Source organism: Heloderma suspectum, chromosome 1 (genome assembly GCF_057233095.1).
Source record: "Heloderma suspectum isolate Gila_16-S chromosome 1, 16-S_ref, whole genome shotgun sequence".
In the NCBI taxonomy this organism is placed as follows: Eukaryota; Metazoa; Chordata; class Lepidosauria; order Squamata; family Helodermatidae; genus Heloderma; species Heloderma suspectum.
Window position 1 is genome coordinate 357,300,353 of NC_139458.1, and position 288,358 is coordinate 357,588,710.

Here is a 288,358-nt window from a genome sequence, read left to right on the forward strand (position 1 = left end):
CTTTAAACTTCCCAGAAGTCTCTAGTTGGACATTCGTCTGATTTAGCAAAGCAGTTATTATGTCCTTATTGCTCAGGATGGTGTCTGTGAATAGAGTGATGGCACATCTGTCTCCCCCCCCCAACCTTATTCCCAGTTTATATCAGAAGTGTGTGTGTAGGTCTGTGGGAGCAAATACAAGGAAATGATTCATGAGCACCATGATACCCTGAATCAACAAAGAACATTCTTTTTGGAATTGCTGGATGCTTCCCAATAACAGTAAAGGCTCTGGCAGCCAAGCACAATCACGTTAATGCATTCACTATCTTCCTCTAAAAGGATAAAGACATAATTTAATTTGGAGTCTCTCTGTGTTCTGCGTTCCCCTTGTACACTGACACAGCATTTTTGCCAGAAAGTTCTTGCTTGCCTCCCTTAAACGTGACCCTTTAATGGAGCAAACAGTCAATCCATTTGACAAGTGCGAGAACTCCCAATCAACTGATGGGTTTTCTGGAGTGATACGCAAGGACTGTGCACAGAGAGATAGAAATTGATTCAAGCCTTGGAGTTTCAAAGAGGTAAGCCACTCCCAGCACTGTCCTTGACCTGGTTCTCTTGTACACATGGCTGCATTCAACAGGCTTGGCTGTTCCTCTCTGTAGCCAACTGTCTCCTCTCCCTGCCCTTAGGAGCATATTTTTGTTGCCATGGCTGTTTTTGAACTGCTGACACAGTGGACTTGCATGCACAGGATGAGAAAAATCCACATTGCAGTATGGGAAACACACATGGTGCCAAACCCCACTCCCAATATATTTTATCCATGCAGCAGTTATATACCAGTAATGCTCAGCGACTGCTTACAGAGATGCAATACATTTATAGTGCTAGCAGTTCAGTAATGCAGGTCAGCATAGGTAAAAAAAACCACACACACTGGAGAACAGAATAGGGTTCTGCATGGGGTAGGCAGCAGTTTTTTAACTGGGGTTTTATCTGGAGCTGGTCCACAGTGCTCTCACATGCCAATCATGGGATGAGTAGTGGCACTGGAAAAGCAACATCCCTGAATTCTCCAGGTTTCGCTGCTAATATTTATTATTCTGCCACCACCATCTAGGCGGCCTATAATATTTTTATACCAAGTGAAGCATGAGGGATCAAAAAGAGAGAGCATCAGAGATGAGACCAGAATGAGTAGAGTTTGAAACTTATTTCTAATCTTAAGGAAGACTTCTTGCTTTCATAACTAGTGGCAGTTGGTATAGGCTGGAGCCTCTCCTCCCAATAAATTTGGAGGCAGGAGGAATGTAAGGAGCAAGCCTTCCAAAGGTTTGCACACATGATTGGAGGTAGGGGGTTTTTGGTTTTAAGTTGTAGGGGTTGTTTTAAATTGTTCTTTTTAACCATGTCTAAAGCAACATGAGTCCTTGAAGACAGAAATTCATCTTGATCCAACCCCACTTGTACTATTGCCTTTGGCTCTTCTTGAGCCTGCAAAACGTTAGGATTGGCTGCTATTTATACTACTACTTTTTAATAGCATCTAAAAAGGGATAGAATGGCTTTGTTGAAGGATGGTTTTATCTGATTTATTTCATATATCAGATGCTATGTAAAAAAGCTATGAGGGATGTATAAGAATAAAATGTAGCAGAAACAAGAAGAAAATAAGACTTATGAATCCCACAATAGTTTTTAACAATTTCATAATAAAAGTGGCATTTAGATATATCAACAGAGAAAAGAAGATAACCAGTTTGATTTTATAATTAACAACAAAGGTGTGCTGTTTTGTCAATTTTGTGATATCCTTTAACTTCAGACTTTACAATTCAGGAATCTCTTCAAATCCAGGGCTCTTTGGAATGTTTACATACATGTGTTTCGATTTCATGTCAGTTTTGCTCTGTAAGCAGAAAGGGGAGAAGGATGGGAATGCTGCCCCAGGAGTGAAACTGATGTGAAATTGACACATATCTAACCATTCCAAAATCGTGTTGACAGCTAACATGATGTTTGAAGTGGCACTAAGTAGTAGCTCACAAACAATAGATTTCTTGGGGACTCCTAACTATGCAATTAAAGATCAGGCATTTGATTTCTGCTATTTGAGCATATCTACCTTGATCTCCTTTTTAGTGACTTCAGAAATGTCAAATCAAGTCTCATAAATGGTTTGCAGGAGGTTTGTGGGCTGATTGATCACTTGGTCACCAGCAATATATGATGAGAAGAGTGAACCACAGTTGGCTAAACAGCCACATAAAAATAATAATTGTATAAACTATGGAACTGATATGTAGGTCTCAGCAAGCATTTAAATTATAAGCTTTTGGGGACAAGGACTTGTCTTTTGCTCATGCTGTTTTGTGAAGTACTGTGAGCCTTGACAATAATAATAACATCAGGGACAAAGTTCTTTTAAAGCACAGCTTTAAAAAAGTGCAGGAAAAAATATTTTGTGAGAGGAGAAACTGAACAGCTGTCTCTTGAACTTGGGCCCATGTTTTCTATAGATGCTCTTATTTTCATGTCACTAAGTCTCGAATAGTTTCTTCTTCTGTATCCATGAAGCTAATTCTCTCTTCTTCACATTATTTCCCCAAATCTTTCTTCTTCAACAATAAACTTATTGTTAAACTTAGGCAAGTGGGGTGGGGGTGGGGTGGGGGTGGGGTGGGGTGGGGAGCACCAGAAACTGAACAGATAGAAAGGCAAAGCCTCATAAGAACTTAAGAAGAGCCATGCTGAATCAGACCAAAAGCCTCTCTAGCCCACCATTCTGTTCATCCAGTAGCAAACCAGCTGTCTGTGGGAAGCCCACAAGTAGGGCATGAGTGCAGTAGCACCCTCCAGCTCAAAGTGGTGTTCAAAAGTAGGAATGTATTATTACATGTAAATTGCAAGTCACATTTCATTAATACTGTTCCTCAGAGGCTAAAGGCCTTCATGTACCTTACCTGAAGATATTCGCCAACGAATAGTATTATTTCAGTAAACTGTTTTTTTTAGCTGATATACCAGGGAAATATAAATGGATCCTTTGCCCATGAAGATGATCAAAACACTTGAAGGGCACAATCCTATGTGTGTTTAGACGGAAAAAGTCCTACAATTCCCAGCATTCCCCAGCCAACCATGTTGGCTGGGGAATACTGGGACTTGTAGGACTTTTTTCCTGTCTAAACACACACAGGATTGTGCCCTAAGCATTTTTTTTCATGTAATAATAAATTATTACTATATATGAGAACCAGTTCAAAAATTTGCCTGTTGTGTTTGTGTTTTCAAACTCACATGTACCTGTTTTGTTCCACCTGCTAGCTATTAACCTCCCTGGCCTCCATCTTTACTAGCTGATCATTAAAACCTTCCCTTTTCTGTTCGTATGTATTCCACTCCACTCTAGCATGGCCAAGGAACACAGTTATGCAGACAGAGAGGCAGGGCTATGTACATAGAAAGGTGCAGCCTTGATTCTCAATGGCTGAGATCAGCAGGGGCATGGAGATTTGGGCCCCACACCAATGGTCTGCCTTTGTCCTCCATAACTGAATGACCAGAGTTGATTCCAATGGCTGGGGGGTGGGGGTGGGGAGATAAAGTGCTAGTGCCGCATTTGGGGACATAACCTGGGTGAGGGCATGATCTACCCCTGACACCATGTGGCTGTTCCCTTACTGGCAGGGGTACTGCAGAGATTGTGGCATGGGTCTCTGTGCATAGCCATACAGCAGGGGTGCGAAACCTCAGACCTGGGGCTCAAATCTGGGCCTCCTGGGGTCCCAATCTGGCTTTCTGGGGTTCTCCAGATGGCCATATCCCTTTCTCTGGCCTCACCCACTTTCCCACAACCACTGATGGGTCAGTGGTTTCTTGAGTTTTAGTGGTTTTCCCCCCATTCAGAAAGGCTGAAATGTTTCCCCTGAGGGTTAGTTACTGCAATAAGAGCTTAGAGATGAGCTATGCTGGTATTTGGGGTATCTTGACCCCTTTTGCCTTTGGCCCTGGCCACCGCTGGAATGCAGCCCCCGAGAGCTTCTCTGAAATGGAATTTGGCCCTCAGGCTGAAAGATGTTCTGCACCCCTGACTTACAGAGATGTACTGCAGCCCCCAAGAATCCTTGTAGTTCATAAGCCATCCCTCAATGTGCAGCATAATAATAGTCATAATCCTTTATTTATTTATTTGTTTATTTATTTCATTGCATTTCTATACCACCTTTCTGGAACCAATCAAGGTGGCTTGCAACTCTTTAAAAAACAAGAATGATAAACGAGCACAGACATAATAAAACATTAAAAACAGTCTTAAAACCATCACAATTTGAAAAGCCTAATTAAAAAGATGTGGCTTGATCCCCCTTCTGAATGCAAAGAGAGCAGGGACCAGTTGCAATTCCAGAGGGAGTGCATTCCAGAGTTTGCTAACAACAACAACAACAAGAATAACAACAATACTATAGCTAGAATGTTTGAATTGTTCAAAGCACCTCATATACATAATCTGAGTAAACACTTGGATTGTGTACAGTATGGGGCAGGCTCCATGGTACAGATTGGCAACTTCTGTGGGCTGAATTAGGCCCACGAGCCAGAGGTTATCTTCCCTTGCCCTATAGCAAAATAACAGCCCTATTAGATAGAGAGCAGACCATGTTACTTCTACAGTTAGAACAGCACCTTGCACATTGATATTTAAATAGTGCCAAATACATCCATAATCCCTGCAACAAACCCTTTATTCAGCTTCTGATAATCCTTCTCTCTTGGTCAGCTCTGTGTTTCTTCTTCTGGTAAGAGTTGTAAGAGGTGGGTGTTTGTGGAAAAGCTACATTGGTCAGGCAAGGAATCTCAGGAGTTAAATATTCACAGCAGATTTAGAAAAAATGTCTAAAAAGCTAAACTAAACAAACCCCACCAGCAAAAAAGATTGATAATAAAAAAAAGACATTTGGGCCATTTGATCATAAATAGTAGAGTTCACTAGCACAAGAAATCATGCGGACTGCACAGAGAGAGACATAAAAACCACTGAATTATGTATTAATATGTCATATAAAAGGGGAAAAAAAGTACTAAAGAAATATTGTAGGAAAAATAAATAAAACAGCATTAAAAGTGAACATGTCCCATTTGGTCAGTTATGCCAAACATAAAACAACAAAAAGCACAGTTTGGAAGTTAACAACACTTTTAATTTTAGTGCTGACTTCCCCATTGCAAACCATGCCGAGGTGTGGCCAGAACGTAGTCCCAAGGATTGATTTTCTGTCAGAGCTAATCTAAATCAGAGTGCGTTTTTTTTAATACAACTTGGAAGCCTAGAGATGTATGAGCCTGCAGACATTAAATTAGAACTGACACAACCACAAAGGGGATTTCTGGATGAAAATAGCCTCAATTGAAAACTTCTGACACTGGTGTGGAGCTTGGCTTTTTTTTTTTTTTTTTCTGCCAAAAGGTTTGCTGTATGGGGAGGTGCTCTGAATGGGCTGGTATGAAAACTACATGCAGTTTATCCAGGCTGTCTGGACTGAGACAATGGTATTAATGAATTCTTATATACCAGACTCAGAGAAAGGAACACTGAAATAACGGCTGAATTTGACTGATGTTGTTAGGCCATGTATACCAGGGGTGGGCAACTTGTGGTCCTCTAGATGTTTTGGACTGCAACTCCCATCAGCCCTAGCAGCATAGCCAATGGTGAGAGATGATGGGAATTGTAGGCCAAAACATCTGGAGGGCCATAGGTTGCCCACTCCTGATGTGTACACTTTGACGCCAGTCCAAAGCCCCATGTGTGCTCCTGTGCACACATGGAGGTTTCTTCATATGTTTACTTTGATGGAGAAGGCAACTTCACATGCAGGTAAATAGATGTAGCTTCCCTCCTTTGCCAGGCTGGATGGAAAGCATACATACACACACACGAGCTTCTTGACTACAAGCAATTGTCAAACTGGGACATTGTTACAGTAAGTACTGTAGCTATTGTGATCACCTGACATTACTTCTGTATTTATGCTCAACAGTAACAGGATCTCGTTATAGTATGCTTGTAGGTTTATGGTATGGAACTTAGTTACTGTAGTGTGATTGTGTTTTCTATAGTACTGAAGATCTATTGGAAGGAGTTAACTATATTAATGGTATATCACTAGTGTAACTGAATCTTCTTTGGTCTTTCTTCCAGTGGTGGCTGCTGAAGCAGTTCCCTTGTAGGGGCTCTTGGCTGGTTTTTCATAGTAATCTGGGGGTAGTGAGAGGATTTCCTGCTTGTATCTGCAGGAGTTCGGAGCCTGCGGTAAGGGCAGGGGGCACCTCACTTGATCCTGTGCAAGTGTGCAGTTTATTTTATTTATTTATTTATTTATTTCTATACCGCCCAATAGTCGAAGCTCTCTGGGCGGTTCACAAAAATTAAAACCAAACAACACACAATAAAACAATTTAAAATATACAGAACATTAAAACCACAATATAACAATACAACCACAATAAAACCTAGCAGCAGTGCAGGAGTTTAAAATACAGATTTAAAACAGCAAAGATAAAAATTTAGGAAGCTAAAATGCTAAAATGCCTGGGAAAATAAAAAGGTCTTCACCTGGCGTCGAAAGGAATACAATGTAGGCGCCAGGCGAACCTCACTAGGGAGCTCATTCCACAGCCAGGGTGCCACAGCAGAAAAGGCCCTCCTCCTAGTCGCCACCCGCTTCACTTCCTTTGGCAGGGGCTCACTGACTGGAGCCAGTTGCTGACTGGATAGGTGCTCCTGCTGCAGGTGCAGACTGCTGATGTCAGCAAGGGTGCTAATCCAGTCAACAATCATGTTCTTGCATGATGCTGAATAAGGTGCCAGGGTAGCCACTTATGCATTGCCCCAAAAGAGGATTTGCCTCACCAAAAAAGAGGCAAAAAAGGACACAAATTTGTATGACATTTGCATATGCACATTTATATGTATAAGTGCAAATTTAGAAGGAATCACTACAATTCCAGTAGAAATGTAGTACATCTCACCATAGTGGAGAAGACTGACTAGGTGACTTGTGTTACCGCTCAGTCTTTGTGGGCTGCCCTGCTCCCACTCCTTAAACCAGACATGGACTGGTCAGCCCATTAAACAGAGAATACCTTCAAATAAAGGACTGTCCTCTGTAAAGTAGGACACCTGGCCATCCTACAAGGTGCCTCTACCTCCATGCCACCCCCTCCGCAAGAACAGGTGGACAGCTAGAAATTTATTATTTATTGTTTCTAACTGTATTGTTTTAGTCACCCCATAAGAGAAGTTCTCCGGGCACCTTACAAAAATAGAATAAAAATACACCATTAAGAATACAAACCACAGTGGTTCCTACTCAACAACCACTTCGCTGGTTGCCACTGTGGCTTTCTTCTTCCCCTTTCACATTCATAGCTGGCCCTTCCTCCAAGGTGCTCAAGACGGTAGTGTAGGGTTGCATCCTATTGTATCCTGTTATATCCCCACAACAGCTCTGTGAAGATGTCAGGCCTTGGACAAGCTCCAAGACAGGTTGCATAGGGCCCCAGTTCTGGCAGAAGCAAATGAGGATCGAAAGGGCCAAAGGCAGATGATGTGGTCAAAGAAAGGCTGGGCTGGGGGTCATGTTCCAGAGCAGGCAGGTGAGGTTCAAAAGAGCTTGAAGCATGATGTGGTTGAAGATGGACTGGGAATCAGGTTCTGGATCAAACAGACAAAGAAGGTGAGGGATGGGGATTTAAGTAGGCTACTCACTGAGGAGACTTGCTCAGATTGAGGACCTGGTTTGGATGTAAGGCAGGGGTGGGGGACCTCTTTCAACCTGAGGGCTGAATTCCATTTCAGAGAAGCTCTCGGGGGCCACATTCCAGGGGGAGGAAGATCCAAAGGCACCTTCCTACCACTAGTATTTCTGTGGGGCCAAAAATACCAGCTTATTTTCCCTTAAAGCTCTTACTGCTGGTAATTCAGCCTCAGGAGGTGTCACTGTTCCTTCGTCCTCTCCCTTCGCAATCAACACACTCCAGGAAACAAAGCTTCAGGCCAACACTACTTTATTAGTAAACGACTAGCTTCTTTACGAATGTAGATTCTAGGAAACTCCCGGACTGCATAGAACCAGCTAATCCACACACCTACAAATATCAATAGAGGAGACAAAGTGGAAGTTAGAGAAGTTGCGAGCAGTCTGGGCATGAACTTCTTGGCCAGACTTGCACTGCAGGGATGCCCCTCCCTTAGGGTGGCTTCCACAAGTGGCCAACCTGGTGGAGCATCTGAGCCCTGCCCCTGACTTTTCCCGCTTCACTCTGCGACGGACCCTACATCCCTCAAGTCTCGCCCCTTGCCCTCCTCCTCCTCCAAAACTTGAGTCCTCACAGTGGAGGAATGGGGGAGCCATTCAGGCTGGGCCATCTGTGTGTCAAGGTCTTGGGAAGAAAGTCTCGCCGTATCTGGGCTTGCTAGGGAGCGGGTCTCCCTCTGTTCTGGCTGTTCCCATTCTGATTCCGAATCTGAGCTGCCAGACATCTCCACATGCTCAGATTCATTCCTGACAGAAGAGGCATTTCAACCTTTCATAATGGGGAAAGAACTGCACAAAAGCAGTGGATTTGGTCCCCGGGCCTGAGGATCTGCATCCCTGATGTATGGGCTTTATGAGGCTTGGTGTGGCTTGTGGGGCCAGCTAACAGTGTTCATGCTACAGGCTCAGGCTCAGCTCATTGTGTTCAGGATGGAACTGCAGCTGAGAGGATACCCTTGACCCACACAGCCTGATGGGCCTGGTTTGCTGAGGGTTCAGAGTGTTGGTTGTGCAGGAGCAGAGGCACACATAGGATGCTGTGGAGGCTGGTGGCTCTGAGTTCGGTGGGGCTGATTTTGGTGGGGTTTGGTCGGAACCAGCCAGAACTCTCCCCTTCATGGATCACTGCCTTGTTGTGGCGAAGGGGCTTGCGTAACTCAGTGAAGCCATAAGCTATGCCGTATAGGGCCACCCAAGACGGACAGGTCATGGCAGAGAGTTCTGACAAAATGTGGTCCACTGGAGAAGGAAATGGCAACCCACTCCAGTATTCTTGCCAAGAAAACCCCATGGAACGTATCACAAGGCTAAAAGATATGACGCTGGAAGATGAGCCCCTCAGGTCGGAAGGTGTCCAATATACTACTGGGGAAGAGCAGAGGGAATTTCCAAGTAGCGCCAGAAAGAGTGAAGCGGCTGGGCCAAAGCCGAAAGGACACTCAGCTGTGGATGTGTCTGGTGGTGAAAAGAAAATCCAATGTTGTAAAGAACAATATTGTTTAGGAACCTGGAATGTTAGATCAATGAATCAAGGTAAGCTGGAGGTGGTCAAACATGAGATGGCAAGATTGAACATCGACATCTTGGGAATCAGTGAACTCAAATGGACAGGCATGGGTGAATTTAATTCAGGTGACCATCATATCTACTATTGTGGGCAAGAATCCCTTAGAAGAAATGGAGTAGCACTCATAGTCAACAAAAGGGTGGGAAAAGCAGTACTGGGGTACAATCTTAAAAATGATAGAATGATCTCAGTACGAATCCAAGGCAAACCATTCTACATCACAGTAATTCAAGTCTATGCCCCAACCACTGATGCTGAAGAAGCTGAGGTTGATCGGTTCTATGAAGACCTACAACACCTTCTAGAACTAACACCAAACAAAGATGTCCTCTTCATCATAGGGGATTGGAATGCTAAAGTAGGAAGTCAAGAAATCACCGGGATAACAGGCAAGCATGGCCTTGGTGTACAAAATGAAGCAGGACAAAAGCTAATAGAGTTTTACCAAGAGAACATGCTGATCATAGCAAACACTCTTTTGCAACAGCACAAGAGACGACTCTACACATGGACATCACCAGATGGTCAATATCGAAATCAGATTGATTATGTCCTTTGCAGCCAAAGATGGAGAAGCTCCATACAGTCAGTAAAAACAAGACCTGGAGCTGACTGTGGCTCAGATCATGAGCTTCTTGTTGCAAAATGTTGGCTTAAATTGAAGAACGTAGGGAAAACCACTAAACCATTCAGGTATGACCTAAATCATATCCCTTATGAATATACAGTGGAGGTGAGGAATAGATTTCAGGGACTAGACCTGATAGACAGAGTGCCTGAGGAACTATGGACGGAGGTCCGTAACATTGTTCAGGAGGCAGCAACGAAATCCATCCCAAAGAAAAAGAAATGCAAGAAAGCCAAGTGGCTGTCTGATGAGGCTTTACAAGTAGCTGAGGAAAGAAGGGAAGCGAAAAGCAAAGGAGATAGGGGAAGATATATCCAACTGAATGCAGAGTTCCAGAGAATAGCAAGGAGAGACAAGAAGGCCTTCTTAAAGGAACAATGCAAAGAAATCGAGGAAAACAACAGAATGGGAAAGACTAGAGATCTCTTCAAGAAAATTGGAGACCTCGAGGGAACGTTTTGTGCAAAGACGGGCATGATAAAGGAAAAAGAAGGCAGGGACCTAACAGAAGCAGATGAGATTAAGAAGAGGTGGAAAGAATACACAGAAGAACTATACAGGAAAGATCTGAATGTCCCTGATAGCCATGATAGTGCGGTCACTGAACTTGAGCTGGACATCCTAGAGAGTGAAGTCAAGTGGGCTCTACACATGGAAGCATTACTAACAACAAAGCTAGCAGAGATGACAGTATTCCAGCTGAGCTATTTAAAATCCTAAAAGATGATGCTGTTAAAGTGCTGCACTCAATATGCCAACAAATTTGGAACACTCAACAGTGGCCACAAGACTGGAAAAGGTCAGTTTACATTCCAATTCCAAAGAAGGGCAACGCCAAAGAGTGTTCAAACTACCGCACAATTGCGCTCATTTCACATGCCAGCAAGGTGATGCTCAAAATCCTACAAGCTAGGCTTCAGCAGTATGCGAACCGAGAACTACCGGAAGTACAAGCTGGGTTTCGAAGAGGCAGAGGAACTAGAGATCAAATCGCCAACATTCGCTGCATCATGGAGAAAGCAAGAGAATTCCAGAAAAACGTCTATTTCTGCTTCATTGACTACGCTAAAGCCTTTGATTGTGTGGATCACAACAAACTGTGGCAAATTCTGAAAGAGATGGGAGTACCAGACCACCTTACCTGTCTCCTGAGAAACCTGTACGAGGGTCAAGAAGCAACAGTAAGTACCAGACATGGAACAACCGAGTGGTTCAAAATTGGGAAAGGAGTACGACAAGGCTGCATATTGTCACCCTGCTTATTTAACTTAAATGCAGAGTACATCGTGAGAAATGCCGGGTTGGATGAATCAGAGGTCGGAATTAAGATTGCTGGGAGAATTATCAACAACCTCCGATATGCAGACGATACCACCCTAATGGCAGAAAGCGAAGAGGATCTCAAGAGCCTCTTGTTGAGGGTGAAAGAGGAGAGTGCAAAAGCTGGTTTGAAACTCAACATTAAAAAAACTAAGATCATGGCATCTGGCCCCATCAGTTCCTGGCATATAGAAGGGGAAGAAATGGAAGCAGTGACAGATTTTACTTTCTTGGGCTCCAAGATCACCACAGACGGTGACTGTAGCCATGAAATTAAAAGACGCTTGCTCCTTGGGAGGAAAGCTATGGCAAACCTAGACAGCATAGTAAGAAGCAGAGACATCACCTTGCCGACAAAGGTCTGTCTAATCAAAGCTATGGTTTTCCCAGTAGTAATGTATGGCTGTGAGAGCTGGACTATAAGGAAGGCTGAGCGCCGAAGAATTGATGCTTTCGAATTGTGGTGCTGGAGAAGACTCTTACGAATCCCCTGGACTGCAAGGAGGTCAAATCAGTCCATCCTAAAGGAAATCAGCCCTGAGTGCTCATTGGAAGGACAGATACTGAAGCTGAAGCTCAAATATTTTGGCCACCTAATGCGAAGAGAAAACTCTCTGGAAAAGACCCTGATGCTGGGAAAGATTGAAGGCAAAAGGAGAAGGGGACGGCAGAGGATGAGATGGCTGGATAGCATCACCAATGCAATGAATATGAACTTGAGCACGCTCCAGGAGAGCGCAGGACAGGAAGGCCTGGCGTGCTATGGTCCATGGGGTCACGAAGAGTCGGACACGACTTAACGACTGAACAACAACAACAAAGCCAGAACTCTAAAGGAGCCATCCAAGGTGCTGAACCCTATCTCCAAAATAGGTCCAGCACCTTGGATAGCTCCTTTAGAATTCTGGCTGGTTCTGACTGAAACCCAGAATGGATTCCCCACCAAACCCAGAGCCACCAGCCTCCACTGATAGGATGCATGCACCGACTGGCTGCTGGAAGGCCTGGTTCAAGCTCCTCGCCCCTGTCCTCCACCCTGCCAAAGCCTTACAAAAGCTAATCGGGGACTAGGTGAAAGCCGCCCAATGACTGAGCAGGTTGTGGTTGTAGAACATTTCCGTATTAACTGAAGTTCTGAAAGCAAAATTCCCTGGCCCTATAAGTTGGCAGCACATTCTTTTTAATAGGAAATGGAGGAATCAGCTTAATTTGAACAATCTGTTCTTGCCTTTCATCTGTTACAGCTGACGCTAAAGGCAATGTGGACAGGGTCATTCAAAGAAGGCCACTGTTCATTAGTGTTCGTACATCTCAGATCCTGGGAAAACGTGGCCGACTTCTTTACAGGGGAAGGGGTGATTTATAGGGAAACAGAGATGCCTGCCTGGGAGGGGCTGCCGCTTGTCATGTATTCACTGACTCATCACGTTTAAGCATTTTATTTGCAAGTGGGAGGGACGCACAGAGATTTCGTTTCTCGAGTTGAGCTCATGAGTGTGTGTCTGCCTGACTCTGGCAGAGACTGAATATAATTATTATTACTCTCTGAGCTTCCTTATGGAAATGACTCTTATTTTTAACTTTGGCAAGGCTGACTCTCTGATTCCGGTTTTTACAACAGGAAGCAGATATGTGGGTTGTCAAGTGCCACTGGGCAGATGTCGTCTATTGTTATTCCACTCTTGCTGCCCCTGGAATGAAATTAGGGGCCATTTGTGGATATCTTTCAGAGGAAGTTGCAGGCTTAATGTTCAGATTCAAGGAAAAACTGGATGGGGCCCGGCATCAATAAAGTAACTGAATTGACTTCAGTCTTTGTTCACGGAAACAGAACTGGCAGGGTTCTTTGCCATATGGTGCCTTCCTCCAGTTCTTCCACTGGCTGTAATCAGCTGTAAACCGAAGAGCTTCTGTTGTCCTGTATTCTGGTTCATTTGACAATATCTCCCCAGCACTTTTCAAACTCAAGTCTACAGTTTACCAATCTGGGCCAAGGTCATTTATGGAAGAAAATTACTACAATGTCTGGCCCTTTCTGCATTTGGCATTTCACATTTACAGATGGAAGACTTCTTGAAGACCGCATCTGGCTTGTTAAACTCTTATTGCTGGAGTGAGGCCTAAGTGCAGTAAGCATCTCTTGGCATTTTTCTCCAGCTCATTGGAAATATCTTAATATCAGTGTGAGAAATGAATTTTCGGGTCCTGCGTTTTGAACAAAAATAAAACCTTGGGTCAGAAACACCTTGCTACTGGGAGTAACTGGACTTGGTGATTCATTTCAGCTTGATATGGAAGTCCTGTGAAAGGGGGTCCCATCACATCTGGGTACTCAGCGAATGCTTCTCCAGTTCTGAGACTAGGCCTTTGCTGAAGCCAAATTCTATGGCAAAGCCATTGTCATTAAAATAGAGTGTGCACCGAAAGCACTCTTGAGCATTGCAGTGAGAAAGATGAGAGGCAGAGCTGGAAAATCACAGGTCCTATATGAACAAAGAAGAGGATCTTTATTTATTTAAAATTATTTTTAGGCTGCCTTCATGTTTGGAATCCTCTCAAGGTGGCATACAAGATAAAAACATACACAAAGTAGATACAATAACAATCAATAAGTACATATTCAATAAAAATCCATAAAACAGAGTTTACCAGTAAAAATAAATAAAAGCAGAATTACCAATAAAACCAGCAGCACAGACATTACAGGAAGGCCACCAAAACAGGTGGGTCTTCAGAGCTTTCCTGAAGATCTGCAAAGAAGGGCCCTGATGAACTCCTAATGGAAGCTGATTCCAGAGGTGTGGGGCCACCACTGAGAAAGCCCTCTCCATTGTACTCAGAAGCTTAACCACCCTTGGTGGTGGGCAAGGGAGAAGAGCCTCTGTTGATGACCTCAGAGTGTGGGCAAGCTGCTACTAGGGAAGGCTTGGTAGCTTGGGCCCAGCCCATTGAAGGCTTTAAAGCCAGCACTTTAAATTGCGCTCAGAATTTCACTGGCAACCGGTGCAGCTGGTGCAGTATTGGTGCCACATGAGCAGCCCACCTGGCCTGCACTAATATCCAGGTGGCCATATTCCATACCAGCTGAACTTTCTGGACCATCTTCAAAGGCAGCCCTACATCCAGAGCATTATAGTAGTCCAACCTAGATGTCCCCAGATCATGAATAATCAAGGCAAGATCCTCCTTCTCCAGATAGGGTCGCAACTGCTGTACCAGCCTAAGCTGATAAAAAGCCACTGCCACCATCTGAGCTTCCCCAGGTAGTGGTGAGTCCAGGCACACACCAAAACTGTGCACTTAGACCCTCAGAGGAATTGCTACCCTTGGTCTGTCCATGCCAACAGAGTCATTTCTGGTTCTCTCACCCACAGATCATTACCCCCACGTCCTATACAGATGGAGTGGATGACACTTTATTGAAATTCGAAACTGTGCTTTACTAATGTGCACACTATAACGCTTTGTGCATATGCATGCATAACATAGTCACTCCTAATACACACAACAAAGAAAACAAACAGAGGATCGGACAGATTACAGCACTATTCACAGACATGAACAGATACATTTAAAAAAAAATCAGAGCTTGACATCAAATGTAGGGTCAGAATGGGGGTGGGGGTAGGGGCGAAAATAAGTGATGTGTCTAATAATAACTCAACACACAAAATGAAACAGACACAACAGCAAGATTAAATTAAATTAGAAAAACAGGATGCAAGGGACTGGATTTTTAAAGGAAGGATTCTAGTTAGGGGTGTATGAAATACTCACCCCGTTCCATTTTCTGGTGTCTGCTGGGGGGAGAAGCGATCCGTCCCTCCCCCTCCCCCCGGAATCCTGGCTGGCTGGCTCCACTCTGCGGCGATTCTGCGGAGCCGCCAGCAGGCTCCAAAGCCCCAGCGATACAGCCACCATTGCCGTATTGCTGGCTGGACTGACGTACTGCGGATGCAAATGGTGTCTAAATAGCAGACGCCATTTGCATCCCTGCTCTAGGCTATGTAAGTCTTTATGTAGCCTATTGCGTGAAGGAACAGGGATGCAAATATGCCATTTGCGTCCCTGTTTTTTCACGCAATAGGCTACATAAAGATTTATGTAGCCTATCACATCAAAGAGCAGGGATGCAAATGGCATAGTGGACGCCATTTGCGTCCGCAGTCCATCAGTCTAGCCAGCGATATGGCAATGGCAGCTGTATTGTTGGGGCTTCAGAGCCAGCGGCAGGCAGGATCCGGCCGGCGAGAGACTTCGCGGGGAGGCAGAGGTAAGAGATCCGATCCTCCATGGACTTTGGGGGGCTGGATTCAATAGAATCCGGTCTCACTGGGGTCCGTGGAGAATTTCTCTGACATTCCTAATTCTAGTAAAGGATTGGTCAGGTTTGGAAAGGATTTTAGGGAACAATAGGCCTGGATTGGAACAAGGAAAGGTATATGTCACAGAAGCTAAAAGACAATAACTGAAGGTCCACCACAACCTTTCAGCATGCCTGTTCCTTAAAGGGTGAACTAGGAAAGAGCAATCAGTGGCACAGTTCTGATATATTATGAGCATCTCTACACTAGCCTAAAATCCCGCATTTAAAACGGGGCTTTCTGCTTCTGTTTTAAATGCAGGATCACAAAAGACTCCCTTTACATGCGCTTCCTTTCCCCGCACTTTCCCCCTCATCCTCCCCCTTATCTGAGTCCTCCATATGTTTCATTGGCCTAGCTCCTCTTTTTGCGGCTTTTCCTTTTTCACAGAGGGAACTCATGCGGAACACAAGCGGGGTAATTTGATAGCTCATTATCTCCAATCCATTTAAAAATGGAATAAAGGTCATTTAGTGCAGGAGACGCCCTGGAGGTGAAGGGCATCATCTAAAGGGCCTGCACACTTTGTGAGTGAGCAATCTCAATAGCAGGATAAAAGCTCCGCGTGAAGAAGCCCTATATCCATGTCTCTTCCAAAGCACTGTGATTGGAGAGAGTTCTTGTAAAGTCATTCCCTGGTTGGTAACTAGAGTTGTCAAGCAAAAAACTATGGCCCCCTCCTTGGTTGGCATTTTCCTTTTATGGAGAGCTTGGGTTGTCTGTGTCTGTGTCCCTCTGAAGCTTCAGGGGCAGCTCAGTTTGCTTTAGAGAAGATCCAATTCACTTCAGATCAGCTCCAAATCTTTTTGTCACTGGCCATTTTGGTTCAGGATTCAGGGTTCATCTGAAGTTAATGCACACCCCCAATGGAAAAGATAACCTTTAAATGCATCTGTAGGTCTGGCCCTGAACACTGGGATGCCATAGATAAAATCGTGGAACTTTGTCTTCGCTATCACTGTCTTCAGTGTCTCCAGATCTTCTTTCTTATTTCATTATTTTCCAGTCCTGCCAATGCTACCATTTTTCCTGGGCATAGTTTTGTATGTTTTCAAGGGTGGTGAGAGGTGGAAAGACAATTAGATACTGTCATACTCTCAACCATCAATGAGGACTAGTGACCAAATGGTATTGTTTCCTTGGACCCCCCCCCCCCAATTCTGATACTCTTAGATGTTTTTTTCCCTTTGGTTCTTTAGATGGATGCCGATTCCTTTGTCACAATGCACTGGCCATAGATAGCCATCATGCAAAGCAAGGAAAGTAGACATCACATGGTAGCTGTAATGTGTGTGCTGCTCCTAAATTAGCAGAAATGTTAAATTTCCAGGAGTTACGCATGATGATTGTTTTTCCTAGAGACATGTGACAGCTGAAGGGCATACTGTGAAAAGATTCCAACAGCCAATAAATTGTAGCACTCTCAAATTTCAGTAAAAGCTACAGTCCAATATCTGCAGGGTGCAGAGCATGACCCGGGCAACAGGGAACCAAAAGCTCAATTAGTTGTATTGGAGCCCAAATTGAACAGTGCTTTAAAAATCAACAGGACCTTAAAATGAATCCTATATGTAACCTAGCAGCAACAAGAAAAACCCTTAGATGCAGCAGAGAGTTGTTTGAGTAGCTTCAGATTGTGTTAAAGCCGGGACAGCTGGATTCTCTGCAACTCTCTATCTTGTGGCATCTGCATGGAAGGTATTTCGGTAATCTAGTAAATGCTTCTGCCTGTTTTTTAAAAGCTCTTTTGCTATCTTTAAATATTGCCTCAACCATCTTTTTACCGGCTGATTTAATAGTCACAGAGAGCCAACTTGCACAACTGCTTCCCCTGCTTACCTCCCGGTTCCAGATTACATGTTGCCTGAATCTGTCCAGGATAGTGGTCACATGAGGGCATTGAATGCAATTTGGCCTGCTGTCCTTAGTAAATTCCTCAAAATGTCAGGCTCCTCATGATTCGTGTGCATGAATGCCCTATGCAGGATAAAGATGGAGATGCTCCCTATCCATGTCTCTTTAGAGAAATTCATCTAGTTTTAGTTCCCCCCCCCCGCCCCCATGATTCATGAAGGCTGTAGCTACTGAAGAAAATTGGGTTTCTGATTTTAGCCACTGTGAGAAAAGAATGGAAATTGCAAACTCCAAAGGGTAAATGTTCAAAAGACACATCATTGTATTATCATTGGGTGTGAAGACTAATGTCCAACACGTTGTTCTTCTGTTTTGAGAAAGGTTGCTTCTTAGTTGAATGCCTCAACCTGTACTGGAATACAATGTAAAGTACTGGAAACGATGTCAAAAGGGCCAATGAAAAAGATCAAGTGGTTGATGATGTACCTTCTTTGCAAAGAAAGGATAAAGCAGCCTTCCCCAATCAGGTGCCCTCCAGATGTGTTGGACTGCAACTCCCATCAGCACCAGCCAGCATGGTCAATGGTCATGGATGACAGGAGTTGGGAGTCCAACAACATGTCTCTCCCCGCCCTGCCCTGGCCTCACTCTGCTATACACTGTTCTACATTCTAACAGTTGCATAGTGTTAGGATTCCCTTAGCCCCCACTTCACTTCAATGCCCAAACGTACACAGACAAGAGGCTTCAGTCTACAGCTTTTAATCCATTACTTCACAGGGTCACACTGATGCAAATTCTCAGAGAACTCTCTGTCTACAAAGGAATGTCTTTGTGGGATCCAAATGGAATTTACGAGAGTTGCCCGCCGTTTGAAGAGGGAGGCGGTCTCACTAGCGTAACTTAAGGGGGTGGTGGTCCCTCTCTTGTTGTGAGGCCTCTAAGTGCAGCTTCTCATGCAAGTCCAATCAGGTAGACTGTCTAAGTTCCGCCCCTGCCTTCTCTCTCTTTGCTCTGTGCCTGTGACTGGCATCTATTAGGTCAACCTCCTGTTCACTGCCTCTCACTGGGGGCGGGTGAGGAGGGACCCTCAGCCATCTGTACATTTGGAACCTGAGAAGCAGGCCTACTCATATCTGGACTAGCCTGGAAAAATACCTCCCCCATGTCTGATGGTTCTCCTTCAGAATCTGAACTGCTATCCCACTCCCTGTGCTCAGAAACACCCCTGACACATAGGGAAGAACTGTGATGTCTGGAAATCTTTGGAATGTAGCCTTTTCCCCATCTTTCCCATTCACTGTTTCCTTCCCTCTTCCAACTCTGTGTAATAGTTTTGCACACTGTACTGATGCTGCATCTGGTGTTGACACATGACACAAGAGATGTTGCTAAGGACGGATGAATATGTCAATATTGGTTATTGCAAGTTAATAAGATCTTGTGCTTGTTACATAGTAATGCATCTATATGATATATATATATATATATATATATATATATATATATATGATATATATATTATCTATCAATCTATCTATCTATCTATCTATCTATCTATCTATCTATCTATACACACACACACACACACACACACATACATACATATATATATATATATAATCTGATCTCATTTTTTGATCAAGTAACCTCCTTTGTGGATTGTGGGAATGCTGTAGACATAATACACCTCAACTTCAGCAAAGCTTTCAACAAAGTGCCCCATGATATCATGATGAGCAAACTAGCTCAAAGTGGGCTGGATGAAACAATGATCCGGTGGATCCACAGTTGGCTACAGAATCGGACTCAAAGAGTGCTTATCAATGGGATCTTCTCAAACTGAGGAGAGGTAATGAGCGGGGTACTGCAGGGCTCAGTCCTGGGCCCAGTGCTCTTCAACATTTTTATGAATGACTTGGAGGGGGAGGTGCAGGGAATGCTGATCAGATTTGCAGATGACACAAAAATACTTTGGAAGATAGAAACAAAATTCAAAGTGATTTTGTTTCTATCTGAACTTCCCACCCTTTCATTTATTCTCATAGAAGATCTTTGGATTGGTGCTTGATTGTTGATAGGGAAGTTAGATCCATTTTAAACTGGTTTAGAAACAATATAATGTAAACATTTTTTTTCTCCCCCAGACCTTAAATTGTAATTGCAATTAGGGATGTACGAAAGTCACTTACCTTTCCGCGGATTATGTTCATGGGGGGGAGGCGTTCTGTCCCTCCCCCCGGAATCCTCGACGGGGGGGAGGCGATCCGGTCCACCCCCCCGGAATCCTGCCCGGCCGGCTGTGCTCCACGGCGGCTCCATGGAGCAGCCGGACAGGCCCAGGCCAGGGCCGTCCGCAGCCAGATTTCTGGCCGCGGAGGGCTCTGGGTAAAAAACCAAACACGCATACGCAAATGACGGCGGCTACGGCCGCCGCCATTTGCGTTCCTTATTTTTCGCCATCTTCGTCTACGTAAATATTTACGTAGACTATGACGGCGAAAATAAAGGGGAATGCAAATAGCACCCACTACGCTATTTGTGTTCCCCTTTATTTTCGCTGTCATAGTCTACATAAATATTTACGTAGACTAAGACGGCGAAAAATAAGGAATGCAAATGGCGGCGGCCGTAGCCAGAAATCTGGCTGCAGATGGCCCTAGCCTGGGCCTGTCCGGCTGCCCCATGGAGCTGCCGTGGAGCACAGCCGGCCGGGCAGGATTCCGGGGGGGTGGACCAGATCGCCTCCCCCCCCATGAACATAATCCGTGGAAAGGTAAGTGACTTTCGTACATCCCTAATTGCAATTACAATTTAAGTTCTGGGGGAGAAAAAAAATGTTTACATTATACAATTACAATTTAAGTTCTGGGGGAGAAAAAAAATGTTTACATTATATTGTTTCTAAACCAGTTTAAAATGGATCTAACTTCCCTATCAACAATCAAGCACCAATCCAAAGATCTTCTACGAGAATAAATGAAAGGGTGGAAAGTTCAGTTTTCTGCATATTTAATACTGAGGAAAAAAATCAGTCTAATGTATTTGGCAGATTTGTGCTTTGTACAGGACAATGTACATGAGAATTTGAGCACTGTTTGCTTTTAATCTCTCAGCTGAGCTGCTGCAGCAACAGGGCCAGAAATCGCTATCTTGTTTTAAACACAAAGAACTGAAATTGACAGAGTGATCATGGCATCTATGGCTCCCCTTGCTTATCAGTATTTGCTCAACTAGACTCTGGGGGAAACTTTTAAATCCTTGAGAAAAAAGAGAGGAAAATACATCTTTCTGATCTGCACAGTAGAAAATCCGTATTGAATATTCTAGGTTTGTTCAGTACATGGAGCTTCCATTGATGCTGAAGTTGTGGCACTTGGAGAAATAATGAATGGTAAAAGGGTCTCTTGTATAGTACACCCTGGAAAGACAGATTCTGCCCCTACAGTGGGGCGTCATTGCTTTGGTCAAAAGGAAACATACACTCCAGCTCAGCTAAAAAAAAAAAAAATCATGTGTGTGCTAAGGAAAAATGTGTCTTGCAGATGTATACATACAAATTGACAAAAAGAGTGACATGTCAAGATTCTTGTTTCTGGAGGAAAAATCAGTATTGTGATGTACAGTGATTTTGCATTTGATGATCCTTAGCCCACATTTACCTCCAAGGACAGAACATAGTTGATTGGTTTCTGCATAGTAGAAGAGTCCACTTCCTTCAAAGAGTATTTAAAAAAATCCAGACCATGCCTTTTTTTGCATGTGCTAGTAAGTATTGCAGTACTTAACGCGTACTGAATGTTAAATGTATCCTTGCTAGCTCTACACAAAACACTGAAGTGACAAATCCCTGCCCCAGGGCGTGTTCAATCTACAATGCATCTACAAATCACATCCACAGAAAATAAATAAGCATGTGGCTAGAAAAGGTCAGCAAGATATCAAGCTCCAAGCAGATGGTCCAAGGAAAAGTATAATGAACCACACCGGGATTGTGTCCCAGTTCTTTTGGACCAACAGGACAACTGATTTTGTGGGGATATATATCCTATGAAGTTCACAATGCGTTTCCACATACCAACAACACCTTTTACACCTGTGTAAGCATGACGAGCTTTGTAGCATGTCCATACAGGCGGCTAAATATGAGCAGATTTCCTGTTCTTTTTTTTTCTTTTTTTTTAATTGTTCCAGAATTTTGCTCTGCCTGGTGTTCCACTCCCATCTTAATTTTGGCTGATCTAGGAAAACCCCTAAAATTAATTCAGGAATCGGAGCACACATAATTTATGGCAGCTTTCTTTCTTTTTTCATTAGGATTTTCATCTCCCCCCACTCCCTCCTATTTTACCAATGTGTATGTGTGCATTGATAAAATATTACCAAAAAAAAAGCAATGTGACTGCATGTATGATTTCATCAAGATGCTTTTGTGCAGTTTTTTTACTGATGCTCATAGGATGTATGTTGGTAGACACCACACAAAAAGAATCTTGATGCAATGCATTACAATCATTTTTTTAAAGCCTTAGCAGAGCAATTGTATGCACATTTACTCAGAAGTCAGTCCCACTGTATTCAGTGGAACTTACACCCAGGTAAGTGTGCATAGGATTGCAGCCTAAATGAATTTCTTTTTCTTTTTGCAGTGTTTTATCCATATACATAGGTAATGCAAAGGAGAAAAATGCAAAGGAATTGAAAGCTACAGCAAACTGCATGTGTACATTATTCTGTCAACATCTGGAAATAAAACAAATTGAACAATAGAGGATTTAGTGTGGCCAGGTGTCCTACTGTAAAGAGGACAGACGTCTATTTGAAAGGCTCTGAGAGAACAGTCCTCTGTTTGAAGGTGTTCTCTTTTTGGAAGGCTTTGCCATCTACATCTGGTTTAAAGACCAAGAACAATCAGAAGAGAAAGCAGGGGCCTTGAAGTAGCCAGTCAACAGTTAGCAGCACCCAGAAAACAGACTGAGCAGATACACAGGTCACCTTGTCACAGTCTTCCCCTCTATAGTGGGTTGTATAGTTTTTCTATTTAAATTATAATAACTGTTTCCAAATGTGACTCAGGGGTGGGCAGCCAAGCCTGGCCCAAGACATGTTGCCGCCTTAAACTGGCACCACTGCCCTGCTTCTTCTGGGCGGCAGTGGTGGCGAGTGGGTGGTGGGGGAGGAGGGCATCAGCTTCCCCTCCCCCTCCCCCAGGTAGTATCCACATGGGGTGCTGAGGCCGTCCTCCAGCATTGGTGCACCCGTGCTCAATGCCGTGTTTGATACTACCCGCCTTCTCCACCTACCTGCTCATAGATCCATTTCAATCGGGCTTCAGGCCTGGGCATGGGACAGAAGCGGCCTTGGTTGCCTTGGTGGATGATATGAGGAGGGCTCTGGATAGGGGCGAATGCTCCTTCCTTGTTCTCCTCGACCTCTCAGCGGCTTTTGATACCGTTGACCACGGTATCCTCCTGGACCACCTGGAGGGGTTGGGCATTGGAGACACCGTATTACGGTGGTTCCAGTCCTTCCTCTCTGGCAGGTACCAGAGGGTAGCACTGGGAGAGGAGGTTTCGGGCCCGTGGCTGCTCACTTGTGGAGTGCCACAGGGTTCCATCCTCTCCCCGATGCTATTTAACATCTATGTGAAGCTGCTGGGGGCTATCATCAGGAGGTTTGGGGTGCGATGTCATCAATATGTGGATGACACGCAGTTCTACCTCTCGTTCAAATCTTCAAGAAGGTTGGCTGTAGAATCCCTGTTCAAATGTCTGGAGATGGTGAGTGGCTGGATGGGGAGGAATAAGCTGAAGCTGAACCCTGACAAGACCGAGGTACTTTTGGTGGGAGACAAGAGGAGGCTAGGGGATGTTGACCTGGTGTTGAATGGGGTACGGCTACCCTTGAAAGACCAGGTCTGCAGCCTGGGGGTAATTTTGGACTCCCAGCTGTCCATGGAGGCTCAGGTGTCAGCCGTGAGCTGGAAAGTGCTGTACCAACTCCATCTGATATGGCAGCTGCGCCCCTTCCTTCCCGACCATCTGCTCCCATCGGTAGTACATGTCCTGGTCTCCTCTCATCTAGACTACTGTAATGCTTTCTACGTGGGGTTACCCTTGACGATAGTTCGGAAGCTGCAGCTGGTATGGAACGTGGCGGCTTGCCTGATTAAAGGCAGCCGCTGGCGTGATCACATCACTCCAGTGCTGAAGGAGTTGCACTGGTTACCAGTTGTTTTCCGGGCCAAATTCAAGGTGTTGGTTTTGACCTTTAAAACCCTATATGCTTCCAGCCCAGCCTATCTCAAGGAGCGCCTCCAGCAACACCAGATAGGCTGCTTAACAAGTATCAGCCTTGGATGGCCTTCTCTCTGTCCCATCAGCCAGGACAGCTAGGCTGGTGAGGACGAGGGAGAGGGCCTTCTCTGTGGTGGCCCCCACTCTGTGGAACTCCATCCCTAGGGAACTCCGCCATGCCCCCTCTTTAATGAGCTTCTGCCACGCATTAAAAACATGGCTGTTCAGGCAGGCATTTGGGGTGGGTTAGGGCAATTTTAGAAATACGATGTTTTAAAGTAGAATTTTATTGTTTTAAAACTGTTATATTGCTGTACATCTCCCAGAGTGGCTGGGTGACCAGCCAGATGGGCGATTAAGAAATTTAATAAATAAATAAATAAATAGATGATAGATAGATAGATAGATAGATAGATAGATAGATAGGCAGGCCACCCAGGCAGCTGGCCACTCCCACCTTCTGCCCCAGCTGTGGGGCTCCTGCGAAGGTTGGCTGAAATGGCCCTGGAGCCCTGTGGCTGGAGCAGCAGGTGGGAGCGGCAAATAGGAGGGAGGGAGGGAGGGAGGGGTGGTAGGCAGGTGGGTAGGCGGGTGGCGGAGGTAGCTCCCCCTCCGTGGGTAGTATCTAGCACCAGTGCGCCCGCGCTCAGCACCCCCTTTGGATACTACCTCCTCCCCACCTACCTGCTCACTGGGTGACCAGCTGGCTGGCTGCTCCCACCTTCTGCCCCAGCGACAGGGCTCCTGTGAGAGTTGGCTGAAATATCGTGAGAGGTACTTAGGAGGAGGGAGGCGGTGACGGCGGTGGGCCCTTTGGGTGGGGAGAGCTGTGCAATTTGCCGCTCTTCCCGCTCTGCCACCTGATGCGGGTGCATGACCCTGCATCCTGGTAGGCCTACATGGTAGGCTGCTTTGGCCTACAACTCCAATGATCCCTTACTATTGGCTATGGTGGCTAAGGCTGAAGAATTGCAGGTGCTCCCTATTGGCAACATGTGCGTGGCATGACCTGAGCCCACCCACGGCAACTTGCTCCATGGGCCATTGGGCAGACCTGTTATCATCTCTTTCAGCTGTTTCATATTGGGTTCTATTTTGAGAACTGCCTTTGTGCTCATTCAGGGCCTGCAGTACCCTCAAATCTGCTTGCTCTTGGAGCATGAGAAGTTTAGGCCCAAATGTACCAGTGGACCTAAGTCGGATTGCAGGCTAAGGCAAAAGGGATGACCACATATCATGAGTACGTGCTTGTGGAGGGCTGGACTTGTACAATCAGTTTGATACTTATATACCCACTTTTCTTTAAAAGGAAATGAACATCCAACTAGTCATATGTTGAAATATTTGAAACATGAAACATCAGTGCCAGAGAGTTTCAGGTTTGAATGAATTCCACATTTATATTTCTGTTGAACTAGCAAATGGGTCAGCTACGCATTCCATAAAAAATGCATACAGTGGGTCATGACTGGCAGTCTTAAAGCTTTCTCCCACAATGCACTGCAGGTAGTACATGCCCAAACTATGTGTGAACTGGCCTTCAGTCATTTCGTTCTCTGTCCACTCAGGGTGCATGCATGGGGAGGTGAAGAAAAGCTTGCACATCCTTGGCAGCTAGAGAGACCCACCTCATACTCTGAGAATCAGTGCCACACACCAGTCCTGAACTCAGGAGTATACTCCTGTGCTGTTTTTCTAGTATGAAACAATGCCCACTTTGTTCATTGACCTGGAACTGAAAGGAAAACAGTGTCCCCACAAAAAAAGGGAAGTTTAAAATTGACAGAATCATGGAGCCTTTTGTGGTTCTTTAGGCAGTCTTTCTGTGCTGAACCTTTTATGATTCTGCTAAAGAATAAACGACACACGTTTATTGTGCTATCCGCCAGTGAATACTTTTGGCAGAGTTTAAAGCACATAAAGCACGCTTTGGGATCAAGTAACCCTTTGTGAGAGCATTTTCTGTAAATGGGTAATCAACATCAACCCCTGTGATATTCCCTCTGGGGGGTGATCACGAGGAGCTCATGGTGGGTGATCTGGATCTTGAATTCCTCAGGATTCCACTCGAGTGCTCTAGACAAGCGCATAGGTAAACCATGAGAATCCTGTGAAATAATGGGCAGTATCCAAGTCGGCATGCATGCCGGCAGGACCCACTGCTAGTGCTATGCGGAGCTGGTGGTTAGAAAAGAAACCAGAAAGGATGGAAATACTTGTTCTTGGAACAGGGCAGGTAAGCAGAGCTCGCAGAAGGATCATTACATCTTAAATATTAAATGTTGCCAGCTTGGACATTAAGCTCTCTGCACTCCATCATCTCAAAGCTGCTCCAAGGGCACAATCCTGTGGGGATAGTCAGCTGCATCGGAACTCGGAGGCGGCTGAGTATCCAATGCAGGGTGGGTGGAGTGCGGAGGGGATCTTCTCCTCTGTGCTCTGGCTGCTCTGCATTTACAGCTAGATGGCTGATTTTGGCTGTCTAGCCAGGGCATCTTGGAGTGATGGGGGGGGGGGAGAAGGCCAGATGGCGCATAGGAAGCATTGTACAGCGCTTCCATGGTCCCCTCCCCTCCCCGCCCCCAGAAACACCCCCTTTTTGGCCACTCTGCGCTGTGCTTGTGAGCGCAGAGCCGGGGACGACCTGCAGCTCCTACGAAGCAGCGGGGGTGGGGGTGGATTTCTGGGAACCGAGCTTGGAGCACTGGCTCTGAGGTCAGTTCCCAGAAAACAAAAAAATCCTATGGCTGTCTAGATGCTGCCTAGCAGCCATAGGATTGCGCCCTAAATGTTATATCAGCCTTCCCTAATCTGGTGCCCTCCACATTTGTTGGACGACAACTCCCATAATCTCCACCAGCATGCTGGACTCCCTTGAGTGGAAGGGCAGTATATTAACAAAATAGTAATAACAATATCAATTTTATGTATTGGGATAGTTTTTTTCCAACAAGTATATCCATATCCATAAAATTTGATATTAATTTAAGATTTAGTTTCTGAAATCAGCTTCTGGTAGGAAAGAAGCAACACTGAAGCTTGTTTTCCTTTGTCTTCTCCCATTATTCTTAGACCGAAGCTTCCCAAGAGTATAATTGTAACTGAGTCATTGATGCATTGCAAAGTTGCTGCCACTGTGGCTTAATACAGACTTAAATTAGGCACAGGTCTTGTCGTCTAAGAGTAACATTTTAAATTAAAGAGTCCCAACTATTCATTTAATATAGATTTAATAAGACAGTTATTTGTTCATTAATAAAAAAAATGCCATCATTGCATATTAAAAACATATTAACACTGGAGTTCACAGCGATAGATATAATGGATTTACAAACTCGTAGTTTAAAATGTTGAAGTGTCTGTTGGCATTAACGATGGCTGCTTATTGCAAAAATGTTTAACGTTTCACAGCATTTGTGAATCTGAACCAGTATGGTTTTGCTTTATAAAGCAGATGAAAGATTTTGACAGAAGCCCCATTCAGATGCCAAAACTGTGTTCACTGAATGCATGGAGGAGAGGAGCCCCGTACGCTCTGTTCAGATGTTTGGTTGGAATGAGTGGAGATGTGGGCAGGGTCAGCATGCATAATCCTGCTCCCCTGCCTCGCCCCCATGGGTCGAATGTACTCAGACTTGTATGTGAATGGGTCTAATATACATTAGATGTTATATAGTTCAGCCCTATGAGCTCCTGAACAGTCACAGATAGAACCCTTTTAATAGGGCCAGAGCACACCTGTAGGGGTGGGAAAATGTACAGTCCCCATAAACAAACAAAAAGTGTGGTCCCTGTGCACAGGCAAACTGAGTCTGCTTTTATACTAAAGAAAAAGCCTGCAGTCCTCCTGTTGTGGAGCCTTTCCGTATTTACAGTGGGCTCCCAGATGGCGACTACATGCTTGCTGAGAGGGGAAGTTTTTAATTTTCAAGGTCCCATAGAGATCAATGAAATAGTGCCATCTAGTGGCTGTTTTAATAGTGTAACAAACTGACTTAAATAGGTAGTTCATTATTTCCCGATCTTTTTGAAATGGAATAACCAGCCTGGATGTGGCCTGGAGGTTGATGACATCATGAAAAGGACCCGCAAACCTCCGTGAGTGAGCAATCTCAATAGCAGGATAACAGCTCCATGTGAAGAAGCCCTGTATATACAACTGAGAATCAGTGCAGGTTGCAAGGTGAATGTTCCTCCATCTGGCTGATTTGGCTCCAGGACTTGGGAGACAGGAATGACATTGTGGAGATGTCTGTCTGTATGTTGCGCCGACTTTGAGGGTGGAGCTTGGGCTAGATATTATAGCTTGCTCCTCCCCCAGTAGACCCCTCTTTGCCTTCCAACGGCAGTGGATGCACATCACTCCTTGGGCCACTCGGACATGGTTTGGGGGCAATCTACATTACAACTTTAAACTGGTTTCATACTGTTTTTAGCGATTACGGCTACCAAATACAGGAATTCTGGGAATTGTAGCTCTAGGAAGAGGGGCCGCTTGGGCAGGGGGCAGGGGTCTCTAGCAAAGAATTCTCAGTACCCTCATGAAATTGCAGGATCCCTTTAGATAAACCGGTTTGAAACCAGTTTAAAGTTGTAATGTAGATTGCCCCTTGGAGTGTATGGAAGGGGCAAAGAGCCAGGTGGCCTAGCAGCCTTTGCCTTGAGGCCTTTATTTTGCATGGCTGGTGGCTGTTCGTTCAGCTCAATGGCAGTGGCTTGGCAGCCTCTTCTCAGTTGCAGCTTTACTAAATGGGTACAGTGGCCACAGTTCAGGGCTCAGTGGCCATGGCTTTGGGCCTAGTGGCTTTGCAGGTCTGTGACTCAGGTTATGAGGCCTAGCATGCCCAGCTTATGAGTCCAAATGGGCCTAGTGGGCCCGGACAGTAAGGCCTAGGGGGCCCAGCCTTAGGGTGTAATGAACCTGGCCTCTTGGGCCTCATGGTCCCAGCCTCTTATTAGCGGCCTTACAGCCCTCTTTGGCCCCTTTTCCAGCCCAGCGACCTCTGAGCATTGCCAATCAGTGCCTGGCCACACTGTTTGTGGGGACGGATTTCTAGATAACTATGACCAGGCAGGAGCTCTTTTTGGCCTTGGTGCTCTTTTTAAGTGATTGAAACACAATCACACTGAAGAAAGGCCCCTGCTGGCAAAGCCCTTGTCTGCCACTGCAGAAGAGACCCACCCACCCACCTCCCCCAGCCCCTCGCCCACCTACTAACCCATCCACCCGTCTGCCACAGCTCCTTAGGGGTACTAATGTGTCTTTGTCTGAATCTACTATTCATGAAATCTGTCCAGTTCTTTCTCTGGAATTACATTGTAGGTAGAGGTAGCAAGCCTTAGGGATGGATGGACTACACCCACGCTTGGCTTCGTTGGGCGCTTGCTGAGCCGCTGATGCTGCCTGTCCCTGCTCATGGTGCTGTGTGAGCTTTGTCATGGCCTGGTGAGTGTCTGATGAAGCTGCGGGCTGCCCGTCCTCCTGGCGAGCCACCATTGCACACAACATTGGTGGCTCACGTGCATGATGCATCTGGGTAGCTAATGCTGCATAATTGGCGGCCATAAAGGGCCCATTTACACAACACTGCAGTCATGAATGCTCCATTCATGGCTCCATACAGGCGCCATTCACACCTGTAATGTTGCGTAAATGTGCCCTTTACAGCCACCAATTACACAACATTACCAACCTGGAAGCACCTGAGCCACCATTGTTATGCACAATGGCGGCTGTCTAGGAGGACAGGAGCTCACTGAGCAGCTGCTGGGCGCTCGCAGAGCCGCAGGGCACTCACCGAGCGGGTCCACAAGCACCCTTTGGCTTGGCAGGTGGGGTACAGGAGGGCGGGCGAGGGGAGTCCATCAGCCTCCCCCTCCCCGTTGCAGATGCTTGCAACATCTCCAGCAGGCCTGGTTCCCTTTTTTTGTTGAGTTGGGTCTGCTGCTGACGAGGTATTAGTGTTGCAGCTTATCCAAGAAAGCATGATATGCGCTGGGGCTTGGGGAGTTTAAGATTGGTACCCACTTCTCTAGAATTGGGGTGGCTTTGACCACTTCAATGGCTGCCATAGATGAGCATGGAATCAAAACCACTGGTGTTCTCAAGAGTTTAAGGTTATGTTCACCCACTCACTCATCTATCCTGAGGGTTAGTGGTTTGCAGTTTCAAGTTACTCACAGTTGATTATTTTTCTTGACAGATCGCTGGAGGGGTTTGGAGTGCATAAAGGTGCTGGTATGCGGCCATAATATGGTCTTCTGGGCCAGCCGTAGTATTGTCTAGTTTGGCCCTTAGTCTGTTCTAATAGAAAGTAAAGGGGGAGTTGGGAACAAAATAAGTTTTTTGAGCTTGGGCCAGAGTCGTCTTGCACAGTGATTATCTTAGGGCCATTATTTTTTCTTGCACTTGAGAAGATGTTGATTAAGGGAAGCATGTGTTGTGAGTTACAATAGCCTTTCATTTCATTCCCTAGTTCTGTTGTTTCCTTCTAACCCTCAAAATGATAAGGAAGGAAGGGAACTGTGCAGTTCTGTGCTTCCTGTTAAACATCTCCTGTTGGCCTCTGTTCCCAACTTATGCTGAGGCATCTGCTACAAAGGGATGACTACCCCTCTCTGTCTCAAGAGATCAGTTAATGCCCCAGGAATGTCCTGTCCTTGTATTCAATGTTCAGTCCTGCCTACCCAAGTTCCAAGTCAGTCCCAGGGATGCATTGAATCTGACATGACGACATGGGCATTCCCTTGTATGCTGTGAGCTGCTGGACAAGTGTTGCACATGATCTCGCCTCCAGGGCTGTACTGTCTGGCAGGGCTGCATTATTATAGGTTTTTATCATGTTTATTTCACTTTTCATTCACATCTCATCCAATCTTTTTGATTGTTAGCCTCTGGGCAGATTTCAGTTCTCTAGCCAAAGATGCGGCTTTACGTTGAATTAATGTGTGTGTCGCTCTGCCAGTTAAGAAGTTAACAAAATAAAGGAGTAGGTGTCACTCTTTTGCTTATGGTGGGAATTTGACGACATGCTGAACCGAGCGCAGCCATGTGCCCTGAATCTTAACCAGCCTGATTGCACCGTCGACACTGTTATTTCGACAGCCCTGCTCTCCGGCATCTGGCATAATTGGAAGCAGCAGCCAGCAGGTATCAAATGTCAGTATGAATTGTCTCCTGCTGCGTGAGCACTGACTATGAAATTGATTTGCTGTCTCTTTTTGCACCATTTTGTAATGACAATAATGCAAAAAGTCCAGTCTGGGCAAATTTACTAGGGGGTAGGTGTGGTTAAAAAAACTATGTGGTAATAAATTAGAGGTTGACCCCGGCACCCACCCACCGCCATTGCTGTTGAAATAAAATTGCCCTAAGTCGAAAGGGTGGTAGGGTTTCTGAACATGACACATCCACTTTGCTCACAAATCAATGGCACCCATGACTCCCCAAACAGGACTGGATTAATCACTGTACTAATGTGCTATATAGCACAGGTCTTCAGCAAAATCCATGATGAAACTGAAGAGCTGAATGGTGGGGGAAAATCTCCCTACTCCTTTAATTGACTTTTTTTAATATATAGGTCCCCTGCTTGGAGCAGTGTTGTGCTTCAGACTATTGGGAAAGGAAGCGATAATGAGCCTGAGTTTGGACACAGGCCAAAAGAGCCATAAGATTTTTATGTCTCAGTTCATTGTACAAATATACCCACAAAAGCCATCATTCTTCTCAGAATGCCCCTTATCTCTCAGCCAAGGCAAAACCTGGGATGGATTCTCCTGCAACTGATATGTCTAAGGCAACCTGGTGCCCTTCAGATGTTTTGCACTACAACTACCATAATCCATGACCATTGGACATTCTGGCTGGGGCTTCTGGGAGTTGTGGTCTAAAACACCAGGAGGATACCAGGTTGCCAACCCCGGTCTAAGGCAATCTTCCCAACCCTAGTGCCCTCCCAATGTTTTGACTACAGTTCCAATCATCCCTGACCACAGGCCATACTGGCTGGGGCTGATGTGCAGTGCAAAGCATCTGGAGGGTACCAGGCTGGGGAAGGGTGGTGTAAGGGCACTCTGAAACATCGCCAAAAGACACAGAAAGGATTAAGCTGAACATTTCAAACCGACTGTCCGGTTCTTCATCGTTTAGGAACATTGACCCCGTTTCTGGATGTAGCAAAATATGCTGTGTAAACCAGTACAGGTTTATGCCGAAGTAAGTCCCATTGTGTTCAATGAGGGTTACTCCCTCGTAAGTGTGTTTAAGTTTGCTGCCTTAAAATAGCAGTGGCTATTACAGCAGGTGGAGCAGAATGAGTGCTCTGTGTATTGCAATAGTGTTCAAGGGTGGTATGGGTAAGAGGCTGGAAACCTCTCTCTCTGTGTTATTTCTATGTGTGTGTTATCAAATGTATGAGCCCAAGATTCAGCATATCCAGTGGAAGTGAGGACTTTGCCCTTTCAGGAGAGTTCTACATTAAAGAACAGGATTAAGAACGGTTCCACATTGCGTTGTAACCTGATGCAAATTAAAACTCCGCCAGCTTTCTGAGATGTCAGATGTTCTAAATAAGAAGCATTGCCCATGCAGGAAACTATTGTCGTTATGCTGGAGCCATATCATGTCATTTGTATATGGTAATTTCTACAAAGAACAGAAAGGCCAGTAGGACCTCATTTAAAAGTGGGAAGAGAATGGGGACTACATTCTGGTGAACAGAACTGTATATACATCCAAAGAATTATACAAATCGCCATTTTTACAGCAGGGATAGGCAACTTCCATGGGTCCAATTCCCTCCCCCACCCCGTGAACCCCACTGGGGGACACACACCCCTCCCTGCCACTCCTGCAATTACTGCTATGCTGCTGATTTTGATGCTGAAATTCGGTAGTTCAGTGGTGGCAAAAAAAGTGTGCCTTGTTGGTAAGCAAAATCACACTACTGGGAGGCTGCCAAGACTGATTCTGCTTCCCAACAAGGTGCGTGCTCCATGTGCATCTTATTTAAAAAACAACAACAACCCAGAATAATTATTTTGCAAGCAGCAAATTTGGCAGTAGTGGCGGGGTGTGTGTGTGGCCAGAAGCCCCCACATATGGCCTGCAGGCCACATGTTGCTCACTCCTGCTTTACAGAGTACTGATTCTTTGACATAAAATGGGCTCACGTCTTGGCTTATGCAGAATGTTTCACATTAACCTGATTTATATTCCAGGAGACACAGCCTGGTTTCTTTTCCTCTTGTATAAAACATGCTCATTGTAGTTCATAAGGAATCTATACAAATGTGCAGTTATATTTTGAATAATGTGCATTTTAAAAAAAATCATGCTCACATAGGAACAAGTCAAATTTCACCAGAAGGGCTATAAAAAGCCCTAGAAAAGTCAGAGCGAACCCGGATAATTGAATTCACCCTCAGTTTAGAAAATGAGAACAGTGGGAAAAAGTGGCAAGAACATATAGTGTGTTCAGCGGGGCCTTGCTGCCAGAGCTTAGTTGTGTTTCTTCGCCAACAATCCGTCGCAAAGCAATACAGGAGTGCATGATGGGATATATTATATATGCCATCATACATTATATATGGGTATAATTGGCCCAAATAGACCCCCCCCATTTGTTAACAGGTAAAGTTGCAATGCAGGTTGTCCTCCCCAAAACTCAAACCTCATACAAGCAATTCTAGACAATAAATCTGATAATCTGTAACACTTCTGTGGTAGCGAAAGGGTTTTCTGCTGAACTCCAGGTTATTTGGAGTACTATGGCCTGTGCTGGATTTAGCACAAGCTAAGTAAGCTACAGCTTAGGGCCAAGGCTGGTGTCAAGGTCAGGCACCTGCCAAGGGCCCACACCCCAGCAGGGGACCTCTGACAAGATCCTCCTGGAGTTGCTCCTCCTCTTCACCAGGACAACCTGCTTGTTCACCTGTCTCTCACTTTGGTCCAGGCAATGGTGGTGGTGCAAAGGAAGAGCAGTAGATGCCACTGCCTATTTGCTCACTGGTTCTCTGCCCAAGGGCCCTCCAAAACCTGGAGCCTGCACTGATTAGGGCCTCATATTATGACAGGCGTCTGAATACAGAGAAATGATAAAATTTCAAGTTTTATATAATCGGTTGAAAAATAAAGGAGAAAGGGGGGGGAGTCTCTAAAACAGACATTATTGTTCCGATAAGACAAAAATATACTTATTTGTCTAGCAATTAGTTATCATATTTATAAATCTGTGCAAAAATAACCAAGTTGTATTGAAATGTCATTAGACCAGAGCCTGGCTTTTCGAAAGTCTGGATCAGAAACCTCTGTCTCTCCTGCAGCAAGATCATTCACTTTGTCTATCGCATCCATGGAAAAAGTAAAAAATTAATGTAGAGAGCGTGTGATTTATGACCGTTTCTACATCGGTAAGTACAACATTGGATTTCTGTGTATTTTATTACCAGGTATTGAGACCCGAGTATTACAATACCGTGATCTTAAATAATGTATTACCGTGCGCTACTTATTAAAACATTGTGATTCCGCATAATTTATTAAAAAGTAAAGACGAAGTCTACTGTATTCTATAGGCAAGGCCTGTTCTTTTACTTATGGAATGTGACCTCACAAGGTCAGATTGTAAGGACCACTCAGACTGGGACTCTAGTGGGGTGCGGGGTGGGGGGGGCAGTGGGCCTTCAACCCTTCGCACCTCTGCAGGATGCCTGGAGCACAGCCCTTTTTGGCTCTGATGAGGTGCCATAGGAGATTCTCAGGAGGAGTCTTTTGTGAGGCGATTCTGAGTGAATCAACAGCTAGAGAAGGCAACGGGGGAGAGAACTGCAGCCCAAAAACCTCACATAGCCTTCATCCAGCCACAGCCTTGAGGTCAGGGAGAGAGAGGCTGAGGCCTACAGCTTCATTCCCGCCCAGGGCTGTGTAGTAGTAAATTTAACAGTGTTTTACATTTCATGCAATATGCAAACAGACAGCGCAGGTTGTATTGCTTCTTCAATTTTGTTGTTGTTCAGTCGTTAAGTCGTGTCCGACTCTTCATGACCCCATGGACCATAGCACGCCAGTCGCCAGGCCTTGCTGTCCTCCACTCTCTCCCGGAGTGTGCTCAAGTTCATATTCATTGCATCGGTGATGCTGTCTAGCCATCTCATCCTCTGTTGTCCCCTTCTCCTTTTGCCTTCAATCTTTCCCAGCATCAGAGGCTTTTCCAGTGAGTTTTCTCTTCGCATTAGGTGGCCAAAATGTTTGAGCTTCAGTTTCAGTATCTGTCCTTCCAATGAGCAGTCAGGGTTGATTTCCTTTAGGATTGACTGATTTGACCTCCTTGCAGTCCAGGGGACTCGTAAGAGTCTTCTCCAGCACCACAGCTGGAAAGCATCAATTCTTCGGCGCTCAGCCTTCCTTATAGTCCAGCTCTCACAGCCATATATTTCTACAGGGAAAACCATAGAGTTGATTAGACGGACCTTTGTCAGCCAGGTGATGTCTCTGCTTCTTACTATGCTGTCTAGGTTTGCCATAGCTTTTCTCCCAAGGAGCAAGCGTCTTTTAATTTCATGGCTACTCTGCAGTGATCTTGGAGCCCAAGAAAATAAAATCTGTCACTGCTTCCATTTCTTCCCCCTCTATATGCCAGGAAGTGATGGGGCCAGATGCCATGATCTTAGTTTTTTTAATGTTGAGTTTCAGACCAGCTTTTGCACTCTCCACTTTCACCCTCAACAAGAGGCTGTTTAGATCCTCTTCACTTTCTGCCATTAGGGTGGTATCATCTGCGTATCTGAGGTTGTTGAGAATTCTCCCGGCAATCTTAATTCCAACCTGTGATTCATCCAACCCAGTGTTTCTCATGATGTACTCTGCATATAAATTAAATAAGCAGGGCGACAATATGCAGCCTTGTCATACTCCTTTCCCAATTTTGAACCAATCGGTTGTTCCTTGTCCGGTTCTTACTGTTGCTTCTTGTCCCTCGTACAGGTTTCTCAGGAGACAGGTAAGGTGGTCTGGTACTCCCATCTCTTTAAGAATTTGCCACAGTTTGTTGTGATCCACACAATCAAAGGCTTTAGTGTAGTCAATGAAGCAGAACTAGACATTTTTCTGGAATTCTCTTGCTTTCTCCATGATCCAGCGAATGTTGGCGATTTGATCACTAGTTCCTCTGCCTCTTCGAAACCCAGCTTGTACTTCCGGTAGTTCTCGGTTCACCTACTGCTGAAGCCTAGCTTGTAGGATTTGGAGCATCACCTTGCTGGCATGTGAAATGAGCACAATTGTACGGTAGTTTGAACTCTCTTTGGCATTGCCCTTCTTTGGAAATGGAATATAAACTGACCTTTTCCAGTCTTGTGGCCACTGTTGAGTGTTCCAAATTTGTTGGCATATTGAGTGCAGCACTTTAACAGCATCATCTTTTAGGATTTTAAATAGCTCGGCTGGAATACTGTCATCTCCGCTAGCTTTGTTGTTACTAATGCTTCCTAAGGCCCACTTGACTTCACTCTCGAGGATGTCCGGCTCAAGTTCAGTGATTGCACTATCATGGCTATCAGGGACATTAAGATCTTTCCTGTATAGTTCTTCTGTGTATTCTTTCCACCTCTTCTTAATCTCATCTGCTTCTGTTAGGTCCCTGCCTTCTTTGTCCTTTATCATGCCTGTCTTTGCACAAAACGTTCCCTTGAGATCTCCGATTTTCTTGAAGAGATCTCTAGTCTTTCCCATTCTATTGTTTTCCTCGATTTCTTTGCATTGTTCATTTAAGAAGGCCTTCTTGTGTCTCCTTGCTATTCTCTGGAAATCTGCATTCAGTTGGGTATATCTTCCCCTTTCTCCCTTGCTTTTCGCTTCCCTTTTTCCTCAGCTACTTGTAAAGCCTCATCAGACAGCCACTTTGCTTTCTTGCATTTCTTTTTCTTTGGGATGGATTTCATTGCTGCCTCCTGAACAATGTTACGGACCTCCATCCATAGTTCCTCAGGCACTCTGTCTATCAGGTCTAATCCCTTAAATCTATTCCTCACCTCCACTGTATATTCATAAGGGATATGATTTAGGTCATACCTGAAAGGTTTAGTGGTTTTCCCAACGTTCTTCAATTTAAGCCGAAATTTTGCGATAAGAAGCTCATGATCTGAGCCACAGTCAGCTCCAGATCTTGTTTTTACTGACTGTATAGAGCTTCTCCATCTTTGGCTGCAAAGGACATAATCAATCTGGTTTCGATATTGACCATCTGGTGATGTCCATGTGTAGAGTCGCCTCTTGTGCTGTTGGAAAAGAGTGTTTGCTATGAACAGTGTGTTCTCTTGGCAAAACTCTATTAGCCTTTGTCCTGCTTCATTTTGTACACCAAGGTCATGCTTGCCTATTATCCCGGTGATTTCTTGACTTCCTCCTTTAGCATTCCAATCCCCTATGATGAAGAGGACATCTTATTTTGGTGTTAGTTCTAGAAGGTGTTGTAGGTCTTCATAGAACCAATCAACCTCAGCTTCTTCGGCCTCAGTGGTTGGGGCATTGACTTGAATTACTGTGATGTTGAATTGTTTGCCTTGGATTCGTACTGAGAGCATTCTATCGTTTTTAAGATTGTACCCCAGTACTGCTTTTCCTACCCTTTTTTTGACTATGAGTGCTACTGCATTTCTTCTAAGGGATTCTTGCCCACAGTAGTAGATATGATGGTCACCTGAATTAAATTCGCCCATGCTTGTCCATTTTAGTTCGCTGATTCCCAAGATGTCGATGTTCAATCTTGCCATCTCATGTTTGACCACCTCCAGCTTACCTTGATTCATTGGTCTTACATTCCAGGTTCCTAAACAATATTGTTCTTTACAGCCTCGGATTTTCTTTTCACCACCAGACACATCCACATCTGTTTAGTGGTGGTGAAATGTGTAACTGCTGTTGTGTTCCTGTACATTAAAAGTTTTCATAAATGCTAAGTAAGAAACCATGTATTTTGATTTAAAGGTATTTCTAATGCAAATACAGTAGGTGTATTGCAAGATAGCTATTTTTGGTTAGTTTATTCATTTTTTGTTGCATCTTCACCAAATATATATGTGAAACTAACGCTTTATTATTTCTGTTTCATTGTTCTTTTTGTTAGAATATATATATATATATATATGTGTGTGTGTGTGTGTGTGTGTAGTAATGCTATTTTAAAGCCTTTTAAACTTGACATAGTTAATAATATCATATTATGATCAGCATATCATAATTTGGCTCTGATTATGGCCTGGGGACCCAAAGCAGCATCTACATCTTGAAAAGACACCCATACCTGCAAGCGTTGCATAGAAGGAGCAATGTTTCTAGACTTCATCGCACTATGAGAAGAAAAATCACAGCTGGTAACATTCTACCTTATGTACAGCTATTGTTTTATTGTTTTTATTGTATATCGTATTAGGATTTTTGATGACTTTTTCTATACTGCCGCCTGGTATTGTAGGATGTAGGGCAGTATAAAAATTCAAACATACAAAGCTGCCTGATATACTCAGTCAGACTATTGGTCCAACTAGCTCAGTATTTTCTACACTAGCTTTTCCCAACCCGGTGTCTACAACTCCCATCATCGCTAGCCAACATGGCTGCTAGCTATGGGTGATGGGAGTGATAGTTCAGCACACCTGGAGAGCACCAGACTGGGAATGCTGGTGTACAGCGATTGACTGGCAGCAGCCCCCGAGCGTCTGAGACAAAGGCCTTTCCCAGCCCTACCTGGAGATGCTGGGGATTGAACTTGGGACTTTCCACATGCTGCGCCCCCCACTTCAATTTTACAACTTGATTTGAACTAACCAGGTACTCCAGAGGATGCAAGAAGAGGCAAACATAGGCGGTGTTGCTCCTAATCTTCATCATCATCATCGCTAATAATAATAATAATAATAATAATAATAATACATTGCCTTATTTGTTAAAAAGCCATCAAGGCCTTCTCAGCAGAGCAAAGAAACAGCAGCGGCCTTGGACTTTATTTCATTTTTGTTTCATCCTGGCAACAGCAGATTGGTCCTTGGAGAAGCACAGCCTGCTCCCTCTACTGAAGGTGGCGGGTGAGGCAAAGAGTTATTCTGGTTTGGCTCAGGCCTGGTCTGTCTCCCTCACAGATGTAGCTCACAGAAGAGAGGCAGCCTCTCAGGCCTCTAATGCCTGTAGCCATAAAGAAGGCGGCCTCTACTATGCAAGCGTCAGGCTAACCACAGAGGGGAAAGAGGGATGTGCAGCTCCAGCCTTCCCACCTGTGTCATGGCTTAAGGTGCTCAGATATTTCCTGAAGGAATTTTTGGAGCGGATGTCACTATTAAGTGTTGAAAAAGTCCCACAGTAGAAGTATAATAAGCTGCTAAGGTGAAACGTATAAAGCAGTGACAGAAAAACAATCCTAAAAGCTTAAACTGCCATTGTTGTTGTTTATTCGCTCAGTCGCTTCTGACTCTTCATGACTTCATGGACCAGCCAGAGCACCCCCAGCTCCCCCGAGGTCGAATCCGTCACGTCCACAATATCATAAACTGCAATAGCAAAATAATAAAAAAACACCATGCAATACTGTATAATTTATTTATCTTCAGCTGTGTCCTGATATTCTTTCATTATATGTTTCACTGGGTTTTGATTCCTCTCGGACTTGTTATGCTGCAACTATCTGTGAAGTAGGACTGTCAAATAAGTGACTGGCTTTACAGTCCAGTCTTACTGCACCAAAAAATTAATTAAGTGGGAGACTACGATATGGGCACAACATCACAAAACTGTCGGTTGGCGCTGCTGTTGTGGGGCCCTTAGAGGTCAATTCATATAAGCAAAGTGATGTGAGGATGAGGATGGAGGATGGCAGTGGGGCGGGGGTGGGGGGGTCTCTTCCACTGTTTAACTGCTTCATGTAGCAGTTTCATCATGCATCCAGTTATCAACTCAACCCATATTTATTGTGCTACTGAAAAACTGTGGCGGTATGATATGTACACACCAAGCCGCACATTTTATTTATCAATTGTGTTTGTATTTCACCCACCCTTTAATTAATTTGAAGTGGTGCAATGGAATTATCCCAGTTTATTCTCATCTCAGTCCATTGAAAAACTATGGTGACCTAAGCGCCTGCTCCAGTAAGCTTCATTGCTGGCGTGGTGTGTGTGTGTGTGTGTGTTGAACCCATGTCTCCTTAGTCCTAGTTCGGCCCTCTGTCCAATACACTACATTAGAATGATCCAGAGCCACAAGGAGCTGCCTCAGGCTGGGTCAGACCAGTTGCCCATGAATCCCTTTACAGTCTCCCCTGACAGGCAACAAGTTCCCTTGAGCAGAGGTCCCAACCTCTGGCCAATGCGCCACATTGGATCCAGAGCATTGTAGCAGTATTTCTTGGAAACCATTAGCACAGGTAAACAAGTTTGGGAGGGCTGGGGGCCATTTTTGCCCCCTGGACACACCCCATGGGCTGCACTGGGTAGAAAGTAATAATAAAATAACAAATTAAAAAAGTGTTGGTTTGCCGGGGCGTAGCACTCTGTACCAGAAATTTAAAGGGTGAAATTTAGCTTGTTTGCAGGCTAAATGTGACAATTTCAGTGATCTGCATTGTTTTTGCATGTTAAAAAATTCAGGGCATTGGGGGCAGGGGGAGAGAAGAACCAGGGCCGGAGGCCACATGCGGCCTGCAGGCTGCATATCCCCCCCCCCGCTTTAACCAGAGATGTCAGAGGCTTTATACATTTTCTCTACCACTGAACTGCATCTCCTTCCTTTCAGTGAAGCCTTTTAATAGGAGTGTTCCCATATAAGGCTTTTATTGTGCAATTGCCCTGCCCCAAACACATAATTTTACAGGAGGTGGTGGTGGTTCCTTATGCTGTTGTCTTCTGTTTGTAACCCTCCCATGCTTTTCCTTACTAGGGAAAAAAAATCCGTTAAGGAAGGAAAGATGGAATAGCAGCACAATGCCTTTTGATTGGTAGTGCTGGTAGCCTTTGCCTGGAAGCACCCTGTGTAGGTTTCACCTGCAAGAGATTTTAATTCAATTTCAGTATCGCCTATGTGGCATCTTAGTGGATTGTTTAATCAGTTGGCTTTATTGGATTGCTATTTAATGTTTTGTTACTCATTCCAAGGCTTTTAATTCGTTATGCAGATTTAGATCCCAATTCCATCCTGAAAGCTCTGCGTAGCTTACTTATTTGAAAATTTACATTTAAAAAGGGGCAGCCAAAGAAATAGGATCTTCTTAAATACTTCATGATACTCTGCCCAGCCCCAAATAGCCAGTTCCAAAAAGCAGTGAGGCTATTGTGCTGCATATTCTTAACAGAGAGGAATGGAGCGCAATGTTTCAGTCGCTCTTAATCCTCTTGGTTTTCCATGGCCCCTCCAGGAAATTCCTGACTTGTGTGGCGGATAACTTCCTCCTATAGAAAGTAGAGGTAGGAACTAGAGGATCGGCTATCCTTGACTTGATCCTGACCAACAGAGATGACTTAGTGGGTAAAGTAGCAATTACAGGAACTCTGGGGGAAAGCAGCCATGTTATACTTGAGTTCATGGTTCTAAAGGAAGCAAAAGTTTAGTGTAGCCAAACCCGTGCCCTGGATTTTAGGAAAGCTGATTTTAAGGATGTCAGAGAATTCCGCCACGGACTCCAGTGAGGCCGGATTCTTTAGAATACGCCCCCCCCGGAATCCGTGGCGGAACAGCCTCCCGCCCCCCGCCACTCTGCGGAATCCCCCCAGGATGGAGCTTACCTGGGGTGGATGCGGCGGCGGCAGCTCCGGCAGCAGTGGCTCCGGTAGCGGCGGCGGCTACGGCTGGTCTCCTGGCCAGCCGCTGCTGGGCCACTACGACGGCCGCCATTTGCGTGCTTGCAGGCAGCCATGATAGGCTACGTAAGTGGGCAGAAAACAACAGAATGAAATTGAATAGGGATAAATGCCAAGTTCTGCACCTAGGAAAACGAAACCAAATGCACAATTACAAGATGGGGGATACTTGGCTCAACCACACTACATGTGAGAAGGATCTTGGAATTGTTGTCAATCACAAGCTGAATATGAGCCAACAATGGGATGTGGCTGCAAAAAAGGCAAATGCTGTTTTGGGCTGCATTAATAGAAGCATAGCTTCCAAATCCTGGGAAGTACTAGTTCCCCTCTATTCAGCACTGGTTAGGCCTCATCTGGAGTACTGTGTCTAGTTCTGGGCACTACACTTTAAGAAGGATGCAGACAAACTGGAGAGGGTTCAGAGGAGGGCAACAAAGATGATCAGGGGACTGGAAACAAAGCCCTATGGAGCAAAACTGAAAGAACTGGGCATGTTTAGCCTTGATAAGAGAAGACTGAGGGGAGATATGATAGCACTCTTCAAGTACTTGAAAGGTTGTCACAGAGAGGAAGGCCAGGATCTCTTCTCGATCATCCCAGAATGCAGGACATGAAATAATGGGCTCAAGTGACAGGAAGCCAGATTCCAGCTGAACATCAGGAAAAACATCCTGACTGTTAGAGCAATATGACAATAGAACCAATTCCCTAGGGAGTTAGTGGGCTCTCCCACACTGGAGGCGTTCAAGACGAGGCTGGACAGCCATCTGTCGGGGATGCTCTGCCTTGGATTCCTGCACTGAGCAGGGGGTTGGACTCGATGGTCTTGTAGGCCCCTTCCAACCCCACTATTCTATGATTCTATGGCTGGAGAATGGAGCCAGCCTATTCTGCCCTCATTTCTGTAGCCACAGGGCAGATGGAATTTTGACAAAACTGATAGAATTCTCCATCTGAGGGAGAATGAGCTCCCATCAGCTATTGCTCCTCTCACCATGGCTGGGTCCTCTATGATTGTCCCCTAGCTATGATAATGGAATGAAAATAGGGATGTCAGAGAATTCCGAGACAGATCTCGGTGAGGCCGAATGCTAGTGCATTTGGCCCCCCGAAATCCATCGCAGAACGGCCTGCCACCCCCTCGCCCCCCGCAGATCCCCCCCGGGCTGAGACTTACCTGGGGCGGATGTTCCGGACGGCGGTGGCTTCGGTGGTGGCAGCGGCTGGTCTTCCGAATGGCTGCCACCACCGCCATTTGCAGTCTGTGTCTCCCCCCCCATAGACATGATAGGCTACGTAAAGACTTACGTAGCCTATCACGTCTGGTTTTTTTAAAACGCGTATGCAAATAGCCGCCATTTGCATTCCTTATTTTTCACCGTCTTAGTCTACATCAATATTGACATAGACTAAGACGAAGAAAAGAAAGGGGAACGCAAATAGCGCCCACTACGCTATTTGCGTTCCCCTTTCTTTTCTTTGTCTTCGTCTATGTAAATATTGACATATTATTGACTAAGACGGCGAAATATTGACTAAGACGGCGAAAAATAAGGAACGCAAATGGTGGCAGCCGTAGCTGCCGCCATTTGCATACATGTTTTTTGTTTGTTTGTTACTCAGAGCCCTCTGCGGCCCGAAATCTGGCTGCGGACGGCCCTGGCCTGGGCCTGGCTGGTGGCTCTGCGGAGCCACCGTGGAGCACAGCCGGCCGTCGAGGATTCCAGGGGGGAGGACCGGATCACCTCCTCCCCGTTGAGGATTCCGGGGGGAGGGATGGAACGCCCCCCCCCATGAACAGAATCCACAAAAAAGTAAGTCACTTTTGTACATCCCTAAATGAAAAAGGTTCCCTAGATCATGAGTGGGGAGAAGATAGATCTCCAGATGTTTTAGACTTCAACTCCCAGCATTCCTGACTATTGGCCATGCTGGCAAGGGTTTCTGAGAATTGAAATCCAAAACATCTGGAGATCTACCTTCTGCCCACCCCTATCCTAAACAGCTTGGAACCAGGATACCTGCGGAATTGCCTACTCCCACATGAACCTGAAGATCCTCTTCAGAGACTCTGCTCAGAGTGTCCCCCAACGTGTTCCAACAAAGAATAGGACTTCTTCAGTCAGGATGCCTCACCTTTCGAACATCCTTCCTTCATCCATTCACCCCGCCTTCTCTCTGCTGTTCTTCAGAAAGGACAGGGAGGCCATTTTTTGCCATTTCTCCCTTTCCCTGCCTCGGGCAGCCAGCAGTGGTCCCTCAATGCTCCAGAGCAGGTGTGGGGGAAAGAGAAATGGCCTCCTCCCCTTCCATGAGCGGGAGCCTCTGTTAGATCCAAGACCATTCTGCAAACAAAAGGGCACCATCGGATCCAGCCCACTGTTCCTCCCTGCCCCACCCCCCGCCTTCCATGCACCCTTTGGCTTTCAATATGGTTTGCTGTTGCTGCTGATTTTGTATGATACTATGTCAAATGTTTCAATCATGGACACTTCTGTGGTTTTATGTATTTTTATGATTGTTAGCTTGTGAGTCAGTATGATTAAGAGATGGGATAAAAATATTTTTAAAAACTTGCATATGTGTATGCATACAGAGTGCACCTCCCTTCTTCCTCTGTCTCACCTGTCTGTTCCTCCACTTCTGTCAGCACAGGATCCTTTGCTGGAAGGGAGGAGGAGCAGCCCTCTCAGAAGCTGTTGATCCACTGTCCTACAACTAGGGCAGGGTTGATTCTTCCCTTCACTTTGCATGGGAGCAGCTTAGAAATCTAAGTGGCATAAACATGTTCTCTCTATTAACCTGATTCCCAGAGTGCACCCACATCATTTTCAGAATCTCTTGCCTCTGCCTTTCCTTAGTCCCTCAAAACTATCCCTTTAATCATTCAGTAAACAAGCAACCAATTGGATCCAATTCAGTGTCTAAAGCCACAATAGCAAGTAAAATCATTTCCAGCAAACAGATCAGGAAGAATGCCTTTTGCCCTAATTCTCTCAGATGACCACTTGATTTTTCTTTCCTCCCCTGCTGCAAGACTTGTGGAGAAGAATAGTCCATCCTTGCTTGCACCGCCTGACGCTCTTAGATCCTTCAAGGCAAACTGTCAGTGGGATTAATCCTTCATAGAAGTGGCACAGCTGAATATGCATCTGAGCTCCTTGCAGAAAGCTTACCCCTTAGCCATTGTTTCTGTAGCTATACAATTTCTCCAAATGTAGAGGGATTTTTCTTTCCCCCTCCATCCTTTGCCCCTTCTTCATTCTTGTTCTCCGGGGCACATTTGCAGCATGAATGTTTCATTTCAGAGTCTCCTTGTAAGCATTTGGGGTTTTTTTTTAGTGACACAAATATGACACACATGGATGCAGAAGCTGCCTGCCATCTCAGGCTCTCTGCGTTCTTTTTGTTTGTGTCTGTGACCTGATCGTGTCATATAAAGAGTTTCCTGCTCAGCTCCATGCAGCTGCCTCACTGAAAAGCATGTGAGGGAGCTTTATTTGTCCTGCTTCCCGTCCAAGATCTTCTTGGAACTGCCTCCCAGCATTCCTCACTAGGTTGTGGTCTATGATATCACCATACAGGCTTCTGAAAGGTCCCGGGCTACTTGGATGTGGCATTCATGGAATGGGACTGTATTACAGCATGATTTTAGCTCATTATTTACTCCAAAGAACTTGCTTTCATAACTGGGCAACATCTGAGCCAGAACATATTTGGGTGTAGCTCCAGGACTTATTTTTCAGCCCTGGATAATGGTGAAGTACTAAAGACCATCTTTGAGCATGTGCAGAGTGCCTTTGCCCTTGTACAACAATGGGTAGGACAGTGTGAGCCATAGCACCTTTCATATTAGAAATTAACCACTGTTTAATAATGATGATGTTGATGGTGATGGTGATGGTATGTTAGAGCCCTTTTGCACCTCACAAAACCAAACTCTTCCCCCTGATCTGCCTATTTGGGGGGAAGGGGGTTCAAACACCATCACAATTGGTGCTTTGAATAGAAGTGCACGGTGACTTGTGGCTGACGCTAGCTCCGGGAACTAAAGCGCTTGCATTTTCGATACGTGTACAAAAGTCCTTCAGCCTTTCATAGAGATATCAGCCTCGTTAGGGTTGACTTCGAAATCTGAGATCAGATAGCACTAGACCTGAAATGAATTTGCTCCTCACATTCTTTTCAAAATTCTTTTAAATGAATTTTTATTTCAAATATTCTCTGGATAATCTTTGGCTGCTCAGTTACTGGACATGCAAGGTGTACTTAACATTGAATGGCATTTGATTGCAATATTTGAAATATCTGAGAGTTGATATTTGACAGTATTTTCTAGTTGCAAAGCAATGGCATTTAGTATTTGTCAGTATAGATGGCTGCTACACAATGCTAAGTCTAATGTTTCTGAAAAAAGCTTGGCTTGTTTCTGAGCCATTCCAAGGAAAGTGTGGGAGAGCTCTACCATTTCTCTTTACTCTATTGAGAAACAGGCCTACCTGGATAGTTTCACAGGCAAGTTGTTTCTATGCAAAAACAAAGATGCTCAAAAAGTCTTTGGTGTAATACTAGATAATATGATATACCACTTTGCAATGCAGAGGGTAGCCAGCATCATGTGACAAAGCAGCTGTCTGCAGACCACATTTTGGGAACCTCTGCTTCAAGGGATTGGCAAACAGCTATGGAAACTTTGAGGTCAATGGCTGAAATCTACACAGCGGTACATCAGACATTACTCAGTAACTTTTTGCTTATCACTCACTGTCTCTGTCATCTTAGGACTGAACAATGAATTGTCTGAAACTGTATTGACCTGAACAAATGTAAACTGCGTGAAATACTTTGGTGGGAGCTATTCTGGAGCATATACCTGTACTGTTCACATGCAACTGTAGACGAGTGTATTCTATACTTTTTCTTCATAATCAGTAAAGATATGGGATTACTTCCTCAGATGAAGCTCTTCTGTGTCCCAAAGCTCATATCATAGTGGGCCCTTGCTTATACTTACCAGAGGTTGTTGGCTCTACTCTTCTCTCTAATGCATTTTGTAGAAATGTTTCCTCATATTGTCTGCCATATAATCAAGCCCACTTGTTATCTGTGATTTCTGGAACCCCCTTCCCTCTATTAGCTTGTAAATTTTGAACACCTTTCCTGAACCTCTCCATACTTTGCTTCCAAACTAGTACAAAACACATTTCAATCTTTGGAATGGTTGTTGTCGTGAGAATATAGCAATGGACATATTATATTTTTGAGATGCAATCTTAATGTAATTTCAGTAGAAAAATCACTAAGTTAATTTTGTGTAACAGTGTTAGATATGTTGATGGCAATTATAGCATGTTATTATGTAAACCTAACTGTGGAAAATATAAACTATTGATTGAAAACAAAACCCCATATATTTCTGTTTTGCTTCATTTTCCAATACTGCCTCATTGGCTTTGCAAACATTTGCCAACTCAAAATGCCTTGTTACATTCTTTCATGGACTGGCAATGCCCTGTTCTATGAGTGGAAGCAAAAACATGCAAAATAACGTGCCCCCACTTTTTAAACCTTCCCTTCCTGTGACCTTTTCTACTGCCGCCTGGTGGAAATCTTTTTATCTCTGGCCGTTTCCGCCAAACCAGCCTCAGATAGTGGGGGGTGGGGGTGGGATGGCTGTCTGACATGGGGTTGTTGTTGTTGTTCAGTCGTTCAGTCGTGTCTGACTCTTCGTGACCCCATGGACCATAGCACGCCAGGCCTTCCTGTCCTGCGCTCTCTCCCGGAGCGTGCTCAAGTTCATATTCATTGCATCGGTGATGCTATCTAGCCATCTCATCCTCTGCCGTCCCCTTCTCCTTTTGCCTTCAGTCTGACATGGGGTAGGTAACCAAAAAAGAGAATGCAAAATTTGAAATAATAAAGTTCACATTTTAATAAAGAGAAATGTCACTAGGAAAAGTTTTTGAAATCTGAATGTATACAAATCATAGCAACCACCACCACCACATGAGCAGTAGGGTAATAAAACAACCAGGGATAAATTCATCCAGCTAACCTAACTAGACTGTGTCCCTATTTTATCCAGGTCCCTTTCAAGCAATATCTTACTATTATTCATCATTTCTCCAGTTCCAACAGCTCCTACTTTTTCTTTCCTCTATGACTCTGGGCTGGCGGATTGGCAGACAGGCAGGCTCCCTCCCCCTCCCTCCTCATTTCCCCTCCTGTTTCTCTGCCCTCAGGCATTTAACTCTTGGAATTAGCTTTTTCTTTCCCCCCAACTCCAACCAATCAGGAGGATAGTTTTTTGTTCATTTCTGCAAACTATGTTTCTGAGGAAAAACTTCTCTCCCCCCCCCCCGACCTTCTATTGAACTTTATAACTTTTTGGCTTCCAGGTAAAACTTCCTGACCTCTACATTCCAAGTAAACTTTTACCTCTATTAACTTTTTTTGCTGAAATTGACTAGCATATTCACAAAAAGATTAATCCCATAATATCCTAACCAAGCTAAATGCAAAAATGGTGTACCATTCTGTCTTTCTCAGGACTTGGAAAGCAGGCAGATAGGCATTGCTTACATCAACCTTCCACAACTTGATGCCCTCCAGATGCGTTGGGCTACAACCCCATAATCACCTATCCAGCTGGCTGGGGAATTGTAGGAGTTGTAGTCCAACACATATGGAAGGCATCAGCTTGGGAAAGCTACCCTAAATGTTCAGCCTCTCCATATTTTCAGTATGCAGCATTGATGTGCTCCTGGCTGATGAAGATGGCCTAAAGAAGGGGTGGGTAGAAGGTAGATCTGGATCTACTGATAGCTCTGGTTGAACTGAGTAGATCACCAAGGATTACTGACTCCCAATTGTTTAATAATAACAGCAACAAAATGACTTCCTGGTTGCCCTAAATTATGCTGTTGAAATTAAGAGAGCATGGGGTAACCAGGAGTGGAGTTCTGTGTGGAAGGACTGTGAGCTCCATTCAGTTCTGGTAGTCAAAACAAATGCTAGGGCTCAGAATAGTGGGGTCACTCACAGCAGCCTACCACAACTTGATGCTTTCCAGAAGTGTTGGACTGCAACTCCCACTACCCCAGCCAGCAGGGCAATTGGCTGTGCCAGCTGTGGATAAAGGGAGCTGCACTGAAACATGTCTGGAAGGCACCAGATCAGGGCAGGCTGGCTTACAAAACCAAACAAAACACTGCTTTCTAAACCAGCTTAAATTTTATTTAAAGAAAGGTTTTACAGAGCTCTCACAGGTTGTGGTTTCTCTTACCTTGGGCCAGAGAAAGTAGGTGTTGCTCTTAACTAGTTCATGGTGCCTCCCAGGAAGCAAAACACACTCAGACTTTATTTATTTGAAATACTTATATACTGCTTAATATAATATAATCTCAGCAAGTGAACAGAGAGAACTAATAGGAGTTTGGCAGTGGAGGTCCATGGAGGAGGTCAAGGAGGAGGTCTTTAAAAAATATCCCTACAAGTGGACAGTGAGAAATCATGGAGGACGGGTGAAGTGCCAGATGACTGGAGGAGGGCAAATGTTGTCCCTATCTTCAAAAAGGGCAAAAAAAGAAGATCCAGGGAACTATAGACCAGTCAGTCTGACATCAATACCTGGGCAGATTCTAGAGCAGATTATAAAGTGCTTGATCTGTAGACCCTTGACACTAATGCAGTCAACACTGGAAGTCAGCATGGATTTGTCAAGAACTGGTCCTGCCGGACTAATCTTATTTCATTTTTCAATCGAGTAACTTCCTTAGTAGATTGTGGAAATGCTGTGGACATATCTTGACTTCGGCAAGGCTTTTGACAATGTACGCCATCATATTTTGATTAGCAAGCTTGTTAAATTTGGGCTGGATGGCACTACTACTAGGTGGATCCACAGCTGGTTGGATAACTGTACACAAAGACTGCCCATTGATGGTTCCTCATCAGACTAGGGAGTATTGAAAGCGGTGTGGCAGGGTTAGGTCCTGGATCCTGTGCTCTTCAACATTTGTTATTGAACAATAACAAATTGTTATTGTTATTAATGCCAATTAAAGCCAATTAATAACTTGGAGGAAGAGGTGGGGTGGGGGGAGAATGGTTATCAAATTTAAAGATAACACAGAATTTGGTGGGACAGCTAATATCTTAGAAGACACAAAATTTAAAATGATCTTGATAGGTTAGAAAACCGGACAGAAAATGACAGAATGAAATTTAACAGAGACAACTGCAAAGTTCTTCATTTAGAAAAGAGAAATCAGATGCACAGGTATAAGATGGGGGATACCTGGCTTGACAATAGTATGTGTGAAAAGTATCTTGGAGTTGTTGTTAATTAAGTTGAATATGAGTCAGCAGTGTGATGTGGTGGTAAAAAAGGTAAATGCAATTTTAGGTTGCATCAACAAAAGTATAGTTTTAAAATCATGGGAAGTAATAGTTCTACTTTATTCTGCTCTGGTCAGACCTCACCTTGAATACTGTGTCCAATTCTGGACACCACACTTTAAGAAGGAGTCAGATAAATTGGAACCAGTTCAGAGAAGGGCAACAAAGATGATCAGAGGACTAGTCTTGAGAAGACTGTTAGTCTTGAGAAGAGAAGACTGAGGGGGATATGGCAGCACTTTCCAAATACCTAAAGGGTTGTCACACAGAAGAGGGCTGCATCCTGTTCTCTATCATCCAAGACTGTAGGATATGAAGTAACAGGCTTAAGTTACAGGAAGGCAGATTTTGGTTGAACATCAGGAAAAAGTTCCTAATGGTCGGAGCGGTCAGACAATGGAAGTAACTGCCTAGGGAGGTGGTGGGCTCTCCGTCTCTGGAAGTATTCAAGCAAACCCTGGACAGCCATCTGTCAGGGATACTTTAAACTCGATTCCTGCACTGAGCCGGGGGTTGGACTCGATGGCCTAATTGGCCCCTTCCAACTCTATGATTCTTATTCTTATTATTGAAATGGAACCAATTACCTAGGGAGGTAGTGGGCTCTCCCATACTGGAGGAGTTCAAGACGAGGCTGGACTGCCATCTGTCAGGGATGATCTGACTTGGATTCCTGCATTGAGCAGGGGGTTGGACTCGATGTAGGCCCCTTCCAACCCTACTATTCTATTATTCTAAGTATCCTAGGTTTGCACTTTTTCTGCCTCCAAAATAATTCTGGAATTCTACTAAGTAGCTTCTTAAGAACTGATGTTAAGATCTCTGATCAGCTTCCAAAAGTGAATTTGGGCAAGGGAGAGAAAAACTGTGTGCCTTTAAAAAAGAAGAAGAATACACATTGAAGATGTCCACTCTAGAAGCTTAAAAAAAAAAAAAGGTTTCATCTCATGAACATTCCCCCCTTTGAGCGCGTGGTTGCTCTCTCTTTTCCCAGGAGTCAGGACCTTTTGAATTCATGACTTGAATTAAGTACTGGCTGCAAGACACTATCCTCTTCGAAGCTTTAAAACAACAGCAACAACAACATCTTTGGCAGTCCATTTTAAAAAGAAAGATCTTCCTGAGAATCCACACAAGCAGGGAAAACCATTATTACAAGAGCAAATTTAGGACCAGGCAATTATTACAATGATGGGCTCACAGGTGCAGTTACTGGCAGGAGCCTGGTGTTCCTCACACATCCTTGACCTGTGCTCAAGGCACGTTCTGTAACATCCTTTCCCAACCTGGTGCCCTCCAGATGTGTTGGACTTACTAATCTCAGCACCCCCCCCAGTGAAACATGCTGGCTGGGGGATGCTGGGAGTTGTAGTCCCACACATCTGGGGGTCACCAGGTTGGGAAAGGCTCTCCTATAATACTGAGCTTTGAAAACATTTTAATGCTTCCTGTTCTTTTCTAGCCTTTGCTTGCTGTTATAAAGAATGCCACCATCTGATTATTTTTGATAGCCTGGATATATTTATAGCATCAGTAAACCCGGCTTTTGAAGGTAGGATCACATCACTATTTGCATGAAGAATTAGAACTCTGAAAAACCATCACTTGATGATGGCAATATCAAGTGATGATTTGTATGTGTGAAACAGCTGTTGCTGGTCAAAGAGATCAAATGCCGTTGCCAATCAGCACTGCTTATTATCATCTCCAGCTAGAGGTATAATTTAATAGTGATTCTCCCCTGACAGGTGCACTCACTAGAGAAGTATCGCAAGGCTGGGGCAATGTATTGTCACCACAGCATTGTCCTTTCAGGAGGACAAGAAGGGAGAGTGGCTAGATCACTACCCTGCTCGCCTTAAAAAGCCCATCTGGGTTTTGCAAGCATCCTGTGTTGCGAATGCTCACAGCCTCTCAGGGGGCTCTGTGAGTCCTTGCAAGGAATGCTCACAAGAAAACCCAGAACATTTCGCCCCCCCCTTTTAGGGATGGCAGAGAATTCTGCCACAAACCTCGGTGAGGCCGAATGCCAGTGCATTCAGCCCCCCGAACTCCGTGGCGGAACGGCCTGCCCCCCCGCCCCCCCGCGGATCCCCTCCGGGACGAGACTTACCTGGGGCGGATCTTCCGGGAGGCAGCTCTGCCGGCGGCTGCGGCGGCTGCGGCGGCTGATCTTCTGGCGGCTGTGGCGGCTGGTCTTCCGACCGGCTGCCGCCGCCGCTGCCGCCATTTCCAGTCTTGTTAAAAAGAAAAAGAAAAAGATGTGATAGGCTATGTAAAGATTTATGTAGCCTATCATGGCTGGGTTTAAAAAAAAAAAACACGACGTGATAGGCTACGTAAATCTTTATGTAGCCTATCATGGCTGGGTGGGTTTAAAAAAAATATAAAAACCGCGTACGCAAATGGCAGGGGCTACGGCTGCCGCCATTTGCGTTCCTTATTTTTGGCCGTCTTAGTCTATGTAAATATTTACATAGACTATGACGGCGAAAATAAAGGAGAACGCAGCCAGTGTGGTGTAGTGGCAAGAGTGTTGGACTGGGAGCTGGGAGATCCGGGTTCTAGTCCCCACTCAGCCATGGAAGCTCACTGGGTGACTTTGGGCCAGTCACAGACTCTCAGCCCAACCCACCTCACAGGGTTGTTGTTGTGAGGATGAAATGGAGAGGAGGAGGATAATGTAAGCCTCCTTGGGTTCCTTGCAAGAGGAAAAAAGGCGGGGTATAAATGCAATCATAAATAAATAAAATAAATAAATGGCGGCGGCTGTAGCCACCGCCATTTGCATACGCAGTTTTTTCCCCCCACCCAGAGCCCTCCACGGCCGGAAATCCGGCTGCGGACGGCTCTGGGCTGGGCTGGGCCTGGCCAGCTGCTCTGCGGAGCTGCCGCGGAGCACAGCCAGCCATCGAGGATTCCGGGGGGGAGGAACGGATCGCCTCCCCCCCCCGTCGAGGATTCCGGGGGGAGGGACAGAACGCCTCCCCCCCACCATCAACATAATCCGCGAAAGGTAAGTCACTTTCGTACATCCCTACCCCCTTTACAAGCAAAGGGGGAAAAAAAACTTATAAATAGGGTGGCCACTTGTAAATTGCCAAGAAAGAGGACCAAAGAGGATACCAATTTGCATAAAATCTGCACACGCTACTTTATATGTAGAGATGCGAATTTAGAAAGAATTATGATAATTCAAATAGAAATGCAATACTTCTAATCGTAGTGTGGAAGACTGTGACCACATATCCCATGTGCCTGGCTCAGTCTGCTGTCCAGGTGCTGTTGATGGGCAGCTTCAAGGCCCAGCTCTTACTACTGGTGGTTTGTTATCTTTATCCTGGACTTGGACTGGGAAGCCCTTCAAATAGAAGATGCCTTCAGACAGAGGACACATGTCCACCTGTAAAAGAGGACACATGTCCACCCTAGGGGATAACTGGCAGTGGGGAGCCCAAGTCATTAGTCGATGGCGTGGCAGGCCTGCTTGCTCGCACATCTGAGTACGGATGTCTAAATGATGCTGCATCGTAGGACTATCATTTCAACAGGAACTGGTGGTGGGAGGGAGCCTGGCTCACGAATTACAGGCCAGCTAGCCTCCTTTGCCCATCTAACTGCAGAAACAGGCTTGGAAGCATTTGTTCAGCTTCTGCAGTTGGACAGGAAGCCAGGCTGGCTGGTGTGTATCAATTGGTGAGCCAGATTCCTGCTTCCCATCAGGCACCGCCTCCCCGCTCCCCCCAGTAACATTTTTTTTCCTTGCTCAGTAGTGGGGGAAGGGAATAGGAGTCTAATTTCACCCTATGTTGAGGATCAATCAAGACCTGCATGGGTATGGATCAACATCAAATGGATCACAGCTTTTGTTTTGGGTAGGGTGTGTGTATGTGTTCACATTCTGAAACCCTCCCATTCACTTGCTTGCTCCATCTAACAGCTTAGTTTGTGAGTGTGTTGTTGATATTGTTAAGCAATTGAGAGGCAGAAACCCAAACAACTGAGAGGCAGAAACCCTTACTGGTATCCTGGAAATTATCCAGTGATGTACCAGTAGTTCCCAGTCCCACCTTCTTCCCACCTCTGAGTCCAATGCTATCTGTACTGAGTGCCAGAAGCTCTTGAGAATCCCAGGCACAGGCCTTTCCATGCCCTGCAGGCTGCAATCCCCTTTTAATTGGAAATGCCAGAGAATGAACTGGGAGCTTGTCTGCCATGTGGTCTACCACTAAGCTATGTACTATCCCCTATGAGCAATTGTAAGGAATTTAGGACACATTAGAGTGCTCTAATAATACAGCAATAATTCACATTATGCAATCCTCTGCACATCCCACCAAACAAAAATAAAACTGTAATAATATACAAGCCATTATTTCTCTGTTACAGAAGGAATGCTGCTGATGGACAGAATAGCATGTTACTGATTAGATCTGGACCAGCGACTCACAGCCTGGGATTATAGTTTCTGCAATTTGCTTGAGTTTGTACAACTCAAATATCAGATAACATTAAGGTTTACATTTTCCATGGAACGCTGTCTCGAGAATGTATTGATTCCTGGAGTATCAGATTACTCCAGAGCCGGAGCAGGCCAAAAGGAGAGTTTTACATTTTTTTTCCTGCTGACCTTTGAAAAACAGGATTGTATGACTACATACAGAGACCCAAGTGACCTTCAAGAATCCAGATAGGGCCTCATGAATTACAGTGCACTTTAAGTGAGATTGTAAACAATAAGAAAAAAAATATAACCTAAACACAACCAGGTTTTTAATGGAACTCCTCAAGAAGAAATGCTAAACTAACAGTGCAATCCTACACATGCCTACTGTACGAGATAAGCATGTATAGGTTTGCACTGTAACTTAGAGGTTGGGTGCATGTAACCCTAGGAAAGATTCAGTGGCACTAAAGAAAGGTTCACATTAAAATTTTGCCATTTTTGATGTCTCTAAGAGACATTCTTCTGCCATTTTTATGTGGTAAACCTTTGCTCTGGATGATATCTCACGTGATGATATCTTGTCTTTACCTCATCAGGAGACCTCTACAAATAAATTCCAAGGTGGATTGCATCCACTTTAAAAATTCACTTTGGTAATGACGCCTCATGAGCTGTTTGTATGAATTAGGTGCTTATGCACCAAACCAGACCGATGCATACTACTGTGAATTTGCAGATAAGTTCACAGTGTCAGGCAAGATAGCTTTAGACATGGCATCCACCTCACAGAAATAGCTTTGGGAACCATTTTGATGCTTACTTTTAAAGCCCTTCATGACTTGGGACCGAGTTGCCTGAAGGAATGCCTGTTCCCACATCAACCTGCACATTTTTCTCCCTCTCTCATAATGCTAGAACCCAGGGTCATCCCATGGAGCTGATTGGCAGGAGATTCAGGACAGATAATAGGAAGTACTTCTTCACACAACGCATAGTCAAAATATGGTATTCCCTACTACAAGATGTGGTGATGGCCACCAACTTGGATGGCTTTTAAAAGGGGGTTAGACAAATTCCTGGAGGAGAAGGCTATCAATGGCAATTAGTCTTGATGGCTCTAGGCTACCTCCAGTATCAGAGGCAGTATGCCTATGTACACTAGGGATGTATGGACTGTGTAAAATCTGCTCTGTCTGTGTTTTTGTGGATTGTCAAGCATCTTTCGTTCCATCCTCTCATAGACATTGTGGATTTTTTTTCATCATGTGGAAAAATATGCAAATAATTATGTAAGAGGTTTCGCAACAATTTACATAATTTACCTTAGCACATAACATTTAGCATAGTGTCCCCCATTCCATTTCACTTTTCCTCAGCAGAAACATGCGAATTTTCCTACAAATAAATATATGTAAATTTTGGGAAAGTAAAAAAACCATCCGAAAGTCCACGAACTCCGTGCAGCCTGAGAGGGTCACTCTTCAGTAGATTCTGCAGGTTGGATTCTTAGGAATCTGAGCTCATTTTAGTCTGTCTCGAATTTCTCCAGTATCCCTAATGTACATCAGTTGCTGAGGAACATGGGTGAGAGGGTGCTGTTGCACTCGTGTCCTGCTTGTGGGTTCTTGTTCGACAGCTAGTTGGCCACTGGGTGAACAGAATACTGGACTAGATGAACCCATGGTCTGATCCAGCATGGTTCTTATATGGTTCTGTTCTTATGTGTTAAGATTGAGAGTGGTGCTGCCCTGGTTGCCTCCACCAAGGGATGTGCGGCTGGTGGTGACCGTGAAAGAGCTTTTATGTAGTGGTACTCCATTTGTGGAATACCCTCCACAGAGAGGCTTATCCGGTTCACATCCTGTTATCATTTTGGCACCTGGCAAATACAATTTTTTCCCATCAAAGACCTTTTATGTTTTGAATTTTATTGCAATTTGGTGTGTGTGTATATGTGTGCGTGTGTGTTATTACTGGTTTTATTGACTGTTTTCTGTGTTTTATATTGATTGCGTGTTTTTACTTGATCTGATTCTGTTTTCTTGCAAACGGCCCTGGGGAGTGTTAGGCTGAAGGGTGTGCAACACACACACACACACACACACACACACACACAGTGATTTAATTTAAAGTAGACAAAATGTATTCCTGATATTCTCTATTTGATTCCAGGACCTAATATCTTGATTAGTAGACCTTGCCACATGAGACTCATTTATTAAATGTATTTGTACCCTGTTTTTCCCTCCAAAAGGAAGCTGGGCCCCAAGCAGCTAACCACATGATACAAACATGATTTTTTTTCTAAAAAAACCCCAATATAATAATTTCCCCCTTCATGGATCACTGCCTTGTTGTGGCGAAGGGGCTTGCGTAACTCAGTGAAGCCATAAGCTATGCCGTGCAGGGCCACCCAAGACGGACAGGTCATGGCAGAGAGTTCTGACAAAATGTGGTCCACTGGAGAAGGAAATGGCAATCCACTCCAGTATTCTTGCCAAGAAAACCCCATGGAACGTATCACAAGGCTAAAAGAGATGACGCCGGAACATGAGACCCTCAGGTCGGAAGGTGTCCAATATGCTACTGGGGAAGAGCAGAGGGTATTTCCAAGTAGCGCCAGAAAGAGTGAAGCGGCTGGGCCAAACCCGAAAGGACACTCAGCTGTGGATGTGTCTGGCGGTGAAAAGAAAATCCGATGCTGTAAAGAACAATATTGTTTAGGAACCTGGAATGTCAGATCAATGAATCAAGGTAAGCTGGAGGTGGTCAAACATGAGATGGCAAGATTGAACATCGACATCTTGGGAATCAGCGAACTAAAATGGACAGGCATGGGCGAATTTAATTCAGGTGACCATCATATCTACTATTGTGGGCAAGAATCCCTTAGAAGAAATGGAGTAGCACTCATAGTCAACAAAAGGGTGGGAAAAGCAGTACTGGGGTACAATCTTAAAAATGATAGAATGATCTCAGTACGGATCCAAGGCAAACCATTCAACATCACAGTAATTCAAGTCTATGCCCCAACCACTGAGGCCGAAGAAGCTGAGGTTGATCGGTTCTATGAAGACCTACAACACCTTCTAGAACTAACACCAAACAAAGATGTCCTCTTCATCATAGGGGATTGGAATGCTAAAGTAGGAAGTCAAGAAATCACTGGGATAACAGGCAGGCATGGCCTTGGTGTACAAAATGAAGCAGGACAAAAGCTAATAGAGTTTTGCCAAGAGAACACGCTGATCATAGCAAACACTCTTTTCCAACAGCACAAGAGGCGACTCTACACATGGACGTCACCAGATGGTCAATATCGAAATCAGATTGATTATGTCCTTTGCAGCCAAAGATGGAGAAGCTCTATACAGTCAGTAAAAACAAGACCTGGAGCTGACTGTGGCTCAGATCATGAGCTGCTTCTTGCAAAATTTCGGCTTAAATTGAAGAACGTCGGGAAAACCACTAAACTTTTCAGGTATGACCTAAATCATATCCCTTATGAATATACAGTGGAGGTGAGGAATAGATTTCAGGGATTAGACCTGATAGACAGAGTGCCTGAGGAACTATGGACGGAGGTCCGTAACATTGTTCAGGAGGCAGCAACGAAATCCGTCCCAAAGAAAAAGCAATGCAAGAAAGCAAACTGGCTGTCTGATGAGGCTTTACAAGTAGCTCACGAAAGAAGGGAAGCGAAAAGCAAAGGAGAAAGGGGAAGATATACCCAACTGAATGCAGAGTTCCAGAGAATAGCAAGGAGAGACAAGAAGGCCTTCTTAAATGAACAATGCAAAGAAATCGAGGAAAACAACAGAATGGGAAAGACTAGAGATCTCTTCAAGAAAATTGGAGATCTCAAGGGAACGTTTTGTGCAAAGACGGGCATGATAAAGGACAAAGAAGGCAGGGACCTCACAGAAGCAGATGAGATTAAGAAGAGGTGGCAAGAATACACAGAAGAACTATACAGGAAAGATCTGAATGTCCCTGATAGCCATGATAGTGCGGTCACTGAACTTGAGCCGGACATCCTCGAGAGTGAAGTCAAGTGGGCCTTAGGAAGCATTAGTAACAACAAAGCTAGCGGAGATGACAGTATTCCAGCCGAGCTATTTAAAATCCTAAAAGATGATGCTGATAAAGTGCTACATTCAATATGCCAACAAATCTGGAACACTCAACAGTGGCCACAAGACTGGAAAAGGTCAGTTTACATTCCAGTTCCAAAGAAGGGCAACGCCAAAGAGTGTTCAGACTACCGCACAATTGCGCTCATTTCACATGCCAGCAAGGTGATGCTCAAAATCCTACAACCTAGGCTTCAGCAGTATGCGAACCGAGAACTACCGGAAGTACAAGCTGGGTTTCGAAGAGGCAGAGGAACTAGAGATCAAATCGCCAACGTTCGCTGCATCATGGAGAAAGCAAGAGAATTCCAGAAAAACGTCTATTTCTGCTTCATTGACTACGCTAAAGCCTTTGATTGTGTGGATCACAACAAACTGTGGCAAATTCTTAAAGTGATGGGAGTACCAGACCACCTTACCTGTCTCCTGAGAAACCTGTACGAGGGTCAAGAAGCAACAGTAAGAACCAGACATGGAACAACCGATTGGTTCAAAATTGGGAAAGGAGTACGACAAGGCTGCATATTGTCACCCTGCTTATTTAACTTATATGCAGAGTACATCATGAGAAATGCCGGGTTGGATGAATCAGAGGTCGGAATTAAGATTGCTGGGAGAATTATCAACAACCTCCGATATGCAGACGATACCACCCTAATGGCAGAAAGCGAAGAGGATCTCAAGAGCCTCTTGTTGAGGGTGAAAGAGGAGAGTGCAAAAGCTGGTTTGAAACTCAACATTAAAAAAACTAAGATCATGTCATCTGGCCCTATCACTTCCTGGCATATAGAAGGGGAAGAAATGGAAGCAGTGACAGATTTTACTTTCTTGGGCTCCAAGATCACCGCAGACGGTGACTGTAGCCATGAAATTAAAAGACGCTTGCTCCTTGGGAGGAAAGCTATGGCCAACCTAGACAGCATAGTAAGAAGCAGAGACATCACCTTGCCGACAAAGGTCCGTCTAATCAAAGCTATGGTTTTCCCAGTAGTAATGTATGGCTGTGAGAGCTGGACTATAAGGAAGGCTGAGCGCCGAAGAATTGATGCTTTCGAACTGTGGTGCTGGAGAAGACTCTTACGAGTCCCCTGGACTGCAAGGAGGTCAAATCAGTCCATCCTAAAGGAAATCAACCCTGAGTGCTCATTGGAAGGACAGATAATGAAGCTGAAGCTCCAATATTTTGGCCACCTAATGCGAAGAGAAAACTCCCTGGAAAAGACCCTGATGCTGGGAAAGACTGAAGGCAAAAGGAGAAGGGGACGGCAGAGGATGAGATGGCTAGATAGCATCACGGATGCAATGAATATGAACTTGAGCACGCTCCGGGAGAGAGTGCAGGACAGGAAGGCCTGGCGTGCTATGGTCCATGGGGTCACGAAGAGTCGGACACGACTGAACGACTGAACAACAACAACAACAATAATAATTTCAATATACAAATTATCCAGCAATAAGAATGCTACAATAAACCTATAAATAAAGGTTCAGTTTAATACTTACAAAAATACCAATCCAAATACAAGATTTATAAATAATAGATCAATAAACAAAGGGATAATAAAATGCAACCCATATTTTAGCCAAATGTATATACACCTATTCCAATAGCCAACATTCTAGCTATGTGGACATACAATTAAAGGAGACGTTCCTTGAGCCAGTGGAAGCCAAGCCAAGAGCTAGGCAAAACCAATTAATAGAGTAATAGTAGAAATGTTCACCGTGCAAAAATGATAGATGACAGCCACCTTGGAGTGGCTTTCCTAGATCAAAAAATAAATTAAGCATCAGTTCTGTGAGCAAAGGCCACTTCACATGGAATAATTTCTACTTCTGGGTAGAACAGTCATATGTACATAGATGTGTGCTTGTGGCTTTCCAATGTGGGAGTGATCATCACTGAGGGTAATAAATGCATGATCTTAAATGTCTTCCAAATCACAAGCTTACACTGACTTCCATGGACTTCCATGGTCTGAAGTGCTGCAGGCAGGCCTATCTTTCCTACTGAATTCCAGCTTAGAAGAGACACAAAGCAGAGCTTCTCAGAACCAAGCCATCTTCATTGACATGACTGCCTTTAGGTCTCCTGAGTATAGGAAATGTTGGTGTTTCATCTTGCACTTGGGAGTGTCTCAGAGGTACTTGATTTCAGACTTCTAGGCTGCATTGTTTAGAAGTCACAGAGGGGTCCTTGTAAATGTGCAGTTGTGACTGGTCCATGGCACAGTGTTTTATTTTAAGAGGAGCGAAACACCAGAACAATGTGAGCTGTATTGTTTTTTGACTGTCATCCTATACAAGAGGAATTCAGCATGTACTGTATTTGTCAAGGAGACAGACTGCTATGGATGTGGATGAAGACGCACATTCTTCAGATGGACCAATGTGAAACATTCAGAGCAAGAGCACAGAATGTTTTTGGCCTACCCAAGATGCTACACAACAGAACCAATGTTTCAAAACAAAAAAAATATAATTGCTGCACCGAATGAGATTGGGAAGGAATGGATCTGACACCTTGGAAGTACTGCAAAGAAGGTTCTGCAACACATACTGACAACCCAAAGCATGTCCCAAACCCAGAATAACAACTGAAGCAATCATTGCCTGGAGGAATGCTAGAGCAGTGATGTTTGAGGGAGATATTTGGAGGAACAACCATAATCATAAGCTGTTTTAGGTATCAGTAAGACAGGTTTCAGCAGTACAGCTGAAATGACATCTTACACAGTGTTATATTCAATGTGAGTCCTACTTAGAGTAGTTCCATTGAAATGAACATGACTTGTTAGACTAACTCTGGATACAACCCACTGGTTACAACCCACAATTTTGAAATTTGGCAATATCTGAACATCTTGGGCAGTATGCGATTCTGCTATAGCACGTTCCACTAGTGCAATATGCTTCACTCGTGCAAGCTGTACTTATGCATCTCATTGCCACTTGTGCAAGCTTTGCTTGCATATCTCAATACTGCTTGCACAACCAATAGTTCTGGTGGAGCTGCACAAGTGCAATTTCATTTAGTGGAATCGTACCATTAGGTACTGCCTTTTCAAATGAAAATTTGACTTAAAAAAAATGAATCAGCAACCAACTGAACAGGTAGATTTGCAGTTCTTGCTGCTGGATTGCACATCCATCATCTGACCAAAAGGAAACACTCCTCAGTAAAGGATGGAACTGGGTACTACCACGTCTGATAGGTCCATTGGCAAAAGAGAATTAGGGCCTTCCTACCTCCACTGAACTCTCAAGGGCTTTAAGGACATCTTTCCTTTTTGAATGTTTTGCTGGGTATAGGGATGCTGGAGAGATTTGACATGGACTAAAATGAGCTTGGATTTCTAAGAATCTGACCTGTGGAATGACCCTTCAGGCCACACGGAGTGTGTGGGCTTTTTGGATTTTTTTTTAACTTTCTTGAAATTTACGCATATTTATTCGTAGGCAAGTACACATGTTTCTGCTGAGGAAAAATTGAATGGAATGGGGAACAATATGCTAAATGTTACATACTAAGATAAACTATGACAATTCTTATGAACTCTCTTATGTAATTATTTGTTTTTTCCACATGACAAAAAAAATTCAAATCTGTGAGTGGACGATGGAACAAAAGGTGCTTGACAATCCACAAAACACAGATGGAGTGGATTTTACACAGTCCGTACATCCCAAACTGGGTATCATATAATCCACTGCATTACGTTAACTTGTTAAAATAATGTGAACTCTTAAAGCTTGAGGGTGGGTGGAGTATTTTGTCATTCTGTATTAAGGCATCCCCTCAGTATTCTTTTTTCCCATCTACATTTATAATGCTGAGTTTCTACCCATTGTCTAAGTATTTTATTTTTTCTTCAGAGGGCTGACACTAACTAACTCTGCAGTTATCTTTTTATATTGTCTAGTTACGGCTTTCCTCTGTAATGATGTGCTGTATATGCCACGCATGGGCCTGAAAATACTACAATACCATAAATTAGAGAAAGGCGATGATTGATTTAGGAGCCCTATTATTTTTTTACCATAACTCTGCTAGTGGAATTCCAGGATTGCAGTCTTCAACCAGACCTTCCACTGCTATCAATGTCTTTGAGATAAGCTTTAAATAAGCACTGGGAAACACCCCCCCCCCCAACTCTGGACAGCTTTATGAAGATAATAACAGCAATTAAATCATGATTCTTTGGGGAGAAACTCTCAGCAAATCACTGATGCAAATTTATAAGCGAGATATCCTTGGAAAGATGTACATTGCCATATATATATATATATATGTACGCTGAGCTTTCAGAGGACAAAGCCTTCAATTAGGGGGTCATTGCTGACGTCTGGCTCCAGCAGGTGCTGCAGATTTGTTAATCAACCTCATCGCAATTACAACTCAGTCATATCCCTCAAATTCTTCCCTTCATTTCACTGTTGCTTTCTGACAGCTGCTATGCTTAGCTGCCCTGCTGCTTCCCAAGCTACCGTGAAGCCCTTCTGGCAACTGAAGGTAGGCTCAGGAGCAGGAGGCCGGCAAACTAAATTGGAGCGGCTGAGGACAGCAACTGCTGTGAGTGACAAAGCAAGGCCTCTAAATCCATGGGCTCCCAAAGATTGCCATATATGGCAGGTACTTTCAGATGGAAAACAGTCCAGCTGACGATGGTCGGAGGGGGAAAGGTCCCACTCTTCTCACACAGTCACCCCTACTGAAATGAAGTTTACAGATATGTTACTGCAGTTGCACCGTGCACGTATTCTTCTCCCTTTTGTCTGTCTTTTCTCCCCTTCCATTTTCTCTATCTTCCCCTCTGTCAGCATTTGGACTGTAAGCTGCATTGGGCTTATGTTATGCTGTAAAGCACTGTGTTCATTGATGTTATAATAAAGATGATAATGATAGTTTACTGTTTCACACTCCACAATTCCCTGGCTGGTAGGAAGAGTCAGAGCAGCTTTACATGGTTACTTTCCTTTCTCCTACTTTACAAGCATACATGTCAAGCAGGTGGGAGAAAAACAGGCACATGTGCAGGTATTACTAGCCCCAAAGCATCATCCACCTAAACTATCTGCAATCCCAAAAGATTTCTTCTCTAGCCAGCTCCAAAACGGCAAATGTCTTACTCTTTCACTAGTCAGGTTTAAACTATCCTTCTCAGCCCTTACCATACTGGTATGCATAGGTTCAAGTACCTTCCACAAAGGGTTTTCATATGTGCCTTTAGTGGCCCTTAAAAAAACCTTGTTATTCACTGTCAACCAGCAGGCTCTACAAGGACTTAGAACGAGAGGGTTTAGCATAATTTTCCCTAGCCCCAAATAGTTGCAAAATAATAATCTAAAAATATTTTCCTGTGAAACAGTGTTCATTTAAAAATGTACCTCATGGTGATTTTAACTGTGTCAACAGCTAGTTATCTGTAGCCTCTGACCATGCAGGTTGTAAACCTTTACCACACTTCCTCAATTATTTCGAAATCTAGTGCTGACAGGGAACATTACCATAGTTGCCTCACTGAGTGTTTGGAGGCTACAGGCTACAGCTGCCATGCCAGAGGGGCTTACGATCTAAGCAAAACAGACAAGAGAAAGATATTTCTTCCAATTCGTTTGTGAATTTCTTGGTGTTATCTATAGTAATGCCACTGAAACTCATAGTTAGTGGTCTGTAATATGAATCCAGCCGGTTCTAATTCCCATATGTATAATGAGCCTTGACATGGATGCACCAAAATGGTAATATGATTATAATTAACAATGAGATTTGTTATGAGTTAATTTCTCTTTCCTGTGACTGCACAATCCACATGATTTGCATGACTGAGCAGTTGAAGTTAGGTGGTATCTACTGTCTCTGCACATGCTCAGTTGTTGCTTACATTAACCCTTTACTTGAGGAATCAAACATGTCTGATGCTGGCGCATACTCAGAATTATTTTGCTCTGGTTACTTTTTGCCAAAGAACCCAATAACGTAGAAGTTTATTGGTGGTTCTGCTGCTTGTTCCCTCACAGCCACCAGCTCCACTTGTGGTTCCCTGTTATCTAGTCAACATATAAACAAAACATATGTGACAATGGCCTAGCTGAGAACTATGTGTGGTAACACATGACCTTGTGATACACAGGGGCAGAAAAGAAGTTGGACTAAACATGCTGTGTTCCCAAGTCATATTCTGGCAATGTGCACTCACTAAAATTTGAACATGATTTGAAAGGAGCAATATAGGAGCACTTTCTTTTACATTTTCATTAAGATGGGCTCATAAATCCCTCCTGATTCTGAATCACAGCTTGTCCTGAAATTTGGAGAGTGAATGACTTCTGTTCCCTATATTATTTGCTTTGCCCAATGACTCATTAGCAGAAAGTATTAAGAACGATATATGTATAAAAGGAATCAAAGCGGGAGGCAGACAGATAGGATAAAAAGAGTTAGAGAATTTCAGTTGGTCATGCAAGTTGATGTGGCAATCTCCTTGACTGAACTCGTACAGTCTTTATCCAGTGATATAGCAAAATAGCTAGTTATAAATTAAATGAAAAAATCTGAAAAAGCTAGGAGTTAATTTGAGTTGTGATATGAAAAGCTCTAGGAAAGAGTTGTTCTATTCCATGGAAAGAAGTCTGAAATAAACATTTGGGCATTAAAATATCTGTGGATTTAAAGACTCTATTTGAGCAAAATTATGATCCAGCAGTAAAAGAAATCAAAGAGGATATCGGTAAATGGAATAGGATGAATTTATCATGGTGGATCAGAAAGCCTTAGTAAAGTCTAATGTCCCTCTGAAATTGCCTTTTCTATTTCTTCCATTACCCATTAGTATATCAGATAAAATGTTAGAACACTGGAACAGGTATATAAATGGGGAAAATTTAGAGAACTAGGGACACTCTTTCAAAAGAGAGTTCAAGATCAGGATATTAATATCCCCAACGTCCGTACACACTATATGGCAGTTTAATTGGTGGTAATCACATACTGGATTATGAAACTGGATTAGATGTCATAGATTTTTGAAACAAAAAGTTGATGAGATATTGAGGTGAGTAACCACCAAATACTGTTCCCTACCATTTTGTTGCACCCATGGTAGAAGGTGGGGGGACTTCCCCCCCCCCATTAACTGTAAGGGGATGGAATCTACTATTCCAGCTGGTATAGTTTTGGGCCCTTTTTCTAGTGTGCTGAAGGAACCACAGGGCTTTAAATATGGTGGATCCATGCCCATCTCTGACATACCCCAGCACATCCAGTTTTTCCCTGCACTGCCGGTGGAGCTTTCTATGGACTTAGGCGCGTTCAAAAATTTAGGCACGTTCAAAAATTGCTGGTCCTCCCATCCCTAGATCCAAGCTTAAATTTTAGCTAAACAGATGTTTTTTTTAAAAAGTGTAAGGACATGGAACAACCGATTGGTTCAAAATTGGGAAAGGAGTACAACAAGGCTGTATATTGTCGCCCTGCTTATTTAATTTATATGCAGGGTACATCATGAGAAACGCCGGGTTGGATGAATCACAGGTCGGAATTAAGATTCCTGGGAGAATTCTCAACAACCTCAGATATGCAGACGATACCACCCTAATGGCAGAAAGCGAAGAGGATCTAAAGGGCCTCTTGTTGAGGGTGAAAATGGAGAGTGCAAAAGCTGGTTTGAAACTCAACACTGAAAAAGTAAAATCATGGCATCTGGCCCCATCAGTTCCTGGCATATAGAAAGGGAAGAAATGGAAGCAGTGACAGATTTTATTTTCATGGGCTCCAAGATCACCGCAGATGGTGACTGTAGCCATGAAATTAAAAGACGCTTGCTCCTTGGGAGGAAAGCTATGGGAAACCTAGACAGCATAGTAAGAAGCAGAGACATCGCCTTGCCAACAAAGGTTCATATAATCAAAGCTATGATTTTCCCAGTAGCAACGTATGGCTGTGAGAGCTGGATTATAAGGAAGGCTGAGCGCCAAAGAATCGATGCTTTCAAACTGTGGTGCTGGAGAAGACTCTTACAATTCCCCTGGACTGCAAGGAGGTCAAATCAGTCCATCCTAAAGGAAATCAACCCTGAGTGCTCATTGGAAGGACAGATACTGAAGCTGAAGTTCAAATATTTTGGCCACCTAATGCGAAGAGAAAACTCTCTGGAAAAGACCCTGATGCTGGGAAAGACTGAAGGCAAAAGGAGAAGGGGACGGCAGAGGATGAGATGGCTAGATAGCATCACCGATGCAATGAATATGGACTTGAGCACACTCCAGGAGAGAGCGCAGGACAGGAAGGCCTGGCGTGCTATGGTCCCTGGGGTCACGAAGAGTCAGACACGACTGAACAACTGAACAGCAACCAATGAACGACAAATGTCATGATGGATACATGGCAGTATATGTTTACTCAAGCAATGGAGGGCGCAATCCTATTGGGATAGGCGGCCGCCTCTGAACTTGGAGGCAACCACCTATCCAATGCTGGGCAGGAGAAGCACAGGGGGTGGGGATCATCCCCTCTGCATTTCAGCCACCCTGCATTTGCAGCTAGACAGCCAATTTCAGCTGCCTAGCCACAGGAAGGTGGAGTGTGGGAAGCGGCAGCCGGACAACACCTGGAATGTGTCGTATTGGCATTTCTGTCTCCACCGCCCTGACATGCCCTCAGGAATGCACCGTCTTTGCTGCTCCGTGCTCCTCTGAGTGTGGAGCATGGGGCCATTCTGCGCTGCCTGTGGGGCAGTGTGGGAGGGTGTGGAGGTTGGCTCTCAGGGGGCTGACCTTGGAGCGTGGGCTCCGACCTATCCTATGGCTGTCTAGCTGCTGACTAGCGGCCATAGGATTGCACCCTAAATAGTCTATAGTAATTACTTCAAGAAAATTGATATTTTAATTGATAAATGGTACAAAACACCTCTTAAACTGTGAAAGACATATTGTTTTAACACTTGGCGGGGGGGCCCCTCTGGGTTGAAAAGTGATATATGAATAAAATATATGAGTAATCATCATCATAACAACAACAACAATAGGAAATGTGGAAACCTCCAGCAGATGATGATAATGTTTGGTGGGCCTGCCCTAAAAATGTTTGCTTTTGGAAGATGTAACTGTGATAATGAAATAAAACAAGACAAGAAATCTCATTAGATCCATTAGTTCACGTTCTGCATTTTATCAAGGATATTATAAGACAGGAATATAAAGAATAAGTGATTAATGTGTTCCTAACATCCAGAATTGAAACAGCATCTAGACAGAAAACTTTTATTTAGTGAAGAAGATTGGCTAAGAAGAGGATGAACTACACTGCAGATGGCAAAACATACTAATTTAATGTGATTTACAGTCTGATGCATATTTTCTTAGAAGGAAAGCTCATGGTGTCCAATAGGGCTTACTTCCAGGTATGTGTGCATAGGATTGCAGCCTTACAGAGGGAAAGGAATTTAGAACCTCATTTATGGACAAGTGGAATTAACTTTTTAGTCTCCTGGCAGTTCATACAAAATGTAATAAATTTTTATCAAGGAATATGCTGTATGAAGAATTATATTTATTATTTGTATGCATTTGGATATATTTACATAATTTTTAAAAAGAGTGTGGATGGACTGAGCTGGAGAAGGGGAAATCAAATCAAGGGAATGATGCCTGTGAGCATACTATGCACCATACGGAGCAATTTCAAGTCAATGTGAAGCACGTCTACTTCTGAACAACCTTCTTTCCAGTGAAATCTATCAGTTCTGAGAGGGGTTTTCAGCTTGCAGACGAGTAAATAAGAAATATACTACGTTGGATTAAAAAAAGTATTTGTGAGTCCCAAACACCACTAACAGCTACAGCCAAATAAGCTAGGTGCCAGCATCTGAAACTAACCTGCATTAGTGATACTTAGTGGGTGGCAAGTCATACACAGCTGGATTTAGGAGTAAAACTCTCTAAACATCACCGGAACTTACCCCATAGGAGGGCTACATGTCCCAGGACCAACTGTTCGGTTCCAGCTAGGACTTTATTTCTGGCCACCCACTGAGTAGTGCTAAGACAATTTTGCTATTAACCCTCTGTCACTTTGGGGGGCATTTTTTCCCCAGCAAAATAATCCTTCACCATATCAGTTTGTTGCTTCTGGTAATCTTTCAGTTTGATGATTCTGATAATCATTTGAGTTCAGCATTTGGGAAGAATGTCCAGCACACTTCCTTTGATGATCATATGTTACAACTGACATTACTTGCTTGTTTCCCTAGTGTAATGCATCTCTTCATGTTGGGCACAGCCTTTTTAATGATTAGATGGGCAACTGATGCAAGCACTTGAAACAAGAAGAATTGCAATGGGCAAAGATCATAATGCTTACATGGAACTTGGGGAGGGCATATTCTATGTATAAGGTGGGATTACTCATAGGTAAATGCATACTGGGTTGGGTTTATGTCTCAATTCACAATCACTATAGACTTGATGGGTGTACCCTTCACTATACTTTGATAGTGGTTTTATACCATATTAACTGTCATTGTGTCCTTCACAGAATAATGGGAACTGTAATTTAGTGAGGGTAAGTGATCCCTAGGCCCAGTCCCAGGATTCTCTGAGGAAAGAGGAATTCATATTAAACAATGACTTTTATTGTGGTTAACCACTTCTAGTGCCATTTCCTGGTAGAAAAGCAAGGCTATAAATTAAATAAACGAACAGTGCAGATTCACATAACAAAAACATGAGACAATTCAACCATGTCATTTTTACAATATTTTATGCTTATGCCTCTATAGCTATTTTTATTTACCATGATAGGGATCCTATTAGTTCTAAAGTCATTCACCTGGTTGATCAAGTAGAATTCTTCGTTTTCTTTTGATTGTGATAAGCTGTATTTTTTTCTGTTTTGTGTTGGGTTGAAGTAAAAGAGCATCCACAATCAACCCACTGGAGAGAGAGACACAGAGAGTGTAGTGTAGCAGAAATAAGGAGAATATAATATAATATTTCATTTATTTCATTTTTGTCCAATAGCCAAAGCTCTCTGAGCCATTCATTATGCCCTAACTCTGGGAGTCAGATTCTGAAAGCGTATATGCCGTGGCACTATCATCTACCAAATTCCCTCTGCACCTCATCTTGCTTTGGTGGTACCTACAACCACATCGAGATAGTCCCGCATGAATCAGAAGAGCCCACATGCAAGATATACATACAATGGTTCTTCTAACCTCACCAGATTCACAAAGTGCCAGCAAGATCATGGCAAGTGCTGCAATCTCATATAGATCTGTTCATGAACCCACATGGCACTATCTCTTTGTGCAGTCATAACAATGAGCCACCAAAGGATGATTGTATGGATGGAATCTGGCAACACCACCAAGGGGCCAGATCCACATTTTAATCCGTATCTGTCCCCATCATGATGCAGCTATGCATTGCCCCATATGTAACAAAGCATAACAAATTAGCCCCGAGTAACCTCTAAGTATTTATTTATTCATCATAACATCTATTTGGACTGTGCACCACTTTGGCCCAAAGCCCGACTGCCAAGCCAAAGCAGGGCACATTGTCTGCTTCCAAGGTGAGGCGGAGAGGGCACAAAGTGGGTTGGGTTGCTCTGAAGTGCTTTGGCAGCATGTTGGAATGATCTGTAAGCCCAGCCACGCTACCACTACCACTGCCACCCGGTGAAGTTCTCAGTGTACAAGAGGGTCGATATGGGAGCAGGTAGTCCAATAGATATCTGGCTCCTAAACTTTCAAGGTTCAAACTGGGAGTTTAGTGAAGTACATATTGCCTTTGCTTAGTGTATCTATACATGTCTAATGTTTCTTTTTGAGCACAGTAATAGAAATAAGTTTATTGAAAAGGGGGAGCCTGGATTTAGTTCCCAGGCTCCACTTTTTAAAGCCAGGCTCCTTATGAAACTAGGATTTGTTTTCTTGTTTGATTCCATCAATCAAAGATTTGTTTTTGTTTTCTGTTCCCTGCTATTATACTAGGGTTACTTAAGTTAAATGGCTCCCACTTGGATGATGATGCACAGGTTCCTTAGTGAGCCAATGTCTTTGCTTGTTGCTAAAAGCTGTTCTCCTTTGGAGGTGGAGGGAAATGGTTAAAATGAAGGCTTGATTGGGAAAGGTAGCCATGCCAAGCCAAAAGCATCCTAATCAAAACTCTCTTCAGAGGTGTAGATTGGCTAGCAAAGTGATTGAAAATCATGGGACAATGCAGCTTGTTACTCAAATAATCTTTACAAAGGTGTTCATTATTCACTGGTATATATTTGGGGAAACTTGACTGTAAGATGTGATTGAAGAACATTGCCGCAGGAGCTTGTGCACATGGTCTGCTCGAGACCAGGATTAAAGAAGGCATAGTTACATGAAAAGATGGTTGGCATTTAATCCTAAACATTTTAAAAAACTGCACATTTGTAGGGCTGGCCGGAAATGACAGTGATTATTTTGAAGCCATTTCATTCACATCAAAATGGGTTGTTTTGATGTGTCATTTTTGGAGGCGAAATAAGTATGTCTTAAAAAACCCTAAGATGCCTTATTCAAAACAGATCCAAAGGTGTAAAAGGTGACCCAGGCTGTAGGTTTGGTAACACGGCGAGAGGGGAATCGGGGATTAAATGCATGCTGGGAATTGTAGGACTTTTTTTCTGTGTAGACATGCATAGGATTGTGCCCTAAGAGTGCAATTCTATGCGTGTCTAATTACAAGTAAGCCCCATGTAATTCTATGGGATGCACTCTCACATAAACATGCTGATGAATCAGTGAAAACAAAATAGGGGGCTGGGCATTTCACAAAACTATTTCTCTTCCAATTACAGGGGGAATTTCACCAATGTTTTGGTTGAATCACTGATTCTTGCCAGCTCTACACATTGGTTGCAAAAGACAGCAGAGGGGCTGTAGCAGTCACAGCTGATCACAGGGTGGAAAGCAGCAGATGGGTGATGCTTCTAGGTGGAAGGGGGCCTTGTACTATTAGCATCATGTCCAAAGTCAGCCAGGCGGGGGGCAGTTTATGCAACACCAGGCAGATACAATTCTGGTGAATGGCCAGTAGTTGGACATGGGCCATTCCCTGCTTTCCACTGTGTCTCACTATTGCTGCTACGGTATAACACTTTCCCACTCCTATCAGAGTATGTTGTGCCGTTTTTTTGAAAAAAGGATCTTATCTAACTAGGGAATTGTTTTGGTTTCATTCTGAGCAGAGGAGGAGGAAGCATAAGTGGGGTTTCCCAGTTATCTTGAAGATCTTGGCTGCATAAAGCTACAGGCACCACCGTGTTCTGTACCTCATTAAATCTGACAGGATTCTTGGTCTCGCCTGTAAATCTGTTCCTACATATCGTTACTGGTGTGGAAAACCCCGCAAACATTTTTTTTGCTTCTGCATCAGCACTGCATGACTTCCATTTATGACTTCTTTTCTTTAATGCACCTATCATGTTTCCAATTGCAGATTTTTTTTCTTCATTCTCTCAGTTGGATTCTACTTAAGATTCTGTGGACTAATTCTGATCTCAGCTGTATCAGTGTAAATTTAAAAGAAATGCATTTTTTAAAAGTTAAATGGTGCTAGCAGTAATAAGTACAGGTCAATTGTTTTAAGCAGTGTTAGCAGATGGATTAATATGGAAAACAAAACAAGATCACAAACAATTAGGGATGGACAAATATGTCAGTTTTGCTTTCTCCAACACTGAATTTTTTAAAACCTCAAGTTCTTTCCATCCTTTTTATGAAGAAATGTGCAAAGTTTGATAAGTTCTTATAGAAAAAAAATGAACTGGCGTATTCTCCCTCATCCCCACATATAATCCCTACATACATAAACTGTCAAGAACTTTGAACATAAATTAGGTATTCTTTAACATCTTTTAAAGTGATTTTACTCTGAGACAAGCAAGATAACAAATGTATAGAGTGTGTGCGTGTGCACGCATGTGTGTGTGCGTGTGTGTATGAGCTGACCTAATTTGCACTTTCCAAACGAATATGCAGACTGGATCACAATTATCCTTTGGTATTTATACTCTGAATTTTGTGCTGTAGCTTTCCAATCAAAAAGTGCATACGAAAATATGTACATTAGGAAAAATTGTGTACAAAAACGAGTACATTAGGGAAATCTGCATACAAAATTGCATAATTAGGGAAAATAGTGTACAAAAAGGCATATACCAGCGGAAATGGTTTGGCCTACAACTCCTAACATCCCTCACCATTGGTTATGTTGGCTAGGGCTGATGGGAGTTGTAGGCCAAAATGTATGGAGGGTCACAAATTCCCCACCCCTAGGATAAGTAAACAATGTGGTTTTGCCATCTACATAGGACTGCAAAAATGGTGGGGGGAAGGGGCTGTCAAGCACCTGGCAAGCAGTAATATGCCTTGCTGGCCTTGCTTGGCTTCCTGGGTCAAAAGCTGTACAAGTCTGGAATAGACAGTACCAGGCTAGATGGACCCGTGACCTGAGGGAACTTCACATGTTCATATACCTATGATATATAGAAAGTTGCCTTATATGGATTCAGACCATTGGTCCTTAGAGTGCGGTGCTGCCTACACTGACTGGCAGCAGCAGTCCAGGGTTTCAGACAGAAGACTTTCCCCAGCCCTACCTGTAGATCTCAGGGATTGAACCTGGGACCTTCTGAATGCAAAGCATGTGCTCTGCCACTGAGCTGTAGCCCTGCAGACATGCAGTGAGCAGGAGCTACACAACAGCACATCCACTCTCTTATTTATTTATTTATTGCATTTATATCCTGCCTTTTTTCCTCCGAGGAACTCAAGGCAGTGTACATGATCCTCCTCCTTCCTCCATTTTATCCTCACAACAACAACCCTGTGAGGTGGGTTGGGCTGAGAGTCTGTGACTGGCCCAAAATCACCCAGTGAGCTTCCATGGCCGAGTGGGGACTAGAACCCGGATCTCCCGACTCCCAGTCCAGCACTCTAGCCACTACACCACACTGGCTCTCTTGTACAAGCCCCACACTCTCTTGTGCAAGCCTTCAGAGCTTACACATCAGAAGTTCCTAGCAGACTGTGGCCAGTGTTTTAAATTATTCCCATGTTTCTCATGTATACTGTTGCACAAGTACTATTAAATAGTGGAGGCTGGTGGCTCCGATGTCAGTGGGGCAGTGAACCCACTCCCGGTTTCAGTCAGAACCAACCAGAACTCTGAAGGGGCTATCCAAGGTGCTCCAACTCTAGAGTTCTGACTGAAACCTGGAGTAGATTCACTGCTGCACTGACATCAGAGCCACCAGCCTCCACCGCTATTAATTTCAGTGGACCTTACACAGGAGAAAATCTCCCTGAATTGTGCCCACTGTCTCTAACATAGTCAGTCAAAAGAAACCCTCAATTAGAACTTTGGCATTGGCTTCTATAGATACCCAACTGAGCATTCTGTGCCCACCCTCAGGATGAACATGGCTCATACCCAATTCTGACAACTCAGCTGTGGCACTGAGATCATGTTCCATGTGGGAGTTTGTCTTTAATAGATATATTTTTCTTATTTTATTGAAGCTAGAAATTTCTTCCTCTGCCACTCAGCTTCCCCAAATGACTTCTTTTCTCTATTGATTTGTTTTCCGGAAGTATTTTCTTTTGCTTGTAATGTTTTATTTATACACTGATGTTCACATTTTTATCCCTAGGAACCTTTTAGGTCTGCTTTGTTTTGCTTTTGTGTTTATCTAGGTGGAGTGGGGGGAGCCCGACAACTTGAATTTTCATGGTAATTTTTTTTATATAGTTCTGTACGTTGCAGAGTGCTGTACATTTAATTACACATTCATAACAAAGTGAATGCATGACAAATGTGGCCTTTGGGCCTTCCAGGAAGGGAGAGAACAACAACCCTTTCTTACACTTAGGCAGGCCAGAGAAAGAGAGAGAGAGAGAGAGAGTGAGAGAGAGAGAGCTGCCTGGCAGACTTCCTGAAAATGAGCCACATTACAGATCTTGCAAGCAATGCACAGAAGAAAAATAAAACCTATTAGCTTTATGGAAATCAAAAGAGGAACATAAGGGAAACACCTTTTCATTTCCCTAAACAAAGGTAAACAGGAGGCCGACATCTGGAATTCACCACAGCTTAGTTGAAATGAATGCTAAATAACCAGTTTTGCACTGATTTTCCTCGAACAGCATAAAAACAAAAGTGAAGTTAAAGAAACACAAAGGTTACCATTCCAACCCCACCATCATTCTGCAGTCACCCTAGTAGACCCTTGGTTGCCCTTCCCTCTGCCATGTCTGACAGACTGTAGAATGATTTGTTATTTTAAAAGATATACTCAACAGATAATCTGCAAAAATATTTACCAAAGGGCAAATGAAACCCACTAAAAATGACATTATGTCAGAGGGGCTATAGGATTACATAAAGGCCATCGAGCCCAACCTTTGCATAAAGGCAGGATCACATCCAACCATTCAGCACATGTTTGGCCTTATTCTCCATACTACAAAGCCACAACATGCTGGTTCATGCATACATGGACACCACTTGATCTCTCACTATTTGATGATTCAACATTTGGTGACTCACAGTAGAATGTGTAAACTGGCTCCACCGAAAAACTTTAGGTTTGTTCACATATGCATGTTCATCAATTAATGATTGCAACATCAAGCTAGGACTTGCATGTGAGAATGGCTCATCACAGATTTAAGATCTGAGATACCCCTTTCCTTTCCTATCAGTGTCACTTCAAACTCGATACTTGCTCATCTGCCAGTCATCAACCCTCATTTAAGGCATTCATTCATGTGGAATGAACCTGGGGGGACATCATGGTGGATGTGATAGCACTCTTCAAGTACTTGAAAGGTTGTCACAGAGAGGAAGGCCAGGATCTCTTCTTGATCATCCCAGAGTGCAGGACATGGAATAATGGGCTCAAGTGACAGGAAGCCAGATTCCGGCTGAACATCAGGAAAAAATTCCTGACTGTTAGAGCAATACGACAATGGAACCAATTACCTGGGGAGGTAGTGGGCTCTTCCACACTGGAGGTGTTCAAGATGAGGCTGGACAGCCATCTGTCAGGGATGCTCTGACTTGGATTCCTGCATTGAGCAGGGGGTTGGACTCGATGGTCTTATAGGCCCCTTCCAACTCTACTATTCTATGATTCTATGTCTCCATGACATCTCTACCTATGATCTATATGTGTTTGCTAGAATGTCTGTCTGGACCAAATACACACACATGTACAGCTGTATGCTTGGAGGGCTCTTTACAGACATTCTAATGTGTAGATGGAAGGGCAAAGCTTGTTACCTGCCCTATTCATCTCCTTTGATTTTCCAGTGTTTTTAATCATGTGGAGAGCTTCCATAGATACAGGAAGCTCCTCTTCAAAAAGACACGCTCCATGTGTAGAGGGTGATGGAAACACATGATGAGGGTGGGCAGGGCTTAAACGCTCCCTCCTCTCACACATTTGCTTTCTACAAATATAGAACACCTGAGTAGTCAGTCTGATAAACCATGGATCAGATCCTGGTTTCATATCCTGCTTTGGAAACAGAGATTAATGGTGCAATCCTAGACATGTCTACTCAAAAGGAAGTCCCATTGAGTTTGATAGATAAATGGGTATAGGATTGAAGCCTAAGCCACAATTTTCTGGCATGGGTATAATGGTAAATTGTGGCCTAACAAACCAGGATAGAAGCACAGAAGTATGAGGGGAGGGGAGAGGCAAGGAGGGGAAGCGCATAGACACACAGCTTTTCACAGATCAATAAATCATGACTTATCCTACTGCCATTGTTACATCTGAACTGGTCTCTCTCTCTCTCTCTCTCTCTCTCTCTCTCTCCCTCTCTCTCTCTCTCTCACACACACACACACTTATTGTAGGTCTTTGAATTATGCTTCAGGCATGGCCCATAAGCAGGGGCAAGCAGGAAGTTGTACTGCCTCCTATCCCCCCCCCCATCTATACAAATGAAGCACCTTGCAGCAGCTGCTTGACCCTTTCTTCCCCCACCTCTTCTTCCCTGCCAGCTTTGGGGAATACTGGGCATGCCCAGAATGTTCCCCCAGAAGCAGCCAATCAAGCAGCGGTAGAAGGGGCAGGGAGGCAGCTGCAGCTCACTTGTCACATGCGCACGCACATTGGAAAGACTCCCAAACTGACTTTTTTTTTTTTTAATGGGCCAATTATTGACGCTGAGCCAATCGCAGTATAAGCCCAGCCTTCCCTATCGAAGATTTGGAATGGGTCCGCGTGGTGTGAGCGCACAGGCCAATAGGAGCTAAGCAATGCAACATGTCACTCGGCAGGTTCAGGAGGAAGCAGTGCAGCAGAGATTTGCCATGAGGGAGGTCCCAGGAAGAGGATGTTCTTTGCATGCATGCGTATGGAGGGAGGGAGAAACTAGTGAATGAGCAAGAGAGAAGGAAGAGGAGGGGAAGAAAAAGATCTAGAGAATACAAAAATGGGCAGGGTTGGGGAATATTATTTGCGTTCTGGTCCTCCAAAGCATGGTTGGGGACAGAAAGCATCATGGTGAGATCTGATTCACACTGCAATCCTAGACATGTGTACTCAGAAATAAGCCCCCATTGTACTCAATGGGACTTATTCCCAAGCAAGTGTCTACAAGATTGCAACCTCAGAGCTTCCTGTATTTTTATTTATGTATTTATGTATTTATTACAATTATATCCCACCATTTTTCCTCTTTAAGAAACCCAAGGCGGCGTACATAATCCGATTCCTCTCCATTTTATCCTCACAACAACCCTGTGAGGTAGGTTGGGCTGAGAGTCTGTGACTAGCCCAAAGTCACCCAGTGAGCTTCCATGGCTGAGTGGGGACTAGAACCCGGATCTCCTGGCTCCCAGTCCAACACTCTAGCCACTACACCTTGCTGGCTCTCTATGTTTGAGCAAAAGAGAGATTGCCCTGGAACCGGCTGGCTGGTGCAATGGGGACAGGGTTAGCAGAGTTTGCTCTACTGAGTTTGCCCTGAGAGCTGTTTGCTTGTGGGGGAAAGAGAGTAAAAATGCTATTTCCCTCCTAGTCCTCCAGAACGTGGCTGAAGAAAGCGCTCGAAGCTTTTTCTCTTGACCTCCTTCTCCTTCTGAACAATAGCAGTGGGAGAATGTGCAGGAGCTGGCAGGCAGGAGCAATGGGTGGGGGGAGGTATTAGCATGTATCTGGTTTTGCGGGGTGCATGCATGGGTGTGTCTTTGCTGTGTGTGGGAACATGGATTTCTGCCAGGAGTCAGAGTGGGTTGTGTGGATTTCTGCCTGCCGTGAGTAGATCCCCTCTCCTCACTAATGAGCTTCAATCAACTTGATTCCGTTTCTTTTTCTGTACAATGCAAGTTGTTGCTAGAACAGGAAAATGTGGCTCCAAAGATGGCTACAATGATGATGATTTTGCAAAGGGCGGATTTTGGATGCTCTCAGAACTTCCTGCTGTTTTGTGTAGCTCTGAGGATATCTATGTTATGATCATAATTTTCCTACTCGCTCATCTTTGCGGGGATACTATCTGTGTGTCCCCTTTTGCAATGCGTTACAATAGATCATCATTGTCATAATTTTGTGTGGTCTGTGCTGTTTTGTACACATGGTCTTGAAGCACTTGATTCTGTGAACAATGGGAGTTGTTGCTGGAACAGGAGAATATGGGTCCACAGGAGTGCTTTTTTATGGCTGTGTGGATTCCCTTCCCCACACTTTGCACTCCTGATCTTAATGTTCATGTGCCTCAGTTTCCCCTTTCTGTGGTATGTGCTGCTGAAGATTCAAAAGACTGTTCTGCCTCTGGTGACCCCTTGGCTCTGTCTCTGGTGACCTGCTCTCCGCCCCACCCATTCCAATGTGCACCAGCCAGCACTGTTATGCTTTGAATATCTGCTGCTCACACTTGCAGAAACAACTCCTTCTCTCTTCCACCAAAGATCTACCTCACATTAATTCTAATTTCTGCTTCATTTCCTCTTCATTTTTATACCCATTTTGGTGTTTTTTGGTCACTGCCATAATGACCTCTATCCCCATTACTTTCAATCCCATAAAGATAAAAAATGTAATAAAATACCTTCCATTTCTTCAGTGAAGCTGCTTCTTTTACCCACAGCTGCATTCTGATCAAGACTGGAAGCCCAAATGTTGGAATGAATAGAGAGGGTGATATTTTACTAAGCTTTTACTTATATACTGAAAATCAATGCACCACAGAGATTGCTCTACAAAATGAATGCAAGAAAAGAGGGTATTCGTGGCTTCCTTGAGCAAACAGCAGCAAAAAGAAGACAGATTACGTATTCTAAATTGTCTCAGCCACCTTCTTCATCATGATTATACACTCTGATCTTTTTTTTTGGGGGGGGGAATCTACATGGAATTTTCCATCTTCGTTTTCCCCCATAAAACTTGGCATCATTTTAAAGAATGGGGATTTATGAGGGATGTTTTCTTCAACTGTTAATCTCCAAGAACAATCTATTCATGCATTTTACTCCTAAGTAATAATGTAACTCTTTCAATCCAACTTTAGAAAAAAAAATCAAGAGGCTGTCTCATTAGGAATCTGACCAATCACCCTGTCAATCTGTAAATCAAAGGACTCGGTTAAGGGGAACCATCTTTTAGTATGATGATTCTTAGCATACCTCTTAGTGAACGGAAAGTTTAAAATGAGGCAGACATATCCATTACATTGTGAGAGCAACACAATCTCTGAGACTCTCCGTTCTGTGTTTAAACATAAACAACTGATTGAGTTATGAAAGCTCTCTGGAATGATCCAAGGAGAAACTATGAGCAATAAAACCCAACACATCTTTTTTCCTTCCATGTCTCTCCAACTTGTCCTTGGGCCTAGTTAGGCTCCTGTCTATTAGATGATGTACTGCAGGAATTCACACCTTTCCCACTGAAAATATATCTCCCTCTCTCCCTCTGTGTATGTCTGCATAGGTGTGTGTGTGTGTGTGTGTGTGTGTGTACACACACACACACACACACACTTGAAAAAGTCAATACAACATAACAAATTCATTACAAAAGTACATTACTCTTGTTTGAAATGGGATTAAGGTCAGATCTACACCTTGGATTTCTTCACATGGAGCTTTTATTCTGTGATTGAGATTGCTCCTTCACGGAAGTTTGCGGGCTTTTTACATGATGCCATGAACCTCTAAAGTGTCTCCTGCACTAAATGTCCTTTGTTCCTTTTTTAAACAGATCGCAGATAATGAGCTATCAAATTACCCCACTGTGTTCCGCTTGAGTTCCCGCCGTGAAAAGAGGAAAAGCGGCAAGAAGAGGAGCGAGATCAATGAAAGATAATGGAAGACTCAGATACGGGGAGAAGGAGGGAAAAATGGGAGGGGGAGAAGGAAGCACGTGAGAAAGGGTGTTGTTGTGATCCTGCATTTGAAACGGAAGCAGAAAGCCCCGTTTTAAATGCAGGATTTTAGGCTGGCATAGAGATGCCCCTTGTGTCATATCATTACGATCCCATCATGGTAACTCTATATCCCTCTTGCGTATTTATACCTCATAGGACACACAATGACATTTGTTGTGGTATTTAGGATAATGTGGAATAAAAAAGCAAGAAATAACACTACAAAAGTGGTATATCGAATGTGTGATGTGCTCCAACAGTTATCAGTGCACTTCAATACCACTGTAAAGCAGTAGTGTAGATCTAGCCTCAATGGGTAGTTTAAACATGCCCTAAAAAGCACAATAACTTACTGCCACCCAAAGGATATTCTACAGGTGGTGTTGACTTTTTATATGTAATAGGGTGGTTGATGGATATAATCCGAGACACAGGCATTATTATCCTACCTTTAACTATTTGGAGTTCCAGTACTTGGAAGTAAAGACTGATTGATTTAGATTGATTTCCGAGGAATTCTTTTCCTGATGCAAGTGTTCTTAGGATCTCAGCCCATGTTTCATAACTAAGTCATCAGTGGAAAAAAAATCCCTTCTGTACTCCACTGTCCTACAGCTGAAGCCATCTAAATGCTGATTGGAATTGATTCTGACACAAATTGAATGCTCCTGATCCTAGGTTTCAGTGGTAGCCTGGAAAACGCAAAGATTTAAGAGGCCATTTAAAAAATTTATTTTGGGGAAAATTCTTATTATACCAGAGTTCAATAACCTGGCAATCCATAGTTGGCCAGTGAGGCACACTTAGAACAAAATGTCCACTATATTGATTATGCATGGGACTAAGTAAATCAGTTTACCACTTACGTACAGCTATTTGGCATATGTTCATTTCATGTTTTTAACAAAAAGAGTTCTCTTGATGGATGATTTCATCACATAAGTGGGCAAAATAAGACCCATGCCTAAAATAAAGTGCAGTTATGAACGATTCTCTAAAGCTGATGCACAACACTCAGTCATTATTCAATGGACAACATCTCATACCTACAGCTGCAAACAGTAATTCATCACAACCCTGAAAGACCCATTTGATGGCATTCCTGCTTATTTAGTCATTTTGGAACTCTCTCTCTCTCTCTTTTTTTTTAAAAACCCTTTAAATGTCTTGTCAAGTGGCCTAATAATACCAAGGGACATGGGTGGCTTGTGGGTTAGAACAAGAAGTGCTAGGTTGTGTAGGTTTGGGATTGTTCGGGACACATATATGCCACTCATTGAGGCCAGTGCTGTAAGTGGGTACAGGGTTGTGTTTGAATATTATAAAGCTGCAGAGTAGCAATGAAAGAAGAAGCTCAATTCACTCAAAAAGCCCATGTTTTACAGGAATCTCACTTTGTCCTGAGTTCTACTCTATACACCTAACTAGGATCCACGTAGATTCTCTGGCCCCTTGATCCTTGTACCTCTCATAGCCATGTTCAAGTTGTAGCAGAAAGGACAGGAAGCCGGGCTGACCCATCTGCCTAAGTAACCCTTGTACCCTCCAGTTGTTTTGGACTTTGGCTCCCATCAGCCCCTGAGAGCATGACCAATGGACAGGAATGCCGGGAGTTGTAGTCCAAAACATGTGTAGAGCACCAGGCTGTAGGTAGCAGGCTGAGCATGATGGACCAACAATCTGACTTGGCACAAGTCAGCCTCCTATGTTCCCTTGAGTTCAGTGGGGTTTACTCCCAAGTCTGTGTGTGTAGGATTGTAGCCTTAAGGAGAAAACTGATTTAAATCTTCCCCTGGCTAAGCTAAAGTACTTGAATTTAAGTGGCATTAGTCCCATTAAACTAATCAATTGGATTGATTTGGCTTCAGTAGAAGCGTGCTGGCATAATCGGTTTGTGGATTGCAGGCAACAACATCATCTCTTATTGGAAAGAAAGCCCTTAAAATTACTAAGCGCTGCACAACAGTAATTAAAACCCACAGGCCTGTCCTGCCGGTTTATAATCTAAAATTTACACATGCATACAGGGAATAGGGTAGGGTAGAGCGCGAGTGAAATGTTTTCATCCCAAAAGAAAGATCCTGCAGGCTGATAGTTTGTATACATTCTCTGTGCATTTTCATTGGACAGTTCTTTGTTGCCATGACTACCATGACTCCCCCCCTCCCCATTTTAAACCAGGAACCTTATGAACTTTAGGTTTTGCAAAATGTAATAGAATTAAATATCGCATTTGTGAAATCTGAAACTATGCCTCACTCCATTATCTTCCTGGAAGATATCCCTGACGAGTAAGGAAATTATGGGGATTAATATCTGAAAACATGCTGAGTGGCAGTGCCTGAGTAATGGATTCCTAAACAGTTTCTCCCCACTCCCCTACTTTCTTTAGGGCACTACCCTATGCATGTTTAGACAGAAAGAAGTCCTACAACTCCCAGCATTCCCCAGCCAGCCATGCTGGCTGGGGAATGCTGGGAGTTGTAGGACTTCTTTCTGTCTAAACATGCATAGGATTGCGCCCTTAAAGTCTCCAAAGAGTGTCACAGCCCTTTGATCCAATGGAGTAGATGGACCAAGAGTTCTCATGTAATCTGAGTGATCTCTGGTCATCAGATTACCCATCCTGTCAAGTTTTGGCACGTCACTGCATTTGTCTTGAAGGCTTGCCATGCGCTGCCTTTTATTGTAGAGAACAAGTCGGGTAAGGACATCTTCATAATTTGACCAACTGTTACTGATGGTTGTCAAAAGAGGTGCCTCAATCAATGTTGGTTCCCCCCCCCCCACTGTTTTCATGAGGGTTTAGTGGCATTATTTCTTGATTTGTTTTATAAAAGGGAACCCACTGCTTGCGTTGAAGGCCTGTGACATTTTACCAGTGCTGTGGAGTGTGTGGGCTTTGGGGGCAGAGGGGCATCAGCTTTCCATTCCCATTCTCCTCACTGTAGTCCTTCCCACATTCCTTGCTTCAGCTCAACCTCATTCCCCATTTTCTCTCCCTCCCCCATTTAGCATCTCCATCCCCCAGCTTCTCCCCATTAGAGATCTGTTGCCTTGCCTCCTCCCACAATTCAGGACTTCAGCCAGTCAGCCCTCTTCTCATGCTCCCTTCCAAGCATTCAGTCAAACATGGAAGGGTAGGGAGATTATGGCTGCCGGCTCCTCCCCGGCTTTGCATGCAACCACTGGCCCTGCCCAACAACCAGGTTCTTGATCTTGAGTCCAGCCCCTGTGCCAGGGGAGGGGTATCATAGAATCATAGAATAGTAGGGTTGGAAGGGGCCTACAAGGCCATCGAGTCCAACCCCCTGCTCAATGCAGGAATCCAAGTCAGAGCATCCCTGACAGATGGCTGTCCAGCCTCATCTTGACGGCCTCCAGTGTGGGAGAGCCCACCACCTCCCCAGGTAATTGGTTCCATTGTCGTATTGCTCTTACAGTCAGGAAGTTTTTCCTGATGTTCAGCCGGAATCTGGCTTCCTGTAACTTGAGCCCATTATTCCTAGGGGTGGACAAAAGTCACTTACCTGTCGTCGAAGGCCGTTCGCGGTGGGGGGGAGGCGCTCCGCTGCTCCCCCGGCGAAGTTCAGGCCCGGGGGGGAGGCTTCCTGCCTCGCCCGGCCGAAATTCAGGCCTGGGGGGAGGCGCCTCGCCTCGCCCGGCCGCGAACGCGAAAGTAAAAAACAAAAACAAAAACGCCCCCTGATAGGCTACGTGACGATTCACGTAGCCTATCACAGCTAGATCTGCAAAGTCAGCTGTGATAGGCTACGTGAATCGTCACGTAGCCTATCACGGGTGACTTAAAAAAAAAAAATGCGTACGCAAATGGCAGCCCCCATAGGGAGCCGCCATTCGCGTTCCTTATTTAGTCGCTGTAGTCTACGTAAATGTTTACGTAGACTACAGCGACCAAATAAGGAACGGGAATGGCGGCTCCCTATGGGGGCCGCCATTATCCGTACACTCTTTTTTTTTTTTTTTAAAGTCACCCGTGATAGGCTACGTGACGATTCACGTAGCCTATCACGGCTGACTTTGCAAATCTAGCCGTGATAGGCTACGTGAATCGTCACGTAGCCTATCAGGGGGCGTTTTTTTTTTCTTTCTTTCATTGCAATGGCGGCGGCGGCAGCCGGTCGAAAGACCGGCTGCCGCTCCCACCTCGCTCGAACACCCGCCGAACCGCCGGCCGGACCAGCCACTGGGAGGGACATTCGGTGAAGGTAAGTCCCGTCCCGGGGGGTGTGCGGGGGTGTGTGTGGAGGATTTCTCCCCGAAACTTGTTTGGGGGGCTGAACACGTTGGCGCTCGGCCCCCTGAAGTTTCGGGGAGAAATTCTCCACCATCCCTAATTATTCCATGTCCTGCACTCTGGGATGATCAAGAAGAGATCCTGGCCTTCTTCTCTGTGACAACCTTTCAAGTACTTGAACAGTGCTATCATCTCTCCCCTCAGTCTTCTCTTCTCAAGGCTAAACATGCCCAGTTCTTTCAGTCTCTCTTCATAGGGCTTTGTTTCCAGTCCCCTGATCATCTTTGTTGCCCTCCTCTGAACCCTCTCCAGTTTGTCTGCATCCTTCTTCAAGTGTGGTGCCCAGAACTGGACACAGTACTCCAGATGAGGCCTAACCAGTGCTGAGTAGAGGGGAACTAGTACTTCCCGGGATTTGGAAGCGATGCTTCTATGAATGCAGCCCAAAAGAGCATTTGCCTTTTTTGCAGCCACATCACATTGTTGGCTCATATTCAGCTTGTGATCGACAACAATTCCAAGATCCTTCTCGCTTGTAGTGTGGTTGAGCCACGTATCCCCCATCTTGTAACTGTGCATTTGGTTTCTTTTTCCTAGGTGCAGAACTTGGCATTTGTCCCTATTAAATGTCATTCTGCTGTTTTCTGCCCAGCGCTCCAGTCTATCAAGATCACTTTGAATTTTGTTTCTGTCTTCCAAAGTATTAGCTATCCTGCCCGATTGTGTGTCACCTGCAAATCTGATCAGCATTCCCTGCACCTCCTCCTCCAAGTCATTCATAAAAATGTTGAAGAGCACTGGGCCCAGGACTGAGCCCTGCGGTACCCCACTCGTTACCTCTCCCCAGCTTGAGAAGGTCCCATTGATAAGCGCTCTTGGAGTCCGATTCTGTGAACCTCTTTAAGCTGGAGGACCCGTTTCCATTTCTGAGAAGCTCTCCAGTGGTGAGTGGGGCCAAAGCAAAGGGGAGGGGAGCAAAATACCAGCATATTGTAGCTTCAAGCTCCTCCTGCCAGTAACTAGGAGAGGCACATCAACATTTTGGAATGAGGAAAAAATCTAGAGCTGTGCGCAAAATGGCCTCTCAAAATTATCCAGCCTGTTTGTAGGCAGAGAAACTGGGGGGACAATTTCACTTAATTTCTCCTATGGGAGGAGAAATTCTCCAGCAGTTTCTCACAGATAGGGCTCACTACTGGCAGGGTTTGTATTGTAGCACAGGCTCTTTCTTTTTTCCTAAGGGTTTTTCAGTTCACTGCACTGCTGCTGTAGCTGGCAGCAGCATCAACTGTGTTGCGGCTTCCACTTTTTTGAGGCAGAATTTTCAATTATTTTGGTGGCATTTTGGAGCTTATCTAATCACTGCAAGGTGGCTGAGGGTGCTGTGTGTGTTTTCTCTTTCTGTTACACATCTTTCCATTGTTCTGCAGCCTCCCAGGCCACCTGCCGTTCCTGAACTGAAAAAGCCCCATGGGAGGAATTGCCTCATGATGTCTTCCTTGCGATGGCTTTAACTGAAGTGTGGGAAGCCGAGGAGGCTACAGGCTGCCACAGAGATTAGTGCACAATGACAGATGGGACGCTCACACGCACTCCTCAGCCACCTCATAAGTAAGATAAGCACAATAACCTCAAACCCAACCCATGAAAATTTCTCCAAAATTTCTCCTCCTCTGAATTTTTTTTCACAAGCAATTTCTTTTCTATCAAATTGAATGAGTACGGTCGAAAAAAATGTGGGAGAAATTTTTGACACAGCACTTGAGAAAACTGCACAAAAGCCAGGAAACCACCAAGCAATTGGAGGTGGAGGGAAAAGGGTCAGGGCCAGGAAAAGGGGGCATGGCCATCTAGAAAACCTTAGAGGGCTGGATTTGGCACTGGGCCTGAGGTCCCCCCCCCTCCCAGGCCTATGCCCATACACTTTTGCACTTTTTCATGTTCTGTCCAATGTATGGAGGCCAGGGGAAGGGGCAGTGTGCTTGATCCTGCTCCACTCCACTTGTTGATTGAACATGTGGAGGTGAGTGTGAGAAGAGGGCTTTTTATCTTTGGGGTGGGATTGGGAAAAGGCAGCGGCGGGGGGGGGATGTGCTTCAAAATAGGTCGAGCGATTTCTGCTTCTTAGCCAAGTGCTACTAACCAAAAGACACTGTGTAGCTATTCCCTATTTTCTTCCCCTTAATGCTTTTTTTTCTGGTAAGAAAAAAAAAGATGAAAGAAGTGGTGGGAAAACACAGGAGGATCCAAATGGACGACGACATTGTCAGGAACCCCCATAAAACTCTGGGAATGAAGTATTGTAATTGCACAATAAAAGCCTAATCTGGAAGCACCCAAAGAGATACAATGCTGGGAACTGGCTACTCTACCTACCTACCTACCTACCTAAAAGCCACTTGTTATCCATTAACAATAAATGGAGTTGTTTCAGGATTGTGCAAGAAGGCTTACATTTCTTGTTTTTTTAAAAACAACCCAAACCCTTGGGTCTCCACTATCTGTCTTTGTACTAGGATTGCTACTTAAAAAAGAAAAGAAAAAAGAGAACATAGTGTTTTCTCTAACAAAGGAAAAAAGATTTGTTAGTAAAAACCACCTCAAGAAGACTGCCTTTGACCACGTACGGATTGCTTCCTCTCCTGCGCAAGAACACACATGCAAGAAACAGAACCATTCCCCTTTAGCAGCATAGAAGAAGGGCTTTCCTTCAGAACTTTTGAAACTGGATACACTTAAAAACGGAACCACGCCCCGCTGGCAATGCAAATGTATATACCAGATTTTCCTTACTGTGGCCTAAGAATACACACTTACCTTAAACTCTTTACTTGAAAGCCAGACAAGTAAAATTGTACTTATCGGGCTTATACTTACTTAAAAGAAAAGAAAAAAAACCCTTCCAGGAACCGTCTGCACTGTTATTAATGGCTTATCTTATTTGAAGGATTGGAAAAGCACAAATTAGTAACACATGAACAGCTTGCCGATAGAACTTAATCTTGGTTATTCTGCTTTAGCAGCTACATCCCATCCAAACAGTATCAGAGGGAATAGCTGAGGTGAGGCTGGGAGGTTGGTTTGCCAGCTTTTCTGCTAGCCTCTGTAGCTGTGCCTATAACAGCAGCTGGCTTTGCAGGCAATAGCAGGTGATGCTACTGCTTATCGCCATGCTGTAAAAAACTTCACTTGCTGGTTTCTACAGTTCAAGAACCTGTTGCAAGTCTAAGACCGGGGCCCCATCTACTCCAGGGCAGGTGCGAGTCGAGGTCCGTCATGATAGATGATGTCGCTGCACCTTCGCAGCCATCCCTAGTTTTCGCCAGGAAAAAGGGGAATTCCAAGGAGTCATTTTATTGCAATTTGGGGGGGTTGCTGCAGGTTCCACTGCGATTGCGGGCTGTCTGTTCTTTCCCCGAACTGAGTTTGCATCTTACAGTGGGCGTGTTGTAGGAGTGCATAGTGCCTGCATCACTCTGTGATGCCCCTTTACTCCCCGATCCCTTCACAGCTGCACAGTTACAGATGCACAGAAGGGCGTTTTCATTTATTTAATCACACTTGCGCACATTTTTGCAGCTTCGTGTCTTCGCAATGGTTGCTTTTGGACTCAGTGCCCAAAGGCTGGGGGTGGGGGTCTTGGGGGAAGGAACAACATCGCTCTGGGCACCATTTCAGAGGGATGGCTAGGCACGTTCGCTCATGCTTGTGAGTGTGAACCACTGTGAGAGTCTCAGGCTGGGGAACTGACAAACTGCAGAAATGAAGGAGCACAAAATACCCAATTTTTACCTAAAACAGGGTCAGAAAGACACAGCAGAGCACCTCAAATATAAAACAGCCAGAAGTGGTGCACCCCCACATTCATGGGACTGCACAGCCACACATTTCAGTATAATGGCAAAAAAAGGGCACGGTGAGTCTCTTAGGGAAGCATGCAGTACATCGCGAGAGTATCGCAGGGGACGCTGATTTGAAGCCGCATTGCTGTGCAGTTGCGACAGGGTGGGGGGTCCAAGCGGTGCCATGTAGATGGGGCTCAGGCTAGGTTGGGGCTTTTCCCCTGGTCATTGGGCAACCCTGTTGGGGTGGCAGGGGTTAACAATGCTAAAAGTCTGTTTTATATTAAATATTACATGATTAAAGGAGTTGTTAGGTTGTTTCTGTGGGAAAGTACCTTGTGGGATGGAGAGGAAGCAGAGGAAATATTTGCCACCCAAGTGCTGTGTTGGAGAGTTTCGTACTAGTATATATTATAATCAGGACCATTCATCCTCTACAAAGAAACAAACTTATTCCCATGGTAACCTGTGTTTGGGTATGAATAAATAGCCTGCCTCTTGACAGTTCTCTTTCCCTTCTCTCATTTTGTCTCTGTTAGGATGTTTTGCAGCTGCTGTTGAAGACCCCCACCCCCTCAGAGGTCTTTACCTCCAAACAGCTTGTGAAATGACTGCTGACTTGCTGCTACTCATAAGTTTGCAAATAATACCATGTGGAGTATTTGCCAGACTTTGTCACGCGAACTGTGTTTCAATAAGAGTGAGCAAAATATTTGATGAAGTCCTGTAGTGTAAATAGCACAGGAGTGGGCCAAAACAGGTATGACTTTAAATGTGCATCTAGCAGCTGTACCTTCCCCCACCATTTTTACTCTAGAGTGGGTGCAGGGCTCCTGATCTGGATCAGGACTCTAGCGTCAGGGCTAGGGGTTAAGATCTGGACTGGGCCCCTTGCATCTACTCTAGAGTAAAAATAAAAAGAAGACATAGCTGCTAGACACATATGTAAAGTAATCTCTGTTTTGGCCCTGTGTGTGTGAGAGAGAACATGGTATATTTTGCCTTATATCAAATACTTTTATTTTAAAGGATTGTTACCCTGGGGTTGTATGTATCTTTTTGCAAGGAAACTATATTTTTGGCTTCAGAGAAATGGAGCAAGGGCAAAGAAGCAAATTTACAGTGCAATCCTGTGCATGTCTACTCAGAAGTACGCCCTATTGTGTTCAATGAAACTTACTGCTAAGTAAGTGTGCATAGGATTGCAGTCTTAATAGCGCTACATTAGGTACCAGAGAAACCAAGGGCTAATGCATGTGATTATGAAAAGTGGAGTATATATGATAGATAAGGCATGATCACTTAGATGTGAACTGGGTTGCTATGCTCTCGCTAGAATGCCACCCTCTTTTCCTCTTGTTTTCTTTGATCTGCTTGTAATTTTGAACTTCTGGTTAATTTAAAAAATGCAAATTGAGATATGTTTTTAATCTGTTTATACATGCATTGAATGTAATTACTTATATCTGAAAATCTTAAAATAAATTTGAGCAATAATGCCAGCCAAATTTTTATTTTATTTTACTACATTTATATCCCGCCCTTTTTCCTCCTTAAGGAACCCAAGGTGGAGTAAATAATCCTTCTCCTCCTCCTCCATTTTATCCTCACAACAACCACCGTGTGAGGTAGGTTGAGCTGAGAGTCTGTCACTGGCCCAAAGCCACCCAGTGAGCTTCTATGGCCAAGTGGGGACTAGAACCCAGATCTCCCGACTCCCAGTCCAACACTCTAGCCACTACACCACGCTGGCTCTCACACCACACTGGCTTTCTCAAATGTCAGCATGTGTTGAAGTAATCTGTGCTGTGTGGCCAGTTCCTTAAAACAATATTGGTTACACAGGTCACTATAATCCTCATATTGCAGACAGGGAGTCAAACAGTTTACATGGTAAGTTGGCCAGCTGTCCCTTTTTACAAAGGACAGTCCTGCATTTGAAAGGCTGCCAGAGGACAGTCCTCTACTTGAAGATATCCCCTATTTGAGGGGCTGTCCTAACTCCACTTTAAGAACCCTCAGAACTGTTGCCCATCAACAGTGAGCACCTGGTCAGCAGACTGAACAGGCCGGCAGGCCGGCACACAGGTCACCTGATCACAGTCTTCCACACTTGGTGAGATTTATGGTATTTCTGCTTAAACAATAATTACTTCTAAATTTGCACCTATACATCCACATCCACACATGTAAATTTTATGCAAGCCTTTGTCTTCCTTTGTCCTCTTTTTGTGGTAGTGGTGGTGGTGATTCCAGGGGAGGCCGGTGGCTCCAATTTCCATAGGCTGTGAATCCTCTCTGGGTTTCACTCAAAGCTAGTCAGAACCCCGAAGGAGCTATTGAAGGTGCTGAACCCAATCTCCCAAATGGGTTCAACACCTTGGCTAGCTCCTTTAGAGTTCTGGCTGAAACCCAGAGAGGATTCACAGCCCCACTGACATCGGAGCCGCCAGTCTCCACTGTGTGATTCATAACTGGCCACTCCAGGAGGCAGGGGGAGAGGGATCATGGCAGCAGCCCTAATTCCCAGCCTCTGCACATTCATTGGCTCTTCTACACAAGTTCAGAATTTCTATGCTCAGAAGGGCCAACGAATGCATGGAGATCAGGCTGGGACTTGCGGCTGCCATCTTCCTCTCCTCCACATGTTCACTGTACGCTGTGTGGTTGCACAAACAGGATTTAAGTAGGTTGTGAGAAGCTTGCTTAGGGTTTCTGGTTCATGGTTGCACTGGGAATTGAATTGAGTGACTCAGGCTGCAATCCATTTACTTGAGAGTAATCCACACTGACCTCAATGGGACCTGTTCATAGAGGAGAAGGCTATCTGTGGCTACTAGTCCTGATGGCTATATGGCACCTCTACTACCAGAGGCAGTAAGCCTATGTGCACCAGTTGCTGGGGAACATGGGTGGGAGGGTGCTGTTGTACTCATGTCCTGCTTGGGGGTCTCCCACGGGCAGCTGGTTGGCCACTGTGTGGACAGAATGCTGGACTAGATGGAGGCTTGGTCCGAATTTATTTATTTATTTATTTATTTCATTTCTATACCGCCCAATAGCAGAAGCTCTCTGGGTGGTTTACAAAAATTAAAACCAAACAACACACAATAAAACAATTTAAAATGTATAGAACATTAAAACCACATATAACAATACAACCACAATAAAACCTAGCAGCAGTGCAGGAGTTTAAAATATAGATTTTTAAAACAGCAAAGCTAAAAGTTTAGAAAGCTAAAATGCTAAAATGCCTGGGAAAATAAAAAGGTCTTCACCTGGCGCCGAAAGGAATACAATGTAGGTGCCAGGCGAACCTCACTAGGGAGCTCATTCCAGAGCCGGGGTGCCACAGCAGAAAAAGCCCTCCTCTGATCCAGCAGGGCTCTTCGTATGTTCTTATGACTTACTTCTGAGTAGATCAGTCCTGTTCCCTATAGCATAAGGAGCTCTTCTAGCTTTAAAATCTGGGCAAAACCATGAAACACGTATCATTTTTTTTTTATTTTGTTTTGAAATGTAAACACAAGTGGCGGTGGTGGTGGGGCATGTAACAAGTTCTTTAACATTTACAGATTGGCAAATGTTTTGGGGTTGCTTGCACAATTCTTCAAAACGTTCTGCTGCCATGTGATGCTTGGGCATGATCCTGAACGGTTTAGACTAGTAACCGCAGCTTTTGCTGGATTAATTAGATAGGGCCAATACCCAGTATCTTTCAGCTTCTGTTTCTTTATCAGCTACTAGCAGGTCACAGAATGGTTTCTGCCTACCCTCCCTTTTCTGAATGGCAGTTAACCAATTGTTTATCGCTGTAGAAAAGTGAAAATTTACAGTTCTGTTTATGAAGGGAGGAAAAGGGAAGTATTCACACTGGATCTTCCCAAGTCTGCTCTCCTCAGAACCTTATGACAGCGGGTGATACAGAATCTATTAATCAGTTCTATAAACAAAAATCCCCACCACATATCTAGTCAGTGACCGTTTGTTCAGCTGCAGCCATGCCCTCTGAGAACTTGCTTGATCTACCAATGAAGAGGCAGAGATTACTGGTTTTGCAATAGGAGCATCCGCCAACATTACAATGCTTCCATTTTGCTCTGGTTTTTGAGTCACCAAACTTTCTATTATCAGCTTCTTTATGAGGAAGGGATATAGTATACTATCTGTGTCTTCTGACTGCTTCATTCTGTGCACTTACATTGTTGGAGGTCCTGAAAGAAAGTTGGTGTCATTTTACTGTCAGTTTATGTTTGACCTGTGACACACCTCTTTTGGTTGGGATGACGAAATGCAAATTTCTCATCCCACGAAACTACCATCAGCTATTCACATTTATGAACAAGTCACAAAAGGAATCAACTACTGAATAGGATTTAATATTTTCTAATGGTCAGATTTAGAATCCAGTAAAATACAACAGGATGCAAGATGCATAAATATTGTAACTTCCCCTAACCCCAAGTATCATGATGGGGAGGGAGGGAGAATAACTTGATGAAGCAGTTTTCTTTTAAAAACAAATCCTCTCAAAGTGGTGAAAGTATAAATAAGTGAAATGGTGCACCCTTGCTCCATAGGAACCTTCTTTGTTTTGCAGTGGAAAATGTGTTTGCACTTTTCCTTCTATTGGGGAAGGTGGCCAGAAGTTTGCTTTTTTCCATTCCCACTAGAGTGCCTGTGTCTTTCACAGCTGTGGGACTAGCTAACATTTAGCAGGCAAAATGTTGCCTCCCATCCCAGCACCTGCAGGCCCATTCACCTGTTGAGTTTCTGCCTGTCTTGTAGCCATTAAAGGCTTAGCAACCCCCCCCCCCAAGAAAAGAAAAAAGCTGGCAACCCTATCTTAATTCAATTTTCTTTAACAGAAGTTAGCTATTGCATTTTCCAGCTTTTCTGTTCTGGTTACTTTGGCTTCAAATCCACACATGTGGTCCTTGAGATGTTGGACTGCAACTCCCATCAGCCAGCATAGCACTGCTGGGGGACAATGGGAGTTGCAGTCCAGCAATATCTGGAGGGCCACACAGCTATCCTGGCAGTGATTTGGTAAAGTGACACCTTAAACATGGGCAAGTAAGCTTTGCCCTTCACATTAACAAGGGGGAAATCCCAACCAACTGATATGAAGTGAGCACATGTCCAAAAGAGGCACGCATGGGCTCTTTGGGTTCAGCATAAGGAGCTGTCACTGCCCACTCTGCCTTTGCGCCATTTATGGTCAGTGGCAGAGTGTCAGTTGCCAGGGGTTGCCACCTTCTCGATGGACAGAAGCTCTATTCCTTTGGCAGCTGCACCAGAAGCAGAAGAAGCTTTTCTCATAAGCACCTGTTGATTTTCTGCCTCTCAGACTGCTGTTAACAGCATGAAGTCTCCACTCATCAGAAGGGGGGCTTTCCCAGCTGCTTCATGAACATGGGGAGAGAATCAGCTTTTCTCTTGCACTGCTAGTGGGACTCTATTTCCAGGGCTGGCCCAAGATGTGTTCCTGCATGAGACACATCAGTAAATAAATGGCACCTCTTCCAAGTCACGGTGCATAGTTGGACCCAAGGCCAGTCAAGTTATTTTGGCACCCGACGCAGGAAATCCCCAAAGGGCCTCTCTCCCTCTGTGACAGTAAAAATACAATGACAACAATACATTCAGTAACTAACAATTTGCTCAAGAGATGCCCTTTCAAGGATCCCATCACTTGCAGAGGCCTGCTTGCTGGGCCCACATGAAAAGGCTTTCTCCCGTGTTGCTCTCAAATTGTGGAATGAGTTCCCTTAAGAACTAGGATTGTCCCCCACCCTCTCTTGGCTTTTAGAAAGGGTGTGAAGACACATCTTTTACATTTAGACTTTTAAATCATGTAGTTGTTTTAATGTTTTACTGTCTTTATTGTTCTTGTTTTTTTATTCCTTTGAAGTTTCGTTGTTTCAAATTGTTGTACCTCAGTGGAGGCTGGTGGCTCCGATTTTGATGGAGTTGTGAATCCATTCTGGATTTCAGTCAGAACCAGCCAGAATTCTAAAGCAGTTTGGGGATAGGGTTCAGCACTTTGGATAGCTCCTGTAGAGTTCAGGTTGGTCCTGACTGAATCCCAGCCCCACTGAAATCAGAGCCACCAGCCTCCGCTGCTTAGCCTTGAGAGCTTTTTTTGAGGCAACCACCTCACTTTGCCTAATGATACAGCTGGCCCTGTTTGGAAGACTGATCCTATGAGGGAGTCTTTAGGACTGGACCATTTATCATTACATTCTATACAGGTTTACTCAGACATAAGTCTTATTTAGTTCAATGGCACTTACTCCCAGATAAGTATGTATAGGACTGCAGTCGTAGTGTATAAATCATAGCAGAATTAACTTTAGTGGAATGGATGTAGAAAGGGTTATTATTATTGCTGTATGTTGTGCTCTTTTTGTTGCTGGATTTTCTGACAGAAAGTTGGTGTCATTTTAGTGTGTAAGATCAAAGTTCACATTCAACTCTGATGTACCATTTATTGGTGTGTACTGTTTATATAGATATTTGACAGTAAAACACTTTATGCATTTGCCTTTGACTGATCAGCAACACAGGCTGAAATTTAGTCTCGGGTCCAAACCCGCTGTGAGATCAATCCATCTGTACTTGCTGGGTTTTGGTAAGAATTTTCACACTGGGTTGCTGAATTGCATATTGTTCCCAGATAAGAAAATTTATTGTTCCCAGGTCAGAGAATTTTAAGCAGAGGGTGTGACAGGCTAAGGTCATTTAGGTGTTCTTGAGCCTCAGACTGATGTCTTCATTTGTCCCCATCAAATGAATTATGACTGTAAGCAATGAGATGTTGAAACTATAAATAAGTGAAATTGATATGCATTTTTTTAATAGGAACTCTGTACCTCACGGGTGGGTAGGAGTAGAGAATGCAAGAATGACATCAGCCTATCTCCTCTGAACATGGGCACATGTGTGTCTCAAGGGCAAGGTTTAGCACATTTTGGGATGTCTGCAAGATCAGAGAGATGCCCAGACACTATCAATGATCCAACGTGAATGCTTATTTATTTCTGTTAACCAACCGAGGATGAAAACTTCAGTGGTGTTGATTTGCACTGGCTGTCGCTCTCATTCTAGTTGACTGAAGCTGTGGGCTAGTTTACGCATTCATAATTCATCAGTTAATGCGGGTGTTACAGTATACCTGTGGTTCCCAGTCTTAGGAAGCATGAGACACTACTTGATTACAAGTCAGACCATAGGTACATCCGGCTCACTGTTGGCTACACTGACTGGTGGCAGATCTCCAGAGTTTCAGGCAGGAGTCTTTCCTCCTACCCCTTCCTGGAGATGATGATGATGATTCCATTTATATGGCTGCCCATCCACAAATGTTCTCTGGGTAGCTTAGAAAGAAAGAAAAAGCAATGCAGTGCAATACAACACAATGCCAACATGCTAAGGATGGAACCTTCAAAGGCATTTGAACATGATTGTTTAAAGATGCATGTACAACACTGTCAGAACGGCCATCCCCTCCATCAAGGGGAACATGCCTTCCTGCTGCTTTCATCTGAATAGAACAACTTGACAACAGAAATATAGCAGCCATAAACTTGTTACCTCACAGGATCATTATAGCCCATTATTTCAGGATTGTTTTTAGTTTAGTATGTAAGTATTCACAGGATAAGGCAGCATGGCCTGGAGTAATACTGGTAAGTTGTTACAGGACCAGGATGAATGTCTGTGGGTGATATGAGTAAGTATCTGCAGGACCAGTATAATAATTCACTGAGCAAGATAAATGGATACAGGACTGGGCTGATTATCAATGGAGTGATATGGGTAAGTGCCTGCAGGATCAGAAAGATTATTTATTTAAAATATTGATAGACCACTTTTCAGGGCAGGAGCCCTCCCAAGGCAGTGTACAAGAATAAAATGCCTATAATAAAATTCATAATAAAAAAACAAGGACATAATAAAAGCAGCAAATTTCCACAAAACAAGGAACACCAGCATAAGACAGAACCTACACAAGCCCAGCTATAACCTAGTTGTGATAAAACATAATCAGGGGAAGGACTGGGTAAACAAGTAAGTCTTCATGGCCTTCTTAAAAGCCTGTGGTGGACCCTTGATAGAAACTTATTCCAGAGGTGTGGGGCCACAGGTGAGCAAGTGAGAAACGACCTTGAAGGAGAGCAGGCTGATAAGGGTGAAGGTGGTCCTTCAAGTAATTTGGTCCCAAACCACTTAAGTCTTTAAAGGTCAAAGCCAGCACTTGTAAACACACTGGTAACCAGTCCAGCTGGCACAGTACAGGTATTATATGATCTGATTGCTTCACCCCCTACAAACATTCAGGTCGCTGCTTTCTGCACCAGCTGAAGTTTCTGGACCATCTTCAAAGGTGGCCCCATTTACAGCACATTACAGTAGACCAGCCTGGAGTCACTAGTGCGTGGATAACTGAGAGAGATAGGTCTGCAATTGGCATACCAGCCTAAGCTGGTAAAATGCACTCCTGGACACTGTAGCCACCTAGGCTTCCCCAGTTAGTGCAGAGTCTAGGGGACTATGTACTTGGTCTTTTAGGGGAAGTGCTCACAGTAATTGCCCAGATTGCCTAGGTCATGAAGTAATCCATCAGTAAGTAGCTGTAGGGTCAGGATCAACCATTACTGAGTTGGTTGCAAAAGTGGCTACATTTTTTCTTGTCCCTTCCTTTTTGTATCAATCCGTTCATTGCTGTCTGTGCTGGAAGATCTCCCCTACTCCTAGCAGCTAGTCATCTGTTTGGTTCTTTGTCCTTCTAATGAGCCAGTGGGTGCTCATATGAGCTTTTCCAGGCTCATACCACTTTTTCTACCTTCTGGTCTTAGTTCCTTTAGGGTTGCTCCTCCTGAGCCTCTTTATTCCTGCTTTGTCTTCCTTCTCTCTCTCCTCTGGCTCCAACCCTCAGGCTTTTATCCTTTGCTTTTGCCCTGCCTCTGCCACCTCTCTCAGAGTCCTTGAGCCATTTAAAGAGCCCTTGTCATGATTCCCTTTTGTTCTGTTCAACCAGCTCACCCTAGCTGTTGCAGCCTCTTGTCACTGAGTCACTGGGGAAACCCGGGGGCCTGTGTGGCAACCCCTGACTGCTCCATGTAAGTGTAAATGTCCAGCATCCATGTTCTGTGTCAGGGTGGGGAACCTCTTTCAGCCTGAGGGCCAAACTCAGTTTTGGAGAAGCTCTGAGATGCAACATTCCAGTGGTGGGCAGGGCTGAAGACAAAGGGGGCACAGCCAAAGGTGTGAGGCCAAAAATGCAAAAAATATCAGCTTACTGTAGCCAGTCACTAAGCCTTAGGAGAGGCATGTCAACATTTTAGAATGGGGAAGAAACTGCACAAAAGCCAGGAAGCCACCAAGCAATCAGTGGTTAGAGAAAAGTGGGTGGGGCCGTGGGAAGGAGGCATGGCTGTCTAGGGAGCCCCTAAAGGCCAGATTGGGACCCAGGAGGGCTGGATTTGGCCCTAGGGTCTGAGGCTTCCCACCCCTGCTCTATGTGCAGCAGGAAATATTCTGGTTCTCCCCACTAGAGATGTGAAGGAAAAAAACCAGAAAAATTCAGAAAACACACACATTTTTTCTCGTTTCTTTTTCCCAAGGGCCATTTGTGTTTTTTTCTGAAAAATTGGAAACTTTGAACAGTTTTGGATTATGAAATATTTTCTTTTAGAATTTAAGACAAGATGTTTATATATTGTTAAAAAGTAAAGGTAAAGGTGTCCCCAACCAGTCGTGTCCGACTCTAGGGTACGGTTCTCATCCCCGTTTCTAAGCCGAAGAGCCAGCGGTGTCTGAAGATGCTTCCGTGGTCATGTGGCTGGCATGAGTGAACACTGAGGTGCACGGAACGCTGTTACCTTTCCCGCCGAGGCGGTACCTATTTATCTACTTGCAATTTCTTGCTTTTGAACTGCTAGGTTGGCAGAAGCTGGGACTGAAGATGGGAGCTCACTCCATCACACAGCACTCGGGTCTCGAACTGCTGACCTGCCGACCTTCCAGTCTGCAGTTCAGCGTCTTAACCACTAAGCCACCGTGGCCCCCTTTATATATTGTTACCAAGCCTTTACTCCCCACTCCCAAATGATTTCTAAAAACTATGTAATAAGTTTTTTATGGAAAGCCTAGAGATGTAAAATGTTGGGAAATAATGAAGCCATGGGGGAAAATATTTTTTTCTGCAAGATTCTCAGGATAGTTATTTCTTCCATTTCTTATTAAAATTATTGTTCCAGTGTATCTTTTACTAATAGACATTTTGTGATGCTCCAAGTCATGCTCACTTTCTCAACATGTGAATAGAGCCACAATATCATAATATGGAAGAAAATGTACATTCTTGACAGTTTGGGTTTTTCACAGAGTCCTGTGTTTCTGGACTTGTCTTCCTCTGCCTCCAGTTCTTCCTGCTTCTTCTGGTTTCTAGGATTATTCAGATGTAGGGATTCTGGAGAAATTTGAGATAGATTTCTAAGAATCTGACCTGCAGAATCCACTGTGGACTGACCTCAGGCCATGCAGAGTCTGTGGACTCTCGGATGTCTTTTTTTTTACTTTCCCAAAATTTACGCATATTTATTCATAGGAAAATATGCAAGTTTCTGCTGGGGAAAAGTGGAATGGAATGGCTGGACAATATGCTAAATGTTACGTACTAAGGTAAATTATGTAAATTATTATGAAACCTCTTACGTAATTATTTGTGTATTTTTCTGCATGATGGAATTTTTTTTTGCATCCATCTGTGAATGGATGATGGAACAAAAGGCACCTGACAATCCACAAAACAAAATGGAGCGGATTTTACATAGTCTGTACACCGCTATTTAGATGTTTTGGGGACTATTTGCTGAAGTTCCCTCTGGTCAGACATAAACTAGGAATCTCAAATATGTTATGTATAGCTTGGTGTGCTCATAAATTAATCATGTGTGGTATATTAGATGTTAAAAGTGTAGTTTATTCAGACAATAATTACAAATTTACTAACTGAGTTCCATTTTTAAAGTTTTCAAATATAATGATAATTTTATGAGCAAACCAAGTTATACATAATATACATAATACATAATATAATACATAATAATACATAATAAAGCATTCCTAAAGCAGCCTTCCTCAGCCTGGTGCCCTACAAAGGCTTTGGATTACAAAGGTCAGCATTCCTGATCATTGCCCTTCACCCCCGCCTGAAGCTGATAGGAGCCGAAGTCCAAAATATCTGGGGGGCACCAAGTTGGGGAAGGCTGTCCTAAAGCAACAAAGTGACTTTAAATCTGTAACGAGTGCTTTTTTTAAAAAAAATATTGCTTATTTTTTGGTTTCCCCCCAAAAAAATTAATAAAGGGGGGGGGGACCATACAAAACAAAATAGGAAAAAAATGTTTTTTTCCCATGGCTTCAAAATTTCCAGAAATTTTACATCTCTACTCCCTACACAACACGTGTGAAGCAGCCTCAAGTAACCTGTTGAAAATCCCTGCAGTATCCAAAATCCATGAAATACAATTCAGCTGTCCTGGAAATATGACAAAAATGGCTGCAGGGCCCGCACAAAGCACAAGACAGTGATTTTAATAATAAGCCCACTAAACACTGTGGACAGAATATATATTTATCACCAATTCTGAAACTGCAATCACACGTACACAAATCACAAATCAGCTTTCATGGAACAAAAAAGGAAACATGGACAAGGGGAAAGGGAAGGATCTTCTATTTTCTGTCCCAAAGCCAAGGATTTTGAATTTCTTGTTTTATTTTTAAGGTAGCACTATCTGTTTCATCACTCTAAGAAAAACTGTGCACTGTTTATATTGAAATAAAATGGATTTGCTTGCCTAGAAATGCCATAATTTATAAGCCTCTTGCACCTGTCATGCTCCCTATTTTGCACCCAGTGGGAATAAGCTGGCTTCCTACTCTATAACGAGACAGGAAGATAAAGTTACATGTGTCAATTAAGTCTTCACTGTTGCTTTGATCTTTGCTGGTTACTTGTTATTACAATGATCTTTTCAAAATGTTTTATCAGAGCGATGTAGCCTTAAATTGGAGCAACATAGAACAATAAACTTTTTTTCTTTCTTAAACCTATAAAGAACGGAGGAGAAAAAAACACTATTACAATTAGGGATGGTGGAGAATTCCGCCACGGATTTCAGTGAGGCCAAATGCACTGGCATTCGCCCCTCCGAAATCTGTGGTGGAATGGCCTGCCCCCCGCCCCCCCCGGATCCCCCTCTGGACGAGACTTACCTGGGACGGATGTTCTGGATGGCGGCGGCTCCAGTGGTGGCTTCGGCAGAGGCGGCAGCTGGTCTTTCGACCGGCCACCATTTGCAGTCTGGTCTTTTTTTTTTTTTTACCCAGACGTGATAGGCTACATAAATCCTTACGTAGCCTATCATGGCTGACTTTGAAAAAAAAAAAAAGCACGTACGCAAATGGCGGCGCCCATGGGCACTGCCATTTGCGTTCCTTATTTGGGCACGTGTAGTCTACGCAAATAGAGTTGCCCTTATTTTCGCCGTAGTCTACGTAAATGTTTACGTAGACTACACGTGCCCAAATAAGGAACGCAAATGGTGGTGCCCATGGGTGCCGCCATTTGCGTACGTGCTTTTTTTTTTTCAAAGTCAGCCGTGATAGGCTACGTAAATCGTCACGTAGCCTATCACGGGTGACTTTGAAAAAAAAAAAAAGCACGTACGCAAATGGCGGCGCCCATGGGGCGCCACCATTTGCGTTCCTTAGTTTGGCACGTCTAGTCTACGTAAAGATTTACATAGACTACGGCGAAAATAAGGGAATGCTATTTGCGTTGCCCTTATTTTCGCCGTAGTCTACGTAAATCTTTACGTAGACTAGACATGCCAAACTAAGGAACGCAAATGGCGGCGCCCCATGGGCGCCGCCATTGTCGTATGCGCTTTTATTTTTTTTTCAAAGTCACCCATGATAGGCTATGTGACGATTTACGTAGCTTATCATGGCTGACTTTGGAAATCTAGCCGTGATAGGCTACGTAAATCGTTATGTAGCCTATCACGGGTGTGTGTGTTTTTTTACTTTCCTTTTTTATTTTGCAATGGCGGCGGCGGCAGCTGGTCAGAAGACTGGCTGCCGCCCCCGCAGAAATGCCACCAAACCGCCGCTGGGACCCGCCGCCAAGAAGGACATTCGCACGAGGTAAGTCCCATCCTGGGGGGGGGGCGGGGGGCCGGCGGATAATTTCACCACCAATTTCGGGGGGCCGAATGCGTTGGCATTCGGCCTCCCGGAGATTCGTGGAGAAATTCTCCGCCATCCCTAATATATTTTGCATTATTCCTCTATACCACAGTGCCACCTAGAGGTTATGTAGTGGGAAAGCAGGAAAGAAAACGCTCTTTGTGTAGTACTTGGATCTCAGTTCTGTGACAAAACCAAAAGTAGATACAATGGATTAACAGCTGATTAACAGCCTTGTGTAGAAAAACTATTAGAGTAGACCCATTGAAGTTAATGGGACTTCAGATAGTCAACAGGATGATTCTAAGCATGACTAATGCTATTGAATGAAATCTAATGAAAAATATTATTATATATAAAAAAACTTGTGATCCAACCTAATGAGTACTGATGTGCTGTTTTAAAAGTTACCCTTTTCAAGTAGAATTACAGTCAGGGCCAGAAATATTGGAACAAGGATAACTGTTTTGGCAGTTGGCCTCTGTACACCACCACATTGAAGTGAAAGGAAACACACACAGATGGGAGCAAAGTCAAGACTTTCAGCTGTAATTCAAGGGGTTTGACAAAAGCGGGGCACTAACCATTCAGGAAGGACAGCCTGTGGCATACCCCCCCCCCCATCGTTGGTGGCTCATAAGTAATGGAATGAATGGCTGACAAACAGCTGCAATGCCAGGTGTGGCCTGTTTCCTGGGTACCCCATGACCAATCAAGCAGATAAAAGGCCTGGAGGTAGTTCTGAATGTTACATTTGCATTTGGTAGCTGTTCACTGGAACTCCCAACATGAGGTCCAAAGAGGTGTCCATGCGAGTGAAGGAGGCCATCATTAGGCTGAGGAAACAAAATAAACCCCCAGAGAGATAGCAAAAACAGTGGAAGTGGCCAACACAACAGTTTGGAACATCCTGAAAAAGAAGGAATTAACTGGCAAGCTCAGCAACAGCAAAAGGCCTAGCAGATCACGGAAGACAACTAAAGTGGATGACTGCAGAATTCTGCTCATGGTGAAGAGGAACCCTTTCACAACATCTAGCCAGGTCAAGAACGCTCTTGAGGAGGTAGGCATGTCATTGTCAACATCTACAGCCAAGAGACGGCTTTATGAATGTAAATATAGAGGCTTCACAACAAGGTGCAAACCACTGGTAATGCTCAAGAACTGAAAGGCCAGATTAGCCTTTGCCAGCAAACACCTAAAAAAGCCTGCCCAGTTCTGAAATAAGATTCTTTGGACTGATGAAACCAAGATTAACTTGTACCAGAATGATGGGAAGAGAAAAGTATGGAGAAGGAAAGGAACAGCTCATGATCCAAAGCATACCACATCATCTGTCAGACATGGTGGAGGCAGTGTTATGGCATGGGCATGTATGGCTGCCAATGGAACCGGGTCACTGGTGTTTCTTGATGACCTGACTGCTGATAAAAGCAGCAGGATGAATTCTGAAGTGTATAGGGCTATAATTTCTGCTCAGATTCAGCCAAATGCTGCCAAACTGACAGGTCGTCACTTCATATTGCAGATGGATAATGACCCAAAACATACAGCAAAAGCTACCCAAGAGTTTCTAGGGATGTACGAAAGGCACTTACCTTTCGCGGATTATGTTTATGGTTGGGGGGGAGGCGTTCCGTCCCTCTCCCTGGAATCCTCGCCGGGGGGGAGACGCTCCGTTCCTCCCCCCCCCAGAATCCTGGCTGGCCGGCCGTGCTCCGCAGGGATTCTGCGGAGACGCTGGCCGGCTCCGCCAGCAGCCGGACATCCGGCTGCTGGCTAGCAGGGATGCAAATGGCGGCCGTTTGCGACCCTGCAGTCAGCCGTGATAGGCTACGTAAACGTTTACGTAGCCTATCATGGCTGACTTTAAAAACAACAACAACAACGTGCGTACGCAAATTTGCGTTCCTTATTTTGGCATGTCTTAGTCTACGTAAACATTTATGTAGACGAAGACGGAGAAAATAAGGGGAAAGCAAATAGCATAGCAGACGCGTTGTTGTTGTTGTTGTTTTTTAAAGGCAGACATGATAGGCTACGTAAACATTTACGTAGCCTATCACGTTTTTTTAAAAACCCTAGCCATGATAGGCTACGTAAATCTTTACGTAGCCTATCATGTTTTTTTTTTTAACTGGAAATGGCGGCGGTGGCAGCCGGTCGGAAGACCGGCCGCCGCCGAACCACCGTTGGAGCCGCCGCCGCCAGGAAGGTCCGCCCAAGGTAAGTCTAGTCCCGGGGCGGTGGCGGGGGGGTGGCAGGCCTTTCCGCCACCGATTTCGGGGGGCCAAATTCGGCCTCCCCGAGATCTGTGGCGGAATTTTCGTACATACCTAAGAGTTTCTCAAGGCAAAGAAGTGGGATGTTCTTCAATGGCCAAGTCAGTCACCTGATCTCGACCCAATCGAGCATGCTTTTCATTTACTGAAGACAAGACTGAAGGCAGAAAGATCCACAAACAAGCAGCAGCTGAAGGCAGCTGCAGTAAAGGCCTGGCAAAGCATCCTGAGGGAGGAAACTCAGCATTTGGTCATGTCCATGGGTTCCAGACTTCAGACAGTCACTGACTGCAAAGGATTTTCATCCAGGTATTAAAGGTGATCCTTAAGTTTGAAATGGTGTTGGTTTGTTCCATTAGTTATGAGCCACCAACAATGGGTGTGTGTGTATGCCACAGGCTGTCCTTCCTGAATGGGTAGTGCCCCACTTTTGTCAAACCCCTTGAATTACAGCTGAAAGTCTGGACTTCGCTCCCATTTGGGTGTGTTTCCTTTCAATTTCAATGTGGTGGTGTATGGAGGCCAACTGCCCAAACAGTTATGCTTGTTCCAATATTTCTGGCCCTAACTGTACTAGTCTCAATTTCAATAGTAGTCTATAGCTCCTCCTGCTATTATGATGCCAGTCAAAGCACCGGTGTGCTTCCAGATGAGGCTTTTATCCTCCAATTGCCCTGCCTCCAACATGGAATTTTATAGGAGGCCCAGATATAGTCCTCTTCCGTTTGTATAGATTGAGCTCTAAATTATTTGGGAGGTTCTAATTAATTTCTCTGTCACGTTAAACTCCATACACAATCAGGATGTATACATAGAACTTCTCCGAAATTAATGTGAATTGGGAGCCCTTGATCATACAGAGCTCCATGTGCATGTTAAAATTCTGCAGACTTTGGGATTAGGACATTCCTTTCTCTTGAGTATACACTAAGATGCATTTTTCATTGGCAAGATAGTTAGAAAATAATGAAGCTAATACTTTAACTGATTAGGTACTAAATGCATTAATCACAGGTTAAAATAAGCTTGTTGTGAGCATGTGGCTTTGTTGTGACTGAGCTATGTCCATATCTTAATTGAGGCAATTGCCCCAATCCAGTGATTCCTTCCTATAGTTCCAACTACCAGTGACATCTGCTGATCCCACTAGGAAAAGTTACTCTATTTTGGGTTCTTTGTGAGGAAAAACCCAATCACTTTGAGTGTCAATAAATACGTGGACAGGCGTGAGCCAGTAGACATTGTTTACTTGGACTTCCAAAAAGGCTTTTGACGAAGTCCCTCACCAAAGACTCCAGAACAGATATGGAATAAGAAGAGAGATTCATGTATGGATCAGGAACTGATTAAAGAACAGAAATCAGAGAGCAGGAATAAATGGTCAATTCGTGCAATGATATAAACAGTGGGATACCACAAGAATCTGTATTAGGATGAGTGCTTTTTACTTTGTTCATAAATGATCTGGAATTAGGAGTGAGCAGTGAGGTGGTCAGGTTTGCTGATGGCAAAAGTTTATTAGGGTGGTTAAAACAAAACAAAAAGGATTGAAAAGACCTCCAAAAAAGATCTCTCCAAACTAGAAGAATGGGCATTAAAAATGCTAAATGTGGTTCAATGTAAGCAAGTATAAAGTGATGCACATTGGGGCAAAAACACTCCCAACTTTATATATACACTGATGGGATCCAAGCTAGCAGTGACTGACCAAGAAAGAGATCTTGGGGTAGTGGTGAAGAGCTCAATGAAAATATTGACCCAGTGCGTGACTGCTGTGAAAGAAGGCAAATTCCTTTTTCGGCATAGTTAGAAAAGGAATTGAAAACAAAACTACCAATATCATACTTACACAAATCTAAGGTTCAACCACAGTTGGACTACTGTGTACAGTTCTGGTCACCACACCTAAAAAAGGATATTGTAGAGCTGGAATAGGTGCAGAAAAGGGCAACCCAAATGATCAGGTGGGGGGAGCAACTCCCCTATCAGGAAAGATGACAACATCTGGGACTTTTTAGCTTAAATAAAAGGCAAGTAAGGGAAGACATTATAGAGGTGTACAGTCTTATGCATGGTGTGGAAAATGTGGATAAGGAGACATTTCTCTCTCTCTCTCACACACACACACACACACACACACGCACTACTAGAACCCGAGATTATCCTATGAAGCTGAGTTCTGGTAGATAAAAGGAAGAACTTCTTCACATGGCATGTAGTTACACTATGGCATTTGCTACCACAAAAATGTAGTGATGGCCTCCAAGTTGGCTGGCTTTAAAAGGGCATTAGACAAATTTATGGAGGAGATGGCTGTCAATGGCTACCCATATGTAGTCATGATGGCTATATATTACCTCCAGTATCAGAGGCAGTATGGCTCTATATGTCAGTTGCTGGGGAACCTGTGCAGGCGGGTGCTGTTGCACTCGTGTCCTGTTTGGGGGCCTCCTACAGGCAGTTGGTTCATCACTGTGTGAATAGAATGATGGACTAGACTGGCCTTTGGTCTGATCCAGCAGGGCTCTTTGTATGTTCTCATGAGCATTCATAGCTTTTACAGAAGCCCCAACACATAAAAATAGCTCTCTACAAAATGAGGGCTTCCTTTCTTCTTTTGCCCCTCCTAACAAAATGTAAGAATAATTTCAGGCTACTCTTTTTCTTACTGTATTAGCTGTCATGTCAGCACCAGGATGACATGATAAGAGACTGACTGTGCAAGCCTACATAGGTCTACTCTGAAGTAAGTCCCATTGGGTTCAATAGTGGCTTACTCCCAGAGAAGGGTGTATACGATTGCAGCCTAAACTGCAGTTTCTCATATGGTAAAATAGGAAAACAGAAGAGATTAACACTGCATTCTAAGGGCCAAACTAAATATTTGTTAAAGCACACATAGGAGAGGTATGCATCCTAGTTTCTCTACTCTCCTGTAAGCAAGTGGGGGCCCGATTTGGATTAGGATGGTTGTGCTCTGGGGGAGGAGGATTTAAGTTCTCCCCCACCCATTTTGTGTGTGAAATTCCATCCCCCACGAAGGGGTTAAAAGGGGGGGGGAGTCACCATCGGTCAATGGAGGCCTTTTCCTTCTTTTTTTTAACCCCCACCTGTGGGTGGCAGTGGTGGTGGTGGGTTTTTGTGAAAAAATGGGTGGGTGGAAGCTTAAATCCTCCTCTCCTGGAGCACCACAGTCCCAGTCCAAATCAGGGCTGTATGTGGTTACTGGGGAGTAGAGAAAGCCAGCCTGCATAGCTCCACTATGTGTGCTTTAAATAATGAATGTTTAGTTTGGCGCTAAATGTCTCATGCCATTACATTTCCCAAACTGTTTCCATAATATTCACACTAGTAGCACCAAGAAATAATATGAGATCTCTAGTCTTTAGAGCTATAGAGTACCCACCTGATGCCTAGCCTGGAGGCAACTAGAAGGTAGAAGCGAGGCAGAGTCCCTGATATGATGGTGGTAAACAGGTATCCTGATGGTTATAAATTCTGGAGTATCACAGAGTGGGTGGGGTGATGCTTGGAGCAAAGGGATGAAAGCCAGAAGATCTGCCTCTCTGTCATTCTCAAAGCCCTGTGGCATCTTTTGGAATGTGTCACAGTTAAGAGAATTTCTGGTGAACATCAGGAGACACCCCTTCCCTCCCTCCCTCCCTCCCTTGTGTTTTTAGGATGAATTTTAAAACTAGCATGTTGAGTTTAGATAAGATATGTGTGGTTCTGTGTTAAATCTCCATGTATTTGCAAAGTTTGATCAAATCCTGTTGTGCGTTCTCTTTCTGATAAATGGCTAGATACAGACACGACAGGCATGGGGTAGTCAGTCAGGGTTTGCGAAGCTTCTGAAGAATGCTTAAACATTATTCTGATAACATTGTTTAAGTCAAACAACACTGTTGGACTGTGTTGGTATTCTCTGCCATGCACTCCAAGAGGGAAGAAATGCCATAATGTGTGCCTGCCAAAAATCGAATGCACTTCCTCAGAAGTCAGAAGGCATTAATACACTTACTGAATAATTGACTCAAATAATTTATGTCAAACAGCACTAAATTATTCACTGGCCCCAAACTAGCAGATGCTGTCCTTAAAAACGTAAGGAGAACATGTCAAATAAGGGCACAATCCTATGCATGTTTAGACAAAGAAAAGGCCTACAACTCCCAGCTTTCCCCGGCCAGCCACGCTCTGTCTAAACATGCATAGGGTTGTGCCTTAAGTGACTGCAGTTATGTACAAATGGCTCTACTTATTTAGCCTGACTGGAGTATTTGTCTGCTGGGGGAAAAGTGTGGTGGGGGCAGGATAATTATAGAAAACTCATAGCTGTATTCCAAACCCTATTCCATACATACCCAGGAAGTGAGAAAGCAAAACTTAATTCACTTCAGATTTCATGAAGCTATGTTGGTTAAATTTTACACATTTACTTTGCCCAGTCCCCCACCTCCCCCCATGTTTAAATGACCCCAGTACCCTCACTCTAGTCGTTCGATTTTCTTTTTCATGTAAATTCCATATAGGCAGTAAGTCCCTCAACACAGGGGTATGACATCCCATAGTGCACTGCCAAGGTTGTTAAGGGCCCTGATATGCTATACCCCAAGGCCTGACCGTATCACTTGACATGTGTATTATAAGATAACAACCTTGCAGGATCAATTTTGGTGTGGAAAATAGGTTTCCCTTGAGAGCGGGGCACCCCAGTTGCTGTATTCTGGTTCTCTCAGTTCCAGACTCTGACTCCTTTCCCCTCGAAGGGCAGTGCGCTGAACAGCCAACCAAGTATATTTTTAGATTGTTTAAAAAGGACGAGGACAGGTTTTAGATAGCTTACCTTAATTAGTCCCCTTCCTTCTCCCTACATATATTTCTATAGTCTAATTATACTGCATGTGTCCCTGGGAGAACAAACCAGAGCCCAGAGATTAATACAAAGCCATAGGAGGAGAGAGAAGTCCCTCTATAGCTTACACAAGATGGCAAACCTGCTCCAACAGACTTCTGATGCTCATATTTTGATACATTCATCACGCAGCCTCAGCATCCGCAGTGAGCAATATTTACACTTTTCAAGCTCTACCAGGAGCAAGCGCTCCTATCACTCTTATTAGTCCACTCAATTTTCCACCTGAAGTACCACATTAGTCTAGCTGGGGGTTTGACATCTATTTTTCAGGGGGTTCTGCCTTTTAATCACAAGTTTTATTTAATTGTATGTTCTACTTCTCTCAAAGAATATGCCAGGCAATCTGTTATGCATTGTCAATCAACTCAGATTCACTTGACTGCACCCCTTTGTGTTTATTATCTTGGCCCTGATAAGAAGTCATTTTTGAGTGTGCATCTGTGTGTGTTGAAGTGTAATTGTTTATCTGTTCCACAGCAACTTTATTTAGACTGGAACACACTGCGATGCCCTCACAAGTACAGGAATGTTAGACAGGCAGATTGTATGCAAGCACATGCTTTCGGGGAGAATGAATAGCGTTTTTTTTTCATGAGGCTTTGCTAAGCAGACCTTTCAGTCTTGCCACTGTTGGAATATAAACCTTTATATACAGAGTGTTTTTGTAGACATGTTACCTGAAAGCATATATACACCTCTTTCATGCTATTTGTATGTGTGAATGTGATTAGTTTAGGATAGAAAGTGAAATGTACAGTATAGTTATTGGGTTGGATACTGACTACCCATGGGCGGAACTCTGCCAATGGGACTCTCTCACTGGAGGAATGGGGAAGGCAATTTATGCTGGATTCATACTTATTTATTTCATTTCTATACTGCTCTCTGGGCACTTCACAAACATTAAAACCGCAAGGTATAGCATAAAACAATATAAAATACAGATGCTTAAAATACTTCCCTGTTTAGTGCCCTGTGCTCCCTGAAAAGCTGTTGCAAGGGACGGGCTGGGAGGACCCTCCAAAACAGCATGGGAGGGGGTGCTTAGGGCTTCAGGAGGAACAGGGAAATCAGCAAAAATCAGGAATGGGGGTAATAAATAGTGATCGATACAGGAATCTGAAGGCCATCAGGGAAATTTAAATGATCAGAATTGTTTAGGTGTGCCCTCATACCACATGCCAGAGGAGGGTAATGAATTCTGACAAAAAGGGAAAATTCAATGGCCTGGACATCAAAAAGTTGACTCTGGTACTGAAGTATTTAAAAATATTTCATTCATTCATTCATTCATTCATTCATTCATTCATTTCTATACCACCCAATAGCCGAAGCTCTCTGGGCAGTTCACAAAAATTAAAACCAAAGAGCACACAATAAAACAATATAAAATATATAAAACATTAAAACCACACTATAACAATACAACCAGAATAAAACCAGACAAAACCTAACAGCAGTACACAGATTTAAAATACAGATTTAAAACAGCAAAGCTAGAAGTCTAGAAAATTAAAATGCTAAAATGCCTGGGAAAATAAAAAGGTCTTCACCTGACACCAGAAAGAATACAGGGTAGGTGCCAGGCGAACCTCACTAGGGAGTAGGGATGGACGAAAGTCCCCTACCTGGTCCCGCAGCTTGCTTCGCGGTGGGGGGGAGGTGCTCCGTTCCTCCCCCCAAAATTCTTGGTGGGGGGGAGGCGCCCCGTCCCTCCGGCCGCGAATCCTCCTTGCCGGCCAGGACGCAAATGGCGGCGGCCGTAGCCGCCGCCGTTTGCATCCCTGCAGTCAGCCGTGATAGGCTACGTAAATCCTTACATAGCCTATCACGGCTGACTTTGAAAAAAAAAAAAAGCACGTACGCAAATGGCGGCGCCCATGGGCACCACCATTTGCGTTCCTTATTTGGGCACGTGTAGTCTACGTAAACATTTACGTAGACTACGGCGAAAATAAGGGCAACTCTATTTGCGTAGACTACACGTGCCCAAATAAGGAACGCAAATGGCAGTGCCCATGGGCGCCGCCATTTGCGTACGTGCTTTTTTTTTTTTTCAAAGTCAGCCGTGATAGGCTACGTAAGGATTTACGTAGCCTATCACGGTGTTTTTTGAAAATCTAGCCGTGATAGGCTACGTAAATCTTTACGTAGCCTATCTTGTTTGCTTGAGGTTTTTTTTTTTTACAGGGAAATGGTGGCGGCGGCAGCTGGTCGGAAGACTGGCCGCTGCCGCTGCCACCGAACCGCCGCCGAACCGCCAGTGCCAGGGACATTCGCCAAAGGTAAGTCCCATCCCGGGGGTGGCGGGGGGGTGGCCATCCGTTTCTCCACTAATTTTGGGGGGGCTGAATGCGTTGGCATTCGGCCTCCCGGAGATTCATGGAGAAATTCTCCGCCATCCCTACTAGGGAGCTCATTCCACAGCCGGGGTTCCACAGTGGAGAAAGCCCTCCTCCTAGTAGCCACCCACCTCACTTCCTTTTAGGGATGTCTGCGGAATCCACCGTGTACTCCAATGAGGCAAAATTAGAGTAAATTCGGCCCCCTGAAGTCCGCGGCGGAACGAATGCAGTTACCTGTGCGTCTCTGGACTGAATATCTGCCCCCAGCCAGTTCCATTCTGCCATCTGTGTGGAACCTGGAAGTAAGTGATTGGATGCAAATGGTGTCCGCTAAGCCATTTGTGTCCCTGTTTTTCCTCACGATAGGCTACGCATCTCTATTTACATAGATACTTACGTAGCCTATTGCGTGAAGAAACCGGGACGCAAATGGCGTAGTGGATGCCATTTGTGTCCCTGGTTTTTCATGCGATAGGCTACGTAAGTATCTATGTAAATAGAGACACGTAGCCTATCGTGAGGAAAAACGGGGACGCAAATGGCATAGCTGATGCCATCTGCGTCCAGAGAGCACTGTAGGAGCTGGGATGGAGCTGGCCAGCTCGGATTCCAGGGGGGAGGAATGGATCACCTCCCCCCCGTTGAGGATTCTGAGGAACAGATATTCTCCCCCCCCTTGCAGACCCCCCCTCAGGCACGAGGTAAGGGGATCTGTACATCCCTACTTCCTTTGGCAGGGGCTCATGGAGGAGGGCTGTTGAGGATGATCTTAAGGTCCAGGCAGGCACATATGGGAGGAGGCGATCCTTCAGGTAACCTGGCCCCAAGCCGTTAAGGGCTTTAAATGTTAATACCAGCACTTTGAATCGGGCTTGGAAATGGACTGGCAGCCAGTGCAGCTGGAAGAATACTGGCATAAAATGAGCTCATTGGCCAGTCCCTGTTAACAATCTTGCTGCCCTATTTTGGACCAGCTGAAGTTTCCGGACTGTTTTCAATGGCAGCCCCACATATAACGCATTGCAGTAATCCAGACGAGAAGTTATCAGAGCGTGGATAACTGTAGCTAGGCTATCTCTGTCCAGATAAGGGTGGAGTTAGTATACCAGCCTAAGCTGATAAAAAGTGCTCTGTGCCACTGAGTTCACCTGTGCCTCAAGTGACAGTTCTGGATCCAACAGCACCCACAAACTACAAACGTTATCCTTTAGGGGGAGTGCAACCCCCTCCAGAACAGGTTGAATATCACCTAGCTGGGCAGACAAACCACCCACTAACAGTACCTCCATCTTGTCTGGATTGAGTTTCAGTTTATTGGCCTTCATCCAGTCCATTACCGTGCGTAGGCACTGATTCAGAACAGCCACTGCCTCACCTGGGTTTGATGAGAAAGAGAAGTAGAGCTGGGTGTTGTCCGCATATTGATGGCACCTCAGCCCACACCTCTGGATAACCTCCCCCAGCGGTTTCATGTAGATGTTAAACAGCATGGGGGATAAAGCAGAGCCCTGTGGAATCCCATGGTATAATTGCCATGGCACAGAGCAGTAATCCCCCAGCACCACCTTCTGGAATCAGCCATCCAAGTAGGAGTGGAACCACTGCAGTGCAGTGCCTCCAACTCCCAATCCAGACAACCTATCCAGAAGGATACCATGGTCAATGGTATCGAAAGCCACTGAGAGGTCCAGGAGAATCAACAGGGTCGCACTCCCCCTGTCCCTCTCCTGGCAGAGGTCATCCCACAGGGTGACCAAGGCAGTTTCTGTTCCAAAACCAGGCCTGAAGCCGATTGAAATGGATCTAGATGATCCATTTCATTCAAGAGTGCCTGGAGCTGTCCTGCAACCACACGCTCAAGCAACTTGCCCAGGAAGGGAATGTTGGCCACTGGCCTATAATTGTTAACATCCTCTGGGTCTGGGTTAAGCTTTTTCAGAAGTGGTCTGATTACTGCTTCTTTTAAAGAGGCCGGCACCACACCCTCTCTCAAGGAGGAATTTACAACCTCCTGGACCCAGCCGGACATCCCCTCCTTGTGTGATTAAATAAGCCATGAAGGGCAAGGGTCAAGCATACAAATGGTCGATTGGACTTGGCCAAACACCTTGTCTGCATCCTCAGGCCTCAGTAACTGAAACTCATCCAATAAAACTGGACCAGACAGTGCTCTGAACACCTCTGCCAATGGAACTGCATTAATAAAAAAAATATACTTTATGTTTGTTTTAACCAAGTTTTTTCTATTTTTTTTACTAAGGGTCTAGCCCCGAAATAGGTTCAGCACCTTGGATAGCTCCTTTAGAGTTCTGGCTGGTGCTGACTGAAACCCACAATGGATTCACAGCCCCACCCAAATCGGAGCCACCAGCCTCCACTGCTTTAATTCTGCCTTCAGCTGGATTAAGAAGCTTCCCCAGAGTTTGCTTCAACAAATTCTGGGGCTGGATGGCTTCTTTCTTCCAAGACTTGAGAGCGTCGCTGGGCGTCTCCACTGGAGCCCTGAGCATTAAAAATCCCCTTGAGGCTCACTGTCCAAAACAGGGCTTGGACTAAAAATTAACTTAACTCAAAACTTCTCCCCCCACCTCACTGTCTGTAATCTCAAATTCACTTGATGGCTAGGAGGAATGAGAACAAATGAGAACAAATGTGTAGACTGCCATTTGGAGCTCATTTGTTCTATAGAACTGTAGAGTTGGAAGGGATCTTGGGAATCAACTATCCCCCTGGTCAATGCAGCCTCTGCAATCCAGGATGAAGCCTCAGCATCCCTGGTAGATGGATGTCTAGGCTCCGCTTAAATATCTCTTGTGAAAGTATTTCATCACATATTCTTTCATCACATGTGTTCTTCCATCACAAATTTGTTTCTCCCCCCTTCAATATGTTATGAAATGAATGTGCACCCCTAGTGAGGCCCTCCCTAGGGGCTTCACACAGACAGCTTTCCAGAAGAAATGGTGACCACCTGGTTCCAATTTCAAGTTGCCACCATATGCAAATGCAATAAGCAAACGAAGCCAGTGAGAAGAAACAAGAGTCACATGAGGATGCCTTATGAACAGGAGTTTTTGCAAAAGGGATAACTGAACATTAGAGGGTCAAATGCATTTCTAAAGAGCCTTGATTTTAAGCTGGGGCCTTTCAGAGTGAGATGCCATAAAATAATGGTCCTGAAAATGATGATTTTTGGCATGAAAGGAAGGAGAAAAAGAAAGCCTTACAAAGCAATCAGAACAGCAATATTACTGAGTATGATCTATACATATGGGTTAGTTTAGAGTGTGAAGTAAACATCTTTTGAATGGCTCATTGCCAGAGGGCCCATGTATGGCATCTCCAGACAGTGCCTCAGTGAGACATATGACTGATTGCATACTCAGGTCAGGCGCTGAGATATCAAGGGCATGCCACATCTTGTTTTTCTCATACAGCTGGGCCCCGATTTTTATTTTTTAAAGCACTAGGTAGGACCACAAGTCAGATGAGGTGGAATTTAGTGATTCACTAGGCCCAAACCAGACTGCAGCCAGCATTTCTCCCAAGATGGGGCTGTCACATTTCTCAGTGGGGCTTCCAAGAAATTAATGGAAAATCTGTGATTGCCTCACAGTCAACAGAAATGTCTATATCCCTGTCACCAAGTCCAAGGCTGAATCTACACATAGCAGTTTTACCGTTATCATACTGCAGCGATAACTATTCGTGCCCACTGGTGTCATGTGCGCCAATAGTTATCATTGCAGTATGATAACGGTAAAACTGCTATGTGTAGATTCAGCCCAAGGGTGTGTGTGTGTATTAGTGTCTATAAATTGCTAGCATCAGAAATATACAAGCTGAATAAGAACAGCTTTTTTTAAAAAAAAATCAGACTATTTATTTATTAAGGGGGTTGGACTTAATGGCCTTGTAGGCCCCTTCCAACCCTACTATTCTATGGTTCTATGATTTAATTTATTTACAACATTTGTATACCTCTCCATATCTAGAACAGATTTCGGAGTGGTGACCACAAGAGATAAAATAGTAAAAGGATAAAAAAAGTTAAAACACCAGATTAAAATTATGCAATTTAAAAAACAGAATACCAATAGAAACCGTGACTGGTCAATTAAGGAATGCCTCCTGGATCTTGAACTACCGGGAGCATGCCCTCTGATGACCTCAATGACCAGGCAAGTTGGTAAGGGAGAAGGCGCTCTCTCAGGTATCCTGGTCCGAAGTTGTTTAGGGCTTTATACACTAGTACTAAAACCTTAAACCTGGCCCAGTAGCAAATAGGCAGACAGCGCAGTTCCCTCAGCAAAGGAATTACATGCCAAAAAAAGGCATCTCCCGACAAGAGCCAAGCTGCTGCATTCTGCACTAGCTCCAGCTTCTGGGCCAGCCTCAAGGGCAGCCCCACATAGAGTGTATTGCAGTAATCCAGTCTTGAGGTTACTAGCGCCTGTACTACTGTGGCGAAGCTATCCCTGCCCAGGAGAGGCCGTAACTGGTGACCCAGTCGAAGCTGGTAAAAGGCACTCCGACCTGCCGTGGCCACTTGGGCCTCCAGCGACAATGATGGCTCTAGGAGTACCCCCAGGCTACAGACCTGATCTTTCAGAGGAAGTGCAACCTCATCCAGAACAGGCAATGAGCCTATCTCCTCGACTTGGGAACCACTCACCCAGAGAGCTTCCATCTTGCCAGGATTCAGTTTCAGTTTATTTGCCCTCATCCAGCCCGTACTGAGTTCAGGCACTGGTGACTGGTCCAGGACTTGCACAGCCTTTCCTGATTCAGATGTCACAGGGAGATAGAGCTGTGTGTCATTAGCATACTGATGGCACTTGGCTCCAAATCCCCTAATGACCACTCCCAGTGGCTTCATATAGATGTTAAATAACATTGGGGACAAGATGGCACCCTGTGGAATCCCAAAGCTCAGTTGCTAAGGGGCCGAGGAATAGTCACCCAATGCTACTTTCTGAAATGGGCCCTGCAGGTAGGACTTGGAACCATTGTAACACAGTGCCTCCGATAACCATCCTATGGAGTCGATCCAGGAGTATACCATGGTTGATGGTATCAAAAGCCGATGAGAGGTCAGGCAGAATTAACAGGGTTGCACTCCCCCTGTCTTTACTTTAACCTACTTATACTGAACCCATTCTTTAAATAAACACCAAGAATGGAATGGATAGATTTACAGAATGTAAATGGAAAAGTAATTCCAAATTCTTTGAACTATTTTTGGTTTCATAAAAATTAAGGAGGTTAATAGTATGCAATGATCTCAAGATGCCAAAGGTATCAAATAAACAAAACAAGTGGGAACCTGCAGGAAATTGTGGAGGAGAGACCCCCATGAGAAGGGGGCAAAGACTCTTCCCATTCCTTCCTCCCTTTCCTTCCCCTGCAATCTATCAATCCTTGGAAGGGGTGGATATTCCTGGCCCCAGGTTCTCCCCTCCAATAATACCTTCTTAGCCTAATCTGCCCTTCAGTGACTTCTTTGGGGTTGAAGGCTGAGACCTCCCTCCATCCGCAAAGTGACTGCTGGGAGATGGGCAGGAAGATTTTGGGCAGCTGGCCCAGCATCATGGCCTGATAGCTCTCCGATGCCACAATGGCCTCTGCACAATAATAGTCCCTGGCTTCTTGCGTTGGCTGAGGAGGAGGTCAGCTGCAGTGTTGCAACCTCCTCCCATCTCGCCCCCCCCACAAAGGTTGGGGGTTTATACCAGGAAGGGGCAGACTTTAGGCTTGTGGGATCTACTTAGGGATGTCACGAGCACGGTTTGGGGTTTGGGAATTCATCGAGCAATCCCCGCCTGTGACCCCTGAACTGCGCCCGCCAAGACACTGTCCTTGTTTGCCCCCCGCTTGTGCCCACTCGCACTCCAAAGTACTCACTGCGAACCCGTTTGGTGAGCGCTGCCATTTTTGCGCCTTTGCTTTCTAGGAAAAACAGGAAGTTTTAAAAATGTGCATATTCAAATATGTGCAGTTTGGAGCTGGGAAAGCTAAATAAGCACAATATTAGAGGTATAATCCCTCTAATATTGCGCTCATTTAGCTTTCCCAGCTCCAAACTGTGCATATTTGAATATGTGCATTTTTTTTTAACTTCCTGTTTTTCCTAGAAAGCAAAGGCACGAAAATGGCAGCGCTCGCCGAATGGGTTCGTAGTGAGTCCTGGGGAATTCACCGAACTCATGGGTGGCTCGAGCACAGGTTCGGGGGGGGGGGGAGCGAGCAGGGATGCTGCTACAGCGAGTGCACAGAGAACCGAACTAGGATGAGTTCTTACATCCTTAGATCTACTTGTTTTATTACTAGAACCCTGAGATGCCATGTTCAAAGCCAGGTGCAAAAGACATATGCTATGAATTAAAGAACTGTAAACCCAGGAATTTGTTCTGAGCATCGGAACTGAATGCAGCCTACAGACGTTCCAAACCAAAATCAATTCCTGGTTTTGCCCCCCTCCCTTAACTTCCTTCATTTCAATGTAATTTTGAATGGGGGGAGGATCATTTTGCTGTTGCTGTTGTTAAGCAACTGGGAATCAGAAATCCTTGCCAATCTACTGCATATCATCCAGAGTTGTACCAGTAGATCCAGATCTATCTCCTGCCCACCCCTGGTCTATACCATTGATGGCCTGCCTTAGCCTTCCCCCAATTTAAGCCCCAAGGAAGTCCCATGCAGACACCCCATGGTTAAAACAGACACATTGAGTTTATGCTGAAACTAGGAAGCATAAAAAAATAAGTAAGTGGAGCTCATTTTCTCAAAAAGAAAGATCAGTTTTAATCTTATGTCACGCACCAATTGCTTTGCCCTATTTTGTTTATATTTATGATTTTATGAGCATTTTATGACATTTATTTATTTATTTATTTCCAAGATTTATTAGCTACCCAACAGCTAATAGCTCTCAGAGCGACGTACAATAAAAACACAAATAAAATCCAAAATCCACATAAATCAACTGGTTTTGTTTCTTAGATGGTTGCACAACACTCTGAGTACAACAGTAGGAAAGCATTTCATAAATGCATTTAATATAATTTTTTAATTACATATATATCCCATACACACACACACACACACACACACATTTTGAGAAGCTGGTTGGTCACTGTATGAACAGAATGCCGGACTAGGTGTTTCTGATCGGCTTTCGATACCATTGACCATGGTATCCTTCTGGATAGGTTGTCTGGGTTAGGAGTTGGAGGCACTGCACTACAGTGGTTCCGCTCCTACTTGGATGGCCGATTCCAGAAGGTGGTGCTGGAGGATTATTGCTCTGTGCCATGGCAATTATGCCATGGAGTTCCACAGGGCTCTATTTTATCCCCCATGCTGTTTAACATCTACATGAAACCGCTGGGGGAGGTTATCCAGAGGTGTGGGCTGAAGTGCCATCAATATGCGGATGACACCCAGCTCTGCCTCTCTTTCTCATCAAACCCAGGTGAGGCAGTGGCTGTTCTGAATCAGTGCCTGGGCATGGTAATGGACTGGATGAGGGCCAATAAACTGAAACTCAATCCAGACAAGACGGAGGTACTGTTAGTGGGTGGTTCGTCTGCCCGGCTAGGTGATATTCAACCTGTTCTGGAGGGGGTTGCACTCCCCCTAAAGGATCAGGTTCGTAGTTTGGGGGTGCTCTTGGATCCAGAACTGTCACTTGAGGCACAGGTGAACTCAGTGGCACGGAACACTTTTTATCAGCTTAGGCTGGTATACCAACTACGTCCTTATCTGGACAGAGATAGCCTAGCTACAGTTATCCACGCTCTGATAACTTCTCGTCTGGATTACTGCAATGCATTATACGTGGGGCTGCCTTTGAAAACGGTCCGGAAACTTCAGCTGGTCCAAAATAGGGCAGCAAGATTGTTAACAGGGACTGGCCTGCGAGCTCATAATACGCCAGGACTTTTCCAGCTGCACTGGCTGCCAGTCCATTTCCGGGCCCGATTCAAAGTGCTGGTGTTAACATTCAAAGCCCTTAACAGCTTGGGGCCAGGTTACCTGAAGGATTGCCTCCTCCCATATGTACCTGCCCGGACCTTAAGATCATCATCAGTGGCCCTTCTCCGTGAGCCCCTGCCAAAGGAAGTGAGGCGGGTGGCTACTAGGAGGAGGGCTTTTTCTGTTGTGGCACCCCAGCTCTGGAATGAGCTCCCTAGTGAGATTCGCCTACATTGTATTCCTTTCGGCGCCAGGTGAAGACCTTTTTATTTTCCCAGGCATTTTAGCATTTTAGCTTTCTAAATTTTGATCTTTGCTGTTTTAAATCTGTATTTTAAACTCCTGCACTGCTGCTAGGTTTTATTGTGGTTGTATTGTTATATTGTGGTTTTAATGTTCTGTATATTTTAAATTGTTTTATTGTGTGTTGTTTGGTTTTAATTTTTGTGAACCGCCCAGAGAGCTTCGGCTATTGGGCGGTATAGAAATGAAATGAAATAAATAAATAAATAGGTGAACCTTAGTCTGATCCTGCAGGGCTCTTCTTATGTTCTTATGCTCATCATTCTTTAATAACGGGCCTCGAGGCAGTATACATAAAGGGTTGGATCCAGGATCTGCCTTCTGTTGATGGAAGAGCCCTCCACATGGAAGGTGCCTCTGCCTGATATTCAGGGATCCCCCTTCCCCACCACACCACAGCTCATCCCTTTCAGCAGGGTCCCCCAACCCTCCATGTAGCTGAAGGGGCTAGTGTGTGTGAGTGGTGTGTGTGTGTGTGTGTGTGTGTGAAATCCACTCTTCTCCTTTGAGTGAGCTTGGGGGAAACCCCTACCTTTTAGCTGCTCACTCTGTCAGTTCGGCAGGATGCTTAAGGAGCAGCCAGGGGACTGACTTTAGTCACTCCCTTTCCCCCCCTTTACGTACCCTGGCATGCTGTAACTCTCCAGTATCTGTCGCAGGCAGCAGCATTCTCCACCCTGCTGTACTGCAATTCCCATCATCCCCAACCAGTTTGGTCAATGGCTGCATTAGCTGGGGATGAAAGGAGTTGTGGTCTGACACATCTGAAGGGCACCGGGCCAGAGAAGGCAGCATTACAGCAAGAGAGGCCTGCTTGGGACCAGGCATTAGAAGCTTTAAGCTGATCCTATGATTCTTCTCCCCTTTGCTCCCCCTTCTCTGAAGAAGCCTTGTGGCTGCTCTTTTGAATGCGAATTCAAAGGAGTGTTCATGAAGCCTCTTACCTTCTTAACAGCAATCTGACCGGGGTTGATGAATGGGTGGCATGCCTGAGAAAGAGCCGTTCTTCATTGCTCTTTATGAATGTTCGTCATACAGTGTGGTGCCCTGTAGCCAGAACAGCATAATTTCAGCTCGGTTTTCACAAGTTGGGCTACAAACAAAGCAAGCTGGATCCTAGTGAGACAGCTCCTGAAGCAGAGCAGCTAATAAGAGACAAGACGATAAATCATGCAACATGCATGGACTTAACCAGAGAAAGCCAAGAGGCTTTCTAAAAAAATAAATAAATAAATCTTAGCAATGTAATATATGGCCATGTTGAAAGAGCAAAAGCCCTGGCAGTGATAGATATTTCAGCAATTTCTCCTGGGCTTACTGCCAACTCTTTGTGAAGTGTTCGATCAGGGGGCCCTGCGTCTTCACAAGCCACCATCCAAATTGTGTCTTGTCCATGACCAACTGAGTCTCCTGTCCCTGTGCTGTTCACTCCTTACAGCCAGGGACTTCCCTGCATTTTCTGTCAGTGATGTGGGGGTCAGGGCTCCTCACCTCTGCCTTTCCCCTCTATCCTGCATATGTATCTGCACAGGCCTCACAGGACATGAGCCATCCATGGACATCAGTCATGAGGGCCCTATGCAACCTCCAGGTTTAGAGGCAGCATGCCACTAAAGAGTGGCTGCTGGGGCGCACTGAGGGGGCTACCACCTTCCTGTCCTGCATGTGGGATCCCCAGAGTCACCTAGTTGGCTACAGTAGGAAACAGGATGCTGGCCTAGATGGACCTTTGTTCAGATATAGCATGGGACTTTTTATAGTCTGATACTCCAGTGGTTTTGAACCTCTTTCAGCCAATCATTAAGTTTTAGGAGAGGCATTTCAACCTTTTAGAATGGGGGATAAATCACACAAAAGCCAGGAAAGCACCAATGAGTCAATAGTCAAGGGAAGGTGGCATGGTCACCAGGGCGAGAGCTACACTAGCACTTTTTATCAGTATTGAAGTGCACTGATAATGGTTGGGGCACATTACGTATTCCATATAACGCTTTTCTAGCATTATTTCCCACTTTTTATTCTGTATTATCCAAAATACCGCCGCAGATGTCATTGTGCGTGCCATGAGGTATAAATGCATGGGAAGGATATGGCATCACCATGATGGGAACATATCGATATGACATGAGGTGAAGATCTGGCCCTGGAGAAGGCTGAAGGGCTGGATTGGGACTGCAGGTGGGCCAGATTTTGCCCACGGGCCTGAGGTTCAACACCCCTATTATATTCTAATATTCACCTCAAGTTGGGTAATTCCCCCCCCCCCCGAGATTCTCACTCCAATGGGAAGGTTCTCCTTCATCTTTGGTCAATAGAATGCCATAAAATCCCACCTTAACCTGGAGTGCCAGCTCATCACGGGAGAGGACAATTGGTAGGTTTTGTGTTTCCACATTCCTAAGGCTGCTTTGGGGCTTAGCCCCACTGCTGCAGCTGCTCCCAAGAAGGGATCAGCTGTGTTGCTATGAACTCAGAATGGTGTAGCTGTTGCTCAGTTTATGGAACAGGGTGATGCCTTGCCTCCCACCTTACTAATCCCTTCCTCCTCAACCCCTGCCCTCTTCTAGGGCTGGGAGTGGTTGTGGGAGCTGCCATGATGTCCCTGCTACATGCCACAGCTATTTCCACTTGGTCCAGCCTCAATGGGTCTGGCACCGGTGGCCCCCCACAAATAATTATGTATCTGTTCAGTTGCACATTCCAAACTAGAAAAGGGATGACTCATGGACAGGTCTGTGAAAGCCGACCGGCCAGTCTCTTAGCATTTTTGCATTTTCTAGGCTATCTTTTTCTGTCAGTCCTGAGTACATCAGTCATTTGGTGCATGTCAGGAAGGGTGATTTTGCCTCCATCGTTGCATATATAATGAAGTGTGAACTTCAGGTTTTGGATGCCACTTTTTATGAGCATCGGAAGAGGGGGAATGAAATGCAGCAAAATGGAGGCCCTAAAGAAAGGTTACTGACAGATGTCATCATTGCAGTAAGAGGACATGAGCTGCTATCCCCAAATAGATGAATGGTCCGTCTAGTTCATTATCTTGTCTTTGACAATGATCAATGTCAGTTGTTTCAGGGGGTGGAAAGCATAAATACCAAAAGGCTGTGGCTATACAGGAGGGCCATCAGAGAGATGGATTCCTGACCCTAGGCTAATGATCAGCAAATGCCAAGCAGCAGAAGGGGAATAACAGCACAATTGTATGTTTCTGTTGCTGCAAAGGAGAGAACAAAGTTGTACAATCCATCTCTGTTGTAATCTTGCTTTCCCCCAGTATAATTTCAGAGTACTGTCTGTGGTACAGTATGAATGATTTCACAAGATGGAACTTGCAGGTCTGGAAGCATATCCCAGCCAGCTCGGTCTGCAAACCAGTTAGGCCACAATCCAAGCTTTCTAACTTGTTGATGGCAAGCACTAGCCAGGAATGTTCATGCAGGAGATCTGTGTGAGCAGGAACGCTTTCATTTTCTTTGGGGGTAGGGGACGTTGTACCCTGTATTGCCTTTCAGAGTTCTTTTTAAACTCTGGCCAGTCTGAAAACGAAGAAGCGTGAAGTACACAGTAAACCTGAACCTGTTGCAAGAATGCAGTTCTTTCTGGCGGCATTAATAGGGCTGAGTGGCTGAAGGGGAAGACGCAGCATCACTAATTTGCTGGCCTGTGTCTGCACACCTCCCACGAGACACCTGGTCTAGGTAGACCAGTCTCGTCCAAATTATAGTTGTGGGGTACCAGCCCAAACACAGCCTACTGGCCATATATGGCAACCCACAAGAGGTCCACTAAACGTCCTGGGTTTGCTTCTTGCTTATGCCTGCAAAAAACTGAGAGGTTTGCCAAGCACCTGGGTTCCTGATCCCCTCCTTGTGGTCCATTTGGACCGGTGGGTCACACGCTGTGCAGTTTAGTCCTTCTTTCATGTTTACATGTTTGCCCATTTAAAGTGCCTGTAGCCTTGCCCTTATGACTTGCGGTGCATTGAGTTTTTGAGACATGCAAACTGCCATTGCAAAGGCCATTCTCAAAAGTTCCGTGAAATGTCCCCTACCCTCACAAATGGTGGGATTCAGAAGTCGTTGATTCATTGTTTCCAATTTTCTCTGTAGCCCCGTTCAAGCATTCAGCCTAACAGGGGGAACAAACATGAGTAAAATGTAGTGGAGGCTGGTGACTCTGATGTCAGTGGGGCGACGAATCCGCTCTGGCTTTCAGTCAGAACTCTAAAGGGTGAAAAGCACCTTGGAACTCCTTTAGAGTTCTGACTGGTTCTGACTGAAACCTGGAGGGGATTCACCACCCCACTGACATCAAAGCCACCAGCCTCCACAGACAAAAGGGATTGAGCCAGACACATGGGCCCTGCCTCATGTCCCTGCAAGCTCTCCCTCCCCTCAGCCCCCAGCCTCTTCCCTACATTGAGGAAGGAGGTCTGAAGAGGGTCTTTACCTATGTTCACTTGAACGTGAGTCAGGGACCCTGCTCTTGTAATAGCTACGTATATCAAGAATTTTGGCCCTCATTCTACACATCCAGTGTGGGATCCAGACCTTCTGGATAAAGAATCAACAATGGCCCTGTTCAGGCACTTGCCCCCTCCCCTCCCTGGTGATTAAAATGGTGTGAGGGGGACAGTAAAATTGTACTTACTGGCCTACCCTCACTATCACATTCCCATCATTCAGTGAATACCTCACCAGGGATAATTTGGTCTGGATAATCGTTCTGGTAAAACAGCAGAACCATTAGAATTGATTAGATTCCAGCTTTCCAATCAATTCCTGATTTGTTTCTTTATTCTGCAGTTTATAGGCTGCTTTTCTGCAAAGCCCCTGAAGTTGTGTCCAATATGAATTGTGTCCAATAAGGAGAGCCATGCTGGATGAGACCCAAGAGCTATCTAGTCCAGCATTCTGTTCCTAGAGTGGCCAACCAGATGCCTATGGGAAGCCCACAAGCAAGACATGAAGACATCAGCACTCTCCCCGCGGTCATCTTCCCCAGCAATTGATACTGAGCAGCATGTTGCCTCTGATTCTGGACATAGCATGTAGCCATCATGACTCGTAGTCACTGATAGTCTTATCTTACATGACTTTGTCTATTCCCCTTTCAAAACCATCCAAGTTGGTAGCCATCACTATACCCTTTGACAGCGAATTCCACAGTTTAACTATATGTTGTGTGAAGAAGTACTTCCTTTTGTCTGTCCTGACTTTTGTCTGTCTTGAATCACCATTCATCTTCATCGGATAACCTTGGGTTAGGGATGTTGCAAGTGTCAGTGCAGCGGGTGGAGTCCAATGGACTCCACCCTGCTCGGCCCCCTGGACTCAGCTCGCTGAGCCCCCATCCCTGCCCGCCAAGCTGTGCCAGCTGCAGGACTTACCAGTCCTGCCCATGAGAGCCCGAGGCCAAGTCACAAATGGCGACTTGGTATTTTCTGTAAATTAAATCTTGCGCAGAATGATGGCACTTTCTGGACAGCCATTGTGCACAAGATTTAATTTTTTAAAAACCCAGCTGTAGCGCGCAGCTTGGCGGGGGGCGGGGAATCCTTACTCTCCCTCCCATCTCAGCTACCACGAAGGCAGGGCCTTGAGGGACGGAGGAAGGTGAGGGGGAAGCTTCTCTCTCCGTCCTCCTCCCATCAAGCCATGGCTCCTGTGTAGCTGCCCTGGGATGGAAGGGGGAGAAAGGAGCGATCTTTTCTCCCCCCCTCATTCCTGCTACCCAGTACAAATATAGAGCCCCAGTTATGCAAGATGTGGCTTTATTTTTTCATGGATTTATTGTTGTGCACAACAGTGGTTGGAAAGAGCCAACTCTACGACAGAGGCCTCTAATGTTGTGGAAATGGCCCTTTCCAGCCACCATTGTGCACAACAATAAATCTATGAAAAATAGAGCCCCGTCTTGCATAAAAGATGGTGGCTCACACAGAGGAGCGAGCGGCTGTGGCGTGCTCCTGGACAGCTCGCTGAGCCCTCCCGGGGCTCATGCAGCCTGGCTCACATGGGTGGGCAGCAACAGAGGCTGTGCAGGTGCCCACCGAGCATTCATTCATTAATTAATTTATTTAATTTATTAATCGCCCATCTGGCTGGTCACCCAGCCACTCTGGGCGATGTACAACATACAGTAAAACAATAAAATTCTACAATAAAAACGTTTTCTAAAATACCCTAACCCACCCCAAATGCCTGCCTGAACAGCCACGTTTTTAATGCATGACAGAAGCTCATTAAAGAGGGGGCATGACGGAGTTCCCTAGGGAGGGAGTTCCACAGAGTGGGGGCCACTACAGAAAAGGCCCTCTCCCTCGTCCCCACCAGTCTAGCTGTCCTGGCTGATGGCACAGAGAGAAGGCCATCCGAGGCTGATCTTGTTAAGCGGCCTGTCTGGTGCTGCTGGAGGCGCTCCTTAAGATAGACTTTAATGAGTTCGTCCATCCCTACCTTGGGTTCTAGTATTTTGAGAGAGGGAGAATCTATCCACTATCTACACAACATGTATAAAGAATACGTTAAAACAAAAATGCAATAGTAATGATGAATACCTCAGACAAAATGTTTGCAGTGCCTGCAGGTTTCTTGGTGATTTGTTCTTACATTTTTATTCCTAATTGTATTGGAAGCATTTTTTATTTATTTTGTTTATTATACTTATTTTATTTATTACACTTATCCCATTGTGGATCTCAAGGTGGCTACATGCGGTTCCCAGGAGGTCTCCCCTCCAAGCACTGACCAGACCCAGACCTGCTTAGCTGCAGCAAGGTGGATGCCTCTGTGCCTTCAGACCACGTCTTGGGACCCAAGTCAAAAGATGAGTGTGAGCCATCTTTCACATTGCTTTTGTATGCCATGGGGGCACAAGTGGGAGTTGCACCTGCCTAAAGATCTAATGTTGTTTACCATTTCTAGACCATATTGGGGCTCCATAACTGAGCAAAAGCTCGAACTTGGGCTTCCCTCATTAAGGAGGCCATTTAAAACATGTGATCCCTCAAATAAGTTCTGAAGTGGTGCAGTCCATTTTCTGCCTCAGGACTCTACCACCTCATTCTGCTGCAGGTGCAGGTTCAGCCAAAGCTTGTCCCCAGTATAATCGGAATGTTGACTCCTTCTTATTGGCTGCTATTTAAATAAAATGTTGACTTCAGAAGGATGCAATACATTTTGAATAAAGGAGGAATGGTCATATATTTTATGAAGTTTTGCTCATAATGAAAAAAACGGAAGAGTTTCCATTTAAAACCAGCATTATAAATAAATGTGATAAAACCGGTTATTATGGTTCTAGTTCACTATATCTATTTAGGCTGTAACTATGTGAAAAAGCATGAGGGACATAGAATTATCAGAGTTCAACATAAATACACTGCCTGGCCTTAATTATTCAGTGACTGTTGCTGCTTTTCATAATGTTAGTATTTATGTTGCTATTAAATGCATATTATTGATGAAATATTTAATTGAAACAGTGGAACCATATATGTTGTTCCCTCAGCAATTACTCTTAAGTAAATTCTCTTAATGTTGGCTAAAATCTTAGGGGAACAAATTGCACCATCAGAGTATCAAGAGAAGAAATAGTTACAATTTTCATACTTGTTTTTGGTCCTACTTTGGAGCATACTCTATAATTTTAATAAGAAGGCTCTTTTTTATTTTGATTTTAAATGTCTTGTTAACAGTGTGGGAGTTATAAACACTGTAATAATTTCCCCACTTTCATATTTAAAAATAATATGCCCTCTAAACATTTACATTCAAGATTTGTTTTTCTTCAGATGTGTAAATAACACATAGTAATTTCCATCTCATGCATAAATCGCACTCCTGTTGAATACAGATTTTTTTTTAAAACAACAAACCATTTCTCTCTCTCCCCCCCACCCCCCCGCCCTTGTCTTCATATTTATGGCAATTTAGCTGGCTAATTTTTCCAAGGAGAATTTGTGGGAGGGGCTTGTTATTTGTGGCTGAAAACATCATCTCTTTCTGCAGTTTTCTTCCACTGAGTATTAAGCAGCTCAGAGCTGATTACCAGATCTTTCATTGTAGCTTTAGTGCAAGTATTTTGCATTTTATTTTCCTGATAAAATCATGTGAAACATTTGCGTGTAGTTCAGACAAATTAGCCCCATTCATATGGATTGCTGAAATTAACTGAACACGTGCCTTAGCGTTCCCACCACACCACACCACTGATGCATTCATGATACTTGAAAGGCTCGAGCTGTCTTCACCAGGACCTTGTGCAACATCGATAGTCACACATAGAATTGACTGACTTCAGTCCCATTGATTTCAGTGGGTCTACTCTAATTATGAGCAAGTCTGGAACTACCCAATTTGGATGCACATGCAAATTTATGCAAATATATTCAATCAGTGCAATCCTTTACATGTCTCCGCAGAAGTAAGTATCATGGCGTTCAATGGGGCTTACTCCCAGATAAGTAGGTATAGGGTTGCAGCCTAAGATTTCTTTAATTGGGGCACAGGCACACAGCCCTACTTGAACATTAGTGCCACTGTGTTCACTGGGACTTACTCCTAGGTAAGTGTGCATAGGATTGCAGCCTTAATGATGTTGTCTTCATAAAATTAATTGCCTTGACCCAGCAGGTACTCTGGGAACGTTCCTTGACATGGATGGGATATATAGCACTGTGTGTTCATTTTGCAAGCATTCAAAAGTGTGGTGCAGATTGTAAACAACCAATCTGGGTTTAAAATACCACCACTTTTCAGTAGGTATTTGTGCACATAATTCTCTATAGCAAGGATGGAGACAACAACATCTGTCCCCTTCAGATGTTGCTGGACTACAACTCCCATCATCCACAACCATTAGCCCTGCTGTCTGGGGCTGATGGGACTAGGAGCCCACCCACATCTGGTGGCCCACAGTTTCCCCACCCCAGCTCTATAGCAAAAAGAAAAGAAAAGAAGAAGTGGTAAAGTAAACAAACCAACAAAAATAGTGAAAAAGTGCAAAGGTAAAGACAAGCAAACACTGATATGTGTGGCTACTTATGTGTTTTAAATTGTGGTAGTGGAAGATAGCAGTTGTTTTATCTATATGGTTATTGTTGTTGATGATGATTATATTCAAGGATATTTTTTGCAAACAGTTGACTTTAAAATAGGGCAAGATTTTGTATAGGTGGAACTGATTGCAAGACTTTATTTTCTGCTGTTGGAATATCTAAAAGCCATGTAGCTATAGACAATTGCTATAATTTTCTATAGCTTGATTCTCAGTGGTAGCATTCTCAACATCATACCTCCTGAAAAGGGTCGTTTTTAAGCAGCATTCCACTCCTTGTCTCTCTGGAATAATGATTCATTTGCCTCCGACTATAAGCATGATTGAAATTACCCAAGGTCTTCAAACTTCCTGTGCAATCTTTGGTGTTTTCTGCTGGTTGCCTGGTTAAATGAGAGAAATTAGATTCCAGCCCGATCCCTTGCATACCTACTCAGAAATAAGTACTACTGAGGTCAGTGGAGCTTGCTCCCATGCATAGGAGTGCGCTTTCCTGAGAGTAAGCCCCATTGAACTCTATGGGACTTGCTTCTGAGTAGACATGCATAGGATTGTGCATTCAAGGGCACATTGAGTTTCAGTTCCAAGAAACTTCTAGTTAAACAGAATTTTGCACAAATTTTTAAAAGGACCAGTATTTCACATTTATAACATTTAGAGCACAATCCTATGCAAGTTTAGACAGAAAGAAGCCCTACAACTCTCAGCACTCCCCAGACAGCCATGCTTGCTCAGGAATGCTGGGAGTTGTAGGGCTTTTTTTCTGTCTAAACCTGCATAGGACTGCACGCTTAAAACATTTTCAAATGGTGCTCACCAAGCACATTTTGGACACCAAGCATTGATTGACTTGCTCCCATCTTGACCATCAGTGGTTTTACATTTACCCAGGGATCCTTGAGAATGGGGAAGAATGCAAAAGGGTAGAGTGGGGTGGGTGTCTAGCAGGGAGGAGTCATTACATCGTTTCCAGTTTCCAAAAGGGAAGGGCCATGGCCCAGTGGTAGAGCACCAGCTTTGTATGCGGAAGATCCTTGGTTCATCTCCAGGTAGGGCTGGAAAAACTCCGGTCTGAAGCCCTTGAAAACTGCTGCCAATCAGTGTTGACAATGCTGAGCTAGTTGGACCAATGGTCTGACTTGGTATAAGGCATCTTCCTGTGTTCCCCAATTAAGTTTACAATGAGCGGAATGGGGGCAGGATTGTTGCAAGCCAGATACTGGACTGGACTTCCAGAGCATCACTTCCTAAGAAAGCACTGGGCTGCATTAGGCTGTTAATCATTCTCAGCACTGCTGTTTATCAGCTGTCCTTTGAAACCAGCTTGTCTATCACAACTCATTATTCTGGATATTTCATGTCTGAAATCCATCTGCATTTCCTCTGCAAAGGTGCTGCTACGAAGTCTTGCCTTCCCCTCTATTCAAGGTGGCCTTTTATTCTACAGATATTTCATGTCATGCTACCAAGCAATGTCCAAGCAGCATTGGCTTCAAATACAGCTCTTCCAATTTAAGTCCATTAAAAATGTGTGCGAGCGTGTGCGTGTGCGTGTGTGTGCTTTCAAAAGTTCTAGCAAGCAGCATAGCCATATTCCCTGGTGACTGTTTTACTTTTCTGTGGATAAAAATGCAGCCTGTTTCTCTTTTTCAATCCAATTTCATCAAAAGAAGTGAAGAACCACCCCTATATGACCGCAGAGGTGTTTATTTCCCCTCCACCCTGCAGTCTGCTGCAGTTTCTGTTAGTAGATCACGTCCCTATTATACATGTGCTTGTCAGCCACCAACTCTGCAGGCAGAGGTGAAACTGGGCACGGAGTAGAACACAATTTTCTTTTGCTCAGACAGGACAAGATGACGGATAACATGATCCTGACCTCTGAAAGTCATGGACAGCTTGCAGGGATAGTAACATGAGCTGGGACTTCTGGCGATCATATCATAATAACACATGCTGGCTTTGTAGCAAAGGCATAGCTTGAGTGCTGGCGGTGAGGGAGGGGGGGATTGATGCTAAATTAAACTGGCTTTGAACTTTTTCAGACTAGAAATGTATTATTCAGCAGGAATGTGGGTGATGCATTGAGAGCGTGGGAGGGTCATATTCTCATTAATCACCCAGAGGACTGAATAGTGGTGGGGTGGGGGGAATGGACATTATTTCAAGACAGGATTTGTGAGCTAAGGATTTGCGGGAGGAAAGGAAGGACTCTGAATGGATTTGATTTTTGTGAATTATACTATGTCACCCAACAACTGAGATGGTCTTTAGGTTGATTGGTCACACTTATATGCTATAGAGTTTGGGTCTCAGTAATATTCTGGTTCCAGCTCTTAATTAGGAATTAGGAAAACTGCCTTAGCGCCCAGAAAATGGGCTGCTGATCAATCTTACAAAGATAAGAGATACTCTAGAAATACGATGGGAAATGAAACAAAGCGAGGGGCAGCCATTAGGCGAGTGTGAAGCAGAAAAACAGAGCACACCCCTCCTTTGCTCTATAGCAGGGATGGGAAATGTGTGCCCCCCCGGTTGGATTATAAGTCCCATCATCCCTCACCATTGGCTGTGCTGGCTAGTGCTGATGGGATTTGCAGTCCAGGAACATGTTTCCCAACCCTGCTCTATAGGAAAGGAATACTTTGTCCAAATAAGGGGTATCCCTTAAAATTTAAAACACTACACAACCTGGTGCCGGAGCAAAAATGAAATCGACCGATTCATCCCTCCCTCCCCTATGTGACATCTCTTCAGGCATTTGAAGAGTGTTATCATGTTCTCCTCAGTCTTCTCTTCTCCAGGCTAAACATACCAGTTCCTTCAACCTTTCCTCATCGGAGCCTTGATAATCTCCATTGCCCTCATCAGAACTTGTTCCAGAATTGTCCATACCTTCCTTAAAATGTGCCACCCAGAACTAGGCCTAGTACTCTAAATGAGGTCAGACCAGTGCAGAATCAAAGTGGAACTATTACTTCTCATAGCAAGTAATTAGCATATTTGCCAAAAAGGAAAAAGAGAGTTAGCCCTGCACATTCCACATTTAATGTGGCATTGACTGCCTATGACTGCCTTCAGGAAACCCTACCCACATTTATGCAGTCAGAATCCTGTGCTGATCCGGGCACACAGCAAATCTTGACTGTGAATTTATAGATGCTGTCTTTGAAGGAAGGTTTGCACCAGGCTATTTATTTAAAGGCCTTTTCACTACAAAGGCATGCTTTCAAGATGTGATACGTTCTGTATGAAACCCTTCCATGACACCATCTCCACAGGCATGTACTGTACTTAATAATGTATTACGCGTTACCAATAGAATGTTGCAGTGCATATGATAGATCTTATTTATGACTCTCTGTCTGTCTGTCTGTCTCTCTCTCTCGCGCACACACACACACACACGTACACACCCTACATGCCACAACCTCATCTAGCCATACACCAGCACACACACACACACGCGCGCGTCCCTCCTTCCTTCTCCTCTCTGCAATGTCCCTGTGTCAACAGAAACCCTGCATTCTACCCAACCCACTCCCAAACAAACAAACAAACAAGAAAAAACTCTCCATCACAGTACTATTTGTTCCTACGCTTCTCTATGCCCCACATTTGCCCCACACACTGCAGAACAGGAGTGGGTTTCTGTTCCCAAGCCTCTCACTTAGTTTCAGGGAGGGTGGGCCACGGGGTGGGGGGGGGGGGACAGACAAACTAGGCTCTCTGGCCTCTTTCTTTCTGGCCCCAGGAAATGGTTGCTGCTGGCTGGCTGCTAAGGAAGCGGCAGGGAGAAGTGGCCGAAAAGTAGCAGTGGCCAGAGAAGTGGCTTCAGTGGTATGGCACCCAAGTTCACAGGGCCCAGGCTCCTACCTCCACCCCCAGCAAAGCCACAGCAATCATTTCAGGGGCACAGCTCAGGTCTCTTTCTAGGGGCGTACGAATTGCCCCCAAAGGGGAAAGGCATCACCCCCACCCCCAAAAGCGGACAAAAGGGGACAACAATTTGCACACAATCTGCACATGGTAACTTATACGTATAGATGCAAATTTATAATTTAGATGGAAATACAGTGCATATCACCATTGTGTGGGAGACTGTGACCAGGGGACCCGCCTGCCTCCCTGTTCAGTCTGCTGTCCAGGAGCTAACTGTGGATGGGCAGCAGTTCTTATGGTTCATTATCTCTAAAATGGAAGTGGGGAGAGCAGTCTTTAGGAAGCCTTCAAAAAGAGGAGTATCCTCTGTAAAAGAGGACACACAGTGCTCACCTTGCCTCACGGAAGGGCCAGCCCTGCCTGCAGGAGATCTTTATTTAACTTTCTCTGTCTACACACTATTGCTATCTGCAAGTCAGTCACAGAGGAAAGAAAAAGCTCCAATGAGAGCTGTCACGGTCAGGAATGACCATTGTCATAGACATCTCTGATGTCCATCAGTGCCCTTTCAGTAGGTGAAAAGTGCTTGGATACTTTAGTGATGGCAGATGATCTAAACCCTTCTTCAGCCATCATTGAAAAATGAGTCCGATTAGCCGGGAAGCATGAGCTCCCCACTGATGCTCCAGGAGTGCGCTCTCATGTTGACACAACGCTGCATTGCACATCAAATTAGAACTCACAGAAAGCACCATAATCCTCACTCTTTATTCCTGCACACTGATCAGTAATAATTACCCTTTGCAGTTAGAGGTGGAAAAAGATAACCCAAGAACTCTCAGGTTAATTATTTTTCTTCAGCGCTCTGTAACAACACTGATGTTTTAATAGCAGGCAACCTTTTTGTGTGAGGAACCTTGGAGATTTGAAATTGGCAAGAACAAAATAACATTTATCTCTTCGGACAATAAGTAAGGCTGCAAGGCCTAGAGTGAAGTAAAAAGGGTCCGTTGGCAAGCTTAAGAATATTAGTTTTACTGTTTCAGTCTCCCACGCTAAATAAATCCAGCATCAGAAACCACAGGTTTGCACTGGGAGTTTCTGTCTCTTTCTCCCATTAGCCACACAGTTTATAAAGTTGAAATGGAGAGTACCTAATTGTCAGGAAGCCAGAATAATATCATTATTCCAACATGGTATTTTTCCAGTATGCACTTTCTTTAATTACTTGCACAAATAATGTAATTATGCATACATGTAAGTACAGTTCTGACCATTGCATTACATGATGGAATTATCTTAATGATTCTGGTGTCAGCACTAATAGCAACATCAGATAGTTGATCTAATGCCATTCATGTAAATATAATGTTTAATGCAATCCTGCCAACATAAAGAGGCACAAAACTACTTTGAAGAAAAAAGTATGAACTTTTGGCCTGCAGTCCTTCTCATTTGCCCTGAAGTGAGCTCCATCGAATATAGGAAGCTTCATACAGCTATTGGGGGGTATAGAAATGTTATCTATATCTATATCTGTATCTGTATCTGAATCTGTATCTGTATCTGTATCTATATCTATATCTATATCTATATCTATATATCAAGGGACTTAGTTTTTAGTCAACATGTAAAGGATTGTACTGGAAACAGCCGCAGTGCTACCATCTGCACGTAACTTTGCAGGTACTTTATGTATTCCAAATGTCCAAGCCATGCCTCTGAAATTAAGCATCCATTTCACTGTGGCACCAGGAGTCATGTTGGGCCATATGTGTGCATGCATGCTTTTCAAATGTATTTATTTATTTATTTATTTATTTATTTTTATTTAGGGAATTTATATATTATCTTTCATTTTTAAATAATAATTCCAGGGTGACTAACATAAAATCTCAGTGAAAACATAACATCAATTTAGACTAGGGTGATAGAACAACAGAGGTAGGCAGAAAATAATAATAATACGCAACAGCAATAGCAACAAAATAAGATAATAATAATTTATATCCTACCATTCTTCAGAAATTGTACTCACCAAGGCACAGCTTTAATACACACACACACACACACACATTAAGAAAAGAAATCTGAATGCTCAGCAGCAGCATGCCAACTAAGTGCTGGGAATTTTCAGGTAGGGTTGCTCCACTACCAGGCAGTAGTAGATGATATCGTCTCTGGTCTGCCAGCCTCCCCATGCTTGCTCACCATTTCAGAGGAACCCAGTGAGAACAGCTGACATGCCTCCATTTTTTAGGTCTCCCTGAAATCCACCCAGACGTAAAAAAGGCTCCACCTGGATCATTTTGGCCAGTGGGCATTCTAGACTCAGTCGGTCCGCCACCTCTTGCATTTAATAAAAATGTCATCTCATGAATGTTGTTGTTGTTCAGTCGTTCACTCGTGTCCGACTCTTCGTGACCCCATGGACCATAGCACGCCAGGCCTTCCTGTTCTGCGCTCTGTCCCGGAGTGTGCTCAAGTCCATATTCATTGCATCGGTGATGCTATCTAGCCATCTCATCCTCTGCTGCCCCCTTCTGCCTTCAATCCTTCCCAGCATCAGGGTCTTTTCCAGAGAGTTTTCTCTTCGCATTAGGTGGCCAAAATATTTGAGCTTCAGCTTCAGTATCTGTCCTTCCAATGAGCAGTCAGGGTTGATTTCCTTTAGGATTGACTGATTTGACCTCCTTGCAGTCCAGGGGACTCATAAGAGTCTTCTCCAGCACCACAGTTCGAAGGCATCAATTCTTCAGCGCTCAGCCTTCCTTATAGTCCAGCTCTCACAGCCATGCGTTGCTACTGGGAAAACCATAGCTTTGATTATACGAACGTTTGTCAGCAAGGTGATGTCTCTGCTTCTTACTATACTGTCTAGGTTTGCCATAGCTTTGCTCCCAAGGAGCAAGCGTCTTTTAATTTCATGGCTACAGTCACCGTCTGCGGTGATCTTGGAGCCCAAGAAAATAAAATCTGTCACTGCTTCCATTTCTTCCCCTTCTATATGCCAGGAAGTGATGGGGCCAGATGCCATGATCTTAGTTTTTTTAATGTTGAATTTCAAACCAGCTTTTGCACTCTCCTCTTTCACCCTCAACAAGAGGCTCTTGAGATCCTCTTCGCTTTCTGCCATTAGGCTGATATCGTCTGCGTATCTGAGGTTGTTGATAATTCTCCTGGCAATCTTAATTCCGACCTGTGATTCATACAACCCGGCATTTCTCATGATGTACTCTGCATATAAATTAAATAAGCAGGGTGACAATATACAGCCTTGTCATACTCCTTTCCCAATTTTGAACCAATTGGTTGTTCCATGTCTGGTTCTTACTGTTGCTTCTTGGCCCTCGTTCAGGTTTCTCAGGAGACAGGTAAGGTGGTCTGGTACTCCCATCTCTTTCAGAATTTGCCACAGTTTGTTGTGATCCACACAATCAAAGGCTTTAGCGTAGTCAATGAAGCAGAAATAGACATTTTTCTGGAATTCTCTTGCTTTCTCCATGATCCAGCAAATGTTGGCGATTTGATCTCTAGTTCCTTTGCCTCTTCAAAACCCAGCTTGTACTTCCGGTAGTTCTCCGTTCACATACTGCTGAAGCCCAGCTTGTAGGATTTTGAGCATAACCTTGCTGGCATGTGAAATGAGCGCAATTGTAGTTTGAACACTCTTTGGCATTGCCCTTCTTTGGAATTGGAATGTAAAGTGACCTTTTCCAGTCTTGTGGCCACTGTTGAGTGTTCCAAATTTGTTGGCATATTGAGTGCAGCACTTTAACAGCATCATCTTTTAGGATTTTAAATAGCTCAGCTGGAATACTGTCATCTCCGCTAGCTTTGTTGTTAGTAATGCTTCCTAAGGCCCACTTGACTTCACTCTCTAGGATGTCCGGCTCAAGTTCAGTGACCACACTATCATGGCTATCAGGGACATTCAGCTCTTTCCTGTATAGTTCTTCTTTGTATTCTTTCCACCTCTTCTTAATCTCATCTGCTTCTGTTAGGTCCCTGCCTTCTTTGTCCTTTATCATGCCCATCTTTGCACAAAACGTTCCCTTGAGATCTCCGATTTTCATGAATGTACCTTTGCTCTAACACCCTCTCTTTACGCATAATCAGTTTCTCCCCTTTCTCCCCTTGCATCTATCCAGCATTCTGTGGCCAAAATCATTCCCCCCTCATGGTTGTTTTGATCATGTAATGTCCCTTCTCAAATCCCTTCTCTGGCTTCCTGTCAGCTTTTGGATCCAGCACAAGGTCTGTGTCCTTACCTTCAAAGCCCCCCATGGCCTGCCCCACCATCTCTCTTCCCTGTATCTTGATAGATCCCTGTCCATGAGCTTTGGTCCTCCAGCTCTGCTACCACTTGAAGGCCTCCTGTTCTCTCAGAAGACTCTGCCATGTCTCCCTTAGCGCCTTGCATACTTGGAACTGCCTCTACCACACCTGCATGATGATACCTCTCTTTCTTCTTTCAAATCCCTCCTCAACACCCTCTTCACGTGGAAGGAAAGGGGCAGGGAGGCAAACTTTGCAATTCCTCCTGCACCCTGGACCAGCATGAGAGGCAACACGGGGGAGGGGGGGGGCTGCAGGAAAAGTGGAAGAGGCAAAGAACGCCTCCCAGCCCCCTTCTTCCAGCAGGGCGTCTCTGCTGGAATACGGCACTTTCCGTGGACAGAAGGACCAGCATGCATGAGGATATTAGTGGCAGGGCCAGGATGCATGGCCCCATGTCCCCAACATGAATTGGAAGGAATTCCCTGTTTAGGCATACAGAACTCATCAAAAGTCTTGCAGCACTAACAAAGAGCCAAATGCTTAGGATGGGGGATCTGACCGTTGGACTAGTGTGATGTCTGTACATGGAATGGGGGAGGGATGTATGGGCTTGCAAGGTGATTCATGGACACTCCCCCCCATGAGTTCTACAGCATAAATACATTTGAAAAATCATGCACATGAACAAATCCATACTTTTGAAAAATGTGTACCAACATCTTTTAATCCACGGGAGAAGAATGCATATATTTCAAAGATGCACACACTTGATGTGTACATTTGGAAAAATATGCATGAAAATAGGCACAGATTTTCATGCAAAAAGAAAAAAAAGCCAATTTTGTAATGTGATACAGAGTCAAGTTGGAATGAGCTCTGAGATGGAACTGGGGGAACTTCGGCAAGCTCGAGTTTCGCTGATTTGCACATCCCCAGTTGTGGCGGGCAGGGCAGATAGCTGGATGCAGGTCAGTAGTGTTGGGTCTGCCTTAATAAATCCAAGAACGTTATCGTAACTGCACTGTGATTTGGTGGGGGCAAATGTGTAACGCATTTGATGCGTAACATCAAGCATCCATGTAAGCGAAATCTCTCTTAAGGTGGTTATAGAAGCTTTAGATTCACCTAGGGTGAAATCCTATGCATGTGTAGACAGAAAAAAAGGCTGGGGCATGCCGAGAGTTGTAGGCTTTTTTTCTGTCTAAACATGCATAGGATTGCACCCTGAATTATGTGTGTATACACACACACACACACACACACATTACCTCCCTTAAAATTATTTCAAATATATTATGGCTGCCATAAACTATTGGGGTGTAAGGACCTTAAACTAAAAGCAGAAACAGCAGCAATGATCATCCATGGCTCATAATACGGCACCTGACAAGGCATTTATCTCCACCTGCTCCTACCATTAAAATATGTGGAAGAAATGTTAAAAGCTATTAAAAATAAATTTGATCTGGCTCCACGTTTCAGCCTTTCCCCACATGGCTTTTCATCAACGGTATCCTCCGAGCGAATGCACACTTTGCCTCATGTAGTGTGGAGATAATTATACAGTCTCAATTAGACCCTCAGTCACTGAACTATAAACAGCTAGTGGTGCAGAACTCTATCATCCACTTTATAACTGCACAACCCTTTCCTCTGATTTTAATTTCCACAGGGGTATTGTGCACTCCTCTATTAAAAAGACCACATCTTCCCGAAGGCTGCTTTGAGGGGATGATCCTGCCAATATGTCCACATCTGTCTCCAAAAGCCATGCCTGACATCACGTTCCAAAAGAAGCAAGCCCTGCACTTGCGAAGTCATCACTGTCACAGTTACTGATTTGGTAGCTGCTTCGGCATCACCCCCGAGGAGGAAATGCATCACCCCCAAAAGAGGATGGAAGTAGGGCTGCGCACCACTTCAGCCCAAGGCCCGAACCCTGTGTCGAAGCGGGCTGCTTTGGGTCACTTTGAGCCCCTTCCGAGGCAAAGCGGAGGGGGCATGAAGTGACCCGGAGCGGGTTGGGTGCTCCCCGAAGCGCTTGGTGCTCTTCGGAACTTCGGCACCCCTGGCCCAGCTGCGCTGGTGCCTCCAGGTCCTTATCTGAACTGCCCACTTCCTCCACTGCTGCCTCCACCGCCACCTCCGTCGTTGCTGCCTTCGCTGCCGCCGCCGCTACTGCTGCCACCGCCTTCTCTTTATCCCCCACCACTGTCAGCATCGTCTCTGCTGTCACCGCTGCCTCCGCTGCCACCACCTGTTGCTGCTGCCACCAGGTCCTGAGGCCTGGATACATGCCGAGTCTTACTGAAGGGAGTCACCATTTTAAAAATGGCAACTTCCAGGAACTTCCAGGAGGTTGCCATTTTAACTGCAAAAAGAGTCGGCGTGTGTCGAGGCCTCAGGACCTGGCAGTGAGGAGAAGATGGCTAAGGTGGAGGAGACAGCCGCGGAAAAGGCAGCAGTGAGGAGATGGCAGCAACGGAGGTGGGGGCGGTGGCAGAGGAGAAGGTGACAGTGGAGGCGGTCGTGGTGGCGGAGGAGGAGGAGGTGGAGGTGACAGAGGAGGAGGAGGCTGCAGCAAGGTAAGGAGCTGGGAGGTTGCATGGGGGCATCAGGGGGGACCTGAAGCAGGGTTCAGCATCCGAATCCCATTTTGGCTTCGGGGCTGAGTCAGGACAGGGCCCCCTGAATCAGCCCGAGTTGAATCGGGCCTTCCTCCAAAGCCTCAAAGTGGCTTCCGAGTTGGATCCCTGCACAGTCCTAGATGGAAGATCACACCAATTTGCATAACATTTGCATATGCTAATGTACATGTAGAAATGCCAATTTAGAAAGAATACCTACAATTTAAGTAGAAATACAACACATCTCACAATAGTGAGGAAGACTGTGAACAGGTCACCTGTGTGCCTGCTCGGGATGGGAGAATTCCCTACCTGCGGTTCCGGGGGGAGTCCACCTGTGGGGGGAAGCGATCTGTCCCTCCTGCCAGAGTCCTCTTTGGCCAGCTCCACTCTGCGGCGGTTCCACGGAGCCGGCCGCTGGCTCCATATCGTGGGCGATACAGCCAGCATTGGCATGCCGTATCGCTGGCTGAGGGATCTCCGGATGCCAATGGCATAATGGACGCCATTTGCAGCTGTAGAGCCCTTAGTTTAACCTAATTGTCTCCCTCCCTGTCTTTCTGCCCAAAGGATGGAGAGGGAGAGACCTGAGTGTCCTGTCTCGTTGCCTAGCTTGAGGGCCAGCCTCATCCCCAGCTGTCAACACACCTGCCAGGCACCCCACCACCATCTGTGTGCTCTACGAGCCTGAGACAAGGCCCCACATGTGTACCGACAATGAGGATTCCCCCCTTGCCTGGGGGAACTCTATGCACATATGCTGGCATGTGCATGTAGTCCTGCCTCATGCTTGCCAAACCCAAGGCCTTGGGGGGCATATAGCCACCTGGCATGGTAGCAGTGGGGTGGGCTGGTGGGCAACTCCCTGCTCCTGCTCTCTGTGTGCGAATGCTCTTCATCTGAACATCCCTCAGTGTGTGGCCTTTTAAAACACAGCCCTGTGTTCTGAGGGCCATTCACTTTTTCAGTCTTGAAGGGATTCATGAGTTCACCTGGGGGAATTCTTAATCACTAAAGGTGACCATGTGAATTACTGTTTGCAGGCCAAGATGAAGTGGTCTATGGCTCCTGTGAGTTATATAATTTGTCCCTTTTAGGAATCAGTGAGAAATCCCTTTGGTGGTTTGCTGCAATACATAACAGCCTTAATCCTGTTGAATTCTCTTCCAGTGCATTTCAGTGTCAGAGTTCAATAGGGATTTCATTTGTCATCAGATAGTAATGAATGCTTCTTTATTAGAATCCTGCTATTTCTTTCAGCTCATTCAGTTTAGTTGCTAATTTTGCTAATGTCTGATACTTTGTTTGAAGTGCAACATGTATTTAGAATCTGTAGTACTTGAACTTGATAAGCCTTTATAATGCATGCTGTGGTTGACCCCTTGAATCACATGATTTTGCAAGGGATGGTGGGTATGGTTTTGTATATTGCCTCCTACTTTTGCCTTTCAGATAAACAGTTTTTCCAATTGTTTACATATGTTAGAAACTCTTGCATTTAAATAGCTCATTATGCAAATATTTAGAAAATATGTGGATTTGTTTTTTTACTGTAACCTCCATTCACTCACTGAGCTGAGATGTTAATGTCTAAACATTGTCTGCAATGGTACATGTACATTAATGACTTGTGTGCTATTATAGCCTGCATGCAAAATTGTAAATTGTGTGCTGATATTGTAGAGAGCTGGAAGAGTTGTACAGCTCTGAGTGGACTTTGACTTATCTGTAACTGTACACAAAATATTTATAATATTCAGCTTGATAGGAAGTTATTCATACCCTTCATTTAAAAATATAATGCAAGGGTTTGGTTATGAGTGGGTACGATAGTTCGCTAACTTGATTTTAGAATATACAGATCCCTAATCCATCTAGCCTTGTGCTGGCTACTTTGAGGGTCTCTTCACACATTAGGGGTTTAGGTGTACACTTCAGATGTTCTGATTGTAGAACTAAGAATGTAGAGTGTGAATGTGACCAACAGCTGTTTGAAAACACGTGTATCATGCAAATAGGAGAGAGCTGGAAGTGCTGCAGTTCCTTGTGGTATAGTACACTTAGGTTGCAATCCTATGCATGTGACTAGGGAGACATTTTCCTCCCTCTCTCAAAATACTTGAACTTGGGGTCATCCTAGAAAGCTGATTGGTGGGAGATGCAGGACAGAGAAAAGGAAGTACTTCACACAATGCATAGTTCACAGGCTGTAGTGGTGGCCACCAATTTGAATGGCTTTAAAAGTGGGTTGGACAAATTCCTGAAGGAAAAGGCAATCAATGGCTACTAGTCCTGATGGCGATGTGCTCCCTCCAGTACCAGAGGCAGTGAGCCTCTGTACACCAGTTGCTGGGGAACATGGGTGGGAGGGTGTTGTTGCGCTCATGCCCTGCTTGTAGGTTCCTGGTCGACAGCTGGTTGGCCACTGTGTGAACAGAATGCTGGACTAGATGGATCCTTGGTCTGATCCAGCATCACTCTTCTTATGTTAGATAGAAAAAGACCCCCTACAATAGCATGGCTGGCTGAGACATGCTGGCAGTTGTATGACTTTTTCTGTCTAAACATGCATAGGTAGGGATGTCAAAGAAATCCGCTGCAGATTCAAATGAGGCTGGATTCTTTGGAATCCGGCCACAGGAATCCACAGTGGATCGAGACCACTTACCTCCGCTCCAGGAGGACTGGAGGCGGAACAGCACTTGGTTGCTTCTTGCCAGCCAGAGCCATTCACCTCCTTCCTGTCCCTGCTGATTGCCATGTCTTTTTTTTTTTTTAGAGGGAACAAAAAATCTATCGGGAGGATGTGCCCATAGACTTAGATGCAAATAAAGTCATGATGCATCTAAGCCATGTGTCCATAGGCTTATATGCAAGATTCATGGTTCTATTTTGTGTATAAGTCTATGGGCACATCCTGCTGATCGCCATTTTTTTTTTTTTTAAGACATGGCAATCGGCTAGGTATGTTGGAGAATTCCACCACGGAATCCAGGGAGGCTGAATGCCAGTGCATTTGGCCTCCCAGAATCCATGGTGGAACAAAGCCACTCACCCCACCACCCCGCGAAATGGGCCTGGAATGGAGCCTACCTTTGTCGGCCGTTCTGGTGCTCCTCAAATGGCATCTGCATCTGCGGCCGCCATTCGTGTCTTTCGAATGGCTGTGATAGGCTACGTAAGTATTTACGTAGCCATTTGTGTCCCTGCGGAGGCCATGATAGGCTACGTAAATATATACATAGCCTATCACGGCAATAGGAAGGAATGCGAACGGCGGCCGCCGTAGCCGCCGCCATTTGCATCCGTGTCTTTAGCCATGATAGGCTATGTATATATATATCTATATATCTATACGTAGCCTATCATGACAATAAGAAGGAACACAAATGGTATCCGCGGTAGCCGCCGCCATTTGCGTCCGTGTCTTTAGCTGTGATAGGCTACATATATATTTACGTAGCCTATCACGGCAAAAGACAGGGGTGCAAATGGCGTAGCGGCTGCCATTTGCTCCCCTGTCTTTTGCCGTGATAGGCTACGTCAATATATGCGTAGCCTATCACAGCTAAAGACATGGACGCAAATGGCGGTGGCTACGGCAGCTGCCATTTGTGTCCCTGTACAGCCCAGAGGCCGGATGTCCGGCTGCGGGTGGCCCCGGCTGGCGGCTTCTCAGAGTTGCCGTGGAGCGGAGCCAGCCGGGGAGGATTCCGGGGGGAGGGATGGAGTGCCTCCCCCCCACCGCGGATTGCCTGGTGTCGAGCCAGGAAAGTGTTTTGTACATCCCTACAATCGGCAGGGACAGGGAGGAGGCGAACAGCTCTGGCTGGCAGGAGGGAAGGTAAGTGGCCCCCAAGTCAGTTCCCCCTCCTGGAATCCTCACAGAGTGGAGCCACTCTGGAGGATTCTGGGGGGGGGGGGAGGAACGGATTTCCTCCCCGCCATGGATTCCCCACTGGAACAGACGGTGGGGAATCCATACACCCCTGTGCATAGGATTGTGGCCTTAGTGTAAATATTTACATAGGCTAAAACGGCGAATAAAAAATATTTACGTAGGATAAAATGGCGAATAAAAAAGGAACGCAAATAGCGCCCACTATGCTATTTGCGTTCCCCTTGTTTTTTGCTGTAATAGTCTATGTAAATATTTACGCAGACTAAAACGGCGAAAAATAAGGAATGCAAATGGTGGCCGCCGTAGCCGCTGCCATTTGCATACGCCTTTTTTTTTACCCAGACGTGATAGGCCACGTAAAGACTTATATAGCCTATCACAGCTCCCTGGCTGGATGCAAATGGCGGCTGCTATGGCGGCCACCATTTGCATCCGCACCAGCCAGTCCGTGGCCAGAAATCTGGCTGCGGATGGCCCTGGCCTGGCCGGCTGCTCCGTGGAGCCACCGCGGAGCAGAGCCAGTCGTTGAGGATTCCGGGGGGGGGGGAGGACTGGATCGCCTCCCCTCCTGTCGAGGATTCCAGGGGGAGGGACGGAGCGCCTCCCCCCCACGAACAGAATCCACGAAAAGGTAAGTGACTTTCGTACATCCCTACAAAACACAAGAGATTCCTTTCAATCCAACGAACACATTTTCAGATATCTTCATACACTTTTCTCCTGCATTATTGTAACAGATGAATAGGTAAGTTTCGATATTAGGGGCAGATTTAATTCATGCTAGAACTGCTCTGCATAGTCCCTAAATAATCCTGTATGGACTGAGGGCATCTCTTCTGAACTTTCCACATATCTATTATCAAATTAGTAAATTTTGTATCTTTGGGTTCCTCCGTAAGGTAATGTGACATTAGTTTCACTTTTGGGAAGCTGAGAGTTGAACTCCAGTCATCTTTAAACTTGCAAGTTCCCCAGACAAAAAGTTCTCAATTCGTTTAAAAACTTCCATCGTGTGGCTCAATCAGTTCAAGCCGCAAGTGAAAGCCAGCCAAGAGCTAATTTTGTCATATATATTCCATGAACATAGTGCAAGGTGACAATGTAGTGGTGGATGGGTGCAGGGGAATTAATTCATTTCCCAAACTCTTGGCTGTAGTGTACTATATGGATGTCCTTAAAATCTTTGGAGGATTTTGCCTGAAGATTCTTGTCTGTAGAAATGCATTTCTTTCTGAATTTAGAAAAAAATACATCTCTCAATTCCCATGAGACATATTTAGCCCAGCCACCTGCCCTTCAAAGTAATGTGTGTTTCTGCATTTGACATCTTCCCACAGATGTCCCATAAGATGTCCCGTAGGCATTCTAGACATTGATGTCTCAGCTGCTGCTTCCAAATCACCTTGTCATTATGGAATTCCCCCACCCAGGAGTCCATGTTTTCAATAAGAGAACAAAAATTCAGCACCCAGCCCAATTCCAGGATTTCATGACCCTCAGGCAATATTTATTTATTGGGAGGAGAAATTATACCCCACCTTTCTACCCACAAAGGTAAAGACAAACAAATAAACAATGCTATATTCAAGGCAGCTTGCACAGCTCATAAAACAACAGTGATAAAACAATCATATAAAAACAGAATGGCTTGGATTCAACAGTGCCCTGTGAGAGTAGAAATGTGTTTCCGCTCATGCAGCACGGGTGGTAGTCTAAAGTTTCTGACACCTCCCTTCTGCAGCCCCTAATGCCACATTAAATGTTGTTTTGGGGGTCTCCTGACCCTCAAGGGTGGTTCTGTGAGAGACAAAAGGTGCTAAAGGAGGAGGGAGGATCGATCTCCATAACAGAGACAATTCTCCTGTATGTCCTACTTACATAACTGCCTATGCTCATATGCATACAAATCACAGTGGTTGATTTCTAAATAGAGAAGTGCTGGGGGTAAGATGCACTTGGAAACCACAACTTCTAACCTTAACATCACCCCCTCTAATCCCTCATGTTTGTGTTCTAGCTGTGATGACTCAATTGTATGGGAAATTCTGCACATGATCAGAGGCCCTCTCTTTCATTAATTCAGAGTCATTACACTCAACACAGTGTTCCAAAACCAAGCCATGACTCAAATTACGCTCTGAGTGCGTGAAAGAACATCACAGGAATGGGGTCGCCTCAATATTTGTTTACACAGTATATTTGTGTTGGAATGGATGAATCTGTTAGTTTTGCTTTCTCCTACGTCCAGATTTCTTTAATCTCAAATTCTTTCCATTTACGAAGAAATTTCTGAATTTTGGTAAGTCCTTCTCAAAAGTGAATCAAATGAAATGCTCACCCATCTGCACTGGCTAAACTCGATAGGTAATGCTACTCCTAGCATGGAGAGGATCATTTTGTACCTGCCTGCCATTATAGCTGTTAAAGAAGAGCAGCCTATCAGAAAAAAAAGGCGTCAACAGGACCACAACCTTGGTTAAACACTCAAGGATTCAGACCCAGACTTTTAAAAGCAAAGCACTCAAAGACCTCCGTCTGTCTGGATGTATCTGTCAGTTTCACTTTCTCTCACGTTTGACTTTCTTGAATCGCAAGTTCTTTCTGTCCCATTTATGATGAAATTTGGGGATTTTGGGAATTTCTTATCCAAAAACCAACTGAATGAAATTCTCACCCATCCGTATATTTTTGGAGCTTCCATTTTTGGTTATGTTAAATTGCAATTTCCCCCCTCCAAACACACACTCAGAATCCAGGTCTTGTGTGTATATATGTGTCTGTCTCTTGCCCTGCACCTTACACACATAAACACAAATGACATATATAGACACACATCTCTGAAACTTGTAAATAGGAAATGAAGTTACAATCCTCAGAAATTATAATGGCAGGCACACAAAGGCATAGTTGCTGGCATGGAATTCAATTAACAGATAGCAATCACCCTTGGGTGACTGTGTAAGGTAGAAATATACAGGCATGCTAATAAGTAATATCTTAAAGCGAAGGCGTTTATCAGCTAGCAGCCAGAGAGCGGGCAAACAGCATTGCTCTGGGATATTTAATAAAACCTGCTCTCTTCATTTAAGGATTTTGTGTTTAATCATTTGGTAACATTTTAGAAAACGTCTAGATTGGCAAACATCTCAAACAGAACTGCTTAGGTCAGAAAACCTACAGAGTTATTTACTGATATGAAAATAGCCACAGGAACAGAGTGGGTTTTAGGCTGACTTTTTCTTTTCTTTTTTAGGGAAAAAAATTCTTTGCTGCCATCTTTTTGCCCTTTTGAGCTCCTGCAGTACATATGCAACATGAATCGCAGCCTTATCTGGGAAAACATGCTGAAGGTGTCCATTAAAACCGGCTAAACAAATGACGGAACTGCTGTTAAAATAAAACTGCTGTTAAAATAAAATTAATACTTTAACTCTTTCTTTTGGCTTGGTTGGATCTCTGGAATTCAAATGTTCCTGCTCCAGGTTCCTTCAGCTTTACTTTGCACTGAATCCTGGGAAGAATTCAGGAGAACACTGGGGTGGGAGGACAGACCACTCAGTCTTTAGATAAATAAATCTTACCAAAAGCAAAATTTTAATGAAATTCTGGGGCATCGCTATGGTTGTGGGGAGGAGATACTTTTACACTCTAAACCTGTACATGTATACTCCAAAGAAAGTCTTGAAGACTTTAGTGGGACTTCCCTTCAGTAAATCTGCATAGGATTGCAGATTTGGGGCACAATCCTATGCATGTTCAGACAGGAAAAGTTCCTACAACTCCTACATGCTGGCTGGGGCATGCTGGGAGTTGTAGGATTTGTTTCTGTCTAAACATGCATAGGATTGCACCCTTAGTGGTGCTGGTACATGAATGTTCCTGTGCTTGAATGACATGGTAAGCATGTGCTCAGGTTTTTTAAACCCTTTAAAAGGTAAAAAAAAAAAATTGCATGGGGTATGGGAGACGTTTTGCTGATCCTCACTAGTGTTGTCATGAGAGCCATGACATGCACCAAAGCACCTTTTACATAGAACTGAAGATCACAGTTGGCGCACTAGCTCTGGGAGGGATTTTCCCTTTGACAAAGCATCGCGGTTTCAGTTATGGGAAAAAGTGATAGCCCAACAACAGAAGACCTACGTCAAGAAATTGCATCTCTCAGCAAATACCCTACCTCTAATAAGTCATAATAACTGAGCATGTATTACAGCCTAACCTCCCTGTCACTTGGAAGGCCCCTTGTCTGTGTGGGTATAGAGCAGGGGTGGAGGATGTGTGGTCCTCTGGATGGTGTTGGGCTGCAACCCCAATTGGACCCATGAGCTTTACCTAGCATAGCAAATGGTGATGGGTAATGGGCATTGTTGTCCAGAAAGGGGCACTCATTCCCTGTCCCTGCTCTAGAAGACCCTCCTCGAAAAATAGGGTGAGCAAATTCATCATTTCATTGATGATGAAAAAGCAATGTTTTAGAGGACAGTGTATATGATGTACAAGATAGGTCAAAATAATTTAATCAGCCCCGTCCTTGCCCAATGATCACAGTTGGCACACAAGCTCTGGGGGGGGAATTGCATTTTCTCTTTTCAAAGCATTGCAGTTTCAGTGCTGGGAAAAAGTGATAGCCTAATAAGAGAAGACCTATGTCAAGAAATACTGGGAATTCTCTAGTTCACAGTTCAGTCTGTTAGCCATTGTGCTATTGCATCTCTGAGCAAATATCCTAATAAGTCAGAATAACTTACTACATTTTAAAAAATCTCACTTTGCCTTTGATGATGACAAAGCAATGTTTTAAGGGGCAGCGTATCCGATGTACAGGGTATGGCAAAATAACTTAATCAGCCCCGTCCTTGCCCAATGATGAAAAAAAGAGAGGGGCAGGGAACAGGATTGATTTTGCTTTATTTTGCTGAGGAGTGAATATTTTCATAAGGATACTGAGATTTTCACAGTTTCAGCAACTCAGGTTTTCTAAATTCATGAAATTCATGATAAAACTACATGGTCCAGCAAATCTGAGCAGGCACGCACTCCCCCACTTGGGATTGAAGAACAACTGCCAAACACATTTCAGATACAGGCTACTAACTGAATAGCCTTTTAGATTACAATAATGGGGTCCTCTGACCTCTGTGGGGCTGTAATGTGATTTGAACAGGTCTGTAGGGAAGGTTACTTTAAAGTGTTGAGATCAGACTTCAACCCTAGATTTGTTTTCCACTGAGGACTGCTTCGGATGTGAACTTTTTTTTCCCAGTGAGGTTTTTTTTTTTAAGTGTGTTGGAAGGTAGCCAGAAAATGGTTGAAGATACATATATTTATAGTTGTGGAATAACCAGATATAATGCCCAATAATGCTCTTTGCTAAAGTTTGCACTGGAAATGTATTTGGAATGGGGGGGGGTGGCCTTCTCTGACTATGCTCACTGGAGCCTCTCCATTTAGTGGAATTTATTCCCTTCACACATTCCCCTGGTGACTTTCCCCACTCCTCTTTTAGGCAGTGCGGCAGCATTGGCTTCCATGTAAATTCTCAATGCCCTTGAAATTGAAATGCCCTTGTAATTGAAAGTGGCCATCTCATTGTTCTCTCGCTTTCTTCTTTTGACTGTCATTCGTTAACAAACAAACAAACAAACAAACTGAATTAAAAAAGCAAATACTCTTATCTGTTGTGTGGTGACTCACACTTCCTGTTGGGACTGATTTCAGTGGCCCATTGAACTACTTTAGCATATGCAAGATCTCGTTGTAATGATTAAAAACAACAACAATGGGAAGAAATGAGGGGGGAGAGGAAGTGGCTGTGTGTTCTGTTTTTTGTTCATCTCTAGAGATCAGAGGGGTGTTTCCCCCTTATTAAAGCAAAGGCATCAGAATATGGCCACTTTGAAATGAACCGTCACTTCCCTGGCTCTCCCCAGCCGCTCATTTGCATTCTATGATGTGCTCCAAGCCGCAGCTCCCCACTGTCAAGTATTGGTGGATGTACAAAGCTTCCTTGAGAACATGTTGTAGCTTCCCAGTTCCTGTGTTTGCAATTCTGCAGAGTGTTTTTTCCCCCCTTCTCTGCAAAGCAATGAATGGGCCTGTTGTGCAGACAGCTGGATACGTCAGATTCTAAGAAGGTCATGCTACAAAAAAGTGTCTGTAACAAGGAAATTAAAATGGCCAGGATGACATCTTTTCAAATTGCTACTGTATTATTTTGCTTTCATTTGATTTGAGGAACACTGATTGTAGTTGGATCTAACATCTCAAGGATGTCTCTTTTTTCCCTCCTTTCCTCAGCAATACTTAGGGCTGAAACCTAAGTCCAAATTGATAAGGCTGCTTTTAAACAGAGAGAGAGAGAGAGAGAGGGAGAGGGAGAGGGAGAGAAAGAATAACCCACAGCTGTGATTCTCAGATCACTTGAGACTTCTGCTTCATGCTCAGCCACTGTAGAACCTCTGGAATTATTAGATTTGGGAACAGGGCATGATATCTGATTTGTAGATTAGCTGCAAAGGAGGAGGAAGGGAAACAATTAAAAAAAACTAATTTCAGCTATCATTTTCATCTCCCCATTTTCTTTCACAGTCTTCTCCAGCTTTAATAAAATTAACCTAGGAAAGCTCAGGAGAACTTGTGTCAGTTGTGTGTTGGCTGGCAAACCTATCTGCATCTCTTGTTTACAGTTTAGCAAGACTTATTTGATTTTTGTCAATATTTTGTGAACTGTCTGGAATGTAATCCCACCCCTCCCCCTGGCATGAATGCATGTGTTGCTTCCGAGAAATGGAACCACACCTGGCTGTTCACTGTCCCTTGAAAGAAATGAGCATATTCAAACTAATTGCTTTGTATTACTAAATGTTTGTCAGACTACAAAAGTTGATTGCATATAAATCTGATAGGAATGAGATGGAGATTTTCCAATAGGATTGCAACCTTAGTTGGTGTCAACTCAGGGGAACGTCTCTCTGAGTAGACATGCTTAGGAATGTGCTACTGGATTTTTAAAAGTACCCTGCATATAACAATATGTGTACATAGCTCTATGCATGTGAGAAGGGATGCCATTATGTGCATGGAGAGGCCCACTGAGTTGTCAAGGTCCTGGAAGCCCATAAAACAAAGCTAGAGGCAGCCTTTGGGCTTTGGGGTTTTGACGTTGTAGTGTATAATAGACATCTTAACATTGAACCTTAGAATATTATGCAATAGTGAATGAAAAGGTGAATCCAAAAAGCTTCAGTGCCTTTTGAAAATACTGTAAGAACTTCCTATTTGGGCCTGCTTCCAGCACCCGTGACTTACTTAAAACTTCCAGAGGGTAACTGCATTAGTCTTTTGCACCAGAATTATATAATCAATTTGCACTTAGAGGTGCATCAGAATGTGCTTCTACTCAGCTAGAGTTGAATCAGAGCAACTGCTTTTACAGAAATAAAGTTGGCACGAGGTTCAATAAGATATCCTCACTCTACCGAGTGACATACTCTACCTATTTCTTTATGAAACCCACCATCTATACGGTTGGATCCAGCTTTCACCTTCCATGAACAGAAGGGTGCATTTTATCCATGGAAGGCTTTTGATTCAGTAGAGGGATCCCACTGGTGGAAGGAGCAGAGTTTCAGAGAACACAAGGGGCTGCAGAGGGGTGGGGGAATAGGCAAAAGTCATCTCCTCCTCCTCTTCTGCCAATGGAGCATCCCCTGAGTGGAACGTCACTCAAGGGATGCTCCTTTCTGCAACAGCAAGGTCTGGATCCAAGCCATAGCCTGTTCTTAGCTATTTATTTGCAATGAGTCTAAAATTACAACCTGACTTACTACTCTTACATACGTAGTTTGGGGATTGTGGTCTAGGTGCTTTTATTTGTAAAAATACTATATAAATATTTTCTTGTTACCTTTTGGTATTGGTTTAAAAATAATTGGATCAGCAGTAATTGCTAAAGATCGTTGCAACTCCATTGAGCAAAACTGTGGCCTTTGATGACATCATGCCAATTAACACCAGGGAAAACACCCACCTTTCTTTTTTTAGAAATGCATGTTTATGCCAACAGCTGTTGCATTCCCTTTTCTTATGTGAACTATACTAACTGCTGCAAAGTTCAAATATTGTCTCAGGAAAAAAAACCCCACTGCATGAGAAATAATGTGTTTCTCTGTAAGTAAATACCATCCAGATTGGGGGGGGGGGTTCTGGAAGTTGGCAGCCAGTTCCTTATAAGCAGGAGTAGTGCCCGCCCGCTCATTAGGTGGGGCAAAACTGAGCAGCTTCCCAGATAATGTAGGCAGGTCAGTACAAGCCAGGAAGAGCGACCTTTTACTCACCACTCCATTAAGAATAAAGACATATGATTTGGACCAGTGGAGGCTGGTAGCTCCAATTTCAGTGGGGCTGTGAATCCATTGTGGGTTTCAGTCAGAACCAGTCAGAACTCTCAAGGAGTTATCCATGGTGCATAACTCCTTGAGAGTTCTGACTGGTTCTGACTGAAACCCACAATGGATTCACAGCCCCACCGAAATTGAAGCCACAGGCCTCCACTGATTCGGACATTTGAAGATACAACAGCCAAGCATATTAATGGAAAATGAAACTACTCCTGCCTTAAAGCATTGCAACTCTAATTTGGACACCATATCTAAGGTCCACAAATGATTAAATGAAATAACAATCTTCAAAAAAGTAAGATTTTATAACCATTCATCTCCTTCCAGAGAAAACAAACCAGCTGTCCATGAAATTTGAAAGAAATGTGTATTCTATGTTCAGACAATCCTCATAAGTAATAGAAAACGACCATTTTTTCTTGAGATGGATGTCAGTTTTGTGTCTGTGCTCTGTGTGTATTTCATATATAGAATGATGTTTTGGTATATAAACTGACTGTTACAGGTTTGTTATTGGCTGAGTTGCTGCCGTTATCTGTCTGTCTACCTATTCATATAAAATATTTCTAACCTGAATCTCCAACTGTTCAAAGCAACTTAAGGTTACAATTAAAACAAAATAGCAGACAAAGCAACAATAAATGGAAACAATTGTACCCTGCCTGGAGAACTTGGTTATTGGGTGATTTAAAAATACAGTAAAGAAATAAAGATAACACATCAACTCATTTAACTAGACATTCCTAGAACAGTGAAACATCAAAATTAGTAACACATTAAAAACAGCAACATATCATGTAATGGAATGTCCACAAACATTCTAATTGCTAAGATGGAAGGATGAAACATAGAAGCATGTTAGCGCTAAAGCAGTTACAGTGACAGATGAAAACTGGCTGGCAGATGCTAAGGAGGTAGTCGAGTAGGCTCAGAATGTATTTGAAATAATCAGGCTAACATTTTGTTGTGGGTCTTAGGTTGAGTTCTGAAAGTTTAGAGGAAATTCATGCCAGATTGAACCAGTTCCCCTTTTAGACAAGGTAATTTATTTAGGCTGCAATCCTATACACACATGCTCAAAAGCATAATTTCCTGCCAGAGTTTGTAATGTCATGTGCCTCTGAGCCTGATTCAATTGGGAGGTATAGCAAACTACAAGTCTTACGCACCTGGCCAGAAATGATGCCCCTGATGCCTAGTATGAGATCTAAAAAGCCTCACCTGTCTCTAGCCAGCACTTCCCACAACTAGCTTGCTTGTTAAAAGTATCTATACCCTACTCTTCCATTGTAAAACAATGCTCAGGGCAGGTCACATCATATTAAAACCATCCAAAAGACACATTGTAAGGGCACGTTTACTTGGCGACTGGCAGGGAAGCTGGGGGTAAGCTCCCCAATGCTTGATATGTTGAAGCTTTGCTGAGAAATCTGCGTGGCGTGGGGTGGGGTGGGGTGGGGAACAAATGCATTACAAGGCATATTAGGAGGTACTCACCCATCACTAAATGGGACTCAAAGGTGCAGTTAAATGTCTAAGTAACATTTACATCAATGGGCCATCACAAGTCATTTTTGATGGATTGTGCCACTATTTTCACCTGGGGCTTTTAAGAAAATGCTAGATGCATTTCTGTGAAGGATGCTAGTGACTCCTGCAGGTTGAAATGGGTCATTTCTGAGATTTCTTCCTGATCTATAATTTCAGAAGGGCATTCCCATACCTTGTGATACGTCGCAATCACAGGTCGGAATTAAGATTGCTGGGAGAATTATCAACAACCTCCGATATGCAGACGATACCACCCTAATGGCAGAAAGCGAAGGGGATCTAAAGAGCCTCTTGTTGAGGGTGAAAGAGGAGAGTGCAAAAGCTGGTTTGAAACTCAACATTAAAAAAACTAAGATCATGGCATCTGGCCCCATCACTTCCTGGCATATAGAAGGGGAAGAAATGGAAGCAGTGACAGATTTTATTTTCTTGGGCTCCAAGATCACCGCAGACGGTGACTGTAGCCATGAAATTAAAAGACGCTTGCTCCTTGGGAGGAAAGCTATGGCCAACCTAGACAGCATAGTAAGAAGCAGAGACATCACCTTGCTGACAAAGGTCCATCTAATCAAAGCTATGGTTTTCCCAGTAGTAATGTATGGCTGTGAAAGCTGGACTATAAGGAAGGCTGAGCGCTGAAGAATTGATGCTTTCGAACTGTGGTGCTGGAGAAGACTCTTACGAGTCCCCTGGACTGCAAGGAGGTCAAATCAGTCCATCCTAAAGGAAATCAACCCTGAGTGCTCATTGGAAGGACAGATACTGAAGCTGAAGCTCCAATAGTTTGGCCACCTAATGCGAAGAGAAAACTCCCTGGAAAAGACCCTGATGCTGGGAAAGACTGAAGGCAAAAGGAGAAGGGGACGGCAGAGGATGAGATGGCTAGATAGCATCACGGATGCAATGAATATGAACTTGAGCACGCTCCGGGAGAGAGCGCAGGACAGGAAGGCCTGGCGTGCTATGGTCCATGGGGTCACGAAGAGTCGGACACGACTGAACGACTGAACAACAATTCCCATACCTTGGGATTTAGGGAAGATATTTCATGATGTGCTGCCCCACCCAAAAGGCAACAATGTATTGGTTTTGTAAGAAAGGGGAAAGGGCCTGCTAGACTTAGTCCTCATTACACAAGGAGGCTCTTGTCCCTTTCCTAGCTTTGTGGCCGGGAGAAGTTCCTCAGGTATGGCTCTTCTAGTTGCAGTCATTCACAACGGCACACTGACAGACCCCTTCCTGTGGTTCAGTCACGGAAGGCAAAGGCAGTCCTAAAATACTGCAAACGTGACAAATATTGAAGGTCTGGTGCAAACAGTCGGAAATAGGTATTGCAAGTATTCTGTTTAAAGGAGAGTGTTGCTAGTTTCCCCAAACAGAACACACAGTTTTCACATATTTACATATACAAACATAACAAACATACACATGTAGCTTTGCATCCATATTCTCCCCAGTATCTAGGTTCTGTCTCTGTGCTGTTTCCCTGAGCAAGCATTTCCTGCCTCTACAAGTGAAAATGTATTTTGTAACCAATATATATTTCCCAGAAGCAAGCTTTCCTATCCCCAGGTTTTACATATGCTCCAAATACATTGTCTACAAATTAGAGCTTTCCCTTTTAATGATTAGGATTTTGGAATATTTGCATAGTGTCTTAGCTTGGCAGCTAGCCCTGCAGAATACCAAACTATAGAAATCAGGAAAGTAGTCACATTTTATAACAATTCCCATGAACCTCCTATGCAAACTGGCTGCATTTTGCTGGTTCAAAACCTCTTCTGAACTGTAAGCTTTTCCTACATCAGATCCCAATTGCATAGTTGGTGCCAAATGCTGAATTTCATCGTATGTGCGCACATACACAGAGAAATAATTTGGGCATATGTAATGTAAGTCTAAAGATCTAAAGCCATATACATATATAATACAAGAACTGACACAGGAATAAAGTGATAACAGTGCTCAGTTAACTGTGATTCTTTGGGATGGAGCAAGAATTTCTGAGGAGAATGTTAGACCCCGGGGTGGTCTCTATACTAGGGATGGGTGAGAATTTGTTTTGTTTTTTGATTACCAAAATTACTTAACAAAATTTGCAAATTTCTTCATAAATGGGATGGAAAGGAGTTGAGATTTTTTTTTTTTTTAAATCAAATGTGGGAGAAAGTGAAATTGATACATTCTTCCATCCAGGCAGAGTGCTTTGAATGCTTTGCTCTTAAAAGCCTGGGTTGAATCCCAATGTTCCCCCCCCACATTTGTGGTGCTGAATAACAGTTGTTACCTGTCCTTTCTGACAGGTTCCTCACTTTTAACAGCTATGTGCCAGTCAGGTACGACATGGTCCTCTCCATGCTAAGAATAGTTGTATCTGGTTGTGATGGGTGAGAATTTCATTTGGTTCACTGTTTGATAAGAACTTACTGTTATTGTTTATTCATTCAGTTGCTTCTGACTCTTCGTGACTTCATGGACCAGCCCATGCCAGAGCTTCCTGTCGGCCGTCGCCACCCCCAGCTCCCCCAAGGTCGAGTCCATCAAAAATCCACAAATTTCTTCATAAATGGGATGGAAAGAACTGGAGATTTAAAACATTTGAATGTGGGAGAAAGTGAAACCTACTCTATACCAAGAAAATCCCAAATCTGCTCTGACTGTCCAACCCCAAGGACAAACACTTGAAACTGGAACTCAGCTAGGCAGGATCCCTAGGAATGGAAATGGACTACCTATATAGCAGCTATTCTCCTGATCCCCAAGCCTGGTACTACACCAAGAACCTAGGGAGACACAGCTGAGAGAGATCAACATCTCCCAGCTTATCCATCCAAGCCTCAGTAATGCAAGCCATGTTGGTATCCTCATCCACAATTAAATCACGGATGATTAATATTTTATTACAGATCGACCTGGTGTAGGAATTAATTTTAATTTAGGACTGCAATCAGAATGCAGGTAAAATATTTTGAATGCCAATTTACAGGGCTGCCCCAAGCCATTTTGTTGCCTGAAGCAAAGGAAAAAATGGCATCCTGCTTCTACCCATTCCATATACACTGGCTGACTGGACTGGCAGTTTAATCTTATTTCAACACCGGTGATGGGACAGCATCCTCCACCTGCACCTGACACAATAGACTAGTTTAGAGGGCCCAGGTCAGGCCATTTGGCATTCACACCTGTGTCCTCTAAGAGAGGGGAACAGCTAGGGGGCCATGAGGAGAAACAGGGGAACTGCTTCCCTCAGCATCTGCTGCCTGCGGCAGTCAACTCATTCCAATTTAACTGTACAAGGAGTGCTACTGATCTCTCTGTGCAAAGAAAATACTTGGTTTGTGAGTAGGCACCTATATCGTTGAACTGAATGGCACAGGCTCTTTAAAATGAATCAAGAGAAAGTTTATTACATAGAAATAGAAATCTCACACTCACACAGTAGAGTCATGAAAGAAAACCAAAATGGCAGTCTAGCAAACTACTCCGAGCTTGGTCATCATCCACAGTGGTGACTTCTGTTCTCTGGATTTTTTGATCTCAGAAGTGACATCTCCCAGTCTTAACCATTTCTTTTATTCATAATCCTTTAATTTGGATTAAATCCCAATTTGGTCATGGCTGTGTATGGACTTTTGATTGGCTGTTGTTTCTACATCATTCCTGCCTTTTCCAAGTGGTGCCTACATTCTATGAATGTAAGTTGTATACCCCCTTTTCTTTGGATAATACTGGCTGTTATTTTTGTGAATTTGACGTTAACCACAGAAACTGACACTTCTCTGTTCTTGTACTTCACTGGGTACTTGTTCTGTAGCGTTCCAGACAACTCTGGATGTATGCTAACCTAAGCTCCATTATTTCTGTATTGCTTTAAGTCTGTATGTTAGAGATGGTCAAGGTTTTCCAAGATCCACCTTGATGTCCATATCAGATTGTGAGCTTTTTACCCTTCTTTTTGCATGAAAATCACAAAGTACCTGGGTCTGTACTTGGGTACATACCTGGGTACATACGTGGGTATGTACTTGGATACATAGTTGAGTGTTCATTCAAAAGTATGGAGTCAGACCAACCTACCTCACAGGGTTCTTCTGAGGGTAAAATGGAGAGGAGAAGGATCATGTACACCACCTTTGGTTCCTTGGTGGAAAGGTGGGATATAAATGTAACAAATAAATACATAATAAATAAATGTAAACCCCCCCCCCCCAGCATTATAAGTTTGGGAATGTATGAGCTTTGACTGCAGTTGCGGAGTGAATGGGGTAAATTCAGGTCATAAACACATTTAATTTTTTTTCTCATCCATCCCTATTTTATTTGCAGGCCTTTATTCGCTCAGACCTATGCTCCATGCCACCATCTCAGAAGCAATATACATGTGTATGCAATGTATGCATGTGCACAGGTTTTACATACCTTTGGATTCCTACACTGGCACTTAGCAGGAACTCAGGTCACTGTGGCTGGGTGAAGAACAAGAAGGAAGGATAGGCTTTAAAGGAGGAATGAATGCATCCAGGCCTCTGCACACGTAGAATATATATTAATGACCAGGTGGTCATCGAAAGGAAGTTACTAGTGGAAACTGTAGCAACTGTGTGGTGCCATCTGTACTGCACCTTTAAAGGAAAATGCCACACACTGAATCAGGGGCAGCAGTGGTATCATTTGAACTGAGAGATATCTGATCTGTATATTCTCAGCACCAATAGGTCCGTCTCTGATGTCAAATCTTCCATAGTATTTTGCATTTTTCTTTTTCCCCATTGCCCAGGCTTATATAAAGTACAGTATTCTCCCCTTGTGTTCTTGTGATCTTTCAGAAATAGAAAATAAAATCAGTGGTCCAACACTAAAAGGACTGGAGTCAATGTCCCAAGACCGAAAAACCTGATAAGGGAAATTCTAAAGGTTCTTGTAAACAGCGTAAAACTAAAGCAACAACAACGACTCTTCACCTACACTTTTATCTTAAAAAAGAAGAATATATTCTATGAAATATGCATGGCAATATATGGTCTATTTTTCACAAGTCCTTTGGATGTCAGTAAGAAAAGTCATAATAGAACTGAAGCTAGATGCTCAGACTTTGTTTTGAGCACAGGTGCTTCTACACATGTAGAGAGCTCCTCCCCCATTGGCAGGGCCAGCCCAAGGTATTTTGCTGCCTGAGGTAAAGAACAACACGGTGCCCCTTCCCTTTCCATGTTCAAAAGCCAGCTGGATTGGCAGACAAATCTGTCTTCAACATTGATGATGGGACAGCATCCTCCTCTGAACCCAAAGGCAGCAGGCTCACTCAAAGGACACAGAGCAGACTGCATGGGACACAGGTCTCTCCTCCAGCATCTTGCTGCCATCTCCCAGCACAGTGAAGTGAATCCTTCACTATGGTAATGGTAGGGCTGGCCCTGCCTGTTGGTAATGACAGCCTCCTTCATTTCAGTGGAGGTAGTAAATCTCTCTCTCTCTCTCTCTCTCTCTCTGTGTGTGTTTCTTTGCTCTCACTGATCTTCCCCTTTCATTGAAATCAAAGGGATAGCCCATGAAAGAGTTCTGTGTGCTCAGCAGAGAGCACATGAGGCTCTGCATCAAAGCATATACACGTTTCGTGGTGTATATTAAAATGTCCCTTTAGTATATGTGAAGGAGCGAGAAGAGAGAGAATGGCATGCAGTTTCTGTGTTACTTTCTGTGAATAATTTTTGAAATTTAATGAGCAAAACCACATGACAGGCATCCTAAATAATAACAGTGAATCCATGTTCCATCTAAGTTTATGCAAAACTATTGACCTTGATCTGAGGATAGCCCTCTTTAACATAATCAATACAGGTGCAATCAGATGAAGAACATTCTGCTGTTTTATTATAGAGTCTCTAATTCAAAACTCAATAGCACTTGCAAACCTTTAATCAGAGAAGATGCCCTGGAAGCATTTAGGTGAGTGATCTTATAACACTTGCTCTTTTTCTTGATAGGGTGCCATGATTTAGTGCAGCAACATGTCTGTTTCCTTCTGTTGCCCATTTCTGCCATACACCTTTCTCTCTTTATATATATGCCTTACCTGCCTGGAATAAGATTTTATTTAATAAAAGAGAGTAAAATGGCAACATTTGATTTTTTTGTTTTAATGGAAGCACATTAGGAGAGATTTGCTAGGATAGACCAAAGGTCCATCAGTTCAGCATTCTGTTTCCAGCTAGATGGTCCTAGGAGAAGGGTGGGCAGAAAGTAGATCTCCAGATTTTTAGACTTCAGCTCCTAGCATTCCTGACCATTGGCCATACTGGCAGGGGCTTCTGGCTGTTGAAGTCCAAAACATCTGGAGTTCTACCTTCTACCCACGCCTGCACTAGGAAGCCCACAAGCAGGGAATGAAGGCAACGGTCCTTCCCCTTGTGTTTGTCAGTATCATATCATAGTCGAAGGCAGTAGGCCTCTGAACATGGAGGTCCTATTCAGCTATCATGGACCATGACTAGTAGCTGCTTCTAATTTATATAGTATCAACAATGTACATGGTGTATGGAGTCCAAGATCACAAGTCTTTTCTTGAAGTGATTTACTAGATACAATTTGACATAAGACCACAGAGGAAGGGGGTGAAAGTAGGGGCAGGAACACCAGGGAAAAAATATGTGTTATTTCAGTTAAGTGTTTTTAAGTTTAGGAACAGTATGGCATGAGGACTAGGGATGAGGGAATTATTCAGTTTTGCTGTTTCTGCCTTTTATTTTTATTTTTAAATCTCAAGTTCTTTCTCTCCCAAATATGAAGAGCTTTGTGAATTTTGGTAAATTCTTATCAAAACCAAACTGAAATGAAATTTTTTACTTATCTGCACTGGTCAAATTAAATAGGTACAGCGGTTCCCAGCATGGAGAAGACCATGATGCACCTGCCTGCCATACAGCTGTTAAAGAAGAGGAACCTGCCAGAAAAAATGAGGTGGCAACCCTAATTCACAACCACAAACATGGTTGCATACACAGGGATTCAAACCCAGACTTCTAAGACCTAAGCACTCAAAGCCTGGATGGACAAATCTGTCAGCTGTGATTTCTCCCACATTCATTTGTTTTAATGTTAAGTCATTTTTGTCCCTAACATGGAGAATGTTTTGAATGTTGGTAAATTCTTAGCAAAACCAAACCGAAATGAAATTCTCACCCATTCCTAATGACTTGAGTGTTATGCTAAAGGCTTCATGGAAAAGTTGGATTTTGAGGAGGGTTTGAAAGAAACAAGTGAGGAGACGTCATGGAAGCATTCTGGGAGGCAATTTCACAAAAGGATATAGCAACGGAGAAATGGTAGAATCATTTGAAGGAGCAGACAGACCTTCAGACAGCTGTGGGTTGTGGAACAGAAGTCATTATAACACACTTCAATATCTTACCTAAATAAGGTATATTGGAAATCAGTTAGAAGTTATTAAAATCAACAGGCTCAAGTGAGGTAACTCTCTGGCCAGCCGGCCTGCTTTCTTTCTGCTTCTCCAGCTCCTTCCTTCCTTCCTTCCTTCCTTCCTTCCTTCCTTCCTTCCTTCCTTCCTTCCTCCCCCCCCTCTCTCACTCTCTTTCAGCATTGTGGGGATACCATCCCCCCCATACTGAGCTCCTGGTATCATATGTGGCTAGTAAGCTCTGTTTGGCTTAGTAGGTCATGAGCTGGGGATGTCTAAACTAGTGAGTCAAATTAATTATTTCATAATTATGGACCCTTTCTTTTCATTGGTTAGCCCTTGCATCTCCATGACACCCTTAATTTTGCTACCACATATGGATAATTGGTCCCATTAGTATCTTCTGCTTTAGGTCACTTCCGTCATAACATTATCAAAGATATCAGTTGCAATCCTGCACAGAGTGAGACTGCTTAAATCTCATGGATCTTAAATCTCATGCAGCCGTGGGCACAAATCATGCTCACATCTGCAAAAACAAGACAGCCCTCTTGTCTGAACAACAGATGTGTATGTATGCCCCCCCCCACATAGCCGTAAGCTGTACTGCCCTGAAAACATCTTCACATTTCATGGGTCGGTTGGAAATTCAGTTCCATATAGTATTGATTCAGACAAGATGTGTGCAGTTCTTTGTTGATGCATGAATTGCTCACGACAGTCTTCTCATGGCTGTAAAATACAACATGAGAAACAGCCTGGAGTTCCTTTGCCCTGCCTAATTCAACATGCATGGCTTTTGAAAGATGAAGCCCTTCAAAATGTCTGCGATAGGATTTCGGATCAGACTTTGACCTTTTTTTTTCAAAAAGAACACAAGATGTGTTAAGAGGGAGAAATGCACGTTGTGCTGTGCTGAAGAAATATGTTCTCCAGGGATCAGTGGAAGAAACACTTTTGTGGTCTCTTTTGGGAAAAAAACAACCGCAAGTCTGAAATCTGCTCCTTTGGCTCCTGAAGATAAACTTCTGCATCACGTCTGTATGGGAATGCATTTGACAATAAAAACATTTTAGGGTAAGGCATTAGCAGTATACACCTATTCTCCGATTGCGGCCCCATGCTCAGTCGTTATAGGCAGTTGAGTTGTCTTTTCTCGAAGTTGCACTTCTGATATGGAAATACTGCATTTTTCCAGCACTCAGATGCCAATATTTTATTGCTAGGAAAATGCATGTCTTTCCCTCCAGCTAGAGCATCTATTGGCCATTTCATACATTGTGTAGTGGCAAATCCTGGTTTGTCACTGAGTGTAAAATCAATGGAGATCCACAGCCCATATTACATTTTTAGGTCACGGTTTTTCAGTATTAACCTAAAAAGTGTAATGTGTGAAGTGGCTCTATGACAATTTTTCTATGGAATGCATGTACACAAGCATCACTAGGGATGCTGAAGAAATCCAACATGGACCCGAATGAGGTCGGATTCCTCAGAATCCAACCTGCGGAGTCTGCAGAGGACTATCTTGCTCTGCCGGCACATCCTCTGGACTTTGGTGTTTTCTCTCTCTCTGTAAACAAGGCAAGATATGCCAATTGCGGCTGCAATTAGCATATCTTGGGCAAATTACAGCTATAATTAGCGTATTTTGTGCAATTTGCAGCCATAAAGCCCTTAGTTATGTGTAAACTGCAGCCGTAATCTACACATAACTAAGCACTTTAGGGCCACAAGATAACATAATACATTACTTACAGCTGTGATCTGCCCAAGACACGCTAATTGTGGTTGCAATTGGCATATCTTGACCTGTTTACAGAGAGAAAGAACCATCAAATCTGGAGGACATGCCAAGGGCTCCAGGAAATCCGCTGAGCTCCAAGAGGGTCAGATTTCCCTACAATGGACTGCCCCCCGGCCTGGATGTTGGGGGATTTGCACTTCCTTAAGTATCAGTCATAGGTGCCTTTGGGCTATCCTCAGCGATAGGGCTGTGCAGGGACCCCTGATCTGCCTCAGAGGCCACTTATGGGCTTCTGAGGTGGGCCCGATCCACTTTGGGCAAATTTGGCCCCCTCTGACCCACTTCAGCTTTCGGAGCCAAAGTGGGATTCAGATGACCAAATCTCCTTTGACCCCCTCCCCCCGAAATGCCCCCAGTGTGCTGCGTGAGCCCCCAGCTCCTTACCTGGGCCCTCAGGACACATGCCAGCAGCTGTTTTCTTGTTCCATTTTTTAAAAAGTGACTCCCTGTGTTTCTGGCAATAGAATCATAGAATCATAGAATAGTAGGGTTGGAAGGGGCCTATATGACCATTGAGTCCAACCCTCTGCTCAGTGCAGGAATCCAAGTCAAAACATCCCTGACAGATGGCTGTCAAGCCTCGTCTTGAACGCCTCCAGTGTGGGAGAACCCACCACCTCCCTAGGTAATTGGTTCCATTGTCATATTGCTCTGACAGTCAGGATGTTTTTCCTGATGTTCAGCCGGAAACTGGCTTCCTGTAGCTTGAGCCCATTATTCCGTGTCCTGCACTCTGGGATGATGGAGAAGAGATCCTGGCCTTCCTCTCTGTGACAACCTTTCAAGTACTTGAAGAGCGCTATCATCTCTCCCCTCAGTCTTCTCTTTTCCTTTGCAAATGGTGGCCATCAAGCCATCAAGTACCCATGGAAACTCCCTGGAACAAGAAGACGTCTGCTGCCTGGCATGCATCCTGAGGGCCAGGTAAGTAGGTGGGGGCTGGCTAGTGGTGGTGGCGGTGTGGCTGGGCTTTGGGATTGCACTGAAGTATGCTGGAATGCTTTGAAGGGAGACGACCCACTTCATGCCACTTCATGCCCCCTTGCCTTTGAAGCCTTGGAAGTGGCACAGAGCAGCGTGATATGCCCCGCTTCAGCTCAGAGTTTGAGCTTTGGGCACAGCCCTACTCTGCACTACTGTTAGTGATGGTAAAAGTATGGGTTGGATCCAATGCTGATTGTACACCAGTGGAATGGAAATCATTGATGGAATGGATATCCCCTCCCCCTGCAACCCCTCCCCCATGCCCCAATCTGCTCTGGGGAGTTGGGGGACACTCCAGAGCAGATCTGGTGGTTGTGCAGAGGCTGCAGGGGGTAGGCGAGCAAGGGGAAGTCCCATAGCACAAGTGGAAGTCAGCTCATGCAATGCTGGATTTAATTCAATATATGAAGCTTATCTTCAGGCTGATCCTGGCTACACCTGCACTGCCTACTCAGACCGGTAGAGACTCTCGCACCTCTCAAGCAGTGGCCTTCTTTCTCAGCCCTTCTACCTGAAGTCTTTTAGGTGAAGATGCCAAAGACTGGGCATGGGACCTGATGTGTGCAAAGGATATGCTCTACTCCTGAGCTATGGCCCCTACTGACAGCAATACTGCTTTTTGCAGTTGAACATAGTTGTGAAGCAATATCCTTTTCTACCTCTAGTTATCTGCAAGCACTTTCAAAACTTGAGCCACTCTACTGTGGAAATGAAAAAGTGTCTTCCCCCCAGCCCAAGTTTCAGGGTGGAGTAAGAAAACCACTGCGGTGTGTACACATATTAGTTTAGGGCAAGAGGAAGAGCGAGTGGAATGCATATTCAGGCTGCAGTGGATCAAGCAATTGCTGGGGGAGGAGGAGAGAGCCACATTCCAGATGCATTATTTTGTGCACAGTGACATTCAACAGTTCTGCATTAATCTAATAAGGCCATGGTCTGTGAGCAAGCACTGTGCTTCTGCCTTGCTGACTTGGCTCTGAATGATTCCCACACCCCCTGGAAAAGAAGGATACCAGAGACCTAATTAGAAGTGGGAGCTTGAGCAGCACAACAAGACTTTAAACTCTTCTGGCATTTAATGGAATTTTCCATGGTGCTAAAATAGCATTTTCCTCCCTGTCATTTTGACATGAAAAATATTAGCGAATATTTGATTTCACTGTGGAACAAATTATGGTAATAATAAGTCTTTGAAAGAAATGTGCACCGACCGGTTCAATCTCATTTCAAATGTGCATGTTAAAAATAGTGGTGTGCATGGGCAACGTCACGGGTTACTTAATCAGCAGATTTGTTATTTTATAAGAGGCACCCTCTGTTGGTGTAATGTTTGACACTCCTACTTAGTGCTTGTTTAGCAACCCCCCACTTTCATTGCAGGTTCCATCATTCCATTCAGGGATTAGGAAGAGTATGAATAGATTTGTCCTCCAAGACGTGTTAGATGACCAAGAAGAGTTGTTCAATGGGCAGAACTCATAGAATTACTCTTTGGCGGGGAGAGCTAAACTTTTAAAGGTTACCTTGAGGTCATGATATTCTCTTAACACTGTTGGGGCGGGGGGTGGAGGAAGAATTTCTTTGGTTTGCAAATGAATTCGCAGTTCCCAAGCTAATACATGAACCAGAACACAATTATCCTTCCATTTTTGAACTTCTCCAAATTTTGCACTGCAGCCCTCTCATCAAAAATTGTGTTCAAAAATACATACAGTAGGGAAAACTGTGTACAAAACTGTGTGCATTAGAGAAAATTGCATACAACAAGGCATATATTAGGGTAAATGTATACAAAAATGCGAACAAATTTTTGTGTGGACCTTAAAACACACACACACAAACTCAATTCATTTTAACTAGGGCTTGACAAACCATTATTTTTTTGTCTGTGTCACTTTTGCATGTGTTCACTCATAAATCCATTCCATCCCTTTTCCACATTTAATCTGTGATTTAACCCGCCCCAAAACAGAACAAAAATTCATATTGAAACACATATTTAAGAATGTCTTCTAATTATTTTATCTCAAAATATGCATTTATAAATATATTTGCTCTCAAAATGTGGATCTGTAAATGTATTTGATCACACAATATGTGTCTTCAAACAGATTGATAAATTTTTTTCCTGCCAACAATAGGGATTTATGAGAATTTTGTTTCTGTTTGCAAATCATGTGAAAATGTACCAAACACAACCCTGAACACGAATGTGTTTTTTTAAAGAAATGTTTGCACATTCCAGAATTTGTGATAACATTAAAAATGCATATTTTTTGAAAATATGAACTTTAAAATGCACATTTCCCCCTAAATATGCATTTTTGTGCTTTTATCAATGGGTGGAAAGTACACACTTTTCAAAAATTCAAAATAAATCTGTATGTTTCCCCTTTTGAAATGTGCACTTTTCTTATTTGAATGAACCAAAAACTAGATCAAAATCAAAGATGGGAGCAAGTTGAAAGGAGCTTCAATGTGAATTTTTGGGGAATTTTAGCAAGTTTGAAAAGAGGTGGTTCTCTACATCCCTAGCCAAGAAGTGCACAGAACATTCAGGAAATCCAAAAGCCAGTGGATTACTCAATTCCAATCTGCACATTTGCCAGGGAGGTGCCGATCAGGTCAGTTTGTATTGGAATTCATGAAGATGGAATTCCTCAGGCATCCCTCATTTTAAGGGCGTTGAATAGTATCTGCCCTGGCTGAATCCACAGTATGCTCCTGGGATATCACCCTGGAAGCTACCTGTGCTCATCTGACACCTGCTGTCTGGGGATCTCATCATTACACCTTCAGCAGGCAAGCAATGGGCGCTTGCTGTGGTGACAGCAGACAGCAGATATTTCATACGAACACAATTCGGTTGAGCACAGCATTTCATTTCATTTCATTTCATTCCATTCCATTACATATATGAATCTATAATCCAACTGCAAATCCTCCTATAAAAAGAAGGAAGTAGAAAAGGGGAATGGGAATCACACCTTGTAAAAGTCAGCTAGGGACCATTTATCAATTTTGATGGAGGCTGCATTGACACACCCCATTCACCTGCGATCCTGTGTGAACAATCTGAACACAGAAATGAGCTTCTCCAAAGGGCACTTCTATAGCAGGGGATGTAACAGGCTGATGCACAGGAGAAAATGACTTAAAAATACTTTCAGGTAGGTGTGTTTAGGATTACAGATTTAAATGAAGGAGTTTAAAAGAAATGGATGCTGGTGGTCACTACAAGGAATACAAAATTTCTTAACAAAACACTCAAAGTCCATGAATATTGTGATAGCTAAATGGAACTTCACATGCAGAGGCATTGTACCTCTGATATTAGATTCTGGGTACAAAAAAAGCAGGGAAAACCCACTGCCTTCCCCCATGGTTTGTCAGTGTCATCTGGTATTCAGAGGTAGATTGCTTGTGGATGGAGAGGTTCTATTTAGCAATCTGGTTCCCTGGCTTTGGGGCACCATTGCAAGTAGAACACTGGACTAGTTGGGCCACAAGCTGATCCAGAAATGCAAGTCTTTTATCCTTAAACAAGTATTTTGTGATGTGGAATACTTCATATTAAACCACAAAAGTACCTCCAAGGTAAATGGGCGATCTATTTATCTATCATCATCTATCTGTCTATCTAATCTAATCATTACTAGCATTTAGGCACAAGGATTTTTGTTTTCCCAGTAATGTCAGCTTTTTGTAAACTTAAAGCAGTTTGTACTGTCTGTTTGAATTTACTATTGCTGTTTATGTTTGCTGCTTTATTTTGTTGGGTTAGTTTGCATACTTGTTGCTGTTGTTCTTTTATTGTTTCTTACTACTCTGTTAGCCACCCTGGGAACATAAATTTATGCTGAAGGTGCAGGATATAAATTATGTAAGTCAACAAATAAATTGTACAGGTATGTATGTATGTATGTATGTATGTATTTTTGCATTTATATCCCACCTTTTTTCCCCTTGCAAGGAACCCAAGGCGGCTTACATTATCCTCCTCCTCTCCGTTGTATCCTCACAACAACAACCCTGTGAGGTAGGTTGGGCTGAGAGTCTGTGACTGGCCCAAAGTCACCGAGTGAGCTTCCATGGCCAAGTGGGGTCTAGAACCTGGATCTCCCGGCTCCCAGTCCGTCACTCTCACCACTACACTGCACTGGCTCTCCACTGGTATTCTCTTTCTTTCATTTTTCACAGAAGTGGGAACTGAGGTTTGCTAGTCAGACAGTTTTGCTAACCCTGAGTGGCTATTAATACCTGCGAATTAAATGCCAACTCTTAAGCACTACATACCAAGTAGATTTTCTCACATCTAGCAGAGTTTACTTGGGGAGGGGGAAAAATCTTTTAAAATCAGTCAAACGATGCAGGTGTGTACATTGTCCAGGGATGCCTTTATATTAATGTGACTAATTAGGCACAAAAATTCAGGCTGTGAACATCTGACATGAATTAACTCAGCAAAACAAGCTCTTTCTTTCAAAACCCTATATGAAATCATTAAGAATGGCACAGCCAGTGGTCCTGTGTTTAAAAGGTTTTGGTTTAGAATGTGGGTCACCGTGGGATGGGCTCATGTGGCACGCAAAAGAACACAGTCAAAAGGAGGCAGTCAGAAGAGTTCAATGCCTTTGCACAAGTCTGGGCTCATGAATAGAATGGAGAGGGAGAATACCTCATCCTCAAAGATGCCACTGTCTCTATGGCTAGCGCCTCTCCCAGTCAAATCTATATCTATAGCTATCATCATCGTCATCGTCATCATTATTAGCATTTCTATATTGCCCCATAGCTGAAGCTCTCTGGGCAGTTTACAGAAGTTATAACATTAAATACAATATAAAATACTATCATCTATCTATCTATCTATCTATCTATCTATCTATCTATCTATCTAATCATCTATATCTATCTATCTATCTATCTATCTATCTATCTATCTATCTATCTATGATGCATGTCATAGAATCTCTCTGCATAATATATTGAGCCTGTCAGAAGAATGTCTAATGCTACTTTGGCTGTCAACAATCAAGTGTGGTCAAGGACAGTTGGATTGTTTCATTGCACATAATTTGACAAAGGCTAAGGAAAGTGTGTATGAATTTATTGGCTGAGAGCTTTTTATTAATCTAGCCAGGAGATGATTTCAAAAATGTACTTCCCTTGCCTTCGTGTCAGATACAAAGTGGAAAAGGTGGCTTAAAAACCATTAGTGAGTGTGCACGTGCACGTGAGAGAGAGGGAGCTCCAGGCACAGTGCAAGCTATTTCACCACCTGAAGTGGGAGGACACATGTTGTTGCTGCCGCCTCACATTCTTTCCCCCTCCCCCGCCACTGCTTTTGCCTCCACCCCATGCCCCTTTCCCCTCCTGCCTGCCACCACTGCATCATGCCCCTTCTCCCTTCCACTGTCCTGCACCACTGTTATCTTTGTTGCTCTGCCAGCTCCATGGAGAGCCATGGAGCTGGAAAAAGCAGCCTCCCAGGTCTTGCAGGAGCTCTTGGAAGAGCAACTTTTTCCAGCCTTGGGGCTCTTGTAGGATAAACAGAGGGTGGGTGGCTGCTCCAGTGAGACCCCTAAAGATGCTCTCTCACTGTGGCAAATGCCATGGTGGGAGAGCAGCTGGTGAGCTCTCTAGAGCACCCACTGGAAGCAGCAGAGCAGTGGTGGTGGTGGGCCCTCCTGGCTAGTCTGGGGTGGGAGGAGCAGTGCAATTCACTGCTCGTCTGGCTGTGCTGCCTGATGTGGATGCCTCACCATGCTTCATGGGTGGGCCGTCCCTGGACAGCTGCAATCTTGTGATGTCAATAAGTGAGTAGATCTTTGGAGAAACTAAAGGAAGACAAAGACTTCTGAAATATCATGAGGACTATAATACAGATTGTGTATGACAGGTGCCATTTAATCTAATCTGCATTAGATAACTGAGAGAACATGATGTAGAGCAGGGATGGGGAACATGTGGCCCTCCAGATGTTGTTGTACTGAAACTCCCATCATCCCTCACTACTGCCTATGCTGGTGAGGGTTGATGGGAATTACAGTCCAACACCGCCTGGAGTGCCACATGTTCTCTACCCTGGTATAGAGCTACAGTTTCTATGTAATGTGAAAAATCTGTAAGTATGTGGCCAGTGTGGTGTAGTGGTTAGAGTGTTGGACTGGGACTCAGGAGATCTAGTCCCCACTTGGCCATGAAGCTCACTGGGTGACTTTGGGCCAGTTGCCAGCTCTCAGATAAAGCTACCTGACAGGAGTTGTGAGGATAAGATGGAGAGGATGCTGACAATGTGAGCTGCCTTGGGTTCCTTGCAGAGGAGAAAAGGAGGGATATAAATGTAATAATAAAAATTAAAAATTAAATTAATAATAAATAAGTAGTAAGAAAAAATACAAAATTGGTAAATACAGTATGGCCAAACTGTTTGAGAACAAAGTGGTTCTCTCCCCATCCCCCATGAATTTATGTTCCTGAAGAACGCCTGGCATCAATTTTAGAAATCAGCCTTCAAAAAAAGATGGCAACAATTATGATCCATCACCATGTAGCTGCCAGGCTGAGGAGGCTATGTCAGGCTTCCCCAATCTGATGCCCGCCAGATATTTTTAGACTTTTACTCCCATGAGCTCCATCAGTTTGGCCATTGATCAGGAATGCTGGGAGTTTTCGTCCAAAATGTCTGGAGAGTGACAGGTTGGGGAAGGCTGCTCTATGCCATTCCAGGCTTGTGGGGCCTCAGACTCCAACCCATCCATGCCACAAGCCCCAGGCCCCCAGCTGCCTGGGCAACTTAGGCTGGCCACCTGAATGCTAAACAAAAGATGCCATATACAAGTACATTGACAAGGAGGGACCTAGCTGAGAAGTCATTATTTTCCTGTTCTGCCTGTTATGATCTGTGTAACACAAAAGTGTTCATATTCTTTCATTGTAAAAACTTGGCTCAGTAACATATATCACCTGTCCTATAGTATATGTCTTGATCCCTGGGACTAATACAGTAAAAGCTCTTCAAAAGCTCTTCATATCTAATAGAACAGGGGTGGGCAGCACACATCCCCCTGGCCTTTTTTGTGCCCCCCCCCATGTTGCTGCCAAAATTTGGCCGTGCAGCAGTGGCAAAATGGTGATTGGGAGCATGGAGGCTTCTGGGAGCAAGATTTTGCTTTAAAACAAGGCACCCACTCCCCATGCACCCTAATTTAATGAGGAAACACTGCTTTTTTGCTGCTGCCATGCTGCCAAATTTCAGCGGTAAATTTGGTAGTGTGGTGGCAATTTTGGCAGTGGTGGGGATGGGTGGAGCTCTTGGTGGGATTCAGGGGGATTGGCCCACCGGACCCCCAGAAGTCGCCTAACCTTGCAATAGAAGGATGAGTAATTTAAGCATGGGACCTGTGAATAAATTTTGATGTTTAATATTTTTTAGTATGAATTGTGTAGGTTTTGGATTCATTTCTATGGAACTGCTTCACTCTCCACCTCCACACCCTGCCCCAAGGGCCATAACTGAGCCCTTTGCAGGGAATTGTCTCCATGTTTCACTGGCTGATCTGCTTTATCCCATGGCTGATGGTGTGGGTCTGCAATCCCATCTATTTGCAAGTGTCTCTCTGTTCTATTGAGCTCAAGGGCAGCTTGGTGAGCACAGAGGTGCCTGGAGCAGCAGTGATTAGATTAGTTGGCTCTGTAGGAAATGCAGCATCAAACAAGACTCAGGAGTGGTGTATTTGAGAAATAACCATCCATAGTCTTGTCCTAGCAGCTGCCAATTCTATGGAAGTCCATAATCCTTGATTGCAAAGCTACCAGCTTTCTCTGACCAAATTATTCAGACCCCAGTGGACTGTTTTTATTATTTCATTTCATTTATATATTCAGTGAAGGAAACCCGGTCAGCTATGGGAAGGGGGAAGGATGTGGAAATACAAGGAAACCAAGGAAACTCAAACTTCCTCACTATTACAGCTAGAGAAGTGAGACTTGCAACCAAACATTGAAGAATATCCTCACCGCCTAACTAGTGATGCTGTTGAATTTTGCAGTAAGCTGGTTTGTTGGTCGAAACTTGTCCATTCATAACTCTCACCTTTGTAGCGAGCCTGGATCGATGTATTATGATTTCGTTATGACCTTCAGAATTGATTGCAAACTTTGAAGCATGTCTAGTCTGCATCTAAGCAATGCCATTTCTGAGGATATGCTGAGCTGGTTTAACCCTCGAATGATCCAGTGTGTGAGCCCCTGCTTTCCTCGGTGTTGCTGCCACCGCAGCTCCGGCTCCACAAGGAGGAGGATTCTGCAAGACCATCTTCTTTCGCCCATATATCAGCAATCAGCGAGTAAACATCACATGACATCATCACCAGCATGGCATAGTGGTGAGTGTGTTGGACCGGAAGTTGGGAGATCCAGGTTCTAGTCTCCACTCAGCCATGGAAGCTCACTGAGTGACTTTGGGCAAGTCACAGACTCTCAGCCCAACCTATCTCACAGGGTTGTTGTGAGGATAAAATGGAGAGCAGAAGGATTATGTACACCACCTTGAGTTCCTTGCAAGAGGAAAAAAGGTGGGATATAAACGCAATAAATAAATAAAATAAATAAATTTTTATTTATTTTATTTAATAAATTTAATATATACACAGGCACGCCATGTGAAAACAATATGCAATTCGAAATTACAGCTCCCAAGATGCACTTCTATACTATGCATGTTCAAAAACTCATATGCATGGAACAAGATCTCATATTAATGGAGAACTCTTGTCCAAACTCACATGGACCAATTTATTACTTTCCAAGTAAATAACAAATTTTCTCAGGGTAAGTTGGCCCATCACTACTCCTAACACAAATGCTCCTGTTCTGTGTTCCAGGCAGCCATTCCCTCCAAGCAACGCATTCTACTCTTACCCCCACATTCCATTTTCCGTTTTCATTCCACATCTACTGAGCATGCTCAGTTCTTGTTGGGATGCTATTGGGGTTGTTGTTGTTTTTGTCCTTGTAGCTTTTGTTTAAATACATTGCACTTTTGCAGCGCTCAGGCTCCAAACATGCTGATAACTTCCTCTTGATTCTCCTGGCCCTGCTTTGGCTCTATTTCTCACCACCTGTGTCTGCTATCAGAGGGAGCACTTCTCAGAAAGTGTCGGTTGGCAAGCTTTTGCTAATTCTGCCCTCTGATTTCAACTGATTTCAGATAGACACCAGTTGAAAGCCTAGCTCTGGACTGCTACCCATATAACTGTTTAAAGTTATGCCTCTGCTCCCACAAGCCACTGCAGACAATTTTCCAAGGGCTTACAAGAAGATCAATATATGTATCAATGCTTGATCAATACATGTATCTGGAATCTCACATCATGTGTTGTTTGGGACACAAACAAACACCCTGTTCCTAGGCATGTTTCAGGTTCTGTCCTCTACACAAGGCCCTCACTGTGGTTGCCCTTCCATTGTGAGCAGTAGAGAAGCCCTGCTCACACAAAGGTCACTGCCTCACTGCATTGTGGCTATGATGGAGAGTCAGATGTCCAGAAATTGCCTCCAAGTCACATCTTTAGGAGCTGGAGGTTAATCATTCCTCAGTGCCTTTTTAGGCCAGGGCCCATACTTAGTACTCAGGGTCAAACTACACATTACATTAATTGCATAGGGGGTACATAGGAAGCTGCCTTATACCGAGTCAGACCATGGGTCCATCTAGCCCAGGAATGTTGACACTGACTAGAAGCAGCTCTCCAGTGTTTCAGGCAGGATTCTTTTCTAGCCCTACCTGGAGATACTGGGGATTGAAACTGGGGCCCTCTGTGTGCAAAACAACTGCTGTACCACTGAACTATGGCCTCTCCCTTCATTGTAAATGAGGCTTTTCTTCTTCTTCTTCTTCTTCTTCTTCTTCTTCTTCTTCTTCTTCTTCTTCTTCTTCTTCCTCCCCCTCTTCCTCCTCCTCCTCCTCCTCCCTCTAAAATAATAGGCCCTAATTTGGATCACGACCACTGTGTCCCATTAGGGGAAGATTAAACCTCCCCCTCCCCCCCACCATTTGCTTCCCCAAATCACACACACACACACACACACACACACGGGAGTTAAAGACAGGGAAAAACAAGACTCTCCATTGGTGTCAATGAAGGCTTTTTTTTTAATCCCCAGGCTGGGGTGGGGGACAGGTGGATTTGGGAAAGTAAATAGTGGTGAGAGGTTTAATACTCATCTCCCAGTGCATGGTGTTCCAAATCTGAATTGGGCCTATGTTTACTTACTCTAGAGTAGGGATGTACAAATCAGCAAAACCTGGGCTTGCCAAAGTTCTCCAACTTCCATTTCAGAGCTCGTTCTAACGAGTCCGTATCAGATTGCAAGCATTGTTTTTTCTTTTTGCATGAAAATCCATGCATATTTTCATGCAAATTTTTCCAAACGCACACATCCATTGTGCACATCTTTGAAATGTACGCATTCTTCTCCCCTTGATTAAAGCGTATTTGTGTGCATTTCTCAAATGTATGCATGCTGTAGAACACATTTTGCGGGGTCTGTGAAATCTCATCTTGAAATCTCGGAAATGTACAGACATCAATGGCAGATTGTGTTTGAGTCTGTGTTTAGTCCGGAAGGTGTGAATTGGATAAAATCCTGATAAAGAAATGAACTGAAACAATGTTCAAATACATCCCTATTCTAGAGTTAAAAAGAAGTAAAAAGATAAGCCTTATCTACATGGTACACAAGTGGAAGGCAAAAGCAAGAGGGGCCAACCAAGGGCAAGGTGGATGGATGATATTCTGGAGGTGACCAACTCGACCTTGGGGGAGCTGGGGGTGGCAACGGCCGACAGGAAGCTCTGGCGTGGGCTGGTCCATGAAGTCACGAAGAGTCGGAAGCGACTGACTGAATAAACAACAACAACAACAACAACGACACAATTAACATAATGTATCTTTGGGCTTTCAATGTCAGGATCCATGGAGTATTTCTGTGTCTTTACATAGCAGTGTGGGAAGGAGCATTCACTGCATTGCTGAAACTACTACAATCCACTACAGTTCTGAACATGTTATTCACTTTTCTCTTTGTGCTGTGTACGGTTTCTCTACTTGGGTTGGACCCAGAATTTTTATTCTGCCAAGGGAGAATCTTTGAGTTCCACTGACAAAGCTCCCACTGATGGAAGGCGGCGGTGGTGGTGGGGAATTTCACTGCAGCCCCTAGTACTGTCTTCCCCAATGTTTTGAAGGGTCCCTCAACCCTCCAGAGCAGATTTTTTTTGGGGGATGTAGGGGACTTCAGGTGGAAGGGGGAATCAGCAAAGAATGGCTCCTCCCCTGTTCAGTCAAGAGAGAAGCTCCACTGGATCAAAAGCTTCCCATTGATGGAAGGTGTTCTTCTGTTGGCAGAAGGCTTTTGCTGGATGCAAGCCATTATCTTGCTTTCGAGAGGAAACCTGTGACTAGTGTGAACAGCATGAGACTCTGAAGCATCAGGGACTGTAAAATTTGATGCAGATGAAGACTAAATGAAGAGTAACTCATCACTCCCTTTCATCCTCTCCTCATTTCAAATGCACACTTTTATCTTTATTTTTGCCCTTTGCAGAATGAAGCACATTGATGACCCCGCCCCCCCTGCTTTTTAAATGTGAACTCAAAGTCAGGCTTCTGATACGAGGTTTGAACAGTTTTTGGAAAGATTTCTTTCATGCTCTGGACAGCCTTCATATGCACTAAATGATAGAGTTGAGGTGGCTGTAAGGGGAATACATGCCAGAAGAAAAGAAGACTTAATATAATGAACATCAAACTTGAGGTGCTGACATATGTCTGGCAAATGTGAAAAATGAACCATGCAATATGATTATGGCACTTTGCTTCTAAAAGTAATTTATTAAAATAAGCATTTATAATTATAAATGCAAACATACAGTCATTGTTTTCCTAACCATTAATTGCTAACAAAAATCTAATTTAGGTTATTTCAATGAACTTTTCCCCCTCAAAGTTAAAGGTAAGGTCTGGTCACTAAGGGTAACTGTAGATGATCACTTTTTAAATGTGATGATTGCAGCTCTCGCATGTACAATACTCTGGACATTTGAAGATTCTGCAGCAGGGAGGGGAACCATGGGCCAGATGTAGCATGTGGTACTGGGGATGCACGGATTGTGTAAAATCTGTTCTGTCTGCATTTCACAGCTTGTCAGGTGTTTTTCATTTTGTCATCCACTCATCAATGGAATCAGATTTTTTTGAGTTCCCAAATTTGCCCAAATTCGCACCTGCCCAAACTCACACTTGCCCAAATCCACACTTGTGCAAATGCACAAATCCCCCCAAATGCGCATTTTCATGCTTTCAGCAATGGTGGAAATCTGCATCATCAGCCATTTTTTAATTTGTGTGTATGTGTTTTTCTACTACTAAATTTGCACAAAATTCCACGGAGTTAGGAAAATGGTCTGCAAGTCTGTGGAATCCACCTGACTGGGGAGAAACCAATCAAGTGCAGAATCCACTGGTCAGATTCATAAAAATCTGAACTCATTTGATTGCGTTGCGGACTTCTCTCACATCTCAATGTGGTACCTTTGGATCTGCTCCGTGGACTACCATCATTGACTCTGATGGTACAGCAATTGGGCTTAGAAAAAAAGGTTCCACTTACACCAAATGCAGCCTTCTTTCTAAGTCTAACCACCTAATGGGGGAGATTTTGTGGGGCTTGCAGCTGGCAGGGATCCTCCCGCGCTCATGCACTGTGACCTTCCCAAAATCACACCCATGTTGCAATTAGGCTTAGAAAAAAGGTCCCATATTGCCACATGAGAGGGTCAATTTTTTGGGGGGATCACAGCACATGGGGAGGGGAGGGCTCCTCTTATGTAGCCCTGGGCTTTGTTCTGATATCACTTGAGTAGTGTGAGAAAAGCCATGCTCCAGAAGCGCCCACACGCACAATGTAAGAGTAATGAGAGAAGAAGGGGTCCTTCATAAAATATTTATTCATCACTTGAGCGACTGCATGTTTGAAACAGCCATCACAGAGTGAACAACACATATAGATCTTTCCATATGATGTGACATCTAAGGCAGGGTAAAACTACATGTTACATTAATTGCATAATGTCTTTTGAAGATCTCTCTCTCTCTCTCTCTCTCTCTCTCTCTTCTAAAGTAAATGGGTGTGGCCCAATTTGGATTGTGGCAATTGTACCTTAGGAGGGGAGGATTAAATCTTAGGAGGGGAGGATTAAATCACCAGCGGAGGCTGGTGGCTCTGATTCCACTGGGGCTGTGAATCCATTCTGGGTTTCAGTCAGAACCAGCCAGAACTCTAAAGGAGCTACCCAAGGTGCTGAAACTATTTTGGGGATAGGGTTCAGCATCGCGGATAGCTCCTTTAGAGTTCTGGCTGGTTCTGACTGAAATTGGAGCCACCAGCCTCCACTAGTCCTCCCCACCATTCCCCCCCTGAAATTCCCCCCTCCCATGCAGGGGTTAAAAAAGGAAAAGATCTCCATTGAGTCAATTGAGGCTTTCCCTCCTTTTTTAACACCCCCCCCCCAGAAGGGGGGAAATTCAGGGAAAAGGGAAATTTTGTGAACCGCCCAGAGAGCTTCGGCTATTGGGCGGTATAGAAATAAATAAAAATAAATAAATAAATAAATAAATAAAAGAACTGTGGGGGAGAGAAGATTTAATCTTCCCTTCTTGATCTACAGTGGTCCTTATGCAAACTAGGGCCATGCACACTAGAATAAAAGAGAGAGAGAGAGATTATCCTCAACTGCATGCTAGACAGTTAACATAAGATATCGTTTGACCCAAAGACAACTGGACCACACTCAGAATATTGCTTGTGCACCAGGGCTTTTGAGTCCCCCTCCCACTTCTGCCCTCAAGCTGCCCTCAAACCCACTCTGAAGTTTGGGGGATCTTCTAGAGAAGGATTTGAGGCAGTGTGTGGTGGATGTTGGTTGAACTGAAGATAGCCAGTCCTATTTCCAGATGCATGTGGAGGCAGTTACCATTCATGTGCCTGAGGTGGTGGTGGATCTTGGCCAGATTTTTCAGCAGAGGCTCTTCACACATTCTCTGGTGGTGAGTCACTGGATAATAATGGGCTGCTATGTACATGTTATCCTGGCAGTATGGGTCTTACAAGAAGCTTAACTCATGTGGGTTCCCTTTCTGCTTGGTTAAGTGGTTATGTAACCCTCCAGAACAGATTTGGAGGGTGCAGGGGGTGCTGCAGGGGAAGAGTGGAAATCAGTCCTTTAAACACAATTCACAATTGATGGAGCCACAGGTGGGTTTTCCCATTTAAAATTGGGTACTTTTGCACTCAAGCCCAAAACATAACTTGTGAATCAGGTCTAACATTGGTGTTAGAATCTGATATGCCTAGACTAGAGAAAGCTGAGCAAAATTTATTATTGATTTATTATTTATTGCATTTATATCAATAAATATAAATGCAATAAATAATATTGCATTTTTTTCCTTTTTTCCTCTTGCAAGGAACCCAAGGCGGCTTACATTATCCTCCTCTTCTGAGAACATTTCTGATCCCCCCCTTTTTCTCACCCTCCTAGAAAAAGAATGCGACTGTGCAGAATTTTCTCCAAATATTCTCCACCATTTTCTTGTGGCAGCCGCCATTTTCACTCCCCTGATGCCCCAGAATGACACAATTCTGGGGGAAATTTTGGGGGCACTGCATTTTGCACAGTGACAACAAGAGCAAGCTTATGACAAAAAAAGAAAGAAAGAAGCTGCTGCCACTGCTAATGATGAGCCCCATCCTTGAGAAACAGTTGGAGAATTTCTCCTCCCCTGGGGAATTTTGGTGAAATGGTTCCCCAGTTTCTCTGCCACAAATAAGATGGAGAATTTGAAGAGTTTGTTTGTGCACAGCTCTAGCCTAAACAAAAAGCATCCAGTGAGCCTTCAGGTTGTTGAACACTGGTGTTACATACAGGCTAAGCATGTGACCTGAGAAGCACCTCGTCTCACTATGTGGTTGTACACAACCTGCCATCATTCAGCCTCAGTCCCCATCCATAATATGGGGATAATAGTACTTTCCTATCTCACAGGGCTATTGTCAGAATTACTGAGATAATATATGTGAAGAACTGTGAACACTCCAAAGCTCAATATAAATGCAAAGGTGTTATTGCACAATACCACTACATGGGAGATTTCTGTTGAGATCCTTTCAGCACTTCAATTCTAGCATTGTTAACATGTAAATATATTATTTCATTTCAAACCTAACCGTGAAGTCTAATAATGGCCAACCTCTGTGAGATAATCTCCCCTATATTTATGCAATGTTAACGTTCTCATTTGAATTCCCTTATATTTTTTTTTATTTTTTATTATTAAATTTATTAATCGCCCATCTGGCTGGTCACCCAGCCACTCTGGGCGATGTACAACACACAACAAAAACAGTTTAAAACAATAAAATTCTACAATAAAAACATTTTCTAAAATACCCTAACCCACCCCAAACGCCTGCCTGAACAACAGCGTTTTTAATGCACAACGGAAGCTCATTAAAGAGGGGGCATGACGGAGTTCCCTAGGGAGGGAGTTCCACAGAGTGGGGGCCACCACAGAAAAGGCCCTCTCCCTCGTCCCCACCAGTCTAGCTGTCCTGGCTGATGGGACAGAGAGAAGGCCATCCGAGGCTGATCTTGTTAAGCGGCCTGTCTGGTGCTGCTGGAGGCGCTCCTTAAGATAGGCTGGGCCGGAACCATATAGGGTTTTAAAGGTCAAAACCAACACCTTGAATTTGGCCCGGAAAACAACTGGTAACCAGTGCAACTCCTTCAGCACTGGAGTGATGTGATCTCGCCGGCGGCTGCCTTTAATCAGGCGAGTCGCCGCGTTCTGTACCAGCTGCAGTTTCCGAACCGTCTTCAAGGGTAACCCCACGTAGAGAGGAGACCAGGGCATGTACTACCGATATATATGTAAATATATTATTTCATTTCAAACCTAACCATGAATTCTAATAATGGCCAACCTCTGTGAGATAATTTCCCCTGTATTTATGCAATGTTAACGTTCTCATTTGAATTCCCTTATACATAATTCTTATACAGTGTAAGAATTCTCTTATATATTCTCTGATTGATTCCTGTTTGACAGAGGCCAGTTCAGGGCAGAGAATTGTGGGAGCCAGCAAAATGGGATTGGCTGGGCCAGGGAGGGGCTAGGCCTGTTAGGCCAACATGTGCTTGCGAAAAAGAGCATCAGCACGGAGGACTTGGCTTCAGGCAGAAACCGAAGTGACAGTGAAGTGAATTAAAGTAGCTTAAATCTGAGGCTTACATGGTGATTGGATTAATTAGTAATGCAATGCAAATATCTCAGTCACTTCAAGTAGATAAAAGCTTGTTGTTAAGGCATTATCTACCTGAAGTGACTGAAATATTTGCATTCTTTAGTAATGCTTGATATGTATTCAGTACACCTCCTCCTCCTCTGCTTTGCAGTCCTGCCTAAACCAAATGATACCTTGCTTTTTGGTAAAGCTTTGTTACCAAAGGATTTTCCTTTTCCCCCTCTTTTTTTTAAAGCCATCTAAGCTTGTGACAGTCACCACAGCTTGGTGTGGTGAATTATTTCATAGGTGAATTATGCTTTGATTGAAGATGTTATTTCCCAGATCTGCTATCTGAGAACCTTTTTTAAAAAAACCCTGGAGATATTGAGGATTGAAACTGGAACCATCTGCATGCAATACATGTGCTGTTACCACCAAACTTATAGCCCCTCCTTCCATCATGGAAAACTCACCTGGGGCCATCTCCCTTCCTTCTTCCATGAAGACTTTGATTTCATCCCTTAGTCCTGGACCTCCAGTGTGGTGCCAATGGCCACAAATGTGCCCATGGACACCTCTCCTGGAGCCCACCAGGATCCCTGCCACTCATGATTTCTATTTTCTTTTGTAAGATTTTTATCAACTGGAAGGCTGGCATGCAGCCCCCCCCCCATGTCATTGTTAATTGGGTTCAAAACAGTGTTTTTGTATTTGGAGCTCAGACTCCATCTCTGCCTCATACTTAAGTTCTTGGGCAGGTTACTTTTCTTTTAGTCTCACCAGTTTGCCTCTTGGGAAATGAGTGTTTTGTGACTGGCCATGCACACAACGGCAGCCATTTTATGAATGAGTGAGCACCCTTGGGCAGCCATTTTGTGAGAATGCCCATGACACTCTCTCACCATTCCAAATGAGCCTTCCAACCCAAAAAGGTAAGTCCTATTCCCAGCAAAAACACAACTTACATGTATTTGCTCATATTACTCCTTTCTTACTGTTGCTTTCCACCTATTGTGAAATCTAGACTCTAGATTCTTTAAGAATCTAGAAACTGTCCTTCTCCCCCTTATATTACTCAATAATGTGCCATGTACACTGATGGTATAATTATAACAGCAATGACAATGACATAACCAATGACAATGACAACATCATATTGTGCCATGTATTGCATATATGTCTACTCAGAAGAAAGTCCCACTGAGTTCAATTGGATTCACTCCCATGAATGTACCTATAGGATTGCAGTCTAAAAGAGCTGATTCAGCTCTTTCAAACATTCATTTAAGTTTTGATGCTGTGCTTTGCGTTAGGGATGGGCAAACAAGTGATGTTCCAGATCACTAGGATTCTCCAAACATAGGCTCACCTCTCATCTCGTGCCAGATCCTCGTTTGTGTTTGCGACTGCTGCTTGCTTTGCATGAACGGGAAACTTGTACAAATCAAGCAGCGATTGAATATGAAATTTGTGGAGATAGGGTTTATTCAGTCTACAGGGAAAGTTGTGCAAATTGAATGCGAGCACACATTCAGCCACTGAGGAATGTTTTTGGTGGACACATCCTCGCAGTCACATTGGGAGTTATGAGCAGGGCAAAAACAAAATTCTCATACATCCTTTCTTTGAATGCTGTTGATGTCTTTCAGGGATATTTATGTCCAAAGTGTCACAGTAATCAGAAGCGTTGGATATATATCTAATCACTGTGGTACTTTTGAATAGTGTTTGCAGGACCAGAGATGCTCTAATATTACTGATGGTAAAGGAACAGCAACGTGTTCACAGCTGGGCATCATTGCTGATGAGAGACATTGTGGCATAGTGGTTAGAGTGTTGGACTGAGACTCTGTAGACCAGGGTTCTAGTCCCCACTTGGCCATGAAGCTCACTGGGTGACTTTGGGCCAGTCACTGACACTCAGCCTAACCTACCTCAGGGGGTTGTTTTGAGGATAAAATGGAGAAGTGGAGGACTATGTAAGCCTAGCCTTGGGTTCCTTGCAAGAGGAGAAAAGGTGGGATATAAATGTAAAAATAAATAAATAAATAAATAAATAAGGTATGGTAATGGGAGAAAGGTCCACAAGGGCAGTGGCATCTGACTGTTGTGAAAGTGTAACTAATTTACACCTCTGGGTGTTTATATATTCCTAGTGATATTTGTTCTTTTCTATGAGCCTTCAGTTTCCAAAATCAGGTTGCAGAAACATTTGCTGCCTTTTTGTGCTTCTAGAACATCGATCCACTTCAGCTATATCAACAAGATAATGAGACAGTGGAACATAAACAGTGCAGATTCTAGCCTGAACTGTGGAACTAATAATATACTTGAGCTATGGAATTTGGACTGAAAAAAATGTTTGCAGTAAACTTATGCAGCCCTATCTATGTCTCCTCAGAAGTAAGTCCCACTGAGTTCAATGGAATTGACTCCCATGCAAGTGTGTCTTAATTAACCATTTTAATACTTCCGACAAAGATGCTTCCTAGGCATTCTGGGAAGGGTATTGTATGTGGTCTCCAATCACACTGTTGCAGTATTGGTAGCCACACACATAGGACCCAGTGTAAGGGAAAAACTGGAGGGTAAAATGTCAGGGTCCCTGGTATTGGATACCTAGGCACACTTACTTTAAACAGCCTCAGCTTGGCCCTGATGTTGTAGGTGAGGTTCCTTTGGGGCCTGAGATAGAGTGTTCACATTCACTCAGATTTACTTAAATTCTACAAATAAGGACTAAAACAATAACATAAACTAAATGCATTTACTCAAGAAAAATAAAAAGATAACGTTTAACAAGCACACAAACCTTCCACTCGGCAACAAAGCAAAGATAAGACATACTCACACATGTACTTTACCAGGAAGGCTAAAGGGACTCTCTCCTTTTCCAAGCATGACTGAGGAGTCACTGAGGCCTAAATGATAGGCTCAGAGTAACGTCTTGGGTTCAGGGTGAAAGAAGAAAGACCCAGATCTCTTTCATGTATCAACTTAAATACCCTCCCAAATTTGATGACCTCCTTCTTATTACATATTCTAAAATCTTTACAAGTATTGGTTTATGTCACATTATACATCATTCTGTTCCCAGAAAACCTATCCTTTTGTCCTCAAGATCACCTCTGTCCTTGACATAAGGTGTTTACTCCTTCCTAAGCCTTAGTTCTCCTTTTATGTGGTCAACAGCTCCTTTTCTCCCACTTTATTTCCAGGCAGGGGAATCCCAAACCACAACGTGTTCTTAACTATTACCCTTCAGTTTTTACTCAGCTTCCTTATAAGGAAGAGACAGTTGATAAGGTTGGAAGGTTATCAAAACATCTCTTATCAGCATCTAGAAAGCTTCTAATACAGTGGATCTTATTCTCCTACTTGCCCCGTTGCACATTAGCTTTAACCCCCCTATAAGCACCATCTCTTCTTACCCCTTAAACTTTAAACTCCCTGTGCCCCATATTATACCAAAATGGAAATTCCAAAGCCCAAGAAAATCCTTACAGTCCCCCCCTTGATACTCATAAAACCATATGATGAAAGAAATATGGTTTAATGATGTAACAGTCAATTAGATCTTATCTCACTAATACAATTTTTATCCTTATACCAGCAGTCATCTGTGTGGTAGAGTTGTACAGCTCTATTCTACAAATTGTGCAACTCCATATGGTATTGCATGTGACCCAATAATGAGAGTAGAGTCTAGGGTGCTGAAGATACAGTGCAGGAGGACTGCAGTGGTAACTGAATAGCCTTCCTCAACAAGTCACGTTGTGCTTAGAAGAGCAGCACATGAGGACTGCTGGTGGGGTGGGGGTTACACCACAGTCCCATGTAAGCAGCTCTGCACCAGATTTCCATGCACTCAGGGTGCAGGGTTGTGTGGCCCATGTCAGTAAAAACCTGGTTCCATTAGCCAGAAGGAGCAGCTGCAAGAAGCTTGCTTCCCCCTCCCTCCCAGAAAGAATATTTTGTACCAACTGCCAGTTATTCTGGGACTGCAGAGATGAAGGGACATGCAGAGATGAGGGGCCACCAGGAGACAAAGGGCTACCAGGAGACTGTAGCCTCTTGCTTCTCATGTGGAACAGCATGGCAAATAGGAGACTAACCTGGCCCCATTAATCAACGAGTGAAGGTGGAGCTGCCCCAGTGCTTGGTTTCCTCTCCCCTCCCCTCCCCTCCCCATTCCTTTTTCCTTTTGTATCATGCCAATTAAATTGTTAGTCTGTGGGTAGGGACTATCTAATCTTTTAAAATCTGTAATGCTCTTAGAACATTTTAGGAGTTTTGTAAATAATAATAATAATAATAATATCCATAAGCCAAAGCCTATTCAAATTAATAACCAGTTCTACAAATCTAGTGGACCTCAATCCAACAATTCTGATTTGGAGTCATCTCTGAAGATGACTCAATATCTTTTCTTTTATGTGTGGGTCTTGCTGGCAGTATACGTTTAATCCCCAGAGCAATCATATCTGGTTTACAACGTAATCCACTCTGCAATTGGTTTAGATGGAATTGGTACAAGGAAGTGGGAAGGATTATCAGGAGAAATTCTGCTTGAAGTTGTAATCAAATTTGCAGCTACATTATACTGCTTGCTTTAGGAAAACATTGAGAAGTTGATTTGCAAGTAAAATATATTATTATACCAATATTAGCAGCAGTTTATGCTGCTAGTAAAATTCTTGCATTGTTTTAGGGACCACTCTTGGGTTGTAAAATTAACCATGTAAATTGTAAATCAAGTGAGAGAAGAAACCACTGTGGCTGGCAGAAACTTCTGAAGCATACTGATTTTAATAATACTGTGTGTTTCTGTTTAACTTTTAATTTGTTTAACCACAGCATTTATTCTAGTTTAAGGCAATAGCTTGCCTGCAACATGCAAGGATATGAATCTTTTCCCCATACAATGATATGAATATTCCCCACATAATACAATGGCCTTATTTCAGCTAGTGTCAGTGTCATGGACATCCCGTTGCTCAGGCTATGTGATAGTGCTGAACATCTTTTTTGAGGACTGTGGAAAGGAAGCAAGAACAAGATTCTATCAATGGCTACTGCTCCTGATGGCTATATGCTGCCTCCATTATCAGAGGCAGTATGCCTATGTACAGCAGTTGCTGGGGACTCCAAGGTTTGCTTACTTATAAAGCCTTAAACAGCTGAGGGTCTGGATATCTGAAAGACAGCTTTCTCCCATATGAACGTATCCATAGTTTAAGTGCCATTTTGGATGCCCGTCTGCATGTTCCGCCACCAAGAGAGGCTTGATAGATAGGAACATGGAACAGGGCAGTGCTCTTCATGGTTTTTCAAGCAGGAGCCACTTCGGCTACAGGTACCATCACTATAGCCCCTTGAGGACCTTTCCTGGGTCATGAAGGGCCTCTCCCCTTCCTCCACTCCCTAGTCAAGTGGCAATGCTATGCACTGGACTCAGCGAAAGGACTTTTCGGGCTTCTCCTCACACTCTGCATAGGCTTCATCGGTTAGTCTGTCGGCAAGACACCAGGCAGGCAAATTCTGACAGCCTCACTTCTTCCTTGGATTGGGATGGATCTTTTGGTCATCAAGGACAGTGTGTCCTGTTCTACTCAGTGATGCAAAATCTCCTGGCTCGGGTCCACATTACCTGCACTCTCACCCACGCATTCCATTTTGCCTCCAGTGCTTCACAGTGCATCGCTGCAGCTAGCCAGTCATATTGGTCTTTGCCTCTGGGATTCCTCCTCCACAACAGCTAACTGGAAGATTGTTCTTGCATTCTTCTCTGCTCCCCCCCACCTTACAGCTGACGAGTGGCAGGTCTCCTGACTCCTCAGTCCTGAAGTGCCTTCTGGTTGCCCACCGCTAATGCAAACAACAAGGCAAAACTGGAGAGGCCATGCTGAGAGAGAGCAGCTGAGAGAGAGCAGCTGTAAAGAGAGAGGAGGAGGGGGAGATTGAGTGAATGAGAAAGAGGCGGAGAGCCACACTTGAGCTGATTGGGAGATGTTGGTGGTCCTCAGGCCTTGCAGTGAAGAACACTGGGATAGGACCTTCTCTGTGGCAGCACCCACCTATGGAACTCTCTTCCAAAGGAAGTGAGGCTGGTCCCCTCTTTGTTCAGTTTTAGGTGGGCTGTTAAAACTGTTTTTGTATGAGCTTCACACTGTGTTTTTAAGATTCTCTCCTGCTCTTAATTCTGTTGTTGGTGATCTTTTAAAGTTTTACATTCGTTTTTAACATTTTCAAATTGTCTTTAACATTTTTGAATTGTTTTAATTTTATTTAATTTTAAATAATTTAAATCGTTTTAGGTTTTAATTGTAAGTCACCTTGGGACCCTATTTGTGCCTGAGAGTGGCCACTGAAAAGGCCCTGTCTTGGGTCACCATCCAATATGCCTGAAGGGTCCCCTCTACTCAGCACTGGTTAGGCTTCATCTGGAGTACTGTGTCCAGTTCTGGGCACCACACTTTAAGAAGGATGCAGACAAACTGGAGAGGGTTCAGAGGAGGGCAACAAAGATGATCAGGGGACTGGAAACAAAGCCCTATGAGGAGAGACTGAAAGACCTGGGCATGTTTAGCCTTGAGAAGAGAAGACTGAGGGGAGAGATGATAGCGCTCTTCAAGTACTTGAAAGGTTGTCACAGAGAGGAAGGCCAGGATCTCTTCTTGATCATCCCAGAATGCAGGACACGGAATAATGGGCTCAAGTTACAGAAAGCCAGGTTCTGGCTGAACATCAGGAAAAACTTCCTGACTGTTAGAGCAAGAAGGCAATGGAACCAATTCCCTAGGGAGGTAGTGGGCTTTCCCACGCTGGCAGCATTCAAGATGAAGCTGGACAGCCATCTGTCAGGGATGCTTTGACTTAGATTCCTGCACTGAGCAGGGGGTTGGACTCAGTGGTCTTATAGGCCCCTTCCAACCCCAGTATTCTATGATTCTGTGATTCTAAGCCAGTGTTCTCAAAAGAAGGGCCTTGGCAGAAGATCTTAAGAACTAGGCTGCTCCAGTTCTTCATATCTTAGAGATTATTTAAATAGCTGGTTAAGAAATCAGGAGGGGAGGATGAAGACAACTAAATACATTTGAGAAGATAATGTGGGACAAACCAAAAAAGATGCTAACCCAAATTTAACAATTTATAATACACATTGAAGAAATAGAAGGCCAGAATACATTCAAAGATGGGAGAAGATACTTTGAGAAAGAACATCAGATGAAATGTGCAAATATATTTGGAATAACTTAAATAGATATATAGCCTCTATGTCTTTAACAGAAAATGCAATTAAACTTCTGACTCAGTGGTACATGACTCCTTTACGGTTATCTAAGATCTATGAAAATTGTAAAGATATTTGATAGAAGTGTGAACGGGAAAAACAGACTTTATACATTGTTGGTGGAATGGTTCGGATGCAAGGAAGTTTCAGAAAGAAATTATTTTTTAATATTAGTAATATTCTGCAATATATCTTTTGATCCTAGAATTTGTTCATTAACTTATCTGCAAGATGCAGTAACAAAGAACAAATAACAAACTATTCTTTTATATGATATTAGCAGCTTACCTTCTTTATATCAAATACTGGGGGAAAAAAGCAATTCCACGATTGAGTGGTCTATTAAAATGTAGGATTTGGCAATCTTAAGCAAAATTACATGAGTTCTCTGGGTTAAGCAGGGAAGATACAAGATAAATAAATACGAACAGGAATGGGAGCCATTTCAGAGATTTTGGAAAGATAAGCAAGGCGTGATATATGGTAATCCATTTCCTTTACTGTAAGTTTGAAGGTTTATTTATGTCTAGATGCCTTTATTGTTGTAAGATATTTGATGAGTCTCACTGTTTTTAAACATTTGTAATAGGTTTTAGTGCTCATAATGTCAAAAAACATGTTAGTGGTCACAGTGATCTGCTTTGTAAAGTAATCTTTTAAAAATAATAAATGTATTAATATTTTTTTAAACGGTTCAACATTTGAACCCTTATTGTACTCTTCCTGTAGGCTGCAATCCTGTGCACAGCTGGACTATTTCTGTCCCATGGAATTCAGTGGGATTCAAGCAGCCTAACTGAGAGATCTTCTTAAATTAATTAAACTAACTGTTTATCAGAGGACCATTGTGGACTATCAAGCCATTTGCCTCATATGGAGACGAGTTATTTGCTGTATATTAAACTTCTGGCATGATCCAATGCTGCTGCTGATCGTTGTATGTTTTGATAAAATTCCTCTTTACTATCTTATGGACCCTATCTGAATGTATGCTTTTGTATGTTAACTGAGGGTTGTTTTTTTTTTTTGTATCTTATGTGTACATGTGTATTTCATGCATGCTATAGCTATTTTTCACTTATATACTTTTTCAATCAAAAAAATTAAATTTTAAAAAAGGGGAAAAAAGAACTGGGCCACCTCATATGGGAGAAGGTGGTTTTTCGGGTAGCTTGGTCCCAAGTTGCTCCAATTAATAGACTGAAAAGCAAATAATTAATCAAGAAAAACTATTTTTAAGCAGTTGGCAGACCTAATGAAAATGAAACATCATACATTGAAGTCAGGATTTAGCAATCTCAAAGGACAAAATTCAAACTGGCGAAGAGATGTTGACAGATCTCAAGCAGAAATCAGCAGCTCAAGATCTAGAAAACAGAACCCATCCTGTGAATTTTTTCATTTGCCTTTTCTGGATTTATTGCTGTTCTTCATGAATCCTAAAAATAAGTATTTGCTATTGTAACATAGGTATTATTTAGTCTGTGGAGCTCAACACCCTGCAGCAAGGCAAGAATATCCATGCCTCTGCAGATAAACCAGTGTCACCCGGAAATACAATGTGCTACAAACAGAGGGGATTTCTACACCAGCCTAAAATCCTGCATTTAAAATGGGGCTTTCCGCTTCCATTTTAAATGCAGGATCACAACTGATTCCTTTTACATATGCTTCCTTCTCTGTAGATGGCAGTCCCCATAGCGTTATGTTTCCATGACGAGGCATTACACACGCTCCAGGTTCAGCGAAACTTGCTTCTGGGTCCCTGCCCCTTTCCCTTCCCTTGCACTTTAGTGGTGGATGGGGACTGACATGTGGACAGCCCCCCCCCCACTGATCTCCCTGGGCCCCGCCTCTCCCCAAGCTTTTGGCCAGTCCCTGCTGCTCAGCCCCTCTGCTACTCTGCCGCTCTGCCACTCTGTTTTGAACAGGCAGGCTGAAAATGGGATGGCGAGGAGCCAAAATGGCTCAGGCACAGGAAGGCTGAACGCCCATCAGACCTTCGTCACCACCTTCGACATCATGACTACTCCTCCAACAACCACGCTCAGCGCTTCATTCACACTAGGGGAGAATACACAGGGTGGACATGGCGCTCCATTTGTGCATATCTGAAAAATACCCAATTTTTTCCATTTGAAGAAAACACGGGATAGGTGGGAGGAAATAGTGGAATAATGACTGGACAACGACGATGTCATGTAATGGACCTGCACAATTCAGCGAGTTAGCAACCATGAATGCGCCATAAATTTGAGGTGTAGAGATCCCCAGAGAGTAGATGCAAACTGGCCAGGGCATATTCAGATGAACCCAAGTTTTAGGGCTAACCCATAACATCTACACATAGGGGGGAAAAGCTACTAGATATCAGGGTTTTAACAAGCATTGCCTTAAGAACAGTTTATTAGCCTAGACATATTAGAGGGACCCATGATTAATGCCTGGCTTCTTTTAAGCCTTCTTTATTGAACAAGGGTGGAATCAGGGTTAATGACCTCCATCCCCTTTCATAGATTATAGGATTATTCAAGGGCTTACAGGATAGACATCTGCCAGTAACTACTATGGCTGAACATCAATGTCATTGTCACTGCTTGATTATTTCTTGCTCTCAAAGTAATCCTTCTCTAAAGAGCCTAAAGAGCAAAAGTGTCCGGGATAGTAATGGATGGTTCCTATAATTTTAGAGAGTAATGGTGTCAAAAGAATGGTGGGCAGGAGCTATCATTAATCTTGTGTGTAGTTTATTTACTCTGAAAAGTGACTTATATGAGGGATGTAATCCCCTTCCTGAAATTTCACTCATTTTATCAAAACTCTTCTTGAATTTCTTTTAACTTCCCTAAAAAACCTTTAGACATTTTGAGGAAGATCTGAATGTTCATTTCGGTGGATTCATCGGTAACCTGCAGAAGTTCATGCAGAGTTTTAAAGAAATCACAAATCAGTATGGAAATGGGATGAAACAAACCTTACGTTTCAGATGAGAAACTGAACAAAGCCAAAATTGATAGATTTGTTCATCCCTACAAGGGGTGTGCAGAACTTTCCTCATAATTTTTGCTAGTCTTCTCCAAATGGTTTTAACTTTACTTGAAATTCCTCAGATGTTTCACCTGAAAACAATCCTACCCCCCATTCATCTAAAGTGAATGTGCTTTGCTAACCTGGAGCATGAACATTTCCCCCCAAGACGTTTTTACTAAGGAGTACAAAGACATTTTCTCTTGAAGAAAATGAAAACTATTTTCAGAATGCATTGGGAACAATACCAATCTGTGCAGCTATTTTTGGGTGTTTTCCCTATGGTTGTACTTGATTCCCTGGGCTTATTGTGCTGTTGACTGTAGTCCTCCCAGTGCTTCAGGCCAATATTGACACTGAACCATGTTGGGCAAGCTAGTCTTAGCAACAGGCATGCACTTAAGGGCCAAACTGAATGTTGTTCCTGCAAGTCATTTCCATGATGAAAGAAGAATTGATGCCCAAAGGAATTCTTCTGTCCATGCTGACTTGTAATGTAGATATAGTTCAAATGTTATAAATGACTCCCATTTTGAAATACTGTGAAAATAATACCTATACTAGACAGTCATGTGTGATAATACATCTGTCTGTTTCCCTGCTCTTACATGCACTGGAAACAATCGCAACCCCCCCCCCCACTATGAAATAGATGGCTGTGCAATTACACATATGATTATGGATGTTGAAATTAGCTTAAATGCCCACTGTCAGGGTTCCCCTTAATGACCTGGACCCCCTGAGCAACTCCTTAAGTATCTCTTGCCTCCTTAAGAGTCCCACTTCCTTCTTTTATCCTTTTCCAATAACGTGGGGTTTAGGCTGTAGACATGGGGTGACTGACACTCTAGACACAGAATTTAACCACAACCGTTTACCGGTAAATTAAAGCAAGCAAATAACAAGTAAAGTTATTTACACAATAGAGCTGAATGATACAAAAGGCATTAAGAGAAAATAGAAGTTACAAAACACAGGTTACTTTATCCTAGTTGTACTTAAATTTTTTTCCAGCCTGCTTCTTCCTGCTCTGTCTTCCTGCTCTTCCTGGCTCTCTCACTCTCTTTATATACCCTTCTCCCTCAAAACTGAAAGTACTGCTTCAAACCTGAAAAAAAAGAAACTTAACTGGGGAAATGAAATGACTCCCTCCCAACAAAATACCCAGGCCTCTAAGCCTGATCTTTCCCCCCCTTTGCCTCTGCAGACCTCAAACCTTCACACCCAGCAGCAAGCCAAATGTCATGTCAAGTGATCTCCCCTGCCCCCCCCCCAGCTTTGTTGTATGATGAAGTTTAAAGGAATATGCTAGTGTGATCCATGGAAGCAATTATACTTGGAAGTTAAAAAAAATTGGTTGCAGTTCCCTGCTCAGTTGTAGATATGGTTGTTGTTGTTGTTCTTCAGTTGTGTCCGACTCTTCGTGACCCCATGGACCATAGCACGCCAGGCCTTCCTGTCCTGCGCTCTTTCCCGGAGTGTGCTCAAGTCCATATTCATTGCATCAGTGATGCTATCTAGCCATCTCATCCTCTGCCGTACCCTTCTCCTTTTGCCTTCAGTCTTCCCCAGCATCAGGGTCTTTTCCAGAGAGTTTTCTCTTTGCATTAGGTGGCCAAAATATTTGAGCTTCAGCTTCAGTATCTGTCCTTCCAATGAGCACTCAGGGTTGATTTCCTTTAGGACTGACTGATTTGACCTCCTTGCAGTCCAGGGCACTCGTAAGAGTCTTCTCCAGCACCACAGTTCGAAAGCATCAATTCTTCGGTGCTCAGCCTTCCTTATAGTCCAGCTCTCACAGCCATATGTTACTATTGGGAAAACCATAGCTTTGATTATGCGGACCTTTGTCGGCAAGGTGATGTCTCTGCTTCTCACTATGCTGTCTAGGTTTGCCAGAGCTTTCCTCCCAAGGAGCAAGCGTCTTTTAATTTCATGGCTACAGTCACCGTCTGCGGTGATCTTGGAGCCCAAGCAAATAAAATCTGTCACTGCTTCCATTTCTTCTCCTTCATATGCCAGGAAGTGATGGGGCCAGATGCCATGATCTTCATTGTAGTCGGCCTTATATCTGTCTGCAATAGGGCCTGGGGCACATCGAATCCTGCTTGGTCCATCGGCTCCATAAGAAGATGAAGGCAAGCACTCAGACTAGTAGGTGTCCAATATAATGCTTGAAATCCTTCTTTATTTTAAAGCTACAGTAATTATGTGACTCAATTGTTAGCTACACAATCACTAACAGACCCTTAATGCTGAGACATTCTCCTGTTAAATATAAAAGAAAATAGTCTTGAGGAAGGTCTTTATATCCCCCAGCTCATGTCAGACAAATAGGTATAGATAGGTAAGTTGGAGTTGGTAGAGTGAGAAGTTTGAAAAGCTGAGCAGTGGCTTTTCTAAGTCCTGCCCTCGCCGTTTTCGTTCTAAGTAAGCAGGTAGGTTGCTTGTCTCTTAGAGTGTGCCAGGGCATGTCAGGCTACCTAATGGCTTGGTGTGCTATCACTTCTCAGCCGTTAAAGCATGAGTGGGCAGCCTCTGTCCCACAGGCCTAATCCAGCCTGTGGAGGTTTCCAACCTGGCCTCCATAGGTCTGGTTCTGCCTCACCCCTGTCAAGCCCCACCCCTGGCCTGGAGGTTACAAGGAGCTTGGGGAGGAGGTGGAGAAAGGAATCCCCTTGTTATCTCCAATCCCTTTTTATGTCCTTCAAGGATTGGCTGAGTGTGCTACATTTGTCCTTCATCTTCAATTGTCTTCGGCTTGCGGAGGGTTGGGTGATGGGTCATGGAATTCAGTTGCCCTCCCCTGCCTTAAGGGATTGGAAACCAGCTGTTCCCTTTGGCTTTTTTTGCGGGTTAAAAACCTCCCCACAGCTGCTATTCCCTGGTACGAGGGGGCAAGCAATTGAGAGGCAATTTTAGAAAAACATTGGAAGGGAAAAATTAATCCCCTCCCCCTGTACTGATCTATTGTTCCATACTGCAGCATATTTATCACAGAATGTAAAAATAATGCTGCACAAACAGTGCATGTCACTATAATTCTTAGTGTACTGAAAGTGCAAAGTGGAATACATTTCATATCTCTTGCATAACTTATTCCCAATCTACAGCTGTGGATCAGAGTGTGTGAATTAAATTATATATCTGATTAAAAGAGAAACTCATAGCAACATATGCATGCTAGATGTGCCTAATCTTGTCTGATCTTGGAAGCTAAGCAGGGTTAGTCCTGGTTAGTACCTGGATGGGAGACTGCCTGGGAATCAGGCTTCCTGCATTGAGCAGGGGGCTGGACTCGATGGTCTTGTACGCCCCTTCCAACCTTATGATTCTATGATTCAACTCATAGTATTAAACAGAAGGCAATAATGCTATTATCTATACCCATGCCTGATTGCCAAGATTATCTAATTGGGCCTGCCTAGATCCAGGAGTTAGGAGGATTATCTGATTGGAAGCTTTTTAGTAGATCCTAGATTTGGGATGCAAGTTAAAGCTGATGAGGCTTAACTTTAATTCATTAGTGCTGCCTTGCCAATGGACTTGCTTTTCTCAGGAGAATTTTCCAAAACTTGCTCTTTTTAGCCAACAGATGGAAAAATAATTCCTGGCTTTAGTACACAGGGAACTGGACTTCCACCTTTTTCATGGTGAATAACAAAATTAACTCAGAATCTTTCATTCTGGAGAATAATCATGTTGGATTGTGGGTAGGAATAGGAGAAAAAAAATCATTTGCACTTCCTGGACCAATGCATGAACCAAAATGCAGTTAGGCATCAGTATTCGCCTTTTTTCCAAATTTTATTATGCAGGTCTCCTATTCAGAAAATGCATATATTACAGGAAAGTGTGCACAAAAATGCATATATTAGTAAAAACAAAGTACAAAAAGGCATTGCACTGGGCAAAATTGCTTGCAAAAAGTGTAAAAAATTGTATATTTGGTAAAATGTGCACGAAAATATGTATGAACTTTTTTTTTTTTTTAAGCAAACTGATGCAGAAACAAGGATGGAACCTCAGACTGGAAAAATGAGAAACTGAAGAACCCCAGATTGACAGATTTGTCCATCCCCAGTTGTGGGCTCCTGGGTGTATGAATCTTGCATGCTCCTATGAGGTGACAGAAGTCACAAAAGAAGATGGAATTCCAAATGCCATGACGTGGTAGACATCCAGGTGACCTTAGGATACAAATTAGGGCTGTGCAGGGATCCCCCAAACTGTTTAGGAGGCTGATTTGGAGCTGCCTCGGCCCAGTTCGGACCCTGTCAGACCCACTTTGGACTCTGGGTCCAAAGCAAGGTTCAGACATCCAAACCGCCCCCCCCACGACACAAGCCCCCCCCCTCCGTCCAGCCCCACAAGTCCTGAGCCCGCAGTTGTGTGAGTCCCACACCCCCGCCCATCTGTGCAAGCCCCCCCAGCCACATGAGCCCCCTACTCCTTACTTGAACTCATGGGGAACACCCGCAGCTGTCACCCTCTTTAAGGGAGTCACCATTTTCTTTCAAAATGCCAACTCCTCTTTTCCAGTAAAAAAAAATCTTATGCAAATGGCCATCATGTATGCCACATTACAGGTGTAAATGGGCCATTTACTGTTAATGTATGAAGCATGAAGTATGAAAAGGGAAAGTAGGCCATGCTGCAACAATCCGGCATGTGCTCAGACCTTCCTCCTCTTGAGGGAGCTGTAATACATAAAAACACAGCCATCAAGCCATATTAAAACATTAAAACAACATTAAAATAATTATTTATCATTTAAAAGGCCAAATTAAAGAGATTTGTCTTAACCCCATTCCGAAAAGCCAGGAGAGTAGGGACCAATCTTAGCTCTGAAGGGAAGTGCTGTCACTATGTGACTTATGTAACTGTCACTGCCACCTGTGATTTCTACCTGACTCATGGCCAGAGGGACCTCAGAGCTATAGAACTAAATCTTGTGAGAGAAAGACACTTTTATCAAGTCTCCAGGTCTGTGCCAGGCAAGGGCTGACTCAGTTGTTGTTGTTGTTCAGTCGTTCAGTCGTGTCCGACTCTTCGTGACCCCATGGACCATAGCACGCCAGGCCTTCCTGTCCTGCGCCCTCCTTACAAATGGGAAGTGTGAGTGGAAGGTTAGGCACATGAACAAGGCAGATTTTGAGTTTATAATGGACTAGTTTTTCCCAAGTATCAGTCTAAATATTTTTTTTATTAAAGATTCAAAGTAAAAGAAAGTAGAAAAAGGGTGGTTGCATTCAATAATAAGCAGAACAATTGTGTCTTTCTAAACTTTACACACTAAAGGCGCAATCCTATGCAGAAAAAAGTCCTACAACTCCCAGCATTCCCCAGCCTGTTTAGACACAAGTATGTAATCCTATGCATGTTTCTGTCTAAACATGTATAGGATTGTGCCCTAAGAGAACAATTCTATGGCTCCTAGACATCTGAGATTTTTCCCTGTGAGGCCATAGAACATGAGTGGGCAATTTTGAGAAGTGCAGAGGCCATTTTAGCACCCCAGACCCAGCCTCCCCACCCACCCTACAGGCCACAACCTCCACAAAAATGATTTAAAAACGTTTTATGAAAAAATGGCATCCAGAGCACTACAGAGCATGAAGAAGGTCAAATCTAGATTGCTTGCAAGCTAAATTTGTTCCTTTAAGGGCACTCTTTAGTGCTCCAGACACCTTTTTTGGTGGTGGTGGTGGTGGTAATAAATAAATAAATCCATGCAACTTTTTTGAGTGTGGGGGCAGTGGGGTGTCACACTGGGGGATGGTGTGTGCTGCATGTTGTCCACCCCTATTCTTAACAGAGCTACAACCTTGGAGGGTGAGGGAATTCCCACTTGCAGGCTTGTCAAGTAGAAATTGAAGGAAAGGATGACTAACTGGCTAAAAAAACTCCACTGCTTCAGTCATTCCTCCTGCCCTGCATAGGATAGACAGAGGGCTCCCAGATTGGAGCCCTCCATATATTGAGTCAGGTAGGTTTGCACTCTTAGAGATTCTAACTTGGTTCTAATCACTTACATGTGAGGTTAAGTCCACAAGATGGTCCACAGAGTTTCCCCATGCGAAGACAAAAAACAAAATAGGCTCAACCCCCCCTCCTGTTTATGGTGTGAGTCTTAAGAATCGGGGGTGGCAGGCAGGATGATTGACAACAAAAAAAGTCAATGGCCAATGACGTGAGTTATAGTTAGGGATGTACGGATATTATTAAATCCATTCCATTTGCATTTCATGGATTGACAGGCATCTTTTGTTCCATTATTGACAGAATCAGATTTTTTTTTAAAGGGATGTACGAGAATTTTGTTCCTGTTTGCAAATGCGCATTTGTGCTAATGCACACTTGTGCTAATGCAGCTTCCCCAACTAACCATTGTGCTAATTTGTGCTAAAATTGTGCTAATTTGTGCTTCTTTGTGCTAATTAGCACAATTTGCGCTAATTGTGCTAATGCAGCCCTTCCCCAACTAAAAAATGGTCTATGGAATCCACACGATTTGGAGAAAAGCTGTTTTGCTGCAGAATCTGCAGGTCAGATTTGTAGAAATCCCAACTCATTTGAATCCATTGTGGATTTCTCTGATAGCCCTAGTCACAGTAGGCAGGAGATGTTGAGAAAAAGGGCTATCAAATGTAGCAATTACTTCCTGAACATGAGAAATAGAGGGAAGTAGCTGGATTTCCCCTGTTAGACTGCCAGGGCATCCAATGGTGTGGAACCAGGCATGCCCACACAATGTCAGGCTGTGGCCATCGGTGCAGCCCCGCTCCCACTTATTCCGAAATTAGAGCTTATGCTTGACAACAGCCATTAGCAGGGCTGTTATCAAGCATGATTTGAGCAGAAAAAGCATTAGGGAAGCCGTCCTCTGGGATGACTGGTGCAGGGTTCCAAATGGTACCATTTCCACTGTTGAGAAAGAGTTAAAAAAAGAAAATCTCATTTACAGGGCAAGCCTATGTATTTTTTGTTATTAACTTTTTATTGACAGATTTTTCTGATCTTATACATGAACAAACAACCCCCTTTCCCCTCCCCTCCCCTCTCCATTTATTTCCCCACCCCTCTTTTACATATGTATATTTGAATGAAACATAAATAAATAGGGAAAGGGAATGAAAACGTATTTCAATATGTATGCATATATTTTAAACATATGCCGTGCAAAACACTTCAGTGCTTCATATATGCTGACCACTTCGATGTTGCTTAGCCTTCAGCAATCATGATTATTTGGGAATACGGCTGATGATGTTCAATGCAGTTTACTCCCCAGCAAGTGTGTTTAGGATTGCACCATATTCCAAAGCTCATGGTAGGTTACAACATTTGAGAAATCAGAAACATGAAACAAACTGGGGGGTGGGGGGGAGTCCAACAAAGTGCAATTTTTAGAAGGGAAAAAAAAACTTCCCAAACACAATGGTATGTTGAATGGAATTGCATTAAACACACACATTTTGGTATTTATGGAACGTTCTTAGTATGTAGGATGGGGTTTAGATACCTAAAATAATTCATACCAAAAAATACCAATGAAATTCAATGGCCTTTTGAAAATGAGTGGAACAATCTCCACTCATTTTACGCAAGGAAGTTGTGTTGTTGGTGGTATAGAAATGCTTTGGAATCTCGAAACCACTTTAAGCCTTGTTAGCAATCACTAACGCATCTCTAAAATTCCCTTTCTGAATGGCTTCTTCTTCTAACCAGGCAAACAATATTTCCAGGAACATGTCAAGGCAGTGATGATGGTAGGCAGAAGAAGAATAGCTTTTGGAAAGTAGAAGCTCTTAAAAGAGAATTTGATGGAGATGAGGTGATGGTAGGTGGCAGACAGAAAGTGCAGACATTTCAAATATAGAAGATGGCTCTGAAGGAAGGACAAAACTGAGTCCAGCAAGTGATGATGAAAAGAGTTAAAAGAAATCACAGGCACAGCACTTTGGGGAATTGCTTAATTCAGAAGGGCAGGAATTTTAGTTCTGTAAGCAGCTGCAAATAATTATATATGTACCTTTTTTGGTGGAATGGATAGGTGGAATGGATAGGTGTAAGGATATGTGGGAACCTCCTTGAGAAATAGGCTAATACATTGTGTTTTTTTTTTTACCTCACAATTCCTCACATTGTCACACATTTGCCCCTGGGGGAGTCATGAAACATCCAGGAAGCAGTGTCAGAATCACAGTTATCTCATCTTGTTCTGCTCAGCTTGTTGTGCCTCAGAGGAACCTCCAAATTTAAAAGTCTGTGAAATTTCGTTACTCCTAGAGAAACACTTTTAGCTTCTGTTGAAATTTCGCAGAAACTTTGCCTGAGGAAAACTTCCTCAATGTCACTTTAGGTGGACTTCAGTTGCAACATGTCCAATCTTAGCACCAGCTTTTCTCCCTACTCTCGGATATACTGTTCTAAGTACAGTACTGTAAGCTTGTATTGCATTCAGCTAAGAGCCACTGCAATTTTCCAGAAAATAATAATTTCAGAAATACAAACCCCCAGAGATTATACAGTTGAAACTTGAAACTTGAAACCTAGAAACAATGAACAGCATGATGACCAGAGATAGCAGTGGGTTCATCAAATTAAAGCATATTTATGGCACATAACTGTTAGTTCTAAAAGAGTTTCTGCTTGGATTCTCAAGGCTGCCAAAGCATAAAGAGAAACTCTGGGGGTCACATAACCATCTGTATCAGACAACAGCTAACATAATGTTTCTGAAACAAGTCTCAACAGTAGGAGGACCAAAATAGCAACAAAGAATTTAGAATGGGGTTCAGAGTATGAAGAGCAAATCAACAACATATAAATGACTTCCAGCTTGGGAACTCCACAAATATAAATTCACTGGGCCAATAGAAACCGATGGTATCTGGCATCAGTCATAGCAGTTAGCATAGTTTAAAAGCAAATAGCTGTGAAAGCTTGTCAGACGGTCAAACAACACAATACATTAAATGTGAAGCAAGCATACAGCTGATCCTCTTTCTCTTTTTTTTACTCACAAGAAAGTGCATGGGGCCCTGATCCAAATTGGGACCACTGCTCATGGGTAGAAGAGGTTTAAACCTCTCCCCAGCAGATTGTTTTCTAACACCCCCACCCCACACATTGGCTCCATTGGCTTTGGGGGGTGATTTTGGAAAACAAGTGTTGTACGTGTGTGTGTGTGTGTGTGTGTGTGTGAAACCTCCCATACCCATGTATGGTGGTCCTAATCCAGATCAGGGGCATGCATGTTGACTTGTGATTAAAACAAAAACAAAGGGATGGTGAGCTGCACATAGGGGTATCGGAGAAATCTGCTTGCGGGGTGACATTCACTGAGCTTTCAACAGCTCAACACCCAAACTCCATCTTGCTAACTGGAGAGCTGGCCCAACTTGATCTGTATGAGTCGGGCCAGCTTGCAGATTTCCGATCCCCTCCCCAAATCACTATTTATTCAAATTGCAGCAGCAATTTGCACAATTAGCACACTTATCAGCCACAATTAGTGCGAATTTCACCTCTAGTTTTGTGCAAAATTAAGGAATTTATGGCCACAATTTGTGCAAATTAAGCAAATTATGGCCAAAATTGTGCAAATCACTGCCAAAATATGCACAAATTACGACCAAAATTTGCCTAAATTGTGATTTTAGAAGGGAAAAAGATGAGAAATTTCCTGGATTCCGGGAAAAAGCCCGCAGCTTGGCTCACAAATGCAAACCAATCCAGGGGCTTCAGGGAAATCCATTGAGCCCCCAAAGGGCCAGATTTCCCTGTGATGGCCATCCCTTACTGCACACCACATTACTTTGACCCTAAGCTTGGGGAAAGTAATTGTAACTAGACAGGAGGCGCTGTTAACAATAATTTGAAAAATTCCTACATCGGCTGAATTTTAAGACAGTTGCCTATCAAGTGGAATGTTTTGACCTAAAATCCAGTCTTGAAGTTTAGTACCAGTTTAAGAAAGGATCTAGGAGTTTATTGGAACAGAATGGAGCTGGAAGAATGTATAGCATCTGGTGACCCAATCATTTACCATTTTGTAATGTACCTTAACACAGTTTTGAAAGATGGCTGTCTGGGCTGTCTTTCCATTTTCTCAGGCAGAGAAATGAGGGGAGCCTGACCTCTGTGCGAATCAAAGCTGCTGGAGTGCCAGGGGAAAAACTAAAAGATGATGATGATGACAATGATTTTAAGGCTGGATAGATCAAAAAGCCACTTTTTAGTGTGGTAAAATGTTAGTATGACACCTACAATTCCAAATAATGTGAAACCTGGTTATTTCTGCATGATCCTTACAAGAAAGTGTCTCATTAAAATATACCTCAAGATATTTAAAGACACGGCGTTGAACAACTGAATGCTTATCTACTGACCAGCAAACATTGAGGAGCTTCTTTCCAAAGACCATCATCCTGGTTTTCGAGTATTTAAGATTAAACCAGCAAACTTTGAGGGGCTTCTTGACCAGCAAATGTGGGCGGCACCAGGGGTGTTTGTTCATTGGCCAGCAAATGTTTGACCAGCAGTTTGACCAGCAAATGTTCGGCCAGCAAAGCAAACGCTTGACCAGCAAAGCAAATGTCTGTTCTTTGACCAGCAAACGTTGAGGAGCTTCTTTCCAAAGACCATCATTTTGGTTTTCGAATAGTTTAAGATTATGGTTTCTTCTTTACAGTACTCATCACTTGGTTTGGATAATATCCTCTTTAGGCCTACAAAGGTATAGGAAAGTAGGATCATATAATTGACATACAAAAAATAAATTAGAGACCTTATATTGGGAAGGATTTAATCGTATTATCCACCCTGGCTTCCAAATGCACAATTAACCATAGTATAACCCTTTACTATTCTAAGTAAATTATGTGTTCTGCCTTTCTAGAATCTGTCTTACTGCAGAAGTCAGGGACATTTATTGCTTTACCTTGCTATTTGTTATATTGGCTTTCCTTTTACAGACTTTGGAACATATGAATTGTCTTGTATAAATTAGATCATAATGATCATAATTAGATCATAAATTAGTACTAACACTGTGCAGTCTTTTCTTACTGTCAGCAGCCCATTAGCAGCCCCCCCCCCCCACAATGTCTCAGGCAACTCTGATGCTTGAGATATTTTTAACTGTCTCCTGTCTGGATTAGGGATGTACAGATTTTGTTAAATCCATTCTGTGTTTCGTGGATTGTCAGGCATCTTCATTCCACCTTCAATTCATTTTCAGGAATGTCTGAGGATTTCATTAATGCACATTAGTGCCAACTTGTACTTGTATTTATGCACATTAGCACTAATGCACATAAGTGCAAGTGCACATCAGCATTAATATGCATTAGTGCAAGTACAAAATTGGTCTGCAAGTCTGCAGAATCCACATGACTTGGAAAAAGCCAGTTAGCTGTGGATTCTGCAGATCAGATTCATAGAAATCTGGACTCATCTGAATCCATTGTAGATTTCTCTGATATCTGTAGTCTGGATTCAAAGGGCATGGCCTGAAGGTGCACATGATGCAACCACCTTGCCGAAGCTAAACCAGGCTAGGTCTGGTTAGTGCCTGGATGGGTGACCACCCTGGAACCCCATGTAACTACCTTGAGTTTCATGACGAAAGAAAGGTGGGATATAAATATACCAATTACATTAAAATTAAATTAAAAACTGGAGTGACCATGGGTCATCTTAGATCTTCCTGCATAGAAAGCATGTGTCATACCACTTAGTGAAAAACTCTTCTCTTTAGAGGGCCATAGACATTAAGAGTAGAGGACTGACTTCTAGTTGTGATCATAGTATGATGACCATAGCCAAAATTGGCCTTCGCCCAGCCTGGTGTCCTCCAGATGTTTCGAAGTTGGGTGCAAACCCCACATACTATGCCCATAGTGGGTGGCCTGGCTTCTACTGAAGGGGACACACTAGTGCTCTGGTGGGCATTCTGCAAGTAAAAGTAAAAAGAATTCCTTCTAAAAATGTTGGGAAACATTTATAATCTTACAGATAACAATAAAGATGAATTCTAAGAAATGTTTTTGTAACTGGAAACATGGGAATATAAGAATTGCTATTAATTTCTGGTTCAAATCAATAACCTGTCAAAGTGAGCATTCAGTCCCCAAAGGCAGCCAACTAGAGATGACAACATTCAGACCAGAGGCAATATCCATTAGCCATTGTTGGTCCCCAGTCTCTGTTAGCCAAAGGGCCAGTTTAAATAGGAGCCTGCCAATTATTTTCCAGGTGACAGGAAAACTGAAGATGACTATAGTAACTTGGCACAGCCTTCCTCAACCTGGGTCCCTTCAAATTTGGACTATAATTCCCATCAGCCCCAGCCAGCATGGCCAAGTTCAAGAATGCTAGGATGTGTAGTCAAGACATCTGGAGAGCACCAGGCTGGGGACGGTTGGTCCAAACCAAATAACTTCCAAAGGATCTACAGCTTGGAATTAGGGATGTACGAATTGTGTACCTTCCGTGCCCCTTGACTTCCGCAGTTTGCGGTTAGTGCTCCGTACTGTCATTTGCAAGTCCCCAGAATTCTCCTCTTTTTTTTCCACTCCAAGAATTACGAAGATAAATCCGTACCGACAGCCATAGTTCCGGTCATCTCCGTGAGTCTGCACAACTTCCGTAAGAAAGGCTATTTTTCGCAGATATTTACGTATTTTTTCCCCTGCCCTGAGACGTGCAGTAATTACTTTCAGCCAAAATGCTTCCTCCTCCTCGGGGCTTCCCAAAACAAGGCTGCCCTTGGTGTGCCTGAGCGATGCACTCTTTGCTTAAAGCAACACTGTTTGAAAGAAAGAAAGAAAAAACCTTTTAAAATGACCATGCCAGTCTGGAGCCCTGCACCAGTATTATTCCCTCTGCTAGGCTTTCTGTTTCCACATCCAGCCTTGTTGGTGACATGGTGAGGCTAAAATGGAGAGGAGAACCAACTCTGTGCATGTCTACTCAGAAGTAAGTCTTACTGAGTTCAATGCGACTTACTCCTACACATGTCAGCACCCCACTTGCCCCCAGCTCAGCTTTGTATTTCCACATCCAGCTCATTAGCAAACCTCCTGTTAGTTATCTCACTGGGTGACTTTGGGCTGGACTCTAGCCACTACATCATACTTCTGTTATATGAAACTCATGAAGAAAAAGAGACAGTATAATGGAAAGTTCTTTCTGAAGCAGCCACACTTGTACAAATGCAGCATGAAGGGAAAGATCAGCAACCTTCTCTTTGTTTGAATAAAAAGCACACTCTGCACATGCTCAGGGAATGGTCAAAATGAGGAATAAACATACCAGGGAATATGAAGAACTATATTCTTCTATTATGTGTGTGTGTGTGTAATCTCCCTCAATCCAGCTGTTTCCTGGAAAAAAACCCCCCCATTCATCCAAGGGTCTTCTGAGATAACAGGAGGTTTGGTAATGAGCTCGATGTGGAAATACAAAGCTGAGCTGGGGGCAAGTGGGGTGCTGACATGTGTAGGAGTAAGTTGCATTGAACTCAGTAAGACTTACTTCTGAGTAGACATACACAGAGTTGATTCTCCTTTCTGCTCCAGCCCCTGTCCTGTTGTTCTGGTGGATGGGGGGATCCATTTTTAAAATGGTGGACTCTCTGTATTTCCAGAAATTCAAGGAGTTGCCATTTTAAAAATGGCTCCCCCCTCAAGAAAAACAAGATGGCTGCCATCCATAGGACCCAGGTAAGAAGCTGGGGGCTGGGCAGTAGCGGTGTGGCGGCTGGGCTTCCAGGTTGTGCTGAAGCGCACCAAAGTGCTTTGGAATGACCTGCTTCACTTTGGGGTGCTTTGTGCCCCCTCTGCCTCGTTTCGGAGGTGGCCTGAAGCGGCCTGAAGCGCCCCGCTTTGACTTGGAACTCGGGCTTCTGGCGGAAGTGGTGCACAGCCCTATTAGAAATATGCATTTAATTCTAAAATGTACACATTCTATTCTCCAAAGCTGCTGTATTATTGTTCATCGCTAGGCTTTCTCTGTTGGCACAGAACAATGTGTTTACATTCATCATAAACACAAATAGTTCACACATAGTATTCTTAGATTTTGCCTGACTTCAGAGTGAAAATGTAATTTACACAGCTAGTAATGACGACCAACTAAAATCCTTGTTGATTGCTCAAATTAAAATCAAGGAAAGAATAGTTCCGTTTTCTACCACCAGCAGCACTTTTTAATTTAAAGTTCTCTCCATGGTTGAGAGTGTTTAAATTAGATTTTGAGCCAGAAGCATATTTGTACTTTTAGCTTCTTCTCTTAGCATGTTTTTTTTTCAGGCTTCACTTCTAATTAATGCAGGCCAAAAAGCTTTATTTCTGGATGGTTATGAGTTACAAGGTGTGTGTGTGTGTGTTTTTTAAACCCGCATCGTTTTTTGTTTGTTTCCTTTCCCCAATCAAAAAATAGTGAGATTTGCATGCACCTTGATCTCCTTAAGGCCTGTGATCACTTTTGCCCTTCAGAGAAATGATGCAGTCGCTTGGACAAAACAAAATTCTTATTAAGTCAATTCTTATACGACGTTTTGTTGTTTTCTATTTTAATTTGCAAACGTGTTTTGGAAAAGAACTAGTTTTTAATCATTTACACACTGACATATTGACCTGGTTTCCACAATCACCACAGTCCACTATGGCTTATTTAAGCCATGACAAACCACGACGCCCGTGGGTGCCAGTTTGCCTGTTCAAACCCTGAGGGGACTTGTTGACTCATCTGAACTTGGGCAGCAGGGATTGCTTGAGGGCTAAACAACCCTTAACTCATGGCCTGCTGTAGGGTAGGGTTATTTGGGAGTTGTTTAAACCTCAAACAACCCCTGCTGCCTGGGTTCAGCTGACACAACAGACCATGGCAACCCTCCACAGGCAATTAAACAGTCAAAATGGCTGCCCACATGTACTGCAACCCACCATGGTGGGATACGGTGTTTGTGTGAATGGGGCTATTGATTTGATTAGGGAAGGGTGGAATTCACACAAACACTCATTCATACTTATATGTACATTTGTATGTTATACTCTGTTTTATTTATTAAACATTTCTGATAGCATACAAGCTAACAAGACTAGTGAGAAATTCCAAAGAGATTTCAGAAGCACCCACAGATGTAGCTTGGTTCTCAGCCCCCTGTTATGTATAGTATATTAAGAATAGCAGTGATATTTTGCCACATGACTCTGTAGTATTTTCTGCCATCCAACCAAAATATAGTTTTTGGGAACACTTTGCAAGTTATTATTTTCTATTAATCCTTTACACATTAGGGGGTAATCTCCCAATGAAAGTATACATTCCTTCAAAAGGCATTGACTTGAATTTGCATGTAATAGTGCCCCCTCCCAATGTTTAAAACGAAAAGCAATGACAGAAAGAAGGTGCATTGTTAGTGACGTTATGTTGTTATTCAAGGAAGGACTGGTTTGGTTAGATGCTGGAGTGGATGGCTTTCAAATGTCATTCATCAAGGCTACTTTAATTGAACTTGATATCCTCTTTAAGTCAGAATAGGCCTCTCAAAGTGCAGCAGGACCAAAAAAGGATTTGAGATTAAGACGACCTTGCATCCTTGGTACTCTGGAAAAGTTCCATAGTATGAGTATGAGATGATATTTCAGTCAGTCCTCTGCATTCTGCAGGATGTCCCTTTGTCCCGTCAAAGGCTGACATCTTCCTGTGTCTTATGGCAAAGGCAAGCCATATGATGAACTGCTTAATGGTTGACTAGCCCATTTCCACTTCGGCTCAGATTCATGCCAGTGAAATGGAGGCACGCAAGAATCAGGCTGTTCATTTTCACCCTCAGACCTCCCTCTATTGACTGAAGTTATTTATGGACTGGTCTCTAGTGGTTTTGAACTGACAGATCATTTAGTAAACTTCATTTAGAAGGCTGACAAGTCCAGGCAAAGTTATCTGGATGAAATTCTCTGCATTAACTGAATTCTGATATAGCATATCTGATACTGAATTAGGGATAGGAGCATCAGTGAAGTTCCACCTTGAAGCTCAGTCCACCTCATTTCCATTTCTGATCGTGAGCTTTTCATTGCTGTTTTTCGAATGAGAAAAGTACACATTTGGGTGCACATTTTTTTAAAGTGTACTGCCGAGTGCATACTTTCCGCCCTTGACTGAAGCATAAAAATGCACTTTTTGAACTGCACATTTTTATAAAGTATGCATTTTTTTGAACCAGCTTCACAAGCTTGGGAATATACAAGCTTTGTTTGCAAAATGCACTCAGTCAGGGGTGTGAATGGGGCAAGTTCTGGTCATAGACAAATAGCGCTGTGCTAAAGATTTCTTCCACATTTTTTTAAACCGTTCTCATTCAGTCAAGTTGAAGCTCTCAATCTTTCCAGGCCTTTGGTAGCCATCAGCTTCTTCTGTTTGTGGTAGTGGGTGGTGGGTGGGGTGGAACATCCTAAAAGGTCCCCCACCCTTGCAGAGAGAGACCACCACTGTTAGTCTAAATCTCAACAGGAGGTATGCATGTTGACTGGCTTGGAGTGCCCAGCACAGGCTTCTGACAACAACTTGGATTCTCTTAGCCTGTCAGCAGCCCCTTTTCCTGCAGAGTGCTGAGGTAACCCCTCTTACCACCCCAGCCTTTGGTCTCTAAGGATGTGTGAATCAGCAAAATGCGAGCTCTCTGAAGTTCTCTGAATTCCATCTCGTTCCAACTCAAGTCCATATCAGAGTGCAAGCTTTTTTTTTCTTTTTGCATGAAACGCCATGCATATTTTCGTTCCTATTTTTCCAAATGTACACATCAATTGTGCGCATTTTTGAAATGTACGCATTCTTCTCCCACTGATTCAAAAATATTTGTGCGCATTTTTCAAAAGCATGCGTTTTTTCATGCCCATTTTTCAAATGTACGCATGATGTCGAATGCATTGTGGGCGGTCCGCGAATCACATTGCAACCTTGGAAATGTGCAGACCTTGACCTCAGATTGTGTTTGACTCCGTGTTCATTCCAGAAAGTGGGAATTGGGTAAGTCTTGATCAAAAATGACCTGAAATGAATTCCTCATACCTTGCTATCTGTCTCCCACTGCCAATGGCAGTAGGGCTCCCTTCCCCCTCAGGTGTTACTCAGTGACAGTGGCCTCTTCCTCCACATTCCTACCCATCCCGATACCTTACCAGCCACAACTTAACAAATTGCTGAGGACAACTAATAAGAATTGGGAAGTCTAAAATGGAATCCATATGAAAGAAGTGAGTCAAAAGAGCTCTGATGCAAGGTAATATCACAACGAGTTCATGGTAGAAAGAAAGAAGTGATAACAGAGGTGTGGAGAAGCATTAGAGGAAATTCCTGCATAATTCTAACACATGCATAGACATCTCTCACCAATATGCGCCACTATGTAATATTCACAGATGGTGTATCAAGGGAGCACCGATGGCCAGTTACAGCAATTCCTGCACTAATGCACTAATAGGAAGAGAGCTTTTGATTTCATGGTTTAAAACAAAATGACCCAGATATAATTACTGAAGCTTATTAATTTATTTGTTATGGGTCGGTAACCCTTCACAGACTATCGTGCTTGTTACGGGCAGAACTGAGAGGATTAAAGCTTTAGTTTAGCGCAGTTTGATTCCTGTATGAAAATTGGGAGAAACGAAGCACTAAATTGCATGTTTTATGATTGTATCTTATTAAGGAACAATTAATACCCAACTTCAACTGTGCCAATTTTGGGCCAAGTCAAAGTAGAAAAACAGAAGCTTTGCAAAGGCTTCAGTCTCACACTCCCTTTGTGGATTTTCATCTGGAATACGTTTGCAGGGAATGAAGTTTTTTTTTACCACTTGTGTGTTCCGTAGCCAATGGGATATGCTGCAGTAGGCTTAGGAGACTTTCTGGTAAGCACCAATGCAGTAAGGTTTGCTTTCCTCTGCACCCCTTATACTTGATTTCCCCCCCCCCAGAATGCAAAAATTCGGACAGTCTGTCTTATTTATAGAAGTGTGTGTGTGTGTGTGTGTGTGTGTGTGTAGGGGGGGGGTGTACTCAGGTCCTGTCCTCTTAGACATTTGTTGTCCTGTTCATGCAACTGTCAGTTGAACATGTCTGTATGCGCATTGGTGCCACCTATGATCCCCATCCACTGTTGTGCATACAATATGATGGCTGATCCAAGATACACACATAGACATCGAAAGGCATAGGGTGGGTGCTTCAAAAAGAACCCCTAGAGCCCTCCTGGCTGCTTTCGTGCGGCAGCAAATGCTGTAGCAGGAGGTGTGCATTCATGTGTGCGTGTGCAGGCAGGCTTGCTGTCCAGGCTAGTTGTGAGGCCCAGGGCAAGCAGTCTGCACAAAGTCTGGATCACACTAAGCAAAGCAGGATCCACATCAGACAAGGCTGAACCTTGCAGCGTGCACTACAGTGTTGGCTGGAAAGTTCTCCCATATGGAGCTGCTGTTCCAGCCAAGGACTGCAGTCAACTGAGGCCTTAAGAAGGCTGGCAGAGCCTGGTCTTTTGGTGGCTCCACCCCTGCTGGTAACAGACTGCAATTCTTAAAGGACCAATGTCACTTTCTGTAGCCTCATGCTCCTGCGTAGCTGAGGAACAGGGGAAGATGCAGGGGAGTCATGCTCAGAGTCAGATGATGGGAGAGCAACATCCTCTGGCTGAGTAGGTATAGAAAGGGATGCTGAGGACTCCCCCTGAAGTGGAGTTGCCTGTGACCTGTCTGAATCTGAGTCCTCCTCAGGGTAATTTGGACCCTCAGAACCAGAGGCATGACACAGTGGGCCACAACAGCAGCTAGTTAGCCAGCCAGCTGGCCAGCCAGCTAGCCAAAGAAAATGGCAGTGGTGGCAGTGGGCAGAACTACAGGTGGCAGGGAGCATCACATGATCCACCATCCTTCCTGATGGATCTCCTGAGCCATGTGGCTCAGTGTGGCTCATGGGAGGACCAGCCTGATGAGATCATTCCACCAATTCCATTCCTTCTGGGTTCATTCTGCTCAGTGTTCCACTCCTCCTGAATTCTATTTTCACTAGGAGAATTTTGATAAAACTCCCTCTGGAACTGGAGCCATGCCATAGCTTTCAGGTCCTTCTGTTTATTTTTTCAAATTTATTTATTCAATTTCTATACTGCCCCATAACCGAAGCTCTCTGGGCGGTTTAGAAAAGCTAAATTTTTACTGCTCCTTTACTCTGTATTAGCAACGAACATGCATACAGTAATAACACACCCACACCCACCCACCCACACAAAAGCAACATGCTTGCATTAAGATTTTTGTGTGAGCAGAGCAACCCCGATGTGCACATCATGTGCTCCTGAGTACTGGAAAAACACCAAACCAAAAAATCTTGATGCAACTGTACATACAATCACATCTAGTCTGCATTTTTTTTGTCATGTTCTATCACATAAATTCACATACATATCAGTGAACCATCACACTGAAAGAATATGGATTCTATCATACACACAAGCCCTATTCAGCTATCAGGTCTGAATAGGGTACTGTAACACATATAAGAGGTATGGGGTCCTGCACACTGGCCCTGCTGTCTACATCCCTATGTTGAGTAGGGACATCTGAAGGGGGCTTCTACTCACACTTGCTTGAACATGAATAGAGGCCTTCACAGAATGAGGAACCCTGCTTTATCAGGGTTTCCAATCACACAAAGAGTTCCAGTCATGATCCAGTAAATGCAAGTAGAAACTCCCTTGCAGATCTCCCTGCTCAACATGGGTAGGCTGAGGAAATTGGTGGTGGGACTGGCATGCACTGCCCTGTCCCTCTTGTGCATTTTACTGTACCCTATTCAGTAGGTCTGTGCTACCTACTGCCCATGGGACTTTGTGGCTCCCATGGCTGCCTCCCCATTGTCATATTTTTTACTATGGTTTGGATCCACTTTCTTTTTTGCACACAGAATTTACAAAAGTGCAGTTCCACTCCGAATACTCCCACTGGGCTATTCTCCCTCCCTTAACAGCCTCCAGTGGACCCTAGGGTCCAAGTTGAATCTTGTGGTCAATGCATACCACTAATATGTAGTATAGCATTATTATAATAAATGGGGGCTTTTGTTACTAGCAAAAAGGACTCAAATAATTGAATCCAGACTTAGCCATACTTAGAGTAGACCCATTAAAGTCAATGGGATTTACGTTAGCCATGACTAACAAGTCCCGTTGATTTCAACAGGTCTATCCTAAGTATTACAAAGTCTAGATCCAACCTGTATAGTTGAGTATTTGCACATTCATTGTTACTTCAGACTTTTGAGGAGTATATTCTCATGATTACTTTCATGAATACGTTACACATTGAGATGGGTGAGAATATAATTTCAGTTCAGTTTTAATAAGAATTAACCTAACTTTGCAAACTTCTCCATATTTAGGACAAAAAGAACTTGTTTTTTTTAAAAAAAAAAAATGAATGTGGAAGAAACTGAAACTGGCAGATTCATCCATCCATGCCCAGGGCTTTGAGTGCGTTGTTCTTAATAGTCTGGGTTTGAATCCCTGTGTATCCAACCACGTTTGTGGTGCTGAATGTGGGTTGCCACCTCTTCTTTCTGACAGGCTCCCCATCGTTAACAGTGACATGGCAGGCAGGTATATTGTGGCCCTTTCCATCCTGGGAATAGCTGCACCTATTGGGTTTGGCTGATGCAAATGGGTGAGAATTTTGTTATAGTTCAGTTTCGATAAGAATTTACCAAAATTCGCCCAGTTCTTCATATTGAGGAGAGAAAGAACTTGAGATTTTTTTTTTAAAAAACACTGAATGTGGGAGAAAGTGACACCAACTCAGTCGTCCATCCATAGTTACGCCTTAAGGGCGCAATCCTATGCATGTTTAGACAGAAAAAAGTCCTACAGCTCCCAGCGTTCCCCAGCCCACATGCATAGGATTGTCTAAACATGCCTAGGATTGCACCCTAAAGCTCTTTAACCCTCTTACCCATACCTGTGGACTGGTGATTTCAATCTGAGTCAAAAAAGGAAAGGAGGACGAAGAGGAGAGTGTCAGGAATGCTATTTTTTCCAAATTAAATAGACTGAAATGAGTCCCAGAGCTTCTTCCCTTCCATATCTCTGGAGTTATTTTTGTCTAGAAAGAGTTTTCCCTGCTGCTTCCATTTCTCATCTTCCTAGTGGGAATAATTACGATGTACTTCCAGGGTTGTTCCGGGGATGAATGTAACACCATTGCAAGCCCCTTGAGAGCAAACACGTGCTATTTGAATGGTTGTTTTTAATTTTTCAAGCGCTTTAATTGACTGTTCAGACTGGATGTGTGGGCAAAGGAGGAGAGTGAATATGTGAAGTTAAATTCAAAAGCAAAATTATACTTCTGAAGTATTTCAAACTACATCCATGAATGCTGAAATAACCCATCATTTGGTCTTGCATGGCATTAAAAGCTTTCTAAGGATGTCCTATGCACAGTTTCTTAGGAAAAACACAGTGCAGCTGACTTTTGGGTAAAGATGCATAGGAACAGTCTATAAGGGCAGAATCCTATACTCAAGTTCCATCAGCTTGGGGGGCGGGGCATAGGATTCAGCCATGACAGATGTGCTGTTGCAAGTCCTCACATACACCAGTATAACATTCTACTGGTGTACCTGTTCAGCCAATGAAGATGCCCCAGTGGAATGTCCCAGTGGAAAATGGAGGAGGCAAAGGGTAGGAGCACAATATGCTGTATGCTATAGGCCTCCAGAGCATGGTGACACCCTGTTGACAGCACAACTTTATGCCAGCATTTCCCTCCCATTGCCTTCAGTAGGGGGGAAATCATCATCATCATTATCTAGGGATGCTGGAGAAATCCACTGCGGACTCCAATGAGGCTTGATTCCCAAGAATCTGACCTGTGAATCCCCAGCGGCCCAGACCCCCTTACCTGTGCGTCCTCTGGATTTCTCATGGGGCATCTTTCCAGCTTTAAAAAAAGGCAAGATACACTAACGGCAGCTGCCATTAGAGTATTGTAGGAAAATTATGGCTGTAATTTGCATATTTTATGCCATTTGCATCCGTAAAGCACTTACTTCTACATAAATTGCAGCCATAAAGTCCTTCTATGTAAATTGCAGCTGTAAACGTAAATTTGGCTGCCATTAGCATATCTGGCCTATTTTCAAGCAGGAAAGATGCCTTGCAAAATCTGGCAGATACACCAAGTAAGTTCCAAGTGGCCTGGATTTTCCCACAGCAGACTCCCTCCGGACTGGATGTCAGGGGTTCGCCCATCCCTATAATAATCTAGCAACTCTGCATTGATGACTGCCTCCCACATCACCATAACAGAGCATAGGGTATGGTGTAGTTCAACACTCAGTTGCAGCACACTACCACCAGTATATAAACTCCACACAGGGAGACCATAACTCAGATAATGCCTACAGTGGCTATTTCTCTCTGACCTCACCCTGTGCACACTTAGAGCCTGCAAAGGGGAACTTTGGTGATGGGAAACAGGGAGAAAGGGCACTTGGCACCAAAAGGGAGCACTTCAGACAAACAGCCTGTCTCCAGGACACAGGGTTCTCCATCATGAGGGGCTTTGTAACTGTGTTCACTTGGACACAGTTACATTTCCATGGCAACCCCCCCCCCGCCAACATGGGGAGGTCATGAGCAGAGGCCCGGCAGTGGAGTGTGCATCTCTGCTTCCCTCCATGCTTACAACTTTTGAGAGACTCAGTAGGGCTTTCTTCACCTTGCGAAGTTGTGGAATCTCTTGATGAAGGATGCCTAATGGTTTGGGTAAGAGCAACACTTGAAAGGTTGTCACAGAGATGAAGTCCAGGATCTCTTCTTGATCATCCCGGAGTGCAGGATACGGAATAATGGGCTCAAGTTACAGGAAGCCAGATTCCGCCTGAACATCAGGAAAAACTCCCTGACTGTTAGAGTAATACGACAAGGGAACCAATTACCTAGGGAGGTAGTGGGCTCTCCCACACTGGAGGCATTCAAGACGAGGCTGGACAGCCATCTGTCAGGGATGCTCTGACTTGGATTCCTGCATTGAGCAGGGGGTTGGACTCGATGGCCTTGTAGGCCCCTTCCAACCCTACTATTCTATGATTCTATGAACACACTGCTCGCCTCTTTGGATCTCTTCTTTGCTTCCGAAATTTCTGTATCTGGTTTTTGGAAAGGTGATTATCTCCAGTGATTTCAATTTCAGTGTAGCAACTTGCTTTTTAATATGGACAATAGTAGCGCAGGACAACTTACTCTCAAGCATACTAAGGACTCCAGTCTTGCTGTTCTACAGTGGCTTTGGATGGTCTGAACAAGTGGGCTGTGTTTTCTCTGCACACCCTTCCTTGGTCAGACTATCCAAAGATGAGCCTGCACTACTCCACCCATCATGAGGAAATTCATGGACTATCTTTGCGAGTGAAGCCTGTGCTACCTTCATGCAACAAGCCCATTCTGGATATTTTAAACAGCCACAAGAGGAGGAAACCCAACTCACTTGCTCTTCATCTCTGTTTGCCACATCTTTCAAACGTCTGAAGCTATTCATAGTTATTTGTGCATGAATCCAGGTCAAATCAGGATGACTTATCTGTGCTTCAATGGGCCAAATCGCAACTGTTCACCTTGATTCTGTTCCTGGGCCACATGGTGCTGTGAATGGAAAGGTCTGCTCACAAGGAATTTTGTGTGCACTGCACACTAGACGGCTCTTGATTTTTCTCATTGTGTTTAAATTTCAAATTTCTCAGAGAGAAGCCACGCTACAAGTCCTGCTGAAGAGCTTACACATAAACCCGTGAGGTCGTATAAATATAATGTTGGGAGGATGGTAACCTTCAGTTTATATGAGGATGCAAATTACTTTTGAATCTTTCTGCTGTACGATATGCTGTAGTTAACAAAGACCTGAGCAATGCTGATGCCTAATATAAGACTTTGATGGAGAAAAGCCATTGTGTTAAATGAAATGACTGCTCCATTTTTTACAGGATCTGGGCTATTACACACAGCTGTAATGCTTTCTACAAATTGGAATAAAGATGATGCATTTGTCTAGGGCAATAAAATTGAACCCTGCGGGTGATTATTTTATTGAAATGAATAGAGGCTTATTACAGGATTGTAACTAAGAATGGGGAAGCTAGTTTAGGTGAAAGAAGAAACAAATTAGTTTCAACCTTTGCCTGGGCCCACAAAAAGAATTTAAATTTACCTTAGATTATTCATAGAAAAGTTTCCTCATTTCCTCCTCTCTCCTGACTATTGACATTTCACTTCCTCCCCATCTTCATGACTACCTTACATTCACCATGCCATCCCTCATTTCCCACATCTCCCCTGGCAACCCAATCCTATGCATATTTACTCAGAAGTAAGTCCCCTTCTTTGCTTTTTTCTGCAAATTTAATTTCAATGAGACACTTTCAGCTACCTAAAGCTTTTCGACACAAACCATTTATTGTGCATTTGTGATGGTTGTTTTTGGGTTCTTTAGATGATGTCATGATCCTCTGGTTTCACTTCTGTTTTTGAGGAGCACTTTCCTGTTTTGTTTTTTAGAGTGGGAAAATGGGGTAGCATTTCTGAAAGAAAAGGTATTTTCCTACTTGTGTCATTGTGATATTCTGCTACAGCACAGTGCCACCTAGAGGTTATATAGCAGAAATGCAGGGAAGGAAAAGTGCTACGTGTAGAGCTTAGATCTCAATTGCGCGAGGAAACTGAAAGTAGATCTAGAGATTAACAGCCTCTTGTAGAAAAACTCCTATACTTCAGATCACTGTCTTAGGCCATCTAGTCTACACATACAGTAGACTGTGCCAGAAAACTATTCCTGACATCTGCCACTTCAGACTGCAGGTGGGTGAGAATCATATACGTCAATGTTCCTCACAAATTCATCATAATGACAAATCACAGTGTTGCAACTGCATGAGCCAGCCATCAAAGGAATTAAATTGCAGTGGCTCTGAGATTTTTTGCAGCTGTCGAGATCTGCTACTCAGATTATGAGGTACCACAAGCAAAGGGCAGGTAGGATCAATTTGTGTAGGTTCAATATGTATGAAGTAACAAAGAGTCCTGTAGGTTGAAGTGTGAACTTATAGCCTAGGCTTCAGATCCAAAGTGGCAGGGCAAGCACAGCACCCTGTGATTGTGATCTGAGACATTGTGCCAGGGTGGGTCACTTTCATCAATGTGATGTGCCACGTTATTTGTTAATTTTTGACATTGAAGGCAGGGCTTGGAAATCTTAGGCCTGGGATCCCAATCTGGCCCCCCAAGACTCCCCAGATGTTCCTGTTCCCCTGACCCCACTCTATTCCCCCAACCACCACTTGTTTGGTGGTTTCTTGGCTTTTGTGTGGTTCCCCCTCCCCATTAAAAAAGGTGGAAATTAGTGCTGTGCTGAAAATTTATCCCACAGCCTCATTCAATTTGATAGAAAAGAAATTGTTTTTGAAAAGAAATTCAAAGGAGGAGAAATTTTGGATAAATTCTCGTGGGTTGGGTTTGGGGTTCTTGTGCCTACCTTACTTATGAAGTGGCTGAGGAGTGTGCGTGAGTGTCCTGTTTGTCATCGTACAATAATCTGTGTGGCAGCCTGTAGCCCCCTCGGCTTCCTGCACTTCAGTTAAATCCATCACGAGGAAGACCTCATGAGGCAATTCCTCCCATGGGGCTTTTTCAGTTCAGGAAGTGCAGATGGCCTGGGAGGCTGCAAAGCAATGGAAAGATGTGTAACACAGAGAGAAAACACACTAGGGATGTTGGAGAATTCCACCATGGACTTCAGTGAGGCTGGATTCTTTAGAATCCGCCCCCCCAGAGTCCATGGCGGAACGGGGCAATCCCCCCTGCCACCCCATGGAATCCCCCCAGGACAGAGCCTACCTGGTGGTGGTGGTGGCTCTAGCGGCGGCGGCTCCTGGTCTTCTTCCGGCCGCTGCTGGGCTGCGGCTGCAAATGGCAGCCACTATGCCAGCCGCCATTTGCCTCCCTGCCAAGCCATGATAGGCTACGTAAGTATCTATGTAGCCTATCATGGCTAATGCAGGGAGGCAAATGGTGTAGCGGCCGCCATTTGCGTTCCTGCCTTTTGCCGTGATAGGCTACGTAAATATATATGTAGCCCATCACGGCTATGTTGTTGTTGTTGTTGTTGTTGTTCAGTCGTTCAGTCGTGTCCGACTCTTCGTGACCCCATGGACCATAGCACGCCATGCCTTCCTGTCCTGCGCTCTCTCCCGGAGCGTGCTCAAGTTCATATTCATTGCATCCGTGATGCTATCTAGCCATCTCATCCTCTGCCGTCCCCTTCTCCTTTTGCCTTCAGTTTTTCCCAGCATCAGGGTCTTTTCCAGTGAGTTTTCTCTTCGCATTAGGTGGCCAAAGTATTGGAGCTTCAGCTTCATTATCTGTCCTTCCAATGAGCACTCAGGGTTGATTTCCTTTAGGATGGACTGATTTGACCTCCTTGCAGGGGATCACGGCTATGGCAGGGATGCAAATGGCGGCTGCCATTTGCGGCCGCAGCCCAGCAGTGGACGGAGGTCCGGCTGCGGGCAGCCCTGGCCGGTGGCTCTGCGGAGTTGGCCAGGGAGGATTCCAGGGTGGGGGATGGAGCTCCTTCCCCCCCCCATGGATGGCCCCAGTGGAACAAGTTAAGTGTTTCGTACACCCCTAAAACACACACAGCACCCTCGGTCACCTCACAGTGATTCAGTAAGCCCAAAAATACCACCAAAAGCCATTCCAAATTCTGGTTCAGAGAAGTGGAAGCCTCAACACAGTTGATGCTGTTGCCACTTACAGAAGCAGTGCAATAAACCAAAACCCTTAGGAAAAGAAAGAACCTGTGAATAATGTTGGAGAATTTCTCCTCCCCTAGGAGAAATTCGGTGAAATTTCCCCCCCATTTCTCTGCCCACAAACAGACTGGAGATTTTTTGAGAGGCCATTTGTGCACAGCTCTAGTGGAAATGCCTCTCCTAAGGCTTACTTCCTGGCAGCAAGAGCTTCAAGCTACAACAGACTTGTATTTTTTGTATTTTTGGCCCCATCGCTTTTGCTTTTGGCCCCTCCCCTTTGCCTTCAGCCCCACCCACCACTAGAATGCAGCCTCGAGAACTTCTCTGAAATGGAATTTGGCCCTTGGGCTGAACAAGGTTCCCTGGCCCCAATTAAAGGTATTTGCATACTGCCCTGCCATAGAAATATATCCCAGGGTTGTTCATAAAATGAAATGACATTGGATATAATGACCTAATTAAATCACTACAAAAATATCTCACCACACCATTAAAACAAAAGCACATTCAAAAGCCACCTAAACTTCAAAACCAACTGAGATAGCGGAATGGATGACTCAAATTACCCTGTTTAAAATATGCCTTCCTTTTCTATCAGATCTAAAAAAAAACCCATTTCATTTAAAATGCCTGAGAAAATGAAAATGTCTTAACCTGGCACATAAGAGACAACAATGTGGGTGCCAGATGAATTTCCCTGGGGAGGGAACTCTATCACTAGGGTGTTTTATCATCTTTATTACATTTGCCCTCCCAGGGCAAATCAGTTTTACAGATGACAATGGAGCCTGAGCAGTACTGAATCCTTCCAAAGATGGTACTAAAAATGATCTCAAAATGTACATTCAGTTTCCTAGCCTTTTACCACACTTAGGTGAACAAAGGCCTGAGGTACAAAAGGGTGGTCCTTGAAGGGTGCTTCCAAAAGAAAGGCAATTATCCTAGCCTTGGTGAACAAAAAAGGTAAAGGTGGCAGATGATTAGCTTTTCCTAGGGTTTTTACAATGACTGTAGTACTTTGAGCAATACCATTCCTCTTTAGGGCTCTCAACACCAGGAAGTGTAGACGAAGGCTTTGATTGGACTGGAACTGGGTGGAGATAGGGTGTTTCAACTCTCAGGAGGTCCCATGATAATGAATAGTGGATGGGGCTGCTCCTCCTCCATGTTGTCAATGGAGAAGTTTCAGCAGGAAAGCTCTCTTCATTTGCCCCCTGCAGCCAGTTCTGTACTATTTCCATTACCAAGCAAACAAATGACAAAGAGCTAAGGAGTTTACTGAGGGCATCTGCGTAAAATGGTGGTGGAATTTACTTGCCTGGCAACAAGCCAATGGTGTGAACTACCTAGAGAGCTTTGGCTGTGTAAATGTCACAGATAAATAAATATTTGCTCTTAGGGATGAGTGAGAAATTTGCCCCACCAAGTGTGTGTGTGTGTGTGTGTGTGTGTGTTTTAAAATGGATCTACCTGATTTGCGCCTCCCAGAACGGAGTGTGGAAATGGACCCAATTTGCGGTCAGAAATTCATACATTTCAGGGCTTGCGATGCATTCCGTGAAAGAATAAATGCATTCAACAACATGAACACATTTTAAAAAATGCACAAAAAACACTGTGTACATTTCAAAAATACGCACAAACGTGCCTTAGTCAATGCGGAATGCATCCATTCATGCGTCTATTTGAAAAAATGCTCACAAAAATATGTACAGATTTTTTGTTCCATAAAAAAATCAAAACCCAAACTTGGACAGAACTGGACTTGGGGGAGGGAGTAAGATGTCCATGGAAACAGACTGGCCAGCTCTGCCCATCCCTATTTGCTCTGGCATTGAGCTGACCTGCACATTCAAAAATGCATGTAGCACAGCTTTGGGCACAATGCCACCTCAGAGTGCATGTGGAGGACCACAGGTTTTAATATTCTTTCATGTACCAGCCCTCCCCCCCCCCCAAATAGCACGTAAGGGATAAGGCTGGGTTACAACTCTTCTCCATTCTATTTGTTAGCAGGGGAATTTTGACATGGAAGAACATTTAATCATGCATGCACTTCATTTGCATTCTGAATATCTCCTGGAGGACTGTGGCATGTATTTTTTTTCCTGAACATGTAGAATCAGCCCTCAGAGCACTGATGAGGGCATTTATTATGTGGTGCAACTGTGGGTTGAGACAAGGTGTGGCATGATGGGTGTGAGTGGAAATGATCCATGAAGTACCCCAAAGGTACTCTGGTCACCCCAGAAGCATTGCATCAGCTCAGGCACATATGCTTGATATTTGATAGCAAGCTGTGTTGGATGATACCGAAGAAATGCCTTTCACAGGATGCTGCAACAAATAGCATTGCACCTGTGAATATATTTAGGACTTGGGTGCCCATAAAAGAAATGTATATGAAGTTGGTTGTCTCTCTTGCTTAAATAAAAGAAAGAGATGACTGCTTTTTCTGAACTCAAACAAATCTGTTCTAATGCGGGGCGGAGAGAGGGGAGAGAGATCTCTGCTGGGAACATTTTGTGTGTGTTCCATGAGAAAGGGAGAAGAACTGTAAAGAGAAGGCTGATAGCTATGACGAATGTGAAGCACAGCACAAGCCCTATGGGCTCTGTTGGGACTATGCAAATACTTTTTCCAGGGCTGTGTCATCTTCCCTGGAAGCTGTTTGAACACAAGTAACATAATGAATGGTTACTTCTGTGATGAAGGCTCAGTTAGACATTTGCAGTGGTCGAGAAGGTCAGATGCTTGAAAGTAATTACCAGCTGGGTTCAGGGTGTTTGTCAGGTATTTTGTGTACTTTGCAAAAATGCCCCAATTCTCTACTATAATGGAGAAGTGGTATGATTTGACTTTCTCTGCTACTTCTGTTCTATTGTGACTTGGGGAGGGGGGTATCCTTCCCTCTACTGCCTTGCTACACCTCTGTCAAACTCTTTCTAATGTGCCAAATATCGCTGTTTATCTCTAACAGTTGCCTCATGCCTTGGTTGATTCCTCTCTCTCTAGCAGCAACTAGGGGTGGGTGAGAAATATATATATATATATATATATATATATATATATATATATATATTCTCAGATAACAACAATGTTTAAAAATATGCAGTAGTTAAACAAAAAGCAAAGGAATAAACCAAAGGCACATACAATAAGGTAGGGTGGGAAATCAGCCTTGGGAACTTACTCTTTCTCAGAGTAAGAACATAAAAAAATAAGAAGAGCTGTGCTGGATCAGACCAAGGTCCATCTAGTCCAGCATTCTGTTCACACAATGGCCAACCAGCTGTTGATCAGGAAACTACAAGCAGGGCATGAATACAACAGCACCTTCCCACCCATGTTGCCCAGCAACTGGTGTACACAGACTCACTGCCTCTGGTACTGGAGGAAGCACATAGCCATCAGGACTAGTAGCCATTGATAGCCATCTCCTCCAGGAATTTGGGTTCCCACCCCTGTTCTAGATACTCTTTTCCCATGCTCCAGGATCAGAGCTAAAGGGTGCAACTCAAGAGGATGGAAAATGTCCCCAGAAATACCCGATATTTTTCCTACTGGAATGCTTCTACGGTTATTGCAGAAACAGAGCCATGTGACATCATAACCAGTACTAGTTCCCATCAACTATATGGATTGGAAGGAGACCAGCATGTCCCATGTGAATCTGCCATATATATGTATGTGTGTGTGTGTGTGTGTGTATATATATATATATACACACACACACACTTATACATACACACAGATGCACACGTGTGTGTGTGTGTATATCTATTGTATATATGTGTGTATATACATATATTGGAGTATTGAAACAGTACATATGACATTAGAATGACCTGTATCCTTGGGTTAGCATATTGGGCCTTCTGGAAATCCCTTTGTGAGCATCAACATGAAGCTGTCAAGGGCTCCTTGGAGGCCTCTTTCAGTCTAATCCAGTAGCCAAGTCCAGACACAGACAAAGGGATTCTTTTCAAAGCTTTATTCCTCTTTTACAACTTAACTACTCTACTGCTAGCAACTAGATATGAGCAGCACAGTACCTGTGCCCTAAGTTGGAACAGTTGGTCCCCATTTGAAAGAGAATCACTGGCAGACCCTGAACTTATGGGCTAGGGAGAGTCCCTCCCCTTTACCCTTGGATCCTCTGGGCGCAACCATTGTTTGCGCACCAACCAGACACTATGCCTCCTTTCCACACCCTCCATTTGGCGCCGCTCCCTGTGTCGGCGTCGTGCATCCAGCAAGTCTGCTTCCCGTGCTCTGTCACTCCCGGGACTGCTATCTATGCTAGGAATGCCAGTGGGAGGAATCTCTGTCAGCTGTTGGCCCTGGGAAAGAGGAGCGCGCTCCTCTCCCAGGAGTGTCTCCTCTTCCTCAGAATCAGAACTACTCTGGGATTCTATGGGCCCAGTGTCCACCCTGACAGAAGTTGTCAAGGTCAAGGTGTCATTTTGTCATGAATCGTTTTCCTCAATGCTGACATTATAGCCAGAAACAACAGTGCTGACATTTAAAGATTTGACCACAAGAGTATTCCCCCTTTCCACCCTTTCTCTTTTAAGACCACATTCCCTAGTGCTTTGTGTTTGGCTTGATGAAATCATAGGCCTACTTAACAGGGAATGATAATTATGTTAACATGGAGGGTGGGTGTATTTTATTGCTTCAGGATTTTATGCATTTGTGTATTATGGATTCCCCAAGTGGAAGCTATTTTGCCTCAATCTTTACTTAAATAAATAAAAGTCTTGCCTGGGAGGCAGGCTGTTTTTGAACCAATACCACCCCCCCGATTGATGCATTTCATTTTTTTTCTTTTTTTAAAAAATAATCCACATTAGTCCTTTTGGACAAGTATTGATAAGCCTAATGTATTCAGAGCATTTCTATCCTGTCCTTTGGTTCCAGAAACTGCAAGGTCATTAACAAGCACAATTAAAATGGTCCATACTAGAAATAATCCTTTGCAGGATTTGAAGGGGGAGTTGTACTGATTTAAGGGCTGATCTACATTGCACCCACCATCTCAATGAATTCGGTGTCCTGTCAGATTAAACGCTCTTGCATTAAAATGTGATTATCCACACTCACCCATTTTCCCCATTGTGGTGCTTCATCGAATGCGTGAGCTCAGTTCACACTTGAGTGCTGTGCTGTTATCCTGCTCTTAAAGATGGAGGCTTTCATTGGAGGATCAGAAACTCTTCCTGTTTCTGCTGATTCCATGCCCACCACGCTCACAGCTCTTGACGGCCCCATGTCATCTTCTGGCTACTGATCGCATAGCTTCCTCAGCACTCAATGTTTCCTCAGCAACAAGCAAAGGGCTGGATGTGTGCGCGCATGTCTGATCTTGGAAGCTAAGCAGAGTCGGCCCTGGTCCGTAGTTGGATGGGCAACTGCCTGGGAATCAGGCTTCCTGCACTGACCAGGGGGTTGTTCTATCCCTTCAAATGAGACTAAGTTTTACTCCCTTGTATCCCCTGCTTTGGATTTTTTTTTTTTTAATTAAGGTGTTATCTTCAAAGAATCGTGGCTTCTCTGAGATATTTTCCCCCTAATTCAGGCACAATCTTCGAAGATTCAAAAATTCAAAGATTTGAAGCTTCAAATCTTTCAATTTTCGAATCTTTAAAGAATTGAAGCTTCAAATCTTCAAATCTTCAAAGATTGTGCCTGAATGAGAAAAAAAAAAATCTCAGAGAAGCCACGATTCTTCAAAGATAACGCCTTAATTAAAAAAAAAAATCCAGTGGGGGATAGGAGGGGGTAAAACTGGGATATCAGGGTATTGAATGCGGGAGCACGGAAGCAGGAAATTCTGGTTCCAATTCGAGGCAGGTACTGCGTAGTGTGAAAGATGGGTGGTAAAACCTCATTGGAAGTGGAAAAACCCGTAAGTGTAGATCTGCCCCTAGAGAGGTTTGAGAGGATGGGGGTGAAACCTTCCATGCTCTCCAATGTGCTCTGGCTAGCAGCCACCATTCTCCCCTTCACATTCCCCTGGAACAGTGTCATGTCATTATATGCTACAGTTCTACAGGGAAATGTGGGTAAGAAACTGGTGGCCATCACTGGCTACTAGTCTGTTTATGAGCCAGTGGCAACCATCATTTCTCTCCCACATTTCCCCTCAGAACAAGCTGTGTCATTCTGAGAAGTGTGTGTGTGTGTAAAAAGGCAGCTGCAAGTTAGGGAAGACCACCATGGCTGCAAAAACATTAAAAAAATGAAAGAATGGAAGAGAAAGAAAGCAAAAATAATTTAATTTGTTTTGAGCCCTTTTCACTCCAATCCCACTGTGAAATATGAGTGAAGTGTTACTTTGGCTCAGTGTTATTAAGAACCACTGAGATACGTTCCATGCAGCCACTCCCAGTCAAAAGCCTAGCAGCATCTAGGGATGGGTGAGAATTTAATTTCCATTCATTTCCAATAAGAATTTACCTAAATCCACTAATTCTTTGTATTTGGGATGGAAAGAACTTGAGACTTCAAAAATGTGGATGCCAGAAAACATGAAACATTTGTCCACCCAGGCTCAGGACATTGAGTGCTTTGCTCTTAAAAGTCTGGATTGGCATCCCTGTTTATTCAACCATCTAATGCTGAATTAGGGTTGCCACTTCTTTTTCTGACAGGCTCCTCTTTTTTAATAGCTATATGGCAGGCAGACCATGGATCCAGCCCATTAGCATGAAGACACAGAAATAAGAATGACTTCCATAACAAATAATCATATTAGCAGGCTAACTGCAGCAGTGGCAGAAGCACCAAGAAGAGCAACAGTGGGTAGAGAAAGGAACAAAGAAATAGCAAGGGCTTTAATTCTGCTCTTTGTGTTTGGGTGTTTGGGAGTGTGAAGTTTTAAGGCCTATAGAGGCAAGGCAAGGAAAAAAAGTCAGGCCTAGAAGCCTGGGTTTTTTGTTGGAAGAGGGTATCCTTGAGAGGAGTAGTTTCATTTCCCCAGTGAAGTTTCATTTTCATTTCCCCAGTTAGGTTTCATTTCTTCAGGTTTGAAACAGTACTTTTGGTTTTGAGGGGGAGGGTATATAAAGAGAGTGAGAGAGCCAGTAAGAAGCAGCCTGGAGAAGTCTAAGTGCAGCTAGGGTAAAGGAACTTAATGTTTTCCTACTTCTGTTTTCTCTTAATGCCCAATACATCAGTCAGCTGTATTGCATACATACCTTTAGTTGTGATTTGCTTGCTTTAATTTACCAGTAAACTGTTGTGGTTAACACTCATGTGTCTGAAGTGGCAATCACCCCATGTCTACAGCCTAAACTCCACGTTATTGGGAAGGGGAAGTTTAAAAGAAGGAAGGTGGGACTCTTAAGGAGGCAGGAGATCCTTAAGGAGTTGCTCAGGGGGTCCAGGTCATAAGGGGAAACCTAACAAGGGGATTTTCAAAGTACAAAATACCCACACACAAATACAAAGGACCAAACTAGACTTGATGCTAAATGCATCACTGGGAAGGATGTCAGGATCTCGCTTTCTCTCTCTCTCTCTCTCAAGGCCCAAGTCAAATCTTGTGGTCAATGCACACCTCTAATATGTAGCATAGCATTTTTATTAAAAATGGAGGCTTTTGTTACTAGCAGCAAGGACTCATAGTGTTGAATCCAGACTTAGTCATACTTAGAGTAGACTCATTGAAATTAGTGGGACGTATGTTAGTCATGACTAACAAGTCCCATTGATTTCAACAGGTCTGTCCTAAGTATTAGTCTAGATCCAATCTATACAGTTGAATATTTGTGTGTACATTGTTACTTCAGACTTTGTGGAAGTATATTCTCATGCTTGCCCCAGCGGGTATGTTACACCTAGGGGTGGGTGAGAATATTGTTTCAGTTTGGTTTTAATGTGGATTTGCAAAGTTCTCTGTAGTCAAGACAAAAGGAACTTGAATTTTAAAAGAAAATTACAGACAGTGGAGGCTGGTAGCTCTGATTTTGGTGGACTGTAAATGCATACTGGGTTTCAGTCAGTACCAGACAGAACTCTAAAAGAGCTATCCAAGGTGCTTAACCCTATCTCCAAAATAGGTTCAGCACCTTGGATAGCTACTTTAGGGCTCTGGCTGGTTCTGACTGAAACCCGGTATGGATTCACAGCCCCACAAGAATTGGACCCATCACCCTCCACTGCATATGGGAGAAACTGAAACTGGCAGTTTCGTCCATCCAGGCCAAGGATTTTGAGTGCCTTGCTTTTAAAATCTGGGTTGGGATCACGGTGTATTCAACCACATTAGTGCTGAATTAAGTTCCCACCTCTTTTTTTCTGACAGGCTCCTCATCTGTAACAGTCAGCTATATGGCAGGCAGGTACTTCATGGTTCTCTCCATGCTGAGAAATGCTATAATTGGTTGGTGCAGATGGGTAAGAATGTTGTTCTTGTTTTAGATAAGAATTTAGTAAAATTTACAAAGTTCATATTCGGGAGAGAAAGAACTGGAGGTGTTTTTTTTTTTTTTAATGAACCTGGGAGAAAGCAATACTGGCATATTCACCCATCCCTATTTTAGTCACACATGTTTCAATGTATGTCAAGCTGATACATGCTGCAATCTTGCACAATCCTGCCAGGGGCCACGTATATCAGCCTGTTCAATCACCACACTACTAACACATTGCTGTCACATGCTCTGGGGGAGAGCACAACACAACGCATTTGTGTTAGATTGCAGTGTGGTTCGGTATGTCCATTCGGCTTACTCTTCATAACCTTGAGATCCAGCGAATGTAGCTTTGCAGAGTCCAGCCATGTTACCGTTTTTGCCTCAGGATGGGCTTAGCCAGCACTGCTAATGTTTGCTGGCATGAATAGCAAGCATTTCATTAAGAGGCAGGAAGAAAACATTGGGGTTATTTTGGGTGGGTGGGAAGGCTGCTGATCATGGTTGAAAGCCCCATTGTATCATTTACATGAGGGAAGGAGGATGTAATGAATGCTTCTTTCACTTCACCATTGACAGTGTCCAGCCGGTGTTGCACAGAGACGTCTTAACACACTACAGATGCCCTGAGAAAGAATGTGGTAAAACCTGGGAAGGTATGTACCAAATATATCAGCTAGCTTCATGTTCTTGAGGGGATGGCTGACAGTACTCCCAGCTCGTTGTGCCCTTAATTATTAATAATTTCACCTATTATATAAATCACCAGAATTTTTGGTAGTATTATTCAAACACAAAGCGGACTTCAAAAGCTTAAAAAAAATTGATTATGTTTCCCAAACCGCTGTTGTGTTGTTTCTGAAAATGCACTATTCCGATTCCTCGGTGGGTCTTCAAAAGCGCAGAGTCTTTCAAGAGCATAAAGGATTACACATTTGTGTTTCAAAAGACACCCTCCCTTTCTTCCCCCCTACCAAAAAAATCCTGCTGCCAGCTCCATTCCTGATGCGCTTCGCTCTGCTCAGCTCCCATTCCAACTAGCTGTGCCAAACTCTCTTTCTCCTTTTCTTTCAGGCTTTTTCTTTGGCTTTTCCCTTAAAAAAATGTAAAAACAAGTGTGTGTTGCCATGGCAATAATGTGAAAATGAGCCATTGGTGTTGATTTGAGTCCATCTAAACTTTTTTTTAAGGCCTTTGAAGAACAGGAAGGGAGCACAGAGAAGAAGATAGAGGGTGTGTGTGTGGGGGGGAGAGAAAGCAATGAAAAGTAGGACAAAATAGCTGGAAATGCATTTGGTCTGACATAATTCCCCTTTCCCACAGTGGTCATTCACTTGGGAGGCTCCAGTGTCCATTCACTGTCTTAAAGCTAGCTTTTCAGAGCCTGGGGAGGCCATCTTTGCCTGCCTGAATGCCTTTTTTGTTGCAAAACAGTGAACTGTTTCTGAAGCCCAGCATAAAGGAGGTGAGTAATTCATTTCAGTTGCCAGGAAGTCTGAGCCACTTGTGAGCTAACAATAGTAAACTTTATCTCCCACCCTGAGCTGAAGGTTCCAGCTGTAGGTCCCGAATTCTAATAAGGGCCTTTTACTCATGCCTCTGAGGTTATGGTAATATTTTAGGCATCTTTTTTCATTGGGACGCAGCCATAGCTACAACTGTGGCAGTTAAAGCCACTACTGCGTGGAATGAAGATTGGGAAGGGCGGGGGATTAAAAGATGAACAAAATAACCTTTTTATCATCCAGCTGGATTTGCTATTTAATACAAGTTGGTGGGAAATAGAAAACCTGTGTTGAGATGCGTTATACATCTCTGAAACCACTGAGGTTTTTTTTTTTCATGTGTTTGAAAAACAACATCTCATTTTCGAGTTTGGAGTTTGCATTCTTTCCCACCTCCCCTCACTTTATACAGGAAGGATGATGGCTGAGAAAGAACATGAGGGTGAATTGTCATGAGGACTTGCAATTCATATGTTTCGGTTTCCCTTTGAATCCAGATCTGGGTGTCGACTGAAGTACTGCTGCTGTAAACTGTCCTGCACCATGACAGCCAATCTGAAAGTGTGTAGGAATGACACACTGTAGTGATTCATGCACCAAGCGCTAGGTGCTTTTAAAGAAGACATGGAATGGAACATCAGTTTTTCTAGATTATTTGGAGTCTGCTCAGGAATGAATAACACCAGAGAAGAGCCACAGCTGGTACCTTTGGCCTCATATTTGACATGTTGGAAACACTCTCCTTTCCCCCCATGTTTAATTTAATGGTTAGGAAGAGTGCATTTCTTTTTCAGCATGTCTGCTTGAATTTTTCCACTGGAGCTGAAAGACAGACCTATTCAAATAGTGTTTCTGTGCCTTTGGCTACTGCTCCGTCCCCATGGTGCCTTGAGAGAAAGCTTTAGAAATGCCTGGATGGAAACAAAGGCAGGCATCTCTGTAACTTCCACTTAGCATGCTATTAATTAGGGGGGCAAACAGATTCAAATCTGAATACAGATACAAATGAGTTCTGATTTGAAAAATGAGACAAAGACATATATGCTCCGTTGGTATTCCTTGTACAATACAGTAGTATGTCCTTGATCAAGAAGGTTTCTACTAATGCCTGTGATGTAAATCAGATCACTGTGCAGCTTGTCCATTTGTATGTACATTCAGGGAATGAATGCTGGTAGAGTTTTCCTTTTCCTTCTTTTACATTTCACATGGAGAAGAAGCACCTCATCTCCCTGAAGGGACACTCTCTCTCTGCTGTAGCAGGGGACACTGCACTCCATGCAGAGGTGTGGAAACACTTTCCCTTGATGAGTCAAATATTGTTTTAATTGCTAGAAATTAAGTGAATGATCTCTCTCTCTCTCTCACTCACTCACACACACACACACTTTTCTCCACGTAATTCTAGAGAAAAAGTTTATATGGTTATTAATCTACTGGAGAAAGTTTTTTCCCCTTGGCACTATCCGTGTGTTTTAAAGGCATAGAATCATAGAATTTTAGAGATGGATGGGAACTTGGAGGTATCTGAATCCAAACCCCTGATCAATGTTGCAGCAACAGCTTCACTGACAAATGGCTGTCCAGCCTCTGCTTAAATACCTCCAGTGACAGAGAATCCACTACGCTGATGGCAGCTGGTTGGCCACTGGGTGAACAGAATGCTGGACTAGATTGCCTTCTTGTCCAATTCAGCATGGCTCTTCTTATTCCCCTCCATGTCTGTTGTGGTCCTGATTAGGAGCCCCCGTGCTTACTTTTGAGTAAAGCAAAAACACACCAGCATGCTTAATATTTTATGTAGGGATGTCAGAAAAATCCGCTGCGGATTCAAATGAGGCCAGATTCTTTGGAATCTGGCCTCAGGAATCTGTAGTGGATCGGGACCACTTTCCTCTGCTCCAGGAGGACTGGAGGCGGAATGGCACTCGGCTGCTTCTTCCAGCCAGAGCTGTTCACCTCCTCCCTGTCCCTGCCGATTGCCATGTCTTAAAAAAAAGAAAAGGGCGATCAGGAGGATGTGCTCATAGACTTATATGCAAATAGAGTCATGAATCTTGCATGTAAGTCTACATGTCCATAGGCTTATATGCAAGATTCACGGCTCTATTTTGTGCATAAGTCTATGGGCACATCCTCCCGATTGCCTTTAAAAAAAAGAAGACTTTTTTTTAAAGGCAATCGGCAGGGACAGGGAAGAGGTGAACGGCTCTGGCTGGCAGGAGGGAAGGTAAGTGCCCCCAAGCCAGTTCTCCCCCCCCCCGGAATCTGAGCGGAGCGGAACCACTCTGGAGGATTCCGGGGGGGAGGAATGGATCACCTCCCCCCGCACGGATTCCCCACTGGAACAAAGGGTGGGGAATCCGTACACCCCTAATTTTATGTAACATGTAGTTTCACTCTAAGAGCCTTTCTAAAAGTGATTTCAGGCAGACATTTACCCTGTGATTGCTTACTGCAGTGAACATGTAACCATGTTGAAGCCAAGACAAAGGGCCGAACTACATTGCACCTGCCATCGCAACGAATTCGGTGTCCTGTCGGGTTAAACGCTCTCGCATTATAACGTGATTATCCACACTCAGCCATTTTCCCAGTTACGGTGCTGCATCGAATGTGCGAGCTCGGTTCACACTCGAGCGCTGGGCTGTTTTCCTGCTCTTAAAGACGGCGGCTCTCATTGGAGGACCAGAAACTCTTCCTGCTTCTGCTGATTCCACGCCCACCGCGCGGCAGTGGCGCGGGAGAGGCTTGTCGTTTTCTGCATGTTCTCCTGGCCTTGGGGAAAACGAGCAGCTTGTCCCTTGCCGCCGCCGCAAGTCAGGACTTGGCCTTACTGACATCAGTTGGAGTTAGTTGTGATTAAGGCTGGTTCACACATACATATTTGTCACTTGAACTTTCATATCTGGTGGTGTCATTGCCAGCTCCACGTTTTGGGGCCCCCATGGACAAGATGCCCTCAGTGAGCAGCCTCCCTCAGTGAGTTCACCATTGTCACCAGTTGTGATTGCTCCTCCTCCTCTTTCTCATCATTGCCACCACTCGCTTGCTTGATAGGCGGAGAGCCAGGGGGTGAGCAGCCAGTGGCACTACTGCTCCTCCTCCTCACTACCGCCTTTGTCTGGACCAGAGCGAGAGGCAGGTGAACAGGCAGATTGCAGTGGTGAAGGGGAGGAGCGACTTCAGGAGGGTCTTGTTAGTGGCCCCTCCTGGGGTGTGGGCTCTCAGGAAGTGCCCATCCATGCCTACCCTTGACACTGACCCTGGGTGGTGTCATCTAAAGTACCTTACTTTTAAGTGGAGTTGGGCCACACATTCGGCTTCAAGTCATCACATATACAATAATCAAGTATAATTAAGTGATGTAACTGGATGTGTGAACTGACGCAAAGTCCCATTCCAACATTTCAAGTAAGAATGAATTCTTTCTGACTCAATTTGCTTTGCTGGGTTGTGCCCTAAAGAGCCAGTGCAGATGCTGTTATAAAAGTAATACTTTAGTGAAACAGGCACTTAGAGCATTACTAGGATATCTATACTATTCTAAGAATAGCATGAAAAAGTATTATTTGGGATGCTGTATGCTCCCCCCCCCTCAATAATTTGGGTTGCCTTGCAGTGTGGCCTCTCCATTTTCGAATCCGCGTGCCCTATTCAAGACAAACATTGAGGGAGAAAAATGCAATGTCATTGCTGAATGTACTACAGAAGACAGACATAATGCAAGATGTTAATCATGACATAAAACCAGAGCCTTTTCAATCTATTCCAGGAGTAATAATTGAAAATATTGAGTAGATTTAGCTGGGCATCTAAGCTCTGGACTCGTGCTGCACTTGATCTGGAGCAGGTGAACTGCAGCTGAATATATTAAATATTGTCATCCTAGCTGAGTGCAAGGAATTATATTCCAGCTAACAATTCCCAGTGACAAAAATAGAATAGTTAACTTGCGTGCCTTTGATGAATGTCAAGAAGTGCCCTTGAAAATCCGGGGGCAATTCTATGATTCTGAGTGATCTTTTTATTACATAAATCTTAGACTAAGGAGTTTTGCTTTGTAATTGTTGACATGTGTTTTTAACATACACCAAAAGATGCATGCACACATACATACTGTGTTTCTAACTGAAAGGCCATTTTTATTCTTGCACATTCCCCTTTCTCCTCCCCTTTCCATGAAGATAGGCGAATGGTGTGACCTATTCACAGGAAACATATATTACACACTGACAGATGTAGCCAATGTCCAAGAAGATCTTGAAATTCTCACATTTTCAGAGAGTGTGCCCCCACACAGTGTAATTTGGTGAGTGGCTACTTGTGAGCGGGCCTTTTCTGCAATGGCCCCCAAATTGTGGAATGCCCATCCTAGAGCAGTCCACCTGGCGCCTACTTTGTTAACTTTTCAGTACCAGGCAAATACCATTTTATGGTCCCAGGCCTTTTAAACTGCCGCTTGCTTTATTTTTAATGTTTGTTGCATTTTAAAGCCATCTTCTCTATTTTTTAGCTGTTCAGGAATTTTTTTATCTCTTTTTAATGCTGTATTTTGTTGCTGCTTTAAAAATAATACTTGTGTTTTACTATTGGTTTTTATCATTGGTTGTATTGTGTTACCTTTTATTATGTATGTCATCTTGGGAGCTTTGGCTCTAGGGTGGCTCATAAATGGAATAAAGAAATAAAATAAAGAAATAAGTTGTGGCTTCAGAAACATATATTCCTGGTCTTTAAAAAGTGAATTTTTCCAGTTCATATTCGAGAGTGACCAGTGGAAATCCATTGCCTTCGCCATCTAACATGTGCATTTTGTATGTGGGCATCCAAACCCAAACATCAAACTTCTCACAAGCAGTGTCCCTCAGCTGAGTTTAAAGATAGTGATGAGACATGATGGAGAATATACTATGTTGAGCCTGAGCCCAGCGTGAGGGGTGCTGGCCTTTTAAGATCTTTAAAACAATAGACGATTGATTTGGTCTAGACTTTTAAAAAAATCCTGAAGAAAATGAATGATGTTCTACCTTAGGTTACAGCAAAGAAAATGTGGAGCTGTACTGAAGTCAATAACTAGAACCTTCCTTTTCAATTTTGCCTGCTGGCAGGGGGCAATTCAAAGCTCACACCAATCTGAGGCTAGTGTAAATCTTTCCGAGTCACACTTTGCAAGCAAGACGCTGGAAACAGTAAAATGATTCTTTCAGTTGAATATCCAAGCAAACTGGAGGGAGTGGGGGAAACTGCTGGCGGGTGAAAGGATTAAAAAAAAGAGAAAGATATGTCATTTCTCAGAAGCGCACTGGAGATACTGCCGGAAATGTGAAGAAAAGAGCCCAGATTAATGCAAGTGATGGCAGGAAGAAAAATTGGCTAGACTAGGTGCAAAACAATTGGAACGAGAAGGCCAAAAACAGAGTTCTCTCGTTCAATGATTTGGGAGTAGATATGGCTGTGAGGCACAGCAGGCAATTGCTGTTGTGTGTGTGTGTGTGTGTGTGTGTATGTATCTTTATCTACATCGATATACAGTCTATCAGTATAGCATGGCCAGAAATCTTCATCTAGACATTGGGAGATGTCACCTAGAATCAAACCATTTGTCCCTCATTTTGCAAACAATATTTGTCCCGCTGTGTGCTTTCTATTCTGGGCGTATTCCCTTGTTGTCTGTGGCAGCAGTCTAATTTTAACTCCTTCCCTCCCTCTGTCCCTCCTTCCTTCCTTGTCTTTATCCTTTTTGAAGGAGGAAATACTAAATTCTAAATCTGATTGGTCTCACTGTTGCTTACCCCAGGGCAGCTTTTTTAGGCTTATGAAAACCGGCGTCAGTTGACATTGTCATCAAGTGAGTGAGAGCAAAATCTTCACTATTTCCATTCTAACTAGACAATAAGGCAGAGGAACAGATAAATGCTGAGCTAGGGCAGATTTCTGTAGGGAGGTTTTAGAGGATAAAGTTCTCTCTCTCCCCACCCCACCCCACCCCACCCCACCCCAGTTTCACGCTTGGTTGTGTTGCTGCTGATGCTACTGACTTATGTCAGGGTATTTTTGTTTTCATTAACAGATCCCTTCAAAAGGAATGGAAAAAAAATTGTCTAGGTTCTATAGCTAATAAAGATAACTGAGGAGCGAAGGATTATGCATATGCTCCTGTTTGCCACGTTGCTTTCTTTTATTTCCAGTTGCCAGTTTGGTGTAAAGTTTTTGTTTTGCCGAGTCCTCCAGAAATAAATGGGAAAGTCAACAGCTTTTGTGCCAGCCATGTTCTATGGATACTTTATAGGCAAGCCTAAAGCAAGGCCTCTCCTACCAGGAGTGTATAATCAAAGTGGGCTGGGTGAAAATGGCTTCCCAAAAGTTATTTATTTATTAATTATTACATTTATATACTGACTTTTTTGCTCTTGCAAGGAACCCAAGGTGGCTCACATGGTCCTCCTCTCCATGTTATCCTCACAGCAATCCAGTGAGGTAGGTTAAGCTGAGAGACTGGGCCAAAGTCACACAGAGAGATTCATGGCTGAGTGGGGACCGGAACCCAGATCTCCTAAGATCCAGTTCAACACTCTAAGTACTACACTGGATCCCTTGTCCACCCTATTTGTGGGCAGCAAAACTGTGGGATAGGGAAGTGCTTTTCAGAGAATATTATCCTGAGGGCAGAATTTTCCCACAGTTTTGGAGAGCAATTCTCAGAAATTTCAATTCTTGGAAATTTTGGCTCAGTTAAGATATGGTTTGTACTGGCGGATGAAGGAAGGAAATGGGCTAAAAGAGGACTGGAAGGAGCAGGGGCCAAACCCATTGGATTAGATCCAGTCACACTTTGAGTAGACCAATTGAAACATAAATAAAAAGCAAAGGAATGACATAAAAACATGGGGTGGGGGTGGGGGTGGGTGGGAAAGAAAGCTGCACCTAACAGTTCAGGTGGAACCTGAAAAAGAAAATTCTGAAAGTATCAGAAAGTGCCTTGTTGTCCTTCCTCTCACACATTGGGGTTAAACATATGGCTTTTTAGTCCTATTTTTGCTGCTAACATTCTCTGAGTATGGGGAGACACTTAGCTGCTCAGTCATGGCTACACTAAAATCCTGGCTTTCTCCATCATTTTTTATGGGTAGCTCTTGCTTCTCCCCTGGGGGAAGAAGAAAAAAATGATCTAAAGGATCCAGAAACTGGGCAGACGATAGGTCTTGAAATTCCATCTATGGTTTAGAGAAGTTGAAACACTGACTCCTAATGGTATTAGATGAAAGGGGAAAAGGGAAATGGAGGGGAAGAGAAGGAATTGTCCTGCTTGAGTCCCCAACAGCTAATAGTATCCTGGAGGTGATCATTAGATTTAGGGGGATGCATGCCATGAGATTAAAAACTCTTCTCCCCAGGCTATACTTCCCCCCTCCCACACACACACTACATAGTAATAAAGCGTTCATGGTCCACTTGTTATTGTATCTTACAGCAAACTTAATGGTCTCATGCCTATGAGCAGGGCAGTGAAACAAGACCATATGCTGAGAAGATAAGGCTTTCTGTGTACTCAGGGGACTGCTCAGGTATGCAGAAAGAATATTTGTTTCTAAATTAGCCAGAAAGACAGACAGACAGACAAGACAAGACAACTCTCAAAGAACTTTATGAGGACTGAGCATGCTTATTGCCATCCAGGAGGTACAAAGTGTTGAGGGTGCCAGTTGAAAGGAAAAAAAAAAAAGGAAAGCAAGGTCAGGGGAATCTGGTCTGATTGACCCCACAACAATTTATGGTCTCCCGAAGTGGGGAGGGTTAGGCCCTGAAGAAACATAAAAGCAAATAGTGAGTTGACTTCATCTCTTTTTGAAATTAGTTTGCTCTTTACCTTCAAGGAGACAAGTCGTTCTTTCCTTGCATCGCAGTATTTTAGAGCAAACAGCATCGAAAGGTCAGGGAAGCCAGATGGATTATAGGAAGGTGTTATAGTTAGTATTTAAACACTATCATTTTATTTTTTTATTTTTCATATCCTATAATTTTGCAGGGGAAGGAATTGTAATAAGACCAAAAAAAAGAAAGAAAGAAAATGGGTAGGTAGGGAGGAGATATCTGTGTGAGCAAATACGTATCAGGGAGCAACCCTTCTTTAGTCAAGAATTTCACTGTACATTAGACAACATGTTTAAAGGATACTGCAGGTGACATTTGAATAATTTACAACTGAATCTGGTTTTTTTTAATGTCACCTTTTGGGGGGGGGGGTCTAATGTGGAAGGAGATGATGGGAATACCTTCTCCACAGACAGAGTTACTGCTGGTTTCAGAGATGGATCACTAAGCAGGGGCCTAAATATGGGAAAGTAGGTAGTGAAAGATAATGTGGATTGTGGATGACTGAGAGTAGGGATGTCTATCGCCAGAAAATCTAGCCCTTTTTGGGCTCGCCAGACTTCTGTGGTGCACCTGAATCAGCTTGCTTTTGTGAGCTGAGCTGCATGGTTTCCTCAAGTTCCAAGGACTTTTAACGTTTTTGTTGTTGTTGTTGTTTCAGGCATAATTTGCGCAAATAGAGACTTATAGCCACAAATTGCGCAAAATTATATTATACACCATAGTCCCCGCCCCCACCAGGTCTGACATGTGAAAACAAGAATTGTTCCTGGAGCAATCCTTTGCTCATTCTGTTGCAAAAGACCAACATAGATATTTTTCTGGAAATGGTCTAAGATGTGAACCTTTTTTAAAATGTGGAAATGGTCTGAGTTGTGTGTGTGTGTTTTTTTTTTTGATGTGGAAGGAGTTGGCAGGAGTACCTTTTCCACAGAATTACTGCTGGTGCCCGAGACAGACTGCTATGCATGGGCCTAAATATGGGAAAGTAGTTAGTGAAAGATAACGTGGGTTGCTGATGATTTGGTGGATGAAATATGCTGACTTGCTATCCTGTAGAGAATATATGTAAATATAGCCCTGTTCAGGCATTAGCCCAACAGAATTTATCCCCAAGGTGTCCATGTGTACAGCATGAATACCTACAGCAGGGAGGAATTTGTGTGAACAGCTGTACGCATGGAAGCTTCCATGCAATTCTGAACCCAAACTGCATGGAAGCTTCTGGGCATACAGCTGTACACGCGAAGGCCTCCCCACTGCAGGAGGACTTAGAATCATAGAATAGCAGGGTTGGAAGGGACCTACAATGCCATCAAGTCCAACCCCCTGCTCAATGCAGGATTTGCTGTATGTATGGATACAGACTTGCTGTACGTATGGATTCCCTTTGAGTAAGCTACATGGTGACATGATATTGGAGGACACAGCTAGTCTGTGCAGCCTCATCCCAGCTCACGTGGTGAATTTTACCACTTAGTATAACACCTGAATAGGGCTATAATAGCACACTGACATCTATAACAAATGGGAACCTTGGAAGGTTTAAAAGATGCATGAGAGAAAGACCTGAAAGAAACAATTGACCATAAACACTCGGTAGCAATATTCAATTTGAAACCTTTCAAATGAGCAAAAATGAGAGAATGCAATAATAACAATCCACAGAGTACCTGTCATCGGTAATATTGACTCACACATATATTACAATAAAACCAGTATGTTGGAAGGAATGTAATAAACTGGGGACCTTCCTCCATGTATGGTGGGAATGAAAAGTGGTAGGAAATTTTGGATTAGCATCTTTGATGAATGCAAAACTTTAAAACAAAATGTACAGTTTAATCCAAAAATAGCATTACTCACTATATCTGATGGGTCAAACGAGACTGTACCTTATAAAGAAATTCTAACTTTATTATGTTTGTAGCTAGGGGACAGACTATAGCTAAAAACTGGGAAACAAATGCAGATCTTTCAACTGACTACTGGTATAATTAACTATAGAACACTGTATTAGCAGAAAAGTTAACCAAGCTACGAAGAGTAGTGAAAATGTAACAAGAGGCAAACAGCTTTTTCGAAACATGGTACTGCTTTATAGGGGTGTGCACTGCTTCGGCCCAAGGCCCAAACCCCAAGTCGAAGCGAGCTACTTTGGGTCACTTTGACACCTTCTGAGGCACGGCGAAGGGGGCACGAAGCAATCCGGAGAGGGTCAGGGGCTCCCTGAAGCACTCCGTGTGCTTCGGAGCTTCGGCACCCCCAGCCCAGCCATGCCAGGTCCTTACTTGAGCCGCCTCTGCCTCCTCCGCTGCCTCTGTTGCTGCTGCCACAACCGCCATCTCAGCCACCACCCTCACTGGCCTCGCTGCCACCACTGCCGTCCTCACTGCTGTCCTCGCCTCCACCGCCACCGCTGCTGTCATCCCTGCCATCCTCGCTGCCTTCTCCGCCGCCGCCCTCACTGCCACCAACTCCTGAGGCCTGGACGTGTGCACCGACTCTTACTGCAGGGAGTCATCATTTTTAAATACCATTTTAAAAATGGCGACTCCCTGGAGTAAGAGTCGGCGCACGCATCCAGGCCTCAGGAGTTGGTGGCAGTGAGGATGGCGGCAGTGGAGGTGGCAGTGGTGGAGGTGGCAGCAGCGAGGATGGCAGTGGCAGTGGTGAGGACAGCGATGGAGGCAGCGGCAAGGTAAGGGGGTTGCGCGGGGGCATCAGGGGGGCACCACTTCGGGTTCGGGGCCGAGTCAGGTTGGGGCCCCCCTGAATCTGCCCAAGCCGAATCAGGCCCACCTCCGAAGCCATGAAGCGGCTTCTGAGTCAGATTGAGGGGTCTCTGCACAGCCCTACTGCTTCATTAATTTCGGAAATCTAGGGATGTCAGAGAATTCTGCACCGGATCTCGGTGAGGCCGAATGCCAGTGCATTTGGCCCCCTGAAATCCGTAGCGGAACGAAGCCCCTGCCCTCCAACCCACAAAAGGCATGCAGGACGAAGTCCCCACCGCCCCCACCCCACGAAAGATGTGCGAAACGGAGCACTTACCTGCTCCCGTCCGTGCTGCTTTGTGAATGGCGGCCGTCCTGGCCGCCATTTGCTTCCTCCTTTTCCTAGCCATGATAAGCTACGTAAATACTTACGTAGCCTATCACGGCTAACGCAGGGACGCCATTTGCGACCCTGCGGAGACCGTGATAGGCTACGTAAGTATTTATGTAGCCTATCACGGCGGGGGGGGGGGAAACCCCAGTGTACGGAAATAGCGGCGGCTACTGCCATTTGCATATGTGGGTTTCCCCCCCCCCGCCGTGATAGGCTACGTAAATATTTACATAGCCTATCACGGCTCAATACAGGGACGCAAATGGGGGCGGCTATGACAGCTGCCATTTGCATCCCTGCAGGGTTGCCCAGCGGCTGGATGTCCGGCTGCGGGTGGCTGGAGCCGGCCGGCGGCTCTGCGGCTTGGCCATGGAGTGAAGCCAGCCGGGCAGGATTCTGGCGGGAGGGACGGAGTGCCTCCCCCCCACCGTGGATGCCCCTCAGCGGATCAAGGTAAGGGATTCATACATCCCTACGGAAATAAAAGAGGCATAAACCTTTTTGACTAACAAGCACACATGGACCACTGTGGAAAGACACATTTGGATGACCCAACATAACTAGAGACACCTCCCCCTCGGAACTTTCTGATAATCTCTGGGAACTGTATAATCAATAAAATCATCTGCAATTTCTTGTGATATTGTTTGTAATTGTTGTTGGTGACTTATTAACTTATTTGATAAAATACAATAATAAAATAAATAAAATAATACACATACACACTCCATCCATCCCTCCATCCCTCCATCCATCCCTCCATCCATCCCATGTCTCTGAAGCAAATACCATTATCACTTCCACAAAAAAGAACCACCTTTTCTTTATTTTGTATGGATAGAGCTATTTTGTATAAATAATTTTGGTCTGTTTTGTATGATTTCCTCAAGTGAATGTGCAAACAAAGCAGGTTTCAGCTTTCCGAGAGAAGCTCTGACCCTATCGCTATATCATTATTCATTCTATCCCTTCCGAAACAGCCTTTCCTCAGGCTATCCCACACCGATCTGCTGTGCCTATTTCAGCCAGGGCTCATTTGACTCATACATACAAAACCTGGTTGAATGAGCAACTTTCCTCAATTGAGAACCTGGGTTCTCAATCTATATTTATGCCTTAACATTAACCCAGATGTGGTTACTTGGAAGTAATGTTCAACCTGGTTGAGGGAAATAAAGTAGGGGCTCAATCCAGACAAACCTAAACATTTTTAATTCCAATTGATTTTAATGGAAAAGCGAAACACATTGAAACATGGAACTTTAGAAAGAACATTGCTTTTGCTGGACCTAAATTTCGCTATTATCTAATCTGGGCTTTAGTACCAAACCTAGCATCCTTTTCTTCCTTTATAGTGCATAGGGAATTCTGGAATAAGACTCAGGCTTTTTAACCTGCTGCATCTGCTTCTAGATTCTTTGCAGGATTATGATGGGATCTCTACACAACGGTTGTTTTTTTTTCCTTTCCTGCCTTTCCATATTTTGTGCTACATAACCTCAAAGTGGCATTATATACAGCAGCTACACTGGTGGAGAGCTGGACTTCATTTCACAATTCCAAAAAATACTGCATATTCCCACCTCCCAAAATCCTGAAAAAGTGGTTGGAAACCACAGGACAGAATCTGGAGCATGAGGCACCTGGAAACAACAATGAGTAAGGAATGGCGAGCACACAATAAAAGCCTCGTCTAGAAAAGCTTTCAGTCAACAGAAGCTTAGTTACATAACCTATGACAAAGCTGAGTTCATATAGGGTCAAACTATATGTTACATTAATTGTGTAGCATGTACCTGAGCCTTGTCCCCCCCCCCTTCCTTTTAAAAAAATTTAGAGCAGGGTGGGCAACTTGCAGTCCTCCAAATGTTTTGTCCTACACTTTCCATCATTTCTCACCATTGGCTATGCTGGGCTGATGGGAGTTGTAGGTCAAAATAAATATCTGGAGGGGCATAAGTTGCCCACCCCTGCTTTAGAGTAAGTGTGCATGGCCCCAATTCATATCAGAACCAGCAGACACCAGTGGGGGAGGATTAAACCTTCCCATCCCACCCATTTGCTTCCCAAAATTCCATCCCCAACCAGTGTTGACTCCAATGTTTTCTGAACTGCCAGAGAGCTTTGGCTATTGGGCAAAATGAAACAAACAAACGAACAAACAGATAAATAAAATTAAAACTTTTTTTCATTTTTAAAAATCCACACAGAGGTGGGGGCAGAACTTTGGGAAACAAACAGGTGGGAGGAGACGCCTCAATGCATGGCAATGCATGCTGGTTATGATCCAAATTGCGGGGTCATACACACTTACTGTAAAACAGAAAAAGACAAGGCTTAGAAGCTATGCACAACACAATTAACATAATGTGCAGGTTAATGCTTACGTTGTATTCTAAAGAAAACAAGAGATCAACATGTATTATGTAAGAGGCAAGTTTATTCTAAGCCTCTTTGTATCTGTCAGAGTTATTATGGACAAAATTGGGCTCCTCATTGCCTCATTTTCTTCTCACGCTTGGCAAAAAGTGTGCAGTAGCATGAGCGAACAAGCAGTTTGGTGACTTATCATGGATTCTGCCTTGTGAAGAATTAAGAGAGTTTCTTTTCTTGACTGTTTTCTCACCCTTTAGGATCATTAGCAGCTTCTCCTTCCTAGGGCTCTTGCAGTGGGCAAAAAGACAACTTTCTGTAATTTTTGTGACTAGATAAGAGACTCATTTTGCAAACTCAACTTGACAGGCAAAATCAGGGGTGGGTGAGTTTGAAACAAATGTCCTCTGCTTTCCCTAAACTGCATTTTTTTGTGGTTCTGTTCTAGTTGTCAGCATTCTCTTCCGTTTTTAATTAGATTCCAATGGAGAGATTATGGCAGGATGGTTGTACCATCCATGTGTATTTTGTTGTTGTTAAGTCCTTTTACCTGAAGCATCCACAACAGATATTGAATTTCTCTTCTTTTGAAGTTTACTTACACTTGAATGTTCTCTGGATGTTCTTTTATATGGGAATTCATTGTCCACAGGACTGGAACAACAAAAATCAGTAAGCGGCATTCACTATGAACCTTATCAAAGGGAATTAGCTATGGCGAGTGAACAATAACTTTAAATGGCAGGACAACAAAAAGAGCCGAGACTGATAAAGGCAAACTAGTAATTACAATATTATCACTCTGCGTGCTGAATTTTAATACTGTTTTCAAATATAATACAGCTTTCATTTCCAGTACCACCTACCATTTGTTTGCCTTGCCCCCCCCGGGGGGGGGAACCCTAGAAAGAGAAAGGAGGTTTCACAATGAAAATCTTTTAGAAAGGTCTGTATGGGAAGGAATCATAGAATCACAGAGATGGAGAAGGCGTTGTAGGCTTTCTTGTCTGATGCATTGCTCGGTGCAAGACATTTGAAGCTGTAGCATCCCTAACAGATGGCTGTTCAGGAAGTCTCTCTGTCATGGGCACAATGACACGAGGGAGAGGACATACATCTTCCCAACATTAGGAGTGGGAGGAAAAACTTGATTTGTTTCATCCTGTGCCCTTATTATTTTGGGGAGCTCATGTCCTAGACCAGGACCAGAACCCTTGTCCTCAGAGGATCCCAACTCCTCATCCTCAGAAGAAGAGGCTCCTGACTTCACTGTTCAGGGAGAGAGCTCAGTTATGGAATGGCCTCCACCTCCTCCAGCTCCAGTTCAGTGCTGTCTCCCACGTACACAAATAGGATGGCCATGTGTCCTCTTTTACAGAGGACAGTCCTCTGTTTGAAGAGCTGCCTGAGAACTGTCCCCTAGTTGAAGGAATCCTCTACTTCTCAATGTAGTAGAATTGTATTTCTATTGGAATTATAATGATGTTTTCTAGATTTGCATTTGTACAAATAGATTTGCATGTGCACATTTTATGCAGACCTGTGTCCTCTTTGTCAGTGATGCATTTCCTCTTTTTTGGCAATGCATAAGCGGCCACCATATATACAAACTCTCTCTGTGTATATATAGGTGGGTGGAGAAAGAAAACAAATGCTAGCAATGCCTTTTTATAGGAAAAATGACCCCAGAAACCCTGTGCCACTTCATCTATAATGGTAGCTCCCCACTGCCTCCCCAAAATTATTAGAATTCGCCCAACCACCCAGAAAGTCTTTGAAAATCCCCTACACACACACACACACACACACACGTATGCAGGAGAGAAATGGTAATGTAAAAGTGTATCTGTGTGTGTGTGTGTGTGTGTGTGTATGCTGAGGATATTTGGCCTAGCACAAGTTCTCATATACTTTCACCATAATATTGACTCAGTTTGGCTAGTGCCTGGCTTGTACATTATCAAGTTTATTTATTTAGGACATTTATATCCCACCCTTAAACAAAGTTCTCGGGACATCTTTTTCAGGATATAATAGATAATACTTTGATTTGTCCAACTCTACATGCAGAAATTTGGAGTACTGATTCCTGGTTAAAAACAAACAAAGGGGAGCAAACCATAAATACGAGTCGGAAGGATCAAGTAGGTGTACTTACCTTCCTTGACAACTGCACATATTTCCTTCCACTTTGACAATTAGGGCCTTAAATTCAATCAGCTTCTGCTCAAAATGTCCATGGGAAGAAAGAAAATGCAGTTTCTCTCTATTCTGTTTAGTTGCTTCCAAGAAGAAACAGAAGCTTGCAATGTTATACAGAACTATTTTGAAATACTGTGTCAAATGGCAAGAAATTAACTTTTTCAAAAAGTACATATTTTTCACAAGCAGCTTGAAGGGGGAAGACAAACATATTTAATCTTGCACAGCATTCATTTGGGAGGAAGTGGAGTCCAGCCTTGCTGTTTAATATTTAATAAAAACGTTATTAATTTTTTTAAATAAAAGGTTTCATTTCTGATTTAGTCCTACCTCTAGGCCAGCAGTAACATTCTTCTTACATGTTGTCAGGTTTGCATTTATTTGCTCTTAGAGCCTTGCCTAATTATTATTTTATTTTGTTATATTTTTCTTCAGCTTTAAAATTATGGAGCTAAAATAAACAGGCTCAAAGTATTAGCTTCGCATTTCGACACTGGCATGGTTTTAGTGTTTCCCACTGCAATAACCTATGGCCATAATTCAAGTATATAGCCACTGAAATCAATGCGCTTGACATCACACAACACGATGTTGGATTGAGGTGAGTGAATGGTATCCAAACAGCTATTTAGGCATACTTAAATTCTTGGGCAGGCCCAGTGGGATTTTCGCCCCCCCCCCCCCAATATATCAAACCACATGGTTTCAAAACGTAAAAGTGGGTGGCTGCTGTTTAGGGAAAAAGAAGCTCAAAATGGTGCTGTGCTGAAATCTGTCCTCCAATTTCCTGAAAGATTTCTTCCCTCATGATAGAGGTTTCAATTCTTTTATCTCATTCCCAGGCCACTTCAGAATTTCTTTGGGTGATGTTTTAAAGCTTATCTTATTGTTGTAAGATGGCTGACGGTGCTTTGTGTGTTTTTCTTTCTATTACACACCTTTGCTTTGCAGCCTCCCTGTCTGTCTATGCTTCCTCAACTGAGAAAATCCCATGGGAGAAATTACCTCATGATATCTTCCCCTGAGTTTTAATTGAAATATGGAAAGCTGAGGAGGCTGCATACCTCCAGAGAGATTATTGTACAATGAAAGACAGGAGACTTGCACACCCAATTTGGCCACCTCATAACTAAGGTAAGTTCAAGAAAATTGTACCATAGCCATGAGAATTTCACCAAATTTTTCTTCTCGCATGATTCTGCCCCCCCGCCAGCTGTTTCTTTTCTAACAAATTGTATGCGAATGGTTGAAAAGAATGCAGAATAATTTTTTTTGGCACAGCACTAGCCCAACCCCTCTTGGATTCACAGAACTAGTTCTTTGGATCCCATCTATGTTTAAAGACAGATAAGCTTCCTTCATTCACTCGCTGACTGAGAGGCTGTCAATACATTTAAGCTCCCTACAATACAAAAAAATTGGTACATGTATAACAATAAGACATCCTGATGACTAGAAAAGACTAAAAATAGGACATCATCTCTCATGAATTCTACCTTAATAACATTGCAACCAGTATTTATATGTTTTAGGAAATTTATATCCCACCCTTCCACTGTAAAACCAGCACTCAGGGCAGCTTACAAAACTTCAAAAGAACTCTTTGACGTTATTTTATAAAACAAGTTAATAAAAGAGATGTAAAACCAAACAAAAGAATAGGATCAGCCATTAAACTCCTAAGGGGAAGTACTAGTGTTGGGTAAGAATTCAGAATGTGGTAGTTTAGAATATAAACTCCCCCCTCCGCCCCGGTTTGGAATGCCTCATCCCATTATAAATTAGACATAGCCCCCTTTAAATTCAGACCCACCTCATACTGGGGCCTGCTGCCATTGGGGAGCCTTCCTTGCCAATCCCTGCCTCCCCACAACCTGGCTCTCAAGCATAAGGTGTCCTTCAGAAATAGGAGAGGGCAGCTAGTAGTGGGTAGGGATGACAAGAAATCCGCAATGGAATCAGATGAGTTCAGATTTCTATGAATCTAACTTGTGGGTTCCACAGGAGACCGTTTTTTTCCCAAGTCTCACAGATTCTGCAGACTTGTGGACTTCTTTTTATTTTTTTACTTTCCGGAATTTTACACAAATTTAGTTGCAGAAAAATATGTAAAATAAAGAAAAAACTCTGCCAAAACGAACATTTCCCCCATAGGTTAAAGCATGACAGTGTGCATTGGGGGGATTTGTGCATTTTGGAGGGGGATTTGTGCATATACACCAGTGCAAATTTCCTCAAATGCAAAATTGCAAAAATGTGAATTTGTGCAAATTTGGAAAATTTGAAAAAAAAAATCCGATTCCGTCAATGAGTGGACGACAGAATAAAAGGCACCCAACAATCCACAAAATGTAGATGGAATGGATTTTACAAAATCCATACATCCCTAGTGCTTGCTAGAGAGAGGAGAGATCTTGCCAAACTCTCTGCCTGGAAAGGCTTCTGAACATCTCCAAGTGCAATATTTACAGTTAAGTAAGGAGAAGGTGGCCAGCCCTTTCCTGTCTCTAATGACCCCTCCCTGCTCCTGGTTACCTTCTCCAGCCTCTCATTGTTTTGATTATCTTACTGTTTTTCATGGGAGGGGGAGGAAAGTGCAGCTGGTAATGGAGCTTTCTTGGAAAAGGCTCAAAGTGGGCCCCTTCCTCACGGAGATTTCTTTAGGAAAAGCTAAAGGAGGTCAGGGGGGAGCTTACTTATCACAATTAATTATTTCAGCACAGAGCAAGCTAAGGTTATCTCTCTGTACATGGTAGAGGATTAGTGACGAACAAACCCTTCCAGACTTTAGTTTGGATTTGAGCAGGCAATTTCAATATACAGTGGAGAACACTGGGGATGGGGGGAGTTCTTTTTTCACTAAGGGCTCAAAATTTGCTCATAGTTCCTATGCCTCAAGCCCCCTGACCTTGTGGCTGGTTAGGCTCTGAACAAGGATGGGGGAGAAATTTGTTCAGCGTACATTTTAGCGAGAACTTACCTAATGTTGCATTGTCAAATTACCATGTGAAGTGAAGCTCAGTTATCAACAAAAATTCTCCAAATTCTGCAGTGGAGTCCTCCAATCAAAATAATGTGTGCAAAAATGCATATATTAGGGGAAATAATGTTGGAAAATACATTATATTAGGGAAATGCTTGTAAAATTGGTATACTAGGCAAAATGCATTACAAATCCATTTATTAGGAGATACGTGCACCCCAGAGGGGTTGCCCCTTTGGGGAGGACACCAGGGCAAGGGCCACCCCTCTAACATCGACTGGCCTTTACAGTTTTTATGTCGAGGGTTGACTTCCCTTCTAGGACCTGACCGTATGCCTGGGCCCAATTAGTGTGGTGATGGGTACAGGTATGATGACCTATGTTGGGAGAGGGACAGGGGGAGTGTGACACTGTTGATTCCCCTTGATCTCTTGGTTGTTTTTGATACCATCAACCATGGTATACCTCTGGGGCTAGTTGGGAGTGGAAGGTACTGTATTGTATTGGTTTTGCTCCTTCAATGGTTAGCTCCAGGAGGTGGTCCTTGGGGGATATTGCTCGGTATGAGGATCCACGGGGGTTGGTTCTGTCCCCCACACTATTTAACATCTACATGAAACCATTGAGTGGGGTCATCAGGAGTGTGTTATAATCAGTATTCTGATGACACGTAGCACTGTTTTTCCTTTTCATCACCATTAGGTGAGGCTGTGGATATGTTAGATTGGTGCCTGGCTGAGACAATAGACTGGGAGAGGGCTAACAAGCTGAGGCTCAATCCAGACAAAACTGAGATGCTGTTAGCGGGTGGTTCTTCTGACCAGATGGAGGGTGTTCAACTTGTTTTGGATGGGGTTGCACTCCCCCTGAAGGAGCAGGTTCATAGCTTGGGGGTTCTCCTGGAGTAATCTTTGTCACTGGAGGCTCAGGTGGCTTTGGTGGCACAGAGTGCCTTCTACCAGCTTCGGTTGGTGGCCCAGATGAACAGGGACAACCTGGCCACAGTGGTCTACGCTCGTGTAACCTCCAAGTTAGATTATTGCAATGCACTCTATGTGGGGCTGTCCTTGAAGACAGTTCAGAAGCTAGAGCTTGTGCAAAATGTGGCAGCCAGATTGATTACAGGGACCAAAAGGTCTGAACATATAATACCAATTTTTGCTCACTTGCACTGGCTGCCTGTATGTTTCCAAGCCCAATTCAAGGTGCTGATTTTGATCAATAAAGCCTTACATGGCTCAGGACCACAATACCTGACAGAACACCTCTCTTTTTATGAACCTACTGATACACTAAGATTGTTACCTGAGGGCCCCCCCCCCAGGTGCCTCTTCCAAGGGAGTTTTGGAGGGTGGCAACAAGGCAGAGGGCCTTCTCAGTGGTGGCCCCCTGATTGTGGAACACCCTCCCCACTGAGGTCCACCTGGCACCAACGTTGTCATCCTTTCAGCACCAGGTTAAGACTTACCTCTATTCCCAGGTATTTAACAGCATCTGATAAGGTCCTGGGATTTTTATTGCTGAATGTTTTAAATTGCTTTTCTAAATGGTTTTTATATTATGTTTTATATTGTATTTTTAAAGTTTTAATGTTTTGTAATCCACCCAAGGAGCTTTGGCTATTGAGCAGGATAGGAATGTAATAAATAAATAATGCTTATGAATTTTCATGCAAACTTTTAAAAGGAAATTCTCAAATTTGGGGATATACTGAATTTAAGACTGGAGAAATTCTCAATGTTCAAGATGAAATGAACTTCAGGTTAGAAAAATGAGACGCTGAGAGAAACTGAAATGGAGATTTTTCTCCATCCCTAGTCTGACCATGTCCTTAATCTAGGTGTCTCCAGATAGATATGAAACTGCCAGATGGTTATGAAGTTGCCTTAGATTAAGTCAGGCCATTGATTCACCCAGCTCAGAGTCATCTGTTTTGACTCTCCAGGGTTTCAGAAATGGAGAAATTCCATTCTATTACTTTGGAAAGGTGAGGGGGCTTGACGTGAACATGCGTGGTCCGATAGCGGAAATCAGCTAAAAAGGTTTGGGCACCCCCATCCAAGATCTTCTTAAGGGTAGGGACAGATTCCCTCCAAACAATGTTGTTGCTTTCCAACTCCAACCCAATGACTGCCCAATGATTTCATTGCAGTGTAACATAACTGCATGGATGTTCATTTAGCTTGCACTGATGAGGTGCAGAAGTCACATTATTGCCACAGGGCTCATCTGTGGGTGTAGAGAATAAATAAATACATCATTGCGCTTCAGTGCAACAGGGCATGGTGCTGCTTGGCAAAAGGATGACCATGAACCTAGCAACAGAATTGCTGTCCTCTTCAGTTTTACAGTTGAGAGCATGGGGAATGGCATCTTGGCAACTCCTAGCATGGTACAAAATCTACTGCTGGATCCCAAATGCCACACAGGCCATGACCATGCCATGCACTTATTTCACATCTCATCTATCAGAGAGGAAGGCAATGAAAGCTGAGCAGTTTTCATTGGTCTAAGTGTGCTTGACTTCTGGATTTAATATGCAGGAAGGTAACTGCACATTAGACATTGTGTAAGGCTTCCTGACTATAGGAGCAGTTCAGTTATGGAACAACCTGCCTAGGGAGCGTTGTCTCCTACCACTTCTATTCTGTCCAATAGCAGAAACTCTCTGGGTGGTTCACACAAATGTAAACCCTTAATACAACATGATAAAACACAGTATAAAACCATTAAAAGTTTAAAATGAAATAGAAGCAAAGTAAAAAATCAGAGTAAAAGCCAGCAGCAGAGTAAAGATTTGAAAACACATTTAAAAACAAAACTGAAGGACTAAAAAGCCTGGGGAAAATAAAAAGGGTCTTCATCTGGCACCAAAAAGATCACAATGTAGGCACTAAGTGAGCCTCTCTGGTAAGGGCAATTCACAACCAGGATGCCAGCACTGAAAAGGCCCCATTCTTAGTAGTCATGGGCATCGCCTTCAGAGGAGGGCTTCTGAAGATGATCTCAGGGTCCAGATGCTATCCAAGGAAGGGCAAGTTATTTAGGAGCATAGGAATCTGCCTTATACCAAGTCGGTCCATTGGTCCATCTAGGTCAGTATTGTAATGTACAGTGAATGGCAGCAGCTCTCTAAGATTTCAGACAAGGATCTTTCCCAGCTAGGAATGGGAGAGAAATTCATTCAGTTTACATTTTGATGCAATCTTACCTAATTTTGCACTGTCAAACCAATACGCAAACTCAAATTGTTGTGCTTTTAGATCTTTACTCTGCTGCTGGCTTTTACTCTGATTTGGGGCTCCTCCAATCCACTGCCAGACAGATAGTCTAAAAATGGAGAAGGTTCAGGACCACAGTCACTCTACCCAGGAGCAGTCCTACCAAAATCTCTCCAAGAACAAACCGACGCATCATCCAGGAAGGCAAAAAGAACCCTAGAGTAACACCCAAGGATCTGCAGGCCACTCTCGCCTTGGCTAATGTGAGTGTTCATAACTCAGTGCTCAGAAAAAGACTGAACAAGAATGGCGTTCATGGGAGGATAGTCAGGAGGAAACGACTGCTCTCTAAAAAGAACATTGCTGCCTGTCTGAAGTTCACTAAAGATCACATAGATGATCCCCAAGACTTCTGGAACAATGTTCTCTGGACAGACAAGTCAAGGTTTTTCTGCTGTGGCATCCTGATTGTGGAATGCCCTTGGAGGCCCGATTGGCACAGACATTGGTTTCATTTCAGTGCCAAGTTAAAACACAGCTTTTTATCAAAGCCTTTGAGGGCTAAATTCACTCCCTAAAGTAGCACACTGTTTTAACTGTTTTATTGTTTTAGATTTTAAATTGGTATTAGCTTGCTAAGGGAGCAATCCTATGTGGAGAGGCGGCTGCCTCCAGACTTGGAGGCACCTGCCTAGCCAATGCCTGGTGGGAGGAGCGTGGGGGGGATCCTCTCCTCCGTGCTTCAGCTGCCCTGCATTTGCGGCTAGATGGCTGATTTCGGCAGTCTAGCCATGGGACCTGTGAGCGTGGGGTGGGGAGGCTGGACAACATATAGGAAGCATTGTACCAGCAATTATGCCCTCCCTGCCCCTCCTGACCCCTGGGACCATCCCCTTTTGCCCCACTCCACACTGCTCTTACGAGCGTGGAGCCAGGGGCTGATCCACACCGCCTATGAGGCAGTGGGGGAGGGGGGAGGGGGTTCTCCAGGAACTGACCAATCGTATGGCTGTCTAGCCACTGACTAGCGGCCATAGGTTTGCACCCTTAATGGTTTAATATGTTTTTAGAAGTTTAAATTATTCATTGTTTATTGCCGCCCTGAGATCCTAATGATATAGGGCAGGATATAAATGTTTTAAATAAAATAAATAAATAAAATAAGTATAAAGGTAGATCTTTTTGGCCTCAGTGAGAAATGAGCATTTAGGGCTAGTAGGAAAGCACCTCCCCACCTTTTCAGCCTTGTTGCTGGGCTGCTAGAGGCACTTTCTGCACATTTGAGAGTGGGCTGAAAAAAATGAGACGACTAGTAGCATGGTCAGAGGCTTCTTCTTTTACTATTGTTCCCTCCTTTCTTCCTTTACAGCAGGGGTGGCAACTTGTGGCCCTCCAGATCTTTTGGCCTACAACTCCTATCATCCCTAGCCAGCATAGCCGATGGTGAGGGACGATGGGAATTGTAGGTAAAGACATCTGGAAGGCCACAAGTTGCTTTACAGTGCAATCCTATGATGTCTTCTTAAAAGTAAGTCCCATTCAGTTAACTGGACTTACTTCCTTGTAAGTGGGCATACAACTGAAGCTTTAAACAGTTTTTGCTGCTGTTTCCCATGGTGGCAACTGGGGATGTTTGGATCGTATTTAATCCATTCCATATGACTTCTGTGGATTTGGGGGAGTTTTGAGGCCTGTCATTTGCAAACCCATGAATTTGTTTTTTCCTGCTCAGAAAATTATGTAAATTTTCACAGCAAGTTAGCAAAGCACAGAATTTATGTAACAATTTACATATATTTACATAATTTTTAAGCCTTAAAAGTTTTGTATTCATTATCGTAATATCTCTGAATCGCACAACGTTCTTCATCTAGCTTGCAGTTTTGTCTACAAATTTATTTATGTAGATGTTGGATTTTTTTCCCAAAGCTGCACGTCCATGGAATGCACCTGACATGCAGATGGCAGTCTGGCACGGAATCTGTGGATTGGCTTACAAGACATCCAGACTCATTTCAGTCTGTTTCGGATTTTTCCGACATCCCTAGTGTCAGCAGCCCTCCTCCATTTCACATGATACATGGATGGGGGGTTTACATTTTTAGCAGAGACAGTAGCATTGTTAGTCTTCAAATATCTGAAAGTCTGTTATAAGGAAGATGGAGCAGACCTGTTCTCTGTTGCTGCTGAGGGCAAGTCTAGAATCAACAGGTGGAAATTGCAGGGCAGCAGATTTTGGCTAAACATTAGGAGAAACCTCTTAACTGTGAGGGCTGTTCAGCAGTGGAAAAGGTTGCCTTGGCAGCAGGCGGGCTCCCTTTCACTGGGAGAATTGAAGCAGAGGCTGGATAGCCCTCTGTCAGGGATGCTGTAGCTGCACTCTACAGGGCAGAGCCTGCACTGAGCAGGGGGCTGGACTAGATGATCTCTGCAGTCCCTTCCAACTCTGTTTCTATGAACCTCCTCAGTCTTCTTCTTTTTAAGCTCCTCCCTTTCTTGTTTGTTTTAAACAAGTTTTGTTGCCATTTGCCCATGATGGCAGCATTCCTCATCTGCGAAGGGCTACAGTGCATCTGATGAAGGACACTACAAATTGCTGCTACTGCAAGAAAGCAGCAGGAAAAAATCCTGTTTAGAGCAAGCAAGAAAGGGGAAGATTTAAAAAGAAGTGTCTGAATGTGCCACTATCTCTGCTAAAAATCAAAAACAAAAAACAACAAAAAACAAAGTCCCCCCACCTGCAATGTGCCCTCAAAGTCATTAAAAGTTCTCCTCCCCACTTTTCTATCGCCCCCCCCCCGCCTTTAGCTGCTTCCCCACCTACAAATGTGCTGAAAGGTTTCTTTGGAGGGAGGAGGAAACAAGCACATTCTTGAACCAGTTCTTAAAGTTACAGAGTTGTTGAAATGACCAGCTGCAGGGAGAGGAGGAGCCAAAAAGAGCTAGTGTCTCAGCAGAACTGGTGGAATGGTTTTGCCCCTCTGCTCTGCAGCTTGATGGAATGGTGGCTGCTAAGTCCTTGCAAGTGACCTGGTGCTCTACCACTGAGCTACAGTCCTGCAGCATACTTATTTACTGCATTGTAGTAGGTTGATCCATAAGGGCCTGATATTATTAGAGATTGGTATTGCTTGGCAGCAGGAGGCATGAAAGATTATGCAATATGTGTACACAGAGGCTGCACAGAAAATATTAGCTGTTGGTTCCACCTGTGGCCTCAGTCAAATATATTTTGGACATGAAATGCTCACAGTCCTGGTGATCATTTGAAATCATACATTTAGAAATATATTCAAGTCCATGGATGATAGGTTAGTTTCTGTTTCCTTTGATCTTTTTGAGGGAGTAGAGGGAACCTATGGGGGTGGGGATGATGACTGGAAGTTCCTTTACTTCTGCCCACGTTGGCCCTGGGAATAGCAGATATCTTGCAAAATTTGGGAGAGGGAAACCCTAGATACTCTTGCAGCACATTAAGTGAGAGCATCGCTCAGCAGATTAAGCGGGGCAGTCTTATAAAAACTTCCCTTACTTGGGAGCAAGGCCCATTGAACAAAGGTGGAGTTACTTTCATCTAAACATGTGAAAGATCAGTCTGTAAGAAGTAATCCTCTACTATGGGTAGTCCAATGGCTACTCCATTCCCCCGTACCAGATACTTTTATTTAATGTCAAAACCTATGTTTTTTTTCCCATTAAGCTGGTACAAATCTGTATGTTTTTTCATGGTATCATGCCCATCTAATTCCAAAATACTATGACTTTGAGAACTTAATCTATACTAGCAAAGTTGCTAGATCAGTTTTAGAGTGTGAAGGGTGGTGCTGTTCTAGCCAAATAAATCTAGGATGAAGGGCTAATTTGGTGCACACCCAAAAGTGGTGCGCTTATTTGTCACTACAAATAAGCAATGTGCCTAATAAATAGGTACAATTGGAGGCCATGGAATTAGCACAAGATAATGTCAGTTACACATTTAAAACAGAGGAAACTCTGTTCCAGAGGTAAGGGAAATTCTGAGGTTCTCCTGTACTTTTAAAAACTTAAGAAGAGCCATGCTGGATCAGACCAAGGGTCCATGTAGTCCAGAATTCTGTTCACACAGTGGCCAACCAGCTGTTGACCAGGAATCCACAAGTAGAGATGTAGGAACCCCCTACTGTCCAGTCTGGGGTGTGTCTGTGGAGGGGCAATTTGGGCCACTCAGGGCCCTGTGGAATCCCCTGGAGCCCAGCCACATCTGTTGGAGGTGGTGGAGCATCTTTCTGGCTCCCTATAAGATGCCATAGGCTAATGGTGGCTGCCATTAGCCTATTGTGGGAAAAATATAGCCATAAATGGCGTATTGTATGCCATTTGCAGCCATAAAACATTGATTTTGACCTAAATTGCAGTTTTCTATGGCTCTATTTAGGTCAAAGTAAGCGCTTTACAGCCGCAAATGGCGTACAGTACACCATTTACGGCTGTAACTTTCCTGTGATAAGTTAACGGCAGCTGCCGTTAGCATATAGCATCTTGTAGGGAGACAGAGAGCTGCCCCATAGGAACTCCTCCAAACTCAGGGGCAAGTGTAGCTGCTCTTCTGCAGACCCTGGAGGTCAAATTCTTTGGGATCCGGCCTCATTTGAGTCCATGGCAGAATTCTCCAGCATCCCTACCAACATGCAGGACATGAGTGCAACAGCTCCATCCCACCCCTGTTCCCCACCAACTGGTGTACATAGGCTCATTGCCTCTGGTACTGGAGGGAGCACATTGCCCTCAGGAACAGTAGCCTTTGATAACCTTATCTAGGGATGTCAGACAATTCCGCCATGGACTCCAGTGAGGCTGGATTCTTTAGAATCTGCCCCCCCCCAGAATCTATGGCAGAACAGCGTCCCGCCCCCTGCCACCCCATGGAATCTCCCTGGGACGGAATGTGCCTGGCGGTGGATCCTGCGGCTCTGGTGGCGGTTGCGGTGGCGGATGCAGCGGCGGTGGCTCCGGCTGGTCTCCTGGCCACTGCCAGGCTGCTGCGGCCACAAATGGCAGCCATCGTAGCGGCCACCATTTGCATCCTTGCAGTAAGCCGTGAGAGGCTACATAAATACTTACATAGCCTATCACGGAAAAGAGCAGGGGCACAAATGGCGGCCGCTACGCCCTTTGCATCCTTGCAGTATGCCATGATAGGCTACGTAAGTATTTACGTAGCCTATCATGGCAAAAGGCAGCCATGCAAATGGCCTATCACGGCTTACTGCTACGACAGCCATCATTTGTGGCTGCAGCAGCCGGCAGTGGCCGGAACTCTGGCTGCGGCTGGCCCTGGCCGGTGGCTCTGCGGAGCCGCCGCAGAGTAGAGCCGGCTGGGGACAATTCCGGGGGGAGGGACGGAGCACCTCCCCCCCACCGCAGATTGACCGGCACGGAGCCAGGTAGCGATTTCGTACATCCCTAGCTTTATCCTCCAAGGACTAACCCCCTTTTAAAGCCATCCAAATTGGAGGCCATCACAACATCTTGTGGAATTGAATTCCATAGTTTAACTATGCGCTGTGTGAAGAAGTACTTCCTTTTATCTGTCCTGAATCTCCCACTAATCATCTTCATGGGATGACCCCATGGGGGTTGGACTCGATGGCCTTGTAGGCCCCTTCCAACCCTACTATTCTATGATCCCAGGTTCTAGTGTTATGAAGCAGGGAGAAAAATGTCCCCCTATCCACATTCTCCTGGGGATGGTGGAAAATTCTGCCACGGATTCCAGTGAGGCCGAATGCACTGGCATTCGGCCACCCGGAATCCATGGCAGAACGGCCTCCTCCCCTCCCACCCGCCCCCCGGAACCCCCCGGGACGGCACTTACCTGGGGCGGATGCAGCGGCGGCTTTGGTGGCGGGTGTGGCGGCGGCGGCGTGGCGGCAGCGGCACGGCAGCAGTGGCGGAAGGTGCGGCGGTGGCAGGGGCGGCAGAAGGTGCGGTGGTGGAAGGTGCAGCAGTGGCGGAGGTGGCGGTGGCGGAAGGTGCCGCAGCGGCGGAAGGTGCGGCAGTGGGGGTGGCGGAAGTTGCAGCAGTGGGGGCGGCAGGTGCGGTGGTGGCAGGTGTGGCAGCAGGGGCGGCAGTTGCGGTGGCGGTGGCGGCAGTTGCGGCGGTGGCGGGTGTGGGGGCGGCGGCAGGGGAAGGGGCAGTGGCAGGGGCAGGGACAGCTGGTCTTCTGGCTGGCTATGGCTGGGCGCAGTGTACGCAAATGGCGGTGGCTACGGCGGCCGCCATTTGCGTTCGCTATTTTTAGCCGTTCTAGCCTACGTAAATATTTACGTAGGCTAGAACGGCAAAAATAGCGAACGCAAATGGCGGCCGCCGTAGCTGCCGCCATTTGCGTACGTGTTTTTTTTTACTTTGCCGTGATAGGCTACGTAAATATTTACATAGCCTATCACAGTTAAGTACAGGGACACAAATGGTGGCGGCTACGGCCGCTGCCATTTGCATCCCTGCTGCCCAGCGGCCGGATGTCCGGCTGCTGGCGGAGCCAGCCGGCGGCTCCGCAGAATCCCGGCGGAGCAGAGCCGGCTGGGCAGGATTCTGGGGGGAGGGACGGAGCGCCCCCCCCACCGTGAAGCAGATCTGCGAAACGGTAAGTGACTTTCGTACATCCCTAGATTCTCCACACCATGCATAATTTTGTACACATCTATCACATCTCCCCTTACCCTCCTTTTTCTAAGCTAAACAACCCCAGCTATTGTAACCTTCTCTCACAGGGGAGATGCTCCAGCCCCCTTTATCATTTTAGTTGCCTCTTTCTGCACTTTTTCCAGCTTTACAACAATATCTTTTTTTAGGTGTGGTAAAAGAGGCAGTATATCCCTTTTTAGCCTGTAACAAACATTGGAAGTGTGCAAGCCTCCTGTAAGAAAAGGAGTAGTCAGTGGATTTGCTCTGCATTTGTACTGGTGTAATTGAGAGAACAATTTGCCTCCAGGACTACAATAAACAAGAGCAACCACAAATGAACTGTGAAGGTGATTGGGTTATTCTCTCATGTACAAAAGCAAAACTACATGGCAGATTCCACTTCTGCAGGATGTGATTTACTTCTGTTGACTTAACTGTGTCTTATGGGGAGAACTGGGCCTTGCAGTAAAAGTGTTTCTGCCAGCATGAAGTCACACACACATGCACAGGTGCACATGTCGCATGAACACACACACACATTGTGCAACCAGCTTCAAATGCCCATTCTTTTAAAAAGGAGAGAGCAAAGAATACTTTTGCTATGCTTTATACTGGTCTTTGGTTCTTTCCTCTGCTGCAGCCTTCCCCAGTCCGTGTCTCTCCAGATATTTTGGGCTACAGATCCCATCACTCCCCACCAGCATGGCCAGTGGGCAGGGGTGATGGGAGTTGGAGTCCAACAATATCTGGGAAGCTAGGGTTGAGGACCACAGTTCATTCCCTCGTTGGACTAGGCCAAGGTCCATTTAGTCTAGGGATGGACAAATCTTTGAACTTTGGTTTCTCTCCATTTCTCCATTTTCCAATCTTATGTTCAGTTCTTATTTATTTATTTATTTATTTATTTATGTTTTCATTTCATTTCATTTCTATACTGCCCAATAGCCAAAGTGCTCTGGGCAGTTCACAAAAATTAAAAACAAAGAGCACACAATAAAACAGTATAAAATATATAAAACATTAAAACCACAGTATAATAATACAACCAGACTAAAACCAGAATAAAACCTAGCTGGAGTGCAGTGATTTAAAATACAGATTTAAAACAGCAAAGCTAAAAGTCTACAAAGCTGAAATGCTAAAATGCCTGGGAAAATAAAAAGTCTTCACCTGGCGCTGAAAGGAATACAATGTAGGTGCCAGGCGAAACTCACTAGGGAGCTCATTCCACAGCTGGGGTGCCACAGCAGAAAAGGCCCTCCTCCTAGTAGCCACCTGCCTCACTTCCTTTGGCATGGGCTCACGAAGAAGGGCTGCTGACGATGATCTTAAGATCTTGAACTTTGAGAACTCATCCAGTCTTCAGCTCACTTCATCCCAAACTTTGAGATTTTTTTTTAATTGTTTGAAAATCCATAAGGGTTTTTGTGTAGATTTTTAAAAAAATTGTTTGAAAATCCATAAGGGTTTTTGTGTACATTTCTCCTTATACATGCATTTCTGTATGAATTTTGCCTAATATACATATTCTTGGCAAGCCATTTTCCTAGTATAATGCATTTTTAATGTTGTTTCCCCCCAAATACACATTTTTGTACATTTTTATTATTGGAGAACTTCATTGCGAAATTCGGGGAAGTGCAAATTTCAAAGGATAACTGAGTTTCGGTTCGCATAATAGTTTAAAAGTGCGAATTCAGGCAAGTTTGCATTAAAATGCAAACTGAACAAATCTCTCCCATATCCCTAATTTAGTCCCACATTCTTTTTCTAAAAGGTAGTTGGCCTCTGGGAAGAGTCCAAACAGGGTGCAAAGATGATAGCCTTTCCTTATCATTCTCCCCCCAGCATCTGATATTCAGAGTTATACTTCCTCTGTACATGGAGGTTCACTGAATTCAGCCTTCCCCAACCAGGTCTCTCTTAATGTTTTGGCCTACAACTCCCATCATTACTGTCCATTGGTCATGTTTGCTGGGGTTGATGGGAGTTGTAGTGCAAAACATCTGAAGGGACACAGGTTGAGGAAGGCTAGATTAACTATCCTGGGTGATAAGTATTGATAAATCTATCTTACATAAGAAGAACCATGCTGGATCAGACCAAAGGCCTTTTTAGTTCCCACAGTGGCCAAGAAGATGCCCAAGCCTGCTCATGTTCTCCAGCAACTGGTATTCAGAGGCACACTACCATTGCTACTGGAGGTGATATATAGCCATCATGACTACTAGTAGCCATTGATAGTCTTATCCTCCATGGATTTGTCTAATGCCCTTTTAAAGCCATCCAAGTGGGTGGTCATAATCACATCCTGTGGAAGCAAATTCCATAGTTTATCTATGTGCTGTGTGAAGAAGTGCTTCCTTTTAACTATCATGTTTCTCTCACCAACTGGCCTCATGGGATGACTAGAATTCTAGAATAGTTCTAGAATTATGAGAGAAGGAGCAAAACTTCTCCCTCTCCACTTCCTCCACACTATGCATAGTTTTATATGCCTCTATCATGTCCCCCCTTAGTTGCCTTTTTTCTAAGGTAAAAAGCCGCCCGCCTACTGTAATGTTTCCCCATAGGGAAGTTGCTCCAGCCCGTTGATCATTTGGGTTGCCCTTTTCTCCACTTCTCCCAGCTCTACAATTTCCTTTCTGAGTAGTGACCAGAACTATGCACATTATTCCAAGTGTGGTCGCACCATAGATGTGTATACAGGCAATTTTAGTTTCAATTCCTTTCCTAATGATCTCCATCATAGAATTTCCCTTTTCACAGCAACCACACACTGGGTTGATGTTTTCATCAAGCTATCCACTACAAGTCCACAATCTCTTTCCTTGTCATTCACTGCCGACTTAGACCCCATGAGTGTATATGTGAATTTGTTTAATACTGTGAGTTAGAAGCCTACTTTAAAGAATAAAAATTACTTCATTGGCTAAGCCTGTGTGAAAACCCCTAGAAAGTGTGGCTGTTTAAAAACATTTGAATAGTTTTAGTCTTTATTCTTTGTCTTCTGGCTGGGTTTGTTTTATTTTTTAATTTTTTAAGGCCAATATCAATGGCAGGCCAAAGGGGACGTTTTGGATTTGCATACCTGTTAATGAATAAACACGTGCAAATGAGCAATGGCCTATTTTTCTTTTTCCTTTGGGAGAGGAACAACCCTAAATCACACTGCTACCAACAGAATTGGAAAGCAGCAAGTCTTTCTCTTGCTTTGGGTCAGCAAACAGAACACAATTAGTACATCTGCGTTGTGTCACTGTTAGTGGTCAGTCTTCAATAAAAAAACAGAATGTATTTTATTTTGTATGAGAATATATGCAGATATGGTGCTGAGAGCTACTGCAACATAGTAGCTAAGAAACTCGACTCTGGACCAGGAAGTCTGTGGGTCAAATCCCACCTCTGTTATGAACTCACTAGGTGGCTTACAGCAGACAACAACTCTCAGGCCAAGCTGTTAATATGGGAATGGGAATGCTGATCTAGTTTACAAAGACAGTGCTGTAGTGGTAAATTTTGAAGTGCAGGCACTCCTCATCACGGTCCCCATAGCCATAGCCATGCCTCCAAGGAGAGTCCAAAAATGCAGGCAGCTGTCTAGATACATACCAATAAACAGTTCTAGAAGTTTCATCACCAGGAGCAGGTCTTCTATAAAGCTACTGGGTCTTAATAGCCCATTCAAAACCAAGTCCCCACAAAATACTTTGCATTACAACAGGGAGCAATACATTGTTGCTGGGAAAATTCATTTGCTCCCAGCTACCGTGAGAATTGCAGCTCAGAGGAAATGGAATTCTGAGGGGAGGTGGGATAGATGATGTCAGCGTCACTGCTAATAAAAAAAAGTGCTGGCACTGCATAGGAATGTGTGGATTTTGTTAAATTCATCCCGTCTGTGTTTCATGGGTTGTCAGACATCTTGCCTTGCATTGTCCTATCATGGACAGAATTGGATTTTACTCAGTTTCTCAAACATGCATTCACATTGGAAAGTTTGCACTTGTGCAAATGAGCATTTGCACAAAGGCACCCCCCCCCCCTAGTGCATTTTCCCATTCTAGCCTATGGGGGGAAATGTGCATTTTTGGTCAGTGTTTTACCAACCCCCCCAAACTTATTTCTTGTAGTCCACAGAATCCGCATGACTCAGAAAAAGCTGGTCTGCAGAATCCACCAGTTGGATTAATAGAAATCCAAACTGATTTGAAATCCATTGCAGATTTCTCCAACAACCCTAGTGCTCCATCCCTGCAAGCCCTGGCTGCTCTACACCACTATTACAGGGGTGCTGGATTCCTGAGATTAGGAAAATTCTAAACTTTGTTGCCAAAGTTTATAATTGCCTGACTCAGAATATAAATTTATCCAGCTTGTAATACTTGTTTGTTCTATAAACCGAGCACTGTTTCTTCCCACCTGCCACCCTGCCCCAAAGTTCTTTTCTGGCTCAGGATGTCAGACAAGATTCTGAGCATGTGCAGTCAGCTTTGTAGGTGCACAGAGGTACTTTAATGTTAACTTCATACTCTCACTGGTTGCTGTGTACTACACATGCCCAGGCCATTTGATGGAGTAGGCTTCCTTTGGTGAGTATTTCTCTTTGGATCAGTTCTCTTCAGTGTTCCTTCCAATTGCTTTATATGGTTGCTGTTTTATGTGTTTTTCTGTGAAGTGCTCAGAGAGCTTTGGCTATTGGGCGTGTAGAAATGAAATGAATGAATGAATAAAGTGGTTCCTAGAACAAGTCCTTTCTTGTTCCTGAATATGCTTGATTTGGAAGGAGGAGTGTGGTTGAATTTCCAAGCAGCTCTCTGCCATGGCTAGTGCTTCCTAGGAGGCAATATGATAAGGCGCATGCATATGGCACCATGAGCGTGCATGCATGCACAGAGATGTTCTCCAATGACATTCCAATTCCTAATTGAGCAAGGAGAGTTTGTATATGATGGGCTATGAACACTATATTGATTATGAGCATCATCATTGGAATCAAATGGGCCTCTTCACCAATTTTCCTGCCTATTGAGCCTTGATCCACGGTCAGAGAGCATGAAAACCTCAAGATCTGGGACTGTCCTGTCCATTTCAGTATTGCATTGTGAAGCAAGGTCGCGATGGCCCTTTTCTAAAGACAGCATCCTGCACGTCCCCTGAAATGTGCTTGAGAAGCATCTTCTACTTCGATAAATGGATGTTGGTCCATCAAGGACACACTGTTCCTAGCTTCTGCTCTTAGAGGATGTACTCGTATCATATGTGGCAAGACAAAGAACATCACAATATCAGATCAATACTGTCATGGGTTCTGTTTTTGTTTTCCACTTCACAATCTGTTAGAGTTAGAAGGCTAGAAAGGACCTGAAGGTCATTTGGCTCAAAAACACTGTACTGACGTAGAATGCTTTGTAACAATAATCCTTCATAATGAGAATTGATAGAATAAAAATACAGTAAATAAATAAACAAAGCCCGATTCAGGCATTAAAAGAATTACGGGAGGGGAGAACGCCATCACACTGGTTGGCCCCGCTCCCTCTCTTGGATCCTTATCATCCGACCTTGCCGCATGTTGCAGGAGAAGGTCTGAAGCAAGAGACTGCTATCCTTGTGGTGTCTCCCAGCATGATTAGTAACCTGCATGGTTAGAAACCTGCATGGTCAGGGTTTTAAGAATCAAACTACACGTTACATGAATTGCTCAGCTTGTCACTGAGGATAATCTTCTATTTGACCCTAGATTAATTGTGTGTTGCCCTGATTGGATTGGGACCACCATATACAGGGAGGGGATTTCCCCCCATCCCTCCTCTGGGGGTTAAAAAAAGAAAAGAACAGTCTCCATTGGTGTCAGTGAAGTCTTTTTCTTCTTATTTTTTAACCCCCTCCATGCAGGGATTTTGGAGGGGAAAGGTAGCGGTGGTGATGGTGGTGGAAGGTTTAATCCTCTCCACCTATTGCATAGTGGTCCTAATCTGAATCAGGGCTGCACACACTTACACTAGAGTAAAATAAAAGATTATCCTGAGCAAAGTGCTTGGCAAATAATGTAATTTGTGGGTTGACCCTCAGTAACACAGGGATCCCACACATGCAAATCTCTGGAGGGTGGTGGGATTGGTCAGTGGGGACATGACAGATGGGGAACATATCTTGCTCTGCCCTAATTGTGTGAGGACTTTGAGACCTGAATAGGGCTTCTATATAAACCATCAGTGGTAAATTGTTCACGGACTATACCAGTTTAGATGTCAGGCGTGGGAGGTCTGCCTTCTGAGTGTTCCTCCATGAATAAACCATAGAAAACTAGCCTGTCAGCAGGCTAGGATACTTGCCCATGATGCTGAGCTTTCTTGTTTAGGGAGATTTTAATACAGGGGGAACATTCAACCATGTGATCTTCCACCTTTGAATAGTACACTCCAGAAACAGTTCTACCATGTTATCTGTCATTTGTGTTAACCAGGCCTCAGTCAGTGTTATTATTTATAGAACAGAAAATGAGCACCTGCTTGCCTAATGTACAAATATGTATTGTAGGTTGAGCTATCCGAAAGGTCAAGTACAGATATAGGACATTTCACATCAGCTATTTTTTTAAAACAAGTTTTAAACAACCCACTATACTATATAAGCCATATTGAATATTGGCCTAATACTAGTTAGACTATGATGATCCCAAAAGACAGTCAGGAGTTAGGTCCTGTCTTGAGTGAATCCAAGGAAAGGAGTTCCATACCTGTGAAATAGCCATCAAGAACGCATCATCATGCAGTTGTCAAATGGATTCGATGCCCTTTCTGTATAACAGCCATGGCATCTGAGCCATTTTCCTGTGGGTTCATCCTGGCTGTCAGTTTTTTAAACTTGTTTATGAGGGAGGAGGAGGAGGAGGAGGAGGAACTAGAAATGTTTTAGAAAATATCCTATCATGATTTACATATCATATCTAAACTTCAGCAAAGGAGATTGTTACCTTGTCATGGTGCTGGAGCTTGAGCACCTCAATGACACCATGAGCTAAACCGTGAAGGGACACCCAAGACGAGAAGGTCATGGCAGAGAGGTCAGACTAAATACGATCCCTGGGGAAGGAAACGGCAACCCACCCCAGTATTCTTGCCATGAAAACTAAATGGATCTGTACAACCAGAGATATGTCGGTATACCATGGGAAGATGGGACTCCCAGGTCGGAAGATTGTCAAAATGCTACTGGGGAGGAACTAGGGATGGCGGAGAATTTCTCCCCGAAACTTCAGGGGGCCGAGCGCCAATGTGTTCGGCCCCCCGAACAAGTTTCGGGGAGAAATCCTCCGCCCCCCCGCCCCCCGCACCCCCCCCGGGACGGGACTTACCTTCACTGAATGTCCCTCCTGGTGGCTGGTCCGGCCGGCGGTTCGGCGGGTGTTTGAGCGAGGCGGGAGCGGCAGCCGGTCTTTCGACCGGCTGCTGCCGCCGCCATTGCAATGAAAGAAAGAAAAAAAAACCCGCCCCCTGATAGGCTACGTGATGATTCACGTAGCCTATCACGGCTAAATTTGCAAAGTCAGCCATGATAGACTACGTGAATCGTCACGTAGCCTATCATGGGTGACTTTAAAAAAAAAAAAAAAAAGAGTGTACGGATAATGGCGGCCCCCATAGGGAGCCGCCATCCCAGTTCCTTATTTGGTCGCTGTAGTCTACGTAAATGTTTACGTAGACTACGGCGAAAATAAGGGCAACGCTATTTGCGTTGCCCTTATTTTCGCCGTAGTCTACGTAAACATTTACGTAGACTACAGCGACTAAATAAGGAACGCGAATGGCGGCTCCCTATGGGGGCCGCCATTCGCGTATGCGTTTTTTTTTTTAAAGTCACCCGTGATAGGTTACGTGACGATTCACGTAGCCTATCACGGCTGACTTTGCAGATCTAGCCGTGATAGGCTCCGTGAATCGTCACGTAGCCTATCAGGGGGCGTTTTTTTTTTTTTTTTTACTTTCGCGTTCGCGGCCGGGCGAGGCGAGGTGCCTCCTCCCCGGCCTGAATTTCGGCCGGGCGAGGCGGGAAGCCTCCCCCCCGGCCTGAACTTCGCGGGGGGACCAGCGAAGCGCCTCCCCCCCACCGCGAACGGCCTTCGACGACAGGTAAGTGACTTTTGTCCACCCCTAGGAGGAACGGAGGATAAGTTCAACTAGCCCCAGATGTGATGACGCAGCTAGCTCAAAGTCGAAAGGACGGCTAGCAGCCGATGGTGCTGGTGGTGAACTACGAATCTGATGTTCTAAAGATCAACACACCATAGGAAGCTGGAATGTAAGATCTATGAGCCAGGGCAAATTGGATGTGGTTCTTGGGGAGATATCAAGATTACATATAGACATTTTGGGTGTCAGTGAACTGAAATGGACTGGAATGGGCCACTTCACATCAAATGACTACTACTATGGACAAGAGGACCACAGAAGAAATGGAGTAGCCTTCATAATTAATAATAAAGTGGCTAAGCAGTGCTTGGATACAATCCAAAAAATGACTGAATGATCTCAATTCGAATTCAGGGTAAGCCATTTAACATCACAGTGATCCAAATATACGCCCCAACCACAGATGCTGAAGAAGCAGAAGTAGATGAGTTCTATGAGGATCTGCAGCACCTACTGGATAGTACGCCAAAAAAAGATGTTATTTTCATTATAGGAGACTGGAATGCTAAGGTGGGTAGTCAAATGACACCTGGAATTACAGGCAAGCATGGTCTGGGAGAACAAAATGAAGCAGGACATAGGCTGATAGAATTTAGCCAAGACAACTCACTGTGCATAACAAACGCTCTCTTCCAACAACCTAAGAGACGACTTTATACATGGACTTCACCAGACGGTCGACACCGAAATCAGATTGACTTCATCCTTTGTAGCCAAAGGTGGCAGACATCTATGCAGTCAGTAAAAACAAGACCTGGAGCTGATTGTAGTTCAGATCACGAACTTCTTATTGCACAATTTAGACTAAAGAGAATAGGGAAGACCCACAGATCAGTTAGATACAAGCTCACGAATATTCCTAATGAATATGCAGTGGAGGTGAAGAATAGATTTAAGGGACTAGATTTAGTAGATAGGGTCCCGGAAGAACTATGGACAGAAGTTCGCAACATTGTTCAGGAGTTGGCAACAAAAAACATCCCAAAGAAAAAGAAAACCAAGAAGGCAAGATGGCTGTCTGCTGAGACACTGGAAACAGCCCAAGAAAGAAGGAAAGCAAAAGGCAACAGTGATAGGGGGAGATATGCCCAATTAAATGCAAAATTCCAGAGGTTAGCCAGAAGAGATAAGGAATTATTTTTAAACAAGCAACGCACGGAAGCGGAAGAAGATAATAGAATAGGAAGGACAAGAGACCTGTTCCAGAAAATTAGAAACATCGGAGGTAAATTCTAGGCAAAAATGGGTATGATCAAAAACAAAGATGGCAAGGACCTAACAGAAGCAGAAGAGATCAAGAAAAGGTGGCTAGAATATACAGAAGATCTGTATAGGAAGGATAACAATATTGGGGATAGATTTGATGGTGTGGTCAGTGAGCTAAAGCCAGACATCCTGAAGAGTGAGGGTGAATGGGCCTTAAGAAGCACTGCTAGTAACAAGGCAGCAGGAGATGACGGTATCCCAGCTGAACTGTTTAAAATCTTGCAAGATGATGCTGTCAAGGTGATGCATGCCATATGCCAGCAAATTTGGAAAACACCAGAATGGCCAACAGATTGGAAAAAATCAACTTATATCCCCATACCAAAAATGGGAAGCACCAAAGAATGTTCAAACTATCGAACAGTGGCACTTATTTCACATGCCAGTAAGGTAATGCTCCAGATCTTGCAAGGTAGATTCCAGCAATTCATGGAATGAGAATTGCTAGATGTACAAGCTGGGTTTCAAAAAGGCAGAGGAACTAGAGACCAAATTGCCAATATCCGCTGGATAATGGAGAAAGCCAGGGAGTTTCAGAAAAACATCTATTTCTGTTTTATTGACTATTCTAAAGCCTTTGACTGTGTGGATCATAACAAATTGTGGCAAGTTCTTGGTGGTATGGGGATACCAAGTCATCTTGTCTGCCTCCTGAGGAATCTGTATAACAACCAAGTAGCAATGGTAAGAACAGACCATGGAACAACGGACTGGTTTAATATTGGTAAAGGAGTACAGCAGGGTTGTATACTCTCACCCTACCTATTCAACCTGTACGCAGAATACATCATGCAACATGCTGGGCTTGATGAAGCCAAGGCTGGAGTTAAAATCACTGGAAGAAATATTAACAGTCTCCAATATGCAGATGATATCACTCTGATGGCTGAAAAAGAGGAGGAGCTGAGGAACCTCATGACGAAGGTGAAAGAAGAAAGTGCAAAAGCTGGGTTGCAGTTAAACCTCAAAAAAACCAAGATTATGGCAACCAGCTTGATTGATAACTGGCAAATAGAGGGAGAAAATGTGGAGGCAGTGACAGACTTTATATTTCTAGGTGCAAAGATTACTGCAGACACTGACTGCAGCCAGGAAATCAGAAGACGTTTACTTCTTGGGAGGACAGCAATGACAAATCTTGATAAAATAGTTAAGAGCAGAGACATCACACTGACAACAAAGGTCCGCACAGTTAAAGCAATGGTATTCCCTGTAGTAACCTATGGCTGCGAGAGCTGGACCATAAGGAAGGCTGAGTGAAGGAAGATAGATGCGTTTGAACTGTGGTGCTGGAGGAAAATTCTGAGAGTGCCTTGGACTGCAAGAAGATCAAAACAGTCCATACTCCAGGAAATAAAGCCAGACTGCTCACTTGAGGGAATGATATGAAAGGCAAAACTGAAGAACTTTGGCCACACAATGAGAAGACAGGATACCCTGGAGAAGATGCTGATGCTAGGGAAAGTGGAAGGCCAAAGGAAGAGGGGCCGACCAAGGGCAAGATGGATGGATGATATTCTGGAGGTGACGGACCCGACCTTGGGGGAGCTGGGGGTGGCGATGGCTGACAGGAAGTTCTGGCGTGGGCTGGTCCATGAAGTCACGAAGAGTCGGAAGTGACTGAATGAATAAACAACAACAACAACGATCTAAACTTTATTTACAACTTTTAGAAAGTAGTCATTTATGACATTTCTATACTGCCCAAGAGCCAAAGCCCTCTGGCAGGTTTATAAGACCCTCCCACTGAACTCATTGGGGCTTACTTCTGAGTAGACATGTAAAGGGTTGCACTGTTGCAAACACAAGTACCACGATCCAATAAGGTGCACATGGCACAGCTGGGGCTGCACACATGTCGTTCTTTTTTTAAAAGCTAAAATCAACCAACCACCTACCGGTGGGAAAGGGAGAGCCAAAGGGGGAATGAAAGCAGTCTGTTTCCCCCCAATCCCACTCTGAACATTCAATAACTGGGATTTTATCTTAAAAAAAAAAAAATGCTCCAGTAGCCCCAGCTACTGTGTCAGACAAGGGACTCACACAATACTACCACTACTACTACTACTACTTTTGTTGTTGTTTCTGTTGTTGTTATTAGTATTAATAATATTTGAAATATTTATGCCATGCCTACAAACCAAAGAACTCAAGGTGGCTTACAATATATTTGAAATGCAGTAGAATGAAATTAAACAATAATCAGGGTGCCCCTTAGTGGGCAGGACAGGAAGGTGGGATTTTTAAGGAGGAAAGAGATCCTTAAGAAGTTGCTCACGGGGCCCAGGTCATAAGAGGAACCCTGACACTCTGAGTCGGCACCAAGGGTAGGCATGGCTGGGCCCCTGCAGAGGGGCCTCAACCCAGCAGGGGCCCACTTGACAAGAGCGTCCTGAACTTGCTCCTTCTCTTCACCACTGCAACCTGCTTGTTCATCTGCCTCTCATTTTGGCCCAGGTAACAGTGGTGGTGACAAGGCAGAGCAGTTGATGCCATTGGCTTCTTGCTTGCTGCCTCTCTGCAGGTGGTAGCAACAATAAGGAAGGGGAGGCGCTAGTGACAATGGCTGTGAGGAGGTAGACAGGCAGGGGGCCCTTGGAGAGTGGCTTGCCCAAGGGCCCTCGAAAACGAGCTGGCCCTGTCTGTGCATTGGTTTCAGAATGAATGAAAGTTGAACTGAATGGGCTGCATTTGGTTCAGTTTTTCATTGATGCCCAAATGAATACACATCTCACATTGTGTGTGTGTGTGTGTGTGTGTGTGTGGACTGTAGTTTGCCAAGCTATGTGCGGTCCACTGATTGATTTGAGGATGTGGTTGGGGGTTGTACGTATGGAACCAGAAATTGTGACCCTCCAGATTCTGGGACACTAGCTAACATTGTTCTGGAGAACTGAATCTCTGAGAACATAAGGGTGCAATTGCAATGATCGTCTTACAAAGACAGTGTGAACACTGAAGAGCCCTGAAAGAGTTACTGGAAAAATGTCACTCCCCAGCGTGGTACAGCAGAAATGGCTGGGCCGCCTTCAATGTTCTACTCACAGCAAGCTCTGATAGTACAATAGCTTGCGTAACAGTGTAACCTCTGCCTGTTCTCTGTCACTTTTCGTGTTTGGCATTATTTGTTTTATGTTGATACTGTCAGTGAACTTAAAGAGATTATGCATTTTTTTTCCTGTGGCATAAACGAAATGACTTGGATTTCACAATGAGAATAATGGTAATGACTTGTCAGACTTGGAGGAGTCTGACAGCAAGGGGAAATAAATCTTCTGCATTCAACCTGAGTTAGGTACCACCGTTTCCTAGCAAATATCATGTCAGCTGATGAGAAGGAATCAGACCAAAGCGAAGCTGTGGACATAGATTTATCCCCCAAATGGTCAATATGATGGCTTTGGGCTGGTTCATGCCACCAGCACTCTCACAAAAGCTTAGGGAGTATATAGGGCTTCCACAAAGCTCACGGCAAGGCTACTCCCCATTGAGTGGCCATTTGTATAAACCGGATGCACACAACCTGTTTGGTCCTGAGGGCTGCTGGCATGGCGGGGCCACACATGTGTATGCATGCACACACCACTCACATATATTCTCTCTCTCTTTCTCTCTCTCTCTTTCACACACACACACACCCACACACACCCCAGTCATACACACATCCATTCACACCTCCCCAGCCACCCCAACCCATTACCGAAAAAGAAAGGGAAAAAGGAACACTAGGAATGGGTGGGGAAGTCAGAGAAATCTGCAACAGAATCAAATGTTTGGATTTTTATGAATCTGACCCATGGGTTCTGCAGTGGACCAGTTTTTCCCCAGTTGGGTGGATTCCACAGACTTGTAGACTATTTTTCTAATTTTCCAGAATTTGTCACAAATTTAGTAATAGAAAAATACTCAAAATTTTTAAAGGGCCAAAAATGTGCATTTCTCCCATAGACTAAAGTGTGAAATGCTCCTTTCATGGAGAATTGCACATTTTGGGGGGATGTGTGCATTTTCACAAGTGTGAATTTGTGCAAATGCAAATTTGTGTAAATTTGGAAAAAAAGGGAAAAAATCTGATTCTGTTGATGAATGGATGATGGACAGAAAGATGCCTGACAATCCGTGAAATGCAGATGGAATGGGATTTACACAATCTGTACATCCCTAGGAACAGGCTCTATGGTTCTTGCTATAGCAGCTTCATTCCTAGAACATCCCCAGAACAGGAACCATTGAGCTTGTACTTAGAGAGTTTCCCCCTTTTTTGGTGGTGGAAGAGTAGGAGCTGCCTGTCAAGGCTTGGAGGGCTGCACTTTTTGCACCCCCTTCTATCACACAGGGGCTGGATTCATGGGCTCTGTAATTTCCACAATCATGGCACCACTTTTTGAGCTGCCATGTTCAGCGGCTGCATATGCAGCCCAGTGGAGGTGCTGGCATGCACAGACACTGTAACGTGAGCATGGCACAGCTACATGCCTGCCAGTGCTGATGTGCCACCCAAAGCACTTGCATTTTGGCAAGTGTGAACTGGTTTATAGTCACATGTGATATTTTCACATAGGCTGTGGTTCAGGCAGTGGAGCATGGGTCCTTCCATCGCAGTTTGCAAATGCATCTCTGCAAAAGTGTTGTTGTTGTTGTTGTTTTACTGTGGAATACAAATATTTCCAACTCACCCACCAACCCACCCACCCACCAACCCACCAATCAACCAACAAACAAGCTTTTAATAAGATTATCCCCACAACAACCTTGTGAGGCAGATTATTCCAATTTCCATTACACACAGGTGGGCCTGAATTTGAAAGACTGTGGGTCTGTCATCTACAGACTCCATGATGGGTCTGTAGAATCCCAAAGCTGCTGACTTGGCACCTCTGAATAGGGAAATGTCCAGTGATATGGCACAACATATCATAAAGATGTCAACAATGTAGAAAGCCCATCATATACATCAACCTTGGGTAAAGCCATGGTTTAAAACAGGAGTGGGCAACTTGTGGTCCTCCAGATGTTTTGGTCCACAACTCCCATCACACTTCACTATTGGCTACGTTGGCTAGGGCTAGTGGCAATGGTAGGCCAACACATCTGGAGGGCCACAAGTTGTCCACCCCTGGTTTAGAAGACAACACATGAAAGCTCTTTTGGTACACTATGGTGAGTACTATCCAAAAATATTTGAAGTTACAGCTAAGAAAAACAAACCAAATGCTATATCAGATTCATTGCTGGGTAGGTTGACAAGTTCAGCTGGAGATCAGCTGGGTTCTGTTTCTCCTCTCTCCCTCATACAGGAGAAACAGAACAGAAGCACAAGAGAGAGAGAAAGTGGTGTGGACCACAAAATGCTGCTGCCCAAAATGAACTGGGTTAGCCTTTTGTTCAGAGAAGGGACAGCACCCTGTGCCGTTCACAGTCATTTGTTAGATTCTGTTTTATTTTGTTTTGTTTTGTGATTGCCTTTGTTTTCTCTCCCTTTTGGTTGCCACCCAAATGGTGAATGGTGGCAGCTGAAGTGCTGTGTGAGAATAGCATTAAATATGTGTAATGTGCCATAAATAAACTGAAATAGACAGCCAGGAAGCTGCGGTAATCACTGCTTTGATGCAGCATGAATTATGGTCTCTGTGAAAGCTTCATGTCCCTGGGTATGCTTATTTTTGCTCAGTTGCTGCTGCTTTCGGAAGACACTGAAATCCAATTTTTCCATCTCCAGCTTTCTCCTCTTTGCAGTTGCACCAACAGCTGTTGTCCCTGGACTAAGTGGAATGTGATCTTCCCTTCTCCTCTGAATCCCCACGCACTTGCTCTTGCCCTGCCCTGTGAGACTGGACAATTGGCCATCTCCCAGGAAGGAACCAGAGATGTTAACTCAGGGTTCCTGTGCAATCTTCCAGCCCAAACAATGGTCCTTGTACACAACAGCTCCTTGAGTTTGTCTGAGCTTGTATCTTAAAATGCCTCCGCATGTTTGAACTGACACCAGTGTAGCTCCGCTGGGGATAGCAGCAACACAGATAAGTCTGTGGTGGCACTTTAATCATCACACTGTCTCGCCTTCTGCAGAACAGTTACAAAAATATATAAATAAAAGGGAGGCAGTTAGATCACCACAAATCTTATGCCAGTACCTTTGCTCACTGTTACCTATAGATACAGCAGTGTCTTGTCGACAGGTTTCTATTGACTTTTTCAGGGAGTTGCATAGCACACTGGTTGCTTGGAGTAATCTCCTGTCAGATCCTGATACAGTAGCAAAGCATCTTATTAAACCAGGCTCTCCTTTACTTCACAGACTTTTTAAAACGTTTATTGTGCATTATCATTTTATCTTCACTTGACCGTTTTGCTGTTGTTTTTATTTTATTTTTAATCCTTTCAAATTGCTTGGCCTGAATGGCTACAAATGAGACGAAAAGTGCTTAAGTGCTGCTAAGGTTCAACACATGAGCTGACCTTATGATAATGTAGGTGTCACAGGGTGCCAATAAATGCCAAAGAGCTGTCTTCCATTCCATAACTAGCTAGATAACTGCTCTAGAATGCGATAAAGCTTCCACCCTGCCTGCTAGTACTCTTAATGAATTATGAGCAATATAAAGTTTCTTTCTTTAGACTGGTGTCTATGAGAGTCCTCCAGTGGTAAGAAGTGGTAAGACACCAGTCACCACAAAATGCATCTGGCTTGAAGTTCTCCTTTCCGAATTTAAGAAAATAAACAGTTAAGGCTTCTTCTTCGTCTTCGTCTTCATCTTTAGTTTTAAACATAAAACAGGAATGATAACATGGGAGATTGTTTGGTTGTTAAATTATTATATCAAATAGTGATACTTGTTCAATTTAGCTTCAGTACTTGATCAGCGGTTACTAGTCATCATGATGGCTCTGTGCTACCTCCAGGATGACAGCAGGGAGGCCACTTACAAATTGTCAAAAAAGAGAGGAGTAAATGCATCATCAAAAAAAGAGGACAAAAGAGGATTCCAATTTCAATTTGCATAAAATGTGCATATGCTAATATTTATGTATAGATACAAATTTATATATAAAGACTGAAGGCAAAAGGAGAAGGGGATGGCAGAGGATGAGATGGCTAGATAGCATCACCGATGCAATGAATATGGACTTGAGCACGCTCTGGGAGAAAGCGGAGGACAGGAAGGCCTGACGTGCTATGGTCCATGGGGGCACAAAGAGTCTGACACGACTGAACGACGGAACAACAAAAATCATAATTTAAATAGAAATACAGTCCATCTCACCACCATATGGAAGACTTTTGATTAGGTGGCCTATGTTTCTGTCTGCTGTGCAGGTGTAACTGTTGATGAGCAACAGTTCTTTTTTATTTTTTCATCTTTAAACCAGAATTGGACAGGACAGTCCTTCAAAGAGGGGATGCCTTCAAATTAGGGATGTATGAGAAAATGGTTTCAGATTGATTTTCATCAGAGTTTACTCAATTTGCATCTTCTGGACAAAACATGGATTTGGAAGCAATCTGTGGTTGAAGTCTGCATATTTCTGAGCTTGCAATGAGATTTGTAGACCCCCCCCATGTGTTTGACAGCATGTGTACATTTGAAAAATGTCCATGAAAAAATGCATACTGTTGAAAAATGCACACAAATACACTTTAATCAGTGGGAGAAGATGTGCACATTTGGAAATATAGGTACAAAAATATGCACAACTTTTCATGTGAACAGAAAAAAACAAAGTTCACAACCTGATACAGACTTGAGTCAGAATGAGCTTCAAGATGGAATACAGAGAACTTCAGCAAGCTCGTGTTTTGCTAACACACACATCCCTACTTCAAATGCAGGGTGGCCCTTTGTAAAAGAGACACCTGGCCACCCAAGATCAGAGGCAGCATGGCTCTGAGTACCAGTTGCTGGGAACCATAGCAGGAGAGGGCTATTGCTCTCATGTCCTGTTTGTGGGCTTCTCAGAGGCATCTGGTTGGCCAGTGTGGGAAACAGGATGCTCAACTAGATAGACCTTTGGTTTGGTCCAGCAGGGCTCTTCATACCAGAAAGATACATCCATTATGGAGTTTCCAGAGTGATAATAACACATTGCTTATACTGGGGGCAGGGTGGAGGTGGTTCAGATGATGAACTTCCAGCGTGTCTTCTTGAAGCCCTTTTTTCTGTCCCATAGCTCATGTCCCTCCCCACCACTGGTTTATTTACAGCTGTTGTTTTTCAAGAAATTATCCTCAGACTTGGCAATCGTTTGGATTTTCAGTCCTTCTAAAGTAGACTTTAGCACAGGTTTTTTGGCAGTCACGTGGGGCCTTTCCAAAAGGGGGATTCCCCTCACAATGTGGAACACCCATGAAATACAGACTGAATGCAGTAGCCAAGACAGGGTTGCTCTTGGCTGCTGCAGCAATCTTATCTCAAGCTGAAACCCGCCTTTTCACTCTCTAACTGATTTCTTCAATGCCTTCTTCTGGCTGCCATGTTGGTTCCTGACTCCAGGGGTGGGCAGAAGGTAGACTGGGATCTACTGGCAGATCTTGGGGCAATTTGCAGGAAATTGGCAATGGCAATAATTTCTGACTCCCAAAGGCTAAACACATGCAGCAACTAAAACAGTGCTATACCCGACAGCCCAACTTTGAAAAAGAAAGCTTGGGGGAAAACCAGGCATGGATCTTTATGTGTGGAAGGACAGTGAGCTCAGTTCTGGTAAGGAAAACAACATCTTGGGATGAGCATGTGCTCAGGCCCACCCTAGTCCTTAATTGTAGGTATATGGAAGCCCCGCCCCACGGCTACCATTTTGCATCTGGCTCTAGTTGGTAAATATTGAGGTTCTAGTAAAAACAACAACAACAACAACAACAACAACAACAACAATGTAGTTCCATCAAGTCTGCCCACCCCAGCTTTGCTCTCTCTGCTGTTACTGTAAGCCAGGTGCCTCATCCTCATATGTGCCAGCTTTTTTGACTCAGAACATCAGAGGAGAGTAAGGAAACCAGCATCCTTGTTGCTCTCTGCTACTTTGAGTCCATGGGGAAGTATTGTGCTGCTGGAGGGAGGCTGGATGGTTGAACAGGAGGGCAGGCAGTGGCAGCACTAAGAGAGGGTGGGAAGGGAGCTCACCGCATGTGATGACAGTGACCGTTGGAACTTCTTGGTCAGCCTCCCCCAACCTGGGTTCCTCCAGATGTTTTGGACAACAATTCTTGCCATTCCTGACCCTTGGCCATGCTGGCTGGGGCTGATGGGCATTGTAGTACAAATAATCCAGAAGGGCCCAGGTTGGGGAAGGCTATGTAAAGTTTCTATAGTCATCTGCTGGTTTCCTATCACCTGGACCTGGATTTGCAGGCTCCTGTTTGAACTGGCCATTTGGTTAACTGATGGTGGGGACCAACAATAGCTGATGGATATCACATTTGGTCTGAATGCTCCATCTCTGGTTGGTTCCTGTTGGGGACTGCCTTCCACATATTATTGGTTCAATCCAGAAATTAATAGCAATTCTTATATTCTCATGTATCCACTTACAACAACAACAACAACAAATGCTTAATAATGTGTTTTCACTGTTTTCTATAGGATTATAAATGTTTCCTGTTCCCAACATTTTCAGAATGGATTCCTATCAATCTTACTTGCAGAATGTGCACCAGAAGGAAGGTGATATACCACACGCCCCCAGTCTCTCCTTTTCAGGAGAAGCCAGTCCACCACCTCCTGTGGGCATAGTGAGTGAGTTTTGCACCCACCGTAACATTGTCCTCAAGTCCAGTGCTTTATTTCCCCCCATATGAGTGAATTCATCTGTATGGAAGAACAAAGGGCACAGCTGGGGACACTGAGCTATCTGTTGTGTCTGCAGGGACTGTGTCCACTATTGCACCTCATTCATTTTCTTTCTCAGTATTCAAAGGGAGCCATAGATCTCAGAAGGAGCCATCGATAATTAAGCCTATTCTGATCTCCTTTAACCCCACACCTTCATCTGCACCAACCAATATTCTGGGTTCCATTTCACAGTCATGCTCATGTATGGTAGAACTCTGGGAGTCCGTCCATCCATCTAATACATCCATCCACACTACCAAAGAAGCACCTTTTCCAATCCATCTTTGGGTGATAAAATTGTCAAGCTGTCAGTTGCTTGTTTATGCATCAACTAATCATTTTAATTATATTTAACACATGAAAATATTTTTTGCTGTGATTTATTCTTCTTTGCAATAGTCAATAGAATCTAGTTTAGATTGCATCAGAGCCTTCCTTTATGTGCTGCATACATTAACCTTTCATTGGCAAGTGTTGGGGAATCTTACATTCATTCAAAGAATTCAAATTCATCATTAATAGTTGCTTGCAAATTCTGGTCTAAAGGACTTCTTTCGTCTGACTCAATAACAGGGGAATATAGTATCATGTTGTTTTCTGGTTTCTTCCAGCTTTCTGTATTTATTTCCAAAACTGAGGAAGGAGAAAAGTGCTTTCCAAAGTATTATATTCCACAACACATATTTCATTTGCAAGGAAGTAATGCTAATACAAAACTACTAGAAGCTAATCATTTTCAGGAAAATTACCTTATTTCTCACAATTCATCCTTCTGATGGTGACGTTGTCAGATTTAAGGATCATTTTACTGTACCTGGTGCTTAAATAGACCAGAAGGGTAAAAGAAAGGTGTTGAACACACAGAAAAGCATTGCAGATTTCAACAGCAGGCATGGACTCATCGCAGGACTGTAGTCTGCCGTGGACAAAACTTGTGGCCTTCCAGATATTTTTGTCTACAACTCTCAGTGGTGCTAGCCAGCATAGCCAAGACTGAAGGATTTTATTTATTTATTTATTTATTTAAAAAATCTAAACCTATTCTGGAGCAGTGAGCAACAAAAGATAACAAGATAAAAGAATAGAATACCATATTAAAATTTTGTTATTTTAAAAAACAGAATACCAATAAAAGATGTGGCTAGACAGTCAAGGAAGGCTTCCTGAAATAAAGATTTTCAGGAGGCACCAGAAACAGCAGTGTTGGCACCTGCCTGACTTCCAGAGGCAGGGAGTTCCATAGAAAGGGGGCCACCACTCTGAAGGCTCTTCTCTAGGTGGACTCTAATTGGGCTATAGGTCCATGCAGAACCACCGGGAGCATGCCCTCTGATGACCTCAGTGACCAGGCAGGTTGAGAAGGGAGAAGGCGCTCTCTCAGGTCCCCTGATCCCCCATTGTTTACAGCTTTGTACACTAGTACTAATACCTTAAACCTGACCCTGTAGCGAATAGGCAGTCAGTGCAGTTCCCTCAGCAAAGGAGTCACATGCTGAAAAGGGGCAGCTCCTGACAACAGTCGAGCTGCTGCATTGTGCACTAGCTCCAGCTTCCAGACCAGCCTCAAGGGCAGCCCCACATAGAGAGCATTGCAGTAACACACTCTTGAGGTTAGCATTGTCTGTACCACTGTGGGCCAAGGTATTCCTGTCCAGAAGAGGCCGTAGCTGGTGAACAGCCAAAGCTGGTAAATGCCACTCTGAGCCACCATGGCCTCTTAGTCCTCCAGCGACAGTGATGGGTCTAGAGTTTTAGGCCAAAACATCTGGAGGGCCATAATTTCTCCTGTTTTACAGCTTCCTCATATGGACATGACATTGAAGCCATGCAAAGGGAAACACAGAGGAGAAATACCAGTGAAAATTGGGACACCTGCTGTAAAGAACCTGGGATCTCAATTTGGCCTTCTGGAGTTCCCAGATGGCCATGCCCCTTTCCCCCGCCCCACCCCCTTTCCCCTGATGACCAATCATTTGGTGGTCCCCAGATATTTAAATAGCCCCTGCTCTCATTCTATAAGGTTGCCTCTCCAAAGACTTAGTTATTGGAAGTCAAACTTAGCATAAAATATACTGGGGGTTTTGTTTATTTTTCAGCCCCATCCCTTTTGCCTTCAGTCCCAAATGTACAGGATTGTCCCCCTGTTCTGAATTGGATGGAGAGCCCATGCCCGTGGGATGTCCTTTCCAATGGTCTGCTGAAGGCACAGACACTGAAGTAGGGATGTGCGAATCCACCCCCATCTGGGTTCTCCTGGGTGCCCGCCCAGCCCCTGCCCCCACTCACCAGTCCCCGGACCACACTTGAGCCCCTCTTATGGTCGGCAAGCAGCCCACACTCACCCTGATGGCCTTGTTGAGCTCTGAGGTTGCTATTGTTTGAAAAATAAACTGGTGATTGCAAAATGTGCATATTTGTCTATGCGCAAAAATGCACATTTTTGCAAGTGCGCATAGTTGCATATGCGTGAAATGCACATTTTTGTAACAATGCGCATTTTTGTTATCGCCATTTTATTTTTCAAAAAACGGCAACCATGGAGTTCAACAAGGCCGATGGGGTGAGCGGGCCGCTCACCGAGCACGGGCAGGGGACGAGTAGGGGCAGGGGCTCTGTGAGCAGGGCCAGGGGTGCAGGCAGAGGGAGTAGGTTCTGCTGGATTCCTGGATGGAATCAGGCACCCGCACCATCCCTGCACTGAAAGCCAGGTCTGGAGAGAGCACGGAAATTCAGCGCGGACCCAGCAGGCATGGTCCCGCTCCCCATCCATGTGTAAGGTTTTCATATGGAGATGTAACATGTGAGCATCCCTACTCTTGACAGTCTTGCTCTGATGCATGGAACTGGTACAAACATTGTGCTTCAACAGAAAGTTGCACAGAGGAATCAAGTCTGCTAGCACGGACTTTTCTCTGCCACTGCAGCAAAGATTATCTCCATTCAAAGCCTCAAGGACAACAACAAGGGTTTTCTCTCATTTCAGTATAAATCTGAGTGAGCGGCAGGCAATACACTTTTTGAAAGTCAAATCAATGTTTGCACAGTGCACTTCTTTCCGTTTAGCAGTTTTTAAATGCTCACATAAATTAATAGATAAACTTGTTAACATTGGCAGGGAAAAAAATCTAATTAGTTTGTTGATGTAAATTGTAACTCAGCAGGAAACTTGGGTCTGCAAAAGGATCACACAGTTTTAGTTGTTGACAGTTGCAATGCTATAAATCAATTATTTTCACAACTCTCACAAAGCACTCAAGAGTCAGCTCGCTGAATTCTCTTACTTCAAGCCATATTGCAGCTACTCAAGGATTTTTACATGTTAATTCTACCTTTTTCCAGAGGGGTAGCCATGTTAGTCTGTCACAGCACAAACAACAAAGAGGATGTCTGTGTTATCACTTAATAAATGTTTTGTGAATGACCACTGTTAATAAGGTAGTTATCACTGTCTATACTTCCTGCATTTCTTTTCCTAGTGATCTCACTGTTTACAATTCCCCCCTCCAACCATGTATATACGCATCTGTATATACAGGATAGTACTTCATGCATTCAATGGACTGTAGTTAATGGAAGCTTATGCCCATAATAAATATATTAGTCTTTAAGGTGTCACAAGACTCTTTGCTGTTTTTAATCCTACCTTGCATCCTCGAACGTTTTCCTTCACTCTAACAGCTGGTCGAAACATGTGGCAGCATGTAAAAATGTGAGACGGAGGGATGGAAAACATTAACAAACAATCCAAAAAAGACTAAATCCCTCCCTCATTTTCCCCACCCCAAAATCACTGGGGAAAAAACCACCCCATTTTTTTTCTTGTTTCTTTTTGTACAATTATCTAGGAAGGGAAAGCACATCACAACATATGGTGCATGGGGCTCACATCTAAGTAGGCATGCATAGGATTGTGCTGTGAGTGACCTTGGGCCAGTCACATTCTCTGAATCTAATCTACGTCCTGAGGTTGTTGCAGGTATAATATGGGGGAGAGGGCAATCCATCAATGTATGCTGCCCTGAGCTTTGGGGAGAAGGAAGGAATACAAATGTGAGAAACACATAACTATAAATGGTTGAGGATATTGCAACCTCATCTGCAAGTTACATGAAGGGGGCAACATTGCAGTTAGCTAGTTAATGCATGAGAATTTGGGGCATAGCTAGCCTTCGGATCTCTATAGCCTACAGTGTGGTTTCCTGCTCCTCCCCTTCCCCCCCCTCGCACCTCCTCCATTGCTGGGAGCATCTGTGCTTGCTCCTGCCAGTGTTATAGAACACAAATAAATGGACTGAATAAACTCTGTTTGAAACTATATGCTGTACCAGCATTGTATATGCAAGAATATTGTGAGTAAACCATTTTACCTTTTTCTTCACTAAAGAAGGGTGCGCTCTCTCTCTCTCTCTCTCCTTCTCTCTCTCCTTCTCTCTCTCCCTCCCTCCCTCCCTCCCTCCCTCTCTCTCTCTCTCCCCCCCCCTCTCTCATCTTGTGTGCATGTGGGACCGGTAAATGCTCATTCTGTTCTGCCTTTTGTTTTTTCTCTGCTAAACTGCCTTTTTAACAGGAGGCAGCAATACCAAATAATTCCCATCACAAACGAAGTTCATTATCCTACCACGCAGAAACCTGGCTCATACTGCCTCTTCATGAACTGTGCTAAGTTCATGTTTGTCTTGAGAGCTGCAGCTCTGTTTTTCAGTAGCTCAAAATCATATGAGACAGAATGTAGATCTTCATCTCTGTGAACAAGACTAACCTGAGACGCAGTTTGAGGGCTAGGTCCTTAAAAAGGCCTCCAAAGGCTAGGAAAGATCTAACATCCTTAGAAGTTTGATTTCTTTAACACTGAAAACAGAGAGCTCCTAGCTTGCGGGCAGCAGCCTTCCTAGCCTCTGTGCAACACTACCTTCACAGGTGCTACAAGTGACCTCGAAAGGTTCTCCTTTCAGCTCCTCCAGGAGCCATACGTGAAAACAGATCCCATGCCGTGTATTATTTTCTTCATGGCCCTGCTCTATCATTAGGCAACGCTGGTTTTTTCTTTGTAAAGAGCTACAGGACTGCTTACATGGATATGTACCCATTTTTCGTGTACTATACATGTTTTTTTAAAAAAATTGTAATGGTGTCAAATGGGCACTTGTGCCCAGAGTGACAAAAAACATGTACAAAACGTATTGTGACACAGATGCTTCTGCTACCGGAGGTTAGTGTTGGGCTTTCTAGGGTGTGCGTGGTATGAATGATGGCAAAATGTGTCACTGTTCAGCTCCTCCATGTATGGAGGCTAGAGAGCTCAAGTTGTGGAAGCTAGAGATATAAAGAACCCCGGAAGCCTGGTCACATTCGATTTGAAATGTGGATTTTAATTAAGGTTAAGCTGAAGTGAGAGGCCAACTTGGCTATCTTTGGTTTCTGTGTGTGTGACTTGTATGTGTGAATACCGAGTTCAACACTGGGACTCTACACTTGGAGGGAGAGAATTTGAGTCGGACACGACTGAACGACTGAACAACAAAAAGCTGGGACTTTATTCTCTAAAGGTTCATCCCCTCCAGCAACTAGGTAAAGCTACCCAATTTGGCTTCCATTGACTTCTTTACCTAGTACAGCATCTAAAATTATCTCCAGTTTTGTTAATACAAAGACTGCCCAGTTTCTCTCTGTTTTCTATTGATCAAAGGAGCCTGAGTAACAGCTGGATTTTATATTTTCAAAAATGGGAGTTCAAAAGTTTCAGTCTTCTTCCTCCCAGCATTCCTAGGGGAAGCTGTAGTAACTCCAGGTGAAACCTGAAACCATCACATCACCTGCAAAAGCCTCCTTTGAATGTCTGCAGAACATACCCTTCCTCCCCCATTCCATCTCAAAACTGTGATCATATAGAGAGTAGGGCTGTGCATCACTTCAGAATTGGATTCTGAGGCAAGGTGGCCATTTTGTTTAAAATCTGCCATTTTCTGTGCACAGTCCTTTCTGTATATTACTAGATATAGATACACATAGCCCCACCCTCCTCCCCCACCTGGATATGCAAATGGGGTCAGAATGCTGCTTTCTGATTGGCCACGCTTTGGGAGGTACTTAGTGTAGTCAATCTAAATATAGTTGTGTAGTTTCAGAACCCTGCCCCTTTCTTAGCCACACTCCTTCAGTCCTAGGGCTGTGCACACAAAATGACAGAACTAAAACAAAATGGCCACCTTGCTTCAGAATCAGAATCTGAAGCTGTGCACAGCCCTAGGAGACACCATGACTTCACCATCGTCAGGGTTTTTTTTTTCTCCCTCTTCCTTGCATCCTTCAATCTGCTGTTTGTAACATCTTGCTTTTTGAAGTGATACAGAGATCTCAAAAGCTTGCATACATTTGTGTGTGTGTGTATGTGTGTGTGTGTCTTTTTTTTGACCTAATGAAGGAAGGTATGACACTAATATGGATTTGGGTATTTTCTGATGGCTTACCTTTGCTTTTTCTCATACAATGTCCTCTTGGCCTGTCTAGTTTTCTGACTGGGAAAGCGAAGGAAAGAAAAGGTGAAATGTTGTCCTTGAACTAGGGATGTCAGAGAATTCCGCCACGGATTCCAGTGAGGCCGGACATCTAAAGAATCCAGCCCCCCGGAATCCGTGGTGGAACGGCCTCCTGCCCCTCGCCACCCGCGGAATCCCACTGGGACGAAACTTACCTGGGGCTGATGCAACGGTGGCTCTGGCGGCAGCGGCTCCGGCTGGTCTCCCGGCTGGCTGTGGCCGGGCTGCTGTGGCCGCCATTTGCATTCTTGCAACCGTGATAGGCTAAATAAGTATTTACGTAGCCTATCACAGCCAAGAGCAGGGACACAAATGGCAGCCGCTACGCCATTTGCGTCCCTGCTCTTTGCCGTGACAGGCTACGTAAATACTTACATAGCCTATCATGGTTGCAAGAACGCAAATGGCGGCCACTACGACGGCCGCCATTTGTGGCCGCAGCCAGAGTTCCGGCCATGGCCAGAACTCTGGCTGCGGCCGGCCCTGACTAGCGGCTCCATGGAGCCAGCCGGGGAGGATTCCGGGGGGAGGGATGGAGCGCCTCCCCCCCACCGCGGATGCCCGGGCACAGAGCTAGGTAAGGGATTCGTACATCCCTACCTTGAACAAATGTGTATTCATCGATATTTGCCTGTGAAGTGACATGGGACCTCTATGCACCTCAGTCCTGTTCTCCTGTGCATTGTTCTGGTGGAAAGCCCTTGAAACTGGATGTGCAGACCCCAGTATGGCCATCTGGATTGGCTCATACAAAAACATTGCCCAGGATGGCTGAGACTATAGTGCTCAGACATCCTATCCCATTTCGATGCAAATCTGAACAAATACACATTTCTCCAAGGGAACCTTTAAATTAACCCTTCTATTTTACCTTCCCAGATGGAATACTGGACAATTGAGCATGGGGCTAACTGAGGCAGCTACTACTGTGACTATTCCTGGGAAGCATTCCATGCATTCCACTGACAATTTACTGCAGAATAATACATCTTTTCCAGAACAAGTGGCTGGCCAGCTGCTTTGTCCTGCGGAAGGACAGATTTGGGGGCATTCTTTTTCCAACAATGGGAGATGGGCTGGGCCGGCTGTGACTCTGCCATAGAGAATATAAAGCATCATCGCCCCTTTGGCTGCAGCTGCTGAGCTCATTATAAACCACACTCTTCTCTGGATCCAGCAGATAAACATGGGAGTTCAGTTAAATGTATTCTTTTATTAAGGGTGACTTAACTCCTGTTAGAATTTAGTGGCCTTTGTTTATTCACTGTCATGGCTAATTGCAGATGATTATGGGTGCAAAGGTCATCAATTTCTGAGATAATGGGTAATATCAATGCCCCTGTGTTTTCATGTAATTCTTTTAATTGCTAATTTACTTATTTAGGAAACTTCTATTGCAAGGCAGAATCTGGTTTTTAGTTTAATGCAGCTTTTTAAAAATAACAAATAAACCCTTCCTGTCACAGCAGAGACTCTCTGCCTTTCCTATAGCAGCTCTTCTCTAGGTTACCTGGATAGTCACCAATATCCCCCATCCCACTTTTGGGGGGAGAAATGGGGGGATATTTGCCCCCCAGGTATCTGTCCATTCATGTTACATTGTGTATTTATTCTAGGGCTGTGCGCTGCTTAGGAATGTCAGAAAATTCCGCGACGGATCTCGGTGAGGCCGAATGCCAGTGTATTCAGCCCCCCCAAATCCATGGCAGAATGGCCTGCCACCCCCTGCCCCCCATGGATGCCCCCTGGGATGAGACTTACCTGGGGTGGATGTTTCAGATGGCGGCGGCTCCAGCGGTGGCTTTAGTGGTGGCGGCGGCAGCGGTTGGTCTTCCAACCAGCTGCCGCCGCCGCCATTTGCAGTCTGTGTTTTTTTTCTCCCCCCCCCCATAGACGTGATAGGCTATGTAAAGACTTAGTCTACGTAAATATTTACGGAGACTAAGATGAAGACAAGAAAGGGGAATGCAAATAGCGTACTGGGCTACGCTATTTCCCTTTTACGCTATTTCCCCTTTCTTGTCTTCGTCTTCGTCTATGTAAATATTTATGTAGACTAAGACCGCGAAAAATAAGGAATGCAAATGGCGGCGGCCGTAGCCGCCGCCATTTGCGTACGCGTTTTTTTTGTTTTTTTACCCAGAGCCCTCCGCGGCCCTCCCTCCCCCCAAAATTCTCTCTCTCTTTTTTTTTTTTACCCAGAGACCTCCCTCCCCCCCAAATTCTCTCCGGCCGGCTCCGCTCCATGGAGATTCTGCGGAGCCGCTGGCCAGGGACGCCCGCAGCTGGACATCCAGGCGCTGGGCAGCCTGCAGAGACGCAAATGGTGGCTGCTGTAGCCGCTGCCATTTGCGTCCCTGTATTTTGCGGTGATAGGCTATGTAAATATTTATGTAGCCTATCACAGCAACCCCCCCAAAAAAACAGCGGACACAAATGGGGGCGGCTACGGTGGCTGCCATTTGCATTCCCTTTTTTGCCATTTTAGCCTACGTAAATATTTACGTAGCCTATCGCAGCTATAATGAAGAAGCGAATAGTGAAAGAGAGCTTTGGCTATTGGGCATAGGGGTGTACGAAACCCCGCTTACCTGGCTCCGCTGGGTTCTGCAGGTGGGGGGAGGCAATCCGTTCCTTCCCCTCAGAATCCTGCCTGGCTGGCTCCACTCTGCTGCCAGGTTGCGGAGCTGCCGGCCGGGCCAACCCGCAGCGGGGCCTCCAGCCGCTGCCGGGCTGGTGCGGACGCAAATAGCGTCCTGTGTAGGGGATGACATTTGCGTCCCTACAATGGCCTGTGATAAGCTACATAAATATTTATGTAGCCTATCACGGCTAAAGCAGGGACGCAAATGGCATCCCCTACATCACTGGTGTTCCCGCTTTAGCCATGATAGGCTACATAAATATTTACATAGCCAATTACGGCAAAACAGAGGGGCGCAAATGGCGGCCACTACGCCATTTGCGCCCCTCTGTTTTGCCGTGGTAGGCTACATAAATATTTACGTAGCTTATCAAGGCAGAAAAAAAGGGAACGCAAATGGCAGCCGCTGTAGCCGCCGCCATTTGCGTTCCCTTAGTTTTGCTGTGATAGGCTACGTAAATACCTATGTAGCCTATCACGGCTTCCGCAGGGACGCAAATGGCATCCCTGTGTTAGCCGTGATAGGCTACCTAAGTATTTATATGGAAAGAAGCGAATGGTGGCCTATGGAAGAAGAAGAATGGAATGGAAGAAGTAAATGGTGGCCGCAGACGCGGCCGCCATTTGCAATGCAGCGCGGATGGTAGCAGGTAAGTGCACCGTTTAGCATGCCTTTCGTGGAGTGAGGGGGCGGGAGGCTTCATTCCGCCACAGATTTTGGGGGGGAATTCTCTGACATCCCTAGCTACGAAGCAGATCAGAACAGCACTGAGGTGTAGGGATGGGGGAGAATTTCTCCCCAAAACTTTGGGGGGCCAACTGCCAACGTGTTCAGCCCCCCGAAGTAGTTTCGGGGAGAAATTCTCCGCACCCCCCCCGCACCCCCCCCCCCGGGATGGGACTTACCTTTCCCGAATGTGTCTCCCGGCGGCGGGTCCCGGCGGCGGTTCGTCAGGTCTTCGACAGGGGCAGAGGCGGCAGCCGGTCTTTTGACCGGCTGCCGCCGCCGCCATTCCAATAAAAGTAACAAAAAAAACAAACGCCCCCGTGATAGGCTACGTGACAATTAAAGTAGCCTATCACGGCTAGATTTGCAAAGTCAGCTGTGATAGGCTACGTAAATTGTCACGTAGCCTATCATGGGTGACTTAAAAAAAAAAAGCGCGTACGGCTAATGACGGCCCCCATAGGGAGCCGCCATTCACTTTCCTTATTTGGTCGCTGTAGTCCACGTAAAGATTACGTAGACTACGGCGAAAATAAGGGCAACGATATTTGCGTTGCCCTTATTTTTGCCGTAGTCTACATAAAGATTTACGTAGACTACAGTGACCAAATAAGGAACGCGAATGGCGGCTCCCTATGGGGGCCGCCATTTGCATACGCACTTTTTTTTTTTTAAGTCACCCGTGATAGGCTACGTGACAATTAACGTAGCCTATCACGGCTGACTTTGCAGATCTAGCCATGATAGGCTACGTTAATCGTCACGTAGCCTATCACGGGGGCATTTTTTTTTAACTTTTTATTTTGCGGCCGGGCGAGGCGAGGCGCCTCCTCCCCGGCCTGAATTTCGGCCGGGCGAGGCGGGAAGCCTCCCCCCCGGCCTGAATTTCGGCCGGGCAAGGCGGGAAGCCTCCCCCCCCCGGCCTGAACTTCGGGGGGAGCAGCGAAGTGCCTCCCCCCCACCGTGAAGCAAGCTGCGAGACCAGGTAAGTGGCTTTCGTGCACTCCTACTGAGGTGCCCTGAACCAAAGTGGGTCATGTACGAGGTGCCTCAGTACACCTCGTATATTTGGAGCTCTTCTTATGCCTTCTGAGCAGCCCAGACGGGCTGTCTCCAAAATGTATCAACTTCTGAAAGATCATGCAGAGGGGGAGGGGAGGGAGGTGGGAAGGTGAGCAGACATGGAAGTGCCAAATGTATCAGTTTGAGAGAGATCTGGCTACCAGGAGGGGAGGGGGAAGGGGAAAGGAGATGGAAGAGGGGGAGGAGGAGGAGCGATTGAGCTTTGCTGTGTGAGTCAGCCTCTGCTTGCTCATTGTGAGAGAGGTGGTGTTACTGGATCAGAGAGGAGTATCTGAACATTATTTGGCAAGAGCAGTGGTCTCCAAAGTGGGGTGCATGCACCCCAGGGGGGCATGCAAGATGATCCATTGTGGTGCGCAAGCCACCTGATAATTGAGTAGGGATGTACAAAAGTCACTTACCTTTTCGAAGGGTGACATTCGTGGTGGGGGGGAGGTGCTCCATCCCTCCCCCCGAAATTCTCCCTGGGCCGGCTCCTCTCCATGGAGATGCTGTGGAGCTGCCGGCTGGGGCCGTCCGCAGCCGGACATCCGACCACTGGGCAGCCTGCACAGGGACGCAAATGGCAGCTGCCATAGCCGCCACCATTTGTGTCTCTGTATTTTGCCATGATAGGCTACGTAAATATTTACATAGCCTATCACAGCAAAAAAAAAAAGAAAAAGGGGGGAACGCAAATGGCGGCGGCTATGGCGGCCGCCATTTACGTTCCCTTTTTTTTTGCCAAAAAAGACAGGGCAAAAGACAGGGGCGCAAATGGCGTCCCTGTGTTAGCCGTGATAGGCTACGATAGGCTATAATGAAGAAGGCTATAATGAAGAAGCGAATGGCGGCTGCATCTGCGGCCGCCATTCGCAAAGCAGCATGAATGGCAGCAGGTAAGTGCTCTGTTTCACCCGCCTTTCGCGGGGTGGGGGGGCTTCGTTCCACCACAGATTTCGGGGGGCCGAATGCCAGTGCATTCACCAAGATCCGTGGCTGAATTCTTTGACATCCTATAATTGATCAGCCTCCAGCTGCCCTGATGAACTGCCATAGTGTGCAACAATGGTGGCGATGGCAGCAGGATAGGACGGGAGCCGAGAGGGAAGCACTATGGCATTTCTCTCTCTGCTCCAGTCCTACCCTGTCTCTGTTGTGGCCACTGGGAGCAACTGTGCTAGTGTCTGCCAGGCATGGCAGAGGAAGCCTTAACCCTTCCCACTCTCCTTTGGCAGAATGAAGCCGAATATATATATATATATATATATATATATATATATATATCCGTTGTTCTTGGCTCTCTGCCACCTCTCCTTCTCAGTTCCTGTATTCCTTCCCTTTCCTAAAGGAAATCAACCCTGAGTGCTCATTGGAAGGACAGATACTGAAGCTGAAGCTGAAATATTTTGGCCACCTAATGCGAGGAGAAAACTCTCTGGAAAAGACCGTGATGCTGGGAAAGACTGAAGGCAAAAGGAGAAGGGGACGACAGAGGATGAGATGGCTAGATAGCATCACCGATGCAATGAATATGAACTTGAGCACACTCTGGGAGAGAGCGCAGGACAGGAAGGCCTGGCGTGCTATGGTCCATGGGGTCACGAAGAGTCGGACACGACTGAACGACTGAACAACAACAACAATCCCTTCCCTTCCCATTTTTGATCTCTTTTCCCTAAAAAAAAAAAAGTTAACTCCCCTTTCTCTTCTGTTAGGATGATAGTTAGTCCCCCCGCCCCAATTGTAGTTTAATGTTTGCTTTTCTTTTGCTCTTGTGTGTCTCTGTATGTGTGTGCTTGTGCTGTGTGGACAAGCAAACAGTGTGTGTCAAAGGACTACACACAGTCCACGTTTCCAAAAACAGTGGGCAAAGGACTACATGTTAACAGCTATTATTTAAATAATGTAATACTACACTGTGTGTTGCAAAGCCAGCCAGCCCAATATGAGGCATCTTTGGGGTCTTGGCAGGGCCAGAGGTGGGCGAGGTGCTGCTGTGCCCTCCTGGCAGGGTTCCTGTGTTGCTTCCTGCCTCTGTCAGTCCAGCAGGCAACTGTCATTGCTCTTCGTTCAAGTCACGTGCCCACCTGGCAGGGTTGTTGTCTTTGTTTGTTTCCTACCTACCAGCTCCTGTTTTCCCAGGCAATTCAGCCAAAGAGACTCTGAGGTTATTGACTGTGAATAGGAAAGTAGTACTATCTGCACTTCAAAGAAACCTGCAGCAGAGTTTAGGGACAGTGACCTCCTCACCGCTTCAAGACCTAACTTGATTATCCCTTTATGAACTTTGGTTTGAGTTTCTGTTTTTTAACCTGCGGCTTGAACAAAACTTCTTGGTCCAAACTGTCTGAAATTTGGCAGATGGGATGCCCTCCAGGGGTCTGAGAAGGGCCCAGATTTCAAGCACTTCTGTGGAAACAGTGAGAAGTTATAGCTCTTTGCTTTGAGAGCTTTTGTGGGAAAAATCAAAATTTACCTGCACCTAGCACAAAAACTACTGTGCCAAACTATCTGAAATTTGGCAGGTGGACACCCCTCTGGGGGTGCTGAGAGGTCCCCAAAATTTATGTATTTATCATAAAAAATGAAAAAGTTATGGCCATTTGTGTCTCCCCCTGCAAGTTAATGGGAAAATACCCAAACCAAGTGATTTAGATGTCCAAATCTTGCTTTGGAGTTGGATCCGAGTTGACATGGATGGGGTCCGAATTGGTCTGAAGTGGAGCAGGGCCACTTTGGAAGATCTGAAGCAGCAGAGCGGGTGGCCCATGCACAACCTTAATTTATTCCACATATCCCCCAAAGCTTGAGGTGACTTATAAAAATGATAGGAAATAACACTAAAATGTTTATATAGCCCTTTAGGGCAGTTCACATAGATTGTATCAGAAACTCTTGCAACAACCCTGTTGGGCAGGCCAGTAGACTGCAGAGGCTGTGGGATAATCATGGCTTATGTGATGCCACACAGTGCGTTCATGCCTGAAATAACATTTAAATTCAGGGCAGCCTGGCTCACATTC